We start from the raw sequence: 203008 nt of genomic DNA on the forward strand, positions 1-203008 counted from the left end.
GGAACCTCAGTTAAGAAGATGCCTCTATAAAATGAGGATATAGGTAAGCCTGTAGGGCATTTTCTTAACTAGTGATTGATGGGAGAGGGCCCAGCCCACTGTGTATGGGGCCATCCCTGGGCTGGTGGTCCTGGGTTCTATAAGAAAGCAAGCTGAGCAAGCCAATAAGCAGCACCCCTCCATGGTCTCTATATCAGCTCCTCCCTCCAGGTTCCTACCCTGCTTGAGCTTGAGTTCCTGTCCTGACTTCCTTTTGATGATGAACTGTGATGTGGAAGCAAAAGCTGAGTAAACCTTTTCCTCCCCAAGTCTGGGCATCGTGTTTCCTCACAGCAATAGCACCTCTAAGACACCCTGTAAGGGGATGCAGGACCTGGGGATTTGATCTTTAGGATGCCATAAGACTTCCTACAATTTTCTCTCATCAGTTTCTACTCACATCCCTGAAGACTTCTAGTTTGAAGTGACCTTGAGGTTGACCTCCTCTTGAGGCCTAACCACGGTCGAAGTGACTGTACTTTCCTTCAGCCACATCCACGGTGGTCCTTGTCTGGTTAAGATACTGAACACAAACCAGTTCTGTTTGGTGCCTGGTGTGCTCTGTAAATGGTCACATTGCCAGCCCTTTCCACACAAATGAATCCTTGAAATCCAGCAAGCTACAAATTTGCACTACACTAAACTTGCTCAGGACTAAAACTCCTAGCTTAAAGCCTTCAGTCCTTGAACCTCTTGGTTAATCAAATTAAAATAAATTCAGTGGAGAAAGCTCTAATCCAATAGGACTGATGTCCTTTGGAAATGGGGACACTTACACGGAGATGGGCACACAAAGAAAGTGCCATATGAATGTAGAGATGACCCTCCATCTACCAGCCAAGGAGAAAGCCCTGGCACAGGCATTTCCTTCCTTTGTAGCCCCAGGGCAACTACCCTGCTTTGATTTAAACCTCCAGGTTCCAGAACCACAGGACACTACATCTAAGTTATTTTTAATATCAGATCTGTGATGCCCTGTACTAACAGTCCTATAGATCCTAAAAAAGAACCCAACATCTACTTTGTCCCAGAGGGGGTGGTTTGCCCCAGCCAGGGTGGATGGTTTCAAGGAAACATAGCTAGCAGACACCAAGTCTTTCCCTGAGTGCTCTAGGAGATTTTCTCTCACATTCCATGGGGCAGAACTGGGTTGTGTGCCCACATCCTACTTGAAGGCAGTGTAGGAAGGCCTTTGTATGGCCTGCTCCCGAGTGGGCTGTTGAGGGCAACGGCTCTTTTCTAGGAATACAGCTACTTAGAATCCCCCAACAGGGTCCACCAGCCTTCTCCAAGAAAACGAAGCCTCGCCTTTCTATTACTTTGTCCAACAGAGACAGGGAACAGGCCAACATCCATTAGGTGATTTGACAATTTTGTTCTTTCTGCGTGTCCCTCACCCACTTAGATCTTAGGGACACACACCTGAAGGAAACAGCATTTTCTGCAGTTTCCTTACAGTACTAGGAGACAGGTGACAAGACATAGTCAAGTTATGGGAATTCTTTTCTGAAATGAAGGGACTCCAGGACTCTAGATTTTTCTGCAGGTGAAGGTTCCACTGAGTATAAAATATTCCATCCTCAACAACATCGATGCTTTCAAAATGGAAATAAAAAAACTAAAAAAAATTCCGAGAGGCTAATTTTCTCAACCCCCCGGGGGTCTGTACTTCAGCTTGGACAGTGTAGTCCTGGCATGCGATTCCTTATTATCACTCCACCTTTGCCCCTTTGATGTTTAGGAACCAGTCTAGGAACTGCTCAACCATCTTCTTAATTCATCTACTGCACCTACATACGTTGTCCCCTAAAAGAAGTATACTGCTCATTCTCTGTCTGCCTCCAGTGTTGTCTTTTTCTACTCTCTAAGCCCCCAGGGGTACCTTGCTGGTAGATGATTACAAGGTCATCTTAATGCGGTAATGCTCCCGCAGAGGGCCGGAGTCCAATTTCCAGCGCTCATAACTGCCTGTAACTCCAGCTCTGGATGAGCTCCTCTCTTTTTTCGGCACTCACGTACACATACCTACTCAGCCCCACCACACATAATTAAAATTACAATCAATCTTCGGAAAACGTATGTTAACAAACAGAGGCAATGCTTCCTTTTGCAGATGGAAGAGAGGTTTCATTTCATAGCAGTTTTCTGCAGGAGGCTGTTGTTGAGTATCTTCAGCCCTGTGAGTCTGAGTTCTACCATAGTTACTTTAAGAATAAAGGCGCTGCAAGCCTCAAATACCCTAAGAGAGTCCTGGTGCTACTTCTGAGAGTTTTGATAGATTCGATACTTAGTATACGCTTGTCTGGAAGCCTGTGAAACATCACAGAATATTCTAACGCCTCTTTTTCTGAGTGCTTTCTGTTCCATTTTCAGAGCCCCTCTGAGACCTTAGGCTGAGCTGGGATGAGCCCTGGGGTTCTGCAGGCAGCAGGAGGAATCCTAGTGTTTCCAGGGCGCGTGGCTAGGGAGCTCCGGGTTCGGAGCAGCTGCGCAGCGGGAGCCCGGGGCAGGGCTTGCGGGCTTCCTCCAAGGCTGCGCGAGGGGCGAGTGTTTACGCGCGTCCTAGCAACGGCACGCGCCGGTGCCGGGGTGCCAGGCGACACTGCAGGTGAGTGGCTGCGGTGGCGTGCTCTGCGATGGGACGTGCAGACTGGGTTTCCTTCGGACCTCTCCGTTTTTGACTCCCCTCTCCTCTCGCCTCTCCCCCATCTCTCTGCGTCCCTCCTGGTCCCACTGTGGTCCCTCTTCAACTCTCTCAGGTCTTTTCTCTCACCCTCTTCCCAGCCTCTCCAGTTCTTCGGCGGTCTCCTCTCTTCCACCCTCTTGGTTCCCTTCCCTTCAGCCACTTTCCTCCTGCCCGCGAGCTGGCTTTCCACTCAAGCACAAGCCAAAGCGCCACTCCTTTCTTTTCCTTTCCCAGTCTCCAGTTATGGTCCCCCTCCGCCCTCTGCTTGGGCTCCTGCTCTGACCTTGACCTTCACCGCCCACCTCTTTCCATCTCCACCACATCGGTGCACTGAGCGATCCATCCGATCCAGGGGCTCGGGTTTGAAATGTGCCTGCTGGGTGCCACGGTCCTTGTGTCTTCACACCACAGGGTCGAGTTAAATCGCACCTTGTTCATGTCTGCTCTGAAATTCTTTTGCTAGGGGTTGCCGAATAGTCTCTTCATGCATGGAGTGGCCACGCATGTTTTGGCTCTCCAAAGATGACACACACTTGGAAATTTACATAATCTCCCAAAGAACTGGATTTGTTACACAAAATATTTCTAAAATTTTTTGCATTTTGTTAATGATAGAGGGATCTTGGAGGATAATGTAAAAGAAAAATTCTATTAAATGAGTTGAGAAAACTAGCGATTAGCCGTTACAGTTTTGCAAACACACACGTATACTTTCTTCCCGTCTAACTCTAACTGTTTCTTGGAAACATTAATTCAAAGATACGTGTTATGTATTTGCTGTAGCCGTTAAGGTTAGGCTTGGTGATAATGGGGCTGGGAGACACTGTCTTGATAAAATGTAATAGTTGTTTGTTTGAATACCACCCGTTTTCTTTTTTCTTTCCTAAGAGTATTATTGCTCTTGCTTTCGGGATTGTCCTAGAGTCCAAGGCATTCTTAGAGCTCCAGCTAATGCGCTGTAGAGGTTGTCCGTTGTTGACTGAGAAGAGGAATCTGCATAGATTTAAATGTGAGTTGAATTTACATTTCTATAAAAATTTATCATGAGCGAAAGAACTTTCTGCGTGTCTTAGTCCCTTTAAAGTGTCTTCCAAGAACTCACCCCAGTGTTGCCTGGCTGCCATAGTCCTGTGTAATCTATAACACCCAGTTTTCTTTAGAAAGATTCAAGGAAAGGAATGGGGCACACACTGCGTGTACTTGTTCTGAAGCAAAGGTTATACTTACAATTAAAAATAGGCAGACCAGCCACTGAAACTTTTCTGGATCAGATGAAGCACTTGCACATTTCCATTGTTTATACTTCTTCTCAGAACACTAAGACACTAAAGTGTCAGGCACACATGCTTATGCATTCGACTCCAAAGCACTTTCCATCAGTTAGCAATAGAAAAAAGAAACCACAGAAAAAATCTGTACATCATATTTTGTTTCACCAATAATTAACTACTTTTCTCCTCTCTCTCTCTCTCTCTCTCTCTCTCTCTCTCTCTCCTCTCTCTCTGTGTGTGTGTGTGTGTGTGTGTGTGTGTGTGTGTGTGTGTAGAGAGAGAGAGAGACAGACAGACAGACAGACAGAAAGAATAGACAGAAACTCACGGGGAAGTGGATATTATACTAAATATCATATAATGACACTTTAGCATTTTGAAACCAACAGTACAGATAATAATCTTACATAGGTAATATAATTTTAAGCAATGATAATATTCTGTGAAGGAAAAGAATTGCAAATGTGTAGGCATTATTATACTAGAATATCTTAGGGAGTTATCCATCCTGAGATAGATACCTGGATGTGATATGTCTCCATACTTAGGCTGACACCAGTGTGTCAGAATGTCACTTACATTTTTTGACTGACATTGTCATGATAGTGTAATTTCACAAGGTGCTGAGCTCTTGACTAAAGCTCCACGTAGAGCAAAGTATGCAAACTTTTGTTTCATTTATATGACATTTCCAATCCTGAGATACCTAGGGCACGTTAAAACGGTGAAAACGGTTTTGTGACTTTCCTAAAGTGGAGGGAAATTTTAGGCTGCAGTATTGCTTATCTGAAGTTTTCCAAATACCAGATGCCTGCAGGTTTCAGCAGAGTTCTTCCTGCTGGGCACTCTTCTGCATAAGAAGAATATTTGTATCCTTGGCACTCACCACTAAATGCCAACAATGTCTCTTCTTGTCATTTGGTAACTATGAATAGACATGTCCACAGTGTTGTTGTCCTGCCCCCAAGCAGGAAATGGTCCCCCGGAGAGAGCAGCTGAACTGTTGTTATTGGATTTCAAATTTTAATATGATACAGAAAGTAAAACTCCACTATTGTGTCAAACCTTGTGTTTCAAAGCCTTTGTTAAAATGACAGACAAGAAAAGCTCCATTTATTTTGTATTTCATTTTATGACCATCCAATATTCTGGAGGAATGGTTTTAACAGTCAATGGCATTAAAAAATATAGATGATCTACAAACAATACTGTCTTTGTTAATAAGTTGTTTCTTTGTTCTTATTTAATGTTTCAGATAAAGTCATCTTTTTAAAGATCTCCTTTTACATACCAATTTCTGTTTAGCCAAATTGAAATCCATTTTATTTGGTTTTGTTTTAAATTTTATTGCTACACTGTTTTGATAACCAGTTTAGATGAATAGACTAGAAAGTCTCTGCCCTGTTCCTACATCTGTCACATTTACTGTTAAGAAAACAATGTTTCTGTTTTGCACATGATCTCCAAGCAGGGTATATGGGACTCCTTCAGATGCCCCAAATAAGCACAATACACTGTACTAACCTTGGTCAAAAATGAAAATATTTAATTCACAACAATTCACAGTCACACTTTGGTCCTGTTGTTTATTAACCCCAGAGGCACGTGAGGAACTTAAGACACTTGGAAGAGGGTTTTTCTGCCTTCCCTGCACCCGTGCAGATACCGTGAAAGTCAGAACAACACATTTAGTTGCCTAACTCGAAACGATGTGTGGCTCAGATCAAATGTGCGTTTCTCACTCAAACGCCCAGCCTCCGTCAGAGCTGGGAAGCAACGCTCTCACTGCCAACCTCCTCTGATTCTGTTTTTCCATTCTTGAAGTTCTCTTCTGGAGCTTTCTGTCCAGCTGTTCTTTTTCTCAGACTCTTGGAAATTAGAAAGACGTTATTAATTTTAGGATAGGCTGATACTGGAAACTCCTTCAATACGAGTCGGTTTTATGTAGTGATGCTTAGCTGTTTTATTGTATTGAAGAATGGTTGGACTGTTAAAAATGTAGACTGTAGGTTGGATAGTACTAGTGAAAAATCTTGAAGATGAAAAAATGTTCAAATGAGAATGTGGAAGTCTCTAACTCCTTCTCTTTTGCTGTAGTGTGTGTTCTGAGCTTGGCTCAGAGTCTTAACAGAGCCATGGGTGTGGCGTTGACCAGATCTGCACAGTGGACTGCTGCAGGGTACGGGACTGGAACCCTGGAGATCACCCCACTGAATGAGTCACTACTGAATGAAATTACTAAGTTTGTGGAGTCGTTTACTTACAAATATCCCAAAGAGGCAAAATTTGTTTTTGTAGAGCCACTTGAGTGGAAAACAGATTTGGAACCCTCAGCATTTGGATCAGGTTATATTGTTAGGTAAGCTACTTAATTGCGTCTAGAATTTAATAACAACTTTATATAGATTTTCACTGACTGGTTGAGGAGTTGGGCCTAATTAATAATCCCCTAAACTGAGGACTGCAAAGTGGAGATACTTAGGAAACGTAAGGATATCTCAGGTGGCGAACATGGGATTTATCTAATTTTTAATGTAAATGTCATTCCATATTGATAGAGGTGCATTTTCCAATGTCCACGCCCTTCCCTGTTGGCCTTTCCACTCATCTTTATGACCTTCTGGATATTAGTAGTTCCTGGTTTGTGATGCTTGATATCGCCAAATCCTTGAAGTATTTAACCATCTCATTCCCTAGAAGGACAAGAGGAGGGTGGAGAATTTTGCTCGGTATAAGAGAAACTAGGACCCTGTGCTTTGTGCATGTTAGACATGCACGTTACTACTGGTCTCCATCCCTGATCCTTAAGGGAGAAACCTTAGCAAAGAGTTTTTCAAATATGAGATTTATAAAGATTCTACCACCGGTTCAAAGAGTGGGGTATCAGTTTATCTCTTTTGAATATGTGTGTGAACATGTGTGTGTGTGTATGCACACTTAATGTGTATGGATTTATATAATATCCATGATTGGATATATGTGTATGTATGACTATGTGCTCTATTTGAGTATTAAGCAAGCACAGGTGTGTATTGACTTGAAGACTCACCCTCAGTTAATTAATTATGCAGCTCGGTCATTCTCTTTCCTGTTACCTGGTCCTTTTTGAGGTTTCATTTTCTCTCTTAAAGACTGATCTCATAAAAAGCAATTTCCTAGCTCGCTGAAGCTTCCTGAATATAGCTTTCCTCTTTCCCTTGGGATTATTTGGACAATAAAATCAAGATTTCATTTTCACAATTGCAAACCCATTCCTGAACTGCACTGAAGACCTCTTTAGTACCATGTCTCCCTTTTCTGAATTTTTGGTTTTTTTAATGATGTGGTGCATATTGGCCAAGGATCATTGTCTGCCCTAGTGCTGGTCATTTGTAGATGACTGCCTAATTCTTAGTTGCTTCCACTTAAGTTCAGTTTTTTTTTTTTTAAGTTTGAAAGATGGACTCAGCTGCAAAACCAATTAGAAACATATTAACTACTTTGTCCAAAGATGGTTTTACAGCAGATGACAGAGGAATTGTCATCATATCTGGCCTCGGCACTACTTCTGTGTGCCAAGTCCAAACATGGCCACATCTGTCTCCTCAGTCGGTGGGGATGCAACACACTCCTGTCACTGTTTTTCTTCCTTTTGAACAAATTCTTTTGACTGAGTTTCCACATGGAGTCTCTGCCTGCAGTCTTCCAGCATGCTGCCCCCTCCCAAGCTAGATGCTTGGGCATTTTGACACCACGTGTGTCTTGAATAGCCATCCCTTGACTACTCCACTTCTGTCAAATTTGTGACGAAACTTGTCCCTTTTGCTGCCCATCATTTTTGTTTCTGACCTTTACCGAAGATGCCTTTGATGTTAGATGAGAGAGGCATAGTAGTATCACTTACTGGGAACTAAACCATGCTTGTGTGGCGCTGATGAAAACCAGATGGGTACTGACTGCCTTAAAGAAGGCAAAACTTACAGATAAGATTTGCTAAAAACAGAAAATACCAAATGCTTCGTTCTTAACTCTCTCTCTCTCTTGTTTTACACACCAAATTAAGGAACGTTCCCTTTTCTGTGACTGTGACAAAATGCCTGAGACACTCAACTTGCAAGGAGGAAAACATTGGTTTTGGCTCATGGTCTTTGATACTTCTTTCTGCCTCATTTGTTTGGAACTGTGATGAGGTGGCAGAAGCATGTGGCAGAAGACTGCCTCACAGTATCTGGAAAGAAAAGGAAGAGTTGAAAGGCACAGAGTCCCAATGTCCTTTGCAAGGTCATACCTCTGCCATCTTAGTTTTCTTTCCTGTGGCCGACAGGAAATACCTTGACAAAAGCAGCCTAAGAGAAAAGGGGCGGATCTGGCCCACAGTTGTTACAGCCCATTACGGAAGGGGAGTCAGATTGGCAGGCGGGAGCTGGTCATGTGACATCCCAGGTCAGCAAGCAGAGAGAGGCAAATAGACTCATGCAGCAGCTCAGCTCCTGTCATAGTGAATTTTGTCAGCTTGACGCCAACCCAGGTGTACCTGGGAAGAGAGAGTCTCCGTGAAGAATTTCCTCCATCAGATGTCCTTGTGGGCATGTCCGTGGAGGGGGGCCGGATTTTCTTCATTGCTAGTTGATGTGGTAGAGCCTAGCCTGCGCAAGTGGACTTGGGCTGTTTAAGAAGGGTACCTGAGAACTCCGGGGGGACGGAGTCAGTAAGCAGTGTTCCTGTGCTGGTTCTGTTTCAGTTCTTCCCTCTAGGCTCCTCCCTTAAGTTCCTTCCGAGGCTTCCCTCATTAAAGGACAGTAGCCTATACACCAAATAAACCCTTTCCTCCCCTGGTCCGTTTTGGTCAGTGTTTTATCACAGCAATGGAAAGCTAACCAGAACAGAAATTGGCGCCAGGAACAGGAAGTGATGCTGTGATGGACCTGACCATTCGGCTCTTATGCTTTGGACTCTTGTGGGAAGAAAGTAGAGGATTTGGGGACATTGGGCTGGAAATACAGAGAGTGTTTGGAGCTTAATGAGCTGTTGTGGGAGCTTGGAAGATAAGAATATCAAGAGAAATAGAGATGATCGAGGCTAATGAAGTTTCAGGAGGATGTTGGAGAGTCCCTCAAAGTCTCCACTGGGAACATTTGTGTGATATTTCGAATCAGGAATCTGTGGTTTCTGGTCACCTGGGGCAGGAGAATCACCTGTGATTAACAAGAGACTGGCCTCACTAATTTGAAACCTTTTTTTACTAGGATAATCAATGTAGGTTAGCTGGGGCTGGAAAAAAAAAAAAAAGCTGAGATTAATAAAAGACCAGCATCATTGAGGCACTCTCTTCTGGGAAACATTTCCTCAGGGTTAGCACAGGGTTAGAAGTTGTGGTCCAGAGGGGTCAAGGCTGCATCTCAAGCTGGATGCTGAACTTGGCAATGTGTAAGACTTTTCCAGGTGGTATGGGTTTTGAAGGCATCAGAGAAAGAAGTTGAGGCTTGGAAAGGATAGGAGAGGCCAATGGCAAAGGTGCAACCCCATTGTAATGGAGTCTTCAGGATCGAAGGATCATGGAGGGAAACTGAGGCTTGACATCATAAGAGATGGATAGGCAGGAATAACCAAGCCCTTTGAAGTCCAGAAGATCATGAGTAAGTCCCAGATGTCTGAATGTATTTTGCCCTAGTTCTTTCTTCTTGGATTAAGAAATATATAACTTGTTTTGGGGTTTTCAGGAACTCAGTTATGAGATTTTGGATTTTAAAAGAGACTTTAGACATTTAAAGCTTTGAAAAATTTAAAGACTGTTAGACTTTCAAAGTTGGACTGTGTTTTATAGTGAGATACTAACATGAGGTCTTGGGGATAAGGAAAGGTTATGGTTTAAAGCGAGGTGTTTGGGTATGAACGTTACCAAGGGCTGTAATATCAGAGTTTCTGTCAACTTGACACAAACTTAGACGTATTCCAGTAGAGGGAGTCTCATATGAGGCATTGCCTATATTAGACTGGCCTGTGGGCAGGTATGTGAGGGCATTTTTTAAAAATTGTTAACTGATATAAGAGGGCCCAGCCCACTATTGGCTGTGCCATTCTGGACAGGTGGCCTTGAGTTGTATAAGGAAGATAGCTGAGAAAGCCAGGAGACCCAAGTCAGTGAGCAGCATTCCTCTGAAGTGTCTGCTTCAGGTCTGGCCTCTATTTTCCTGCCTTGAGCTCCCGCTCCATCGTCCCTTCATGATAGACTATTACCTGTAATCAGAATAACCCTTTTCCTCCCCAGGCTGGTTTTGGCCAGTGTGTTACCACAACAACAGAAAGAAGACTAAGGCAGTTCCCTTCCTCTACTTATACAGCCCAGGATTCCAGGCAGGAATAATCCAGAGATGCAGCTTCCAAGTGCTTCTAGATTCTGTCAGAGTGACAGTTAACACTGGGCATCACATCTGGTGAGCTGTTTCGTTCCGTTGGCCATAACTCCTAAAGGTCCTTCCAGTACTACCCCAGGTTGATGACCTAGCATGCAGAGGACATTTAATGTCACACTCATAACATGTAGTAATATGACAACTGATATAACCCAGAGATGCCCTGAATGACCACAAGTGCCTGGCATTAAAATGAGTCCAAACTACTTCATCCTTCATTCTTGGTTCATGGCCTCTTCTGGCTGAGCTGCCGGCCTTCACTACATCTCCTCTGCTCCTCTAATGTGAGGGAGCTGTGCTCTGTGTGCCCATGTCCAAGGCCCAGGTTGTCAGGACAGACTCAGGCACTGTCTCTTTTGCTTCTACTGTACAGAACTATCCTTGGATGCTTGAGCATAAAAGCAGGGACTCCTGTAAGAATCCTTAATCTTATGCCCCTTGTTTTCCAAGTCAGTTTTCTCTGCTCCAAGTTGACCCTGTGGCTAAGCTGTGTCTTGTGTGGGTCTGTGTGCAGCTCTTGATGGGACTATACTTATTCTTTAAGCTCTGCTGACCCATATGTGTTCTCTGTGGTAGCCAGGCTGGGTTTGGCTCACTCCTGGTGAGTGAGCAGCTGATACTTGAATCCAATCCTTTAGACATGTAGAAAAAAGCCTTCTCCTTCATACGCCCTTCTGTTGTTTTTGGTACAGGTTCCTTTTGTTTTGTTTTTCTTTCTTCCTTCCTTCCTTCCTTTTTCCTTCCTTCCTTCCTTCCTTCCTTCCTTCCTTCCTTCCTTTCTTCCTTCCTTCCTTTCCCTCCCTCCCTCCCTCCCTCCCTCCCTTCCCCCCCCCCTCTCTCTCTCTCTCTCTCTCTCTCTCTCTCTCTCTCTCTCTCTCTTTTTCCTGAGACAGAGTTTCTTTGTTTAGACCAGGCTGACTTTGAACTCACAGAGATCCCTCGGGCTCTGTCTCCTGAGTTTTGGGGTTAAAGTCATGCACTACCACCGCCTAGCATGATGCAGGTTCTTATGGAATAGATGAGCACAAGGTGTCCCCCTGGAACCACGCCCCATGAGTTAATCATGCAGGACTGTTTGTTAATAGTTCTCCAGTGCAGTTTATTTTGGGAGAAATAGCTTTCATTTTCAAATAAACTGTCAGTCTCTTTTTATTAACATTTGGCATTTTTAATTGTTATTAGTCAAACTTGTTCTTGGATGTTTTCATACATGTATATGAGACATACTGACTACCCTCACCCCATATCTCCCTTCCAGTCCTGAGTACCCTCCCTTCTTCCCACAGTTCTCATGTCTGTCTGCCTTGTTTTGTGACCCACTGAATTTGACCATTGCCCGTGTGACCATGAGTCTATCCACTGGAGCCTGGCAGGCTCAGCCCCATGTTCATGCCCTGCTTTTGCCTTAGTTTTCTCATCAGTTACCAAAAGGGTTGAATTCCACAGTCTGCAGGGTGACTTCCAACCTACAGAACTGTAACTTTGTGGGTGGCAATTGAACTGTCGTGAAATATCTGTTTCGGTGGTCACAGCATCCAGATGGCTTTGTTTTGTTTGCAGTTTTGGTGACCGGAACCCAGGGCTCTGCATGTGTTAGGCAAGTGCTGTGTGCATTGAGCGGCACTCCCCACTCCTGCTTAATGTTTGCTACTGAACGTGCTGCCTTTGTTTTCTTTTTTCAATCCCTGAAATACAAATCCTTTCGGAGCCTCCTTTCCGGAGTTATTGTTTAGATGTAGATTTATAAGTAATTACTGTGTTTGGGACATTAATGTTGAGGATTTAAAAAATATATTTTCATTATATATATATATCTTCCCGCATTGCTGGTTGGATGTATCAATGGAGTATTTTAAAAGGCCCTCCCCAGTTCCAGTTTGAAAGTCTCTCTAGATGGACAAGGGGGCTTCATTGTCAGCAGCTTCTTTTGTTTAGTATTTGCGAAGTTTATCTGTTATTACACATGTATATGATGTGTGTGTGTTGGGGGGGTATGTGTGCTATGGCATGCATGTCAATATTAGAGGACAACTTTTAGAATTGGTTCTTCCCTTCTATCCTGGAGGTCCAGGGATTGATGAGGCATCAGATTTGCTCAGCAGGGGATTTTACCAGTTTAGCCCTCTCTCCAGCCAGCCCATTCTTCTTGAGTGGGATGCAGTGTTTTTCTTTCCAAGAACTCATTGTTCAGATGTTAAAAATGATGAAACCGGAGTTTCTGTTGTGCGTCCTGTGATGCTGTAGTTCTTGGGGGGGGGGCTCTGCTGAATTATAAACATCAGCTGGTGAGCAGTGAGTCACCCCTCCCCGCCCCCACACACTTTCCTAGTTCCCACCATGAGTTTCACTATCCCCAGTTCAGTGGCTTTATGTTTTTGGCTGTCAGTCAGCCTATAGCCCAGCCCTATGATCATCTATTTACCATTGAGTGACCATCGATTTAAGTGATATTTAGAAATATCCTTCATCCTAGAGAGTATTCCCGGAGCTTGTTGTATAGAAAACATAGTTTCCACACAGATGTCATGACCAAGCCGACATGTGTTTTATGCATTCAGTTATCCCACAGACACTTCTTCAACATCTTCTAGATTCAGTACTGTCTGAGGTACTGGGGATGAAGCCAGTATCCATGGGTACCAGGTAGCACCACGCTGGCAGAGACCCTGTGGTAGCTTACTGTTGCTGCCACAAATGACCACAAAACCAAGCACTTACTAAAACACAAAGTTTACTCGAGTTCTGGAAGGCAGTGTCTAAAATGAATCTGCAGTGTGAGAACAAATCAAAGTATGATAAGAGCACATCCATTCAGGAGAATTTGTTCTTTCTTTTCACGGCTCCTGGAAGTTTCTTCCATTCCTCGGCTTGTGTCCACGCATAGCGGTCACCCATCCTCTTATAATCTTTAACTCCCTGCTCCTGTATAATCTGTTGGTCTCAGCGCAGAGATGGAGTTCTCTTCCTGAATCAAAATCCTTAAATCAGTCCACCTTCTTAGCCATCAATTTAATCCCTTTTTTCTTCCTAAGGGGGGTATTTTGGAAGGCTATTATTCTGCCTTCCAAAGTCTCTGTCTCTGCTTGTTTTTATTTTAATGACAGTGCCATGGTTGATTGGGGTAAATGTCTCTCAAAGTCTCCTGTGAAGAAGTCTTGGTCATCAGGGAGCTGGAAGGACCTTTAAGAGAAGGGCTACTGAGAGCTGTCAGGCTCTTGGAGGCCTGTGTCTGAATGGGCATGTCAGGACTCAGCCCATCCTCCTCCTCATTCCTTCCTGGTCTCTGTAGATACATGAGCCGCTGTGTGCTCCCACCCTCGTGTGCTGCCTGGCTACAGTCCCAACACAACAGAGCCAAATTACTGTGGACTAGAGCGCCCAAAACTGTGAGCTCAAACCAGCCTTTCCTGTTTTGAGCTGATAATCTCAGGCGTTTTGGGACAGTACCGAAAACTAACACAGTACCCGAAGCAAATAGTGTGGGAGCTTTTGGATTTGCTCTTTATGGCCACTCAGGAATGTTTCACATCTACTTCCCCACATTTTAGCTTATCGGGTGTTCAGATGCAAGCAATTCTCTTGGGGATATCAGCATGTAATGAAATAAGTAAGCAGTAGCTAATTGAAAAACTGGATGTTTAATTCATGCTGTAAGTGATAGAAATCTATATCAATGTCACTCTCATGGAACTCTTAAAATATTTAAATCTCAACCAAAAAAAAAAATTAAAAATGGGTAAAACACAAGCCCAGGAGATTAGGGAAAGGCCGTTTGGGGGTACATGGGAGATGGGGAGGGTGGAATTGGGAGGGGGAACTGTGATTGGCATGTAAAATAAGTGAAAAGAATGTTAATTAAATAAATTTAAAAAAAAGAAAAACTGCTTATAGTGCTAAGGACAAAAGAAACTGAATTATTGTGTTCAGAGTAGGGAGATAGCCCGCGGAAGACTCTAGTTCGCCTTTCTGTTTGCAAACACAAAGTGGCTGAGGAAATTCCTAACCACTAATTACTGTGGCATAAAAATTTTTACAAATAAGGTAACATCTGAAAACCCCAGCGTGTGTGTGCCTAGGTGGAACCAGTGAGCTTTTCAAAAAGACCCTAGAAAAAGGCAGATCCTTCAAGAAACAAACCTGGAAACTGTGACTTAACTGAGTTCAGAGTGAACTCTAGGCACTGTGGGGGAGGATGGGGAGGCCTGGGTCTCACAGCGTGAGGGTGCAGAGGAAGAAACCGGTTCTAGTTCCTGGAGACTGGGGGGGATGCCCGTCAAAACATCTTCATAATGTCTTTTGGCGTGAAGGTAACTTCAGCTTCCATCTCCCGCTCCCCCATTTCGTAGCGATACTACAGTCAAATCAGAAGAAGTCGACAGAGATGGAGAGGCCCTGCTGCTTCTCTCTGTGCCTCAGATTAAAGTCCGGAGCTTTGGGCAACTGTCACAGTTGTTAAGCATTACCAAAGGCAACAAGCTGCAGGAGGTACAAGCCTGTATTGAAGGTGAGCTGCACCCTCCACTTGGCATGTGAACTTGCAGACGCACAGTCTTGGGGGAGGGGGAGGCCTTTATTATATTCTCTTGAAAAAAATTCTGCCCTGTAAAAGATTTAAAAGTCGTGTGTACCGCTTCCTGAGAATGCCATTCTTTTTTTTCCCTTGGCTGAGCTGTCAACGCCCCACATCCCGTTTCTGCATCAGATGAGAAGTCTGGTGTGTCACCAGTAGGCTTCTAGGTTTCTCATTTTAACCTGTGGCCTCTGGAAGGCCCAGTGGCCTTTGGAAGGCCCAGTGACCTGTAGTCTGTAAGGTCGTGTTAGAAGCCATGTTCCCGGGACCAGCCTGAGTCTACCTCCCCTTGGCACACAGTGCTCTGCATCACAGTGTTTCCGTCAAGAGGGATTTGAACTCTTTCTTTGGAGGACACAGCCCTTCTTATCTTCCCTTCTCATTCCTCAACTGTGTTTCATTTATGAAATCACAGCCTTCTGTGAATAATTATATGCATTCAGCAAAGTTTCTCTTTCATTGAAGAAATACACTAACCTCATCATCATTCATTCGAAGTGTTTAATGTGAAAAATACTGTGATTGGGTGCCTCTTACACTTGAGTTACACACATTTCCCATCAGGAGAAACACCCACTGATAGGTAATGGTATATCCTGTGTCTTTTGTGGGCTTAGACTAGATGACCAGTAGATTCCAGGAATATGGTTAACTAAATTCTACCCACTTCTATGTGAGGTGAGAGAATGCTCCTTTAAAAAGGAAGATGTTTGGGCTGGAGAGATTGCTCAGTTGGTATGCAACTTATGCAAGCATTGAGACTTGAGTTCAAATTCCAAAAGTGACATAAAAGCTGGGCAGAGTTGTGTGTAACTGTAACCCCAGCACTGTGGGGGTGGAGACAGGCAGAGGGTCTCTGGAGCTGACTGCCAGCCTAGAACCAGGTTCAGTGCAGACCCAGCATTCAATAAGGCAAAGAACAGGGTACTGACATCCTTCACTTACCTCTGCAACATGATTGTCTACAAGCAGCTTCATTTTATCCCATTCCCACTTCTCATTATGTAGCCACCTATACAACAAAGCTGCTTCTTGGAGTAGGGATGACATCTCCAGTGCAGAGCCAGATTCAAGACAGTAGTTAGCAGAGGAGACAATCCAGAGAACACTACATCCTTGCTTTAGCTAAATGATCCTCGTTCTTTAATGGATTTTGTTCTTCCAGTGAGGTCTTCATTCAACCCAGTTTCATAGCACATGACCATTTGGAAGTCAGGTCCTCCCTTGCAGTTCATTTTTTTTTTCTTGTGTGTGTGTCTTTTTAAAAATCTTTATTAGACAACAGCAACAAGGTAGGTAAGCTGAAGTGCTTGATACGTGGCCTGTTCCTTGGTCCTGTTTCTTGTCTCACATCAAACCACACAAGGCAGTCTTCTGTGGCATAGCTCACTTCCTGTTGGAGAGTTAATGTCATCATTTCAGTCCAGTCAGACTTTTAGAATTCATCTCATGGACATTGTCTTTCCACATCCCAATAAATCCAGAGTTTTATTTTTCTAGAATGTTCTGTTCTAGACAAAGGTTTTCTCATTTTTCCTTATTTTCAATTATATTGTTTTTGACATTTAAAAACTCTATTTTCGGCATCTCTAGGATCCAGTTCTGTTTCTGTATCATCTTGGCCATGAGTTTTTACTTGTCCTTCACAGTCTCGGAACACGCGCAAATGTTGGCTGCATTGGTTTTTCCCAATTGTTAGCATGAGGAGGTCAGCCTGTGTGCACCAAAAGGCACTGAGAAGTTGGGCACTTGAAGCATGTGGAAAAACTGCCGCAAACCTGTAGTAGAGAGAAGGAAGCCTGCTTGGGAAAGAAAGGGCTTAGGAATGGGGAACAGTGGCAGGCATAGACACAGATGTAGACAAGGAGTGAGGACAGTGGCAGGTGGAGCCACAGGTTCAGAGAGCTTGAGTGATGGATCTTGTTGGCAAAACCATTTCTCTTCAAACCATCTCTGACCATGTGAGTTGAATGTATCTATGGCTCACGACTTCCGACAGTCAGCGGAAGAAGGGAGTTAGTCTTGGTTTTGGTCTCACTAGAGAGAGAATGTACACAGCCGGAACACTGCAAGGAAGAGCATATGAAGAGGTGTAAGACAGTTCCTAGTATAACAGACTCCCAGAAGGAGAGAGGAACCCAACAGGCTCGGCCAGAGGTAGCTGAACGCAAGGAACCAATCAAGGAGAATTTGGTGGGATTTCTTAGTCTTTGTTGCACTGGGTAATCTTTATAATTTATGTTGATGTTTTTTTTTTTTTCAGCTAACAGAGACCCTATAGTGAAAATCTTGGGCTCGGAGTATGGTGAAATGAACGAGTCTGCTACCTTAGCTATTCTTGATACGATCACCAAAGACAATGAAATGCTTATTAAAAGGAAAATCGCCATCCTGCTAAAGCAGCTGGACCTACATCTGCTCAATCATTCTCTAAAGCACATCTCACTGTGAGTGCTAAGAGAAACAGCTCCAGATCAGTTACAAAATTGCTTTCAGCCTTTTAGAAAGTAATACAAGAAAAGTATAGAAGTTACTACTACTGAGTTAACATTTCAGTTTACAGGAACAAAACGTCCCTTCTATTGGATTTATTTATGTAAGATCTGATGACACGTTTAGTCAATATGGTCAGTCTAGTGGGGTTTTCTCTAGGTCAGAAGGCATTAAACACCTGGTGATTTTCAAAGTCTCTTTAGATAATGGCACATATTATTAAGTGACAACACAAATGGCATGCAGAGTTTGTGGAGTATAACTAGTGCTCATATTTCTAGTATTCCCCCCCCCCTTTTTTTTTTTGCTTTTTGAGATAGGGTTTCTCTGTGTCACAGCCCTGGATATCCTGGAACTCACTTTGTAGACCACGCTGTCCTCAAACTCACAGAGATCCGCCTGCCTGCCTCTGCCTCCCAAGTGCTGGGATTAAAGGCGTGTGCCACCACTGCCCAGCTATTTCTAGTATTTCCCAGAAGTGTGTTACTATTATTATGTAATGAACACTGGAGGGTAGGCAAGATGGCTCCGCAGATAAAGAGAGGTGCTGCCAAGCCTGATGGCCTGAGTTCCATCCCATGGAGGAGGAAGAAAACTTAGTCCCACAACGTACCCTATGACCTTAACACATGAACATGCGCCCACACACAGATACACACAAATAAATAAAGAAGCAATTTTAAAAAGAAATGAATAGTTATGTGTATTTAGTGTTATTATAGATATGATTTTCTTTTCTGTTTACTTTTTAATTTTATTCTTCAAACTTTTAGATATGCACTTACTTATCGTATGTTTAAGACATTCACTCTCATAGCTTCCTTTTCTGAGAATCTCTTCCCTCTTTCTCTGGTCCACTGGTCCCCTTTGTTTCTCTGGACATTTTACCTTCTACTTCCACATCATACATGTATGGATAATATATACACAAGATTTTCTTCATCTGTATAAAACCTGGGTCAATGCGAATTTCTTGAGATTTTTGCTGGTGATGATGCATGATTCCAATATGGGTAAAATGAACTTCAGCCCTAATTACAAGTAGGCACCCCCCCATACATATTATGGCATGTATCCATGTGTTTTCTTTAGATTCAGTTTCAAAGCCCTTGATTTTTGAACGTTTGTTTCAGAGAGATCCATTTGAATCCAACGAGGTTTAAGAAAGATATTGAACTGCTCAAACGTTTCTCCGGAAAAGGGGAGCTGACAGTTCTGGAGTCAATTGAATATACCTCAGGTTTGTGTCTTCTCAGGTTCGTCTGACATCATTTATATTTTCACAACTGTGTTTGAAACACTATCCCATGGGTGTATTCCAGTTAGATATTCAAAATAATGCGCTCTCTCATATCCCACAACACCTATTTTGTTGAAGCAGATATACTTTCAACTTGCTAAACTGAACTCCACCTACTTACGGTTTCATCACTGGTTTCAGATTATGAATTTTCAAATGGGTGTCGTGCCCCACCGTGGAGACAGATTCGAGGGGAAATCTGTTACGTGCTGGTAAAGCCACATGACGTGGAAACTCTGTGTATCACCTGCAGTGCCGAAGGGGTGTTTTTAAATGGTGTAAGTACTTTTTCAAGAAATGTAACAAAACCAAGATGTCTGGGGCTCTGTGCTAAGTGTCTGAGGAATGGCTTGTATTGTGAGTTGTGTCCTGATGACGACAGACAGAGGAGCATTGCTCTGAGAGACAGAAGCCCCATCCTTTTCAATGCACCTCCTGTGCGACTCCCAAAACATCTTAGAATCAGCATCGGTGGTGGTCACTGCTGGGCATGGAGCCAGTTTTTGAAAAAATGGGCTCAGAAGCAACCCTTCCCACATCTCCAAACTAAAATCCCTTTAACAGAATTGGTTCCCAGATTAGCTACACACAGATTGAAGACAGAAAAGGGCAAAAGGAAAACAAAACAAAACAAAAAAACCCAGGCAATTTCAGAAATGACTGTAGCTTACATCCCAAGAGTTCAAGGGCAAGGGAGCAGAGAAAGTTCTTCAGTATGGAAGCCAGGAGCAAGAGCTCCAGCAACTGGGGTGCAGACAGTTGGGGAGGGGCCCCTTCTAGGCTGCACTGCATCCTGCGGAGCTCAGAGAGTCTTGACAAAGCAGATCTCAGCTGGGGGGAGTGGATGCTGCCCAATGTGGGCTGATAACTCAGGAGGCGGCAGACATGGGACCTGGGCCTGTGAAGGTGGAGCACCAGTCATCCACTAAATGATGTCTCTGGGAGCCTGTGGGAAAAGGAGACACTGGACATCAGAATCAACCATCCACACGGGAAGCATGGGAGTGAAAACCTATTACTGGGTTGACCCATTGGGTTAGTGGGCACGTGAGAAGGAGGGACATTCTTTCTTTGATCCTTGCTACCTGAACCTAACCCAACCTACACAAACAGAAATTAAGTTTAGATTCCATGACTAATGACGGAAATTTGGGCAGGTGCCTCCGAGTGAAGCGAGGAGCCACACACATCCTCTGAGAGCCCCAGGTTAGGACATGTAAGTTCTGTTCTCTTTTTGAGTCCCTGAACTAGCCAGGAGCAGTTTAGCTGCCTCCTCAGTAACATCTCAGCTTTGGAACCTTCAGTGTGAACTTGGGGTTTATTTGCCTGTGTTGGTTTGAGGGTCCTGGTACCACCTCTAGGATGACCTTCTAGAATCTTCTGGCACTTTTGAATGCTTTTTCCTCATTATCAGTTAACTTGACGTATTTCTGCATGGAGAAAGCGGGTCATAATTCTTATTGGTTTGTCTGATATCTTAGAAAAGTAAAATTTCTAGTTAGAATAAGATCAAAGAAGGAATGAATTCTTTGACCTTATAGAGAGGATCAAGCAGCCTTTGTTTCTATCAAAGATTATATTGGGAAACATTAGATATTTCTCTCAGATTTAAAAGAAAAACTCAAATACTGAGAGCCAGTGTTTTTAATTCCCAAATATTAAAAGCAGTATAGTTGTGTGTTTTTGTAACTTATGGTGGAATAATGCAATAAGGGAGAAAAGGAAATGAAGAAAAGGCAGAGCAGGTGGAGGAGGGGACACGAACAGGGGAAGAAGAGCCAGGAGGATCTACAGAGTGCTAATCCTGGAAAATGAACTCAGCAATGTGCTACACACAGACAAGAACAAGAATATTCCCAGACAGAGGCTTTTCTCTGTGCCTGGGCCTTTTGTGACTTCATCAGCTAAGGTTCTTGGAGTCATAATGTATTTTCACGGCAGAGGAGAGCAGTGGAAGGGATGTCACTGGCTGAGCATAAGAGCTCTACATAGAGGAGGTACTCAGACATGGCGAGGGATGGGTGGATAAATGATGAAGCTGGGTGGTGGTGGTGGTGCACGTTTTTTAATCCCAGCACTCGGGAGGCAGAGCCAGGCGGATCTCTGTGAGTTCGAGGCCAGCCTGGTCTACAGAGCTCTCGAGATCCAGGACAGGCATGAAAACTACATAGAGAAACCCTGTCTGGATAAAACCAAACAAACAAAAATGAATGATGGAATAACTCAAGGGGAAGGATCTTGCCTATACACATCATACACAATGACTGCTATGTGTAACCTTTTAGCAAAATAATCATGAACATGAGATAAGGATTGGTAGAGGGTAGGGAGGATTGATAGGGATGGAAATGAGATTTTAAAAAAGTCTGGAAGTGAGAGTAACTGAAATGCATTCATATACGTATGAGAGTGTCTAAACAAACTTAATGAAAAACACCAATATTTATGCATAGGCTCTGATGTTCTGATCTGGTTCCTCTCTTGACTATTCCATTAATCATTCCATCAAACCTTTCCTCCCAAAGGGCAAAAAAGAAGAGGAGGGGGAAATTAATTATGAGAGACAAGGTGAAATTTACGACGACCTTGTTTCATGTTTAAAAGACAAATCACCAGTATTTTCAGAAAATATGTCTAAGCAGGTAAGTTCTAATCATCCTTTTATATTACTTGACTACCTCTTTTTATCAGCCTTTTCCGTATTTTCATTACTAAACTCAAACTGTATACTTGTTAAGTAATAGCATCATATTCTTCCTTTTAATTCTTACCTCTATTGAACTCTAATATATTTTGTTATACTAATTTACCTATTCTAGATGTTTCATATCAGTGGGATCACAGGATCCACTTAATATCTGTGTCTATGTGAGAGAAATCGTGTCAACTACCAAAGGGTACTTGACCCTTTATTTCACTTAGCATGTTGTCTCCAGGTTTATCATGTTTAGATTTCTGTTCCTTTTACTGGCTTCATTTGATTTCACTTACATGTATGCTATACTGTCCTTGCTTCATTTCCTGTTGCTGTGATAAAGTACTGCCATGAACAGCAGCTTAAGGGAGAACAGGTTTATTTTTCGTTCACAGTTCCATGTTACAGTCCATCATGGCAGGGAAGACAGTAGATACTTCAAACAGCTGGTCACATCCACTGTCAAGAGCAGAGAGAGAACAAATTAATGCAGGCATGTTAGTGCTTAGCTGGATTTCTCCACTGTCACACCGTTCAGGATCATCTGCATAGGGAATGATGCTGCCCACAGTGCATGTCTTCCCACCTCAATACAATCAAGATAATCACCCACAAAGGAGCCCACAAGTCATCCTGATCTAGATAATCCCTCAGGTAGACTCTCTCCCCAGGTGACTGCAGATGGTGTCAAGTTGACAATTAAATCTAACCAGTACACACACATTAAGATGGATTAAATTGGGCTTTTTCTACTCTATGAACACCAGTCCACAAGAACCAGTTTGAGTTTGTGCTTCTTTGGATGGCCACCTGGAAGTGGACTTTCTGGTTCACATGGTAATTTTATGTCATTCTTAAAGGGGACACTAAAGTTTTCTAAAGTAGCTGCAGCAATTTAGATTTTCCAAGGAGTCCAACAACAGTAATGTCCAGGGAGTCCATTTTTTTTCTTATCCTCTCCAGCTTGTATTTTATGTTGTTTGATTGAATCTTAGTGAGTTAGTGGTGGGCCCCTGAGAGCTGGCCTCTTATTTTCTTTCATCGCATCCTACTACATCCTGACTTGGCTTTCTGAAACATTCATCTTTCAAATATTGCACGTATCTTTCAATTTTAAACTTTCTTATGAAATCATTTTAATTGATTAACTTTGTTCTTTGACAGTTTCATACATGAATAGAGAGCATTCTATTTACTTTGACTCTTTTGTCTCCCTCCCGTCTCTGTCATCCCCAACACCCTTCACCATACAGGACCCTTACCCATCTTCATGTCTTTTTGTTTTATTTTGTGACCTACTGATGGTAACTGTCCAACTAGCCACAGCTTGAAACTCTCAGCTGGAGCCTGGTGGGATCACTGCTTGGAACAACTGAAGACAATGACTGTCCCTCTGTCAGAGTCCATCAGTTGCCATAAGTTCAGCAGGGAGGGTGGTTGTACCCAGAGTCTCCCAAAGACCACCAAGAGACCAAACCCAAGGCAAAGCAAAGAGTCTTTTTACTGCATGTTAACTTGGGACTCTCTGTCTGTCTGACGCAGCAGCAGAGCAGGAGAGACCCTGAGTAGCAATGGGACAGGGTGTTAAAGCAATGGAAGGTTGGGCGTCTACAGACTACATAGGAACAAACTCAGGATTTATGCGAGTGGCAATCATGTTAGTAACTTTTAATTGGCTAGGGTCAGTTGGTGGTTACCGTTATCCATTTTTGGGCAGGCCTGGACAAGTCCCAGACTTTGTCCTTAAGCGGCCATGGAGGCTGGCTGGCCTAGTACATACTGACTGTGGGGGCTGGCTCAGTGGCTCAGGCTCTCACATTGACCCATGCACATAGCTCTAAGTTGGTAAGGGGTCCCAGACAGTAAACAACTGGCTGAACCTTGAGCAGTCAGAGTACGTGTAGAAAGGGAGCTACTGCAAGGACTATGTCTTTTGTGCATGGCCCTTTCAGAAACTACTAGCTCAAGTCTCAGGAAACTGAAATTGAAGCCTGATCTCTGAGAGAAGACTGAGCAGCCTGTTATGGCATCTGCCTGGTCCTTTCAGGTTCAGGGACCCATGAGTATCTCCTGATCTATGGTTGGCTGTTGACAGGCCCAGCTTTGTGCGGCTCAGTAGTAGGTGCCCACAGCTGCTGTGTGAGCAGGTTTGCCACGGCTGTGCCATGCCCCAGAGGCAGCACTTAGAGCCCTTCTGATCTCCTTGGCTCTTATGTTCCTTTCAGCCCTTCTTCTGTAATATTCCCTGAGCCTTCGGAGGGTGCTATAAAGGTTATGTTTGGGGACAATGCTCTATGCTCATTATTATCAACTGTTTCCTGAATTACTGTTAGTGTATTAACTTCGCTCAGTATATTGCTGATCCCTGTTTTTGAAGATACTTTCTTTTCATGTTTCTCTGTTCTCCAGAGAGACAGACCAAGAGGGAAAAGGAAAGGAAGTAGAGAAGAAAAGGAAAGAGGGATGGGGAGAGGGAGAGATAGTTTCAGTTAGAAGGCCATCCTTTTGTGTTTCTTCGAGCACAGATCTTACAGCAATAAACTAATTCCTTCCCCTTCTCCCCACCCCCACTCCTCCCTCTCTCTCTCCCTCCTCTCTCTCCCTCCTCTCTCTCCCTCCTCTCTCTCCCTCCTCTCTCTCCCTCCTCTCTCTCCCTCCTCTCTCTCCCTCCTCTCTCTCCCTCCTCTCTCTCCCTCCTCTCTCTCCCTCCTCTCTCTCCCTCCTCTCTCTCCCTCCTCTCTCTCCCTCCTCTCTCTCCCTCCTCTCTCTCCCTCCTCTCTCTCCCTCCTCTCTCTCCCTCCTCTCTCTCCCTTCTCTTTCCTTCTCTCTCTCTCTCTCTCTCTCTCTCTCTCTCTCTCTCTCTCTCTCTCTCTCTCATATATATGGTTAGGCATATGTGTCTGGGTGTGTCACAGCATACAAGTGGAGGTCCAGAAATAATCTCCGGTATCCATCCATCTTTACTTTTCACCTTGTTTGAGACCGGCTTTCTTCTTGTTTACCACTGTGTACTCCAGGCTAGTTGGCCTGGGAGCTTCCTGGAGTTTCCTGTCTCCACATCCGATCTCACTCTAGGTTAGTTGGGGTTACAGATACACACTACTATGTCCGGCTTTGTGTGGGTTTGGGGATCTGAACTCTGGTCCTGGTGTTTTCCCAACAAGTGCTTTACTCCTGCTCTAGGTGTGTACCATCACACCCACCTTTCCGTGGGTGCTGGGGATCTGAACTCAGGTCCTTACGCTTGCTTGGCAAGTACTTTTACTGACTGAGCAACTTCCGCAGCTCCACATTTTTATGTGCCTAATTCTGCATGGGGTATGTCTTTTTGTTGTTTATTTATTTTAAAAGATTCATTTTTACTTTATTTTAAATTATTTTTATGTGTTCCAAAGACTCTCTCTCTCTCTGTGTGTAATATTTGGCATTGGATCTCTATATTTGTTCCCATCTGCTGCAGGAGGAAGCCTCTCTGATGATGGCTGAGTAAGGCACTGATCTATGAGTATAGCAAAATATCATTAGGAGTCACTTTATTTTATTTATTTTTTTTTTAAGACCAGTAGTATTTGATTTTACCCAAGGTCTCTGGGCTATTTAGTCTCTGGTTCTTGGTCATCCAAACAATGTCAGGTATGGGTTCCATCTCATGGAGTGGGCCTTAAATCAAGTTAGACATCAGTTAGTTGCTCCCACAAGGTGTGTGCCACCATTACTCTAGCATATTTTGAAGGTAGGATAGATTGTAGATCAAAGTTGTGGTTAGGTTGGTGATTGTGTTTCTCTTTTGGTAGTGTGCTGAGTACCTTCCCATGACAAAGACATTGGAACATGGATGGGGTGAAGGTTCTAGGTAGGCACCAGCTCAACTTCATGTTTGATGATTTTTGTAGGTGTTGTCTTCAGCAATGGGGCCTTGCTGTCAGTTTATGGAGCACAATCTATTGTCTTGGCAACAGCCTAGTTTGTTTGGGAATTTCCATGGGACCCTTTCAGCCAACAACTCAGTTGGATGAAACCCAGACCGGGTACTGGAAGCTTTTTTATTTGGTGACAGGCCAGTTGGAGTTCTGTCCCTCTCATTATTTGTAGACTTCATTAGGATGGCCAATATATATTACAGGGAGTTTTTACTCCACTAGGTTTCCATACTGCCCTTCAAATCTCTTCAGTTATAGTTGTCTCCCTTCAGTCTCTCCCTCAATCTCATCTCCCCTACTCCTACCTGATCCTCACATTCTTGTCCCCCCCACTCCTGCCCACCCATAAAATCTATTGTTTCCTTCTCCCAGGGAGATCCATGTGTCTCCCCCCACCACACACACACACTCCCAGTTCCTTCCTCTATACATAACCTCTCTGAGTCTATGGATTGCAGCTTGGTTATCATTTATTTAATGGCTAATATCCAGATATAAGTAAATGCATACCATATTTATCTTTCTGGCTACCTCACTCAGGATGATTTTTTTGTAGTTTCATCCATCTCCCTGCAGTTTCCATGATATCATTTTTTAAAAGAGCTGAGTAATACTTCATTGTATAAATATACCACATTTTCTTAATCCATTTACTTGTTGAAGGACATCTATGTTGTTTCCAATTTCTGGCTATTATGAATAGAGCAGCGGTGAACATGGTTGAGCAAGTGTCTCTGTGGTAGGATCAAGGATGTATGCTCAAGAGTGGTATAGCTGGATTTTGAGGTAGATTGACTCCCATATTCCTGAGGAACTGCCACACTGATTTCTGTACAAGTTTGCAGTCCCATCAATAGTGGATAAATATTTCCCTTATTCCACACTTCACCAGCATAAGCTGTCAATTGTTTTATTGATCTTAGTTGTCCTGACAGGTGTAAGATGAAATCTTTTTTCTCCCCAAGACAGGGTTTCTCTGTGGAGTTTTGGAGCCTGTCTTGGAACTCACTTTGTAGACAAGGCTGACCTCAAACTCACAGAGATCTGCCTGCCTCTGCCTCCCGAGTGCTGGTATTAAAGGCGTGTGCCACCGCCGCCATCACCACCCAGCTGAAATCTTAAAGTAGTTTTGATTTGCATTTGCCCGGTGACTAAAGATGTTGAACATTTCTTTGAGAGTTTCTCAGCCATCTGAAATTCCTTTTTAGAATTCTCTATTTAGATCTGCACCCCAATTTTTAAAAATTTGGTTATTCTCTTGATATCTAGTTTGTAAAATTCTTTATATATTTAGGATACCAGCCCTATATCAGACACGGAGTTGGTGAACCTCTTTTCCCATTTTGTAGACTGCTTCTTTGTCTGAATGGTGGTGTCCTTTGCTGCACTGGAGCCTTTCAGTTTCATGAGGCCCCAATTATTAATTGCTGTCCGTACTGCTCATGCTAATGGTGTTCTGTTCAGAAAGCCTTTTCCTGTGCCAGTGAGTTCAAGCCCATTCCCCACTTTCTCTATCAGGTTCAGTATACCTGGTTTTATGTTGGGTCTTTGATCTACTTGAAGTTGAGCTTTGTGCAGGGCGATAAAAATGAATCTATTTCCATTCTACACTATGTAGCCATCCAATTTGACCAACACTATTTGTTGAAGATGTTCTCTTTTCCAGTGTATATTTCTGGCTTCTTTATAAAAAAAATCAAGTGTCCATAGGTGTGTGAGTTTATTTCTGGGTCTTAAATTCAATTCTATTTATCAATGAAAGGTAACAGAAACACTCTTAACCACTGAGCCATCTCTTCAGACCCAGAATATGTCTTTTATTTCTGGTCACCTTCAAGGTGCTTCTTTTATCCTTAACTTGTGTAATTTTATATAATATATCCTAGTCAATACAGGGATGGGCTTTGGGCTTTTTTCAAGAGGTGGTGGGTAGCATGTAGGTTTATGCATGCTGCCATAGACCTGAGTTAAGAAACATCATATTATGCCCTGCATGACTCTAACAAAGGCCTTGGTCTCAAAGTTGCCCTTATTCAAACTGGTTTGCTAAGCAACAGCAGGTAGATGCATGTGAGACTTTCCTGGCTTTATCCAGCCCTTATCTTCAGATGGCACTAAGTAGTTCAAAGCTGAGGTCACTGTAACCAATACTCTCTTTCTCTCTCTCTTTTTAAATAAAGGAGCTTAGATTCAGTGAGGAACAACAGAAGGATCAACAGCCTACTGAGAAACCCAAGGCAGAAGATGGTCACTCATCTGTAGCTGGTTCAGAGAAGAGTAAAACGGAGAAGAACCAGATTAACTTTGGGAAAAGTCATATAACCAAGAGATTGGAGCCGAGCCTAAACTGGAGAACAACTGTTGATTACAAAGAGTATGTAGTCATTTACCTGAGTTTTCTGGTGCATCTTTAATTGCTACATACATATTTGCCTAATTTTCCTTGGAATGGTATATCTTGTTAGAAAATGTGGAGTGTGTATTTCCCTGCTTTTCCTGTTTAATTCCTTTTCCTTCTTTGTATATCCTAAGTGGAAAGATGTAGCACTAAGAGTTCTTGTGTTCCAACTTCTGTGAAGGAAGAAGAAAAAACACAGGTCACTTTTGTGTAGTAGGTGAGCAAGAACAAGCGGTATGAGAAAAGGAAATTATGCTAAAATACATGGAGAAATCACATGGGCCATAGAAACGTAGTAGTAAAGAGAATTTTACATGAAGTTCACCAGGAAAATTTTTGTAGCAACAATATAAGCAGAACTTTAATACTATAAGAAGGATGGCATCTCAACAATGTTAACAGACCTCTGTAACATGGACACTGGGATACTGTCTTAGTTAGGGTTGCTATTGCTGTGATGAAACACCATGACCAAAAGGAACTTAGGGAGGAAAGAGTTTATTTTGCTCACAGTTTCTTGTAACAATTCATCATCAAAAGCAGTAAGGGCAGGAACTCATACAGGGCAGGAACCTGGAGGCAGGAGCTGATGCAGAAGCCATGGAGGGATGCTGCTTACTGGCTTGCTCCTTATGACTTGCATAGCCTGCTTTCTTATAGAACCCAGGGTTGCCAGTCCAGGGGTAGCCCCACCCACAATGGGCTGGGCCCTCCCTCATCAATCACTAATTTAAAAATACCCCCCACAGGCTTGCCTGCCTACAGCTAGATCTTATGGAAACATTTTCTCAATTGACGTTCCCTCCTCTCTGATGACTCTAGGTTGTGTCAAGTTGCCATAAAATAATCCAGTACCCATACTAAACATATGAAATATAGTTAGTAAAGATTATGAATTATAGCCAGACCATGATGGCGCATACTTTTAATCCCAGCACTTAAAGGCAGGCAGAGGCAGGAGGATCTCTATATTACCACACCAGCCTGGTCTACAGAGCTAGTTCTAGGACAGCCAAGGCTACACAAAGAAACCCTGTCTTGAAAAACAAACACAAAACAAAACAACAACAAAAATTTAAAAAAGGAAGAAAAAGAATTACTGTTATTCAAAGGCTGGGAAGGTGGCTCAGCCAATAAAGTATTGGCCTTGCAAGCATGGAAACTTGAGTTCAATCCCCAGAACACCAAACAAACAAACAAACAAACAAACAGACAGACCCAGAGCAGACACAGTGGTGTGTGAGTGTAATTCCGCTGCTGAGGAAACAGAGTTGGATGGATCCCTGGAGCTTGCTGGCCAGTTGCCTTAGTCTACTTGGTGTATTCCAGGCCAGTAAGAGACCCTGTTTCAAATAAAAGGTGACAGTGCTTGAGAAACAGCATATCCAGGCTTGTCCCCTGGCCCCCAATTGCATGTACATTCATGTTCACATGCACATATGAACTATGCATGCATATGTAGATGCATTCGCCCCGCCCCCACCCCCACACTCACTCATTGTGTGTGAGTGTTATTGATACTCAAATTCTGGGGCTGTCAGAAGTTAATAAAGGAAATTCCTCATGTTTCTGTTACTCTAACAAAATGTCCATGTTTATTTAACTTACAAAGAGAAATGGTTGATGATGGCTCATGGTTTTAGAAATTTCAGTTCAGAATCTATACACGATTTTTGGGGAGGGAATCTGGTAGGTGTGGTGGTATTGTGTTCCCCAAAATATTGTGCACCCTAATAAACTTTTCTGGGGTCAGAGACAGAACAGCCACTAGATACAAAGGCTAGAAAATGGTGACACTCACACCTTTAATCCTAGCACTCCAGAGGCAGAAATTCCTCTGGATCTCTGTGAGTTCAAGGCCACATTGGAAACGGCCAGGCATGATGACACACGCCTTTAATCCCAGAAAGCAAGCCTTTAATCCCAGGGAGTGGTAGTAGAAAGCAGAAAGGTATATAAGGCGTGAGGACCAGAAACTAGAAGCATTTGGCTGGTTAAGCTTTTAGGTTTTGAGCAGCACAGTTCAGCTGAGATTCGTTCTGGATGAGGACTCAGAGGCTTCCAGAGGAAATAGGACCAGCTGAGGAACTGGCGATGTGAGGTAGCTGTGGCTTGTTCTGCTTCTCTGACCTTCCAGCATTTACCCCAATACCTGGCTCAGGTTTGATTTAATTAATAAGACCTTTTAAGATTCATGCTACAGGTAGGTGTGCTAGATGTCCACAGTGAAGAACACATGGGAGAGTATGTGCCTACCTTGTGGCCAGGAAACAGACCAACAGAGTGGCCGGATTCTGATGAGGTCGCACCCCAGTGACCTAGAGGCCTCTCATTAGGTCCTCCTCCTAAAGATTTCATGTATCAGTGTCTCAGATCAATTTTCTTCCTCTTTCTTTCATCCTTCCTTCCTTCCCTCCCCCTTCCTTTTTATCCCCTCCCTTTTTCTTTCTTTTAACAGAGTCTCCTGCTGTACCCTGGGTTGGCTTCTAACCTGTGGCCATCCTCCTACTTCAGCCTCCTGTGGCCATGAGACATATGACTGGCTGGCTGATGTCAAACTTTTATGGGTGTTCAGAGGCTACTGGTGATCCCAGTTAGACCGAGCAGTTCACACACTTTAGCCTGTAGATTACAAATGCCAGGCTATATTTACGACCACGGGTCCCGTTTACACTTAGAGTCAATGTGACATGGTTGGTTTAAGAACGGCTCCTGTTGGTCACACAAGGACCCTTCCTTTTCTGGGATTCCGAGGATCAGGGGTGTGGTTTGTTCCAGCATTAAATGCAGAGAATCTCCAGGAGGAAGGCTCTGTGGGAAGAGAAGAGGTCCCCACTTTCCTGATTTTCACTGACTTCATTACACTTGACCTCTGTGACTATACAGAAAGACTCCGTGAAAAACGTGTGTGAGTCTCTATTGATGGGGATATGGATTTTAATTATGAATTTCTGTAATAAGTATTTAATGAGAGCTGAGTATGTGCTAAGGACCATGCTAAGCCTAGAAATTCCTGAAAATCCAGGTGAGCTTCTGTCGCATGATTGGCCAGCAATGGTGAGAAGCTATAGCCCCTGTGACTGAGAGTGTAAGCACTCCAAGGGGAGGGTTAGGATGATGTATTCACTCAGCCATGGCAGCCTGTGAAAACCCTGCTACTAGTTCCTAGTGCATAGCACATTGCTTATTTTATTGTTTTAAGATGGAGTCTGAAGCCCAGGCTAGCTGTGAACTTGGTCTCTGGAATGCTGGCATTTCAAGTGTGCACCACCACAGCCAACATAACCAAACTGCACACAGCATTTCTTCAATATATAAATCACGTGTCTGTGCTTGGAGAACAAACAGACACCTGTAAGTGTGAGGCATGAAATGTGTTAATGAATGTCAGGAAAAGTGCATTGTTTGGGTTCATGAAAGTGCTGGGGCCATCCATATGTTCTCCCATCTTTTATGTCCTATTCACATACTAAAGCTCTATTTTGTTATTTATTTGTTTAGCCACAAGAGCTCTGTAAAGGATAGCCAAGAGGAAAAACAAGGAAAAATTGAAAGGTCATCGATATCTATTTCCTCAGGCCGAGCACTTCGGTATGTTTCGGTTGGTATGGCCATGTCCTTACAGTCACCCACACAGAATGGCAAATTGCCGTGCTGGTTATAGACCTCCTCAGTACTGTACAAGGGCCCCAGTGTACTTACCATGTTGATGGTTATTAATGATATCAGTAAAAGTGAGAGTGCTGGATTGCTTAAAATATATTCCAGGATATACTTCAATTGTAGTTACATAGATCACAGAGAGTGCTCACTACTTACTGACTCTAAAGTAAGAGATACATCTAAGGCCAACTATGAACATTGGGTGTAATTTTCAGTTTAACAAAGAAACAGAATAATGATAAGGATGGGCCATTTGTGTTGGGGGATTTCAGAGGTGTGGCAGGAAGAAGGGGAGAGTCTCATAGAAACATTGGCATACTTGGGTAAAACAGTCCTTAAGACCCTGCACTGTGTTGATGCCAGCTTTACTTTTTGGTTCACTATAATAAATTTATTCAGTGTGCTGAAGAACTTTTAAGGTTCTTTATTTTGAAATAATTATAGACTCCTAGGAAAGTGCAAAGTTGATCTACGGAGTATCCTCAGCCCAGCTTCCTCTAGTGATAACACAGTACAGTCACAACACCAGGACATGAACATTGCTTCATTGTGTATTTCGTCTACCCATGCAATTTACCCCATCCTATAATGATAAGAACAGATACTACACTTGATCTTAGCCAAAAGGCCGAGAAGCAATAACTCCATCCTATAATGAACACAGCAATCAGAACACAGAACTTCACCAGCATGTGGAGCTCCCTAGTGTTACCCCATTACAGTCACATATACTCTCTCATTTCCAACTCCAGCCAACTGTTCATCTGTTTTCCAGGGTACTATCTAGTATTTAAGGTCCCAGTGCCATTTCAAACATTGTTTTCTGTTCATCTCTACTGTTTCCACCCTTTCTCTTCTTTTCTGTGGATTATTTAAGCATTTTGATTTGTCTGTGGTCTTTTTGGATGCATCTCTTCCTATAGCTCTTCATTACCTTTACTCTAAATGGTGTGTGTGTGTGTAAACTGAATACATTTGCCAGTCTTGGCTTTTAGCAGATGTGTAGAAACCGTGCCTTCTTTCTGAGGCTCACAGGCTGTTGATATCATCTGCTGCTCATATGCCAGTTGCTATATTATTGTTACAGCCCTGCTCATGCTGTAGCTTACACTGTGGACTTGTTGCTGTTCTTAGTAAGAGTGGCGAGAAGGTTGAGGAGGCTGCCAGTGAGAGCTCCTCAGAGAGTGAGGAGGATGAGGAGCCTCCGGATCACCGCCAAGAAGCCAATGCTGACCTGCCATCGGAGTACTGGCAGATTCAGAAGCTGGTGAAATATTTAAAGGTAAGAAAAACTTTCCATGCTATGTTTACAGTATTCAGTGGAAATCCATTTCTAAACACATGTGTCCTCCTTCTGAGTTCCTGACGTGTCTTAATTAAGAGTGGGGGCACTGTGGTTGTTCTTTGAGCATACACAGGAGAAGGTCTTACCATTCTGAGGAGTCAAGCTTAGACCTCAGGAAGCTTGACCGGACTGGCGCCAGTTCTCTCTCCTGGTGAATGTTGGAGGCGGGTAGGGATGGACATGGTCAACAGCAGGAACTGACCACATCTGTGCTTTATGATTTTCATTTGGTGTGGTAGAAAGAGCATGGCGCTCTGAAGAAGCTTGTTCGAACTTCTAACCTGTATTACTGGCTAGCAGGTGATGGTGGAAGAGTTGTGGTGGGAGCCTTAAGGAGCCTCAACTTGTGCAATGAAATGGATGATACCTGTACCCTAGGACTTTTTAAGACTGAGAGCCACAGCTGAAACCTGTGTCATAGCATGTCATACATTGTAGGTGCTTATGATATGCACTGGTACTTTTACATCTCTCTCCAGTCAGATGACATGAAGATACCTTTCATGATCACCAGCTCATAAGAGATATATAAATATTCGAATGGAGGACAGGGCAAGAAAAATGGTTTGCCACAGCCCAGATTAACATTCATCCATCCCTGGTGTGCTAAAGCCTTCTTTAAGGCTGAAGTACAAAAATACGGGTTAAAAAAAATGGGACAGAACATTTTGACGACCTCATGTTTTCTTCTTTCATATCTTTGGCCAGATTGGCCAAGGGTATTGCGTGTTTACAGATGTTTATGTGACATCTAACCACTGCCCTTTTCCATGCTTTGACATAACCTTGAGGCAGCATGGAAATCGGCCTTTGTGCATTCTTTTGAGGCTGTGACAAAGGCCCTCTAAATGGATGATCTTGAGGATGTGAAAGAGCCAAGGAAAATTCTGCAAGAAAAACGAACCCCCTTCTCCTAAGGGGCATTCCTTCAGCGAAAACTGACAGAATATCTTAGGGGGAAAAATGTTTTCCTGAATTCCAAATGTCCAGAAAAATTAATGAAGGCATTGTGAAATGAATTTTAATTCTCCTTGGGGGAATTCTGGTCCTCAGTCTCCTCTGATGTGAATCATGGTGATGTTACTGGTTAGAAAGGATTCATTTAACAGGCACCAACATAATGCCTTGACTCTCAAAGGCTAAGGCAGGCATCTCTAGGCACCAGGGCAGGTCCACACCAGAACAGTAGCAACCGCAGTTTATGTAGCCCTGTTTATGTCTGTGTTTGTGCTCTGAGTGTGTATCTGCTGCTAACCTGACTCATTCTTGCAAAAATAAGTACTGAAGGGCTGGAGAGATGGCTCAGCCAGTAAAATGCTTGTTGTGCAAGCCTGAGGCCAGTGTTTGGAGCCTCGGGACCTATGGAAAGGCCAGACATGGTCACGCAGATCGGTAATCTGGGGCAGTGGTGGAGACCAGCAGATCTCAGGCGCTTGTTAACCAATCAATGAGCTCTAGATTCAGAGCTGAGCCTGCCTCAAAAGGTGGAGGCCAAGGGAGGGAAACAATAAATAGTCCCACCCAGCAGTGAAGCCTACGACTGTGAAAAAGGCCTGGCCTGGCAAAGTGACCCCAGTGGAGTGAGCAATAATGGCACATTTTACTTGAAGCTAACAAATAGCAGTATAATTGTACTTAAGACCTGGTGAATAGGGAGGAATTCATGTCTGGGACTATAAACGAATGGCTAGACCAGTCATAGACCCTAGAGGAGAACCTACTGCTGACATTTTCCATCATCAATATATTTTCTAACTGCATTCTACATACCCACAGATAAGTGTAGTTCTTGCTTCTCATCAAAGAAGCTTCTTTTTTTTGCAGTAAAGACCCTCAACTGGTCATAATACAGAAAATAAGTGACCATGGGGTGCCCATTCCCTCTTGGTACATCTATAATGCAACCCCTATACCTAAGGCTTAGGGAAAATTGTAGAAGACAGAAAGATTGTAAGAGACAGAAAACCAGGACAGCTGCAGTGAGATAATGTGTTATAGATATGAAAGGGACTTGCATCCATGAAATCTGAGCAATATGGTTGCCTAAACAAGACCCACATAATAACAACACCAACTGACATGCCAGCTTGGATGAGAAAAATTGCACAGGGCCCTACCCCTAGATGAAGAGCTGCAGACAACCAATGGTTAATGAGAGAGGAAGAACCAGCTCTCCCCAGGGATGTGCATCCTCATAATTTATTCAGCTCCATTGAGGTCAGCTTAACACATGTATATATGAGCAATACTAAATAAACTCAGTTGGTTATGTATATACATATGTAACAATAATTAAAGAGGCCATGCATTTGAGAGGAAGGTGGACATGGGAGATATTGGAGGTGGGAGGAGAAGGGGTAGAAATAATGTAAATACAGTACTCATATATGAAAAAATTCTCAAAAAATTAAAAAATAAGTGAAAAGTGATATTGGTTAATTAGATGTGAACTTTTAGCCTCCACACATATATACAAATGCCACACACACAAACAATACACTACATATGAAAATAGCAATTTTGCATACCCAGTATGCTTCATGTAAATCCTGTTAGTGGAAATTCAAGAAATAAGAAATTTTAATGTCAGAATAAGTCCTTGCATTTGAAATTTGGATCTTTGTTTCCAGTTTTAACCTGTGATTCTATGCAACATTATCAGCCTTCCTAGGAGACAGGAAGGTTGCAGTATTTGGGCACCCCCAGTAACATTCGTCATCATTTATCATTGCCTACTTACAGTATTATGTATTGCATATTTATAATTTAACAAGATAAATGCAAAGAGGTTAAGTATATAAAGCACAATATTTCCTGAAATGAGTAAACTGAACCCTATATTAGCAAAATTAATCCAAAAATCTAATTACTTGAATCAAATTTTGATGGCTAAATCAAAATTAAGGCAAGCAGAAAAAATATTTTACCATTTTACCTGACTATATTCAAAGCTATTCTAGTCAAAATATCATGATACTACTAGAAGAGCAGACACAGTGACCAACAGAACAGACTAGAGCCAGGTAAAGACTCACAATGGAGAATGACTCTAGGCACTTGTATTGGGGAAACTGAAGATATACACACAAAATAATAAAAATGGAGAGACTGGGGATATATTTCAGAGGGGAAAAAGCTTGCTGAACAGATGTGAGGACTGGAGCCCAGATTTCTGGCGTCTATGTGAGACACCTGTGTGGAGAATCTGCCTCTAACCCCAGGGCTTGGGAGGCAAAGACAGAGAACCTCTGGAACAAGGTGGGTAGTCAGACTAGCTGTGAGATTGAAGAAGATACCTTACATCATCCTGCCCCAGGAACCCAGTCATTATGGACTCCTGCAGCAAGTAGGAGATCCGAGCATCCCCTGCTTACACTTACCTATCCAAACTAGAACTGCTTATATCAGTCCTATGGGGAAAATGAACATCTCAACCCTACAAAGACTTAGTCATTTCCTGAACATTGTAAATGCATCCACTGAAAGAACAAAGGTGACTTGAATAAGCAAGAAAGAATAAATAAATGAATTCAACCAATAAAATACTCCAGATGTGCAAGTCTTAGCATAACAACAAAAACATGAAAAACCAAGACAATGAATCTCCTCTAAAAATACTAATTTTATAACAACAACTAATGAAAATGACTTGGAAGAATGTCCAGAAAAAGAATTAAAAAGAATGTTTATAAGCATATTCACACAACTCAAAAAAAGAAATGCATATGCTAGTAGAGAGCATAAAACATGAGATGAAAGAGATAAATCAGTCCAAGATATGAAAACAACTATTAAAGTTGAAGGAGATATACAAACTTTCCATGATAAAAGTGATTAAAGGAATTTTTGACCACTAAGTCAACTCTACAGAGGATACTGGAATAATTTAGTCTGAAGACTAGAATAAATGCATTCGCAAGGTTAAAGGGGAAAAAACATACCAGGGCAGTTAATTAAAAGAGGTCTAAGAAAACTGCACAGACCCAACAAAATGACAGGAATTAGCATACATCTTTCATTAATAGTTCTTTTTTTTTTTTTTTTTTTTTTTTGGTTTTTCGAGACAGGGTTTCTCTGTGTAGCTTTGCGCCTTTCCTGGAACTCACTTGGTAGCCCAGGCTGGCCTCGAACTCACAGAGATCCGCCTGGCTCTGCCTCCCAAGTGCTGGGATTAAAGGCGTGCGCCACCACCGCCCGGCTCATTAATAGTTCTTAAAATTAATGTTAATGGCATTAAATCTTTATTAAAGAGACACAGATTATCAGATTAGATTAGAAAATAGGATCCATCTTTTTGTTATATCTAAGAAACACATCATCAAAAATAGACACCACCTTAAAAGAATGGGAAAAAAGGTATTCCATACAAACAGAACTAAGAAATAAGCAGGTACACCAAATCTAATACCTGACAAAATAGACTTCAAACCAAAACTATCCGAAGAGATAAGGAAAGCCACTTCATACTCATCAAATAAACAATCCACCAAGAGGACATTGTAATTCTAAGCATATATGAAACAAACACTGGTTCATACAATCTAATAAAAGACATAAGACATCCTACGAGATCTAAAACCATAAATTAACTCCAACACAGTGGTCATGGGTGACTTCAGTACCCCACACTCATCAATAGATAGTTCATCTGGATAAAAACTAAACAGAGAAACAGTCCAATTAAATAGTATCATACACCAAATGGACTTGTCATCTACAGAACATCGCACCAAAACACTAAAGAATATACATTTTTTCTCAGCAGCCCATGGGACTTTCTCCAAAATTAACCATATATTAGGACACAAAACAAGTATCAACAAATATAGCAGATTGAAATAACATCCTTCATTTAACCACAAAGGAACAAAGCTAGATATTAACAGCAAAAGAAACTACAGGAAGTAAACAATTTCATGTAGATTAAACAGCACATTACTAAGTGATAGAAAGGTCAAGAAAGGTATGAATCAGGATCTATCCCTGGTGTATGAACTGACTTTTTGGAGCCCATTATCTATGGTGGGATACCTTGCACAGCCTTGATTCAGGGAGGAGGGGCTTGGACCTGCCTCAACTGAATGATCCAGGCCTTGCTGACTCACATGGGAGGCCTTACCTTTTTGGGGGAGGAGATGGGTGGTGGGTTGGGAGTGATTCTATCAGGGAAGAGTGGGAAGAGGAAGGAGAGGGGGCTCTGTGGTTGGTATGTAAAATGAATAAAAAATTTCTTAATAAAGAAAAAACAAAAAAGAGAAAGATGTCAAGAATGAAAATTTATAATTCCTAAAATTAAATGTGTAAAATAAGAACATACCATACCAAAATCTATGATACACAATGAAGGCAGTCCAAAAAGGAATTTTTATATTGCTAAGTGCTTACATAAAAAAATTAGATTTGTCAAAAATTTAATGATACTCATGAAGGTCTTGGAAAAACAAAAACACACAACACTCAGAAAGAGTAAATGGAAGGAGATATCAAAATGATCTGAAATTAATGAAATAGAAATGGAAAAATACAAATAATCAACAAAATAAAGAGTTTGTCTTTTAAAAGATTAACAAGATTGACAAACCTTTAGTCAAATTAACCAAAAAGAAAGAGAGAAGACTTAAATTCATAAAATTAGAGATGAAAAGGGGATGCATTACAACAGACACCAGGGAGGCTCAGAGAATCACAAGTACATACTTTAAAAATTTATATGCCTCTAAACTAGACAATCTAATGGATTTCTGGAGTCTAAAATTAAACTAAGATGAAGCAAATAACTTAAATAGACTATCACAACCAATGAGATAGACACAGTAATTAAAAATACCCCAGCTATGGCCAATGGGGTCTCATACACTCACAAGCATTACAAGCTTTTACCAATAGTAAGAAGCTAGTCTCCAGAACTTGACTGTAAGAGTCTCTATTGCTGAAGACACTACATACTTGAGACAAAGAACATGGAGAAATTAAAATTAAGCTGGTACTCACCTGGAAGTCTCATCACTATTGGCTAACTTTTATGGTGCTGGAAGGTGCCATGTACATGCTACCAGGGGAGAAAAGTGATCATTAGTCTCACTGAGCTGTGAGCTCCGCAAGCTGCATCTGAGCAGACAAGATAGGCCCAACTGGCCCAAGAGGGGCACAAATGTTATCTGAGTAACCAACCACTTTCTGGTTGGTTCTGAGGCCCATTCCATGAGATGGAATCCATACCTGACACTGTTCTGGGGCCAGGAACCTGTGACTATATAGGCCATAGGCCCCAGGGAAAATCCAACATTATTAATCAGCTAAATTAACACAGTATTAAAACAATTCCTAATGACTTGCTGCTACACCCATAGATCAGTACATCTCTTAAACCTTATCAGAAGCATCCTCTCTTCTTGCAGTAGATGCCAATTGACAAAGGGGCCCTCAAGTGATCAATAAGCAGAGAGCAAGAGACTATGGAGTGCTCAGCCCTACATAGGATGCACAGATCACACCGCACCACTTAAATACCAAGGATCATTGAAGGAGAGGAGACAGGAAGATGTAGGCACCAGAAGTGGTAGATAACATCAAGGAAACAGTGTTTTCCAAATACAACATGGCAGTGACACATATGATTTCACAGCAATTGTGATAGCAAGAAAAAGACCTATGCAAACTCAGTAAGATAAAATCACAATGTGGAAGAGGGAAGATGGGCATGAAATCCTACTACAGGAGCTATGGGTATATGCAGCTGTTGGGAAATATAGTCAGTTATCTTTTATAGCATGACCCTTGGTCAGTTGACCACACTCTAGGGCAGGCTCAGCCTCCACAATTGGACAACACAAACTGAAATGGATAGGGATTGGGGAAGAAAACTCAAAGTTGAATAAGAAAAGATAATAGTGTGGAGAAGGTGGGTATGAGAGGAGTTGGGTGAGGGGGTGACTATGATCAAGATGCATTAAATGGAATTCTCAATAAATTAATAAAAATTACTTAAGTCCCAACTACAAAAAAAACTCAAGACAAGATGGATTCAATGAGGGATTCTACCAATCCTTCACAGAATAACTAACACCAACATTTCTCAAAATCTTACATAAAATATAAAAGCAAAGAACAACCCTGAATTCCTTTTATGAACCAGTATTACCCTAATACCAAAATCAAAGACTCAACAAAAATAAATAAAGGCCAATTCCCTGATGAACATGGATACAAAAATTCTCAATAGAATAGTTACAATCAATTTAAGTATACATCAAAAAGATCATCCTCCATGATCAAGTGGGCTTCAGTCCAGAGGTACAGGGATGGTTTGTCATACATAAATCAATATATGTAATTCACAACACAAATAGACCCAAAGACTAAAACCAACACTCTCTCATGATAAACTTCCTTGATAATCTAGGGATAGAAGGAATATATATCACCATACTGAAGACAATCTATAGCAAAGCCATAACCAACATCATCCTAAGCAGAGAAGACTTGAAGCATTACCACTAAAATCAGGAACAAGGCAAGAGTGTCCACTCTCTATAATGTTCAGTATAGTGTTTGGAGTCTTAGCCAGAGCTGTAAAACAAGTGAAGGAGACAAAGGAAATACAAATGGGAAAGAATGAAGTTGAAGTATTCCTATTTCCAGATGATTTCATTCTATATAATAGAATATATAGACCCTAAACACTCCACCCAAAACTACTGTAGCAGATAAAAATTCAGCAAAATAGCAGGATACAAAATTAACACAAAATTAGTAATTTTCATATCTACCAATGACATATACTGAGCAAGAAATCAGGAAACCATACAATTCACAATATCCTCAAAAACATCTTGAGACACATCTAACCAAAGAAGTAAATGACTTGTACAATCAAAATTTTAAGATACCAAAGAAAGAAATTAAAAAAGATACCATAGGATGGAAAGTCCTGCATTCTCATGGATTGATAGGACTAATATTGTGAAAATGACATTCTTCCAAAAGCAATATAGAGATTCACTGAAATCCCCATTAAAATTTCAACCCAGTTCTACAAAGAAAATGAAATATATCAAAATTCATATGAAAACACAATAGGCACAGGATATAGCCCTAGCAACTCTAAACAATGGAAGACCACTGAAGGTGCCACCATCCCTGATTTCAAGTTATAACTCAGAGCTATAGTAATAAAAACAGCATGGTGCCAGCATGAAAACAGACACATGGTCAAATGGAATAGAAACAAGGATCCAGATATAATCTAATGGTCAATGTGGTCACCTGATTGTTTATAAAGAGGCAAAAAACAAAACAAAACCATATTGCAGAAAAGATAGCATCTTAAACAAATGGTGTTGATAAAGCTGGGTAGCTAAATATAGAATGAACTAGATTCCTTATCACTCACCCTGCACAAAACTCAACTCCAAATGGATCAAGGAACTTATCATAGGATCTGATAACTAAAATCTGAGAGAAAGTAAGGAATAAACTTTAACCTGAAGGCATGGGAAAAGAGTTTCTAAATAGGACCCCAGTAGTGCAGGAATTAAGATCAATTGAAAAATGGGACTTCATGAAACTGGAAAACTTCTGTACAGCAAAGGAAACTATCATTCGAGTGAAGAGCCAACCTACAGAATGGGAAAATCTTTACCAGCTATACATCTGACAGAGGGTGAACATTGCAGTCCACAAATCAAAAGTGGCTATCTTGAGTATAATAGGCCATCCAGGTTCAGACATGGCCCTTTGGAAGAAGAGCAGGAGAATCTTGATGTTTTCTCAGAGCCCATTGTCTCTTTTTTTTCATGAGTCAAGAAAGAGTCAAGGGGGGGCTGAAAGACAAGAACAGCCAAGAGGCAGGGCAATGGGGTAGGCAGAAGCGTGGTTCTTGATGTAGGAAAGATGTCAGTGGGGACCCTACTTACCAGCTTCAGGTGACACAACTTTTCTCAACTTCAGTTTCCTCATTGGTAAAGAAGGGAAAAGTGTTGGAATGTCAGGATCATGATGAATATTAAATGCAGCATAATACATCTGAAGTGCTTAGCACAGAGTCCCCAGTCACTGCTGGCAGTGATAGTTATTTCTTCAGTGCATGATTATGACCATAGAAGTTGCATAATGTGGAGTCTTGCTCAATTGCCCAGGTGACTCTCAAGTTTTGCTTTAAAATTTCTAGCAGATCAATTAAAAGAGGAAAATACAGTGAGCTAATCTATTGAAGGATAGACTTACCATCGTTAAATAAAAAGAAGCCAGTTGCCAATGATACTGGTGCTAAGACATGGAAGAATTTTGGCTCTTAGGGTCAAATAGGAAGGCACTGGGCAAGGGAGCAGAGGGCATCCTGCTGGGACCATGGCAAAGAGTCTCCTAATAGCCTGGTTATAGACGGCTACCTTGAGTGATTCAGCTACTTAGGATAAATCCACATAGTTTGGGGGCCAAATGGGGATGTGCTGTTTCTGTCCCAGAACAGCTAAGGAAAACATTTATTGATGAAGTGCTACTTAGACTCACACAAGTTATTCATCAGGAAATCATGTGCAAATGTGATACTTTTGGCCAGACACTAAATTGCTTGGAATTCTTATAGCTCCCACAGGTAAATACTCTTAACACAGCCAATAAGGGGAAAAGTAGATCTACAAATGATTTCAAGGTTTTTGACACAGGTAACCATTTTATACAGAGACACAAAAGGATATTAAAAAGTCTCTGAAATGCAAAATTGAATGTCTCTAGGTAATCTCAAAATAAATATACCTGACATTTTAATTTATGAAATTATGGCTCCAATGTAGACTTAAACTAGCAGAGAAATGGTAATGTTGACCTGACTTTCTCCCTACCATTTTCCAAGGATAGAATGTCTGTGCTGTTGAAAAAAATTGATGAGCTCATTAATATTGAAACAGGTCAATGGACTGTAGCTTATTATTTATCCAGCACTGTGAGCTCAGATCCTGGCAAATAAGACAAGGGAGTTGATATTGAAATAGTCGGCTTTAACTTGCATACACTTCAACTTGTAAAAGTTCACACACACACACACACACACACACACACACACACACACACACTTCTTCTGGAATTTTATAACACAATTTTTTAAAATTAAAGATTACACTACATTTTTTTTTCACTCATCAACCTTCCAACTTCTTCTGTCCACCTAGCTCATGAGTCTGCCTACATTCTCCCACCCAAGTAATGATCAAGCGGACCTGCTTAGCTCCTGAGATCTTGCATGTTCAGGATGGTATGGCTGTAGACCACAATTTAATTCTAAATGAAGTGCCACACTGCTTTTCAGCCCCCTACTGACAAGTACCTACATTCTGTATTTTGCTACCATGATGATCAGGTTGTTCAACTTCTTAGCTGCTTCTTCAGTAGAGAGGTGCTACTCAGTTCATTTCTTTCCGCAGGCTATCTTGCCTGATTGTGAGCTTGACCCTTGAACTTCTGCCTAACTGTTGCAAAGGGGGTTGAAGTTCCTGGGCCAGTTCTCCTTTCTGTCTTTACTCTCCACCCCTTAACTGCAGTTCATCTTGCTTCTGAGTCAGAGTCCCTTCGGTGGACAGCTCTGCCGACTCCCCCACCCTCTTTTAGCTCCCCTTTCTCCTTAGAGATACACATTTATTTTTGCACTTGCTGTCTTGATATAGATACCCCTTCCTCCACTGGCCAGGAGTGGCTTTAAAATCTTGCAAGAAAAAAGATTTTGCTTTTGATAATTTCCAATAATTAGAGGCAACGGTTTCCTAATGTCTGTGTGCTACAGTTCTTCTGAGTCCCTAACACCATAGTGATATTTCATTGACTTCTAAACCTGGTATATGGAAAAACTGAAATAAGAGAAGCAACTGTTTGGGAGAGAGGGTTTATCATTTGCAGGGGCTGTTACAAATTGATATAGATGGATAGTCTCTGGTAAAGCCAGGTGGGGCATAGGGAGGTAGAAATACATAGGTTTGACTTTCCAACACGTTAATGTACATGGCCTTAAACTGAAGAATGACTGACTTCACCCAAGTATAAAATACTGTGAGAATCCATTTCTATGTGGATTCTGTCGAGAATTTAGCACTAACTTGAAGAGAAAACCAAGGTGATCAGGGTGATGTTAAGGGCATAGCTGGCCCTTTGGTAGTTTGCAGGGGTTTCTGGGGCATCTGGGATCATGTTTCTCTCACCTGTTGGCATTTCCTAGGACTGTTGCCTGGGGAAGATGTGTCTGTGTCACCCTGGACTCAGCTTTAGGCTCAGTAAGGTGACATGAAGAAGCAATGTTGGAGACATTGAAATGCTGTGCTCAGTGGGTCTGACCCTTACATGATTATGTAATAATAGAGAAATGGAGGGTGGGTTCCCAGGGCCATGTATCCAGATGCCCCCCTCCCTAAAGAGTTCTGCTAGGAGAGTGGGCAGGGGGAGACAAAAGCACTAGTCTAGAAAGATGTGTCCAATAGCAAGGGGAGGAAAATGGAGCTGAGTGGAAAGGAGCAGACCAGTAACAAGGGGTTGCATTGGAAGAGAGAGAATTTTCAGCATCACACAGGAGGGCCACTCTCCATCGTCAGATTTGTAGAACACCCATATCTATTTCATTTCACATGATCCATGGGCCATGGCAGTCACTCTTCTCTTCAGTTCCATATCCACACGTTTAGAATTTAAGACCATGGAAAACAAAGGTGCCTGGAAGTCCCCTAGGTTACCTGGGGCATTGGGGGAGAACTGACTTCAGAGTGACATCTATAAGACAGTCATATCAGAAAGGCCACTAGGCTATAGTTTCAAGAGAGGCACCCAGGATTCACTGAAGGGGCATTCTTGGTAATAGATGTGTTTCCAGTTTGAAATCTTTGTTGAAGATGCTTTTCTGGGGCTCTGTTTACGTACGTACGCACACACACACACACACACACACACACACACACACACACACACACACACACACACACACACACACTGCCCTTAACTGGCTAACAGGTTCTGAGTGGTAATTGGGAGTTAAATATTTTTTTTTCATTGTAGGAATTTGATGTACTTTGCAATCAATTACACTTAATTAAATTCCATTCCCATTACTTGTGTCTTAGGTTTGGAGTGGCAGGAGGTTTGATCCTTGTTTCATTGGTGGAAAAGCTGAGAAATCCTTTGCTGCAGGCCACACAGAAGGCGGCTGCGGGCTGGGACCGCATCCAGCTTCTATCTTTACTGCCTGTTGCCTGGTGATTCTGTCCCACTGTCAAGAAACTTGGGACCCAGGAGGCTTGTAGACCTGGCTTCACCATCTTCTCTCTCATTTGCATTGCTTCCTGTGAGTGAGAGGCTGAACAGGAGCCTTTGTAAAGGGACGACTTGCTATCCATTTGTGGAAGGCAGCATTGGCGTATACTCTGAGTCGGTTTTAAAGAGGGCGAGAGCAGAGGCAGCCAAGTTGTTCTTAAAAAGGGGCCATTTGAAAATGGAAAGCACTGGTCACTGTTCATGTCCCCAGTAAACTATAGCTGTTAGAAAAGTGTTGCTGTCCAGAGTAATATTTTTAAGATTGTGCATGTTATCTCACTCATGTGGGTTACCCTAAAAAAAAAAAATCAGTCCTCAGACATAACCTAAGTAGAAAGCTTTAAGGATTATGTGTTCGAGGCTCTGGGAAGATGGCTGGGCCGATCGTGTTTGCAAGCATAAGGACCTGAGTTTGGATCTCTACCTGGGTATAGCGCCACAAGACTGTAAGCTCAGTCACGGAGGATGGTCAGACAGACGACTCCTGGGAGCTCACTGACAGTCACTCTACCAAAAGAAGGAGCTTTGTGTTCAGTGAGAGACTCTGATTCAAAACATATAGTGAGAGCGATTAAGACATTCTGATGTCAACCAGACACACACCTATGTCCTCCTCCCCTGGTATTATCTGCTAGAGATCATGCTTAAATCCCATTATCTATAAAGTTTCTACATAGTAGTTTGTATTTATGTTTTCATAAATATTATCATGTTTGAAGGAACACATTTTAAGATTTGAGGCTACATAAAATGTGTATTTTCTATAAGCTCATATTGTCCAAAAACAAATATGGTCATTGCAATTTTTTACTTGATTAATTTGTGTGTGTGTGTGGGTGCGCGCGCGCGTAAATATGCATCATGCAAACAACCCATTGTAAGTATAGAGGTCAGAGGACAACTTGCTGGAGTCAAATCTATCTTTCTACCATGTGGGGCCTGAAGATCAAAATGATGTCATCATCGTGCCTCAGATTTTTTTTGGTATTTTTTGTTTTGTTTTGGTTTTTGGTTTTTAATCATGGAAGAGGTGATGAAGGAAGGAAGCATAACCTCCCCAATGGTGACTCTGCACTCCACATACGAATACCATTTTTAGTTTTTCACTTTTTTCCCTTTGCCCTCCTGTCTGTCATAAATGGAGCGGAGGGAGCAGAGTAATGAGGTGAGCTTGGTAATGCATGCTATTGACTCATAACCACTGGACCCACCCCCAGTCACCACCATATCACCACATCAACCCAACCACTAAAGAGTGGCAATGCTAAAAATCTCCAGCTAGGCACAGTGGCACTTGCTTATAGTTTCAGTGGCTCACTTCATGCCAGGGATTGGAGGCCAATGAGGACAACATGGCAAGACCCCCATCTCAAAAACAATGCTCAAAACAAAAACAAAATATCAACTCTCTCTCTCTCTCTCTCTCTCTCTCTCTCTCTCTCTCTCTCTCTCTCTCTCTCTCTCTCTCTCTCTCTCTCACACACACACACACACACACACACACTCTTTCATTCTCTTCTCCCGCCACACTCACACACAGACACACACTCTTTCTACACTCTCACACACAGACACACAGTAATCCCTACAAGTGTTAGTACATGTACTCACAATGTTCAAGGCTGTAGATTCCACCTTTAGCACCCTCTTACCCCAAGTGGGAAAAGAAAGCCTGGGGGGAGTCCTGAGCTTGACTCACTCATTCATTCATTTGTTCATTGTGTGTCTGTTCATGAGCAGGTAGTGTGAGCTAGCCATTTAGTTATCCATAAGACTTTTGTATTGTAAAATTTTGATATCTAAGGCAATTACATGTAATGACCTGAACATGCAAAAGATTTTTGAGGAAATCCATTCCCTGGTGTATCTGTTGCACCACATTTGTTCCTGAAAGTGTGCTTTTCTCCAAACATCTGTTTGATTGGAGAAAATTTGCTCTGGCTGGTTCCCAGTTTGTATAATGTGAAGGACTGCTTTGCCCTTTGTTTTTAAAAATAGGACTTCGTGTTACAGACACTACTGTAGTGAAAAACTAAACAGGAGTGAGCAGTGCCCATTTTGGCCCAGCTCATGCACTTTACATCTGCATATAGACAGATCTGCCATAATCGTTAGTAGACACTGTGTTTGCAGGAAAATAGGAGCCTCGTGTCCCTCCCTGGTCCACTAGCCTTTGAGATTTGTGCTAGCAAGGCTGTGGCTCCTTTCCCAGCCTCACTCTCTGGGTGGGTGTGGCTGTCTGCTGTGGCCTGCCAATATTTCCCCAATGCACAGAACAGCAGCATATGTAAGTTATATAGTCCCTCTTTGGTTTAAGCTCTTAAAAAGTTATAGAAATGGTAAACTAGTGCATGTTCGCTATGAAAATTCAAGCTGGGTGAATGAAGTTTTTTTTTTTTTTTTTTTTTACAGATATTTCATAATTTGTACAAATAAAGCCACACTTTTTTGTTTTCTTTTTGAGACAAGATTTTACTCACTAGACCAGGATGACCTGAAACTCAATATTTAGTGTGGGCTCTCTATGAACAAATAGCAATGCTCCTGCCTCAGTCTCCTGAGTGCTGACATAGGCGCAAACCACCATGTCCAGCTTACATTTTTCTTTTTATATTTAATATTGTGATTTGGTTTGGTCCTTTGAGTTGCCACATAATGTTTCATTATAGGTAAATGTTAATTTGTTTAGCAGTTCCCCCAGTGGTAACAACTAATTTTTACTCTAGTCATACTGCAAATATCTGGATGCATCTCTTAGATACATGATCTACTTCTGTGGGACAAATTCTTTAAAAGGTAATATGAGAATGAGCAGGGAATACAAATTCTTGATAGCTCTAATGTAGGGTTGTTTAATGTGTGTAAATTTTTACTTGAATAAGATGTGAATAAGTTTTAGTCACGTATAATGATGTACACCTATAATCCCAACACTCAGGAGGCTGAAGCAGAAGATTGAGTTCAAAGCCAGCCTGAGTTATGTAGGAAATTCAAGGTGCCAACCCAGACTATAAACACAGACCCCATGTGGTGGTTTGTAGCAGGAATCTTAAAAGTTCTTATTAATAAAATCAAACCTGAGGCGAGTTATTGGGGTCCATGCTGGTAGATCAGAGAGACAGAACAAGCCACAGCTATCTCACCTTGCCAATTCCTCAGCTGGTCCTGTTTCCTCAGACTGGAAGCTTCTGTGTCCTCATCTCAATGAATCTCAGCTGAACTGTGTTGCTCCATAGCCTGAAAGCTAAACCAGGCCAAATGCTTAACCAGCCAAATTCTTCTAGTTTCTGGTCCTCACACCTTATATATCTTCCCGCTTTCTACCACCACTCCCTGGGATTAAAGGCTGGCTTTCTGGGATTAAAGGCGTGTGTCACCATGCTTGGCTATTTCCGATGTGGCCTTGAACTCACAGAGATCCAGAGGGATTTCTATCTCTGGAATGCTAGGATTAAAGGTGTGAGTGTCACCATTTTCTAGCCTTTGTATCTAGTGGCTGTCTGTTCTCTGACCCCAGATAATTTTATTAAGGTACACAATATTTGGGGGAACATAATACCACCACAGTGGTTAACCTCCATGGTCAACTTAATGAGATTTGGAATCACTAGGGAGACAGGCCTCTGGACATGCCAGTGGAGGATTATTTTGATTAGGCAATATGAAGCCAGGAAGACTTGGTGTTGGTGTCTCTATGCTCTGGACTGTGACCCTGGATGAAATAAAAGGAGATAGTGAGCTGAGCATACACATTCTTTTCTCTCAGTCTCCTAGTTGTGGGTGTGATGTGACCAGCTGCTTCAAGCCACCACCCTGATAGACTGTACCCTGTGGACAATGGTGAATATAAGCCTTTTATCCCTTAAATTGCTTTTGTCAGGGTGGTTTCTAACAGGAGGAGAAAAGAAACTGAGATACTCTGTCTTAAAAAGAAGTAATAGGAATCTGCACAGTACTTGTACTTAAAAATTGAAGAGGCTTGGGCTAGGGAAATCAGTCAGTGGACGAAGCATTTGTTTCATAAGTATGAGGACCCATCCCTGGCACCCACATAGATCATATATATATATATATTACACAATATGTACAAATGTTTGTACATCAACTTATCCCAATAAAGTTTTATTTTTGTGAGTTTATGTGTTGTATGAATGTGTTCATATTGGTGTGTGCACATGTATGTGTGTAAGTGTGCTTGTGTGTAAGGCCAGAAGTGAACAACTCTTTCTTCCTTGATTGCACCCCACATTAATTTTTGTGACAGGAAGCTCAGTGATTTCAGTACACTTACTAGTCAGTGAGCTCCAAGGTTCCAATTGTCTCCCCGTGGCCCCAGTGCTGGGGTTACAGGCTCCGCACATGTTTTTCCTGCAGGTTCTGGGCTTCTAAATTCAGGTTCTTACGCTTGTGCAAAAGGCACTTTACTGACTGACCCACCTCCCCAGAGCCGATAAAGTTGTTTTCAAAGGGGAAGAATATGTGCACCCTGAAGTTTGAGAAGACTTGTGGTTTTTTTTTTTTTCCTTTTAAAGGAAACCAATTGACAAGATTAAGCTTAGTTTACAGAAAAGAATTTCTGGCCTCTCCTTGTAATAAGCACGTGTCAGCATTCTGCAGCAACAAACTAATGTTCTCAACTCTCATCACAGAGTTAAATCATTCAGGGTTCTTAAAAGGAAACAAACAGCAGGCCCTGAGGCCCTGGTGGCTGTTACCATGGATTTGGCAGAATTGGTCTGGGATGGGATCTAGATACTGACAGTCTTTAAAAATATTCCCACGTCAATGAGGTCCTTCATCCGGGATTAAAATCTATTGCCATAAGTTCTCATTAATTTCAGTATTTTTTTTATTTCATCCAGTTCTGATGGGAGAAAATTGTGTCTTCTTTGAGAATTCATATTACCGGCCAGTAAGAAGGCTGCCAATCAGCATTTTTAATATAACGTTGTGTCATATCTTCCCCCTTTGTGCTATGTGGTGTTTTACTCTTGATGATGCAAATTAACCCTTGGACTGCTCTTCGGACTGCTGATTTTTTCTGTCAATGTTTCACATATCTTTTTATCTGCTGTTTGCTTCATTAATAAGCATCTAGCCTGTTCAGTATGGCCCATGAGTTTTGTGTAGTAGAATCTAGAAATGTTTTCTAAGGCTAGTCAAGGGTGACAGGAATATTTTACTTCTGGTAGACAGGTGTGCATGTGTGTGTGTTCAAATTCATTTTATTTTATTCTGTTCCTTTTTTATCAGTCTTATTATTTCATTGAGAATTTCATACAGTGTTTTGATCATATTCACTCCTCCACCAACTCCTTCCAGACCCATGCCCTCTTCTTTACCCACACAGCTTCATGTCCTTTTTCATTTGGACCCATCAAGTACGGTTTGTGCTGCCCATATATTCTTTCACTTGGAGTACGGTCAACCCACCAAGGGCTGCACTTGTGAAGAAAACAGAATCTTTCTCCCAGCCTCCATCAGTTGCCAATAGTGCCTTAGCTAGACATGGTACTTTGTGCCTGCTTCCCATCTCCAGGCTGGTATTTAGTGTGATCTTGTGTATGTTGTCACAGCTGCTGTGAGCTCATAGTGTAGTGCCCCTCTATGTATAGAAAACACTGTTCCCTGTAGTCATCCGCTGCCTCTGTATAGAACACTATCGTGAAGGCGTAGAGAATACCTCCAGTTGAACCACACAAGACGGTTTCTCAAGCCTAGAGAAACATATGCCTACCCAGATACAAGAAGCCTATAGTTTTGTTTTGTTTTGTTTTTAGCTTTTAAAAATAGGTTCAGATCTAATCTATTTGGATTTCACTGATGTGTATTATAGACAAGAATCAAACTGCTTTTTGCTCTGTTAGTCGTCAGCACAGACTCTAGGCTCATCCGTTCTGCCCTCCAGTGGCCTTGTGCCACCACTGAAGACAGGTCACCCCTGAGGGAATCTGCCTGCTTTACATAGTTGGTGCCAGGCTGGTTCCATGTTGAATAGCTTTCATGTCTCTTCACATTTGTTTGTCTTAAATATTTAAAAACTAATTTTTGTGTATTTCCATTTCTGATATTTTGGTTGTTGTTTTGCCATAGGATCACACTGTATAGGTCAAATTGACCTCAACCCTGAGACATGAGTCTCCTGCCTCAGCTTCCAGCCTAGCCTCAAACTCCTGCTCTTCCTGTCTCAGCCTTCAGAGTTCAGGGATTTCTGGTATATGCCGCTATGCCTGGCTTCAGATCATCTTTGTAACGAGTTAAGACTCATGTTTAAAAGTAAAAAATAAGTTTGGGATTTTGATTGATTTACATGAATTTGTAAGTTACTGTTAAGTAATTAGAAAACATTGAGTCTTCTCATCCAAGCCGGTGTGACCCTCCAATTGACTTAGGAACTTTCGTAATTCACTAAATTCCCTAGCTTCCCCCTATATATAGCAAACATTTCTCATGACATTTATTTATAGACTTTTTTTTAAACTAATACCAATATGGGGATTATTTTTTCATACTACCCAATTTTTTTTTTATTTTTCTGGGGTTATGGACGCAGAGACATTCATTTTAAATGTTATCCTGTGTATAGCTACTCTACTGAACTATTTTATTAAATACTGTAATTATTAAACTCATTCTCTCATAACTTTTTAGGAAGGCAATTACATTTGCTACAAAATTTTCCACATTGAAGTGACTAAAATGCTCCAATAAACTGTCAATTTGCACAAATGTCCCATAGCTATTTTAAAGGAATGCACATGGAATCCTTGCATCAATGCTTACCCAATTTAAGTAAAAATTTTGTAAGTTTCTGCAGTGACAGCTTGACTCTAATTTTCATTACACACACACACACACACACACACACACACACACACACACACACACACACTTTTCTTTTGCCTTAACAAAATAGTATTTTCTCTTTTTCCTTGGGCTTCAGTCGAGTCTTGGGTTTATGAGTGCTGGCTCATCAGTGTGAAATAGATTTGCAAATAAACAGAAGGCCAAGCAGTGGAGTTTTACTGCTTTGGCTCGCTTGGTCCTTGCCAGTCTCTTGAATACCTTTTGCTATTTCTGATCCTGGGAGAGGCCTCCAAGCGCTGCCTGCTGGGCACTGTGCCCTCTGTCATCATTAACGAGCAGACACTGGAAGGGCTTCACTTTTCTTGATTTCTGAGTGGTGTGTTTGGAGGGAAAATGCTGAGAATATCCAAGGCCAGCTGAATGTGTGGTGATGGCTATGTGGCTTCTTTACCCGGCATCCCTCTGCTTCTTGATTGCAGGTGGTGGGGTGTCTGGGGGAGGAGATCAGACCTCTGTCTTCCTCCCTGTCTCACTGGGTCAAGGGGTCCCTGACAATAAGTGCCGATGAAGACCCTGCATCTATGTTTCATCTTATAGTATCCCTTCCTGAACAAGGAAAAATTTAGCGAACTTTCATTTCCAAAGTCCCCTTGGTGCAGCCTGAGTCATCTCGGCCTCCCACTCTAGGCTCCCTCTTTTCTCAGAAACTTTGCAATAAGCCAAATGTTTCTGCACGTCCACACTTGCCTCTTCCAGCTGGGAACTCCCATAACTGGGGTGATCTTTTAGAAATGTCATTGGCTCTTCCTAGCCAATCTTGTAATAAAGATTAAAATCCATCCAGCTATAGTGGCACACACATAGTCCTGTTATTAATGAAGTAGATGTGTGAGGGTCAGAAGTTGAAAGCCAGCCAGGACTACAGAGGGAGACCCCATCTCAAATATTAAAGATTAAAACCTTCAGCTTGGCCCCTGGACAGGAGCTATAGTGACTCACTTGGGATCTTGGCTCATTGTGTCCCACATTATCACTCAGGATTAGTTAACACTGATTGTAAGAACCCTTGACTAGGCCATACTCCACTCCACACTGGGCTTCTGTACATATACCATGTGCTACTGGGGAATGCCCTCCTTTCCACATAGATTCTAATTTAGGCATCCGTCCTCCACGTGAGGATGGCCTAGATGTATCTGTGTTGCCCATGCTTCTGCCTTATGGTACTTATTTCATTCCTTCTAACTGTATAGAAGAAGTTCATTGAGATTTGGAGACTTTGGGTTTGATTCATTTCAATGTGATTGTTTTTTAACTTGGAAACATTTAAACAAAGTTTATTTATTTATTTATTTATTTATTTGTTTGTTTGTTTGTTTATTCCATGTGGGCTTTAAAAATGAGTCTCTTTCTCTTCTATTAGCCCCACACCCTGCATTCCAGAAAGGCTGGGATCAAGTCTGATTTTGTTCATACATACCTAGTGCTTGTCATCAGAGTGGACAAATGGTGAGCATGCTAACCAAAGAATACAAAATGATCTCAAGTGGCTTGAAAAATATTGTTTACCTCAACATATTGAAAGCTTATTTCTTCCTCATAGACAGTGAGAGAGGGCCTTACACTGTATTGCAGATAGAATTGTATTTCTGATTTCAAAGAGTTTATTGTTTAGAAAATAGCTTTATCTCATTCCGCCTTTCAAAAAGGAATGTGGAGCTGGGTGATGGCCCAGTGGAAGTAAGTCCTTGCTATGCATGCATGAGGCCAGGAGACAGGCTCCAGAGCATCCATGGAAATGCCAGACAAGCTTGGGGACCTGTCTATATTCCCAGCCTGCGGGAGGTGGGTCCCCGGAGCCATCTGGTGAGCTAGAGTATGTGAACTGGCAAAATCAAGTGTGAGACCTTGCTTCAATATATGTAAAATGGAGAGAGATAGAAGAAGACACACAATGTCAACTTTTGGCCTCCACATGTATGCACATACATGAGGGCCTACACACAAGTGAACATCCATACACATGCGGAAAAAGCAATGTTGTATAAAGCATTAATTCACTCAAGCTTCTACTGTAGGCCAACAGTTCTCTCATTGTAAGAGGATAAAAGCAATTATTTTTTTCTTTCATGCATGTGAAAACGCAGAATGACTTGCTTGGCAGTTCCCATGACCAGGGTGGAACATCTGTCTGTCCCACCAAAACATGGGTTGGAATTGTAGCTAGAGTCTATGTTTAGTATGAGAAAGGCCATATCAATCCTCACCAACACAAATAAAAAGCAATATAACATTCACAATAAAATTATATTAAAGAAAAGCAAAGAGGTTAAGGAGACATAGAGAGATAGGAGAGAAAGAGAAAAAGGAGAGAGATATTTATTTTAGCTCTGAATGTGGCTACTGATTGGGACAGTGGACAAACACTTCCTGGCTGAAGACAGAAATATAAATTACACAAGATGGAGGCTGGAGACGTGTGAGGAGGCACAGGGCCGGAAGACAACCAGCAAAGGAATTGTATTCATTTCAGAAATGGAAAAGTTTATGGGATACATTTCTGAAAACCCTTCAGAAGCTAGTAAAATATGTTTTACTATGTTTTCTTCAGCTTTTAAAACTCCGCAGATGCAAGTGTGTGATAAAACGTGAAAATAAGTATTGGCAACTAATGACGTTCTCGGCAGATTTAATTGTAAAGGGACAAAGGTGTGCAGCTTCTGCCCGGCCGGAGGTTTATGGGATCTGGACAAAGCAGGATGAGCCTTCAGGAGCCTTTACAAGGCTGGTATTTAGAAGAATGGCAATAGCCAACATTTGTGCCTCTGTATGTTGGATGCTTTGGCTCCCGTCTTCTGGTATTCATTCTGAAAGATTTATAATCCTTTTGGGAGTGTGGTCAGTGACAAGAGTCGGAGGAAATCCTGAAATGTGGAAAAACTAACTTTTCCTAATATAAAACTGTTCTTAAAAAAATCCCCCAAGCCTATGAATATGTTTCCAGATTTTCAGAAAAAGCTGATTTACAGAATTTTTTGTCTATAAGGCTCTAACTTCATACCAATAAAGCCGAATCTTTTCTTTGATTCTGACTTTGATCTAGTGATAGATAATTCAGAAAAAATATATGATCGCACCTTTTGGATGCCTGCTATCATAATGGGTTTTAAAACTACATGTGCTGCTGCTGGAGTGTGAGTGTGACATAAAACTCAGAAGTAAAAGCGAGGCTAGGAAGGGAGGTGGACAGAGTACCCAAAGACTGTGCTGAAGGCAAACCCAAAAGCTCTACCAAAGAAAAGAAAGACAGCAGTCCAGAAAAACCTGGATCATGTGCAGCCAAGAACGCCCTGACAGTGCATTCTGGATCCTGAAGACAGCCTGGGATGGGAGGAGGCTGTGACCGTGGCTGGATACCCCGGCCCCTGTTACCTGCTCTTCTGCAGCTATGACCAATCTGAACCCTCTCCCTGAAGGGTTCCTTCCATCGGCAGCTCTGGGTTTGAATTCCCAAACACCCAGTAGAGGAAACTTGTGCAGAGCCTTCAGACTGCTTCTCAGGTGCTCTGCTGCCTTTTAACCGTGGAAACATTTACAGTCTCATTGGAGGAATTCCCTTCTCACCTGTCTTCCCCTTTCTGTGTATTATTTTGCTTGCTTTACCCGATGATGGACTGGATGACATGCACACTCCTCTTTGTGGTTATTGGTTGTTTTCCTGCCTTTCTTTTCTAGATAGAGAACAGGAAGCAGTAGTGCCTGAAAGTATTGCATACACAAATAATGGAGTTTTTAACCCAATGATAAGGACTTACTGTGTCATACCTTAAAGCCAGCTCTGGGTAAATGGTGCCTACAATTCTCTTGACAGTCAGGAGAAAGAGACTCAAAGCCATAAAACAACATACTTTACATGTAGGTGGTGAACTGCTCTTGCCATTCTAAACCTCCTCTTTATACAAGGGTAGTTTGGATTACCTCAAGGGAGGAAACATGGCCAGCAGCACTGATGTCACCACCTGTTAACTTTTAAGAAGTGCAGGACATTTTCTTAGGACAAATAAGAAAGCAGAGATCTAAAGCTTCCCCTCTTAGCCTTTTGATTTAAACTTTTAAATAATCCCTTCTTAGTTTTTTGTATTAAAAGTAATAAACTGTACTAGCTTCACATGAGAGGAACTGTGTACATGCATGTGTGAGATATGAAGGAGGAAGTTTGCTGTTTGCCATTTCTGTATAGTTTTTATGTATTATCCATTATACAAAACTGCATCTTTAATTGCCAATTTTCACATTTATATGTTAAAATATGAATAGGTAGAAAACATAAATGTATCATAAATATGTATTTTATTGTAGATATGCATTGTTCATATTCTCTATTTTCTACATTTGTCGGTCTGCTTTATGAAGCTTTGACACAATATCAGGACTTGTTAAAGAAAAGACATTTATCTCTCACCATTTTAGAGGCTAGGAATTCATCCAGTACCAGATTCTGGCATCTGGTAATGGCCTGCTTGCTGTATCCATGGGGCAAAGGGCATCCCATGGAGAGAAAAGCTGTACCCATGCTGACTAACCCTCTCCACACTGGCATTGAGCCCTTCATGGAAACAAGGTCCTCCTTGCCACACTCATCTCCCAGGTGTTTTGTTTTTAATTCTGAAGAAGGGCAGTTTGTCACTGCCCTCCACCTGTGACAAGTCTTGCCATTTGCTCTGCAAGGCCGTTGAGTCAGTCACAGACACGAAGCTTCTTTTTCCTTTGGGCCACACATCCCCAGGTCTTACAGAACCAGGTTCTGTTTCCCCACAGCCCTCCCTGCACCTAATCTAAGTCTGGCTGGTCTGCTACTTCCCATGCAGTCTCTCCAGTGTTCCTGTTCTAGACTGTGCCATGTACATACATGAAGGAAAAACAATTTTTCTCCCTCTATGGTCACACCGAAAGTCAACATAGAAGACTTGTGTGACTTCAAAGAGTGTGAGGGTTTTTCCCCACAGGTGAGCAAGCAACTCTGCAGCAATGGATGCCTCTTCTGAAACTGTGAGTGGCTCCAATGGAGGCTGTCCAAGATGGCGCTCCCTCGTGCTGACGCCCATGACAAGGCCAGCTACGACCGCTGCTTCTCACCGCTTATAAACAGCATTCTCACAACACTCCCATCAAGTGTGATGAACTTTCTAGAACAGCTCCCAGGCCTCAGGAAAAGATGCTCACTGGCTGTTCTAGCTTGGCTTCTTTTGCTGTGATAAATACCATGACTAAAAGCATCTCAGGGAGGAAAGGGTTTATTACAGCCTAGCATCCACCATGATGGGAAGTCAAGGCAGAAACTTAAGGCAGGAACTGAAGCAGAGGCCATAGAAGAATGCTATTTATTGGCTTAATCCTCATGGCTTGCTCAGCCTGCTTCCTTATACAACCCAGGACCACCTACCCAGGGGAGACACCACAGGTAGTGGGCTGGGCCCTTCCATATCAATCATCAATCATCAATCATCATCAATCATCAATCATTAATCAAGAAAACATATCACAGACTCGCCTACCAGCCAATCTGATGGAGTCATTTTTCTCAATTGAGTTTTCTGTTTCCCAGATGACCTTAGCTTGTATAAACTTGATAAAAACTAATCAGCATTCTGCCTTATTACAAAGAATGTTACAACGCCCATGAAGAGCTGTATTGGGCAAGGGCTTCTAGGCCCTTTCTGGGCAAACTCCTCTCTCCCCAGGAACACCATGTTCTTTGGGGTTTTTTATAGAGACTGATTGATGAAATTTTTAGCCATTTGTGATCAGCTTAACCTCCAGGCCTTCCCAAAACTAACTAGTAGAGCTGAAAATCCTAACCCTTAGGGTTTTTTACCCTCTTGAGGACAGTCAGAATCCTGACCCCAAACAGAGGACACCAGCCATCTTATTAGATGTAAAAGACAGTTATCACTTTCAACATTATAAAGATTTAAGAATTATGTGTCAGAAAACTGGACAAAGACCAAAAGCATGCATTTCTCAATCTTAGTAGGAGAAATTTTCAGATGTAGATTGTGTTGCCCAGTGCACTAATCAAGAACTGGGGGGACCATTTACTACCTCAACATAAAACTTCCATCCTTCAGTCACTCTCTTAAGGTGTGCCCCTGGACTCTCTTTAATGCCTTGATATCACCCAATGTTGTAGCTGTTTAAAGGAGTCCCACTGTAAATGTTGGCGCTTAATTGGAATAACATTTTATGATGCTCTGTACAGCTTTTCCATGCTTTGGCTCACCATAATTCATTTAACAAATTATAACCCACTCAGAGAACTTTTAAAAATTTTATGTGCTGTGTATGGGGAGACACATTTCCTAGCTTGTGGATTCGCCTATATGGGAATGTGGCTTTATTTAACCTTTCTACGGCATTGCATCTTCCTAGGGGGGCAATCAGACAGCCACGGTGATTGCCTTGTGCTCCATGAAGGATTTCAACTTAGCCCAAGAGACCTGTCAGCTGGCAATTAGAGATGTTGGAGGGCTTGAAGTCTTAATAAATCTACTTGATACAGATGAAGTCAAATGCAAGGTAAGGACTTTGCCACAATGGTTGAAAAGCCCGGGGTCCTCTCACAGCTCTCTGGGAAGCTCTGGGTGTCTAGCACATCTTTCGGTCTCATATGTCATGACTATGATTGTTGTGGATCTGTTAGCTGCATTTTCTTTTCATTCCCATTTTCTTCTTTCTCTTCCTATTGGCTGCTTGTGCTTTTGGAGTGAGAAATGTCTGTTTACATAAATGAAGAAAAATATAGAGGACGTGTGTAACCTCCAGGGATGGAAACTATTTCTTAAAAACCTTAATTGAGGAAGGCTTTTAGGTAGACCTAGACCTTTTAAAAAGAAGCACTGAGTATATATCAAACCCTCATTCATCTGCCACTTTCTTTCCTCCCTCACAGATTGGTTCATTAAAAATCCTGAAGGAAATCAGTTATAATCCTCAAATCAGACGTAATATTGTTGACCTTGGGGGCTTACCAATTATGGTTAATATACTTGATTCTCCACACAAGAGTCTCAAGTGTTTGGCAGCTGAGACCATAGCAAACGTTGCCAAGTTCAAAAGAGCCCGGCGGGCAGTAAGACAGCATGGAGGCATCACCAAGCTGGTGAGTACCACCACTACCATCTTTGAATACTAACAGACACCTACACAGCCCTACCTGATGCTCTGGGTGTTTAGTCACCATGTTGTGTGCCCTCCCCTTTTTGGATAGCATGTCTTTAAGAATGCTGTCCGTGTATTTACATTAGCAAGGGCCATAAAAGAATGCTCAATCTCAATTTTCAAATAAATAGACAATTTAAAAATATTGTCACTTGTCAGGATCCGAGATAATAGGAAGTGGAAATACCAAGGCAGCATCGTAGCTCAGTGATGGAGGGATGCCTACTATCTGTGAGACTCTAGGCTTAATTCCTAGGGTGATGGAGAGATGCAACAGAGGTAGAAGTGGGGTAGGGAGAAGAGGAGGCAGAGGACAGGGAAGGAGAAGAGAAAGAGAAATGATGAGACTTGTGGTAGGAGGTAAGCTTGGCAGCTTGGAGTCTAATAAGATCATGACTCTCATTTTAATGTGATTTGAAATAGCAGCCAAATTAGGAATAGGAATGGTCAGTACTGGATGGCTGAGTTGGGTTGAGAATGTGTGTGCAGGGTAAAGAGCAGAAAAAAATGTACATCTCCAACCATGCGTACAATTGAGTAGCAGTAAGTGACAGACAGGGAAAACACAGGTATCTGAGGTGCTGTGTGCGTGTTAGATGCTCAGTTGAAGCCAGCCCGTCCTGGGAATGGTGGAGAAATAAAGGAAGGTTGGGCCGTCAGTTTTAGAAGGGGAAAGTCAGGAAAGGCTGGAGGGAGATGCCGCTTGATGGCCTGTGGGGGTGTTTGGTAGGCAGCAGACACACCAGGAGAGGCACTTCAGGAAGACAGAGCCAAGACTGACATGGAAGTTTTCAAAGTTGCTACCGGTTTCATATGGCCAGATCCATGATAGGAGGGCTGGAGTAGTGAGAGGGAGACCGAGGGTGTGCTTCTCACTACAGGGCCTTATCCAAGGAGAGGGCGGAGTGAAGTAGTGTAGACTTAGAGGGATCATGAGGATAGCTGTTGCAGACAGACACTGCAGGGCTCTTCTGTCCTGTGCACAGTCCATCATCTTAGAATTCTCTCTCTCTCTCTGTCTCTCTCTGTCTCTCTCTGTCTCTCTCTGTCTCTGTCTCTGTCTCTCTCTCTCTCTCTCTCTCTCTCTCTTTCTCTCTCTCTCTCTCTCTCCTCTCTGTGATCTCTTGTAGTTCACAGCTGAAAGCAGTGGCCATATTCCTTGCCTTCCCCTGCCTGGACTCCACTGTCCTTTGATACCCAGCTAAATAAACCAAGAATTTGGAATTGAAATTGAGACCCCGCTTAGGCTTGGGTGTTCCCTTCTAAATTTGGCATGGGTGGTTTTGACTACATGGTGAATAATCATGGGGTTTGGTGATGGAGGAGGAAGGAAGAGTAGATGTGTGAATAGTGATTTCTGCCTTACCAGATGAAGACTCTGAGCCTGAAGAATGGCAGGCGGCCTCATCTGGGGAGGCCTGGCTTTCATTCCTTCCCAGGGCACCCCGACCTGTGGCTGTGTCCCTTGAGTGAATTGATTTTCTTTAATGTCTTTGGTGACTTTGGTCATTACAAAGAGAGAAAGAGGACCCTGGCAATTAGTTTAATGGGTTCAGTTAGCATGTGTACAAAGCTGTGCCCTCCCCTCGTGGTTCTGAGAGATATAAGCCATCCAACTAACTTTGAAAAGCCTTAATGGCTTTGGAGAGCTTGGGTTTCTGAAATACTGGCAGTGATAATGTGGGTTATGATAGTATTATTACTGTTGTTGCTTGTAAAGAGGTTTTGCCCTACAGTCTAGGCTAGCCCTAAATGTATTAGCCCAGATTGATCTTGTATTCACAATCCTGCCTCTGACCCCTGAGTGCTGAGATCATAGGTACGTATATACCACTATGCCTGATTTACAAATAATTTTATTATAAATACTGGAGCTATACTAAGAAAATACTATCTTGGTACTTTCTCAAAGGAAGAAAATATAAGAGCCCCCTGATCCAGAAGGAGGTGGTATGGAATGTTTTGTTTCTTTGTTTCTATTGTCTATAGTTTAGTCTAAACATATTATTTAAAATAGTTTCACTTTTGACAGAGTTAATCTTGGTAACTACCCAGTAGCTAGCGAAGGGTAGATTCTCTTTTATTTGAAAGAGTTCTGTGTTTGGGCTGGTGGGCTGGTTCAGTGGGTCAAGGCGCTTGCTCTTAAGCCTGGCCACCTGAGTTCAGTCTTCGGGATCCACATTATGGAAGCAAAGAAGTGATTCCTGCAAGTTGTCCATTGACCTGCATACGTGTGCATTGGTATGCACATATCCATATGGGAGTACACATTCATATGGCTACACACATGCACATATGTGTACACACACACACACACACACACACACACACACACACACACATGCATACACACACAAACACTTAAACACACTCAAGTAGTAAAAAATAGAAAAGGTGGCTGTGTTCATTATATACGTCTATTCTTGTAGGTTGCTCTATTGGACTGTGGACAGAATTCAGTAGAACTGACTCAGCCGAGCCTGTATGAAACCAGAGATGTGGAAGTGGCTCGCTGTGGAGCCCTGGCGCTCTGGAGCTGTAGTAAGAGTCACTCGAACAAAGAAGCCATCCGTAAAGCTGGGGGCATCCCCTTGTTGGCTCGGCTACTGAAGACATCTCATGAAGACATGCTCATTCCAGTGGTGGGGACATTGCAAGAATGTGCATCAGAGGTGCCCAAGCCATTCTGCTTTTTCCGTTTGTCTTTCTTCCCCTCCTCCTTTTCTTCATTCCTTGCTCTCCATGTGCGTGCACATGGTTATGAGTGTGTGCATGTGTGTGGGTGCACACGCCTCTGTGTGCACAATAGGCTAGAGTCCGATGGTAAGTGTTACTGGATTGCTCTCCACTCTAATTCCCGAGGAAATGTTTCTTACTGAATCCAAAGCTCACTGGTTTGGCTTGTCTAGCCAGCTAGCTTGCCCTGGGGATCCCCTGTCTCTATCTCCTGATCCCCGAGATTTCAGGCAGGCCTCAGTGCCCACCTGGCTTTTAAGTGGGCACTGGTGACTGACACTCTGTGTCCATGCTTGTGTGCTGAGCATCACTCACTGAGCCATCACTCCAGCCCACTTTTTCTTTCTTTGGTTAAGAAAACAATCTAAAGTCTGACATGAAAGTTAAATCATCCTCCCCAAATGTCAGTTTTTTTTTTTAAAAGAAAGAAAATCAAAGTAATAGTACACTAACTAAATAGCACAGGACATATGACATTTATTTTTCAATGTTGGATAGTTCTTCTATCACTGAACAGATATGGAAAGCTTGGACTTTAGTGTCTGATCAATTTGTTCAGCGAGGTCACTCATAAATGTAAATAATTATAGTCACATTTTACACACACAAATATTTATATTTTTATATTTCTAGGAAAACTACCGAGCTGCCATCAAGGCAGAGAGGATCATCGAAAACCTCGTGAAGAACCTGAACAGTGAGAATGAGCAGCTGCAGGAGCATTGTGCCATGGCCATCTACCAGGTGGGGCCGGCCCTCCAGAGGCCTTTCTCACTCTTCTATTAGAGGCAATGGTTCTAAACACATGGTCTCTTCCTCTGGGGAGCTGTGGTATTTATGCACTGTGTCTCAAATACCTGACAGAAACAAGAGAGGAAGAACTGTTTTGGGCTCATGGTCTCAGACACCATGGTAAAATAGTTAGTGTAGGGCAGCCAGTTCACAGTGGCAGGGGAAGTGATAGACGCCATTCTCTTCAACATAGACCAACAAGCAGAGAGAGAGAGAGAGAGAGAGAGAGAGAGAGAGAGAGAGAGAGAGAGAGAGAGAGAGAGAGAGAGAGAACGAGAGAAAAGAGAGTGAGGAGAGAAGAGATAAGACGTGTGTTACACTTTCCAAATTCTGGCAGTGACCGACTTCTTCCGGCTGATCCCCACCTCCTAAAGGGTCCCCAGCCTCCTCTCAAACTAGTGCCACATATAGGGGAGGGCAGAGTGTGGATTTCAGAGCCAAATCTTAAAGTCAACACTTGGGAATATGCAATGTAGCAAGTACCCCAGGGGTCTTCATGAGCTTATGGGGGTGAGAACCACTGTACCATGATGATGACATGTACTCAAACATGCGTCAATGTGTCAGTTAATCTAATTATTTATATCCCATAAGATATACATATCTTTCTCACTATCTCCTAAAATAATTTACTTAGGGTAAAATAGCTCATTAGTATATGACCCTTTGTTGCTTTATACAGTTTCTATTCAAAGACATTTACCTTGGGAAAATTTTCTTCTACCAAGGTCAGACAATAAATGTGCATGTATGCTCTCAGTGTGTATGTGGATATCATGTATATACATTTTTTGGTTTTGAGTTTATTTATTTTGATCTCCACTAATTTTGTATGGGTTGTCCCCTAATATACCAGAGCACAAATTAGAATGATCAGGGGGTGGGGGTGGCCTTAAAAAATGAATGTCTAGCTGGTTATGGCCACACCAGCTTCTCCCTGATCAGAGTGGACTCCTAGAAGAATGCCCTTAAGGTGAGGATGGTAGGGTGGACTGCAAATGGAGGCAGAGACAGGAGTCATTTCTGCTAGGGATTATGTTTACTTTCTAAGGCTTCTGCAGCTAACCACAAGCTGCATGGCATCAAAAGACTTGTTTTCTGGAGTCTGGAAGTGTGTGGTCAAGGTGTCCACAAGGTAGTTTCTTCAGAGACCTCAGTCTGTGACTTGTAGTTGACTGTTTTGTTCTAGTGTCTTCATGCCATGTCTGTCTGTCTGTACTGTAACAGCTCTTAGAGAAAGGGCAGCCATCTTTTAGATGTTCATCACAATGATTCCATCTCCCCTGGATTTCCCTTTTAAAACTTGTCCCCACACACAGACATATTCTGAGGCACTGGTAATTAGATCTTCAAATTATGAATTTTGAAGGAGTATAGTTGAACTCATAATGCACATGCATGTATGTCTGTGTGCATGTGTGTGCATGTGTGTGTACGTGTGTGTGTGTGTGTGTGTGAGAGAGAGAGAGAGAGAGAGAGAGAGAGAGAGAGAGAGAGGAGAAAGAGAGAGGAGAGAGAGAGAGAGAGAGGAGAGAGAGAAGAGAGAGAATCATCCCTGAAACACAGTTGAAATCACAGGAGAAGGCCTATCCCAGGCGATCAGGATTCCAGGATTCTCTGGTCCAGTTGCCATTTGTTCTTCCGACCTTCCTCAGCTTTCTCCCACTATCTATGTCCCAGGCCTCCTAATTCTTCACTCTGGGATACAAGATCCTGGAAATCCCAGGGAGTTTCCTGCAACTCTGATGCACATTGTTATGTAACAGAAGTAACTTGTATTGGAGAACTCCCATAGATGAACCTCATTGACCATCACTGGATGCTTGAGATGCCTTGATCTCTAACAACCTCTGGTTTGACTTTTTGTGCAGTGTGCTGAAGATGAGGAAACCCGAGACCTGGTTAGGCTGCATGGAGGACTTAAACCTTTGGCCAGTCTACTCAATAATACAGGCAATAAAGAACGATTAGCTGCTGTCACTGGGGCAATCTGGAAATGCTCCATCAGCAAAGAGAATGTGATTAAGTAAGTAGGGCATCTAATATTCTGTAATAAAATGTAATCAAGTGATGCTTTAAGTTGGCTCTGTAATCAATAATATGCATCCTGGATTAGGGGTAGAATTCAAAGATTATTATGAATAAAAGGCCCATCCTCATCCTACTACCTAGCAATTTTATGTGTATCTGGGCCTGACATGCTATTTCTGTGTACGTATGTCTTTGTGAATGTATGTACATATTTATGTGCAAGTGTATACATATGTCTGAGACCAGAAGAAGGTTTTGGGTATCTTTGTTTATCACCCTTACCCATTCCTTTGAGACAGGGCCTCTCCCTGAGTCTGGGGTTGGGTTTTTGGTTTGGGATTTTCTTTTCAGTTGGACTAGAAGCCAGCAATCCCGACTTGGAGCTATGACTCCTGGTGGGCAGCACTCACTCAGCTTGTTAGTGTGTGCTTGCATCCAAACTCTGGACTGTACAGTGAGCATTTCTAATTGCAAAACCATCTTCCATTTTTAAAAGAAAAATGGGTCATCTGAATGGCAACTAGCTACACTTAGAGTAGTTACTTTCAATTAGGGTTTCATTTTTTTATTTTAATTATTTATAAGAATTTTAGATGTTGGGGATCAAACCCAAGGCCTTGTCCTTGGTAACCATGCACTTCACGATTGAACCACATCCTTGGCCCTTATATTTTTATATTTTTAAAAACAAATTACAGAATACTTGCACATTTTTATTTATTTTGATTTTTAAACTTTTCTCTGTGTCTATTTAGAATTCACACACCCTGGGAATATTCTGAGGAAACTCTTTTTTTTCTCTATTTGGTTTTTTTTTTAAAGAAATTTGTATGTTGTAACAGAAAATCAGCTTGTTTGATAGTATATCATCAAATTATTAGCAGACTAAAAATAATCCCCATTAATGCAAACTCTATTAATGGCAGCAATAAAAATTCATCCATAATTTGATACATAAACACTGATGAAATTTATTAGAAAGAATAAAGAATGTTCTATATAGAAATCAGGAAATCAAATATATGCTTTTATACGTGCTTCATTTGATTTAAGTACGTACTGCAAAAAATCACAGTAAAATTATATGAAGATAAATGCTAAAACTTACCTGTAATTTATACTGAAGTGACCCAAGAAGACCAATTAAAATGTTTTATTTGATAGTTATACATGCATATAATGTTTAGATCAAATAACTCACCCCCATTCTTACCTCTCTGATTCCTCCTTTCTGCTCCTCTTTCTCCCCCCCCCCATTCATGTATTCTTTCTATTTTTTAATACCCACTGAATCCATTTAGTGATGCCTGTGTGTGCATGGGTATAAGACCATCTACCAAGTATGAGTAGCTTCTCAGAGCCATATCCCTGAAGAGGACTGACTCTTCTCCCCCAGTAACCATCAATTACCAATAGCTCCTCATAGTGAGTTGGGACTTCAAGAGCTCCTCCCCTATCCATGAGGGTATTTTGGCTGCTTGATTGTATCCTATTCTTGTGCAGGAAGTCCCAGGCCATGTGAGTTCACATATTGTTATGTCCGACAAATACTGTTTCATAATGGACATCTAATCCTGGGTCTTACAGTGTTTCTGGCCCCTTCTTCTGTGATGATGCATGAGACTTAAGGGGAAATGATTTAGAGCTGAGTACTCCACAGTAATTTATTGTGTGCTCATTGACCTGTGGTGGGTCTTGTATTAATAAGCATATACCACAAAGAGAAGATTCTCTCATGAGATTTGAGAGATGCACTGATCTATGGGTAGAAAGATTGGAACTTAGAATACAGTTTAATACTATGTCCACTTAGCAGAGTACTACTCACTGGCTCTTCCCTAGGGCCTATGACCTAGCCAGTCATGGAATTTGGCTGAGTTCATCCCACCTTGACTTCCTCTTTAAAACTCTGTGGACATCTTGTCTTGTTCCTGATCTTAGTGGAACCGTTTTGAGCTTTTCTCTGTTTAGCGTGCTGTTGGCTGTCATTATATATTGTTTGTATCATGTTTAGATACATCCTTTGTAGTCCTAGATCTTCCAGGACTTTTATCATGAAGGGATGTGGGCCTTTTCTGCATCTAATGAGATGATCACATTTCTGTCCTTGAGTCTGTGTAATGAATTGCAATCACTGGTTTTCATAGGTCAGAGCAGATCACTTTTACAATCTGAGTTGCAGTAGCTCTTTGCTCATTTTGAAATACAATGACACTATGTATATGTCAAAAAGGAAAATATATAATGTAGTTCATTTCTAATACATGTTTAATATGGTTTGTTCATGTAAATCAATCTTTATGAGTGGAAAAAAACTTAGAATGAATTCACAGATTCTAAGATTCAGATGTGATAGCTGTTTCAGAGGCTATCCAGTGTCATGATCCAGAACACGGGTAGGTAGCAGGTGGCCAGCCATCAGATAATGAAGGTGAAATGGGGTCTACTGTTTGTCATGTGGGTCGAATGAGCAATCAAAATACAGTAATGAGAATACGTGGCTAAATTAATAAAAACAATTATTTAGTATGACTGTTATTTTTCTGAATATCTTTTCTGCCAACTTTGGACTATAAACAGCCTTCTTTCTCTGACCTTAAGGTTTCGAGAATACAAAGCCATTGAGACACTGGTGGGCCTTTTAACTGATCAGCCTGAAGAAGTCCTCGTGAATGTGGTCGGGGCCTTAGGAGAATGCTGTCAAGAACATGAAAACCGGGTCATCGTCCGGAGGTGTGGTGGCATCCAACCTCTCGTGAACCTCCTGGTTGGAATAAACCAAGCACTTCTCGTGAATGTCACAAAAGCTGTGGGTGCATGCGCAGTAGAACCAGAAAGTATGGTGTAAGTGGCCCTGGAGACAGGGAGATTTTTAACTTCAAGTGTATGGGGAATGTTTGAATGGTCACGAAAAGATCTGTCTCATCACTTAAAATTTATGGGCACATATGATGAACACTGTGTTACCACATGAATACATCATAACTTATCTAACCAGAATATTATCTTAGAAGATAAGTGGGGCTGAGATGGGCACTAAAGGCAGGAGAATTTCCAAAAGCCAATAATTTCCTGTGTGGAAAACATGCACTCAACAAAAATTTTCTCTGCCTTTTGTAGAATGATTATCTTTCCATCTAATAGTCTGAGCAACGTCTCATAGTATATTTCCCATTTCTAGTCAATTCAGAAAACATGTTTGCATCACCTGCAAAGTGGCAAAGGAAATAACAAGGATTTTAAGTGGTGACCTTATACTTGAATAAATATTGTGTATTAAAGAAAGATAAGATTTAAATGTCAATAGAAAATATTTGGGGAAAACATTTGGTATTGAACATATATGGACTTTTTCTTTGTTGTTATAACTATAGTGTAATAGCAATTTACATGGTGTATGTGGTTTATCTAGTATTATATGGAATCTAGAGGTGATATGATATATACAGGAGAATGTGCACATTCAGATACTACATCACTGTATAAAAAGACTTGAGCATAATTGGAAGTCTGTAGGCGATCCTAGAACCAAGCTCCAGTAGATACCAGAGGACAGCTGTATCTTTCTTCATATGTACATATCTCTGTCTACTAACCTACCTATATCCATCACTTATGTATGTACTTATTTATGCATCTACCTACCTGCCTATGAGAGAAAGGTATATTTTAAGAGGTTGGTTCCTGTAATTGTGGAAGCTTGGTGAGTTCAAAATCCAATAGAGTTTGGCTTGCAGACTGGAGATTCAGGCTAGCACTGTGTTGGCCGAATTCTTTCTGTCCAGACAAGGTCAGGTGATAGCCACAGGTGTGTTGAGGGATAATCTGTTGTTTTCAGGTTGCCACCTCAAGTATTAATCTCATGCAAAATATCTTTCATAGAAATATGTTACATAAGGCTTGTCAAATATGTGGGCACTGAGATCCAATCAACTTGACACAAATTTTAGCACGACAAGCTCATTTCTTCTCAGGTTGACATCAATATGCATGTATGTAAGCCATATTTAAGCTGTAGGTAAAGAGAATAAGGAGGTTTTGCTTTTGTCCTTGGGCATCCATGAGCAACTGAAAATGTATTCATCATTTCTACAGAGTTCCTTGGTGGTTTTTTGTTCTTCTCCTTGATATCCCTGAACTTAATCACTATGTAAAGTGAACAGTATTTAAATACAATGATAAAAAAATTAGCAAATCTAATGTTATAAAATAAAAGGGACAAAGGAAGGAGGAGGTAATATATAACCCTCTATAAAACGTTCATAACAAAATAAGGAAGAAATCTTCATGACAGTTGTAGTCATCTTTGTTACTGGTCACATGACCATACCTCATACTATAGGCTTCCTCTGCTATCCTTAACCAACACATTAGTGGGATCTGGTTCTTTATCTGTTCACTGACTCAAATTTCCACTCCTAAAGGGTCTTGAGCCTTAGTGGTTGCCTTAATTACTTTCTATTGCCATAGTTAGACACCATGACCAAGGCAATGTATAGAGGAAAGAGTTTATCTGAGGCTTATAATTTTAGAGGGTGAGTCCATGACCATCATGACAGGGAGCACAGCAGCAGGCAGGCAGGCATGGTATTAAGGCAATAGCTGAGAGTTTATACCCCTATCTGTCAGCATGAGGCAGAGACTGAGAGTTATTTGGGAATGGCATGGATTTTTGAAACCTCAAAGCCCACACCTCGTGACACACTTCCTCCAACAAGACCACACCTCCTAATCCTTCCCAAACACTTCCACCAAATAGGGACCAAGCATTCAAACTTATGAGCCTATAGAGGCTATTTTCACCCAAACCACCATAGTAATTTTGCCTGGATTGAGTTGCTGCAGTTTTCCATTGGTTTTAACCACATTATTGTGGTAGCACTGAGCTGAGTCAGGACATGTCCCATATTTCAGACATATTATCCCTTCCCTCTCTAGTCTCAGTCTACTGGCTCCTTGGTAGCCAGTGTTAATCATGGTATGGTCACTTCCTGCCTTACATCAGTAGATTGATTCAGAAGTCCTTTGGTGATAATTATTTCTTGGTGAATATACAGGATTTTATTTATACAGATTAGAGCTTGTTCCAATGCACCTTTTCCTTGATGATTCTAATAAGCCATTTCTGGTTCAGTACTTTCACTGTGCACCATCAAAATTCTCTTAATATTTTAAGTAAATGTAGGTATTGACTTTTCAGTCAAATCCATTGAAGAAAAGGTCAGGGAAATTAGCTTCATTCTTTTCTTATTCTGATTTTTGGAGACTCTGAGTTTGGAAACATCAAAATGGAAATAAAAAAGGCTTTGGTGACCTTCTTGATTGAGTTCTGAAGAAAAACAAGTAAAGTAAAAACTGAAGATGCTGAAATGTCAATAAATGTGATGATGAGTCAATGTACAAAACTCTCTGTGGATGTTAAAGAAAGGGTTGACTTATGGTACGGGCTACATTAAAAACTACAAAAGAGTAAAACCTAAAAATAAAACAGATTTTCCCAAACAAAGAAATCACCAAAGCTACAAATCTGAAACCTTGAGCCATATCTGCCAAAGGTTGTGAATTATTGACTTGAAGGTAACATTCTACAGCTGCCCTGTCTCTTCAGACTCCTCTCCAAATAAAGCCTGTGCTTGTCCAGGGCACAGACAGCATTAGTTTTTATAGAATGCAGATTAGGGGAGTGAATAGCATCAGAAGAAGTGTAGAATTCCCTGCCAGGTACCCAGTTTGGTATTATAAAGCATCAGGGGAAATGGAGTCATGAGAGTCATGTGGCAAATGATTGCTATTGTTCCCAACACTGTGTAGCCCAAGGAGCCTTTGGGAATGCTGGATGGAAAGGATGTGGAGACAGTGATTGTCACATAGCAGCAGAAGGAAGCTCTAACCAGTGGTTCACAGCCTCTTTAGGGGTCAAATGACCCTTTCACAGGGTCGCATCAGGTATCCCGCACATCAGATATTTACATTATGATTCATAACAGTAACAAAATTGCAGTTACAAAGTAATAACTTTATGACTGGGGGTCACTGCAACATGAGAAGCTATATTAAAGGCTCACGGCAGTAGGAGAGTTGAGAACCACTGCTAAACTTTAGAGACTTGGAGATCAGGTTGACTGAATCTTCAGAAATGGGTAGAAATGTGTTCCCTAGACAAGCAAGAAGGGATAGTTTGTGGAGTTACGTGAAGGGACTATCACAATGGCTAATAGATAAATTCAGATAAATAACTTTTCTACAGCCACAGAATTCAAGAAGTTTGTAAGAAAAATTAATAAGGCACCGTAAACCATTTTAAGAAGCACGTGGTTACAGAATAAAAAGGGGACAGGGCTGGGGAGATAGATGGCTTGGTGGGTGAAGCGTTGCTGTAGAAGCGTGAACATCTGTGTTTGCATCCCCAGCACATGCTAAAAGGCTAGGATTGGTGATGTGTTCCTGTATTCTCAGCACTGGGAGGTAGAGACAAGAGGGTGCTGGAGTCTCATTGGCCAGTCAGCCTAGCCAATCGGTGAGCTTATTTCAGAAAAGGGCTTCATCTCGGAAAATAAGGTGGAGAATGGTAGAGGAAGATAACCAGCATCCGCCTCTGGCCTCTACATGTGCACACCACTGTGGTACATGGGTGTGTGTACTATGAGGATCCAAGTTTATTCCAGAATGTACAATTTAAAGAGGCTTAGTATAGTGGCATGGGCTTGTAATCCCAGAGCTGGGGTTGTGGAGACAGGTAAACCCTGGGCTGTCTGGCTAGCCTAGACTACTTGGTGAGATCCAGGCCAATACAAAAGCCTGTCTCAATAAAAGGTTGTCAGTATTGGAGGAACACCACCTAAAACTGGCTTCTCACCTCCACATGCATGAGCACATGTGAACATGCCCCATGTATACACATAAAAAAGAACAAAAATAACCGGAAGTGGCATGGGAGACAGCTCAGGTGATAAGTGCTTGCCCAGAAAGCCTGAGGATCTGAGCTGCAGACCCAGAATCTACATAAAAAGCCAGGTGTGGTGGAACATACTTGAAATCTCAGCCATGGGGAAAGACAGGCAGATCCTGTCCATCCAGCAAGTACCCAGCAACCAAGAGGTCCCATCTCAATAAATAAAGTAGATGGAGTCCTGAAGAACAACATTTGAAGTTGACTTCTGGCCTTCACACACACGTGAATACCTGTAGGTGAGCATACTTGTCACACACAAAATAGAGAAAATTATTGAACCTAAACTCTTGGCTACAAAGAAAATGCAATAAATGTGATTGAGACTAGTCAGGAATGTGGAATCTACACAATGGAAGGAAGAACAAGCGTGAGAGGAGAATGCAAGGAGATCTAACACGATTGTATTCAAGTTGGACCATGCTGGAACATGGTCTTGGGCTGGGAAGATGGATCTGTGGCTATATTCCTGCTGTGCAAGCAGGAGCATCTGAGTTCTGATCCATGGAACCATGTAACACAAAGCTGAGTGAGGCATTGTACCCCTGGATTCCCACTGCTGGGAAGGCAGAGACAGGAGCTCCCAGGGGCTCACTGGCCAGCCCTAGTAGTCAATGATGAGCTTCTCTCCAGGCTTTTAAGATAAGCCTTTCCTTTCCTTAAGTCCCCATCAGGTTTAAATCCTCCTGTGTTGCACTGTTTCTGGCTAATGCTCTTCCTCTCCTCTTGAGATCCATTGTGACCCCGAGGCTCATTCTCCTGATAAATTTCACCTTCTGAAGAGAACTACTCACCGCCTTCCTTTCTGGATCCCACCTCTGCTGCTCTGTTATCAGTCCTTTTACTACATTCAATGACACTGACATGCAAATGAGCAATTATAATTCTGTTCTTTTAGTGCCATGTCAAGTTTGGATTTTGTTTTAAAGTCACCCGAGAGCCATTGAATGTTTCTAAGCTGAATAGAGACCAAACATCTTAGAGGATCACTGCAAGTCAGAAATAAGGGCAACTTATTCTAAGCCTGTGAAATAGGAAGTAATGAAGAACAGAGGAACCGATAGGTTCGAGAGCTGTGAAATATGAGGAGACAACTGGATATGACTTGTAATGAAGAGTGGAAGTTAAGACAGTAATCAAAGGGTTCCACTCCTGGATGCGGGGAATACAGCTAGGGAATAACAAGGGAACCTGAACTTCACAGGGGCAAACAGTTTGTTGACTATACATGGAAGCCTAATCCATCCCCAGGCCTAGCGTAGCCATTCGGCAGGCACATACAACCTAACACATGATGGTGAGTTTAGCGGCAATTCTGTAGACATCCAAGTTCCTGGGGCTCCAAGTGGCCAGGGCAGCTAGTCACCTGAGGTTCATATCTAAAGCTAAGCTGGGTCTGTAGGATAGCATGACTTAGTAACTGAGTCCTGGGTGTCATGTGAAAGACTATAAGGGCTAAGAACAGTGAAAGGCAAAGCAAACCTGGTTTTGAAGGGAAAATATAGTGGACAAAAGGTGAGAAGGATAAACCAAGAGTAGTGATGGAAACTAGAAGAGGTACTGGCAGATGGAAACAAAGCATGTAAAGGGAAGGAACTGATCAGAAGTGTGTCTGAATTGCTTTTCTTGTGCAACTTTCTATGTATGCTCCGGTTTTCCCACAAGTGTTGTTATAAATACACTAAGGCAATTTTTTAGAAGACAGTATTTTAAGTTTGGTAAAAATCCAAACAATATTACTCTTGGCATCATATTTCACACATGGATATTATTGCTAGAATTTTTTTTGATTTATTGCTTCTTTGAGCTATAAGTTGAATGTGAGGAAATGGTAAACATGTCTATTCTGTGTTGATTGCCCATAATTCATGGGTTAGGAACTCGTTTTGATGAACAGCAGCTGTATGTGCTAGTGATTCATGGCTGTGGCTTAAACTTGGGTCACATAACTGTCGAAACATGTACACTCTCAGCACAGTTTCACTAACTGTAACAGAGTGCATGAACAGCTCTCAGTGATATGAGAGATGTAGTCTTCATAATAACCATCCCCTTACTGATTCATGTGACTTCATAAAATTCTGATTTTGGAAAACTCCATTGACTCTTTTTCAGGAAGCTGTTGTGATGGTAACCATGTAAGTTGCTTCATATTGATTAGAAGTCTCCTTGAGATGTGTAAAATAGTACAATAGGTATTAAGTCTTTGAATAAATAGATTTGTTTATGTTGAGTTTTCCATTCTTATTTATTTTTAACTTTCTTCTTGTGCATATGATGTGTGTGCACATTTGTGTGTACAAATATCAGTGTGAGCATACAACAGCATGCACATGGAAGCCAAAAGACAGCCTTAGCACATTTGACACATCCTTAGGTGTCAGTCATTTTTTCAAACAGGATCTCTCATTGGCCTGAAAATCTACATGTGGAGTAGCCTAGCTAGACAGAAAGCCTCATACATCTGATTGTTTGTCCCCCAGCATTGTAATTATAAGCATGTACCACCACACCCAACTTTTGTTTTCTTGATATGGGCTCTGGGGATCAAGCTCAGGTCCTCCTCCTTACAAGGGAAACATTTTTTATGACAGTATAAATCACTTAGATACCATGACCAAGGCTACTTATAAAAGAAAACATTATTAGGACTCCCAGTTCCACCATGATCATTTCAGTGGAGAGCACAGCAGCAGGCAGTCGGCATGGTGTTGGAGCAGTAGCTGAGAGCTTACATCCTGATCCACAGGCACTGAGGTCAAGAAAGCTAACTGGGAATGGCTCCAGCCTTTTGAAACCTCAAAATCTGCCACTCAGTGACACACCACCTCCAACAAGGCCACACCTCCTCATCCTTCTCAAACAGTTCCATCAACTGGGGACCAAATATTCAAACATATGAGCCTGTAGGGGCCATTCTTGTTCAAAGCACCACACTGATTGAACCATTTCCCCAGCCTTTGATGGCTTCTTAATGAACTAATAAAAGATGAACTTTTGTGACATGTGTATAGGATGTAAGTGTCTAAATATTAGAGTTTTAAGGTCTATTCTTCAGAGCTAATGTGGCTTAGGTCTTCTCATTATTTTTTGTGCATTTGATCTCTACAACTGAAACTGAAGATGGCTTGACAAGCTCTGTTAGCCATGTGTTTCTGTCTGTTTTCTTACATAACTTATAGTTTTGGCTTCTTAAAGGCAGAGCTATATTATATGGTATGTAAATTTTTCTAATTGCTGTAAGTTGTGACTTTTAATAATCCAGTGGCTGTTCTTGCTTATGATCAATGTATTTGGGGTTGTTTTCTGCTTTGCATGATATCAAGATGCTATCCCTGCTCTCTTAATTGCTTGTTTGCCTGTTACATCTTAGACTAGCCTTTTTCTTAATAAATTTTATTGGTCTTTTACATAGAGTATGTATATGGATCTTGTTTGGTGAGTTGAACTAAATAAACATTTAGTTTAGTAAGTGAATTAAGCCATTCACAAATGTTTGTCGATGTGACTAAAATGTCTGGGCTGAATAAATGTCATACTTGTAAATTAATTGTATTCTATAGAATTTGCTGTGGTTATCAGGTTTACAGTCTTGGCTCTTTTGTTGTTATTTAGGACGGTTTATGTTTTTGTTCTAATGGTTAATATTATACCTACAAATTTTCATGATGCTCTTATTCTATGTAAATGGCATTTTTGCTCTCTGTCATTCTTTCTCACTAGACTTTGAGCTCACTGTTTTTCTAGACTGGCTGGCCGTGGACTCTACCTGTCTTCACTCCCCATGTGTGGGGTTACAGACATGCACCACTTATGTCTGACTTTTATGTGAATCCGGGGGATCTGAATTCAGGTCCTCACGCTTGTGCAGTAAACATTTGAGCAACTGCACTGGCCCTACTGGCTCTTTATTTATTTTTATTATTTATTCACAGCTCTCATCTAAATAGTAACCAGTAGGTTTGCTCTACTTTTCTTTTCCTTCTCCCATGATTTAATCATATGATACTTAAAGCTTACTCTTCAGACATTATTATTCCAGCCTGGGCCCCACCTTTCTGTAAACTTAGGTCAATGATTACTTGTGTGTGTGTACATACTGTATGGTAATGAATCTGTGCACACAATACATACTGATCACTGAGTTCTTGCTGAAATTTTGCTCATTTTTTAATTATTTAGTGCCTTCCAGTAGAGTCATGAAAGATGGCTACTGGTGGCTTAGGGTACAGAAGTTACTATGGGTTAGCACTGGATTTGAATGCATGCTTGGATGTTAGCCTGATTAGCTGCAATGTCTTTGACTCCCACTCTCTTTCACTAAATTTAATTATGCTGCCTGCCCCTTATTGCCTTGCCAGAGGCCCTGGACATGAAAAATGAGCTCACAAAATCTCAGCAATATGGTTGCCTGAACAAGACTAGCCTAATGATAACACCAGGTGACATGCTGACCTGGACATGGTCACACCCTTAGATGAAAAGTTACAGGAGGTCAATGGCTGCTGACAGGGAGAATTAGTTTCCTCTAGGGATAAGCTCCCACATAGAATATCTAATCCCAAGCAGTCAACCTTGGACACATGTACATATGAACAATGATAGACTCACTGTGTCATATGTGCATTAATGCATATATATGTACCATACTAAATAAAGACAAGACCATGAATTTGAGAGGAGAGACATGGGAGTCGTTTGGAAGAAGGAAGGGGGAGGAACGAAATAGATATAGCATTGATGGATGATGTTCTCAAGAAAAATACTGAGACACCTTTGTTATGTATGATTAAACACATTTTTTAAAAATTAGTCTAAATTAGTCTAGCTGGGCAGTGGTGGCACACGCCTTTAATCCCAGCACTTGGGAGGCAGAGCCAGGTTGCTCTCTGTAAGTTCAAGCCCAGCCTGGTCTACAGAGTGAGATCCAGGACAGGCACCAAAACTACACAGAGAAACCCTGTCTCGAAAAAAAAAATTAGTCTAATACTCCTCTAATTTTTTCTTTGTAAATTATTTTGTCTCTTTGTCTGGGGTCTAGAAGGTCCTTTTTGTGAACAGACAGTGACTTCTCCTTGTACACAGCGTATCATGCATACTCTTTTGTGAGCCTCATTATATTTTCGCTGTGTGAGTATTGGGCTTGACAGCTCTGGTGTGAGTGTTGGTTGGCCCGAAATACAGCTCATCCAGAAAAGGCAAAATAGAGGATCTATTTTTTCTTTTAATACAGAAACAACTTTCAAATACACAAATTGCCAGAGCCCCCTCCCAAGAAACTTCAATAGAGAAAGGGGTTTCGCTTTCCTTTTTTCCTTTCTAGAAGAAAAGGAGATTATAAAACTCACATCCTCATCGTCTTTTCAGTCCCTAATGTTTCATACAAAATGCCTGGCATCTGTCATCCACAATGTGCTGAAATCCTGATGTTCTGAATTTCCTGTTGTATCAAAATAACCTCAACATTTAAAGGTCAGCTCTGGAGCATAAGTATGTGCTGTAAAAGAGTTAAATGTCATGTTCTTTAGAAGGGATCAGGGTGAAGTCTGCCATCCCCAGGATTCTAAGAAATCTTGCCCAGCGTTTACCTAACTGGCACACAAACTTCCCACAGTTTATCCCATGTTTTCCTCCCACACATAGTAAAATGAACGTTTGTTGAGCCGACTGTCACAGGGCCCAGCGTTCATGTGATCAGGGCAGTGAAAGCCTCTTTATACAGCACACACAAGGATAGAATTAAAGCCACCATGGGATGGAGAACTCTAAATTTCCTATGTTTTGTGGTTCAAATATAATTATGCTGCATTTATACGGCTTTAAAAGATTTTTTGCATTGGGTTTATTTGTTCTTTTTAAAGGGAAAAAAGTCCAGCTATGCTCATGTGTACACAGAAGAGACTTAATCCCTCTGTGGCTTCTCAGATATGCTTGTTGCTGTAAAACCAGGCTCTGTGAGCTTTTAGGGTTTACAAAACATGCAGTCTATGTCTTACTTGCTTTTAATCTTAACATTTTTCTTTATTGTGCATTTTCTTCCTTTTTCATTTGCATACTTTTAAAGGCATGTAGATTAAAGTTAAACACAAAAATATGAGTCGTTAACTCTTCCAATTTTTCTTGTATTTTAGTGTATGGTATATTGCCTGAATTCATGTCTGTGCACCACGTGTGAGCCTGATGCACAAAGAGGAGAGAAGAGAATATCAGATCCCTTAGAACTGTGGTTATAGTAACCTGCCATGTGGGTGCTGGAACTGAACCCAGGTCCTTTGGAAGAACAGCCAGTCTCTTAACCACTGAGCAACCTCTCCATCCCAAATTTCATTTTCTTAAAAAAAAAATAGTTATTTTATTTGTTTTTAATTTTGTGTGTGTGTGTGTGTGTGTGTGTGTGTGTGTGTGTGTGTGTGTGTGTGCAAGCATGCACGCATATGTCTACAGAAGCCAGAAGTGGGCTTCAGATTCCCATAGACCTGGAGTCACAGGTAGTTAGTTGTGAGCCACCAGATGTGGGTGTTGGGAATTTAACTCAGGTCCTCTAGAAGAGAAGCAAGCACTCTCAACTGCTGAGTCATTTCTAATGCCCCTCAAATTTCCTTCTCAAACAAATGCTAGGCATTTTCAACTTGAGAACTGAGAGGGTGTTACTTTTCCACATAAAATGCAGTCAGTTGTATTAATGTGTGTAGGTCAGTGGCTGCATAAGTGGATGGTTCTCTCCTCTTCCTTATGTGAAAGAACACATGTGTATATAGTAAAATGAAAGCAGTATATATATATATATATATATATATATATATATATATATATGTGTGTGTGTGTGTGTGTGTGTGTGTGTGTGTATACATATATATATATACATACATGTATGTATGTATGTATGTATGTATGTATGTATGTATACTGGGAATTGAACTCAGGACCTCTAGAAGAACAGCCAGTGCTCTTAACTGCCGAACCATCTCTCCAGCCCAGCAGTAAGTTCATAAGCTGGGAAGTATGATACATACAAAGAGAAGTGCACCATTCAGGTGAACACACTAGTAAATTATTGGGAAGCTAAGCCAATTAGAACACTGTTGCTACTCTCCGCTGACTGTATCACAGCCTGCCCCAGGAACTAGCCAGACCTCCATCCGTGGTCCCCTCCTTTCTTGCCCTTTTGGCTGTTTGTGTCTTGCTGTCCTCATGAAAGCAGCTCTCTAGATTGACATTGTACCTGTTCCAAGCACGTGTGAGAGGAAGCTTATGGTGTGTGCTGGTTTTGTCTGGTTTTCCTTGTTCCAAAGTGATAGGTTGTTTTATTCTTAATTATTCATTTTGATGAGTTTTAACAGCTGTGCACATTCACCAAGACCCCAGCCAAAAGAGGGTACAGAACAACTCCTCCACCTCCAAAGGTTTCCTGCTGATGTTTTTAAATTAGTTGTTACGTGGACCTAATAAGGCCCTATTTGATTTCTGGCTAAGTTTGTACATTCACAGTGTGGTGTTCTGTTGTGTAGTAGACATTTAATTGCTAGAAAATGGTTGTGAAATTTTCCACTCCCACCAGTGTGTCAAGCACTTAGTATTGTCAGGTTTCTTTTAAATTCGTCTAATAGGATGAAATGGTATGCTATTTGTAGAGTTCATTTTATTTTCTGATAATGATATCAAATAACTTTCTTGTTATCCACATGTAAATGCTTTTTGTGGTTTTTCATGTTAATTTGAGCAAGTCTTTTATGTATTCTGGATACAAATCTATCACTACACGTATGTGTTATTCAGCACTCAGACTGCCTTTTAAATAGAAATCTGTAATTTAATGCGGTTGAATTTATCGTTTTTCAATTTTATGGCTAGTGAACTTTATAATTTAGAAATGAGCTAGTAGCTTGTTGTGTGTTTTTTTTTAAAGTGGAAAAGGCCAAGTCTAATTTTTCATACAACATTCAGTTGTCCCAGTATCATTTGTTGAAACTGACTTGGTGTCTTGGTTGTGATGTAACTGGTTAGGAAGAAAAGTCTCAAGAAGCTGTGCCCTAATTTTCTTGCATTCAGTTTGCTGGTATTTCATGTTTTCCTCACTTAGGTGCTATTTTCTTGGAATATTTCTGTCAGGTTTTAGACATTAGGATACTTAAACAAGTAGAGAAACGATGTTCCCCTTCCCCCACTGACTTCTGTGTGTGTGTGTGTGTGTGTGTGTGTGTGTGTGTGTGTGTGTGTGCGTGTGCGTGTGTGTGTGCGTGTGCATGTGCCTGTGCCTGTGCCTCACTGTTCGACAACTATAGTTTTATCATAAATAGTATTGGTCTTTCAACATTTTGAGACACTTTGGGCTACATTTTGGATTCCTAGATAAGACTTTTTATCTATTTTTATCTAGATAAGACTTTTTATCTATTTTTTATAAAGTTGTACAATTTTAATAACTATTGTTAGGAATATCAATTAATTTGGGGAAATGCATTTTTTGTTTAAATTTTTGAAACCAGAATGTGTTATGATTCGTAGTTGACATCCTCAAGATGAACTGGATGCAGCAGCAGCCTCCCGCGGGGGGTTGGCTGCTGATCTTTTGGAGAACCCACGTCTGAATCTGTGACAGACCACATTTAGGTGTCTCATTTGCCAGGCAGTGTTTGGTCTTTCGGCCTTGGCACTTAGTCAGACTTTCTCTTGTGCTTGGGAAGGCCGCTGCTTTTGCCACAGGTCAACTTCTGAAGGTGGTGGCTTCAGAGTCATGGCTGGGGCACAACATGTGTCTCCCATTGTGGTGTTTTTCAAATGGTTAGGTTCCTGTCATTATCTTCTGCTGCTCAGGGCCAAAGAGTTCAGAGCTGAAGGCACTTCCACTACTTCATTGAGATTGTGAATGTGGTGTTTAGTATCTCCATTCATCTAGATGTTTAATTTATCATTGCAATATTTTATAGCCATTCATGTAGAAAATGTGTGTTTTTAATACTTTTCTAAGTACTGATTATGTTAGTATGAGTAGTAATTATTCATTTTCCAGTAGTTGTAAGCTATTGTATGTACATTCAACTATCTTAGCATATCTTCATGTGTTTCAGGAAGGTTGCTTACTATTGTTTCTGGTCATTTTTGGCAGATACCACAATTGTCTTCATATTAAATCATGTTATCTGCAAATAATGACAATTTCCTTCCTACCCCTCACCAGTCTGCATGCCTTTCTTAACCTCACCAACACATCTGCCTTTAACTTACTTTTCTTGTCTTATCAAATAGTCAATTTTTCTAAGGAAGTGAGGGCAAGCCTTTCTCAGCTGTTACTGAACTTGGAGAAAACATGAAAATTTTTACATTTTTTTGTTTTGTAGCTTTCCTTTATAATACTCAAATTTCCATATCTGCCTATTGTCAGTTTTTCTTTGTAAATCACAAATAGATTTTTCAATTTAACAAAATAGTTTTTCTACCTTTACTGAGATGGTCAGATCATTTTTATTTTGCTATTAATTGATTAATTTTGGAAAGTTGAGCCAATCTTCTTTAGATAAAATCATGCTGTCTTAGTTAGTTTTCTATTGCTGTGATAAAAGACCACAATGAAATGCACCTTGGAAAATGGTTTATTTTATCCAGGGAAATTAAGGCAGGAACCCAAGGCAGGAACTGATGTGGAGTCCATAGAGGATTGTTGCTTACTGGCTTATTCCTCATGGCTTACTCAACCTGATTTCTTATAGCACCCAGGACCACTAGCCCAGGGATAACCCCACCCACAATGGGATGGGCCCTCCCATATCAATAACTAATAAAAACAAGTTCTCTATAGGCTTGACTACAACCTTATGGAGGCATTTTCTCAACTGAGATCCTCTCTTCTCAAATGACTCTAGGTTGTGTCAGGCCTGACAAAAGTTCAGCTTGCACACACACTGACCACATAGGGTAGTATCCTTTTCACATTATCTTGCATCCAATTTGATGGTATTTTGTATTTTGTGTTTACACACAGGTGCATTGTTTCATTTTATTTTCTTATAATATTTTTGTCAAGTTTTTTGTTTCAGCATTATGTAGACTTTATAAAAACATTGAGAAAATGATTTCTCTCTTATTCCCTGATAGAATTTGTGTACAATTATTTATTACTTAAATATCATATACAATTGACTAGTAAAACCATCTGGACTTGAGTCTTCTTTATTGAATGGGCTTGGGTGTATGATTTTGTAAATTATGAATGATATTAGATGTGGTACAGTTTAGGTTTTCTACTTCCCTTGAGTCAGTTTTGGTAACTTCTGTTTCTAAAGAAATATGTTAATCCTATTTGTTTAATTTAGTAGCATAAATTGCTCGTATCACCCTCCCTCCTGTTACCTTATATGGAAGGCTCATGACCCACTTAACTTTTTTTTGGATTTTAAAATTTTCATATACATCATAATCCGACATATTATGATGACATTCCCCTCACATTGCCCTCTGGGATCTCTTCTTCTTTCCATATAAACCCAACTGGACTCCAGTGGTGAAGCTAGTAAACAAAATGACAACACCTCTTTCGTATTTAACCACTATACACAGTGCTATAATAAACACAGCTCTGCACTTATCTCTTTGATCTCTCTAATGCCTCCATTTGGTTATTATTATTGTTATTTTGCCTATAGACGTTAACAACTGTTGCTTAATTTCTAATACTTTCAGTGTTTTCCATATGCCTTGTTATCAATTTCTGCTTAATACAATAAGGGCAGAAAATACATTTTCTGTGATTTCAGTTTTTTCCTTTTTTAGCTATAGTTTCCAGGTCTAATTTTGTAAATATACACTTACACTATGGAGACTATATATTCTGCTGTAGTTTTATATATCATTTATGAAATGCTGCTTATAGTTGGGATGTAGCTGAGTGATAGAGCACTTGCCTAGCATAGGCAAGACCTTGGGGTCTTAAATAAAACAACAAAAATAAATGTCAAGTCAACCAGATTAAATGTATTATTCAGTCTATATTTATACTGTTTACAATTTTTCTTGTGCTGGGCGGTGGTGGCACATGCCTTTAATCTCAGCACTTGGGAGGCAGAGGCAAGTGGATCTCTGTGAGTTTAAGGCCAGCCTGGTCTACAGAGTGAGTTCCAGGACAGCCAGAATTAACACAGAGAAACCCTGTCTCAAAAACAAATATAACAAAAAAAGTGTGTGTGTGTGTGTGTTTTTTAACAAACTCCTGAAAAGGGATTTGTACCTTTTTTTTCTAATTACAGTTATAGATTGTGATTTTTTTCTTTGTAGTTTTTTCTCCATTTGCAATTCTTTTCCATGCCCACTAAGCAGCCTCCTGTCTAATCCTCTGCTCCTTCTCCACACTTCAGATCTTCCATCTTTGAGGTCCTCTCCCTCTGCAGATGTTCTACTCACCCTGCTGGGGCACTGACTCATCCTTAAGTTATTCAGGTTTTTGTTGTCGTGACAACATTCCTGAGAAAAATAATTTGAAAGTGGAAAAGTTAGTTTTGGCTAGTTCCAGGTTCTGGAGCTGTCTCCCCTGATTTTGAAGTTATTGTGAAATACATCAGCCCAGCACAGGGAGTGCAGTGGGGCAAAGCTGCTTCATGGTGCCAGGAGATGTCAAGGAAGGGAGGGGCAGAGGAAGGGAGAAGAGAGGGTCCTAGGGACAAGGGGCACCCTTCAAGGACATGTCCCTTGTCATTTAGTTTTTCCAAATGGACCCCCGCTTCCTACTTTCTACTACCCCCCAATAAGGCTGTCAAATTACCCATCTGTCAATTGACTAATGCATCAGTTAGGTCAGAAAGTGAACTGGTCACTTTCCCAAACCCCCACCTCTGACCGTTCATCGGACCAAGCCTTTAGGAGACATTTCACATTCACACCATGAGCACCATGATGAGCTGTCCAGGTGCTAGATGTCCTTTCTAGCCTCCTGTTCAGCCATGGGTACCTTGTTCTGCTCAGCGTCTGATGCCCCAGGCCAGGCTGCTCCACATGGCCTCACTCTCCACGGTACCCAGGCTATCATCACCTCTCTGTAGGTTCTCGGCAACATCTTCTCCGTTACTCAAGACTTACTTCCCCACTGTCTTTATTCCAAAGACGGCTTTAACCGCACTGTCTAGAATCTGAAACTTCATGACTGTTTCCTCCTACCCCCAAGAGATTCCCACAGCATCACTTTCGGTCTAACCTGTGCTAGGCTGAGGGTCCATTGCCCTCTACTCCAGATGACTGCTGGCTTTGCCTCACAGTGGCTGTAGGATTGGGCCAGGGTGAGGATCTTTACTGGCACTTTTGGAGGATGTTTTTATTAGGTATGGAAGTCTAACATGATAATTTTCTTGCCATACTTCATAAACGTCCTGGTGTCTTCTTGCCCTTTTTCTATTGAGAGGTCAGCTTTTGTGTGTATCATAGTTCTTTATCCCTAATGTCCTCAGACTTAATGTTTGTGTCCCTCCAAAATTCACAGAGGTATGGATAATCCATAGGTAAGCCAAACACACACACACACACACACACACACACACACACCACACCTCTGCCAGGACTATGTGGGGTTTAATTGTACCTGTAGGAACTCCATAATCTCCTGAATATGTATCCCCTATCCTTGTTGACTAGGCATTTGTGTAATTAAACTCTCTGCATCATGCACCCCCCATGTGTAAAGAATAAATAGGAATTCCAGGTTAATAAAACACTGTTAGAGATAAAGAATTCACGTGATGGGGTTAAAGCAATCTGGCCACAGCAAGAAAGGGCGTTGTGAACTTACAGACCACTAAAGGGATCCCCACTGAACGTCAAAGAGGAAAAGCAGATAAAAAGTGAGGGACTTGAAACAAATAGGAGTCAAATGCCCGGGGAATGGTACTATGTGTGTGTGTGTGTGTGTGTGTGTGTGTGTGTGTGTGTGTGTGTGTGTGATTTGTAAAGCCGAAACTGTCTATATAACTAGCTATTAAATTTTAGGATAAAATCAATGATTTTTTTTCAGTAGGGGAAATAGCTGCTTAAAAAAATTCAAGTAATTAGCAGATTATGGGTAGAGGAAGGCATAAAAAAGGAAAATAAATATGTTGTTATTTGGAGGCATGGAAGTCTATTCTGAAGATATGCTAAAGATTAAAATCACAAAGTAAATAAGTGATAGACTTCATAACATGAGACGTAAGTAATAAAGAAGAATTAAGGAAGAGAGTTTGTCAGCTTGCAGCAGTAGTCACAACTGGCACTAGAACTTCGATTTGGGGGAATTTGGGCAAACTGTAGTTGATGAGGGGAAACTAAGGAATGTCAGTTGCTCAGGCTGAGAAACCGGGAAAAGCCTCTATTTCACAATTTCCAATAAAAGCATTCTGTTAGATGAGAATTACAAATGCCAGTGCTACACAGTACAGAGGGGCTATTGGGCCAGCGTCTGTCAGGGGTTTGCTGACAGACCAGGAAAGAGAACCGTCTTTACTTCACAGAGCTCCGAGGAGGGTCACCAGCATAACTAAATGATAAGCTTGCCTTTGGAGGCAGGATGATGAGGCATCTCTTACCGTGACATTTTTACAAAACATGCAACATTACGATTTCAAAATACATTGGTTTCTCCAGAAAGCACCAATAGCCTTGCCCGTGCCCCATGATACAAAACCATTGTTTATATCTGTGGCCTCGGTGGGCACGGAACCCAGCCAGACATCTTCCAGTCCTGGTAACATTAACACAACACAGAAGGCCAGCTGCATCTTTTTCTAATTTTGGCATTTTGTTTGTCCATTTTTTTTTTTGGCTGGGGGGTGGATTGTGAAGGGTCTCATGTACTTCAGGCTGGCCTCAGATGCTCCATGTAGCTGAAGACGATCTGGAACATCTGAGCCTCTTGCCTTCATCTCTCAAGTACTGGAGATGCAGGTGTGTACCACCAAACCCAGTATTGGTATAAATTTTTAAGAAGCCAGAAATTGAACATCGAGTTATCTCCCTGGAGAAGCCAGAAATTGAACATCGAGTTATCTCCCTGGAGCTGCTGTTCTGCCAGAAGTTTGATTTCCGTGGTAAAGTAGAAGATCTTGGAAATGCAGAAGTCAATTTTGTTTTTATGATGTCAAATGATGAAGATAAAATCCCACTGATAGAAGAATAAGGAGTGAGGAGAGCTAGCACCACTGGAAGTGAACTCAGAGCAAGCTGGCAGTCAAATTTAAGAGCTACAAAAAGGGGGTAAGTGCATGGAAAGTGGGTAGTCATTGAAATTGATATCGCCTGCGAGGCCATCATTGCTACACAAGAAGCAATAAACTTGCAAGGAAACTCCGCCTAGATATGTGCTCCGTCTAGAGACAATTTCGAATGAAAACATTGCTGGTTAGAATGGAACCATGTGCCTTGCGAGTGTGAGGTTTTTGAAGGAATGCACTGGTGTTGGGAGAGACTTTTCTGGTTTACTGAAAAAAAAAAAAAAGAAATAAGCAAAGACTGTCTTGTTTCAGATCTGCTTATCCAGTATCCTCAGGCTGTGGTCACAGGCCTGTGCATGGCAAGCCACATAGAATGTCTCTGTCAGGGAGGTCACCTAGTGCTTGAGGAGAGAACACATGGCTAGGGCTCCAGAAAAGCAGGGCGAGTCTTCCAAAGGCTGAACAGGAAATCTCCTATAAAAGGAGATTTGTTTGTTTGTGTGTATTGTTTTACTTTCCTATGTTTGTGTTGAGGACAGATTTTCTTACGGGCCTTGGATACCAGCTCCCACTGGCACTGTTAGTGGGGAGCAGCTTTTCTGTGGCCGTGACACAGGATGTCTCTGTCCACTAGGTACACACGCACACACTTGTTACAGCAGCGGTCCTAGTCCCTCACCAGACTGTACTTTTCTGAAGGACAATTAACCCGCAGCCGGTCCTGCTTATCTGGTGAATTCCTATACTCATTTATAAATAAAGGTCACAGGAGCTGGAGAGATGGCTCAGTGGTTAAGAGGTTACGCTGCTCTTGGAGAGGACCCAAATTCAGTTCCCAGCACTCACATTGGCTCAACCATCTTGTAGCTCTAGCTCTACATGGACACGTGCACTCAACTGTGCCTACCCCCCATAATTAGAAATAAAATAAAAGGCCTTAAAAGTTATAAATAGCCTTTCATTTTTATGCTCTGAGGTTTGGACACAGGAGAACTCTGAAAATTTCTGAGCTGTCCAGAGCCTGTTTCTAGCTAAGGTCAGGAAAGGTGAGCCTCTGCCTTTTGTTTTTTTTAATTGTTAATTTTATATGGGGGTCTCACAGTCCTCCTGCCTCAGCCTCCCCAGTGCTGGTGATGACAGGTGTGTCTCACGATGTCCAGCCCCAACCTGCCCTCTTCCTTCAGCTCTTATCCTGTAGACGGATGTTCTTTTGACTTCTATTTACCCCATACTTGTGCATATTTGTGCTTGGGCTTGGTGATGACATTGTCATCAAACGGCCCTAAAAGGAGTCCTGAAGTACCATTCAGAATCTGCAAGCACCAGGAAGCTGTAATGGGCCTTTCAAACATTTATGTTTGGTGACTTTGGAGTGTGAGTTACGGTGCTGTACAATGTCTATTCAGTAAGGTGTGAGTTTTAAAGCATCCATAGAACAGCGTATATCTATCTGATCAATTAGTGAAAACGCTCGGGCCAGAGGCTCACTGGAAGAGGCCTCATCTTCTCACCAGTCCAGCCATTCAGTATTTGCTCATGTGGTGTTTGTGCTGACTTTGGGGCACACAACAAACCCTGGTAATGAGAGTTGAATGTATTTATTATTTCTCAGTGCCTAATCCTTCATGTTTAGCAAATAGTTGTAGAGTTTTATGAGCAATTGTTTGGATAAGAGAATTGGAAGAAATAAATCCTTTCTTGAAAACAATTATTGAACTCAGAATCAAGGCTTTAATACTATGCAAGCAACCAGAAGCCACTGGAGGTAATTATGAATTGCTCAGCAGGGTGGATGGAGCCTTGTACAAGGTGGTATCAGGGCAGAATGCACATCCCTGCCTGGGTCGCTGTTCACAGGGAGCTTACGCAGAAGCTCTGAACATGCTTTCGGGGGAGTGCAAATGGAGAGAAGCTGAATACATCAAGTCAAGGCATGCAGGTTCCCAGCAGAGCTTTTATCAGGGAGTGACTCCCAGGAGCATGTGAGTGACATAGGAATCCCTGGGGGTCAGCAGTTCCGTGCTGAGGATAGAACAGAGGAGGGATACAGCTAACTTGTGGGGTTCACTTCTCCTGACCCTGTTCCCACGTGTGCAAATGGTTTTGGTGGTATTTTCATCATACCATGCTCTCACTCCCATTCTTCCGAGTCTTTTAAGACATCAGTAACAGATCACAACCCATACTCCATGCGATGAAGCAGCTGGTGAATTCCTGAGTCTCTGGAATGAAACGAACAGTGAATTTTTGTAGGTAATTGTAAAATTTTGTCTGGGGGGAAAGGATATCTTACTCTCTCTCTCTCTCTCTCTCTCTCTCTCTCTCTCTCTCTCTCTCTCTCTCTCTCGTGTGTGTGTGTGTGTGTGTGTGTGTGTGTGTGTGCATTTGTACAGTCCGTGTATATGTTCCTGTGTGTGCACATGTCAGTGTTCATTTGGAGGCTAGAGGTAGACACAGAGTGACTTTCTGGATTGCTTTCCTCCTTATTTTATTTACTTTAAATTTTAATTATTTTTAATTATGTGAATGCCTATGTGTCTATGGGTTGGTATGTTCCTGAAGAGGGTATTGGATCTCCTAGAGCTAGAATTACAGGCAGGCATTTGTGAGCCATCCAGCTTGGTTGCTGGGAACGGACATTGAATCCTCTGGAAGAGCAGAGAGGGTTCTTCAGTGCTGAGCGATCTCTGCAGCGAGAGGAGTTACTTTCTTAAGTTTCTCTCTTGCTACAGGCTCTTAGCATCACCCCTCTCACAAAGCTGCCCATAACCCACCTGGGAATATTGGATAATACATATTTTTCCCCTGGCAAACTCATCTCAAGTAATCAAGAAATGTAGATTTCTTAAAATGTCAATTATAAAGGAAGAATTTGAATGGCATTTTAAAAGCTAGCAGAATTTACTCTGCTGAGGGCTAAATACTACATGTGTTCGGCTGAACCGGAGATTAAAAGCCGAAGGAATTGTGATGGTCCTTATCTTCCTTCATCTGCTTTCTATTTAATGCATCTTTGTGAACAAAGCCGTGTTTGTGAAGGGCATTAAGGTTTGTTTGGCCTTCCCCTCCACCCCCAGCACTCTGTGGACCTTGTTGCAAGGTTATGTTCCCTGGACTGATTGACACATAAACAGAAGACAGATGGTGCAGAGATGGCTCTGATGATAATCCATTTTTCAGCTAGTCATGAAGATATTTTGATTACAGTATGTTTAAGTAATTACAACATGGTCTGCTGGGCTGGGCTTGCTGGGAAGGGAGCACATGGAAAACAAGTTATGTGTTATGCATGCCCAACAAAAGATGCACTGTAGTGTGATGATTTTAATTCCTAATGCTAGATTAGGACTGGAGGAGTTTAAAATATGTCATACCGTAGGGTAAGTCAATTAAACACAGACCAAATAAAAAAGGTAACTGTACAACTCTGAGGCATAAATATTTGTTTTGGAGAGTATTTAGAAGTTATTATGTGAAAGAACCAGTACTTTTTACATAGAGGTAACAGTCTGTGGACAGCTAATTGAGACATTGTGTGGCTTGATTTTAGTTTATGTGAATCATAATTATTATGCAGCGTGCTTTCCGGGTCATAAAGATTGAAACTGAAGTCACTGGGCTTGACCATTCAACAGTATGTACTCCCCACTGTTCTGGGAGTATTGATCAAAAGACATTCCAGCAGAAATGTCTGGGGAGAAACTAGAATTGTGTGACTAAGGGGGCCACTTGAATTTTCCCATTCATTTACTGATTATAGTTCACATTACTGTCTCTGCCTTCTCCACAGGATAATTGATCGCTTAGATGGAGTTCGCTTGCTGTGGTCCCTGCTCAAAAATCCACATCCAGATGTAAAGGCCAGTGCAGCGTGGGCACTCTGTCCCTGCATCGAAAATGCCAAGGTAGAAGGGATTGCAAACCTGTCTGTTCTAGAACTTCTAAGCCCCTGAATAGTCGGCACAACTACTAATTTGTTTGGACTCACTCTTGGTCAGATTGATCTTGTAGAAAAAGAAGACTAAATGTTTATGCTAAAGTGATTTCCAGCAATGGTTTCTTCTGGTTTTTTGAAAAATGTCACATGAAACCAGGCAAAGGTAACAGCAATGTCGTCTTGCTCTTGTCTTTGAGGCAATGAGAAAGTTGACTGCGTTGCATTCTGTTGTTTACAGAGAGGACAAATTGGGGGACCTTGGCTGTTTCCCCAGGGGTTACAGCAGCAGGAACAGCAAGGTGTTCCTGAAAAGGTCACTTTTCTTAACATTAATGACAGGATCAAAGGTTTATTTGTTGGAAGAATCTATTTATTAGTTATTTTAGTCTTCATCTGTACATTTTGATATTTTCTTCAAAGATCTCTTTTCAGCCTGCTTCTCTTTTGGCGGCACTGGGGTGGAAGCTGAGTCTCATGCACACTAGGAAAGTGCTCTGGACAACTGAGGCACTCTTCTGCATTTTGTTTCGGTATAGAGGCGTGCTCAGTTGCCAGGCTGACCTGGGCTTTCAGGCAGGCCTTGAAGTTGGGATCCTCCTCCTTCAGCCTCCTGAGTAGCTGTGATTTTAGGTATGTGCCACCAAATCCAGCCTGCTTCTCTCACCTTTACTTTACATTTTCCAGTTTCTCTTTTTTTTTTTTTTTTTCCCACAGGCAATTTATTTTGTTCTATTCATTCACAGTTAATACAGAAAATACTTGGAAACATTTCCATATAATGTTTGACACAGAAATCATCAAGTAGAAGTATACAATGTTGACAGGAGGCAGTACATTTATAATTTATAACCCCAAATGTATTTATAAATTAGAAATGGAAAGATCTACAAATGAAATTATGAAGGTTCACCAGTCATTTAATCTGTCAGTTTCTCATTCATTTTTATGTCTTAATAATATTCTATTGTATGAATAAGCCACATTTTATTTCTCTCCAGTATTTGATAGCTATTTGAGTTGTTTTAACTTTTTTACTATTAGCAACACACTGCTGTAAACCTTCATGTACATGTTTCATAGGTGCACATTTTCAGTAGTTTGAGGTTATATTCCTAAGGGTAGAATTGTTGAGTAACAGAGTAACAATGTTTTGCATTTTGACCAACCACCAAACTGTTTTGCCGAAGTGGCACACCATTTTACAATCTCACCAAATCCTTGTTTTTAAGGCTCTGATTTTTGTACAAAAGCATTCAATCATTCTGTCAGACCAAACCAGGAAAAGTAAGCTATCAACAGATAAACTGAGATGATAGTCTTAGATCAGAAATGATCTGAATGTAGATTTACAGTCTACGTGTACAGCTGGCTAAGTGAGATCACTTTCACAGTTCTGCATGTATCCCATCGGCTCCCCATTAGTCACTGAACTCTTAAAACTGGTATTGTAACATTATCACAATGTTTTGCGCCAATTTTATAAACTTTACAGTACAATATGTGTTCCTTTTCTGAGGCAAACCAAAGGTATATTTCTCAAGGTTCTGCTGCTATCAGCAGCGTTGATGGAGGATTTTTTATACATTTGTAATAGATAGGAATAAACCAGAAAAAAAGAAGAAAAAAAAGTGGTGGAGGCAGTTTCTCTTTTTTTAAGTGTTTCATCTATTTATTTTTATTTTATGTGCACATTTGTCTCTGTGAGGATGTCGGATCCCCTGGAGCTGTAGAGCTGCCATGTGGGTTCCAATTTCTCTTAAAAGACTCTTGCCACTGAATATTTTCTAAAAAAAAATTTAGTGTGACCTAAATGTGAAAAATGAGTTAGTTGTGAAGTTTGCTAGGAGTGGATTTTGATTTTGCTGCTACAAAATCATTATTCAATCATATTCATATTTTTATCACATCAGAAATAAATGAAGAAATGATAATGATCTCAAGTGTTCACCTAGAGGAAAATGGACAATAAGATAATAGTCTATTCATGTTATATTATACAGCACAGCAATAGAAAATAAATTTAAGTAATGTGTTCATCTCACAAATGTAGTAAGCCAAGTGGCAAGCTGCAGTAGATGTATGATATGATTTCTATTAAAATATAAACAGAAATTTAATATAAAGTTTAAATATTAGTTAGGAAGCAAGAAAGTAGCCTATTGGTTAAAAATTAATACATGTACTTGTAGGATAATTCTTATCAGTTCCTTCTTCAGCTGTCATCCCAGTCCTTCATTCATAAATGTTCATAAATATTAAAGCAATAACCAGGTATTTAAGAATGTTAATGGTATTAAAAGACAAACTGAAACTAGTATAATGAACTTTAGAGGCCACAGAGATAATGTAAGATGCAGAATATACATTTAAAATTTAAAAAACTAATTATCTTTGGAAAGGTCTAATGGGGAACACTATGTCCATATAGACTGTTATAATAAAAAATTTTGAATAAGGAAAGTTTTCTTTTTAAAGTAACCATAACTTGGCAAAATAAACTCAGGATAATAGTTCATACCTGTAATTCCAAAGCTTGGGGAGGCTGAGGCAGGAGGTTCACCATGAGCTCAAGGTCAGCCTAGACTAGATATCAAGTTATATATCAGCCTGGGCTGTGAGATGAGGTCTTACCTCAAAAAAGCTTTAAACATTATTTAATAAAACAATTCATTTAGTAGAATGAATAATTGCTTCTACAGTTGATATGTCTAGATAATTATCTGGAAGATAAAGTCTAGTAAATAACCAAGAATGTGAGCAGAAGTAAGAAGAAAGCAGAACATGGAGACACATGAAAAGGAAGAGGGTTAACTCAGGAGAAGGACTAGTCATTATTTTTTGAAAAGTTTCCATAAGTGAGACACTCTCTAAATTGGAAAGATTCACAAGTGCCAGCACTTGTAGGCAATGGGAGAAGCGTTAGGTAATGCATGCAAGACTGTCCCCTTTTCTGGAAAAGAGGACCAGTTAATTCCTAATGATCATTGAAATTATCCAGTCTGATGTAGAGTTTGCTGGTATGACACTATTTTACATATAGCATTTTTGCTTCGTGCTGTTATTACATGTCTATTGTGTCCTGTTTCTCATAGATGTCATTCCCAAATCTTCCTATATATCTTATACTAGGATTGAGTGAAACCATTATTTTCATAGCCAGAATTTCTGTGCAATCATCTGTCCTGAATGTCTGGCTGGTCTTCTGTGCTGTCAGCCTAAAGTGAACTCCATTCAAACTGTAAGCATCAGGCAGCCCTCTTCTCATGACTCCAAACCTAGTCTGGAGCAATTCTTGGAGAGCATTCCCCTCAACCCATTTCTCTTGAATGTCACCTGTTCTCTGCTCATTCCCCATCGCCACCAACTTAGTTTCTGAATCTGCAACCTCACATTCTTCTAACCTGTTCTGAGGAAAGAGAGACATATGAAGGGAGACATTTGGGTACCATGAGCATTTGAAGAATTTTAAGAGAGCATGGATAATTTGAAAATACATCGGTGGGTGACTAATGAAGCTATTGCAGCAGCCTAGATGAAAATAATTAGAACTTGACCTGATACAACAGCAGTGTGACTCAAAGATCAGATGTAAAGAATAAATAACTGAGAAATACAGTCAGAACTGGTACCTGAAGAGGAGGCTGTGGAGAGGCAGTCAACAAAGATATCGAAATGGCTTTGGTTTGCTTTTCTTTGACCACTGTCCCATGTTGTAAGCTTCACCACACACAAGAAAAAGATGACTTTGGAGGGAGATAGTGAATTTGCTTTTGTTCAGGTGAAAGTGTCTAGTCATTTGATATACGAATCTAGATATTTCTGGAGGTGTGTGTGTGTGTGTGTGTGTGTGTGTGTGTGTGTGTGTGTGTGTGCAATCATCAATGTATGAAGGGGGAGGTGGGTGTCAAGGTAGATGAAAGGGAGAGGAAGTAGAATGAGAGGAGATGCCCAGCAATAGTGTGAAGGGAGAAAGACAGGCTGGGGAGTGAAAGTCTGATGAGGAAGGGGATTACAGGAAAGCCCAAATCAAGGAGAGGGATTATCCCAATGTCATTAGCCCAAAGAGAGTGATTATTTAATGCTTTAAAAACTGAAAAGAGGACACTAAATGTGAGGTATTTATGGTTACTGGTCATCATCATTTCCATTGGGAACTTATACAGGTTGTCCTAAGGTGAGCAATGAGTTCAGAGAAGCAAGTAGAGGAAAAATGAATTGTTCTTTCTTGAAGCTTAGTGCTAAGAAGACTACATGAAATACAAAAGATAATTAAGATTTATGTGACAGCTGATTATGGAAGAGGTATGTGTGTCTATCATCTATCAAGCTATCAAGTTATCTATCATCTATCTGTATTTGTCAACTATCTATCTATTGTCTGTCCATCCAGCTATGTCTATCTATTAAACTATCATCCATCCATCTATCATCTCATCTGTCTTCTATTGTATGGATAGAGCTAGAGAGAGCTCTGATGTGGGACAGGAAGCCCTGGCTACTGCTGTGTTTTAATCTTACAAGCACATTGATTAAGCAGTATAAGATTTGGGGGAAATGCCACTCAAAAGAACAACTCTCCTATGTGAAAATCCTAAAGGGAGTCCAGTGAGCTCAAAGGCAAGAATCTTCTGGGAAGAATTACCAAGAAAGTCACATCCTTATCCAGGCAGCAAACACATGGCCTTCCTGCGTATGTCTCTCTACCAATCATAGATCTGGCTTTGATTCTGAATTAAGAAATTAGAAAGTTATTAACAGGATCTAGTTTAATGCCATTATGTGAATTTGAAAAATTTGAAATCTGACTTTTCCAGCAGATTACTAGTTTAGTCCTTTCAACAAGGCCTTGGTTTTTCTTATTGTGTTATAGAGAGGACCATAGATATTTATATAATTTGAATGAACTAAACTCATGGAGTCAAAATATTAATGCTATAGACCACATATATTTGATTAAATTTGTGATAAAACATTTTAGATATTAAAGTAAATGAGAGTAAATTTTTATTTCAGAAAATGTATTGAGAGATATCTGAGGGAAAGTTTTAAAACCATTGTTATAGCATGGGAGGTCTGGCCCTTGAAGTTGGAAAAAGAAGGTACCTTGATGTGTAAGGGTCTAAGATTTGTGAGGGTTCCCTCTCCCAGGTCAAAAGGTGAACATTGGGTTGGTCTTCCTCTTGGCATCTTTTGACTACACAATTTGTTCTCCTGAGGCTGAGAGCTATTCAGTCATAGGGTACAGACTATGTCAGGCAGGAAGGTGGAAAAGAACCCACATTTAATTAAAAAATATATAGCATACTATTGTGTCTACAGATCTCAGTCAAGACACAGTCTAAGAGAGTTTTAGTGAAACTGCCTGCAATGAAGAGAATGCACTGTTCAAGTAGAGCATTAGATCCAGGCCCTATCAAGACAATGTTCAAATACAACAACCACTAGATGCAGGCCCTATCAAGACAATGTTCAAATACAGCAACCATTAGATGCAGGCCCCATCAAGACAATGTTCAAATACAGCAACCATTAGATGTAGGACCTATCAAGACAATGTTCAAATACAACAACTAGATGTAGGCCCTATCAAGACAATGTTCAAATACAGCAACCATTAGATGTAGGACCTATCAAGACATTGTTCAAATACAGCAACCAATAGATGCAGGCCCTATCAAGACATTGTTCAAATACAGCAACCATTAGATGTAGGACCTATCAAGACAATGTTCAAATAAGGCAACCATTAGATGGAGGTCCTGTTGAGCACTTGAGATGTGACTAATGTAAGTTTTTCATAGTCAAGAGTGAATTCTCTTGCCCAGGCTGGCCTCTGACTCCTGACAGTATGCTTGTTTTACCCTCTTGAGTACTTGGATCACAGGTGTGGGACTACATGGTGCCTTTATATCATTAATTCTCTTTAGCTGGTAGTGTTTCACCATATGGTTATGCCATTATTTACTTACATAATCAAGTGTCTAGGGTTTAAAAACAGAGTGAGGTGAAGTGAAACAAAATTTCATCGGAGCCTTTAGACTGTTCTTTCATGAAGAAAAAGTAAAACTATCTGGGTTTCATTAGCAGACACTTGGGTTTCGCTCCCCAGGAACATGTCTTGTAGAACAAAAACTCAGTGCATCTTCCAATCAACTACCTTTGAGGTATCTGAAGTAATGTGGACCAAGACTCACATTATTGTGAATATACACAAGTATCTTCTGCTCTGTTATTTCTCCATCCCAAACTTTTCCATGTGATCATACCCAGATTTGCACTTTTGCCCAGAGTTTTTGTACACTGTTTTACTGTGTTTAGATGAGTTGAAATTTTTTGCTGAAGAGATCATAAATCCTGAGTGATGGGCAAGGTGCTTTGCTCAAGTGTACCAGGGCTTCTAGTTTGTGGTAAAATGAGGCTTCTGGAAAAAGCCTAGCAGATTCTTCCTGCATCCTCCCATTCCCACCTAGATGTGCTCTGGCTCAGTGGTCTATCAGGGAAGACTTTCTCTTTTATTCGTTTGGTGAGGAACTCTCTTCTCAGTTTTCACAGGTGATGCTTTTACGAGCAATTTTCGATTTACTAACCCTGAATTACAGGATTTGATAGCACTGTGAAATTAGTAACTTCATTGTTTGGATTCATGGCCCTGACAGTAAGTCTGCAGGAGCCAGTCCTTGTCAGTCATAGATCAGAGTCCAGGAAAAGGGGCTGAAAGTGCTCTAGCCTGCTGTCAGCCAAGTCATTGCTGTGTCAGGGACCGAGCCACACAGCTCAGATGTCATGAAACTTAAGAGTCTTATGTCCAGTGTCTGTGGGTGTGAACATGGTGTGATATAGCTGTTCAAAACAGATGTTGCCTGTCTCTGTATTGCTAGTACATATACATTAGAACACATTTTTCAGATGATTGCTTAAGAAACTAAGATGTAAAAGTTGCTGATAGTGAATGTTTTACATCTTATTAGAAAATATTTACGTGTGCTTCTCCATGAAGTGGCCCATCAGCAGAGCCCAGAATCAAAGTCTTCAGTGATGAGTCCTGGATAGCTGAGGGACTGGTTTATGGTACACACCAGCAGTGCCCCTTTACTGCCATCACTTGGTTATTATGTACATAAGACCAATGGTGTGCTGGATTTCCATAGTAATAGTAAAACTACTGACCTTTCCAATAGCACACAACTGTCTCAATGCAAAGCTTAAAACTGCTTTGTCATTTGGAAAAGTAAGACTTTAATACGTTTTGATAATTTAGAGATATAATGTTCTAGATGAAACATATTTTCCTGATTGATTTGCTACCCATTGTTCATGTGATTGAAAATTCAAATCATGAGATAATCAGCCTGTCTAAATATGAATGAATGTTTAGGGCAGGGGGTCAGCTACTTAGTGTTCTTCAATCTATGAAAGTTACCTGGTTACAAAACATTCACTACACACTTTCTTAAGGAGTTTTATTTAAAAGCTTATTATTTATAATGTTTTCCACATGGGGATTTAGAATTTTTTTCTGATTATGATCAATTTAAAAAAAAACAACCCACAGAGATCCTAAGATTTGACCTCTGAGTGATATTATTTACCCCCTTTCATAAGCTTAAAAGCTGGCTGCAGACTAATACATTTCAAACTCTGTAAGTGCAAGTAGAGAGCCATTGCCTTCAAGCTGCATGAGCAAACACGTCTTGAGAGGAATCCAGCTGATGAACAGGTGTTTGGTGTTATGAAGCTGTAATGTAAAGACATCAACCACTGAGCCTGGCAGACCACATGTATTCAATTCTTAGTTCTTAAGCAAAATGCTCTTCAGCTGATGCTCTGTGCTCCATGTGCACATGGTACACAGAGTATGCTATTGAAAAGTAACAGGAGTCCATGAAAGAATGTAGAATTGTGTCTTCACTAACAATCCCTTAAAGCCTTTGGACAATGTTTACAAGAACTCTGTTTCTTTCTAAACAGTTGCCTTTTAAAGATGTCACTAGGCAATATTTAAAGTGGCTTTCTTAATTCAGTTTCCTTCCATTAATGAGTTTTAAAAGTTTTCAACAAGAAAGAATGAGAGTTTGAATAAATTTACTTTTCATAAGAAGCACTATAAAAGTGTGAATTATGTAATCTATACTAATTTATGATAGCTAAATCTGCATGCAGTAGATAGGAAACAGATACGTTTATTTCAGAATAAACCATACAGAAGCCAGTTACAGAATCAGGAAGGAAACTCCAGATCTGTAATGTGTCCATGAGATCATTTGTTCTCACAGCCTGCTTAAACCTTATTTTGCCACTTGTTTAGAAGATTCTGTCTAGCTTTGAATATTGATCTTGGAGGGGGAAAAAAATCTCCAGTCTTTTCAATTACAATCACATCAGGAGCAACTATGACTGAGAAGCTAATGAGAGACTGTGGTGTATGCTCCCCCAAGGAGAAGTTAATTTCTGTAAGGCTAGAAGACATGCCTGGGCAATTTTAGCCAGGAATGCTGAGCCCCGAGTGTGGAAGGAGCCAGCTTCCTGACCACAGGTGTGACAGAACACAGCTGACCAAACAGGACAGGAATGTGACATCACTCTGTTTAACTTCAGATGCCCAATGAGCCATGGCCACTCGGGGAGCCAGGGAGAGCCGAAGAAGGCCTGTGGAGGGTTTTGTTTCCTACTGAACCCACTGCTTTACATAAACATAGCTGGGCGCTTTGACGCGGCCGAGCTTGGCCCACAGAATGCACAGCTAACAAGGATCAGCCTCGTTAAAAACAGCCAAGCCTCTGTTGAGTAGCTTTGGCCTTGTGATGTCCCACATGTCTGGGGCTCTGCTAGCATTTTAGCTTAGCAAATACTTCTAAGGATGCTCCTCTTCTGAACTCCGAGCTTCCAAAATCCTTAAAGTTCTCCCCCATATCTCCCTTTCTCTGTCTCTGTCTCTGTCTCTCCCTCCCTCCTTCTTCTCTCTCTCTCTCTCTCTCTCTCTCTCTCTCTCTCTCTCTCTCTGTATAGCAGATTTTCAGGTGAGGACACCACAGCAAATACTAAGTATGGGTGCTAAAAAGCCTATCTTCCAACATTAATATGCATTACGAGTTCAACATTTGAAAAGACCATCTTTAGAGATGGCTGGAGGAGCCACTTGCTATAAAGTTTGCCTGCACCTTCACCTGGATTCCCATCATACACACCTCTTGCTTTTCAGCTATGATGGACTTGGGAGTCTATCAATGAGTGGAGTTGCTACAACAGAAAGTCAAGTCTACACAAATAACCAATTCCTGACAGGTACTGTATATACAAATACATGCAAAGTCATGTGCCCACCATTTCCCACTTACAAAACCACTTGCCCTTTAATTTTGAGAGCATAGGTGGTGATTCTTTATTAAATTGACCATTATGTCTACATTGATGTTATCATCCTGCCCAACCCAGTCCCAAATGTTCAAGATTTCACACGGTGCTTGTCCCCATCAGAAACTGTGCATGTCAAGATGCGCTGACACAGACATCTGACTAGGACCCCAGGGACCCTGTGTTGCACTTTGACCCCAGCAAAGGGCTGTCTGCTGAGTCCTGTGCTCTTTGGCCATTGTTCTCTTCCTGTGTTCATTCAGTTCCCTCCTTGGGCACCTTAGATCTATGATGTATCATTGCATTGACTCCATTCCACATACCTCCACTCTATTTACCCTTTTTTCTGCCCATTGCCCATGCCTGGAAACCCTCAACCCTGGGGACACACTTCCCTGTTGCATGCTGCTAGAGAGAATCATGCAGTCACACCCAGGATCACCAGTCTGTGTGATCAGTGCGTCAGTGTGAGGAATAATCTCACGTGAGCTTATTCCTGCTGCTGCCTGGGCTTCACCAGTCTCTCAAAATTCCTCCTTCCTCTCGCTGATAGGGATTCTGTTACAGAATCTGTAGGGAGTGTGTTACCCATGGGTGGGAGATACTTTTATTTTAATATCTGTGAACTTAGTCTATCCTTCAATCATTTCAGTCATTTCTGAAAGAAGACACTCACACACACAGCATATAAATTCAGAATCGCATGCTGTATTCATAGAACATGTGGCTATTATCTTCTCTTTCAGGCTAAGTCTGTTCTTCCCTGGCACATTTGCTTTTCTGCCCAAAGGACTCTGTTCCAACAACTTCCCCTTTCCCACTATCTACTCACAGACGTCTGTCCATCCCTGTCTCTCTAAGGACTCAATTTTATCCAATAAGTGACCACAGGCTGCCCATTTGTTTTTTGGCCTCTTTTCATGAATGTAGAAGTCCAGGTTTATATACATTACCTTTCCAGAAATGAACAAGATTTGTTAGGTGTGATGGTGCACACCTTTAATCCCAGCACTTGGGAGGCAGAGGCAGGCTGTGTCTGTGAGTTTGAGGCCAGCCTGGTCTACATAGTGGGTTCCAGGACAGCCAAGACTACATAGAGAGACTCTGTCTCAAAAAGAAAAGAGAAAGAGAAATGAACAAGGTTTGAGTCACTTGCTTGGAATACCTTTATCAAATGTGAAGGAAGGTCCTTCTGAAATGCATTTAGACCTAGCTCAGTGTGCTGGTGACTTTGGCTACATTGAACTTGTGACTTTTGCATCTAGGATTTTTATTTTCAGGTCTCATGCTTAGATTTGTATCTATTTTTGAGTTCACTTTTGCTAGAGTGGATGGTAAGGAGCAATTTCATTGCTTCTGCATATGGATATCCTTATTTTCTCAGCACCTTCTGTTGAAAACACTGTCCTTCATCATGGGATGATCTAAATACCATGTCAAAAAATGTCACATCAGCAAGCAGGTTTGCGTCCGGGACTCTGCTCTGTCTACATGCACTGTTATGGCTGTGTGCCTTCATGCTTCCAAGACTGCAGCCCTGTAATATGTTTTGAGACCAGGAAATAGATAATCTCCATTTCCTTCTTTTTAAGATTGTTTAGGTTTGTTCAGCTTCCCTTAAGATTGCATATAAATTTGAAGATCAATTTATCTATCTCAAAAAGTTACTAAGATTTTGATCTTAAATTTTTGTGTGTTTATGCATGCTGTGTATGGATTATGTATGCACATGTGTGTTCATGGCAAGGCGTGGATGTGGCCATCAAAGGTCAATATCAGACAGATATCAGTCCCTGTCTTCCACCTTCTTTGCTGTTTCACATGCCCGGGTTGCTGGACCACAAGCTTCTGTGGGTTCTCCTGATTTTGTCTCCCATCTCACCTCATGATCACTGGGACTACAGATGTATGCTACCACACCCAGCTTTACATGGTGTCTTAGTCACTGTTTCATTATTGTGAACACACACCATGACCAAGGCAGCTCTTAAAAAGAAAACATTTAGCCGGGCGGTGGTGGCGCACGCCTTTAATCCCAGCACTCGGGAGGCAGAGCCAGGCGGATCTCTGTGAGTTCAAGGCCAGCCTGGGCTACCAAGTGAGTTCCAGGAAAGGCGCAAAGCTACACAGAGAAACCCTGTCTCGAAAAACCAAAAAAAAAAAAAAGAAAACATTTGACTGTGGGCTTGCTCACGGTTTCAGAGGTTTAGTACATCATCATCATGGCAGGGAGCATGGCAGCATGCTGGCAGTAGCTGAGCAGTAGCTGAGAGCTACATCCTGATCCATAGGCAGAGAGAGGCTTTGGGCTTAGCATGGGTTTGAAACCTCAAAGCTCTCCCCTAGTGACACACTTCCTTCAACAAGGCCACACCTCCAAATCCTTTCGATCCTTTCAAATAGTACCACTCTCTGGTAACTAAGCCTTTAAATATACGAGCCTATGGGGCCCATTTTTATTCAAACCAGCACACATGGCTTCTGGGGAGTTGACCTCAGGTCCTCACTGTTGTGTGGCAAGCCCTGTACCCACTGAGCCATCTCCCCAGGCAGTGTATTAGGAGTTTGATGGAATTATACTGAGTCTGTAGATCACTTTGTATAGAACTGACATGTTAATGTTAAGTCTTCTAGGCCATAAACACAGGACTTAATTTGCCTTTCTCTACTAAGTTTTATTCTTTTTGTTGTTGTCATAAACAGAAATGCTGTCCTGATTTTCATGTGAGATGGTTGACTGCTCTGGTTAATGAATTCTCCTGCTGCATGGACAGGCGGTTGATGGCTGTGATACTCCTTTGTCCTGTCACTTGGCAACTTCAGTCAGGTGTCAGTCTGAGCAGCTCTTCACTGGTCCTCAGTTCTGTGGGTGAGACCTTGTCTCCTTCCCTCGAATTGGGGTAATTTTGATTGGCTCTCTTGCCTCATTGTTACGAGTACTTCCATGCTTTGATGGATGAAACTGATGAAAGCCGGTGTCTGTTTCTTGTTCCTGGCCTCAGGGGAAGTGTCTTATCATTGACAAATGTGAACTGCAGGGTTCTCCATAGAGGCCTTTTCTTAGTTTGAGATAGTTTCTTCTCTCTCTACTCTGGCTGGTCTTTGGCTCTGTTAGTCATGAAAGAGCATTGACCTTTGGCAAATGCTTTTATTTTTTTGTTTTTTGGATCAGTTGGGAGGATGATGTCTGCATTTACCTTCTTTGTGTTTGTTGATGGATTCTACATATTTATTTTGATTTATTTGATTTGATCACAACAAAGGAATAAATCTCACTTTGTTGTGATCTACCACTTTTCTACACAGGTGTGCTAGAACTTCATTGCAGTTACATCTGTATTTATAAGAGCTATTGGCCTGTTGGATAGGATTGTTTATATGTTAGAAATTGCAGCTCTGCTACTAGAGTGGCAACCTTACACAGTGAGCTTGGTAATATTCCTTCTCTCTGCATTCCTTGAAAGAGTTTTTAAAGAATTCATTTTAACTCTTTGAACATCTTACACAGTTCACCACAAAGCCTTTGCACCCTTCTCTTTAGGACACTTTTAAAATGCTTTTCCAGTCTCCTTGGTCATTATCTATTCAATTTGTGGTCAAGATAAGTCTTGTTAGGTTGTGTGTTCCTGGGAATTTATCCATTTTGAGTAGGTATGTTATGTTCAATCTGTTGGCATGTAATTGCTCAAAATATTCTCTTCTAATCCTTTTCACTTCTATGAAATTGTCCTAATATCCTTTCATTCATTACTGATTTTACTTCTTAGTCTAACTCATGATTTTTCTTAGTCAAACTCATGGTTTTTTAATTTATTAATCTTTTTAATAGCTTGCTCTTTATTTCAGAGTTCTCTGTATTTTTCTGTTTTCCTTGTGATGTCTTCTTATTTATAAATGCATAAATATAAAAAATGTTAATTTACACATAATTGTGAATTTCCCAGTTTCTTCCAGCAGTAGATTTCTTTGTTTATTCCACTTTGTTTAAAAAGATCCTTCATATGAATTCAGGCTTTCAACATTTTAAAGGCTTTCTTATTATCCCAACATGGCCTATTTGGAGAACATGTACTGTGCACTTGAGACACGCATGCATCCTGCTTGTGTGTGCAATGCTTGCTGTACCACGCACACAAGTTCAAGTCCCATGTCCTTCGTTGTCATTATCATCATTGTTCTAGTTCTGCCCACGATTAAAAGTGCAGTGTTGACATCCCTCACTGTTACTCTCTGGAGGTGGCTTTTTCTCTCTTCAGGTCAGTCAATAATCACTTCACATATGTCCGACTTCTGACATTTGCTGAATACAAGTTTCTCTTTATTACATCTTATCGATTATTAATTCAATTCTTTAGCCCACCAAAAACATATTTATCCTTACATGTATTGGTGTGTTTTACCTCCATGTGTGTCTGGGCATCACATGCTTACCTGGTGCATATGGAGGCCAGAAGGGGGTAGCCTTAGACCTGGAGTTACAGATGGTTGTAAACCACCATATGGGTGCTGGGAATGAAACCTGGGTCCTCTGTAAAACCATCTCTTCAGCCCCATATTCTTTTTGTCTTTCACAACAGTTTTGGATTGGTATATTTGTTATCTATTGATGAATATACCCTTCCTTCTCTTGTCTACTATTTTCATAAATATCCTTTTCTAAGCTTTTGTTTTCAACTTTTGAATGCTGTTAGAACTCAAATGGATGTCTTATATGTAGCATATTGTAGGAGTGTGGCTTATTTTGTTATTCCATCTTGGCATTTTTCTTTAAGCAATTTTTTTTGTGTTGCTTCTTTTATTCTTTACAAGATTTGAAAACTCATGCAGAATATTATTGTCAATGCATACTCCTGGATATTTGTAATACCAATAACATAAATTTTGTGAGAAGACAAAGTGGATTTACATGTCATTAAAAGAGGATATGCAATTTCCATGGTGACCACAAAGAAAATATAAAATATGCATAAGGCAAATAAGAAAATCATCAAAATAGATCATTATGAACAGTCAGCTGAACACAAAAGACAGAAGTAACTAAGGAAACAAGAGTTGAAAAGCTATAAAACACAGAAAAGCAATGAAATAGCAAAAATAAGTGTTTTCCTGTCAGTAATGACATTAAATAGAATGATAGTACCTTAATTTCAATGACATGTAACTCCACTTTGTCTTCTCACAAAATTTATTTCATTCTTGTAGGACTATTTGCTTTATATAGAATTTTCAGCTGACAGATTTACCCTTTATTGTGTTAAATGTATCTCTTCTGTCATTCTACTGGAGGCTTCTGTAGAGACATGTTGTTGGTTGTTTTTGCTCTTTTGGGGGCCCACCACCCAGCTTTCAAATAAATCACACACAAAGGCTTATTCTTGCTCATAAATGCCTGGCCTTAGCTTGGCTTGTTTCTAGCCAGCTTTCCTTAGCTTTAAATTATCCCATCTACCTTTTACCTCTGAGCTTTTTCCTCTTCTTACTTCTGTAATCTTACTTTCACTCTTACTCCATGGCTGTGCAGCTGGGTGGCTGGCCCCTGCTGTCCTCCTCCTTCTTTGGCTACTTTTTTCCTCCCAGATTTCTTCTTCTATATGTTCTCTCTGCCTGCCAGCCCTGCCTATCCTTTCTCCTGCCTTGCTATTGGCCATTCTGTTCTTTATTAGACCATCAGGTGTAATAAATGGTCTTTAATTAGATCATTAGACAGGCACAGTAACACAGCTTCACAGAGTTAAACAAATGCAGCATAAACAAAAGTAACACAACTTAAAATAATATTTTACAACAGAGCCATTCATATTGAGGTCACTTGCATGTGACTCACTGGTTTTCTTTCCCTTGCCACATTTGGAAACTCTGTGTCTTGGAACAGTTTGAGTATTGTGTGTCTTGTTGATGCTTCTTTGACTTCTGTGTTTGTGTATCTTACCTTATATTTGTAATATTTCATCCAAGAATTCTTCAGATAGTGTCACTTTCATACACTCATCATTTTTTCTTCTTTAACTCAATTTTTTTCAGGTGAGTTCTGATGAGCCCCATAGACAACTCAGGATAACAGTGGCAGAAGCCACAGAGTCAACATGGGAGGTGTACAGAAATCACAGGGACCATGTTTCACAGGCATCACAGGCAAATGGAAATGACAAAGCATGGATGCCCACAGGAAGCTAGAGTGAGACCCTTAGAAGTTCAGACATTATAAATCCAAGTGTGTCTCTACTTCCTGATTGTTCCATTCTGCCCGTTAAGCTTATGTTACACTCTACTAGTGAATTTTTTCCATTCAGGCATCATATTTTAGGTTCAGAATTTGTTTGGTTCCTTTCATATGAAGAATTTTTATTTCTTTGCTGACATTTTCATTTTCTAACAGTTTTCCTGGTTTCCTCTAGCTCTTATTTTTACTTTGGGTATACTTAAGTTTTAAAACCTTTGCCTAGTCAGTCTGACGCATTTGCTTCTTTAGAATTGGTTTCTAGACATTTATTTTGTTCTTTTAGCTAATTCATGCGTTCCTACTTCTTTGTACATTGTTGTATGTTTGTTTCAAATTGAATATTTGAAAAACAGGAGTTGCTAAAACTATTTATAGACTGGATTGGACAATATGTACTACATTACCAACTAGTAGAAACCTGGGATTGCCCAGAACAAAAGCATCAAGCTTCTTGTGTCTCTTGTGGTCATATATTTGATCTGCACCTCTGTACATAATGTATCACATATACTCAGCTCTTTTTAAATATCTGCGTTTCCCGAAGGGTCTCACTCCCACTTCTTCTTGTAGTCATGCATGTTTTGTTGTCTCTATTTGCCTGTACAGTCTTACCCTGAGATATCTGTGAAACTGTGGTTCCAGCAATTTCTACACACCGCCCGTCTCCCCTGTAGCCTCCGCCACTTGAGATCCTGGCTTGGCCGCAGTGCTCTGTCACAGCTCTGAGTCAAATCTCTTAGTCAGCCTGCAGCCCAAGTGTTGACCACTGTCTCCATGCTGGCCCTTGCGGTCTCCTGATGGCATGTGCTCCACCAGGGAAAGGGGAGAGCAAGTGAGTGTGCCCCTTTGAAAGAAGCTCTCTGTTGGTTTGGCAATGGCTTCTTTGCTGTAGATTTCTGAACTGGTTTCCAGAGCTCCGACAGGCTTGTTTTCGTCACTCTGTACCGGTGTTTACTGTTTCATGGGGGAATGTGGGCCTGTGTCTTCCCAGTCCACCACCTTGACCATGTGTCCATGCTTTCTGGTAAGAAGTGAGCCCTTAATATTAATGAAGTTTCCAAGGGATGGCTCATTTTGTTTTGCATCTTTCAAGATTCTTTGTCTTGCCAGAGTTAAACTATGATGTGTTTAAATTTAGATCTCCTTGAGTCTATCTTACATGACATTTGTTGATTTACTTGGATGCATAGATGGAAGGCTTTAACATAGCTTTAGAAAATGCTGCTTGAGAATTATGTTTCAAACATTCCATCTGCTCCTTTCTTTCTAGAACTGTCACATGTAAATACTGATGTACTTGATAATGTCCCAGGCCTCTGAGATGCTGTCCAATCCTCTTCACTCCTTCCCTTAGGCTCTTTAGAGCAGATCATCTGACTTGATCTGTTCACTGAGTGGCTCTTCCTCTTGCTCTGTTGAGCCTTTCTTTTTTCTTTCAGTTATTAAGTTTTCACTTAAACTGAATAGAAGGTCTATTTAACTGTCCTTTAAAATTTTAAATCTTTTTATTGATATTCTCTCCTTCCTCAGAGAATTGTCAACAAGATAATTTGACAGTTGGGTGTCACCACACATGAGGACTGTGTTCAAGGATCAAAGCATTAGGAAGGTGGAGAACCAATGCTCTAGTTGTCTCATAATTTGGATTGAAAACACTTTAAATATGACTTGAAGACTCTGAAAACCAAATTCATCTCTTTCTAGAGATTTTTTTGTCCTTTCTGCCAGTGTGTGTGTGTGTGTGTGTGTGTGTGTGTGTGTGTGTGTGTGTGTTGTTTTGTCTATATTACAGGTTACTAGTTCTGTGACAGTGTGTGGTCCCTGAGGTCTCTGGTTGGCCAATACACTCATTTATTAATCTATTTGTAGAATTCCTTCTCAGTGGCCTTGCACGTTTGTGTCTCCCACCCTGTAACAACAGCCACTGTGGCACATTATGTCACACACTCAACATTACATTTCATTTCTGTCTGCGTAGAGCCTCGGTATCAGCTTAGATGAAAATGCAGGTATATGTGGTGTTTTCCTCTCTCCAGGATGGTGCTGGAACCTTGCTAGGCCATTTATGAATGTCTCACTTCCAAGACCTTTCTAATATTTTCTCCAGTGTCTTGTTTGCCTCTGTGGATTTACCAGCTTCCTTCCAGGTCAAGTCATCCTCCATCTCTTAGAATGGAGCTCAAGGCCTTTTCTGTCCCTGTGTGGTTGCTAGGCTGCATGTTTCTCTTGACAACATGCTTGAAATGATGCTGAGGGTCCAGTGCATGAGCTAGGAGCAGAGTGATTTAGAATGCTACAAAAGTCAACTATTCTTGCTGAAGGTTCTTTAGTAAGGGCTCCTTGTTATAAGCCTTCCATTAAGTTTGAGAATTTTTTTTTTTTGGAAAAAAAATCCTGATTTTTATATTCTTTACTATTTTTGAGGTTAACACAGAGACTAGTGTTCCATCATGTTTTCATAGCCCAGATTTTGCTCATTCTTTACTGGTTATCTTGCTGTGAGTTCCCACTTTCAGAGGGCCTTATGGTAGTGTGCCAGGTGTGTGTCTTATGTATTTGTTCTTCAACTAAAACAGAGGCAATTGAGTTCATCATTTTGACACTGATGTGGCAATGTTGGAAACAGTAACAGCACACTTTGATAATTATCCAGAGACATGATTCATTATACTCATCATGCATTAAAATAACCTTCACAAATTTAAAAATAATAAATCTCTATCATTGAGATTGAGAGCTGGATACTTGGGTTCTAAATCATCCTGGATGATTTTGTGAAAAACCGGAACTGAGGAATAGTTAGTTTTGAATCTCTCAATACAAAGCATATGCTCAGGCTTATTACTAACTAGCTCTTACACTTAAATTAACCCATAATTCTTATCTATGTTTAGCAACGTGGCTTGGTACCTTTTCTCAAAAATGACATTCTCATCTTGCTTCCTCTGCATCTATCTGGCTGGCAACTCCTGACTCTGCCCTTCCTCTTTCTAGAATTCTCCTAGTCTGGTTGCCCCACCTATACTTCCTGCCTGATTACTGGCCAATCAGTGTTTTATTAAAATAATTCAAGTGACAAGTCTTTACAGTGTACAAGAGCATAATCTCACAGCATTCCCCCCCCTTTTTTTTATCTAATTAAAAAGGAAGGTTTTAACCTTAATATAGTAAAACAAGAACAGTTATTAAGTAAGAATTACAGTAACATCTCTCTCTCTCTCTCTCTCTCTCTCTCTCTCTCTCTCTCTTTCTCTCTCAACACTCTTCAACTTCACGGATGCAGTCATTACAGTTTATAGAGGAGAAGTAGCTTGATCAATGTCATGTTGTTAATGATCATGAACCTAAAATGTCTCCCAAATATTCAACCCAGTGCACATAAACATTGGAATGACCTGTAATCTTATGTTGCCAGCTCCCATCCCCATACATGGTGATCAAAATGATTTGGATTACAACTTGGGTGTCTTGGTCTATTTCTGCTGCTGAACTTTACCTCACAGAAGTCAAAACAGTAAAAATTTGTTTTCTATGGTTCGGGGCAGTCAAGATCAAGGCACTGACACCATGTCTTGTGAGGGTCACTCTCTGTTTCTGAGCTGGTACACATGGCAAAAGGCAGAAGGGCAAGAAGGCCTTTCTAACAGGACTTAACCCCATCAACTGGAGCTCTGCCCTCGTGACACAATCACCCCTAAATGTGCTCTCAACTGCTGTCACATTGGTGATCAAGTTCCAAATGAATTTTAGAACCCAAATCATAGCTTTGGGCTGGGGAAATTTTAAGAATTCCCAGAGTGATGCTAATATGCCATAAAGCTCAAGAACCACCGTTTTGTTTTGTTAAAAAGAAATAGCAACTACATTTTTGCCTCTCCAAGGACTTTGCTAAAACAAGAATCATCGAGTACATTGCATACATTAAAAGATTCAGACACCTCCCTTAGTTTCTCTGAGTGCCGTACAAAAATAAATTCTACAAGGTGAAATCTACATCTGAAAGCTTGTATCAATTATATGGAAACTATTCAGCTTAATTAGTGCCATAAAGGGTGGTTAAAATCCCTTAAGTGCAAGATAAGGGTGTTGTGGATGTGTGGTAATTCACTGAAGGCAAGGAAAGATTTCAGCTGGCTTCAAAATTAAACATAAACACAGCAACCTGACTGCTGAAATTGTGCATATAGTTACTCAGTCCACAGCAGAAGTCCCATAGCTAGATCGCAAAAGATAAGAGTCCCAGCATACTCTTCTGGCTGGGCCACATCTGGGAATCTGTGTTAAATTCTGGGTACGTTTTAAGAGGAACCTTGATAGTTGGGAGAGGAGACCTACAAAAACCATTTAATATGGGAACTGGTTAAAGATACATAAACACAAGGGAGATGGGAAAGCTGGCCTCATACATTGGGAAGCATCCACACAGACGAGGGTTTGATACAGTCAATGTGTTTTATACGTGTCACGAGTTTAATAGACTCTTTTGTGCCAGATGGGTGTGTGGACCACATACTTACAGAAAGTGTGGTGCAAGAAGTAAAGTTTGGAAAACAGTCTCTGTAAGATGAGGGTTCCGTGTTTGGGGGGTTCAGTATTTCATGGGAGCAATTTTTGACTCTGTGATTACCATTTTAAGTGTTCTTAGCCTGATCCATGCAACTCACCATTTAGAAGCATCTGAACCTAAACAGGAATTCACTTTCCTTCCTAAATCTGTGTTATGGAATACACGTGTTTGTTTAAGTTTTAAATACACAGTAACAGTAAAAATGTATACAAATGTACATACATAAAATATATGCAAATATATGTACATTGAGTTTATAAATCACATCTATTTCAAGATGTGTATTTGTTTAGCACCTTTCCAATACATCACTGGCGGAGAATGTTGCATCGTTAACTCTGTAAGCGTCCGGTACACAACAGCACCTCACAGTTAATGCAATATTCACCCAAAGTAGAGTCAGCACAGAACACCGCTAAGTGGGAAAAAAAATAAACAACACCCTTTTCTGTAATGTTTAAGCAGATTTCCCTGAATTGGGTTAAGGAGTTAGGGAAAAATTAGAACTATTAATTTACATTCTTTTTCTTGAGAGCCAATAAGAGTAAAGCTTTCTTCTCAGTAAAGCTGGATTATAAAGCTTGCCTCCTTTCTTCTCCTGAATCTAATTTGCATCGCCTTCAGTCCATAAGGAAAAGGATGCTGAATGATACCCTGATTCTACTGTTCTTAAAACCTGCATTTGAATGTACAAGGAAATTTGAATTTAAAAGTGATTCTTTTAGGCTGGGGGATTTGTTAACCACTGGGTTAGAAAGAACAAGGATCTTATTGTGACAGACCTCTACAAATAATACTCTGTTCTCAAGTACACATGGGTTCTACTGAGACTTTTCAAAGGTTTAAGTCACTGACTACACTTTCAGGGTGGGATGTGCCTGTTTTGGATCTCTGACATGCTATTCAAATGTGAATGGAGGATTTTTGAAAGTTTTATATGCAATGTGCTATTTTTAAAATCATTTTCAAATACTATGCTATGCACCATACGGCCTTTTTTTTATAGCTCTTCTGATTCAAATTTTTGTCTTAAGTCATATTCTCCTGGCCTTGTATGTGCTTTAGTCATATTGTGTGTGCCACATCTTCAGAAAACTGCCCGTTCCTTTTGCTGGAGGTAAGAGAGATTCTTATACCTGTGCCTGAAGCTCTCTATCAAAGCACACAGTTTTCCACTCTATGTATTCATCGATAAATAAGAGCTCAATGTTTTCCTCCTGGTTAAATTCTAATAAGATGCTGATATTTTGCTATCTTTACATTATCTTCTCATCTGTGTGTTCTGCTTGATCTTGTCTAATCTGGACTTGACACACTTTTTCCTACTGCTCCAACAGTTCCACCTCTGAGAGCTTCCCGAGGGGGTCTCCCTTCTGTCTTCCACTGTCTGCTTTGGGTTGGTCACAGAACTTCACATCCTTTGGCGTAAGGGATCTCCTAAGCTGTGAAGAGTCTTCTGAGTGTCTTAAGCCAGAGTTAAAGTGATAAATACAATCATGAGTGCTTAGGGCTGCGCTCAGTGAAAACATGCTAGATTTTGACATCGAAGTAGATTTGCTACGGTCTGTTCTCCATGAATTTGGAACCCTATGTCTATGCCGTGAGGTCCTAACAATCCCTTAGGCTATTTTGTCTTAATCAAAGGAAATACATGTGTATGGAAATCCTTTCTAAACTGCAGACAATTGGGCAGTCATTGCTTTTATTGCTCTTATTACTGAGGGCTTTCCCATTACAGACGAGGGTCTGAGTTGTGCAGAGCAGGACTGCACCGTGGTGAACCTGGCGGAGAGCAGTTTCTAGGATATGTGAGAAGGTGGAAAATGTGGTGGCTTTGCCCAGCCCTTCAGCATTAGTGCAAGACAGCTTTGGCAGAGGAACTGTCTTTTCCACCCTCAAATATACTGTCTCCCTTTCCAGAGAGACTACGTGAGGCAAGATGTCATATGTTTAAAAATCTTTAAATCTGAAAAGAAAAGAAAGAAGCCTCACCTTCAAAACAAATAATCAACTCTTCAGGGGCCGGGGCACTCAGGGCTGGCATTTTTATTGTCCCAAGGACTGCAAACTGTCTGAGACCCGGGTGGGCCAGGACATGGGTCTCAGCTGAGACTTTGGCTCCATGTGTCTCATACCATCCACCTTAGGAAGCTCTTGGATCAGAGACAGATGTGGTCATTTGTCATTTTCCCCAGTACAGCCCCAAGGCCCCCAGCTTATGCAGAATTGGAAAGCTGGTAGGCCCATGAGGCTGGCTTCAGAGGACAAGGGCAATTCCCAGTCTGACCCATTGACCTGAACTTACCAATTAAAAGTCCAGTGTAGAGACCTCACATTCTTTTCTTTTTGGTCTTTGTGACTATGGGTATGAACTTACCAATTTAAAGCCCAGTGCAGAGACCTTACATTCTTTTCTTTTTGGTATTGTGACTATGGGTATCTATCCATCATCTAGCTAGTCAGCTGTCTGTTTAATTATTACTTTTGGCAGCACTCAAGAGTTAACTTTGGCCCTTGTACATGCTAGACAAGAGCTCTACCACTGAGCCTCATCTCCAGTCCTATGCTGAAGTATTTTGAAGTTGTACTTCTCTCAATCTTTAAAAAAACAACAACAAACATTTATTGACTGTCGACTGAGTGATGAACAAAACCATATTTCCCAAGGGAGATTCTGCAAAGTTGACTGGGGACCTCTGTTTCTTTTTCTCTTTGTCTGATGGTTTTGGGTTTTTTGTTTGTTTGTTTGTTTGTTTTTGTTTGTTTTTTAATTGTTCCCAAGACAAGGTCTCACTATATCACTCACGCTGGCCTCAAACTCAGGCGCCTTCTCCTTTGCCTCCTTTGTCTCTAGGATTAGACATGTGTTGCCCTACCTAGCTGGGTAGCTCTTGTTTCAGAAAGAGATGAGTGAGAAAAATCACTGAAACAGGATGAACACAAGGCTACAGACACTTCTGCTGCAAATGTCAAATCGTGTGTGGGATTTGTTTTAGGGTCATTGGACTCAGCAGCTCCATAGCATCATGAGGACCAGACTACTTCCCTCTTTTTATTCTTTCTTGGTGTGGTCAATTATGATAATGCCTTAAGTAAGGAGTAGAAATAAAACTTTCCAGGGGACTCAACTGATATCATCTCATAGCTTACTGGGGATGCTTGAACCCTGAACCAAACAATGGGCAAGTATCCTGGACATCCATGACAGCCTTAGGCCAGTCTAGGGTCACCCTTGGATTATAGAGAAGGCTCCTCTCCCAATGCTGTATGTGTGGCTAGAGGAAATGTCTTTTGAGCAGGGTGTGTGTGTGTGTGTGTGTGTGTGTGTGTGTGTGTGTGTGTGTGTTCTGAGATGGGAAGAGGACATAATCCTGCATGAAGGTGCCTCAGAACAACAAAATCAGAATTCCTATACAATCCATAAATCCCACTCTGGACTTATATTTATATCCAGAGGAAATATAGTCAGGGTACCAAACACATACCTGCTTATGCACATTTATCACAGTAACATTCACACCAGCTAAGATATGACAGTGATATGAGTGTCCATCAACAGATGGATGGGTGGTGCCTACACACAATGGAATATTATTTAGTCATAAAGAGGAATGAAGTCTTGTCATTTGCACCAAAATGAATGAAGCTGGAGGACATTATATCAAGACATTACCTCAAGAAATAAGCCAGGAACAGAAATACCAAATATTCTTTTATATACAGATACTAGAAAATGCCAACATGAACACAGAAATATGAAGTCAGGTTCGTTTTGAAGAGTTATGGGTGTATGAATAAAGAGAGACTGGATTTGATGGCCCTGCACTATATGCATGTATTATTAAATCACCCTCACGTGTTAGGTGTGCACAGTTAACATGCCTACCAGTACATAAAAAGACAATGTAAAACTAATCCAGTCCATTCACAATGTCTTCCTAGTCTTTCTTTATGTCTGGCATGTGTTCTCATGGTAGACTCTTTAGAAGGCCTCTGGGAAGCTTCACATTTAAGGCATTTTATACTTTGGAAATTGGCTTGACCATTAGACCCCCATTTGATTGTCTCAGCTGTGTTAACCACTTTCCTTCATCGACAGTCCAAAAATAATACTGTATTTTTTGTCTTGCATGACCAAAGAATTGTGTGTGCATATGTGTGTGTGTTACATCTCTGCCTGTGTTTGTGTGTGTGTATCTGTGTTGTATGTCTGTCTGTCTATACTTCTGAGTGTGATGTTGCTGTGGATTGAAAGCAGAGCTTTACATAGAACCAAGCAAGTCTTCTACTGCTGACCCAGGATTTTTATTTTTTAATTGAAGTCCAGCAGATAGACGAAGATGTGCCTTTATGTGCAGCTCATCCTGGGTAAGGTTTCTCAAGTATTTCATTTCAATATACACTTGGGTTCTGCTTACTTCAGGAGAGAATTCTCTCCATTTGTACTTTAAATTCCTTTCCTACTGCTAACTCTTCTCCTTCTTTGGGACTCTGGTGTGTGTGCCGTCCCTCTGCAGCTTTGTATTATTGTGTAGTCGCATCTTCTATCTAGAGAAGGAAGTCTTTATTCCTTTTTGTTTTCCTATTGGGTCAGTGTGATGTCCAAAACCAATCTTTCTGTCCTTCCTGATTTTAGAGCTTTCATTTCTATTTAAAACTTGTTTTGTTTGATAATCATAGAATATAAAAACTGTTGTGAATATAATTTTTTAATGGTTCTGATGATTTTCATTCAGTTCTTTTAATAATATGACTGGGGGTGTAGGGGTGTAGCTCAGGGATGAAATACATACCTAACATACACAAGGTCCTGGCTTCTATCCCCAATGTTGTCAAAAGACTAATAATAATAATAACAGTAAGTAAAATAACAATGTTACATTACATGACCAGTTTGTTTTGTAAGTCTGGTTTCATGTATGCTTATTGTCTGTAAACACAGAAGTTTTTTCCATCATTGCATCTGGCTTTGTTATTCCTAACTCCTATTGAAAATTATTTCAGTTTTTTTCATATTGATCACTTTTTGCATTTTATATGTACATGTTGTATGTGTGCATGTGCATCACATGTGAGTACACCAGTATATGTATACATGTGTTGGGGAGGCCTGAAGTTGACGTCATGTGTCTTTTTCAATTGTTCTTCAATGTATTTATGGAGGAAGAATCTCACACTGAACCTATACTCACTGATTCTACTGTCTACTGGTCTAAGGAGTCAACTTGCCCTGGGATCCCCTGTGTCTACCCTCACAACCTGGGGTTATAGGCTGAGGCCTGCTGCCCTTTATGTGGTTCTGGGGACCCAGCTTCCTATACTCAATATTTGCAAAGTAAGTGGGCCATTGAGCCATCTCCCCAACCTTATGTTGCTCATTTTTAAGAGAAGTGAGATTTGCTATTTTTTTTAGGAGAGAACAATGGGACAGGATGGTGTTACATATTTGATAGTTATTGATTTTTTTTAATAGAATATTCAGGTTTGATAGCATCTTAATGCTAAATTGATAAAGTGACAATGTAAACCAACATTGTGAATGTAGTTTCTTTTGTATTACAGTAAAACCTTTACTGTAGAATTTGTGAAAGTAGGACAATTAAAAAAATGATTTTATGGGCACATTAGAAGTGTGTTCCAACTATCAGAAATGGTGCTTACATTTGGCATTGAGTGGTAGGCCCCCAGTATGGATCTTGTCTGTTCCCATGGTGATGGGAGGCTACTTTGCCTGCTGATTCTCGCTTGGCCCTTGTACTTGGGCAAATCTGGCTTGTTGTCCTGGCTTCAGCTTCCACTGGGAGATTAGTTTGGTTTATCACACATGCAGGCTTGTGTGGGGGTCTCTGAGACCTTCATAGCCAGCAGAGTGACAAGTCCTGGGAGGCAAGAAGGCTGTTCAGCTCAACGCAACTCAGTAGCCGGTGTTGGTTCAAACGCTGGAAGTCTGGCCCTAAGTAGTTTATTTTAGGCATATTTAAACACAGCAAAATTTGGTGAAGATGCTTCTGGTGGTCATCATCTCAATCCCACGAGCACAGCAAAGCATACATAAATCTCTCTGAGAAACAAAGTCAGCTAAATACAGATCAGACATTACTACATTGAAACTTTATAAAGTCTATAAAGGTTCTGTAACTTGACCAAGAAAAAGATATTTATGATAAAGGTGTGAGGGAGAATCTGGTGCTGGGCAACTCCTGCCACACAGATAATGCAAAGGTCATCAGGCCAGAAAGCACTTCCTCTCCAGCCTTCTGGGCAGAAAACGGGGTTTGTATTCCTTCCTTTGAAGGAACAACCCTGTGTGCCTAACATTCCAGGTTCTCCTAGTGCATGTCTGTGAGCTCAAAGACCTCTGCACCCCCTACAGGCTTGCAGTGGGAAAGTACATGATTTGAGCAAGTGCTAACTGCTAGACACTGGCATGACTAGTGTGAATAATGGACCATCTGCCTACCTAGAATTTAGAGTTCAAGGTAAAAGATAAACGAAGAAGCCATTCACTACCTATAGTAATCTGTGCTTTGAGTGGAGTATTTTAGGAGCCACTTAATGCTAATTCTCAGCAGAAGAGACCAGTAGACTAGTGCTTATGTGAGATATTAGAAGTGATCAAGTTGAGGCTAGAGATGAGGACCAGGACTACAGAGAATGCCTTAGTAACCCTGTTTAGAAGCTTGGGTTTTATCCTGCATCGGGTGCAACAACATGGATGAATTTAGGAGGTATGGGAATGTGAAAACCAAATTGATGATTGATAAAGCTCACATGGCGTCTTGCCTTTATGCAGAATATAATCGAGCTTATGAGGTTCAATAGCTCTAAACTAGTTTTCAATTTTTAAATCAGTTTTAAAGATCTAAACTGGAAATAATCACACCTGCTGCACAGGATTGTAAGTTTTAGTTGGGCTAACAGATTTGCAGTTCACACCGCGTCTAAAAGGGATGTTAAACCCCATTGTTTAAAGCAGTCCCCAGCATGTTTCTGCCCTATCCACCTGCTCTTTGGTGTCCTCGTCACTGTATTTCCCTTCCTTTCCTATTCTTACCCCCACCCCCTCCCCATGGAGGCAGGGTCCTGCAGCTCAGGCTTTCATCAGATCCACAGTCCTCCTGCCCCAGCCCCATGCTGCCATTACAGGCTTGCACCACCATGCCTGGCTGGAACCGTGTCCTTTCTCAATGCACATCTGATTTCCTCACCAGATGTGCCCAACACGATGGCCACACGGTGTGTGTATCAACATGCCTCATCCACAGATTCTCCATAGAAGCCCCTTTGGAATCCCAACTCACTCTTGAGGCCCTTTCGTGGTCATTCTTGGAGACATGCAGAAAGGTGCAGAGTCCAGATCTTTGGAGGCATGCTCCCGGCTGAGGCTGAGGAGGCCACGCAGGTCACTCGGCATGTTTGTTTCAGTCCATACTGGGAACATGGGGCCATCTGGGAGTCCATGTGGAGCCACATTTTTCATGTTTTTTGTGCCCTGTGTTCATTATTTCACTGCTAAACTGTCCCCAGGCATAGTGCTGAAGTATTGCCTATGGTTCTTAAGCACAAGAAGGCTTTGATATGCTTTTTAGGGAAAATATGTGTTTGACAGGCTTCTATACGTGAGTTATAATGCTGCTGGCCATGGTGTGAATGTTAATGAGTTGCAAATATATATGTGCATTTATTTTGCATGGTGACTCGGCTGGTAAAGGCACTTGCTACTGAGTCCGACCCCTAAGTCAGATCCTCTGATCCCACATGGTGGGACAAGAGAACTGACTCCTGCAAGCTGTCCTCTGACCACTAGTCTGCTGTGGCAAGCACAACCCCCACCCAAAGATAGATAGATAAATAAATAAATAATAAATAAATAAATAAATAAATGTGATTGTTTAATATAGAAAATAAGGTGTGCTCAAACTGAACATGTGCAATAATGTTATACGTTGATCAGTTGGCAAAGATATTGTCCCCAGAGTTAGTCAGAACTCCTCTGTGTTTCGCCCAAAGAACAATGGTTCACTGTTGGCTAATTCAGTATTTGCACTGACTTCATATAACCATCTTCAGATACCAAAAACCAGCTGCATTTTGTTACCTTCTCAGTAGCTCCTACAGTAATTTTTTCAAACCAATCTGTGTATACCTGTTGTGTATCTATTCACTATTACATATGTAAACATACATATATACATAGAATTTGAAAATACAGAAATATACTAAACTAAATTTTTCTTTTATCTTAAAATATACCTAACAGCCTTATTATTAACTTCTACCTTTTGTAAACTAGCCTAAAAGAAGGTGTTTCTCTTTTATCCAGGATGCTGGAGAAATGGTCCGTTCCTTTGTTGGTGGTTTGGAACTGGTTGTCAATTTATTGAAGTCAGATAATAAAGAGGTCCTGGCAAGTGTCTGTGCTGCTATCACCAACATAGCAAAAGACCAGGAAAACTTAGCTGTCATTACAGACCATGGAGTTGTCCCTCTGTTGTCCAAACTTGCCAACACAGTAAGTAACCCCTTGTTTTCACAGTGTACCCTCAAATCACGGGAGAGTAAAAAGGAAGGAATGTGAAGTCCAGAGATCTGAATTCGGGTCTAGTGCCCATTGCTTATAAAGCGTAAGATTGTCTTCAACTCGTCAAGCTTCCCTAAGACCAGTGAACACAAAGACATATTTTACAAATGGAATATCAATACACAAGGTCTTTGTTAAATAAAGTTTTTTTTTGTTTTTTTTTTTTTTTTTACTATTTGTTGTTGGCAAGCAAAGCCATGGCAAATACAAGTGCTGCTAGGTAAGTGCTAGCTGTCATCTTCTCTGCCCCTGTCATTATTCTTATGGTGCTGTTCATTCCAGCATTAGAAGCTGAATTGTTCCGCTCCCAGCTTAGACGCCTGGACTGTGATGGTCTCAAGCTAGAGGGCTTTAGTGGCATTGCACTTTTTATTTAAAACTGTGCCAGCTGAAGCAGCGCCTTGAGACAATGACTTCACCATGCCCAGAGCTATCTGAACGGAGCTGGAGTACCAGTTGGCAGTGGTGGGGCAAAACAGAAATGCAAACCCTGGCGGAACAGTCAGTGTGGGACACCCACCGTTTCCAAGAGGATCTGTCAGACTCAGAGGGCAACACGTTCTCTGCGTCAAGAGAACAGGACAGTGGAAAACCGCTTCATACCCAGTTACGCTGTTCCTACATGATGTAATTCTAAGTAAAAAGTCTGGTTTACATAAAGAAAATGCAGAAAGGACAGTAGAAAGCCTGGTGGATGCCACGGTGTGTGCTGTTCTGTCCTCTCCCATTCAGAAATTAAGGTGGAGCCTGGCAGCAGTGGCGCATGCCTTTAATCCCAGTACTCAGGAGGTAGAGCCAGGCGGAACTCTGTGAGTTCCAAACTACACAGAGACCAAAACTACACAGAGAAACCCTGTCTCACACGCCCCCCAAAAGAGAGAAAGAAAAAGAAAGAAAGAAGAAAGAAAAGGAAATTAAGGTGGGATTTGGGTCTCTGCAGGGTAAAGCACCTGCCATTCAAGTATGAGACTTCAGATCTCCAGCCCCCACATACATGTCAACTGGATATTTTGGCCTGTCTGTAATCCCAGAGCATGGGAAGCAGAGCTGAGGGACCCACATGGTAAACTTGGCTAACCACAATACCTGAATAAGCAAGACCTGGGTTCAAGTGAAGACCCCACCCCAATTTATAGAGTTGAAAGCAATCCAAGAAAACACCCACAGTCAATCTCTGGCCTCCAGGTACACCTGTATCCCATACACTATACATGCAAACATGTATGTATGCCACACACATACACATGCAAAAAAATGCACAGGAAATAAATATAGGTTGAAGAAGTAGAATTAATTCACTTGTCCCAATCAAATGAATTAGTCCTTGAAGAATATCCAATATTCTGGAAATATTTTTATTACTAAATAACAATAATTTATAAGTTTTTTTATAATTCTTTGTGTGCATGCACATGTGTGTGTTGTGCATGCACGTGTGTAAGTGTGTGTGTGCCATGATGTGCACGTGGAGGTCATATGATAACTTTCACCATGAGGGTACAGAATGAAACTCAGGTCATCAGTCTCAGTGGCAAGCCCCATTTACCTCCTGGTCATCTCACTGACCCTGGTTGTAAGGTTTTGTTATGGGCAATCAATCTTCCTGGAACAAATGACCAATGTTGGACATCTGTCTCATCGTTGATAGCACTGTTTACATTCAGCTAACAGAAAACTCAATAAGGCCAGGCTCTTTAATCCCACCATACAGGAGGCAGAGCCAGGTGGATCTCTGAATTAGAGATGAGCCTGGTCTACAGAGTGAGTTTAAGGTCATTCAGAGCTGCATCATGATACCCTTTATCAAAAAAAAAAAAAATTATCTTTTTTTTAAAAGAAAGAAAACCCAAATTCCAGTTCCTTCAAGGTACTTCCCAAGTAGCCACTGAGTGCTTTGGCTGCCTCCCTGGTGTCGCAGAGGGTAATAGGCATGAGCGCAGACCTCCCTGGCATTGCAGCGGGTAATAGGTAAGAATGCAGGCCTCCCTGGTGTCGCAGCGGGTAACAGGCATGAGTGCAGGCCTCCCTGGTATCGCAGCGGGTAATAGGCATGAACCTAGCCTCACAGAATCACTGCAGTGCATACTCATTTCTCCCCCTCATGCAGAATAACGACAAGCTGAGGCGCCACCTGGCAGAAGCTATCTCACGCTGCTGTATGTGGGGAAGAAACAGGGTGGCCTTCGGTGAGCACAAAGCGGTGGCTCCGTTGGTGCGTTACCTAAAATCGACTGACACCAACGTGCACCGAGCTACCGCTCAGGCCTTGTACCAGCTCTCGGAAGACGCGGACAACTGCATTACCATGCACGAGAATGGCGCGGTGAAGGTACGCTGTGGTCTGCGGTCCAGTGCGAGCCTGTAAATGTAGGCTCGAAAGACAAAAGGAACGTGGTTCTACTGAAAGGGGGCAGGGGAGATGGCTCAGTGTGCAAAGTGCTTGCTGCGAGCTGCTCAAGCACGAAGACCTGAGTTTGGATGCCAGGAACCATGTAAAAGCCAGGTGTGGTACTTGGAGGGTTGGAGGGTAGAGATAGGAGGATCCTGGGGGTCCAATGAAGAGCCAGGCTAGCTGAAATGTTGATATTTGGCCTCTATGAAATTTCAACTTCTGGGCGCGCGCGCGCACACACACACACACACACACACACAGAGAGAGAAGAGAGAGAGAGAGAGAGAGAGAGAGAGAGAGAGAGAGAGAGAGAGAGAGAGAGAGAGAGAGAGAGAGAGAGAGAGAAGAGCATTTCCATGTATATGCCATAATACAACCTTTTACTAAAAGAGATCTTTGGGCACACAAAACTGTTCATCAGGTCACAGATGCATCTGAGTCCTGATTATCATGGTTTGTATTATAAAGATGTACAGAGATGGAATTTCCCTAATCAGAGCCTGTGTGGGTTCTTAGTAAATGAATCATTCCTGAATTTGAACTCAACAGTGTATAGCCCATGAACACTGACGAGCACTCATGATTCTCTGTGATCCAGTGTTTCACTAGCACTTAGTGATAAATGACAGATACATCCATTGCCGTCGATGAACAGCAAGAGAGTGGCTGAAACAATTCTAAACCAAGGCTAGACAGCTTTGACATCCTAACGAAAGATCAGTCCAAAGACAGATTGTTTAGTTTTGATTCTGCATCTGTTTTATATACTTTTTGCTAACATATGCTTATAAGAGACTTCTGACACAGACTTGAAGTGTACCTATGTATTTGAACCACCTAAAACATTTTTATGATAATCAATACAAAAGCACTCGGGACACTGGGTGTGTGATACATGTCTAAACCCAACACTTGAGAGGAGGCTAAGGCAGGAAGGTCATAATTTTGGGGGTCATCCTGAGCTAAGTGGTGGGACTCTTTCTCAAATACCAGAACAACCACCCCTAAAAGGCAAAAAAAAAAAAAAGACACATAAAGATCTCTTAGAGTGCACTAACCTGTATCATGAAAAAACAAGAAAAATATTTTTTGTAACTTGTCTCCTTGCATAACATGATTTTATTGTTTGCTATATTCATTCTGAGCCTCTGTCAACCAAATGCATTTACATTTGAAATATAAACCCAAAGATGATATTTTAGACAAGAGTGAGAAATCTCGAGCTAGTTGTCTCTAGTCAAATCTAGATATGTCGGTACAAGACATCTGATGAAGAATAATGCTTTTAAAATACACACTGGTAATTTTCAGTCAATTATTTTAATCCATCCTTCAAACTTCCTATGGTTAAAAAATGAGATGTTAATGTTTCTGACATTAAACCCAATTCACATTTAAATGTGCCAGTCTTTCCATTATAAATATGTTTTATGGCACATAAGTTAGATGTATGTGCTTCTTTAAGCAAAAATTAAAAAATCTGGCATCAAAAGTAACTTTTTAACTAACACATTTTTAAAGTACATCGTAAAAAGAAATCAGCATGCTAGCTTCAAGTTGCCACCGGGCGACATAAGCGCTGTCCCTTTTATATGACCACATTCACACTTTGAAAGAAGAGATGCCTGATTTTAAGTCACGTGTTCTGCAACTGAACAAAGCCTGCACTGCCTGTGGTGTTTAAAGTCTGCAGGGTTTAAAACTGAAGCCATAAAATAAGTAGCCTTGTAAGATGTCTGGGGTAGAACTCAAAAAGTTTTCAAGTTCGTGTATATGTTGAAGCCTATTGACGTAATGACATGCACAGACATAACTCCCAAAGGTTTCTTCTGATGCAAGACAATAGATCAAGACAGTTGATGAGCTGATGGTTTAAGCATGTGTCCTGACCCTGTGTTCAGTCACCCGTACACTGCAGGTGTGTTAGCAACAGAAGGCAGAAAACGATGAAGACGAGATATGAAAGGGACAGCGAAGACATGTGCTAGGCTCGGGGGACTTGGAGCTTTTCCTGAGGGATTCACAGGGAACCTATCTAGCAGTCTCGTATTTTCATTCCTAACTACCTGTCATTTTTACCAAAGGGTAACTGAAGCGAACAGGGTTGGAGGAGGACAATAAGTTCATTTTAAATAGTGGCCGAGTGTCTGAGGAGATGCCTCATTTGGTAAAGTACCTGCCTTGGAAATATTAGGACCCGAGTCCAATCCACAGCACCCATTTGAAAGCTGGATGTGGTGGTACAAGTCTATAACCCCAGGGCTGGGGAGGCAGACATGGGCAGATCTCTGGACCAGCTCATTGGTTGGCCAGCCTAATCAAATCAGTGAGCTCTAGGTTCAGGGAGAGACCGGATCTCAAAAGCCAAGGTGGAGAGTCAACATAAAAACACCTGACATTGGCCCTTGGTCTCCATGTGCACCCACATGCACATGAGCCCAGATGTACATGTGTGCACACCCCCAAGACTTACACCATACACACGAATTAAGCACACAAATAAACACATGCATAAGATGATAGAAGCTGGCATTACCGTGGGAGGTGTCAACACAGATGTAGACTGCAGCTGAATTGCCCTTTCTTCTTTCCCATCCTGCCCAGAGGACCAGACCTCATGGGACCTTGGGAGAAGGATGTAGTCCCCTCTCTGCTGGCCTTTAAAGCCAATAGGTGTGACTCCATGGGAGCTTCTAGAATAAATAGTTTAGGAGCTACTTTGATGTGGGAATAAAGGAACGCCTCTTGAGTGAATCCAGACCTCGTGTTAATAAAGAAGATTCCAATAGACGAATGAGGCAAGAAAATGTTGGTATGCAGGTAGGGGTTTCAGTTCCACGAGGTAACTAGGCCACATTAGGCGCATAGTATCTGGGGTTAGTTTGGTTTTGCTTTTGTTGTTGTTGTGTACTTTAAACTTACTTTCGCTTCGTTCACCACTCTTAGGATGAATTCCTGGCTGTTCTAGTTTGGCTTGGCTTGGTGGGGCTGGGAAGCAAAGCAGGACCTGACACATGCTGTGCACTAGCCTGCCCACCAAGCCCCCTTCTGGACTCTTGTTTTTGTTGTGATTGCCGCCACCCTGCTCCAGTCAAAGCTGGCAGTGTGACTCCTCAGCCTGGCAAGCATTCCTCCCGTAGCTGCCAGAGAGCAGAGGTCAGCAAGTTCTGTCGCAGTCGCCAGAGTGGTCCCGTCATCCTAGCCATGAGTAATTCACAGTAGGGTCAGGTTCCTGGGTCCAAGAGTTTCCTCGGCTGCATTGGCTGCCGTTGCGCCCCGCTTCTGCCTCGCGCGGACATGTTGCCCAGCAGGCATGTGAAGTGCAGCAGCTGCAGGGGCATGGATGAGAGCTGGCTCCTGCATGTGTTCAGTGTGAATGCTGTGTCGAAGCAGGATTATCTAGTAGACATGGAATGCCAAGCCAAACATGGTGGCACATGCTCGTAATCTCAAGACCCGGGAAGCTGAGGCAGAAGAATGATCTGAGGCCAACCTGGGCTACAAGATGAGACACCCTCCCATCTCAAAAAGCCAAAAATCAATCAAACAAACAAACAAAAAAAAACCCAAAATGTCACGTGACCCAGGTACATACTAGTAATTTTTCTGAGTCACAGTTTAAGGAAAGATTACAGTAGGTAATGTTGGTTTTAGCAATGAGTTTTTGTTAGTCCAGGTTATCCAAAGTAGTTTTAAATGTATAATCAATATATCACATTACTTCTTTTTGAATCAAGTTTTCAGAATTTCGCATGTGCCTTACAGTACCTGTCACTGCAGACTAGAAACATCTGCCCTGCTCAGTGAGTGACTGGTGGTGTCTTCACCAGACAGTGTAAGTGAGAGACCAGGAGAGCGTGATGCTTCAAGGAGGCACAGGGTCATGAATAAGGGTAGACTCGACATTTTTACCACACAGTTTAGAGAAGCATGGGGAATGTTTTTGTTTCTACCTTGGGGACATGTAAATTAAGAAGAGCTGTCAAAGAAAACTTGAAAAGTTAACTGGTTACCCAGGAGTTCTAGGACCAAAGAAAGAATGGGTTTCAGATGGTTTTAGGTTGAAAATCAGCCAAAAAGGTCAATGAGGATTTCCTAATTCCATTATGCTGAAAAATAATCCTGTGTCTGAGGCTTCCCTGGTTAGGACCTCTTTTAAATCTACAAATGATTCCCTGCCCTTAAATATAATGGGATGAGAATCCTTCATCCAGACTTTCTGTGATTTGGGGCTTGGAGCATTCCAAAACCTTGTGACTGTGGACGCAAACGTCTGGTGAACACTAGATTAAAGTCAGATACGTCATAGCTACTTCCTAATTGGTGCAGTTTCATCTGGAGGTGAATAAGAAATTAAAAAACACTAGTCCTTTGCTAAGGCAGAAAAAAGTGATCAAGTTGAAGGCAGTGGGCTTCTAGGGAAGGCCTTGAGTCTTTCCCATGGTGACATGGCACTTGTTTTTGTAAATGTATGTACCAGGCAAGCAAAAGCTGCTATGTGGCTGTAACTCAGGGAAAATAAATAAAAAAAAGAAAGAAATTGCAGAAAATGCAATCAGCAATATGTCACATGCTGGCAGAGGAAGTCAAGAACAATTCAACTGGGACAGAGCACAAAGGTTTGCCTTGACAACCTCCTAGACGCCAGTCATGGAGTGGCCAGAGAGTGAGCAGAAAATCCAGACTCTGCCCCAGAGTTCTGAAGCCTAGCTTGGGGAGAAAAACGCGACAACTTTGTGTGCTTCAAGTGAAAGGACATTAGAGACAGAGCTCACACGGATGGGTCCTCAGTGCCTGTGCGATTAGTGTTTAAGTGTTTTCTCTATCCATGAAAACTCCCAATTAAACATTATCATTTCAAACCATTTCCCCATATTTCAGATATTCCTGAACATCAGGATTGTCCACTAGTGTAGGAATGACAGGTCCAGTAAATACATTCCACATAGAGACTTTTCTCTGATTAATGTGTTTTCCTTGTATTTTACAATGTGTTTAATTTGTATTTTCTCTTTGATTACTTTAAGAAAGTGTTCAGCAAGATTATATTCACATTTGCCTCAGATGTTTTCCTTATTTCACTTTTTTAACTTTTTGTTTGTTTGTTTGTTTGTTTGTTTCTTTGTTTGTTTTCAAGACAGGGTTTCTCTGTGTAGCTTTGCCCCTTTCCTGGAACTCACTCTGTAGCCCAGGCTGGCCTTGAACTCACAGAGATCTGCATGCCTCTGCCTCCTGAGTGCTGGGATTAAAGATGTGTGCCACAACCACCGGCTCACTTTTTAACTTAAAGAAATCTTTATAGCATGATTGAAGGATAATAGCCAGATGCATTTATATGTTTAAAGTGTGCACTCTTATAAATTCACTCACACACACACACACACACACACACACACACACACACACGGTACCTCTTGTTGATCTGACCCTCCTGCCCCCTGGGTCCAGACAGCATTTCCTTTGTGTGTCTTGTTGACTTCTACTTTGGCTTAATTATTTTCACATTCATCCATGTGCTTACAAGTATTAAGAGTTCTGTGTGTGTGTGTGTGTGTGTGTGTGTGTGTGTGTGAGAGAGAGAGAGAGAGAGAGAGAGAGAGGAGAGAGAGAGAGAGAGGTATATGTATATGCACATGTATGTAAGGGTCTATTAGTTCAGGAATACACATGTATAGGTCAGAGGTCAATCTTCAGTGTCACTTCCCGCACCCATTTGTTTGCTTGTTTGTTTGTTTATAGATGAAGTCTCTCTGCAGCCCTGGCTCCGGGCTCTAGGTAGCCTAGGTTGACCTCAAATAGGATATACATCGTTCTTCTGCCTCGGGATATCCACCTTTAATCCGTGGTGCTCAGCCAGGATGCAGGCTGTTATTCCAATTTTGTGGTATCTGCTGAGACTTTCTTTGTAGATGAATGTGTGGGGGTCCATTTTGGAAAAAGTTCTAGGGGGTGCAGAGAAGTGTTATTGTTTTTAGCTTTTACAAACACCTCTCACCAAGGGCCTACACTGTCAGCCACCACAAATACAGGAATTATATATTATTAAAAAAGGAAAATTCTTAATCAAATCAAAGAAATAAAATTGAAAATCTAAGTTCAAACTGGAAAACCTGGTATTAAAACCACCCTCAGTGTCTCATAGCATATCACGAGTAACAGCATCCATTTTTAAAGCCATGTAACTTGTTAGGATTGAGAACACACATAGTATTCCTATTATAATTGGAACATTGTCCATGATTACATGTAGGTTGTGTTCTGCGGCTCAATATGTCAGTGTTTCCCAGAGTGTGGTCCACAGCCTTACTTGCCTGCAAGCAATATGGAGCTTGCTTTAAAAAAAAAAAAGTGTAAGTTGCTCACTAACCCACAGGAATTTCAGTGTCAAGAGAGCTAGACCAACCTCTCCATAAGCCACTCCACCACGTTGACCACAGGAAAAGAGAAACTGGCCTTCAAAGGAAACAGTTAGAGGAGCCCAAGAGTGATAAATCTTAAGAAAAAAAAAAAAGCTGAATTCATGCAGCAAGGTTCGAGTGTGCACATAGAATGTCCCAGTGTGTGACATCATGGGTGTACACATGGACAGTTCCTTCATATGGACTTGGGGTAGTCAGGAAGTTGGAGAACTTGGCTTTTCAGTATCCTTGTGTGTGCAGTCATTTTAGGCTAGTGTTTTATTTGCTCCTTATTAAATGTAAATAAATAAGGAGAGCATGCTACTTAAAATTACTGTCTTCAAAGTTACAAGCTTTCAAAGTAGGAACACGTAAGATCTGAAACAGAGTGCTATGCTCCTGTCAATTCAATGCACATTATTCCGTGTGAAAGGATCTAAAAGGAGATGTATGTAATAGTATTTGATGGTCTTCTACAACACCCTGACCTGTTATCCTGTGAAGAAGAAAACATGATGCATGTTTAGGATAAGTAGACGAGGCCACTGTGGTTTGGAGGCAGCTGGCCTAGGTTCTCCTTGCATTAGGCCTCTTCTGGTTGCTCAGATTGCCAAGGACTGCAGAGAAATGTTGCCACTTCTCTGTTGTTCATCAGAGGGTCCTAGACAGCACGCAACAACCTTACCTGGGTGCTTGTTAGATGTGTAGAATCTTGACCCCGATCACCTGTTAGATTGAAATCTACATTTCTATGGGCTTTCCAGAGAAGTCATATGCAGCCAAAGTTGGAGCAATGCCAGACTCAAGAGAACCTGTCCCTTAACATAACTGTAGACAAGATATGTCTATACTAAATGTTCCTTCCATGGCTGGCTATCAGACATCCAAATTCACACATATCAGTTTTTCTTGCAAAACAGAATTGATACATATGAAAATTGACTTGTATGTATACCACTAAATTTAATTTCCATATCCTTACCAGATATGTTATATGAAAAATTATTTTTTTTAAAAAAATTCTAGTTTAAAAGAAGAATGTGTGATCACTGATTTTATTAGTGCTCCTTAAATATTTCATATGACCACTCAAAACTACCTGTTAGATGAATCCCATAAGTCTTTGACTCAGTAAAGGAAACTTTCTTTTCCTGGCATTACTGACACATTTCTTCATATCTCACAGAAATGTCACTGTGTTGTAATGGCCTAGAATTTGGTGAGCTAGTCCACAATTAGACTATTAATCTTCTTAAACAATGACTGCTCTTTTGAAACTTGAATTTTCAATGCCAAGTTCTCCAGCTACCTCTTGGTAAGAACAAACGCATGCAGAACCACTTTTTGCCAGCCAGCTGCTCTTGCCTCTGTTTTCTGGGTGCCACACTACAGCAAACTACAACCATGTTCAATGATGTATTTATAGGGCTGACTGGCAGGGCTTATCTCTTACCCATTATCAGTGGTTCAGGTGGTCTTTTTCTAACCCTTGAAATATTCATGCACAGAGCTGTATGTTGGTGGGTTGTTTCCATTTTATTCTGACACTTTGAATGTCATAATGAATGGCTTGGACCTATTTTTTTTAACTATTGCACTGGTTTCTAATTTGTTCCAAATGGCTTTTAAATTTATTTTAGGTGCCATTCTCTAGTTTATTCTAGAGAATATATAATGCATTACCTTAAGTGTAACCACACTCACTGTTTACAAATTCTTAGAGCAGGTATTCAACATTCTGAGAAACTTGCTAGTGAGTAACTTTTGTAGACTCCTGCACATACCACAAGAGTGGAAGTAGGCAAGGGTGCTGCCAGAAACACTCTTGGCATGCCTGTGGTGGGTGTGATGACCAACTGATGCTGGCCATACACCAGAAGCAGAACTGGAGTCGAGAAGTATATGCACAAGTAGTTTTAGTAATTATTTTAAATGATTTTTTTACTCCGTTATTTCGTGCCAAATGAGAACTCAAATTAGAACTTAGATAAATAGTATTGCTTTTTCAGAATTTTAATTAACTGACTTGATTTTCCCTCTCATTATTATTTAAATTTAAAGACCTCACTATAGATAATTACTTTGGGGACAACTTCTTTATCTTAATTTGTCTAAATATGATCCATGGCTTTATAGGCTCCCTGCTTCCCTTCCTTCCTTCCTTCCTCCCTCCCTCCCTTGCTCCCTCCCTCCCTCCCTCCCTTCCTTCCTTCCTTCCTTCCTTCCTTTCTTCCTTCCTTCCTTCCTCTTCCCATCCATCCTTCTTTCAAGATGTTGGTAGTTGAACCCAGAACCTTGAACGTGTTAATCAAGAAATCTTCCACTGAACTACACCTCTGGTCCCTACAAAAATTTTGATTATAGACAGTTTTATGTGCTCTTCAGTTTCCTATTTAACAGACTTATTCTTTCGGGGATAGAATGGGGCTGAGTGTTTTGTGAAAGAGAAATTCTACTTCACTATATTCCAAGATTCTGGCTACAGCTTTACTGAAACTAGAGGGAAATGCACATGACTATCTGTTGTCAGGAATAACCACTTAGCAGTTTGAGAATTCCATCAGTAATGTGTGCCTGCACAAACAAGATCTTAGTGAAATCCACAGCACCCATGAAAAAATACCCTGGGCATGGTGATGCTTGCTTGCAATCTCAGCACTTGGTGGTGGGAGGCACCAGGGAGAAACCTGGGTCTCACTGGCCAGCCAGCAACTCTGTGAACCCCAGGTTATAGTGAGAGACCCTGACTCGAAAAGCAAGGTATATGACTGCTGAGGAATGACACCCAGAGTTGAACATGCATCTTGATGATAAGAACTACCTGGCAAGAAGGATGACACTGAACTCTGAATTAATTTCAGCCGTTGTGGTTCTCCATGAAAGCACTAATCAGAGAGATGAATTTTTTTTTGCTCTGGTTCCCTAATTACTGTCTGTCTGAACAAAAAGAAAATGGTTTAAAACTTTTAAATGGTTTTTGCTTATCTGATGAGCAGATCAGTCCTTTTACAATTTGTTGTCCGTCCTTCCTTTATTTACTTATTGCTTTTTAAAGAATCTTGCTCTGTTGGCCAAAGCTGACCTCAAACTTGCAGTCCTCTTGCTTCGGTTTCCAAAGCAGCTAGTACTAGAGGGGAGGGACCTATCAATGCATGTGTGTGTGTGTGTGTGTGTGTGTGTGTGTGTGTGTGTGTGTGTGTGAGAGAGAGAGAGAGAGAGAGAGAGAGAGAGAGAGAGAGAGAGAGAGAGAGAGAGAGAGGGAGGGAGGGAGGGAGTTTAACTCAAACAAATCATATCTGGTGGTTATATGCAGATTCCTTCCTAAAGAGTGGAGTACGGATGTGCTTTTGTGATGTAGGAGATCCAGCACCCCACCCTTGTGCCCCACCATGGAGCCTCGCAACTACACCCTATCATTGGGCCTCTATCAACAGTATTTCAGGCTGAATGAGTGAATAAGAGAATAGGCAGGGGCCCAGGTCCATGGGAGACTTGAAGGCCATGGTGAGAATTATATGCTAGAGTTCTGAGAAGCCACCTAAACATCTACATCATAGCAGGGATACACTCGTGTTGTGTTTTCAGAGAACAGGTCCCAGGGGTGCCTAAGGACTGAGTGAGAGGGAACTAAGTAGATCCACGCAGGAGATTGGTGCCCTGTCACTGCAAGAAAATAAGGTGGCCTACGCAGGCCTAAGTGTTCTAGAATTTTCCTCGGGAGATGTGAAAAAAGTCTGTTAACCCCCAATAGTACACAGATGAGACCAACGAAGGAGTCTACCAAGTCTAAGTTGTGTTTTGTGGTGACTCCTGAGGCAGCTTCATCCTCTAAGAGCCCCACCCATCTAGGGTGATGGGCTCCTTTTAGCAAATTGCTTTCCTAACCTTGGGGCAGGGTCTGTGAACCCTGTCATTTCTCAGGCTTCCTTAACTGACATGGGATACCCTCTTCCTCTAGGAGTGAACGCTTCAGTGCTGAGGTTACAACAGCCAGTAAGGGGCCCAGAGGCACCAAGGTTCCTCTCACAGAGCTGGTGATATGTGTGGAGCAACAGGGGTCTCTATGTTCAGAGGGTGGGATTGACTGAACATGGAGAAGGAGACAGACAGGTGTGTCTGCTGTAACAGCACCCACCAACAGTGTAGACAGGTGAAAAGGTAAACAACAGCAATGCCACTTTTCCGGAAGGAAAAGTCACAACTCGGAGAAAACTTTGGGGGTCCTAATGTCACTAAGAGACACACTTGGGCAAACAGCCTTCATCCTCCTTTTGGCTAGAGCCTGGGATAGAACAGGAAAGAATTCCACACTCGACAGTAAGGTCTTCCTTAAACACAGTTTCCACTGCACAGAGGAAACTAACCACAGAGCTAACAGCTGCTAGCAAGTCTATTTATATTTTAAGAAAGAACTTGGTCACAGATTATTCATTTGATGAATAATTAGAGAACATTAGAATGTTAGGCTGCATGAGGGAATTTGATGTTGTCCTTTGACCACCAAATACTTAATGGCTGATGTCTATTATGCTAAAATGTATATTCCAGAATCATCTATCTTTGAAAGGATAGCAATCAGTCAATCACTGAGGTTTGCCATTGGTCTAAGTGCTTCATTCCTTATCTCACTGATCTCCATTAACCTCATGAACCAGGTCTCCACTTTAGAGATTGAGAACTGTAGCTGAGTATAGTGATGCCTAACTGCAATCCCCGCACACAGGAGACCCAGCAGGGAGCTCGCTCCAAGCTCAGGGCCAGCCTTGTCTTCTAAAATGATGCCCAAGCCAGCCAAGACTGTATAGGACCCTATCTCAGGAACAAAAATAAATGCCTTTGAGATGGCTCATCTGGTAACTGCCCAGTGACATGAGTTCAATCCCTGGATGCCACATTCAGACTGTGGCATGCAGGCACAATCCATAGCCCTCACCAAAACAAAACAGAACAAAAGTGTAAAAACAGAAACAGACCAAAACAAAACAAAACAAAATATTAGAGCTACAGTTCAAAGTCCCATTTATACAAAGCAAGAGCCATACTGCAAGTGATACAAATGATAGAGTAATACAAATGATAGAGTAATACAAATGACTCAGAGAAGCTTAGAATCAAGGATTCTCATGCTCCAGGAAGCTCCAGAGCCCTAAGAAGCACTGGGACAAGGGACTTGAAAGGCTTCCCGCATCATTTAAGACCTCTCCTCCCTGCCCTTTCATACCTGGCCCACTTTATTATTTCTCTGCTGACTGGCTTTCTTTCTCTCTTTGTCCAGTGCGTCTCCTGAATTTACAGTCACCTCAAGTGTCGGCACACTGTTTCTAACAATAATTCAAAATTCTCAAAAGAGAGACTCTGATTGGTCCAATTTAGGTAAAGTATCCACTCCTTGTCCAATCAGCTGTGGAAAAGAAAAGTGTGATACTTTACAAAATACCTTCTGACGCTTGACAGTGGGAGTGACGCCCAGAGCGTCATGACCATTCCCCTCTGAGCTGGCACGTGTGACCCACGGGATCTAATCCTTAGAACAACTGGCAGAGAGATTCTTGGGTCAACTGACAGTCTTTGTCTTCTCTTGTGCGTTAGCTGGAGAGTTCCAGAGTTTGCATGAAGTTGCTGCACAGAGAGTACTTTACCTAGTGTTTTACTTCCAGAACGTTCTACCTCTTTTGTTAAGATGACAATTCTTACCGACAGCTTTGGCTAGTTTTATTATTTCATTTTGATTAAAAAAATTGTATATGGCAAGATTCATAAGTTAACTTGGTATAAATTATAAAATATGAAAGATTAATTATAATTTGTCTTGAGAATACTCCAAGCCTAGATTTTGATAATAACATCCTTCTTTCTTCTTTTCCTTCTTTCTTCCTTCTTTTTCCTCTTCCTCTCTTCTTCCTTTTCTTGCTCTTTGTTGTTCTATGAGACATGCTGTTATATCTTCAACCTAAATTGTAAGAAAAGATACTCCTTCACTGCTCTAAATCTGTGCAACCCAATCTTTACTTTGTGCATAAACCTGTGAAATATTCACATGTCAGTGTGGGGATTTCAAACTTCTCAGGTTAGATGCTCTTTCATATCCACCACTGTTGGCTACAAACTCAGCTGAAACCTGCAGATGTATCTGTCAATCACACCAAGCTAAGAAAGGTTTGTGTCAGCCAGTAGTGATTAAAAGTGCTAAAGACATTAGCATCAGTCAGAGCCTGGGGCTGGAGTGTAGTGCAGTGGTAGAGCACTTGCCCAGCATGACCCTGAGTTCCATTCCCAGCTCTGCAATGGTGATTGAATTCAATCCACCAGGTTGCATTGAAAACTCCATAGCAGGAATGCATAGTCCTCGTCATTTATTTCTATTCATTTTAGAAGAAACTCCTGAAAGATTTACAAAAACAAGTCATTTCATTTGAGTTGCGTAAAGCACTTCTTAGGTCAGACTCTCTTTCCTGAGCTCAGCGAAGCCAGCGCCCGTTGCTCCATCTCTGTTCCTGAGATTGTATTTTCAGGGGCTGTTACTTACACATAATAAGGTTGTTCTAGAATCACTGCCAGCTAAGGAAAAAATTCGGGCCTGAGAATATTGGATTCCATGAAAATATGATTTTGTGTTGGAGAGCTGTTTTCTTTCTTAACATCATCATGTTACCACAGTTAGGAATGCTGGGCTGCAGCGGAGTTTTTAATCACAAGTGGAAGAAAATGATGGTGCTGGGAAGCTGATCTCATCTGAGCTGCAGTCCACGATGCCTCAAATTTAAATAGGTTTCGTATCCAGCTCAGGCTCTTGTAAGATGATGCCGGCGTGTGTCAGGCAGCATCCTGCTGAGCTACGTGTCCATCAGCACTGGTCAGCGGTGGATGTGACCCACGGACAGACAGTTCTTTGCTGCTTTAGATAATAAATGACCCAATTCACGGAAATAAAGTTGCAGCCAACTCTGAAGAAAGCATCACTTCCCACAGCGAGAGACCATTCGGGATAGTCACAACCCGTGCAGTAGGTGGAGGGAAGCAAACTTAGAGACACCCTTCGGGGAGAGCACCCTGCCGATCATATTGGCCAATCAGGAAGCCAGCAAGTTGAGGAATCTGGCAGAAGTGACAGAGAAGGCAATTCCATCTCTTATCTATATTTTGCTTCTGTTCTCGTCTGGCTTTCAGGAATGTTGGCCATATCCTTTCCCCGCAGCCTGGCGCTTTTGCTAAACCACAGGGCAATACTGACAGCTCCGCCTGACCTGGCTACACAGTGCATTGTCTTCGAGCTGGTGAGGAGTGTATCCTCTTGGTTAGAAACCTCAGGAATGCCCCCACAACTGTTGTTTTTCACTTTAGGAAACGTGGTAAGAACAGAAACTTTCACTTTAGTAATTGGCAGCTTCTGGACCCGATGCATGAAGGCAGGAGGCTGGCTCATTATTCTGGCCCTCCACTGACCCAAAACAGTTTTCTCAAATAAAAAGCTAGTCACAGATGCTGAGCGTAAGATTTACTACCAATAGTGATGGCGTTCCAGGCTTCATGAATAAGCAGCTTTTAGAGCTGGGAAAATAGCTTCTGTTGTCCCACAAACACAGCAATCCTGTTATACACAAAAAGTAAACAGGGCTTGAATTAGCACCTTGGGGTCTTTAGTGTGCCAGAAATATGCATGCATTAGCAGCCCCATCTAAGACTCCTTCTTTCCACCTTCTTCGGGATCAGTCAGATTTTATTATTTAAAAAAACAAAAAACTCTGAGTGGGATATTCAGGAGCTTTGTCCTCTGTATTCTCGGCCTGTTGCTGTGGTATAAGATGTTTCTTTTTGAAAAGCCTTTGGGCACAAATAGAAAAATACAGATTTCATTTGAAGAATCAAATTAATTCTGACTTCCACAAACGTAAGTGGAAACAAGTGTATGTCAGGCCGAAGAGTGATGGAACAGGGGCCAGTGAGATGGGGCAGCAGGTAGAAGAGCTTGCCGTAAAGTCTGATAACCAGAGTTCAATCCCCAGGATCCACACAGGAAGAAAGAACTAGCTACCTCAAGTTGTCCTCTGAGCCTCACATGTGTGTATACAGCACATGTGTGTACAGACAGGTACACACACACACACACACACACACACACACACACACACACACACACACACGGCAAATGTGATGCTTTAAAGAGTGACAGAATACGAACCCTGCCCTGATGGCCTTGTTAATCCCACTGAGTTACGGTGTGTACTACAATTATGTTTACCTATGAATAAGAGCAAGCAAAATACTTCCAGTTTTTGTTAGTCTCTGCAGACCAGCTTTAAATTTTGAATCCCCAAGGAGAAAAATAGCCATCAAAGGACCCTGATGTTCCTTTCCCCACAATGAAAACCAACATTTAGTGCGACCGCTTAGTCTGTGTTTGTTACTTATGTGATTTGTAAGAAATAAGCTAAAATATGCGCTCTAGCCACTTTGAGTAGCCGTGTTTTTACCAGGCCAAGCTTTCCTGACTGTAGGAAACCTGACCAAATTTCTGTGAAAACAGACTTCCAAGGAATTTTTTCTTAAATGGCCCCCTGCCAGAATGCAGCAGGCATTCCTCGCATCGTTTTGCAGTCACAAAAGTAAAAGTGGAAAAGCTCATGAAAACTCTTGTCTTCACCAACAGAGGGGAGGTAGTGATATTTGTCTAAGATGTGTGGGCTCAGTCTCTCAGTTCCCTTCCCATGTGTAAGCTCTTTGGGTTCAAGTGCTATCGGCAGCAGGTATTGAGTGTGTTGCCTTCACATTTCCGAGTATCAGCAGAATTCATAGTGCTGCCGTCAATAACCCATATGGAAAGGCCCCATGTTCATGGCCAGGTCTGAGGCCCTTCCAAGAGCCTGCTGGTGGAACTCTGCCTCCCTCCAGAGTGGTTTTGTCCTCCATCACTTGACCAGTTTGCAAAATCCATGTGGGTGTGCAGGACCCCCAACCCCTTTAGTGACCTTGGTGACCCTGAGCATCCTTGGAGCACAGATGCACAGCACAGGGTAACTCAGGTTCCTATCCCCAGGAAAAATCTTCCTCCAGAGGACTAAGTTCTTCGACCATTTCTTCACAAACCATACAATTCAGATGCATGTCTTCATGTGGAATTTGAGGAGTTAGTAAATGTCATAAAATAATTTTATTGGTTGCTTCTCTCACTGTTGTGAAAAATAATTGAGAAAACAACTTAAAGGAAGAAATATGAATTCTAACTTTCAGTATGTGGTGGCTTGACTCCATGAACTTGGGCAGAACACTGTGACTATAGGAGTATGTGGGGGAGGAGGCTGTTTACCTGATGGTGAACAGGAAACAGAGGGAAGGATATAGGAAAGGAACCCCCTGAGGGCGCTCCCTCTGTGGTCCACTTCTTCAGCTATGCTCTACCTCTAAGGTTTCCATAACTTTCCAGAATAGCACCATAAGCTGAAACCAAACCAAGTCTGGGGGGGGGGTAAGGGGGTGGGCGGCATTTCACATTCAAACCATGAGTGTGATAAAGTCCAGACTCACTGAGAGATGATGGCTGTGCCTTCCTTGTAAAAACCTTCTCTCTGGGAAGATACTCAGAAGCCTGTCAATCAGTCGTGAAACTGGGAACCAACTATATAACCTAGCTAGGTATATAGCTGTGGTCATCCTTGGTCAGACTTGTGGTCATCCACCTGCCTCAGCTTCCCAAGAACTGTGACTACAGGAGTGAGCGCCCCAGACAGCTTCTGCCAGTGTGTGAGGCAAATGCTCTCCCAAGGCTGCAGGCCCCGCCCTTTCTCTTTGCTTTGAACATGGCCTTCTATAATCTGGCCCCTCTGTCATCATCTTGCCCTTTCTTCTGCATCTTCTCTTATGGTACAGACTGCTAGATGGCCACACGTGCATCCTCCTCTCTGCTTTTTCACGGCAGCACATGTCAGCCAACCTAAGACCATCTCTCTCATCTTCTCTTGAACCTTGATGTGACCAGATGGCTATATTCTTATGAATAGGAGGTGAGAAACAGAGTCTGCTATTTGTTTCTTCCCATAGATGGAACACATTGCATTCGTGAACCCCACTCCTGGTTCTGAAGACTGTACAATAACAATCACTGTAGTAACCAACACACAGCCACATGATGCTGTAAGCCCTGGGCCACTTACCCACGGAGTACTGTTCAGCTAGAGTATTCTGTAGTTGAAATACTTACAGCAAAGTGTTTGGGATCTCTTGATATTTAGGGATATTGCCATATACAAATGATATACCCCAGAGGTGAGACCCAAGTCTAGACATGAGAGTCACTTGTATTGCATTACACACAGAACCTACAGGTGATTTTCTTAATTTTTTTTAAATTGTACCTACCATTTCTGGGCTGTCACATGAGACCAGATTGTGGAATTTTCCACCCAGGACATGATGTCAACAATCAAAAAGGTTCCAATTTTGAGAGCAGGTTTAGATGTATTGAGGGTGCTAACCTATACAAAGGAAAGCAAATTTTCAGATTGTTGCACTGAAGCATTTGGAGGTCTTCATGTGAAAATAGTAATGGTTTGTCCTGAATTCAAATTAATACACATGGATTATGTCCTGGCAGTCATTTGCTACTTGCTTTTGGGTGGGTGAGCTCAATGTATCAATGATGGGAAGTGGAACAGGGTTACACGTTGTTCGAAATCTTGGCTGGCGTCTGTGTATTTGTCCTTGCTGCTGGTTACTCTAACAGTCCGCACCTGGGCCCTCCGACTGGAAGAGGCTCTTCCTGGACCTGGGATGTTCTCCTGTTTCCACATCACACATGATGCCTCCCGTGTCCATATTTCAGATTTCTGATCTACTCTTGAGGCTCAGCCGTGCCTGTGTGTATCACGTCCCACTGCCCCTCTCTGGTTTCCTAGGACTTATCTTCTCTGTTGTAGTGATGTGGGAAGCTCCATAAACCAGGCCATCCTGTCGGTCCTGTCCCTCACGAAATCCCAGGAACAAATTCAGCACTTGCCAGGCACAGAATACCGCAGAGATTTGTTGAAGGGAGCACTGAACTCTTTCCTCCTTTGAGTCCCTACCACACACTGTAATATCCTAACATCTACAAATACTCGGCAAATGTGGAGGCCCAATGAATAGTATCTGAATACGGATAGACATTTACAATAGTTTTCTTCTGGGCAGCCGCATAAGCCACAGACTTGAAACTGTTTATTTGAACTTTTCAACAATAGAAGGAGAGGTTGAGTTTCTATAACGTACTTTATTCTCAACTCTGTATTTTACGTGCTGCTGGAGAAGTTAAATTTCTGTCAGTTTATCCTCTGGAAAAGTAAGGTGATAAATATGGCCGATCATTGTGACGTGTGGAGGTTGCCAGGTGCTAATGTTTTCAAATTGCTGGTGATTTTTAGGGACACCACAAACTGGCCACAATGTCAGAAGCCTTTGGCAGGGATGGCTGGCAGCAAGAACAGAGGCTGTAAATTTAGAAAGTGTTGCTCCACGCTTGAGAATGTGCCACAAAGTCACCTCCAAATATGTCATGTAGCTGGGATTCTGGGTAAACTAAACTGCCCTGTAGCATGTATTTTGTGGTATATGAAAAAGTTCAAAAAGCATGGCAGAGCCAACAGAAAGCCAGTTGGTTGGATTAAGGTGAAACATTCCCCACAGAGTCCACCTGTCACTGCCAAGTTGGAAAGCCATGCTATGCGACGCTTTCTCCTGATACTTTTGGGGAAACGATCTGTAAAACCTTTAGCGATCACTGGGGTAACTCTTGTGGCCTCTGCTTTTGTCCGAGTAAGCAGGTATGCTGAAACAGATGCTGAATTTGTGTGTGTGAGGACTTTAGCCCCCACCCTGCCCCCAGGATGAGGGCTGAAGAATAAGGTTTGCACTGTAAACGGGCCCTGCCAAAACACCACTGAGTCGTGGGCCTATGTGCTAAGCAATAAAGGTTAAGGGGGAAAATGTTTCCTAGTCACAGGCATTCTGGTAATTCACGATGCATGCTGGTAGTTTTGGGTCTCCATCGCTGCTACAGTTCCAAACGAGCACATCATGCATTACTTGCATTCTGAGTGATCTTGCAGCAGAGATCACTGTTCTGTATCAAAGCCACTGAAAAAAATCAGAATATCGCAGCCACCTATGTGTCCACCCTTATTGTGACATTGCTCACAGTAGCAAGGTGCAATCAGCCTTGGAGCCCCTGAGCAGATGAATGGGGAGAGAAAGCATGACATATATTTACAACAGTATTATTTAGTCACTAAGGAAAAAGTCATGTGGTTTGCAGGAAAATGGATGGAACTGGAATCTCCATGTTAAACTAAAGTAAGCTGGATTTAGGAAGACAGATATTACATGTTGTTCTCACATGTAGACTCTAAAAAGAGACAGATAAGTAAAAAAAGAAATTATTAAGAAATCAGAAGGGGGCCGGGCGGTGGTGGCGGTGCAAGCCTTTAATCCCAGCCCTCGGGAGGCAGAGGCAGGCGGATCTCTGTGAGTTCAAGGCCAGCCTGGGCTACCAAGTGAGTCCCAGGAAAGGCGCAAAGCTACACAGAGAAACCCTGTCACCCTGTCTCGAACCCCCCCCCCCAAAAAAAAAAGAAATCAGAAGGGCACCAGTGTGGGTGTATGGAGGGATACATATGACCAAAGTGTTTTAAATGCATATATAAAAACGTCACTGTTGAGTTCACTATTTTGTGCAATCATTTGTACATCAAAATGCACATTTTTCTACACACAAAAATCAAAACACTACATACAAGGGGAAAAGGAATATTTAGAAAATATGCCATAATTATTTAGAAAAAAGTTTCAGGTGGGCATGGATGTGTCTTTGAATGAGCTGTAATTGTACTGGGGGAGAGGAGCTGAGGCTGAATGTGGTCAGGAACCAGACTAGGAGACAGAGGACAAGCAATAGTGTGTATCAGCATGGGGACCCACTCCAGGAAGTACCCTGCAGGGTGAGCCCTGGAATTAACCTCCTTGAATAATTTATAGGTGTTTGAAAAAGAGCACACACAATGGTATTATACCTGCGGCATTTTATCATAGCAACAAAAAGGTAACTAATAGGCAGAGAGGGAAAGGAGGAGAAAGGGGGTGGGGACGAGAAGGAAGAGGAAAGGGAAGAAGGAGGGGAAGAAAAAGAAAGAGAAGAAAGAAAGAAAGGAAAGAAGAAGGAAAGAAAGAAAGAAAGAAAGAAAGAAAGAAAGAAAGAAAGAAAGAAAGAAAGAAAGAAAGAAAGAAAGAAAGAAAGAAAGAAGAAAGAAAGAAGAAAGAAGAAAAAGAAAGGAAAAGAAGAAAGAAGAAGGGGAGGAGGAGGGAAGCGAGGAGAGAGGGGTGGAAAGGGGAGAGAAAACTGAAGGGGGATAGGGAAGGAACCAATTATTAGAATGAAAGACTTTTTTTATTAAAAAAAATATAAATTTTACATACCAACCACAGATTCCCCTCTCATTCCTCCTCCCACTCTCCCCTTTCCCTCCCCCCTTCCGCCCCCCATTCCCTCCTCCAAAAGGGTAAGGCCTCCCACGGTGGGGGGAGAGGGGGAGACAGCAAAGCCTGGAACATTCAGCTGAGGCAGGACCGAGCCCCCCAGAGCCCCTGCATCAAGCAAGGTGTGAAAGGGTTTTTTTAACCTATGATTGTAGCCTGAGAAATCAGTCCTTTCTCTTTGTCTTGATGAGCTCTGTTCCAATTGGAGGGAGCAAGTCAGTTCTGTGATGCTGATGAAGAAAGCTTGTGTCTCCTCTCCAGCTTCATGTCTTGTTTTTTCCATATTAATCTGCTCTGAAAACCAAAATTAAATCCAAATGAGATTAGGAAAGCGGTTTAACTAAAGCATTTGCCTCTTCTTCGGTTCTTGGGCTTTGCTTCTTCCAAAGAGTATCTCTCCCACTTCTACCCCAGTGGGAGGGGCTCTTACTGGTTCTGCCTTCCTTTTAATAACACGCCAAGATGTTTTAGACATAAACAAAGCAAATGTCACATTAAAAATCAGACTGACTGTCACATAGAGGCCTTTGTGGGGGTTATTATCCCCCTTCACATGCACACATTGAGAGGTGCCTTCAAATTTTCCTAGTTTGTTAGGATTTAACTTTACAGTTTCATATCCAACTTTTATGAATTCTTAGAGCAGCGTTATAAACACACAGAACACACAGAATCCTTTGGTGCAAAAATGTCTTAAATAAGGTGCTTGTTGTGTAACAAACAAAGAATATATCTTGTTATCTTCAAAAGAATTCTATGTTAAATTTTCAGTTGTAAATCTTTGCCTGTGTTGACTGGAGATGTTGTTCCAGGGTTTTAATACTTTTTAAGAAGGCAAGGATATATATATATGCAGACAATACCTCAACTTGCTATCCCTCAGCTGCAAGCTCATCTGTGGCTGACTTAGAGAGACCATCTGTTCCCACTTTCTGAATATTTCTCCCAAGTTCCAGTCTCAGTCCTTGGATCCCAGTTTCTCCTCCTGAAACAGGAGGTCATGACACTGCCATTCCTTCTGACTGCTCAACACCCAGTCTCGTTTGCTCAGTGGTTTAGGCACTGGAGATTAACCCCAGGGCTTGGTGATGCTGCACACAGACTCTATCACAGAGTTGCCTCTGAATCTCCATTCATTTCCTAATGTGCTATCATGCCCCCACATCCACTATGGAACCCATCATGTCAAAGAAATGACATTTACTAAGAGCACTCAGCCGATCACATTCTGACTTTCACTTCAAAACTTGAGACAGCCCTGTCAATGTTATTTAACATTTCCAAATGTCCAAATCCCAGGGACTCGTTCCAAGTCCCTTAACCTCTGTAAGGATGCTGTAGTGTTGACCTCACTCTTCCCCTTAAATTGTTGGGCTTCCTTGAAGGCCCATTCCATGGCCTTTGGGTCCTCTTGCTGCCTCTTGGATGGCACTTTACTTACCTGGGTCTCACTTTTTTCCAGCTAGTCCATTTACTAGAACTTAAAAAAACTATTTAATTGACAAAAATAATTTATTATCTATGTTTATAAGATGCAATATAATTTTTGACATGTACACACACAAATACATACACACACATTGTAGAAAGATTGAAAACAAACTAACCAGCTGTGGTGGTTTAAATGCAAATCATATATTTGAATGTTTTGTCCCTAGTTGGTGGAACTGTTTTGGGGGAATTAGAACATACAGCTTTGTTGGAGAAGGTGTGTTAGCTTTGAAGTTTCAAAAGCCCAAGCCATCCCAGTTAGCTCTCTACCTCCTGTCTGTGCTTCAGGATATAAGCTCTCAGCTACTGCTCCAGCACCATGCCTGCCTGCCTGCCTGCCTGCCACCACACTCACCATCATAGTCATGGACTAACCCTTGGAAACTGTAAGCAAGCCCCCAGCTAAATGTGATGTCCCTTCACAGCAATAGAACAGAAACTAAGACATTGTCAAATACATCCTCTCACCCATACTATTATTATTTACTTTTTAAAAAATTTTTCAAGACAAGATTTCTTTGTGTAGCTATGGCTGTCCTGGAACTCATTCGATAGACCAGGCTGTTCCCGACCTCACAGAGATCCACTGCCTCTGCCTCCTGAGTGCTGGGATTAAAGGTGTGCACCACCACCACACCCCGCTCCCATATTATGTTTTATAGTTAAGTCTACTTAACTATATTTTCTTAACTATACATAGTTAATATTTTTAGTATTTTAGTATACTAAAATACTTTGAATAGATATTAACTATGGTCACTGGGCTGTTTGAGCTCTAATTTTCCCTTTTGTCCAGAACTTTATACATTTTGGACAATATATTTTTCTGTATCCCACACCCACCCCACTAATCTATGAGAATCACAATTCTCTCTGCCTCCGTGCATTGACCTGTTTTACACTCCATGTACAAATGGAATCATGTGCTTGCCTGTCTGTGCCTGCTTTTTTCACTTAACATGATGTCTTCTAGATCTATCCATGGTGACATAAATAGCAAGACTTCCTTACCTTAAAGGCTGAATTGTATTCCATTGTATATGCCTCCTGCCTTCGCCAGTTCATCCTTTGATAGACACTTGGGGAGGTTCTGTGTATTTGTTTTTGTGAACAAGTTTCCATGAGCCTGGGTGCACAGACATCTTTCTTTGATTCTGTCACCTTTGAACATGTACCTGGAAGTGAGATCATTTGAAAATAAGCTAGTTCTATTTCTAATTGGGGTGGGGGGACATTTTCTTATTTCTTTCAATGACAACTGTACCTATTTATATTTTCACAAAAAGTATGCAAGAGTTCACCTTCCCTACCTCTTTCAGAATGGTCTGTCATTTCTGCCAGCAGGCATTCTGACAGTGGTGAGACGTGGCATCCGTGGGATGCTATTTGCATTTCCCTGGTGATTGGTGACCTTGAACACTTTTCACTTCCCTCATGTGCTTTGTCTCCTTTTGAAAATGTTTATTCTTATTTTGCCTATTTTTACATTGGATCGTCTGCTGTCTTACTGATTTGAATCTCTCACACACTTTCATTGTTAACCCTTTATCAAACACATTATTTGGAGGTACCATCTCCCAATATGCCGTTGTCTGCCTTCTCCATGGATTGCCTCTTTGGCTGTCCATACAGAAGCTTCTGGTCTTGAGGAAAGTGCATCTGCCCATTTAAGCTTTGCTTGCCTGTGCTTCTGGGTTTGCTTAATAAACAGAACAACAAACAAACCAAAACAAACGGAAATAATAACCACTGCCCAGACCAGTGTCTGCTTTCCCATGTTTTCTCCCAGTTGTTTTATAAGTTCGGTACTTACATTTGCCCTAATGCATCTCACATTGGCTGTTGTAAATGGTACTGGATAACGAAGAAGTCACTCTTCTTCATATAGATACCCAGCTGTCACTCCACTGTGTATTGAAATGACAGCTTTCCCCCACTCTGTGTTCCTGGAAACTTGGTCAAAATTAAATTGGTCAAAACTGAGTAGATTTATTCTAGAGCCTTCTTTCTGTTCTGCTCCATTAAGCCTATATGTTTTTATGGCATTTTAGGTTGATTTAAACAGCAACAACAACAAAGCAAAAAAAATACCACCCATCTCTGTTTCCCTGTGGTTTCTCCTATTGTCTTCCTGGGTTCAGGATTTACCTCCTTCGTAAGCATTTTGACTGTGGAAGCTTTACACCTGCTTTTAGGTCAGGTGGTGTGACGCTTCGAGTTTTTTTCATTTTTGTTCAAGATTGCTTTAGCAATTTGGGTTCTTTTGTGCTTCCACATGAATTTTAGAATTGACTTCTGTTTCTAGTTATTTGGGGGGAAAAGTCCCTGGGTATTTGGTAGGGAGTGAACTGGATCTCTAGAGATTGCTGGGGCAGCTGTTGACATGTTAGCAATATTAATCTATTTAAAGGGATAGCAGCTCAGTAGTTTGGGACATTTCCAGTCTTTTTCACCAGTATTTTATAGTTTTGACCATAAAAGCTTTTGCCTCCATGGTTAAATTTATTGCTATGTTGCACTTTTTTTGGTAGCTCTTACAAGTAGGTTGTTTGCTGATATCTTTTCTGATAGCTGGTTGTTAATGTTAGTCATTTTCAGAAGTTGGTTTTTATATCTTGCAAGTTTTACTGAGTGGTTTGAGTCTTTAGGATTTTCTGTGTAAGATTTGGGAACTTCACCCTCCACTTGCCCTCATGACCAATTCCCAACATGAAAACAACAAACAAATCAGAACGAAAACATCCTTATAAGGTCATTGTGTATGTCTTAGGGTTACTGTCGCTATGATGAAATGCCATGCCTACCAGTAAGCTGGGCAGGAAAGGGTTTATTTGGCTTACACTTCCACACTGTAGTTATCAGTGAAGGAAGTCAGGGCAGAATCTCAAGCAGGGTTGGAACCTGGGACAGGAGCTGATGCAGAGGCCATGGAGGGGTACTGCTTACTGGATTGCTCCTCCTCATGGCTTGCTCAGCCTGCTTTCTTATAGAACCCAGGACCACCAGCCGAGGTATGGCACCATCCACAATGGGCTGGGCCCTCCCAAATCAATCACTAATTAAGAAAATTCCCCACAGGCATACCTACAACTCAGAGCCATTTTCTCAGTTGAGGCTCTCTCTTCTCTGATGACCCTAGCTTGTGTCAAGTTGACATAAAACTAGCCAGGACAGTGTGCAAAGTCAAAATGGATAAATGAAAGGAATATACATTGTAGCAAGCTTAATGCCAATCATGGTGGCATATCATCTGTAATCTTGGGATTCAGAAGGCTAAGGCAGGAGGATCATGAGTTCAAGGCCAACCTGGGCTACATAACAAGATTTTGCCTCAAAAAACAACCATCAGAAAAAAACAACAGCAACAACTTCCAGGGTGAGTATTAGATGTATAATTCTCTGCAAGTCCTGTTACCTTTTTTCTATTTTTACTGAAAAATATCCTGTACAATATATTCTGATTGTGGTTTCCTCTTCCCTAACTCCTCCAAGATCCTCCCATCTCTTCACCTACCCAACTCCATGCCTTTTCTTTCTCTCTTTAGAAAACAAACATGCAACCAAACAAACACATCAGAATTTAAAAACAGAAAGAAGAAACCACACACACACACACACACACACACACACACACACACACACACACACTCCTCAGACACAAAACTCATAAAAACACAAAATCAAAAACCGTAATACATAAGCAAAAGACCAATAACACAAAAATTCCCAATCAAAACAATATGAGACAAAAGTCTACAAAACTTGAATTGGTTTTGTGTTGGCCATCTGCTGCTGGCTGGGCATGAGGCCCACCGTTGAGTGTGGTTAATGTACCCAGTGAGCCTGTCACCATTCCTAAGCTCGGCTTTCATTTCAGAATCTCTTTTATTACTCTGCCTTCTGTGCTTGAAAAGGAGGAAAAAGCCCCTCCTACATTCTGAAGTGTTTTAGTTTTCTCCAGGCTGTACCTCTAAAAGCAGCTCCAGGTCTTCTTTGCATGCTAAGGCTTGACCTAATCAACAGGTTCAGGCAAGAGGGTGTCATAGCTCAGACCACACCCACGGAGTTCATGGAAGGAGGTCAGACTCGGGGTGTATTTTCAAAGTAGGCCCAACAGGTTTTCTTCATGGCTTAAGTAAAGGATATAAGACAAAGAGAGGAGTCAAAGACATTCCACAACTTCCATTACAAACAACTGGGGAAATGAATTGGCTTCATTAGAAATAAGAAAGCCATGGGGTATCAGAGTTTGCACGAAAGGACTGGGACTTCCGTTTTATCCATGTGAAGTTTGAGGTGCCTTTTTTTTGTGTCTCAGCAGAGATGTCAAAGAGTCAATTAAGTATCTTGGAATTTAGTTTAGGATTGGAAACTTAAAACTTTGGAGGAGTCACACTGTGTTGTTTCCATACACACAACACACACACACATATACACACACACAAACATGCATACATACCATCTTACACACATTTAACTATTCTCTCACAAGACTGAGCTAAAAAAGGACACAGAAAACCACTTAGACTTTTAATCTCTCACCCAGGCACAGTGCGGGCATTATAGCCATAGTAGCATCATCAGGACGTGCTCCTTTGTGTCTGTGGAGACCCGTGGGTGGTTCTAGTAAGTCAGTAAATTGACTTCCTGAATCTAATCAGACTTCCTGTTGAAGCCTATGTTAAATCCAAGGAGTCTAACAAATAAAGCCGGAACAAAACCAAGATGTGGACTGACAGGGGAAGGGGGAACAGGAGGGCTACAAAGGAAACAAGAGCAAAAGGAAGAGAAACATTCTGCACTGAAGTTCAGCTGCCCAGAGTGGCCACTGTCTGGCAGACCTGAGGAGTCCCAGCCAACTTCAGTGAACAGCGGGGAGTCAGTAGAACCTGTGCCCGGTAAGGATGCCTAGGAGCGCCCATATCCAGCTCTCTACAGCTGATTTACAACCCTACCCCAGTCAGCAACTGACTGGAGAGAGGAAAACGGCAGCCGCTGGCAGTAGGGATTGTACAATACGCATGAAGATTAAGACATCACACACCTGTGGGAGGGGAAGAGTGCCTCTTCCAGGTAGATGAGTCTCCGGCCAGCATCCATGAATCTGCTCCCAAGTGAAAGTTGCATTTCAACTGCCGTCAAGTTAACAACTGCCTGGAGAACACAACTGAGGAGCTCTGGAACTCTAGGTCACTCTGGAGCAGAACAGAAAGCCAGCAAGACCAAATGTAAGCTCAGAATTTCAGTCATGCAGCCACGTCGTTGATATCTGATGGACATCCTGAATGCGGTGTAAACTGAAGAGGATAGAAATAAACAAGTAGAATGTAACAGAGGGGAAAAGAAAGTTAAATTGTTAGCACACTTGGTGTGATAGGAAAGCCATTGGAAGCTAGAACAAGATTCTTTTTTAAAAAAAACATTCAGGAAACAACAGTAATCAGAACTGAAGAATAAAGTTTAAGAAACTATCTCCCAAAGGCACAGCAAAATTATGGAGGAGTAAGTAAGAAAGGGAAGAAAGGAACGTGGTGATGAGTACAGGGAGCAGGGAGCCCGCATCGGCACACCACAGAGACTGACAAGATGAGGTGGGGACTCGGGAAAGTTCTCTAAACTTTAGGAGGAGGGGCACATATAGAGGAAAAAGGTCACTGGGAGGATGTTCTTGGGTACTGTGTCTTGTCCAGGCCCTTTCCTTAGTCACTTCTTCCTCCAATCCACCATGAGTTAAGACATGCCATACGATTCCACCACCATAATGATCAGCCTTGACCACGGGCCCAGAGGCAACAGAGCCAAAGACTATGGACTAAAGTTAACTGAAAATCATTCTTCTCTTTACATCGTTGTGTTGGTATTTTGTCCCAGCAACAAAAGTCCAAGAAATATGCTACAACTTCACGAAATTTTAGAACACAAGTAAAAAGAAAATGGAATAATTCCATAACATTCAATGGAGACAGTGACATCACAGTCAAACCAAAAGAACAAAAAACAACTTCACATCAACAGGGCAATGACATTGAAACCAGAAGATATCAAGTATCACCTGTAAGTATTTAAAGTCCCAACATTTACCTATTCTTTAAATTCCTGTTCCCATCCCAGAGAGGCCAGTTCTGATGCATTTATTCCAGATTTCATCCGATTACTGTCTACTTCATTCCTCTGTTCACCAATGAGACATTCTTCAGACTAGGGATCAACTAAGAGGAAACTAACTTGGATAAGAATTTAGTAATCTATTTTTATCAGTATAAACATGTGTTAGGTTTGGCATTTCAACTTTTAATTACTTCACAGGATACCACAAAACTTTTATTATTGTACTAATTTTCAATATAGCTACCCTAAAATGTCTTATTTGGAACAATAAAATAGATCCCTAGCAAAGAATTTTAATCATTCTTTTACTTTTTCTGTTTAGGTTTTTTTTGTTGTTGTTGTTTTGTTTTTTTGTTTTTTCAAGACAGGGTTTCTCTGTGTAGCTTTGTGCCTTTTCTGGAACTCGCTTTGGAGACCAGGCTGGCCTCGAACTCACAGAGATCCGCCTGGCTCTGCCTCCTGAGTGCCGGGATTAAAGGCGTGCGCCACCACCGCCCGGCTCTGTTTTGGTTTTTTTGAGACAGGGTTTCACCTCATAGACCAAGCTGGCCATGAACTTACAATCCTCTTACTTCAGCCACTTGGGTGCTGGGGTTATAGTTAAGTACTACCAAATCCTGCAAAATGTTAGTCTTTCTGCTTGACATCTTCCAACATCAGAAAAAAGCTACAGTATCATAATACCAGCCAGCATTCATGAGTTCATGAGGAAGCACTTAGTACTCAGTGTTGTATTTAATCCCTGCATCCACCCTATTAGGAAAGTACCTGACAAATTCTCATCTGATTGATAGTGCAGTGAGTTTTAGTTACCCCAGGCCATGTACAGTTAGAACATAAAGCCAGGCTTCCAAATGAGACATCAGAGCCAGTGTCAACTCAGACATATGCTACATCATCTATCAGACCATTTCCCCCCAAGAGATAAGCCACTGGGATTTGATGTGTCCAATAGAATGCAACTGTAAACAATTTTATCCTAGCTTTCCTCTACATTTTTAATGAAGAAAATATTATATGTACAGACATACTTCACACTTGACATAATGAAAACCTGAGGAGAAATTTGAAGGTATTTCAAACGACAACACAAATAGACCATACACAGGCTTGCCCAAACCTCTTCCTCTGCTGTGCAGTATGGAGCGGAGTCCCTGCCTCCTCACCCAATCAGCAACCCGATCATCCCTGTCTACAACGTCATTGTTTCTTACATGTATCCCAATTCCACTCCCTGCTCTGCTGACCCAGCATGCTGACCTCATGTCTTAGTGTCTTTCCGGGCACAAAAGCTTTCTGGAGAAGGACACCCGAACAAGGCAGTGTAGAGCCAGGCCTGTTGGAGGACAGCTGTAACTCCAGCACTGGGGAGGCTGTGGCACGAGGTTCTCAAGTTCAGGGCCAGCCTGGGCTACATAGCCATCTTTTCTCAACCCCACTGCTGTGTGACTTTTCCCAGGGAGACGTATTTACCCCAGAGAAGACAGGGATGTCCAGCCAGAGAAATGATGCCATTCAAGTCCAGCATGAGCCAGTGAGTTGACTGGGATCTTTACAAGAGCTTGGGTAGCTAACTGGCAGCTGCAGCGCCAGAAGGGCCATCCCAGGCTGCGCCTTTGGGGCTCCCGGCATGAAGTCCCCTCCACTGTGGGTCCAGACTTGAGGAGGGGCTTTGTGGCCCTCACGGCTTTCTGAGCCTTCTAAATTCTGCAGTTTGATTATGCTCCCTGAGTCATGAGCCTTCCTTCTCTCTCCAGGAGGGAAGTATTTCAATCAGAGGAAACCTAGCATTCACTCTCCTTCACCCCCAAAATAGGGAGGAAAATCCTCAAAGGAAACTTATTCAAATGTGAGCAGATGGCGGGAGAGGAAGGGCAAACCCATTCGATAAAAGTAGCATCTACTTTCAACTTGGAAATGTATATTTCAGGTCACATAAACATGTTCTTAGTCTACCGTCCGTTACTATAATAAAACATCACAGGGTAATTCATAAAGAATAATTGTGAAGCCTGGAAAATTCCACATTGGGAAACAGAATTTGAAGGCCGCCTTGCTGGTGAGGACTGTCAGCCCCCAAGGCAAAGAGGACATCACATGGTAAGACAAAGTATCTTAAGTTAGGTCGGTCCTCTTCTCATAAAGCCACAGTCCCATTGGCTTAGGGCTCCACCCTTATGGCCTCATTTAACCTTAATTACCTCCTGCCTCCAAATACCGTGGATTAAATTTCTACCCTTTTAATGCCTCATCATAAGGATTACTTTTCAGAGTGCATTTTGGTGCAGATATTCAATCCATAGTCCATGGCGTGCTCCTCTGCAGGCTACAGGAGGACAGACACCAGTAAAGAGCAGGTCCTGCAAGCCTCTCTCTGTTGGCCAAACAGAAGCGACATTTCTGTCCCAGGCTGCAACAGCAGAATGTATCTTGAAGCCCCTGGTTCAGATCCAATGTCATATGAAGTGAATTAGCAAGGCTCAGAGTCTGGCTGTGGTGGAGCCTCCGCTGGAACAGCAGCATGGGCCCAGCCCAGAGGAGAAGTAGGGAAGCCACTTTGCAGGCAGAGGTGGTCATTACTGTGTTGTGCCCTCAACAGGAAAATGGCCAAAGGCTTCTCCATTCAAATCGGCTTTGGAAACTCAGGATCCTGCTGAAAAACGTCCTGTGTTGGGTATATACACAGGTACTTCCGACCTCATCAGGCTGTAATTAAAACTCCTGTATTTCCAGACTCTGCTCACCCGAACAATGTGGAGTCAAACCACAAGAAAATGTGTTATCACTCAAATGAGTCCATATTTTGCGTACAACTGAAATGCAACACGAAGCCGTGAACGGTTAAATGTGAAAGTAAAATTGGATGCAGACACTGGTTGGTTCTCCAGCTACCTGGGTCTCACCTTTCAAGAGATGTGAGCCGCAGGTCACAGCTATATACCCAGGGCACAGCCTCAAGATCAAAGCCTTTGGCACTGAAGGAAGTGTTCGCGGTCCGCCCAGCCGATCCACAAGCCACCCATTGTGCCCTTCCCATGTCCTCGTTCAGTCCAAGCTGTAAAACGTTATGTGTTTGAATGACGTTTTAAAGCGCTCTGTGCAATTAACTTTTAAGGCGCAGAGGCTGGTTTTCCTTCGCTGTATATATGAAACTCCCCATAAACGTAAAGTCCTTGGGTGTGTTTGGGGGAGGGGATGATTAAAAAGAGCAAAGCTCTTGAAAGGAACAAACACTTCAAAAAGTGAAACCCGAGGTGTTTTTCCCCCCTCATAATATTAAAAATGCCTTTATAGTTGGAAAAAGTCAATAGATCAAAAATACATACAGCAAAAAGAGCTATATGGACTCCGTGTTCGCTCATGCCCAATTTGCATCTGCTCTCCTAGGGAAACCCCTGCTTTTTAAGTATAATTATCACAAAAGAGTGTAAGCTGCCTTCTCCTGGCGCTCTGCACTAGTGGTGTGAGAACGCACTCTTTGTTAATGGTTGGCTCACCCAGTCCAGGATTTGGGGCAGAGTGGCTGGCTTGTGGATATTTATCCTAGTTTTAAAGCATTCCTCCGAGCGAGCTTGTTTGTAAAGCTCTTAGAAAAAATGAAAACATATTCCAGAGGCTGATTCCAAACCAAGACACGTCCATGGTCCACATTGTGCAGATGGTGGCTTGGGGTAGGAACAGGTCCTTGCTCATTCTGTGAACCAGTCCGGGCACAGCCAGTGTGTCTCACACAGCAAGACTCAACACTGACAGTCAAGTCTAATTAGGTTATGGCAAAACAGTGGACTCAGACTGTACAGCTGAACCAAAGGGGTCCTGCCAGGACCTCTCAGACATCAATTGGGGTGCTCCCGGGTGGCCTAGGGGTTAGGATGCGTCACTCTCTCAAATATCAGGTTGTTCGGACCCTTAGTGCACAGAAAATTCAGAACTTGCCACTCTATACTCTTGTTTGAGAATGTTCCTAGCTAAGTAAAATGGACAATGCAGGCGACTTTCATTGGTGAAATCACAGTGCGTGGTACATAGCAACTTGGTAACTAATAAAGCCATTCACGTTATGCAAACATTAGGTCACTTGCAGATCTGGAGCCAGAGAGACATGCACTGTAAATTTAAGGAAACGACTCACAGCCCACCCACCAGACACACAATGTTTTTCCTCTTGTTATCTCTGTCTTTTAAGAATGTATACACTTGTGTGTGTGTGTGTGTGTGTGTGTGTGTGTGTGTGTGTGTGTGTAGGTGTGTGCTTGGAAGGCAGAGGACAACAGCAGGTGTTGTTCATTAGGCGCTGTCCGCTTCGTTTTTGAGACAGAGTCTCTCACTAGGCTGGAACTTGCCAAGTGAGAGTAAGCCAGGCTGACTGGCCCCTGAGCCCCAGGGACCCACCCATCCCTACCTCCCCAGTGTGGAGATTACATGTCCAACTCTTCAAAACACAAAACATAAACAAACAAAAGACCCAGGTTCAAGTGACTGTGCTCAGATCCTTATGCAAAGCAAGTACTTTACTGATCAAGCTATCCCAGCCCTGGGTTAGACTCTTAAAACAGTAGCTTATGGAGCTCTGTTGGCCAGCTTTTAGCAAAAATAGCAGTATGCACTCTACCTGGATATAGAGCTAAGCAGCATGTTTGATGTAAGAACTTAAGCAAACTGAATTTCCTGAACAGAAGCAGTCATCCTGGTGTATTGTCGGGTACAAGGAGAATTCACTCAGTGTCCCTCAAAGGGTACCAGCCTGAATGAGACATCTAACATAAAGTTTGTGAGTGGGCAGATCTCACCTTCCAAACCTTTACATGGATGACTTTTAGAGGGTCCAGCACTGTGCTGGTTACCCTCATCACAGTTTATTGGTTTCTTCCGTGTGGAATTGTGTAACCGGTGTCCAGGGTTTTTGAAAATAAACACAGCTGATTCTTGGAGAGCCTGAAAGGGGACCACAGACAACAACATGGACTGAGGGAGCTAAATGTGTGTTTGATTCCGACAGGCATCAAATCAAGGGTTTCCTTTCCAAGGGAGCCTGGCAAGGAAGCAACAGCAGATGCCCAGAGAAGCCTGGGTCAACTAATTCAATGGCAGGTCCTGGAGCAAGTACTGACAACGGCCAGACTAACCTCACAGCCCAAATTCCTTCTTTCTCCTTCCTCCCTAATCTACCAGGGCTAGCCTCCAGCAAATCAAGCAGTCCTGGAAACTGGTGAAAGAATCACCAAATGAATACCATTTACGGAACTCTAGCTCTGGTCTGGGCACTGGGTGTGCTGGGCAAATGTGTCATCTTCAGGGTACCTGGTGGTCCTGTCCTGACTGGACAGGACAGTCTGAGAAGAACCCAGGTAACTAAGAAACTAATGAAAGCCTCTTTCCTCCTTTCCTTCCTTCCTCCCTCCCTCCTTCTTCCTTTATTCCTCCTTTCTTTCCTTCCTTCTTCCTCCCTCCTTCCCTTTCTGGGTCCTGGGGATCACACTCAGATCATCAGGCTTGGTGGTAAATGCCGTAATCCTCTGAGTCATATCATAGGCCCAGAAAATGCATGTTTAAATGAAGATGGAAAGAACCATTAGGAAGAAAGGAGTTACAGACATGGAGCATCTGGAAGCAAAACATCCTAAAGAGAAGGATGAGGAGTCTAAACGTAACGAAGGCCTGTGCCATGACTGGAGTGAAGGAGACAGAGCTGTGATAAGGCACTCTTAGGGCGATGGTTTTAAGAGCTGTTCCTATGTAGTGGCTTCTGCAGAGTTTCAGAGCTCATCTAGGTTATATGTTGAGACTGTAGCTGCAAGGTAGCATAGGAGATTGAAGAATGAAGATACAAAATGAACTCTGAGAAGCACGAAAAAGGGACCCGAGCAGAGAAAAAGAGATGTTTACCTTGCTAGACAGTGGGAGAATCCCACCATGGTTGGATTTGCAGAAGATTTACTTGCCTCGTTGTTTATACACTACCTCCTGCCAGGCTTGGGTACCATTGATCACTCAGGAGTCAGAGTTGGCTTTGTGCACCACTGTGGCTTTCGTGAGTGGATGTCATGTAAAGAGGTTTAAGAAGCTAGTAAAAGGGATGACTGCAGAGATCGACCACGGAGATGATTGAAGAAAACTTTTTAAGACTCATGGGCCAGTAGTCATGTTGAAAACAACAGCTATGGAAAGGCCATGTCATATTGGAGGATGCGGCAACCGGGGAGTTTGGAGCAGATAGTTGTGAGTGTTGAAAAATGAGGACTAGGGTGTGACCCTAGAGGTGGAGGGCTGAAGCAATGTGAAGGTCAAGAAACAGAGAAGCCAAATGCCCTTCAGTCCCCCAGTCTGATCAAGATGTCCTCATCTACAATTTGTAAATGTTTTACATATATTTAATTCTCACTTAAGACATAAATCCGCCTGGGTTGGTGTTTGTGGATGATGTGAGATCACCATTTTTATTTTCTTTTTGGGCTCCAGTATTTCCTGCACCATGTGACTGTATATTTCTTCTCTAAATGGCCATTAAATTAGTTCCCTCTTTGTTGATCTCACCCTTTTGTGCTCCTTGTCTGCTCTGAAGTAAGTCAGGCCCTCCAGCCTCTTCTCCTATAGTCCGTAGTATCCTGATCAATGTCGTAAAAGTAAACTTTCTAAAATACATACATGGCCAGGCCACTCCCCTAATTAGAATTGTTGAATAATTTCTTTTGCAGGAATACGATCCAAACCCATAAGGGTGGCGTGGGTACCCTGTCTCACAATGCCTCTCGTTCTGACGGTCTTTGCTGATAGAGTCTTCTTCATTTCCTGGCGCCATCCACATTTGTATTTCAGTACTTCCGCATAGAAAATCTAGATCCAATTAACTTCTGAAATACCTTACTGAGTTGTATTTGCTACATTTAAGAAGCTCTAGTTCATTTATTTGGCATTTACTTGGCATCTGATCTCTAATACACACTATTTTGGCATCATAAATGTCCGTATGTGTTTACAATCAACAGACAGAAAACAGGGGCCCAATCCCTATTTAAAGGGTAGGAGCCCAAGTGTTGTAGACATTTGAATCAACTGCCACAGCCCCAAGTGGGAGAAATGGCTCCTTGCTTGATGAAAATCAGTTGTGGCTTTGTGGGACAGATGTTTGGATACATACGTGAATAAACTGCTATAAAGGTGAATAAAAATTATAAAGCCATGGAAGGAGTGAGAGGGCATTTTAAGTAGAGAAGTGGCATCAGTTAAGCAAGGCAAGTGGGGAATGGGACCTTGCCGTCTACGGTGGAGCAAGAGAAAGACGAATGGCTGGAAAGCCAGCTAGGGTCAGAGTGCACAAATTCCTTGACATTGGGGAACAGCCTATTAAGGGACTGGTGGGATTAGGAAGTCACTCTCGTAGGTGGACCAAACCCTAAACTCCGGGATATTAAGTATAAGAGAATGGGCCCATATGCTGCTGGTTTTTCCTGAGAGTTAGAAAAGCCAAACAACATGCCAGAGACACTCCAGAAGGAGACCTATCACAATGAAATGGTAAGAATGTGAGAATTCCTGCCTTGTGTAAGCCTCTGCATTCACCTGAATGGGGTTTCCCACACATGTGTTGCTTTTGTGTATGTATGGATGAGTGTGCACTTGTGTGGGTGAGGTGAGTGTGCATGTCTCTGTGTGTGACTGCAGAGGACAGAAGAGTGTGTCTGGTGTCCTGTTGCATCATTCCCAGCCTATTCCCTTGAAACAGGGTCTCCCACTGAACCTGACACTCAGCATTTCAATGATGCTACTTGACTCGCAAGCTCCTGCCTATCTCTGCTGTCCACTGCCAGGGTTACAGGCTATGAGGCCATGCCTAGCTTTTACATGGGTGCTTCGGATCCAAATCTGGGTCCTCATGGTTACACAGTAAGCATTCTTACTCACAGAGCTGTCTCTCCAGCCCCCCCTTGTTGCTTGTTTTCAAATACATGCTGCTTTAAATTCTTTCTGTAGCCTAGCTTTGTATCTTTGGATTAATGGTGATATTCTTTTCTCTCCTCCCACTCTGGTGTGTGACAGCTTCTACTGGATATGGTTGGGTCCCCAGACCAGGATCTCCAGGAAGCTGCTGCCGGCTGTATATCTAACATCCGCAGGTTGGCTCTCGCTACAGAAAAGGCGAGATACACTTGAAACGTGAATGCACACCAGCTACCAAACGTTCTGACAAAGGACATACCACTCCCTCTGCCAGGAAGCCGGAGTCGAGAAGCATTTATCAACCAGTCCTTCACACAGTCTAAACAAAAAAACACACGGATTAAGACATACTTTAACTTGAAAACTGCAAGAATCTTTTTATTCTATTTAATGAAAAGTAAATATGTAATGAAATGTACAACCAATAAATTTGTGATAATTTTCCAAGAATTGGAAGGTATATGTATACATTATATACATAGTTCAACTACACTTTTGCATCTGCAGTGATTTTAATAAAGAATATAGCGTTCCTGGTGTGCAAGTTCCAGATGCACCCGTGAATGTCTTGAGAACCCCTTTTCTGTTAAACCGATCTGGCTGTCCTGTGCCTCGGCTGTCTGCTTGATCGCTTGCAAGCCACAGGAGAGTTCTGAGGAGACGTGCTGATTTCACAAATGGTTATTAAATAGAAGTCAGCATTGAGCAGCTGCTCTGAGCAAGAGCATTCTGAGGTCATCCCAAACTTCTCCCCATACCGTCAAACACCCGCGACAATAATGTGCAACTGTCACCACACCGCGGCCTGCAAATCGCAAGGACAAGGAGTCCTTTCACTTTGGGACGGACGAGTGTAAACAACGATATGTTTCACTTCCCTCGCAGCCAGTCACCAACACTTTTATTGAAATTAATTTATGCTGATGTAAGGATAATATTATTTCACATAAAATTACTCTGAAATTCTGAACTTATTTCCAGCACATGAAGTACTTTTTAAAAAGTGGCTACACGGGATTAGTCGCCTTTTATCAGGTTAAGAAACGTTAGGACCCACTTTTAAAAATCACATATGTAAGCTCTGTGTGCTGAAATGTTTGGGAACTAACTGTCCCAACCATCTAACACTCGCCAGAAAAACAGCGTTGCATGCTCCAAAGATCCCCCTCAGAGAATGCTTTAGCAAGCAGGCAAGGCCGTTTTATTGAAAAAATATTAGGTACTGTATATGTCATCTTTTGGAGAAAACCATAAACTTAATTGAATTCAATGTAAATAATTTGTACAAAATGAAAAAAGCCTGCACAAGATGAATATGAGATCAATAACAGAGGCTCCAGTAAAAAGGTAAGTGCTTCTGAGAATTTTAAGGTTTCATAAAACACCCGTTTTCTTTGCAGCTTTTTGAAGGGGAATATAAACGGGGATAATTCTAGGGAGGAAGCAGTGTTGATTCTAAGGATTAACTTTAAAGAGTAAAGGGTGCCTGTCTTCCAGCACTAGATATTTCTAACGGTCCCCACGCCATTGTTCGACAGCATTCAAAAAATACCTGGACGCAGTGGGCTGTGATAGCTCCAGGAAATGAATGATCATTCGATTACTAGAGTGACCTCAAAAGCTCACCATCGGCTTCAGGTCTTAAAATATTCCTGTGTCACCGGGCCCAGGAACTGAAGGGAAGCGAGATGAAAAACAGCAACGGCGAAGGGAGGGGACCGTGTGACCACTGACGGGACGACTGCGTTTTATGACGCTCATAGCGTTTGGTTTTATGATTAACAAATGCACAAAGCAAAAGCAACAGAATCATTTAAAAAGAAACCAGACACTTAGAAATGGACAAAAGCAGTGTGAAGATTGTCTTGTGTATTCTCTAAGGAAAGAAAGGCTTCCCTTCACATCCCCAGCAATGCAGTGCCTTATAGAATAAAATGTTGATCTCAAAGGCCAGGGTTGGGCTTACTTTGTGAAACAGTGTTATAGAAAATGCTGGTCTCACTGGGAAAACATCAAAGCCTGCAAAACACCCTTAGCTTTCAGAGGATGTGGGTGAAGCTGATCGGCCAATCCCCTGGTCAGCTAGTATACGCTGTGAGAATACTTACAGGTTTTTTTGTTTTTTTATTTTTTCCTTCTTTGTGAGGGTTTTTGTGATATTTATTTTGTGCTAGTGAAGGCTTTAGTTCTTTATGTTTTGGGTGACAAGTTTCTTTCTTAGGCTTTATTTTAACTGGACGTACAGAGAACACAATATGCCCTCTGGCTGCTTCGGTTTGGAAGGGGTTTAAGGTGGAAGGAATTTTAATTGGATTTCCTTTGGGAAACCCTAGCCATGATCTTCCACCTTTTTCCCAGTCATAATTTACCGCTATCGGGATGACTTGCGCTAAAAATAACTTGTTTCTTTCTTTCTTTTTTTTTTTTTTAACATTTTCTGAGTTCTAAAAATGAATTGACAGTTAGTTCTTTCAGGGCGTGGCATCCTGAGTTCTTCCTCATAGACGTGGTGTTACTGATGTATCTCTAAAGCATTCACACAGAACTGAGAGATTTTGATTTCAAAATACATGGAAAATGTATCCCCACTTAAGAAGGGTCTTGGTTTTGAGAGGAGCAAGTAGGTCCTTTCTTTTTCCTTTACTTAATATATTAGGTCAAGATAAAATTTCCCACTCCTAATGGTTTAAATTGTTTACTCTAATTTCATTCCATGAAGATTTGGGATTGGAATAACCTACGCTCATTACTGCAATTCAATGAAAATATTAAGGAAATTTACTTCAGATTCAATAAATGTTCCCAGACTAACAGCCCAAGTGCACTGAAGTGTAAAAATGGAACTCTCCCCATAAATGAGAATAGACTAGAAAGTGAATTGGTTTGGGTTCTACTATATGGTGCTATTATATTGCGGCACAGTGTTAGGTATTCAAACTTTATCACATTGCTGGTGTATTTCATTGTGGAGTTATGTGCCATGGTGGAGATGTGGCGGTCAGAGGCAACTGCAGAGTCAGCTCTCCCTCTATCCCGTGGGTCCTGGAGACTGACCTTCAGTCATCGGGCCAGGCAGCATGCACCTTTCCCTGTTGAGTCAGTATGACCCAATATTAGGTTCTGCTTCACTTGATTAGCATTCAGGAGGACTGGTAAAAGAGATTCCTTTATCTTCGTGGGAGAGCCTATCAGAATGAGAACCCCCATTCTGCAGGAGTAATTTTGCAAGACATGCCAAGACTTTATAATATTGTGTGCTTTGCTCTGCCCTGTGGTCCCACCATGATGATCTACCTTCTGACAGGCCTAAATCAATGGGACCCATTGATCATGGCCTGGAACTAACAAGGTAAGCCTTTTCTCTTTATAATTTGATTTTTCCCAGATACTTGTTACAGTGCTGGAAAGTTGACTGACTAGCTAGGTTTACAATACCAGAAATGCCAAGGAAACTCTGGTTCCTTCTTTGACAGTTCAACCACACACTGAAAGCATGTCTTCAAGTAATAATCCCATAGGAAGTTTTTCAAAATATATTGTTAAATTTCAAAGCAGGATCTGAAGCAGTATATATGGTGTGAAGTTGTTTTCTTTTGTTCTATGTCATGAGCCAGAGATATGGCTTGGTAGGTAAAGGTGCATGCTACCAAGCCTGATGACCCAAGGTTAACACCAGGGACCCACATGGTGGAAGAAGAGAGCTGACTCCCACAAGTTGTCCCCAGACCTCACATACTCACTGTGGCCTAAATCTCCTTATTCCCCCCCCCACAGTTAGACACAATGAATAAAGAGGTTTTATTTTTACAAGATTTTAGAAATGACGGAGGGCTTACTGGGATAGGAGGGAGATTTATATACATATACAAAACTGCCAGATAACAAAACTAATTATATATATATATATATATATATATATATATATATATATATATTCACAAAGAAAAAAGACCTTGAAATTTACATGGCAAATTATAAACCAGTGAGCATCCTACATGGTGGACAGAACTCATTTGTTTCCTATTTTGTTCATCTGTACATTTTAGTCTATGTTGCAATATATAGCTATCACTTTGTAAAAATACAGAAACTCCCAATTAATATTATTTAGAAACATGCACAGTAGATCATGATTCCTGTTTCTGAACACTAACCTTATTTTTAAGACATATTTTTATTTATTTGTGTGTGTGTGTGTGTGTGTGTGTGTGTGTGTGTGTGTGTGTGCCATATGCATGTGGATACCTGAAGAGGCTGGAAGAGGGTGTTAGCTCCCTTACAACTGCAGCTAAAGATGGTTGTATCGTTGTGATATGCTGAAGACTGAACTGGAATCCTCTAGAAGAGTAGCAAGCACTCTTAATGGCCAGGCCATTCCTCTAGTCACTGAACACAAACTTCAAAGGAGATACCCTGAGTTTACAAATGAAATATGCAGTATATACATGAAAGGACTGATTTTTTTCTGGGGTTGTTCTTTAGAATTTTGCATGAGTGCATGTGTACATGATGTATGGAGATACCCTGAGTTTACAAATGAAATATCCAGTATAAGCATGAAAGGACTGATTTTTTTCTGGGGTTCTTCTTTAGAATTTTGCATGAGTGCATGTGTACATGATGTATGGAGATACCCTGAGTTTACAAATGAAATATCCAGTATAAGCATGAAAGGACTGATTTTTTCTGGGGTTCTTCTTTAGAATTTTGCATGTATACATGATGTATTTACAACATTTCTACTCTTACCCCCTCTCTCTCCAATGCCTCTGGTGCTCTCCCCATTCCTTCTCAAATCAATGCCCTCTTCTTTAACTATATAATGTCTAATTATAAATATTACACACATTATATTAATACTATATAGTATGTTATAAGTATATATATATATATACATAAATATATATATACACACACATACACAACCTCCTGAGTCCATCTAGCGCTGCTCATATGTACATGTGTTTAGGGACTGATAACCTACTCTGGGAGAAGACTGACTCCCTCTCTCAGAGGCCACTAATTGCCTGTAAAAAGAATTGGGAGGTTGAAAATAGTAACTTTACCATGTGTGAAATTCTCAAAAAAAAAAAAACATAAATAAATAAAAGAACTCTGTGTGCATGTGTGTTTTTCACTAATAATGTTACGCTTAGCTTTTAAAAATATTTTTATGGCCAGGCGGTAGTGGTGCACACCTTTAATCCCAGCACTTTAATCCCAGGCAGAGGCAGGCAGATCTCTGTGAGTTCGAGGCCAGCCTGGTCTACAGTGTCCCAGGACAGGCTTCAAAGCTACACAGAGAAACTGTCTCAAAAAGAAACAAAATTTTTTATTAATTCTTTGAGAATTTCATATATTTTTCACCCCCTCCCCTCCCCTTAACATTTCCCAGATCCACCCTCCACTTCGTGCTCTCTTATTTTAGTCTATGACCCATCAAGTCCAATTTATGCTGATCATATTCCCCTGGGTATGGAGCCATTCACTGGAGTGATCTACGGAATACTCATTTGAAAGAGCTTTGAATTATTAAAACTTGCATAGCACAACTAAGACATCTCAAAGTGGCCACCTTGTAGACTCTGCCATTGGTTTGTTTTTATCAGTTAAGCATGTGGATTCCATTCATTCTTTCATTCATTCATCCATTCATCCATCCATTCATTCATTCACTCTCTCTCTGTCTCTCTCTTGTATCCCAGGCTACCTCAAATTCTCACTATATAGCTGAAGGTGACCTTGACCCTCTAAGCCTCCCTCCTCCATTTTCCTAGTGCTGAGATTACAAGCATGCAAACACACCCAGAGTATGAGATGCTGGGAGTTGAACCCAGGCTTTTGTGGATGCCAAGTAAGCATTCTGACAACCAAGCTATGTATCCAGCCCTGGACTCTCCATTTTAATACCACAGAAGAATGTAGTAAGTGAAAGAATGGGAAGGATCATTGATAGCTCCACTTCATAAACACTTTTAAGCAGTACAGAATGAGTTTGATGGATATTGTTTACTGTTCTGTAGATATCCAAGATGAATGATATGACAATGGCCTCTTTCAATATTCTATTGATGTATGCTATCAACCAGAATATACCAACTCTAAAGTATATATGGTATAGGCCCACCGACTTCCATATTTCTTTAAGATATGGTGGGTTTTTGCTTTGCACTGCTTGTTTATGCTCAGATTGCTTCCTTAATTCCATCTCATTCCAATACCTGTTTTCTCTGCTCTAATTTCTGCATCTCATTTCCATTCCAAGCTTCTCTGACAAAAGGTTACTGCATTCTCCAGCTTAAAAGTATTTTATGCTTTTCTTTGTATAAGTGAGGGATGTAAAATTGGTATTTCAATGTTTCTGGTGTGTAATCACCACACCTGACTGGAAATCATGAACTAGATGGACTTCTTGTGCTCCTGATCCACTATGTTCAAAGTTCCAAATAAAACCAGCATGTTCTTTAGTGAATCTGTCAGGACAAACATAAGCGTCTCCCTCCACTGCACACCGCCTTAACCTGTCAGCTGCTAAGAGACAGACGTTTAGTGTATTAGGATGGATCATGTGGACGTAAAGACTATAACGTCTTACCCATAACTATTACTACATAGATGTGTGTTTGTGTGTGTGTGGAAGAGAACTGATGCTGAAAAGCCACTCTTAATCACTCTAGGAGAAAGACTGGCTGAGGCCAGGAGATAAGATATGTTAGCAATTACGAGCTCCCATGTCTGCCAGGACCACACCGGGCAAGCAATCCAAATGGGAGAAAGGAGGTAAGAAGGTGGGTTTGTTTCTTTTACTACCACTGCTATAATGTCAAATGGCTTTCATCTCCCGTGTCTGGGAGAATGAAGATGTAGAGACTTTGGAGACTGGAGAAGACAAAAAAATAAATAAATAAATAAATAAATAAATAAATAAATAAATAAATAAATAAATAAATAAATAAATCGATGCTCCCTGCCAGATTGCTGTTACTGTTATTCAAGAGAAATTCACATTCAAATATAAAATGTATCAGATTATTGGCTTGCCAGTTCCTAGTGCCCCTAGGAAGTAGAATGCATAGTATTTGTCCTGTTATGTCTGGCTTGTTGCATTTGGCACAATGGATTCCAGATTCTCCCATATTGTAGCATGTGTCCAAATTTCCTTCCACTACAAAGCTGAGTAATATCCCATTGTGTGCATAAAAACACATTTTGTTTACTTCTCTGTCTATTGATGAACCCACTGGCTGTTGCCAGCATTTGGGCTATTGAGGATGGCTGTACATAAGTACACAATTGTCTATTCAGGATCCAGCTTCGGAGTCTTTTGGTTAGATACCAGAATTTCAATTGCAGATTGGGTTTGTTGCTTGTGGATCACTGTCTGGGCCAAGTGTTTCCAGGTTCTTAATGCCTTTTTCAAAGAAATGATGTGCACAGATTGCAAAGCACAAGGAACTTATCCAGAAGAAAAGTGATAGTACAAATCAGATGCACTGCAAGAGCCTCCTGATGAGGTCCAAGAGGAGAAGTTGGTTGCTAACGGGCATGGTATGGGTGAGCCTCTTTTGATTGGCAGGCTTGGGTTGCATAAGCCTTTCTTTACTGTGCATATCCTCTTCCATGATGCATCTGATTTTAATCATATGTACATCCAATCACGCATAGGCATAGGATGGTAAATAGGGCAAATAGGAATTTTTCCCTGAAAATTTACTCAAAGGGTAGTTTACCTTACTGCCATGCAGTTGCAGCTGGCTCAGGCTGTGTCATTTTGTCACCCTTAATTCCTGGATATGTTTTGGGATGCTCTTGACCAGAAAAGGGGAGTTAAGAAGGGGCTTCTAAGGAGAGAGTTAAGAGTAGGGTGTACAGGCAGCTTGATGCAGGTAAAGATGTCAGGTCGCGGGCTGGAGAGATGGCTCAGAGGTTAAGAGCACTGACTGCTCTTCCAGAGGCCCTGAGTTCAATTCCCAGCAACCACATGGTGGCTCACAACCATCTGTAATGAGATCTGGTGCCCTCTTCTGTATACATAATAAATAAAATAAAAAAAATTAAAAAAAAAGATGTCAGGTCGCTAAGTGCATTGTTAGTTAAGTGTGGGAGCTGTACCCTAGGCCAAACGGAATCTCAGGTTACTAAGCTATCTCTGTACTCGCCTGTGTCAGGAATAATATTTTTTAAAATGAGCTATTCAAATCTACAGTTAAAAACAAAGGTGCTTTGGGGTGTTCATACCAGCAGGGTCAGTAAATTGAGATAACCCCCACACACAACATCTTTGGGGGGCTTCCTACTAGGCATGCCAATGGTTTCACACTTGCTGACTCATTTGACAAGAATCCACTTGCTGTGGTCTGAGTATGTCCTTCCAAAATTCACATGCTGAATCCAAACTCCCAAGAGAATGCACTTAAAGAGGTTGGGCCTTTGGAAAGTAATTAAGGTCCATACCCTTGTAAAAGAGGCCCTGGGGGGCCTGCTAGTCCCTCTGCCCTTCTGTGTAGGAGAACACATGGAAGGCACTACGCATTGGCAAGGAACCCTAACCAGACACCAAATCTGCTAGGGCTTCATTGGTAGACCACCCAGCTTTCAGAACTGTGAGCAAGAAGTGCCTGTTGTTTATAAACTGTGCAGCCTAAGGTTTTTGTTGTAGCAGCCTTAGCAGATGCTCACTTAAGCAACTGGAGTCGAGTTAGTGTATCTTCATTTTTGAGTGAGCCCGTTTTCCCAGATGCCCTGAGCGTGCAAAGCAGGCATTTAAGAAGGTATAGTCTTGATTTGGGAATGACAACAGAGTCTCACAACAAACTCACCAATTAACCAAGGTGCCCTAAAACATCACCGGAGCTCTCAGAAGTTCCATTGTGTGACACTTAGATGGTCCTAAAGGATAAGAGCAAGGTTTCTGCCACTCTTGTGTACAAATTGGTACTTTCTAAGAGGAAAAAGAATCCAGGAGCCAAGGGCCTCTGCAAGGCCTGTGCTGGATCACAGAGTGATATTTCTTTGGTGTGAGGTGAACGTCAGCATCCGTTCAGTTTGTACCATGATGTAATGTAAACCGACAGGCAGGCGGGTGTAGATGAGGACGCCCCATTTGCACAGGCTGCTGTATACTTTTACAGCCTTCCTTCCCACATCATACCTTTCCATTTGCAGAGAAACGTGGCCCGGCCAAACCAAGCCCCGCCTGAACGCTGTGCACAGATGGTGTCACAGTCGGACCCCAGCTTTGCTTCTAAGTAAACACTGTGCTGGGGCGGGGGTGGGGGGGGCTGTTCTATGTTTTTGTTTTTCCCGAGTTTTGACAGTTCTTCCTAATCTTCAGTTGCAAGGGGTAAAACATTAAGGGATCACTGCAATTACTCTGTCCTGTCTGAAGCCAGCGGCAGCTGCTGATGCTGATGTAAAACAGAGGACAAGCAAGTGCTTTTTAATCTGTGAGCTCAGTTTGTTTGGGCTGTTCCTTAAACCCAACTAATTATGAACTAAAACAACAAACTGGAAGGTGTAAGGGAAAGGGAAGTGTTTTCGTCTCCGCTTATGTGTTGTGAATGTGTGGGACAGATGTTGGAGACAGCTGTGGTAAGCCAAGACTCCTGGTCTGTCTCCTCAGAGGTCTGACACGGCCCCTGCTCAGAGGACCTGTCAGCCAAGCCGGCTCTCCTGAGCTGTGGCCAACGTTTTCCCTTTTTGATAATGTTCACACGTTCCTGAAACGGGGGAGGGCTCTTACTTTTGCCCTTTCAGCAGAGGACTATGTTTCAGAGAAGGTAGGAAAGATTTCCTCAGATGTACCGGAAAAACCCTCCTTTCCTTCCCCATTTATCACACACACAGTCCCGGCCTCCAATAACAGAACCGACATGCCCACGTTTTCTGTCTTCTCCATCCACTCTCATTTTCACTGTACTCTACAAATGCTCATAGATATAGATATCAGATGTGCATATACATATGCATGCATATCAAAGAATATGTATATATACTCGGTATATATGTATATATTCACATATGTTTACCTAAAGTGAGAAGATTATGTAACTTCCTTAAGATTTATAAAGGTGTGTGGACCCTCTTTGTACTTAAACTAACACATTTAAGCCAACAGCTGCACCTTCAGCATTCCCTACCGTCTGTGCAGTTCTGTTCTTGCTGCCCCCTCTCCTCTGAGAGGGGGGGAGGATTAGGGATAACTGTGGGAAGGGCCAGACAGGCCGTGCTCCCCCCTTAGACGCCACCCCATGCTCTTTTCCAAGCACGGCAGCCGTCTTGCTCACAGGCATTCTGCAGGGCCAGCTGCTGCCCCATTGCTGGGGTCTGGAGTCCATGACTGGTACTGTGCTGATGTCTGGGATCTCTCTCGTGGATCCTAGTCAAGAGGCTCCTCTCAAATTAGGAATGGTAGTGGTGTACACTTGCAATTCCATCACTCAGGAGGCTGAGGCAGGAGAATTGAGACTTCAAGGACAACTTGGGATAGATAGTGAGACGCTATCTTAAAAAAAAATAAACAAAATCAAAACACACGCACAAAACAAACACAAAAATGCACAAGGAAAATGGACTGGACAGATGGTTGAGAATACTGGCTACTGCTCTTCCAGGTGACCCAGGTTCAATTCCCTTCACTCACATGGCAGTTCACAACCTGTTTGCAACTCCAACTTCAGTTCCAGGAGATCTGACACCTGTTCTATCATCCTCTGAAACCAGGTGTGCATGTGGTACACTGACATGCAGCCCAAACACCCACACACATAAATAAAACTTAAAAATAAGAAAACAAAGGAAGTCTTGGGGTATTGCATACACAACACCTGGGCCCAATCCCCAGCACCACAAAAGGGTCCCTCCTTACAACTTATGTGCCCCTAGGACTCCAAGCTCCTCTTGGGTCTGAGTCTTCTCAGTGCTGGAGGAGAACGCTCCTCCTTAGCATCCAAGAAATGCTCCCCGACACACAGAACCATGTATAAGGACTTAGAGGGCTGCCCTGAGCTCACTGGTCAGCAGTCTTTCTCAGCCCTGTAGGCTATGATGCTCAGCTGAATCGGGCTTTCTCTGAGCAGCTACCCCTCACCCACTTCTCATTTCTTCCAGCTTCAAAGTGGGCCAAACTCTCAGGAGCAGCCTTGCTTCCTTCTCTACCTGCACTCTCGGGCATTTCCTTCCTGAACAGAGAGATTTAACCCTCTTCTGTGTGCCAGAAACTCTTTCCAGTAGCATTCTGTGTCCTTCACTGAGGTAGAACCTACAAAACTTGGTTCCTAACGTAGCAACTAAGAAGTCAGAAGAAACCTACTATATCCTGAGAGTCCAGTCTGGTGGGTTACTATTTATGTGCAGGCATGATTTTGAAAACATAGTTCAAAACTCCAAGCTGAGCAGAGCTCTTTGTTCTGGGTGGCATTCTGTTTCCTGTTTCTGGCAAGGCATTGTCTTCACTTCAGCCTCCTGGCTTAAATAGAGGAAAGGCCCCAGTGACCAGAAAAACAACCAGCTAACCAACTAACCAACCAACCAACTAACCAACCAACCAGTCAACAACAACAACAAGAATGGGGTCTGTAATTACTGAGGAGTAAAAATACAATCATACGGCATTTCAAAATATCATCTCCTGCCATGAGCCGAGCTGAAGGATTTCCCACTCAGGTGTGAGACTTGCTTTCCCACTTCCACATCTCTGTTGCTTGCTCCTTTTCCCTCCAAGAGATCCAAGTATTTGTCTTCTACCTCATGCCGGCTTTGCTGCTGTCCGGCTCTGCAGATTAGCTGGTGTAAATGGTTTCTCCTTTTGAGGTTTGGTGAAAGGGAAATTAACTTTTTCTCTAACACTGAGAATGAACTCAGCACAAGTCCTTCCTCAGCATCCTTGCTCCAATGAGAACCAACTAAAATACAAACCATTGCACGCAGGAGCTACAAACTGTGCCATCTGAGGGCAGCCCTGCTAAAGGGATGTGCTCCGATTGCTGGGGGCACACAGGAGGGGTCGCCGTGCTCCGGTGACTTTGTCTAGGGAAATTTTTATAAAATTGGCTTAAACCACAGAGTGGTTCCAGTGGCTTCCAAGAGCCCTAAACTCCCATAAGACCTCACTATCTTGATCAGCTACATTCTCAATTCTCTCTGCCTCACACCTTGCAAGTGGGAAGACATTATCCTTCCCTTCATTGCTCATGGGATCTTGAATATATAACACAGCTCCTTTCTCCCAAATAACACTTGCCAAAGGCAGACATGAATAGGAAACATTTACTAACAACTCGTGGTATGTGAGCAGGACCAAAGAAAGCCTTACTCTGTGACCCTCCCCCTTGGTTCTGGCCATTCTCCCAACCAAGAACCTGTACTGGCCCACCTGTCATGTTGGACTCTATCTTATCGTCCATTCCTATCCAAGCTTTTCCTCATTCCCAGCACACTATACCCTCATTGCATTAGTTACTTTACTACTTTGCTCTGACAAAATAGCCAGCGGAAACAACTTAAGGGAGGTGCTTATTTTGGTTCACAGTTTCAGGGGATTGCAGCCCACTGTGCCAAGGAAAGCTTGGCAGCAGGATCAGCTTAGCTGGTGTTGATGGGAGCTTGAAGCAGCTGGTCAGATCACAGCAGCAGACAGGAAGCAGAGAGCCTGGACTTGAACCAGAAGTGGATAAAACTTTTGAAGCCCCACTCAGTGACCCATTTCTGCTAATTAGCTCACATTTCTTAATGGTTCTGAAGCACAGCTGCCAGCAGAGACCAAGTGTTCAAATCATGTGCACGTGGGGAGCATTTTGCATTCAGACCATCATAGTGCTATCCCGCTAGATTAAAATGTTTCTGTATCAGTTAGGTCTTGCTGTTTAACCCATTACTAACTGCTATTCCCTTAATTTGTAATCCTGCTGGCCAGCAACCGGGACTGGATTCCACCTGCTTGAATCTGCTGTCATCTGTAGACTGGCTCCCCGCCCCACCCCGCTTTTTTTGCTAGGCTTTCATGTTGTCTCAACAAGGCTGTCTGTGCCAACCTGCACCTGATCCACCCAGTCTCTCATCCTCTAGTCAGCCAGCCTGGGCACGCAGAGGTTGAGCTAGGTTCCCATGGATCAAGCAGCAGCATGCACCAGTTCTTAAAGGATGCCACACACACACTCTTTCTTCTGCTGCATTAGGTCAGCGAAAGCAAATCCCAAGACCTTCTTGACTGGGAAAAGTCACTTTTACAAGTGTGTGTGTGTGTGTGTGTGTGTGTGTGTGTGTGTGTCATAAAACATAAAATCACCTTGGCTCCTGGGATTACGATCATAGTTTCACTCTTTATCTTTTAGTTTTATTTTAATTTAAAGTGTTTTTAATTCATGTATGAGTACTGTCAGATTGGGATTGATGGAGGCAATGTGGAAATAAAAGAAAGAGACCAGCCTCTCCAGAAGCAGAATTGTTCCTTTAATCAGAACAACTGAAGGATACTAGTCTTGCTGGGAAGGTAGAAACTTGCTGGGAAGGTGGGCACTGGCTCAGGAGGCTTGGGGTTTCGTAGGGCAGAAAGGGAACTTTGGGGGAGGAAGACTCCATTTGCGGTCTCAAAGTGGAAAATACCGATGGAGGTGGGCATGCGGGTCTGCTTATCAGAAATTACCTAGGTTCTGACAGCCCACAGGGGCTATCAGTTACTTCCTATGTGGAGTTTCTTAGCCCACCTGGGGCTTTAGGTCATTAACCCTTTAATACACATCGTTTCTACCCATTCATCACCCTTCTAATTCCTGCTATGTCCCCCATACCTCCCTCCTGAATTCATGACCTCTTCTAGAATTATTGTTGTTACATACGTATATATATAAAATCCATATGTATGGAGTCTTGTGTGTGTATGTGTATGTGTGTGCATGTGTGTATGAGTCTTGTGTGTGTGTGTGTTTAGAGCTGACCACTTGAGACCAGATAATCTATAAGGGGTCTCATTTCTGGAGAAAAGTGACTTTCCCTCCTTACACAAGCATTGACTAATGCCTGTAGCTCTATATCTAGGGGTGGGGCCCCATGGATTTCTTCCTCGACTATATTGGAATGTCTGCTGGTGTTGTCATTATACAGACCTTGTGTAGATGGCCACACTGTTGTGAGTTCTTAGGGACATAGCTTTTATTTTTAACACTTGTTATTATAATGTCCTTATGTAAATGATATAAATACATTTTTCTTTCATTTTCATGTACTTCCTCACAGAATTACAGGAACACACATGCTGTAACACCTTAATATGTGATGAGATGGGTTTCCTGCTACTTTGACTTTGGCTAGAGAAAATCGGGCCAACCAAAAACTGTGAAATGAATCTTAACATGCACACAGGCAGATGACTTGGTGCAAAAGGCGTCATCAGGCAAGATTCCTTTTAATTCAGTTTTTAATAGTGGTAGAATCAGTGAAGAACTAAGCAAACTGAACCTTCTGTGAAAGTCATAATATTTTTTTTAAGTATAGCATTTCTTTCCTAAGGAAAAGGGAAGAAGCTGATGAGGAAAAAATAATCAGTTCTGGGAAAGCAAATTCCAACAAGTGCAAGGCATTGGCAGGGGAGAAGAAAAGAAAGAAAAGAAAAAAAGCATCTGACGAGAAGATAGAAGTCCGCAGAGTTGGATGCTCTTTAAACAGACCATCCTGGCAGGTGGACAGCCTGGCGGGAAAGTGCAGGGGCAGGCAGCAGGGTGCCAAGTTGGCAAGGCAAGGCTCTGCAGAGTCCTCAAAGGCAAGTTAAAAAACTACAGAAAGTATCAAGCCAGATCACCAAGGACGAACAAAAAGAGGGGCCCAAAGGTGTAGAGACCACATCAAAGGGACGAGATGGCGTTGTGTGGGGGAGACATAAAGAAAACCAGGAAGCTCTTAATCAAACGTTAATAAAAACCAAATGATGACTGACAATCTGGGGGCGTAACCACTCCTGCCTTTCAGATAATCTGTCTGCTGCTGCCTGGCTCTGCAATCAGTGTCAACAAAGGTACTTCCAGTTGCAAATAGGAATCCTGATTCAAAATGGGAATTTTATCCAATTTGTGTTGGAGCTAGGGATCAAACACAGAGCCTGGCACATGCTGATCACACTTGATACACCCCCCCCCAAGCCACACCCCTCCAGGCTCCTCAAAATGACCTTTAAAAATAGTGGAAAGTTACTGGCTCGGGTCTATGAAAAGGTCAAAGCCAAACTGACCTTTGGGAAGTTTGATTGGGAATTTTGACTTCTATTCTGAAGTATTCTTGGTTCTGCCTGTGGTTATGGAGCACACCTTATTTTATGCTGCTTCATTATGTAGAGATTTGGGTCCAGGCTTCATACAGACGGAGAGGTTGTGGCAGCCCAGATTAGCATTGAGCAAGTCTACCAAGGATGTCTTTCTAACAGTTCATATGTTCACTAGCATTTTATCCAAAGTGTGTTTTCTCAGTTAAGGTATCGTTGTATTAACAGTGTTCCTGGGGATACATGAACAACAACAACAACAAAAAAGTCTCTTCAGCTCAGCTAGAGATCTAACAACAGGTCAGAGTAACGATGCTACCAAAGTCCAACTTGATCAACCAATTTGTTGGGATCACTTACAGGAGTATGCACAGTTCACAAGGCAGTACGTCACCAAAAGCCACCCCAGCATGGGTGATGCCTTACAAAGGCTGGGACCCTAGTGTAGATGGCATTTTCTTGGGCCACCAACCAGTTCCCAAATAAAGACACGGGGACTTATTACTAATTATGAATACTCAGCCTTGGCTTGTCCCACTAAATCTTTTAACTTAATTTAACCTATTTCTATCCATCTATGTTTTACCGTATGGCTTTTTACTTTTCTTTCATTCTGTATATCCTACTTCCCTGCTTCCTCTGTGTCTGTCTGGCTGGCTCCTTTTCTTTTTTATTTTTCTGAGCCTAAATTTCTCCTCCTGCTCCTATTCTGCTATTGACCATTCATCTTTTTATTAGACCAATCAGGTGCCTTAGGTGGGCAAAGTAAAACAGCAATACATCTTTACATAATTAAACAAATGCAACATATCTTTACATAATTAAACAAATATGACACATCTTTATATAATTAAACAAATGCGACACATCTTTACATAGTTAAACAAATATTCTGTAACACCCTAGAACTCTTCCACATTATTCACAAGCAGCTCCAGGGGACAGAGAATCTCCTCTTGTTAGAGGTTCTTACTGCTTACTTACTTCCCTGGAGAGGAAGGAGCTTTGTGAAAACATGTTTCAGGCACTTCCTGAGACTCCCGAGTTCTTTACTTCCTGGGTATTAAGGAGCCTCCCCTTAGAATCTTAAGGAGCTTCCCTTCAGGATAGACTGTTTCCATGCAGAGAAAATTGCTACACAACAGGTATGCACAATATTTTTGTAGATAGAATGTATTGTGCACTTCACAAGCTAATATAATGTAAACATAACTTTTATATGCACTGAGAAACAACAAAAATATGCACCTTAATTTTTTATGACAAGCAAACCCATGATGTAATGGTTTGATTCTAAAATGTTCCCCCACAGGTTCATTTTTAAAATATCATTTTATTTATTTAGCGTGTGTGTGTGTGTGTGTGTGTGTGTGTGTGTGTGTATGGGTGTATGTGTGGTGTGTGTGTGTATGTGTGTGATGTGGTGTGTGTGTGTAGTGGTGTGTGTGTATGTGTATGCGTGTATGTGTGTGGTGTGGTGTGTGTGTATGTGTGTGATGTGGAGTGTGTGTGTGTAGTGGTGTGTGTGTGTGTGTGTTCACACTAGTGCATGCTGGTACATGTGCTTGTGAGACCAGAAGTTGATGTCATATGTCTTTCCTCTATGATTCAATACCTGGAGCTTACCTGACTGGCTGGCCAGCAAGTTCCAGAGATCTACCCATCTCCACTCCTTCAGCACTAGGATAACCATGCCTGACATGGTGCTGGGATCTAACCTGAGGCCCCATGCTTTCGACAGGCACTCTACTGACTGAGCCATCTCCCCAGCTCCAGTCTTACTGGCTCATGTTTTTAGTGTTGTTTCCCAGCTGGTGGCACTGAGGACCATGGAACCTTCAGGAGACAAGGCCTAGCTGGTGGAAATAAGTCTCCCAAGGTGGTCCTTTGAACGTTATGGCACAGCCCTCAGCAATGACTACTATTTGCTTCCTTACCCACTGTCCTGTGAACATTGGTGTCACATGCTCCTGACACCACACAGACAGAGCTGCCATGCCATGCCTTCCTCTCTAGGATGGACTGGAATCCCCAGAACATGAGGCGATACAAGTGTTGCCTGTCTTAAGTTGTGTCTACCTATTGTTTTCATCACAGTGGTGTGGAAGTAACAAATGTGTGTAACCTCAAACATGATTATGCTTTAACTTCATTCTCAGATGCCCCCCTCATGGTTTCAACACAGCCTCAGCAGTTCTGGCTCTCATACCCTCACCTCATGACCAGACACACCGGCTTAGGCCTGGGTGCTTCCAGCTCTGAAAAACCAAGGACTGTGTACTTAGTCAGAGGGTGATTTCAGCTGATTTGCTCAGATCATGAGGGGGCTAAGACATGAAAGATGATGTCATATGACTGGGGTGACTGATGCCTTGTGAGAAGAAACTGTTGCTGACAGAGCCAGTCAGGTGCCTACCTCAAGTGGTCTGGGCTGTGAAGAAACATCAAAAATAAGGCCCCCTTTCCAAGTCCCCTCTGTGGTCCAGAAGGCAGAAATGAGTTCAGTGCCTAGACGGCTGTGGCAGGTTTAAGAACAATTCTCCAGGAAGGAAACTTAGCCTGAGTCTCCCACACCTACTCCTTAAAGCAAAGTCGGAGCTGCATGTGACTGGAGTGTAGACAGATAGCAACCGCACAGCCTCTGCCTTTGCCTGACTGGATCACTTGAGAGTGAGGGACATGAAGGCTGTCTCACGCTGGGTCCTTGCAAGGCCCAAATGTCCCTGTGCTCACAGCTCACTTCATCGTGAAATTAAAAATTGTGCCGAGGCAAAGGCAGTGCTTCCTCATGTAATTATTGTCTGAATAAATCATAATTTTGATGAAATTTAATTGGGGAGCATAAATATGTGGGATACATTTTTTTACACTCCTGAACAAACAAAGTGATTTTTGCTCTGGAAAGGATAATTTCGGTATTTTCTCTATAATTACTGCCCTTGATGTCTGAAATTTCTAGAAAAACATTTTTACCTCTTACAGGAAATGGCTATAGTAAGCTTCTAAATGTCATCTGAGAATAATTCTGCTTACTTCATCAAATGCCATGAGGATTAAGGGGCTGATGTATGGAAATGAGATAGAACGGTGCCCACCATATCCGATACAGCCTTATCGTATTTCATATGTATAAGACACAGGATTATTGCATTCTATGATAATGCTGTCATTATGGCTCCCTTTGTATTCCATTTACTTAGTCTTAAGTCTAGATCCAGGAGGCTGGCACTTAGCATCTCATTTTACAAAAGAAGCACAGAAGGGCGCTGATATATCAGGCTTTGATTTGCTTCCTTTTTTCCTTCCTTCCTTCCTTCCTTCCTTCCTTCCTTCCTTCCTTCCTTCCTTCCTCCCTCCCTCCCTCCCTCCCTCCCTTCCTCCCTCCCTCCCTCTTTCCCTTCCTTCCTTTCTTCCTTCTTTCCTCCCATTTAATGACACTGGGGCTTGACCCTGGGACCTGGCATGTGTGAGGCAGGAGCTGCACCCCTGAGATACAGCCCTGGCCCAAGTTTGTGGTTTTGCTTTCCAGGCATTAAAGCAGGAAAACATTGTTACTGTTAAGTGGCTAAAGATAGACTTTAAAATAACCTGGCATTCGCTGACAGCTTTTACAGCAAATGCATGAACGAGAAACTATCTCTACTAGTCATTTACAGTAAGAGCAATCTTTATTTTCTAGATCCTTCTATCTTCTATTTCTAATATCTTCCTTTTCCTACTTGCAGTTGAGATAATCTAGCAGATAGACGCCAATATTCAGCACTTAGCAGGTAGTCATGAGCAATTCATTACAGAAAAGGGTGAATGAATCATAACAGTGATTCACAAATAAGCGAAAGCTTACAGGAAAGTCAGAAAATAATTCATATTACCATCACTAGGTCAATGGCATTTGTAAATCTGGGTAAAAGTGGAGGCGGCCTGAAATAGATGTGAAAACTAGGAAAAGTTGTCAGCTGTTTGTCAAGAATGTAACAGAATTGCTGCTTGGTAAAGTGGGAACAGACTGCTGGAGATGAAGAAAAAGTCCCTTGTTGACATGGTTTTGCAAACTGCTTCTGCCACAGAGCAGTGTGAGTCCTGAAAGTTTCCCTCAGTTGAGGGTCAACACCATCCCTTCAGCTGCTTGTTAACACTTCACAGTTGGTTTGCATCATCATTGAATATGTGCTGACATTTACACTGTATCAATGGTCACTTTTACCAAAATGACATTGATAATATATCAATTTCTCCTGCATTTCTAAAGGTAGCTGTTACAGAATGTAGATTATATTTTTTTTTAAGTTGTAAGGGTAATCAGCAAATAAAACCAAGCTGAGAAAACAAAAATAGGCAGCAAAATAAAGCGCAAAGCATTTGAGAACAGGTGATAGAAGAATAAGTGAAGGAAAGGTATCAGCTCAGGACCCCCAAGATGGAGTTCTCAGCACAAAGGAGATGTATTTGCCCCAGAGGGACAGAGGGCAGGGAAAAAGAGAGAAACACAAGAGATACGGATCGAGGGAGAAGGGGAAGGGAACAAGAGAAAGGGGGCAGGTGTGTTTGTCCCAGGAGGACAAAGGACTGCCTCTGCATAGAGAGGAGACAGATGTGACACATAGGAAAATGGCAGTTTATAAAGGTACAAGGGGAAACCCCGAGTTAGGATGAGGTGTTTAATTTTAATTAGGCGTGTTAATTAGGTGAGCCGAAGGGGCTTTTGATTGCTGGACTTTAGTAGTCAGCCTCATGGCGAGGAAGTGCCAAATAAGGGAATAGACCTTGGTGGCTAGCTTTAGGAATGGCTAGCTTTAGGGATGTAAACTAACTAACGGGTTTTTAGCAAGGCAGAGGGACTGGGGGAGGACAAGGCCTGCCAGAGCTGTGATCAAGTGGGTTAATGCCCCTTCAGTAAGTACATTATTAAAAGAACATAAATAGACAAATGACCTCCTCCAAGGTTATGAACAGACTCATCTCTGTGTCTGGGTCCAGTTGAACATCTATTCAGTTTAGATAATGCACTAAAAGAAAGATTGCAGATAAAAACAAATGTATTGTGTTAGTTAAGTTTCTTATTGCTTCGACCAGATACCCGAGCAGAAGCAACATAAGGAGGGTGGTTTGTTTCAGCTCTGGGTTCCCAGTGGGGAAGGCACGGCAGGATGGCAGTGAAGCTGGAGGTCGCTGATCGCTGATCGCTTCGCATCTGAATTCTGGAGGCAGAGAGTGATGAGCAAGTGCAAGAACTGCAGCTCAGCTACTTTCTCATTTTTATTCACCCCCAGACCCCAGCCCACAGAATGGCGAGCCCTCACAAAGAATGAGTCCTCCCTCCCCTAGTAAGCACTCCCACAGACGCTCCCAGAAATGTCTCCCAGGCGGCCGCTCTGTGTCCAGTCCAGTCCGGCTGACAGTGAAGATTGACGGTCACAGATGCACAAAGTCAACTTAGAGTTGCCGGAGAAACTGAGCTCTTCTCTTCTCCTTCTCGCTTCTTGTTTTTTTTTTTTTTTTGTTTTTTTTTTTTTGTTTTTGTTTTTTCGAGACAGGGTTTCTCTGCGTAGCTTTGCGCCTTTCCTGGAGCTCACTTGGTAGCCCAGGCTGGCCTCGAACTCACAGCGATCAGCCTGGCTCTGCCTCCCGAGTGCTGGGATTAAAGGCGTGCGCCACCACCGCCCGGCTTCTCGCTTCTTTTTCCTGTCTTGTAACAAGATGGCTCATGGATGTCAAGTGTCACAACAGAAACAGCAGTGTGCAGGAGCTGATGGACACCATGAGCACTTACTCGCAGAAGGGAGGACCCCCCCCCACCCCCGCTGCCAGCACAGTTCTGCTTAGCCAGTGCTCAGCCAGCATTGTGGCTCATGCGCAAACAATTTTATTAGTCATTTTATGTCCCGGAGGCCATGATACCTGACAAAAAGATCTTACTAAGGGAGGTAAGGCTAATATAGGCTTAGTGTTTCAGAGGACTTCAGTCTATCGTGGTGGGGAGAGCCTGTAGGTACGGAAGGAGCAGAGTGTCATCTGTTCACTTCATGGCAGATCAGAAAGTGGAAAGCACACAGCAGGAACCAGAGGCTATCACCTTCGAAGCCCACCTCTACCTGTTTAGTTGACCTACTTCCATCCACTAGGCCTCACCTCATAAAGATTTCACACCTTCCCAAAACAGTGTCACCAGTTGGGTAATAACATTCAAAACATGAACTATGGAAGACATAATAAAAATTGACTGGAAAATAGAATGGACTCGCTCATAGGCTCGTTTTACCCTTTACATCTGAGACACTTGGCTGTGTACATAGTGACCCACGCAAACCTGGGGCCCTGCTATAAAGAAAGAATACAACACTTGCTCAATGTGGACCAAAGGGAAGCCAGCAGATCCTTTAAAACCTCAGAGGAACGAGGAGAGCACTATTCAGAATCAATAATGCTTTGCCTAGCAGTAAACTGACTGAAAAGTGCTCGTTATCCTGAGGCCGTATCTTACTTAAAACAGCCTTGATGGCCAGTTATATGGCTCAGTGGGAAAGTGCTTGCTCCACAGCCCTGATGACCTGAGTTTTAACCCCAGAACCCACATAAAGGTGGAAGGAGAGAACTGAACCCATGCTGGAAGTGGTTTTCTGACCTCCACTTATGCATACACACACACACACACACGCACACAGAGAGAGAGAGAGAGAGAGAGAGAGAGAGAGAGAGAGAGAGAGAGAGAGAGAGAGAGAGACTAAATTTTAGAAAAACATTGCCTTAAAATAAGCAATGGGAAAAAAAAAAGCAAACTGCCAGGTGATGTTACTAGTCTATATCACAGATCATAGTGGCAGGTTTTCAACCTCCTCTTCAGAGTCAAATTGAGCAAAGCAAAATGGTAAGAAATCAGGAAAGTCTTTTACTGCTTTTTATTTTCACTTTTTACATCCTGACTGAAGTTTTCCCTCCCTCCTTTCTACTTAGTCCCTCCTCCACCTGCTCTCATCCCTCCTCCATCCACATCTCCTCTGTTTCTATTCAGAAAAGGGCAGGCCTTCCATGTGTATCAGCCAGCCATGGCATGTCAAGTTGAAGTAAAAATTAGGCCCTCCCCTCATATTAAGGTAGGATGAAGCAACCTAGTAGGAGGAGTAGGGTCCCAAAAGCAGACAAAAGAGCCAGAGACAGCCCCTGCTCCCACTGTTAGGAGTCCCACGAAAAGACCAAGTTATACAACTGTAACATATATGCAGAGAGCCTAGGTCTGTCCCATGCAGGCTCCCTGGTTGTCAGCTCAGTCACCGTGAGCTCAGATAAGTCGATCCTGTGGGTTTTCCTGTGGTGTCCTTAACCCCTCTGACTCCTACAAGGATTTAGGAAATATTTGAGCAGCAGTATTATTAAGCTGGACAGGGTTCATATTTACTATGCATACACTCTACTCACAGCCCTACAAACAAAACAAAGAGCAAATGTGCATTTTCAAGTGTGTATTTAACATCTGCCAAAGTTGACCAGTTACTTGAGCAAAGGTAAACCCACCAAAACAAAGCCATAAAACCACCAAGGCAATCTACACCTAAAGACAGTCTAGAAATCGATACTGTTAGGAAGCCCTAAACCTACTTCTAAATAATTCGTGGATCACAAAAAGAAGTTATATCAAAAAATTACAGTTGGAAGCATCTACTCCCTGTTTTAAAATGTATACAGGATTGTTTGCAAGAAAAATTCTGTATTCGGTAGGGTGGGTCCTTTTCTGTTTCCATTCAGAATGTTGCCATTGATAGGAAAATGTCCTTCCTTCATAGAGACTGGGAAAGCTGCCCTGCGCTCCTTCTTTCCTTCGTATTTTCATGAAATTGCACTCAGAGTCCATATGCCGTCCATTTTCTCCTTGTTAAGCATTTTATACAAATATCCAGCTCAGGAATGTCAGCCTTTCTCTGGTAACTCAGAGAACATTTTCCTTATTCTAGTAAGGTCGCTACCTGAAGAGTCCCTTACTCCTATTCCCTGGCAGTTTGTACAGAACTCAAACATTTCCTTCAGGAAGGAGTGGGAGGTGGCTCATGAGACTCAAGAGGTAAACAAAAGGTCACATGTCTGGGGAAACAGAAACATGGACAATCCCTCCCCAGCTTTATAGAAGCAATCCACAACTGGTGGGGGGGGGATCCTGACCACTTAAGACTGCAGAGCTGCAGAGACGAGATGCTCAGATGGGAGAAATCCTTGTAATCTGTGCAGGAAGCTCCAGGGTTTCATCTTTCCTGCATCCTCACCCATGGTGGGGTGGGCTTTTCAGTGACGATGCTGCTTTTTTATACTCATCCCTGCTCCTGTAAATAAACTGTCACCCATACTCCTATTAGGAACCCAAGAAGAACTCATTGGTTCACAGTTGGACTTTGGTGCAATTGCTACTTTGGTGTGTCATGGATTCCCTTCCTGGAGTGAGCAGATCCGTGTGTGTGACACATTTCCCTAGGAAAAGTCTGTCACAATACATCACCTCTCTCTGAGTACTTCATGAGAAAAGCTAAATGCCCCAGATGTTGCCAATTTGCCATCCCCACCTGGACTCATTACCTCCTCATCACCTTTGGACAGGAACCCGGCCCTTGATCAAACAACCTCACGTGCACACTGAAGATTCTGTGCAAAGGAGAGACAAATTAAAGGCACGTTGTCCTTCTGGCTTTAACCTAAATGAGTTTTGTGCTCATCCTCTTAGGGGGAAGAAGGAAGAAATTACTATTTTCCCATCCACCCTGGAGAGACAGGCCCTGCAGAGGGAGCCCCTCTCCTGACTTGACTAATAGGGAAGACAATACCAAGAAAGATGAATACAGTGATTTCCGCTTCTAGGATACCTGATTATTTCACTCCAAACTGATTTCTTCTCCTCAGTGTTCAAAAATACACAAATACTGTTACAGATCACATTACGGTAAAGAGTGATTTTGCACATGGTTGCATTAAGGAAGCTGTTGGCACTCTTAACCCAACAAAGGCAAAGACTTCCTCAAACATATTTCAGGATAATAGCTTTCATTTTGTTTTGTTTGGCGGGATGTATACCGCCTCTCCAAGACCTCAATTATATAACCTGGGATTTCCACATTGTTTTTGACAGAAGAGAAGAACAAAAAATAAATTATGCAGGCAAAATTTGAACCACATGCTATGGAATTGAAAGGACTTAGTGATGAAGAGGCCGTCTGGGTTGGTGGTGATCAAACCTTGGAGTAGATTTGTTTTTAAACAAGCACACAGTTTGGAGTATTCAGCCAGGCATCATTGTTTTGGTGATTATTAAAAAATACACTGATGCTCTGACCTTCAACTGCAGTATATTTGCAGCTGGACTTGGAAATGGATGCAGGATGCACTCAACATCAAATTATGATTTTAAGGATTTTAGGGTTCGGTTAGATTCTAGAGCATGCAGCCTTTGCAACACTCTAGCTTGTGTGTCATGCAAAGCAAGCAAGACTTTGTGGAATGGAGGAATAAAAAGCAAGGTTTTGGAAGACCTCAGACTTTCGTAAAAGATGTTCAGCTTTTGCTGCTTCAGGTGAATTAAGCTATTTTAATCTTCTAATGTGACTGAGTGAAATAATAGTAAGAATTTATCCAGTATCTGGATTTCAGCTCTTTACAGATTCAACCTACTTTGGGGCCATACATCTGATTGAAACTATGGATCTGTATCCAAACAATAAAAATAGAAAGATCAAATTTTATTATAGGTTCGGTAGATTCACAGACCCATAAATTCAGTTGTGAACCACAACACTTAGGGTAATGCTTTGGAGTCAAATCTTTCTGCTGTTGCTGCTTTTGAGACAAGGTCTCTCTATGATGCTCAGGCTGGCCTTGAACTTGTTAATCTCCTGCCTCAGCCTCTTACTTTCTCTTATTAAACCTATGTACATCTGAGAACCGTCTATCCTGGGTAATTAATTTAAAATGTTCATGAACTTAAAAGGAAAATAAATACAAACATTAGAAGGATATTTTTTTAAAATTTGTAATCTTTCAACTAAAAATCTACCTCCATCCCCAAACTGGAAAACTAAAGCATCCTATCAGTTTCTGTACCCCAAACAACTTTCTTTATTCTAATAGATAAGAAAATTCTGACTCACACTTCTAAGTTCTCACAGCTGTAAGAAAGCCTTTCATGGTTCTGACAAATGGCCCTGGGTATTTGGATTGAACATGGAAACGTTCTCAATAGAAGTCTGTCTTCTTTGAGCATTCTGTCAAGGACCGTGTTGAAGAACATTCTGTACTCTAAAGCACTGAGCTGGAAGATGGGGGAAATGGATTTTATTCTAGGGACAATTCTGTGATTCCATTTCAGCATCTGTGTATGATTTTACAATATGCCCAATGGTTCGGATCGCAGCTTTAACGTTACAGATAGCTGTGGTTTTTTGGCTCTGAAACAACAGGATCATTCTATAAGCAAAACCGATATATGTTGCTGTAACAAGCCACCTCAGTTGTGTATTTATTTTGCAGTGATGGGGACTGAACCCTGAGCTTCTTGTATGCCGGGCGAAAGCTCTACCACTGAGCTATCCCTCCAGCCCTAGTAAGCTACTTCAAATCACAGACCTGGAATTTCTATAGTAAAACTGAAATGTGATATAATAGTTCTCATAGAATCTGAGGTCTAGCTGAATGTGTGATAGGACTAGACAACTGTATTAATGCATATACATTTGTTCACCCAGCACATATAATACAATTTAGGACCACTGGCTATAATTTTGTTATATCCCCATTTTTCTGATATGATCACGAGATTTAATCCAGAGTAGGAAAGGTATCAGCTGCCAGTGTATCGCTTAGAACAAAGAGACCTTTACAGGCAAAACTAGAGCATAACATCTGGAATAAGAACGAGGTGGACTTTCTGCATTGCACAGACCCCCTGCCCTATGAGGTCAGCAGGCATCTGTATTCACTCTCTTGACACAGTGCTTCTCTACAACCAGCTGGAAACATTGCCAAGGGACAAAAAGAATAGGAGGACACATATCCTAGACGGTGCACATGTCACTCGGCCATAGTCCTAACAGGACATAGTAACAAGGCTGTCCTTACTGAAAGAGATGCTGCAAAACCCCATTTTTTCTGAGGTGCTACATGCCATGGTAAAATAGACTAATACTAATTAGTGGAAGAATGCCACTGAGGGAGGCCTCTTAGCCATCTCTGCCAGAGCCACCAGGTCTTTCCTTCCTGTGAACTAAGCAGTGGCCTGATCTTCAGTGGCAAACTTTTATATCCCCAAGCTACACCCTCCTATCCACAGAGACTGATTTACATCAAAATGGCTTCAAACTCAATCTTTCTTTTCTCCAAGAATAAAAACAACGTATGACTTGCCTCTAGCTAGGGTTTTTAATGATAAAAAGCGACACAGACCAATTGGAATCATGGAACATTTTCTCCTAATATTTCTGCAGCACATATTCCTTGGGTAGGTGATATTGACCACATAAATGTACTTATTAAATGAAGATTTCAGCATAAGCCATCTCCTAGCATGCAAGTAGGACCATAAAATTTTCTTTACATTCAACTAAACTGGAAAGAGGTTTGGTCCCATGACTGGGACATCCAAAGGACTGTTGGTCTCCAGATCCAATTATCCTGAGTCCATATTTGGGGAACTCACAGTGGAAGGAAGTCTAGGGAATTTTTAAATTATTGTAAACAGTGGATATTGACACTGTGGTTATGTTTAATTGTGGAGGTGGGGCAAGAAGAGAGACTCTATCATGATGATGTGGGCATTGTTCATAGAAGAGAAGAGGATGCAAAGGAACCAGATCACAGCAAGGTCAGAGGTTAAACCCTGAGGATCTAATGCAACACCTTCCTCAGGGCACCCTGCCATGAAAGAGGCTGGGGTGTTTAGCCCTGAACACTGCTAGACTCTGGATTCAGACTCCTGGGAGAAGATTCTTAAGATTAGTGTTGGGTTATGAACTGTGCCTCCACCAATGCCTATGCTAAATTCCTAAGTTTGTTTCCCAGAATGAACCTGGATTTAAAGAGAGGGTCTTTGAAGAAGTAACTAAATTATAATGAGGCTGTTAGAGAATGTCTTTAACTGATATCTGCCCAAGAAGAGGAACCCTGGACAGGGGCACAGAGAGGGAGAAGTAAGTCAGGGCTTTTTTCACAAGAAGCCTGCTTTCTGAGGTCAGACCAGACCCTCAGAACCATCTCCTGTATAATGCGAACACTCCTTGCATGCCAGCATCCACCAGCACCGGCTGCACACTGAACACCTGGGAAAGCTGTTAGCCTTCCAGAAGCCTGGGCCTCACTCCCAGAGCTGGTAATTCAGTTGGTCTGCCATGGGGTCTGGGCATATTTTTAGAACGCTCGCCTGCTGCTTCCAATCTGCACCCAGGGTAGAGAAGCATCGCCTAAGAACCAGGTGATCCCACTGCACTTGGCCCACGAGTAACGACATTCTACTTTCTATGAGATTCCCACCCGAGTGATCACTTACACCAAGACAGCATCCACTGCCTCTCACCTCTATTCCAGGTCTGAGAGTAGTTTTAAATAAAACAAACTCAGCAAATGTGTGGGAAGCCTTTTCTCATCCCCTGCCAATGCTGCAGGAGATTCCTGATAAGTTACAGATAGTACTACATTATGTCTGTATCCTTTTGTTTTCGACTAATATACTTCACACGGAGGAGTCTGACTCAAGGCCTTTTAGGTTACAATGCTTCAGCTGATGGTACAAAAGGGTTCACACTGAAACAGAAACCATATTTCAGATTGGGAGAGGGGGAGGGAGGGAGGGGAATCAGGGAAAGGAGGAAGAGAGAAGACAGAGGGGGAGGAAGAGGAGAGAGAGGCTCGAGGCCTTATATGCCTTGTTTGTGCTAGGCTAGTGCTTGCCCACTGGGCTCCAGGTGAGCCCTGTGCTCTGAGTTCTGAGCTTTGCCAGCCTGGCATATGCTTGGGACGATGCATTATCGTGGCACCATGCAGCTTCCACAAGCTGCAGCTCTCAGTGAGCCACACAATCACAAGGGTACACAACAGCACTCTACTACAGAGTCTTATGTTGCTGAGGATGGAGTTTGTAAAGTTAAATATGTCCAACTCCTCATTAAGTTGCAGTATTTTATTAGAATGTCACTCCATTACAGGCGGGGTTTCACAATTATAAAGGCAAACAACCTGCCTTATAAAGCCCCCTGTTGGGAGGATGTGAGGGGGGGTCACATGTATTAAATTTTTAGTTTGTGACATCATCAACTTAGCGTTGCTTATCAGAATCAGAACTTAGAGTTCTGGTTTATCAGAATGGAAGTTGAGAAGCATCATATTCTGTTGTTTTGTTTCTAATTTTTATTTTGAAATTAAATTAAATTAAATTTCTCCCCTCCCATCTTTCTATATTCATATACCACTTCTGGCTTTCGCTCAAATTTATGGCCTCTTTTTCTTTAATTGTTTCTGGAGTGGAGGACAAACCTGCTCAGACCACTTAGTACATTTAGTGTTATTTGCATGTACATGATTTTAGGGCTGATCACTCAGTAGTGGGTAACCAATACATGAAGGGAACTTGCTTAGAAATGGGGCTTTGTTTAATGTGCCCTTAGATATTGTCTCATTTTGCTGTGTAACAAATGCCATCAGCCTCCCACTGATGAAATATATTTCACTGCTAGCTTGTCTGGAATTGGCTCAGCAGCCCTGCTGACCTCAGTGGACTAGTTCACACAGTTGGGAGTCAACTATCTGCTGTCTGAACTAATATAAGGCTGGAGTGACAGGGCACTGACCACATTACTTTTACTCTCTCTCTCTCTCTCTCTCTCTCTCTCTCCCTCTTTCTGTGTGTGTGTGTGTTGTGTGTGTGTGTGTGTGTGTTGTATGTGTGTACACCATGGGTGCACATGCACAAGGAAGCCAGAGATTGGCATCAGGTGTCTCTTCTATCTCTCTCTAGCCTACCTCTTTATATAGGGTCTCTTACTAAACCCCAAGCCCACCAACTGGTGACCAGCTTACAAGTGAATTCCGAGGGCTGGCATGTCTCCCACATGCACACACTCAGCTTGTCAGTTCGTCTTCGGATGTGCACAGCCACATTTAGCTCTGATGTGGGTGCTCGGGATCTGAACTCCGGTCCTCAAGATGGCAGGCATTCTACCAGCTGAGCCATTTCCCTAGCCCTCTCCCTCTGTTTCTCAAACACCTCCCTGAGTCAAGCCCAATGGGGCTCTCTTGGTGATAGCAGGGATGCCACACACATCTTGCTCTTTGTCAAGACCTTGCTTATGACAAATCCTAGAGGATCTCATAGCCAAGGCAAGTCACGCAGCTGAGCCCAGTGCTGAGGGATTGGCAGTCACAGGACACAGGACATGTATGCAGACGTAGAACAAATGCCCTGGCATTGCCAGAATGTGAAGGACGAGCTTGTCTCCTCCCTTCCACCATCCCTCATCTACCTAAACATATGGTCGTTAAGCACTACAATATATGTGGTTGGATTATTAAGTGTTCAAGGAAACCGAAATACAAAATATGCAAGGGTGAGGACATTCAAACAAAGTAGTTGTGAGCCAAGCATGATAGCGCCCTTAAGATCCTGAGGCAGGAGGAAAGGATCACTGCAAGTCTGAAGCCATCCTGGCTTACAGAGTGAGACTGCACCTTGGGAGTGGGGGACACCAATAAAACGAATACACAAAATAAAGTTTTGTGTCATGAGCTCCTTGACAATTGGGGAAATAAAAATGCGTTTGCGAGGCTGGAGAGAGGGTGCAGTGGGCAAGCACTTGATGTGTAAGAACAAAGACCTGGGGTTGACTTCCCAGAACCCTCATAAAAGCCAGGTGCAGTCGTCTGAGTGTCTGCGATGCCAGCACTCCATAAGACAAGAGGGGATGGGGAAAGGAAGCTCTTGGACCAACAAAGCCTGGCCAGGTGACGTCAGAGAAATGAATGAATGATGCCCAAATTTTGGAAGTCAATACCACTCCAACAAGCTTGTTTCTACTTTTTGACTAAAATAAACCCAACCAATAAAATGTACACAGATGTTTCTGTTTGTTTCTAGCCCGTATTCCTAACATTCTAAAAATAGTAAGCTAGTTGTATATTGTGCTGATTTGTGTGAGTCAAAGGAAGGATTCCACCAGATAGGCCTTCCCCTGTGCTCATATGCCTGCCGATAGGAGCAATCAATCTTTCTGAGCCATGGCTTGGGGTAGATGTTTCAAGATGTTTAGCACCATCCTTCTCTCTAGTTCAGGTAACTACACAGCTCAGAGTTTAACCTAAGAAAATAATCTCACAACAAAAGAAGATGTCTTCTCCAGAAAATGCTTCTCCCAGCATTATTTATTATAGCCCCAGAATGGAAACAAACTCCATGTCTAAAAATAGAGACACATTCTTAAATAAATCATGTTTGCAACCACTTAATGTACTGTTCTACAGCCAGTCAATAAATAATTTGGGATCACATTTGAAGAATCAGTTGAGGACTATCCTGGAAAGAGTCACAGCAGATACAGCACATCAGGATAGCTCAGCAATAAACAAGGCTTTACCAGAACAGAGGGTGAAAAAGGAAAGAGATGAGCCTGTTAGTGGGCATGAGAGGGTGGGGTGGTGACAGCGAGATGAACCGAAGACTCTTTCCATTCCCATCGGAGAGTGCCTGAACCAAAACCCTTGGGATTCTCACCTCTTTAAACCTCTGAGTTGTTACAGCATTATCTACAGTAGCCCAAACATGCACAAACAACCCAGATGCTCATTAGCTGAGTGAATAAACAAGACGCTACACCCACACCATGAATGACGTGAGAATAGTTATGAGTCTCATCATCACAGTTTAGTCAGCAGAGGACCTTACATGCAAGGCTGAACCATAAGGTTATATGGTACTGAAAAATTCCTATTGAGTAGTGATGTCACAGCCATCAGAACCGCACAGTGCTGTGTGTGTGACTGATGTATCTGTAATGATGTCGACAGCATTGCCAGGTATATGAAAGAAGAGCAGGTACAGCCATACACCGGGCACAACACCAGCTAAGGATAAAAAATGATCAAAGCCTGATGTATGCATAGATCACACTTTACTATAGAACACTGTACTGTACAAAACTACACACTCCTACTTGCAGTTTTTAACTTTCCTAAGACAGAACGCCAAGACCGCAGCAATAACCTCCTAGATTTTTTTTTTACTGTGTCTCCAGATTATTTACTTTAGGTTTATCTATTTTATGTATATGAATACTTTGCCTGCATGCATGTGTGCATACTGTGTACGTGTCTGATGCCTGAGGATGTCAGATGGCATCAGATCCCCTGAAACTGGAATTATATTTAGAATATTGTAAGTCACCAGGTGGGTTCTGAGAACTGAATTTGTGTCCTTTGCTTAAGTGCTGGGCCACCTGTCTAGGCCCCAAACTATTTTTTTTTTTCAAAGAGGAGTTGGGCTAGATGTGTTGCTGCACACCTGTAATCCCAGCTCTGGGGAAAAGGAGATGAGGTCGGGAGTTCAAGGCTGGCTCTGGCTACATAACAAATTAGAGGCCAGCCTGGCTTAAAACAACGAGGGACAGCAGTGAAGAGTTACTGTGAGCATAGGCTAAGGCAATGTTTCATCCACGACCTGAGCTGAAGGAAGAGTGGACACTCAGGGTCATAACCTCAGGAAGGAAGACGCCAGTGCCCAGATGAGATGGGCTGCGTGTTAAATCGCAGAACCAAGGTGAGAAGTCTGTCACTGAATCTCAGTGTCCTTTACCACCTGGAACCTCAGCCAGGAAAACCAACACAGAGACCTTGACACCCTGAGATGTCAGGTAAGTGAGACAGGAGCCAAGAGGCCACCAATATCCACATGGACCAAAAAAAAAGTCCCTGGGAGCCCGTGGTAAAGAAACAGCGTGATGTCTGTGGACACAGAGCACAGCAAAGAAAAACATAGAAACCACTATTTAAAAACCTAAATAACCTAAAAGTGACCAAAAACTACGGCCTAAACACTACAAGAAAATTCTGAATAAAACATGTAACCTGAGCCAGGCCCATGGTGTGGACCTGTAGTACCCACAACTGAAAGACAGAGGCAGGAGGATTGCTGGGAGTCCAGGAGTTTGGGGCAATCCTGTGCAACACAGCATGAGACCTGGTCCCTTAAAAAAACACTAGATGACTGTAAGAACGTGAAAAGACATAACGGTGTCTGAAACCCAGTGCTAGAATGATGGAAGCTCTTGGTTTTAAAACTGACACTTTATCCCAGACATTCAGTGCTGCTAAAATAGACGTCTGGTGCAGTGCGAGGCAGAAAGATGACAACATTCGATGTACCTGTGATGCTCATTGGAAGATCTCACCGGAAAACTCCTAAGACAGATAAAAGCAATTGTTTGAGGTGATTTAGCCATGGATCTGCTTTCCCTTTTTACCTTCTTGTATTTTTCACCTTTTAAAAATAATGTGTATCTATTACTTGTATGATGAAAAGCAAAATAAAACGGACATTTTTAGTGTGACAGTTTCTAAATGGAACATGATCGTGTATGTATCAAGTTCCATGAAGTCTGTATGTGGCTACGACAGATTTACAGTCTTAATTAAACTACATGTGGATTTATTATCCTTTCTCCCCTTCCCCCAAAGAAACCCTCCTTTAAATTTCCTATGAGAGAAGCATTAAAGGGAGACTATCTATCACAGTTCTAGAAACTATGGAAGAGAACGAGCAGCAGGCTGAGCTGTGTGGAAGATGCCTGAAGGATGTTAAGTGACTAAAAACGGACTTGTGCAGATATCAGAGCCCCAGTTTCACAGCTCTAAGAGTACATCAGGAGGACCACCTTGCTATCAAGATCCCACCTTCTCATCCAGAGCCTCCAGTTAGATTAGCAGGGCTGTGGACCCAAAGTGACCTACGCACTAAGAATGGGACTCCCAAGTACAATTCTGTAGCATTGTGAGGCTAGCATCCTCCAGATTTCTAACATATTTTCATCAACATGAAGCCTGAAAATAGTTCTCTAAAGAAAGCAGAGGAGCTATAATTGTGGGATTCTTGTGCAACAAGAGCCTGTATTAAAAAAAATCTGAGACAGGCAAACTTTCAAGAATAAACTTAAGGTTGGAGCGTTGACTCAGCAGTTAAGAGCATACGCTGCTCTTTCAGAGGACCAGAGTTCAGTTCCCAGCTCACTACAGCCTGTAACTCAGCTCTATGGGATCCAACACCTTGTTCTGGCCTCTGTAGGTACACACACACACACACACACACACACACACACACACACACACACACACAGAGAGAGAGAGAGAGAGAGAGAGAGAGAGAGAGAGAGAGAGAGAGAGAGAGGTATACACATAGATGTAAATAAAAATATGAATCTTATAAAAGTAAGAACATGATAACATGATTATTATGAAACAGTTTCAGAGCTCCCAATTCATCATCCCTTTGGAACCATGACAAGTCTGCTCATCAGGAAGAGAGTACATAGTGGAGTAGACTCTCCTTTGTCATGTCCAGAGATCAAAAAGGAAGAGAAAGGAATGGGGCCTGCACCATAACCCAGTCTTCTTGGGTGTTCCCAGTGACCCAGACCTCCCTCCTCTTAAAGGCTCTGGCATTGATCTCCTACTGGAGCCACGGACCATGAAACAAGTTTTTTGTACATGGGTCTTGGGGTATCATTTAAGACCCAACTTCCATTGTGCCGTCTTCTTGTTGTGAACCTTCTGATGAGCAGTGGGTGTGTAGTATGTGACTTGGTGGTGTAAGTCGTCAAAGGCAGTGGGGCTCCTCTCCACCACTATAGTACCTGTGATAGAGGAAGCCAGCTGCCCTGATGTGCGCAATCCAATTCGGAGATTCACAGGGCCTGTGACCAGGGGCCATGCTGCTGAGCCTTTCTGGGGGGCAGATCCTGCAGCCCACCTATGCTTTCAGGGGACAGCCACCTTATTTGGTATTTTTGCTACAACTTCATCAAGATCCTGAGCACAGGAAGAAACTAAAACCGTTGCAAAATTCGAACGCTCCCTAACTGTGAGGTTTAAAATTGTTCTTGCAGGGGCTGAAGAGATGGCTCAGTGGTTAAAAGCACTGACTGCTCTTCCAGAGGACCCGAGTTCAATTCCCAGTACCCACATGGCAGCTCACAACTGTCTGTAATTCCAGTTCCAGAGGACCCAATATCCATGGCAAAACACCAATGTACATAAAATAAAAATAAAATAAATTAAAAAAAAATTATTCTTGAAAACTGGTTAAAAAAATTGTGAAAAGTAATTTGTTATGCACAATACCAAAGGACTGATACTTCCTAAACCTGAGGGCAAAACTGTAATTTATTTACTGAAACTGACAAATAAAACTTACGTATGCTTATTGTGTACAACATGTTGTTTTGGAATATGTTTACACTGTGGAACAACTCATTTTCACTAACATCCTCGTGTCTTCTTACAGTTCTGTTTCAGTGGTGAGCTCTCTCAGCAGAGTTCAGCACTACAGCAGCTCTCGCGAGCTCATTCCTATCTACCGGGGTAAATCTTGACTGAAGCAGTCAAGCAAGCGAGAGCAATCGTATCTTACAACAGTTCGGGATGGTGAGACATGACTGTTTTCAGCAACAAAAGATGGTTGCTCACAGATCCGGACGGTGAAGGCTGGGTTCTACAGAGGACCCTGTTCTAGGTCCTTCCTCTCATGTCTACAAGGGAGGAAAAAGGGAAAAAATTAGTAGAAAGAAGGGAAGGAGGGAGGGAGAAGGGGAGGGAAGAGAGAGATCCTCTTTTCTTCTTAAGGACACTAATCCCTTGATTAGTGGCCCCTGCTCTTAAAGTGTCATCTAAACCTAATCCCCACAAGGTCCCTTCACCAAATATCATCATGTTGGAAGTTAAGACTTAAAAATGTAAACGGGAGACATTCGGTTCACAACAATTCTTTCAATCTGATTAGGAACATCTATGAGTCACCAATACACCTTATATTTATTGGTAAAACCATAGACTAAGTTCGATGGATAATAAGATTCAGACAAGGATGTTTGGTACCATCCCTCTGTTCAGTATCTGACTGGAGGTCACAGTAACATGGAACAGTGAAAGAAAACAATTGTGTAGGATTTGGAAGTGCCCAAAATGTTCTTTCTCATAAACGGCAGGGTTACACAATAATGCAGAAGGACTTTGAACAGGTCTTGGTTTATTTTGATGTGGTTATAAAACGTTCAAGGTTTGTTTGGTTTTTTTTTGAAGGATTATTAGACAGCCTTTACCAAACTTCATTATGCAGTGCCACTTCCAGTGTGCCACTTGAGGAAGCTTTCCTGCAGAAAACGTTTCAGACAAGTAAAATGCATATATGCATAGTTGCCCATTTTATCAATGTTTGTTGTGGGACTGTAATAAGAAACATCCTAGATGCCCAAGCGTTAGGGTGAATGGTTGCGTAAATTCTGGTGCGTACAGATAATAAAATGTCATGTCACAGTTAGGTTGGACAAAGTACATTTTATGTCCTTACGAGGGGGAGCATGTCAAGGGAAAGTAGAGAAGAGATGCGGTCTAAAAAACGCACCGAGGGGCTGGAAGGATGGAGAGTGGGGAGTTCTTGCTGTGCAAGTGTGAGGACTGGAGTTTAGGTCCCCAGCACCACTGAGAAGGTCCAGTGGCTGCCTGGAATCCCAGCACTCAGGAGCAGGGAGACAGGGAGTCCCAGGAAAGCTACCCACTAGACTAGCCAGTCAGTCAGCTCTGAGTTGAGCTCAGGAACAGACCTTGCCTCAATAAGAAAAGGAGAAAATGACTGAGAAAGACACCTGACATCAACCTTGGGCCTCCACACACACATGTGCATGCACCAACACCTGCACATATATGTGTAATCACACACACGTGCAAACACATACACACATGTGCACGCACCAACACCTGCACATGTATGTGTAATCACATATGTGCAAACACATACACACATGTGCACGCACCAATACCTGAATACATGTGTAAATCACACACGTGCAAATACATACATGCATGCATATCACACATGTTAAAAAAAACCACCTGTGAATATGCATGTGCATAAAGTCTAGAGAACATACACATTTCAGGATCAAACTGTGGCCAAAGAGTTGTGGATATTTTTTACTTGCCTCTGAAATCACTGAACTGTTTCAATAGGGTAAGTTTTACTGTGTAATAAAATGGTTTTGTTACAATACCTGATAGAGAATAATTTTCCTAATTTTTAGATAAAAAGAATCAATTATATCTACCACAAATGAATTACAAGAGCCAAGGATAAGGAGAGTGGCCTACTGAAGGCATCAGTAATATGTCACATTTTGTCACGTCTGTATCAATTATTTTAAGTCTGTATTATAATCACTTCATATCTAAAGTTAGAGAAAACAGGAGTCTAATTAAAAGGATGTGTTGTTCAAAGCTTTTGTGAGCACTTTAACATTTCATTTAGGTAATAAAACTAAATGTCTCTCACTAGCAAACAAACAAGTATACCCATTCTTTTCTTATTTCATTTTCAACCAAACATCTGAGCAGATCACCGTGTTTGTTTGTTTGTTTTTATAAGAAAATGAGCCACAAAACTTAGACTTGAAATAAACCGATTGATGGCTGCACATTTTTCAAAACCACAGTTGTGTTTTTTGTTTGTCTCTGCCACACCCACAATCCTAAGAAAAAGATTTACCGTCCAATTCAAGGAGCTGGAAGGATATGGAGCAGAAGATGAACGAGAACTCCCACTCCTGGTCAGGGCAAGAGCAATCCTTCCTTAGTAACAGCAATGTCCATAAGCATCCTAGTTTTGACAAAGAATCTGTAAGAACTGCCATTCATGGTGGTGCCTGCTTGTAATCCCAGCACTCAGGGGGCAGAGGTGAGAGTTTTATGAATTCAAGGCCAAGGGCAGCCTGGACTACATATCAAGAACTCTGCCTCAAAAAAAAAAAAATTCCATAGTATTTATTGATACCGATGTTGTAGAATATTATTTTAAGGTGTGTTACATTTGTTTGTGCTAAGGAACATTTGTTTAATGATGCAAAGATGTGGTGCATTTGTTTGTGTTGCATTTGTTTAACTCTGTGAAGCTGTATTATTGTACTTGTCTAAAACACCTGATGGTCTAATAAAGGACTGAATGGCCAATAGCAAGGCAGGAGAAAGGATAGGCGGGGCTGGCAGACAGAGAGAATAAATAGAAGGAGAAATCTGGGAGGAAAAGCAAAAGAAGAAGGAGCAAAAGAACAAGGAGAGGAGGACACCAGGGACCAGCCACACAGCCACACAGCCAGCCACAGGGTAAGAGTGAAAGTAAAATGTACAGAAGTACAAAAAGGAAAAAGCCCAGAGGCAAAAGGTAGATGGGATAATTTAAAGTTCAGAAAAGCTTGTAAGAAATAAGCCAAGCTAAGGCCAGGCATTTATAATTAAGAATAAGCCTCCATGTGTGATTTATTTGGGAGCTGGGTGGTGGGCCCCCCAAAAGAGCAAAAACAAACAACAATATACCAACTTGATTTATATGAAGTTTTATTGTCCTTCAAGTCTTCCAGAACAATGCTGTCGTAATTAAATAGCTGCTGTTTCAGGTCAAGAGGCCTGGTCTTAGGCATTTCTTGGGAGATCCTTAAAATCCGGAGGCAAACTTCCTAGTGATCAGGGATACATATACACAGGTCCTGAATAGCCTCAGCAGCCCTGGAAAAGACCATAGATCTCTATGGTTTCCCATTTTCTGACTCCTCACTCCCTGATCAAGTATGTCCCAGAATTTGGTGTGTTGAGAACAGTGAAGAGTGAAGATATTTGCCCAAGCAATGGTCAGAACAGGCATGAGTGAGGATGTGGGTACTCTGAGCTTTCAGAAACCAGGTCTTCTAATACTGGGGGATTTAAGGTTCATTCTCCAAGGAGAGAGCTTTACCTCCTTGCCGCCTTTTCTTAATAGTTTTATCCATTTTCCCCTTTTCTCCATGTGTGTGGTTTTTTGAACATTTTTTTGAAACAAATTTACCTTTTGCAGCCCAGGCTGGCCTTGAACTCACCATTCTCCAGACTCCTGAGTACTGATATTACCAGTGGGCACCGACAGACCTGGCTTCCTTCTTCTCCTCTTCTCTCCTCCTTCCTTGTCCTCCCTTTCTCCCATTCCTCCCATCCATCCTATTCCTCCTCTCCCCCCCCCCACTCTCCCAGCTCTTCCTCCTTTGTATTATGTGTACGCAGTGTGCTGAATGCATGTAAATGCACAGTTGTGGGTGTGTGGAATCATGTGTGTGTAGGGGCATATGCATGTGTGAGCATGTGCATGTGGAGTCAGAGGTTTACGACAAGTGTCATCCACTATCACTCCTCCTCATATATTGAGACAGGTTGCCTCACTTGAACAAAGAACTGACTTATTTATTCAGCTAGTTCAGCTAGCTTGCTTGCCTCAGGACCCCTCATCTCTGCTTCTGGAGCTCTGAGGATAGAAGTGGAGCACTGCTCCCAGCAGCATTTACGTGGGTGCTGGGGATCCGAACTCTAGTCCTCTGCTTATGCGGAAATCATTTGACCCAGTGAGCCATCTTCCCAGTCCTTCTTTATACCTCCCAAGTTTTCCCACATCCTCTGAGGAAGTCGGGCTCATGAAACTGAATTCTCACTGCGGTGGCCTCTGAGAACCACTGCTGTGGTCCTTGAATCCCTATCCGGATGGAAAAGCCTGCAGAAGTGAGGATCTACTGATTTAGGGTGTGGGAAAGCTCCACCCTGCCTGGACGGACCACAGCATTCAAAATGCATAGCCTATGGATGCCTTGTGAAAATCATTCTGGGGAGTTTCTTCTTGTTCCAAAGTGACTGTTAATGCTAAGCCACAGGAGAAGACAATTCTCCGGGGAGTTTTCCCTCCTCTTTGATGTAATTGACATTTGAAAGCACTCCAATTACTCTCCAATGAGAAAACTGTCTCCAATGAGAAAGCTGTCTTGAGAAGTGAGAAAACATGCTAGGCCTGCCTGTTTTCTATGCTGCAGCTTTTGTTTTCCAAAGTTCATTCCTCCACAGCCTGCCCCTGCAGGGTCTTCCTCTGCCACCTTGTTTTTTCAGGATACATAGCTGATGGTTTCAGTCTCGTTGGTGGTCAGGTCACCCTGACGGGCTTTGTATTTGATCCTTGGCTGGAGAAGCGGATCTGGTGGGTTCTGACTCTTTAGCTCCAGGCTCTGCCAGGCTCATTACCTCCATTTGGCAGTTTCTTGTCTTTCTATTTTCCTTTAATTTTTTTCTCTTTCCTTTGATCTCTATATGCTCTTATATTGGGTTATAATTTGTCATTTAGACAAAAAGGAAGCCACTTAAAGCTAACTAAAAAAGGTGGTAAGGAGCAGAGTGGGAAACACCTGTGTTTTGGATGATCACTCAGACTCCAAGGCTGACTGACCTCTCAAAATTGCCTCAGTTTCTCATCCAAAGACAGCCTCCTTCAAACCGTTGGGTTCTGATACGGTCAGTTACAACATCACGTGCTGGAAGATACACTTACAACTTTTTGTGAGGTAAGTCCCTTTCTCTGTACACTTAGAAGAATATGGGTGAATCGCGCATCGGTGAGACTTCAAAGCCGCATCCTTGAAAGTCAGCATATCACCTGGAGAGATGGCTCAGTCGGGAAAGTACTGGCCACATAAGCCTGAGAGCTTGAGTTCAAGCCTCAGAATCCATGTGAAAAAGCAGGTGCAGTGGTGTGTGCTTACGATCTCAGTGCTGGATAGGCGGAGACAGGAGCATTCCTGTGGCTTACTGGCCAACCAGCCCAGCCTAATCAGTGGCTTCCAGGGTCTGGCGAGAGACCTTTTCTCAAACAGCAGGGTGGGTAGCCCCTGAGGAATGAATGACCTCTGGACTTCACATACTCGTAATGTGTGAATGCCCCACCCTCCCCCACATCGGCGCATCCTAGTAAAAGTATCTCCTGGTGGCTTTATCTGAATGAGACTGTCCCTGGTTCTGCCGGCTTCATAAAGCTGGATTAGTAGTTATTGCAAATGCGAAGTGCTTCTCGATTGTTTTCTTCTACTGATGAGAAAGGAGAAACTGGTTCACTTATCGACTCTGCAACAATTGGGATTTCCAGGCTCCCTACACTCCTATCCTGCCTGCACCCCAGTCATTTATATTCAGAACTTAGCATCGTATGTTTCAATCCAGGGAAGCTCAGCCTGCTCACGTGACCGACTCTAACTCAGAACCTTCTCTTGCTCAATACCACAAGCTCGTCACATGTGTGTCTAGCTTTCTGTGTCATTGGAAGTGACAATCCTACTGGAAATGTCACTGCCTTGGAACACAAACTTTTCTTCAGTCTCCTCTAACAGTCTGTTTTCTCTACTGGGGGGTGCTGCAAAGTTCCAGGACAGAGGACATGGCCGCATAAGTCTAAAGTAGAGACAAGGAGTGAAAAATTAGAAAGAATATTTAGTTTACCTCCCTGGATTTCAATTGTGTGTGTGTGTGTGTGTGTGTGTGTGTGTGTGTATGTGTGTGTGTGATATGTGCCTATATGAGGGGTGGTGTATGTGTGGGTGGGTGGATGCAGAGGTTTGAGGATGTTGGGAATCATCATTGATTGGTTTTCCTCTTATTCAATGAGGCAGGATATCTCAGTCAAACCCAGAGCTCGATGATGTGGCTAGTCTTACTAGCCATCTTTGGGGATGTCCTTTGTCTACCTTCTGAGACTGAAGTTACAGGTGGTAGAAGCATGTTGATATCCAAGCTGAGAACATTGATCTGACAATTACTGAGGGTTTTAATGGCGTGGCCATTTTTAAAGAGTGATCACATTTTTTTCTGTTACCTTCCCTCCCCCTTTCTGTATGGATTTGAGTATCCATGGCCCACTGTGAGCATCTGTGGTCCACTGTGAGTATCCATGGCCCACTGTGAGCAGCATCGCATGCTTCCTCTGCCTTCAGGAAGGATAACTGATGAAATCCGTTTTTGAAAGTATTTTTCCGGTGAGAGGTTTTCCATTATTTCCCACATTATCCTCACCTCGTGTGTAATGGAAAAGAGACATTTTAACGTGGAAGTGTTCGCAGCTTCCTTCATGCCTGTCTGGGTGGATCCCACCCCTCCCTGCCATTTTAGGAATTCTTTCTTGGCCAGTCTCATTCTTGGTATTCTCACTACACTAAGTTCGGAGACAGGAGACAGCAAGATCCGAGGAGTGTGAAGAAAGGGGAAGGTTTTAGCTTAGGGGTCAGCTCTGAGCTGTCCCCTGTGGAGAGAACGGGTAACGAGCAAAGCAGAGACGAAGCTCGGAAGAGCAGCTCAGTTTTAAAATGATATATTAAGAAAGAGATGGGGGAGCAGGAAGAAGAAGATGGAAAGGCCCTGCTGGGCTGGTGCTGGGGAAATCTGAGGTGTTGGGGAGATGCGGAAACAAACGGGGAGTTTAAAAGAAGTATGGAAGAACGGTGATGTTTTTAAAGCAGTGTTGTGTGTTACATGAAGGAACCTCACACATTCCTTGAGAAATGCACATATGATACTAACGTTCTTTGTTGGTTTCTTCACATCAGATAATGGGGAAACCGGTTCATGTGATCTCCTCTCCACACAAAAGTGCTTGTGCATGCACACACACTCACAAGTGCACACACAGTTTCATTTATGTTTGGGTTTTTATTCTAGTTTGATGTCTACTGCTATGATAAAATACTCTGACCAAAAGCAACTTAAGAGAATATGTGATTTTTTTAAAAACTTACATGTTATAGTCTGCCACTAAGAAAAGTCAGGATAGGAACTCAAGCAGAAACTATGGAGAAAAGCTGTTTTCTGGCTCACTTATAAGATTATGCTCAGCTAGCTTTCTTTTCATTTGGTTGGTTTTGTTTTTGTGACAGTATCTCCCTACATAGCCTTGGCTGTCCTGGAACTCACTATGTAAACCAGGCTGGCCTTGAACTCACAGAGACCTGCTTGTCTCTGCTTCCCAAGTACTAGGATTAAAGGTGTGCACCACCACACATGGCTCAGTTAGCTTTCTTATGCAGCTCAGGACCACTAGCCTAGGGAATGGTTTCATCCACAGTGGACTGGACCCTCCTGTATCAGTTAACAGTCAAGAGTATCACCTGAAGACATGTCCACAGACCAGTCTGATCTGGGCAGTCTTTCAACTGAGACTCCCTTCTCAAGTGATTGCAGGCTGTATCAAGGCGATAGCTGAAGCTAACTATGACAAGTGTCTTTGTTGTATTTAGTTTAAGATTTTTAAAGTGATTTGTATTTCAGGAATATGAAGTTACTAATAATCATAGCACTGGTGTTTTTGCTTTGAGTCAGACTTCAAAATGAACTATAGAACATTTACACAAGGTTATTTTATGCATACATGGTCAGTAGTGTTGACGGGTCGCTAAGTGATCCTCCCCCGATTTAACTACACAACTAGAGACTAGATTTCCCATCATCCCTTGCACCTAACTGGCCAACGAACTAAGTTTTCATTGGTGGAAAGGGAGTAGAAGTATTTGTGCAAATTCTGTAACAGATACTTAAACATTTCACAGCCAGGCATGGTGGCACTTACCTTTAACTCTGGCACTCAGGAGGCAGCGTCAGGAGGATCATGAGTTCAAGGCAAGTCTGAGAAAATTCCAACCATTTGGATGAGAACGTCACAGGAGCAACCCTACAAGAGGAAGCCAGGTCTTTACGTATGCTGTTGCCTACTGGGTAAGTCTGAGTTTTGTCACTCTCACAAATGTCCAAGACAATCAACTTGTAAAGAGACAAGGTTGGTTTGGGTTCAGTTTTAGAGGTTTCTGTTTATGACTGGGCCTATGGCTTTTGGATCTGTGGTGAGGTGTATCACACCTTGTGGGGCTGAATAGTGGAGCAGAACTGCTCATCTCTTAGCCAGGAAGTCAAAGAGAGAAAGAGGCAGGCCCAGCCACTTCTTCAGGATGTCCCTCCAGTGACCGACTGACCTCCCACTAGGCTCCATTCTCTCAGGCCCACAGCTTCCCAGCGGGGCCACCCTTGGAACAAAGCCTGTGACACACAGGCTTCGGAGGACATGTGTGATTCCAGTTATAGCACCTTCCTAAGGTGGGTAGTTAGCTGCTTCCCGCCAGCCTGTGTGAGAGAGAAAGAAACACATTATGAGAAGTCCCAGCGCCACACACCAGTTCCATGGTGTCAAAGACATAATCTGGGCCATAGTTCTGTTTATGTGAACCACAGTTCCAATGCTAGCATTTGTGCTGGCTTCTTGTGCAGGACACACACTCACCATGGCTCAGCGGCATGAACATTCTAGAGCTTGTACCAGAAATGAGGTAAGATTGTTGGTGTCGTTCTGTGCTGGGGTATGCTTGCAAATCAGCACAGTTTACTGACTTAGACCTTCCCCTCTCTCCACTCAAAGTTCAAATGATTTTGCACACCCTTTCATGCCCTGTAATAAATCCCTTTAGATAAAAACCACCAGAGCAGACTCCTTTTAGCCCTGACTGTTCTACAACACAGACATGTCTCAGTTACAACTCTTCCTAAAATAAAGAGGATGCTAATGTGTGGGAACAACATGCAAACCCTCTTTCTCGCCATTGTTGTGGAAGCTGATGGATTTTGTAAATGAATTGTGCTTGTCTAAACAAAAGAGAGGAAGGGAAACAGCCCAAGAACAAGTGTCTCACCATCCCCCTTCTCTTGCACAAAGTGTCAGCAAATATTTTCTACAAAGAACCAACCAGAAACTGTTTCAGGCTGTGAGAGCCCCATGATCTCTTTTACTACAACTCAACTATGATTTTTTTAAAAGACAATTGTAGCCATAGATATTCACCCAGACAGATGGGTGTGGCTATGTCCTAAGAAACTTTCATTCACAAAAATAGGTAGTAAGTAAATTTAGCATGTAGATCGCAAACAGGATACATAGTAATGGTATCCTGGGTTTTCAGACAGGCAGAGCCTCCTGGAGCCAACACTACATTCCCCAGCCTGTCATGTACCTAGGTGCAGTGATTAAAGTTGGCCTATGAGGTGAAAGTGGAGATGATCTAGCCAGCTCCCAGAAGGGCTACTGAAGAGCCGGTGGGCTAAGGACACCTTGCATCCTCTCTCCCCTCCATTTGTGCTAGCTGAAAGTCCAGCTTCAATTTTATTTTGTATTTTCCATCTTCATGCAGGTGTGTGTATGATTCTATGTGTGGACACACCTCCCACCTCTGCCTTCTGAGGCTGGAATTAGATAGAGCTGGGCATCCACATTTTGGGTTATGTGCCTACCACTCATGTGTGAAGACCTGAGCTCAAATCCCCAGAACCCAGGACAATCTGACAAGGAGAGCACACATCTGTAATCCCTTCAGCATTCTGACCACAAGATAGGAGATGAAGACAGGCAAATCCATAGACGCTCCCAGGCTAGCCTGCGGGGCACACACAACAAAACAAGAAACCCTAGATCAAACAGGCTGAGGACTGGCAACCAACATTGTCCTTTAAACACATACATGCCATGGCACATGCATGTCCATACTCAGACACAAGCAAGAACACCATACACACACACACACACACACACACACACACACACACACACACACACACACAAATTATTTTAATTTTTGTAACATGAGATAGAGAAAAGCAATTTTATGAAAGGGAACTAAAAGAAGTCTAAATTTATGCATTTAGATTAAGCCTTCATGATTGAAACACTAACTGTTCAGTCCACTGATTGTGTAGAGTTCAAATGCAGATCCCACCCCAGTCACTGAGCTGTAGAAATAATTTTCTTAGCTGGCTTTACAGGTATTTCTCTGCACCAAAAACAATATCAGAAAACAGCCTTTCTCTCCCCTCCACATACCCCAAACCCATCTACAAGGAGAAGGCCTCACAGGACATTGTTTTTTCCTTGTTAAGAGACCTTGGCTGACCTAGGCTGGAGGTAAGTTACTACAACTTTGCTATTTAAAGAGTGGTCCCTGGCTGGTCCTGTGGAATGATAACCACAGGATCCCCCTGACTCCTGGCAACAGCAGGGTGTCTGAGAGCAGTTTCGGTGAGGATCTAATGGTGATGGTGCACCAGAGACCTTGAACCAGATCAATAACTCATTGCAATGAACATTTTGTGGGTAAGGCTGACTGGACAAAAGGGTCTACTGCATGACACACCACAGCACCCAGTGCCCCAGGATGAGTGAAGAGGTGTTGGAGAGATGAAGGATGTGGTGGTCTTTTGTGTTTGTTTGTTGTTTTGTTTTTAATTGATTCGGGAGGGTTCTTTGGGGGGTACTGCGGGGTGAATGGAGGATATAGAGGGACTGGGAGGTGAGAAGGATTGGGGTACGTGATGTGAAATCCCCAAAGAATCAATCAAGAGTTATGTTGTTAAAAACAATGGTCCCTGAACCATCCTAAGAACTTGCTGGGGCCACAGACTCTCCAGTGAACCTCGTGAACGATGAAATGGAGAGTACTGGGCATCCATTCTTCCACGGTGACGTGAAGAAGCAAACACCCCTTCACTTTCAGCTCTTCCACTCTGGAAAATACTGAGCACCTAAATAAAATTCTTCTGCATTTCTAAACTAGCAACCATAACCTAACCCGGAGGGAAACACAAATGAAAGATGTCTCAGAGTCTGACCTTTTTCTTTTATGGGCCCAAAGCACCTGGGATTAGACTCATCGTTGGTTCTAAGAATGAAGAATGGGACTCGAGCAATAAATCCCAGTGACAAAACTTCACACCTGCAGAACCACTTAGGGATCCCACAGAGTCTGTTAAACTCTGATAAATAAAACTAATAGTTTTACTCTTTGAAGCACCCATTTTATTGAGCGCCTGCAACAAGGAGTGAGCATTTAATATTCTCACTGTATATTTGTCAGTTTCACGAGTGCTATAATTTAAAGACTCTGAGCACTTATATTACAAAGGATAAATTGTTTTCTTTTCCCCTCACATCTCATCTTGCAGTCCTACTGGGTTAATGCAATGAAATCCATGCTCGGGGGAATAGGAGGCCAGCCTCAGTATCACCGCAGTGTGAAAATACAAACTCGAAAGAAAATTTGAGTGATGCCAGGATTAGAATAGTTAAAGGCAGTGAAAATAACAAAAAACAAAAACAAAACAAAACAAACAACAAAAAAATCCAACTCTGGTCTCCGTCAGAGACAGACTCAACCTTGTCACAAGATCCAGCAGCAACCAAGGAAAAAAAGGAGTCTCCTCCAAACAATGAGGATTTGGAGTAAATGTAGAATGCATGAAATGGCCCCTTCTTCAAAGGCGTTGACAGCATGGGGCAGACTCCTATCACAGTTTGACTGTGGTCTTGACTAGATGTGAAAAGATAGATCTTGTAGCATCTCAAGGTCCATTTCTACCTACAGTTCAATGAATAGTCTCTGAATAAGCAGAAC

At 42.0% G+C, this 203008-nt stretch overlaps 1 protein-coding gene and 1 pseudogene across 2 annotated transcripts; one reads left to right on the top strand and one right to left on the bottom strand.

The window, feature by feature from the left end:
- Positions 1-2549: 2549 nt before the first annotated feature.
- On the top strand, positions 2550-156691 carry Odad2 (outer dynein arm docking complex subunit 2). 2 transcript variants are annotated; one of them, XM_042277920.2, is made up of 21 exons: positions 2550-2647; positions 3614-3734; positions 6094-6355; positions 14735-14892; positions 17222-17405; positions 18585-18691; positions 18893-19029; positions 21277-21393; positions 27547-27740; positions 31266-31355; positions 32562-32709; positions 58297-58443; positions 58817-59026; positions 61515-61757; positions 62455-62565; positions 64485-64639; positions 67246-67488; positions 89549-89663; positions 118157-118345; positions 120522-120743; positions 156341-156691. In XM_042277920.2, the coding sequence occupies exons 2-21, from the start codon at positions 3677-3679 to the stop codon at positions 156452-156454; spliced, it is 3204 nt and encodes a 1067-aa protein (XP_042133854.1). In that variant the 5' UTR covers positions 2550-2647; positions 3614-3676; the 3' UTR covers positions 156455-156691. The 2 variants fall into 2 exon arrangements, with proteins under 2 accessions (XP_042133854.1, XP_042133855.1); XM_042277921.2 differs by lacking the exons at positions 2550-2647; positions 3614-3734; positions 6094-6355; ... (2 more) ...; positions 18585-18691; positions 18893-19029 and adding an exon at positions 20495-20748.
- Positions 31860-32067, bottom strand: LOC121829930 (U2 spliceosomal RNA; annotated as a pseudogene).
- Positions 156692-203008: the final 46317 nt, after the last annotated feature.

This window comes from Peromyscus maniculatus, chromosome 5 (assembly GCF_049852395.1).
Source record: "Peromyscus maniculatus bairdii isolate BWxNUB_F1_BW_parent chromosome 5, HU_Pman_BW_mat_3.1, whole genome shotgun sequence".
NCBI classification, from domain to species: domain Eukaryota; kingdom Metazoa; phylum Chordata; class Mammalia; order Rodentia; family Cricetidae; genus Peromyscus; species Peromyscus maniculatus.

Bases quoted from the DNA above. Each gene is read 5' to 3' on its own strand.
- Odad2 (XM_042277920.2), top strand. From the start codon at position 3,677: ATGCGCTGTAGAGGTTGTCCGTTGTTGACTGAGAAGAGGAATCTGCAT. The intron at 17,406-18,584 runs GTGAGTGCTAAG...CGTTTGTTTCAG, and splicing joins TCTCTAAAGCACATCTCACT to AGAGATCCATTTGAATCCAA. The intron at 67,489-89,548 runs GTAAGTGGCCCT...CCTTCTCCACAG, and splicing joins GTAGAACCAGAAAGTATGGT to GATAATTGATCGCTTAGATG.